Below are 288358 nucleotides of genomic sequence, written 5' to 3' on the forward strand. Positions count from 1 at the left end.
GCCAAATGCTCCTTTAATATTTTATTTTTGCTAACTTGTAAGTGCTCCAACCCTGACCCACTTGGTACCTCGACTGACTCAGAGCAGAGCCAGTCACAGCAGCAATTACTGTAAATATGTAGCTTGCAGCCAAGGACAGTTAGAAAGAGAAAAGACATTTGCAGTTAACTAATAAGGCTTCCTAGTTTCACTGCCTGTAACATTTTAATTGCTTTAGTTATGCTTCCCTACTACTATGGATTATTAATTTCAACAGATTAATTTTCCTCTTCTTTTTGTTGCCAGTCCTAGGAACAGGCTTGGTAAGAATATAAATCTGTAGGAAACCCACTTCCAGAACAAACCTGGGGTACCCACTCTGCTTCAAAGAACCAGAGACAAATAATACACTTTGGCTTTTAGAAACTCTTGGGGATTGCTGGGGAATTTCAGTCTTGGGGACTTCTAGATCTATCCTCAAATAATAGTTTTCTTACCAAAGGACAGAAAAGCAATAGAAAAATGTTCTAATTATAGTTTGAACCTGTCTAACTTCTTGTTATTAGGATACACAAAGGTCCTACCTCACCTACTCTGAGGTGCTCATAAATTATAACTGATATTTACATTTTCATCCCCTTGCACAAGACATAAGGAAGAAAAACGTTCAAAAATTAGAACAGAACAGTATCACCTCTTCTATGTATGCTCTCTGTGCTGGGTACCTGAGGTAATGTTTAGGAGTGGAGTCACTGGCTGTACATTACCTTGAAAACTCTTGCAGAAGGTGACTGATCAGGTAAATCAGAGTTTTTCCTTCCTGAATAGTTAATTAAAAAACCCAAAAAACTAAAAACCCAACCAACTGCCCCCCACCCAAGTGAATTGACAGTCAGACAGGTTTTAACAAGAAATTGAAAATAATTACTATGCATTTTTATACAGTACCACATTTTGCAAAAACCCCAGAGGGCCCTGTGAAACCTGTTTCTGAGGGAGTACAACAAACAGGATGAGTGAGAAATCCAGTGATGTGCCATTCTTCAGGGCAGGAAGCATTTGCACCCACTGGAGCTTTGGGGAGAATTGCTGAGTATAAAGATGCAATAAGTGAAACCAGAACTTGTCCAGCTACCAGAGATTAATATTATTAATCTTAAAAAAAGTCCTTAATGAAGATAGGTTATTTGAAGTAGGTTTAAACACAAAGATTTTGCCTAGAAATGTAGAAAGAGAAGGTACAAGGATTTGAGCAGAAGAGCTGGTTACACTGAAGGTGTTGAATTTGTAGAATATGATTCCTTTGGCAAGAACAGTAAAAAGCAATCACCATGTGCAAAGGACTGTGAAGGGGAGTGATTTATCAGCAACACCACCAACAAAAGGCACATTAAATGAAGCCATTGTGCAGCTTGAACAGGAACCTTCTGCTGTGTGTTTCCTGGCTGAAGACACGCAGGTGGTGCAGCAACCTTTTATCTGTATGAGACTTCCAAACCATTATGCCTGTGTCTGTCCCAGGTTGTTCAGAGACTAAAACCAGCAATCCACATTGGGTGTGACGCAAGCCACCAGAACGTCCAGTTAAACTTGAAACTTGCATGTTCTCTCATGAATTAATGCAAGGTTCCTATGACGTCTTGGCAGTGAAGCTGCTCAACAAAGTGATTAGTTTTGACAGCTTTCACTGCAGCATGCCAGGTCTCCGGGAATCCAGTGTGGAGTGGTTAAAAATCCCCCTTGGATGGTGTGAGATGGCAGCCCTAGAGCTGGACCCCATCAGCCAGGGTAGCACCTGCAAGTCACCCCCCTGCCCAGGCTGTTTGCTCTTCCTTCCCTACATGAATCCCTGATGGCATCTGGGGAGTCCGTGGTGGCATTAGGTTCATTTGCACAGGATTTTGGTGAGAGAATTGAAGACACATTGAAAGAAAGCATTGTTAAACAAAGCAACAAGAGTTCTCTGAGAACTGTGCTTGTAGTGGAAAACTTCAAGTACTTTTAGGCAACTGGATTTGCCCAAGCAATTGAGAGTGATTTGAACACCTGGAAAATGCAAGATTTAATTGAGCTGCTAGGATTGTGCGTCATGGGCTCCTTTATGTTTTAGCAGACCCCCAGGAGAGGCAGGCTCATGTGTGGCCTCATTAGCAGATTCACTGCTTCTGCCCTGGGCTTCACTGCTCATCTCTTCCCATGGGAACCTCTCGCTGTTTGAAGAGCCCCAGAGAGAGGTCGGTGATTTCCAGACAAGTGCATTCTTCACCTTGGAGCCCCTTCTCTTTGTGGTGAGTAGTGAGGGAAAAGGTCTTCTTTGCCACTCCAGTTGCATTCCTCTCTGTGAATTTTAGCATCAAATAATTCCATGCTATTGAAATATTAAGTGTTGGGGACAGACCAGCTGCTGGCTTAGAGGCAGTTCCCTTGGAGTAAGTATAAACATATTTTACTTTCCTACTGGCAATGATACTGACTTGTATCTTCCTAATCACTGCCTGGTGCAGACTTCCTTATATTTTTTCCACACAGAAAAAAAAAAAACAAACAAAAAACCAACCAACCAACCAACAACAACAAAACAACAACAACGAAAACCACAAAAAAACACAAAAAACCACACCAAACAAACAAAAAAACCCCACCAAAACACACACACACACACACACACAAAAAAAAAAAAAAAAACCAACCAAAAAAACAAACCTGGGGGCATTTGAAAACTGACAACCAGATACATCCAGATACATGGCTGATACTCTTGAGGATTTTGAAACCTATTAATTTTTCAATTATAGGAAAAGAGGATTTGAACACATGGTTGGTCTATGTAATTTTTATGCAACCATTTCAAATCAATTAGCTGAAGAGCTCTCCAGGTCTTGATGAAAGTAGATAATAAAACTTTAAAATGGGTAAAATTTTTGACAGCTGTGAGATACTTTTTTTAAATTATAAACAGTGAGCAAAGACAGTAGCTAGATGTCAATTCTAGCCCACATAAAAGACTAGTAAAATTTTACTCTGAAAAATGACAGCATACTTACCAATATAATGGCAAGAAAATTGATTTCACTCACTGATGTCCCACTTTAACAGATTACTTCTATGATTAATATGGGAAACTGTTAAGGTAGCACATTTCATTTTCTCTGGAAGCATTAGTCACTCTGCATTGCTGTGGCTCAATGCTGCCATGTAACACTGACCACATTCAATCTCTATGGTCCATATTAATTGGATTGAGTACTGCACTGATGGTGGATGCTGAAACACTGGTCATCACTGAAGAATAATGGTTATAACGAGCCTTTCCACAGATTGGTAGAGTCACGAAGTATTTAACATGGGATTTATTAGTAATCTGAACCAAAGTGCAGAATTCTGCAGGTAAAAGTCTCAGGAAATCGGATACCAATAAACATGAGCTTGGGACTCTAACACAAACCAAGCAGGACTGGCAGCTACAGTGGAACTTCAGTACATGCAAGCTTTCACTGGCTTTCAATCAGAGTCTAAAGAGGGTGCAAGTCATCTGTAGCCTGACACTTAAAAGGAAAGCTGGGCACCGAAAGCAATTTTGTTCAATAAAGGAAAAAGAAACACAGCCAATAGGATACCACAGAATTATATTTATGTTGTACATTTGTCTTCACATTGCAACATCCACATTGTTCATTTCGTGACAAATATTTCTAATAATTTTGAATACATATTTACTGTATAATACATTTTACCAAGAGGCACTTCCAGTAATTCTGGCAAAAAGGAGCTTCATTATAGTGTCTAACTTACAAAACAGTAAAAATAAATAATGTTTATCTAAAAGATTTTTTTTCCTGTACAGAATCTATTTTGTACAAAACATTTATCAGCCATTAACTAAATCACTTAACAAATACTTGTGAAGAGAATATATTAAGTATTGCTACATGTATCGAGTGCAAGATACTAGTGAAAGGAAAAGAATTATTCTGTTTATGAAAATCACCTAAAAATACAAGGCCTTGTTCCTGAAGTGTTTAGAAAGGAGAAGCTTGGTTACAACAATATTGACAATATATAAATATAAATTAATGTATGTAGTACTTAGTGAAAAGAACACTGTGTTAAAAACTGGTGTGTACAAATCCTAAACAAGATGGCACTTTTCTGCATTGCCACTTTGGCTGGCAGTTATTTTTTTAAATATTGCTTCAAAAGAATTATAAAGGTACACAAAACCCTTTTCAAATAGAGCCGTATAAAATTATACTTCCCCACCTTTTTCTCACCATTTGAAGTGAAAAAAGATCAAGAAGGGATTAAATTTGTAGTACACATGTGATTTGTGGCAACTTGCTACTATAACTTAGTCTGAATAAGCATCACTGAAATAATTTTGCCCCAGGGTTCCAGGCCAGGAGTCAAAACTCAAGGGACAGGATGCAAGATGACCAAATTTCTCAGCGCTTCCTGAAGTAAAAGAACTTTGTCTGGCCTGTTGTCAATTTTAAAATAAAAAATGTGTATAATTTGTCCCTCAAATCTGGATGGGGTCAAGTGCTTCAATTATATTGGCACACTAAGATCGGAATTCAGAAAGGGTTGTAATCTTGCTAGGTTAATTTCTTGATTACTTTACCAAAATGGGATTTTAAATTTTTTTCAATCACATCTTCTAGATGACATACATACTTGCATATTGTTACCCAGACAGGTCAAACTGTATTGGAAAGTAATTATTTTTGGAAGGTACTTCTTCCACAACTGGAGTCAAAGGTGAAAAAATGTGTTTTTGTTGGAAAATGTCCTAGATGTTCTTCTATCAAAAGCACTGAAAAGAAAAAAAAAACTGCCACCCATCAGTGAAAATGTTAGTCTCTTAAACAAACGTAACCCACAGTATGAATCACGGCTTTTTAAGAAGTGAACTTAAATTACTTTCCATCATGCAAACATCTGATATTGATTATTCAAGAGAAGAAGACTTAACTTTAGAAAAGTAATGACCAAAAGTACGCTGACATGATTGAAATATTAAAGATATCATCAACATCACATAGCAGTTATTAACATCATCTTTGATCTTCTGGGACACCATCTGCAGTATCAAGGTTTACAAACACCTACAAATCAACATTTTGCATTCAAATACAGGTTTCTGTTGTGTTTCAGGATCAGGCAGGAATTTTGGAAAGGAAAATCAGCTTTAACAGACTAGCAGGCTTTCTAACTAAAGCAGTATGTACACACATGGCAAACCCTCACTGTTTTCTCTCTGACCAGATCACAGAGATTTAATTATTATTAATTATTTTTTTTAGGAAAGCATGGGGGGAAAATGCTTAGGGTCAGAGGAGAAAAAGGAAAGAAAAAAAGCACCAAAATCTCCCAACTCCTTCCAATAAATACGCAAAAGCAAAGAGCAGTTGTTAATTCACATCAATTGTTTCAAAGTGTTTGCTGCAGTAGAGGAAGACAGTGATGAAAACTGAAGCTATTATTTGATCTGATTTCTATGTTTTTTGCCTCAGGACAAGAGAACTCAGTCATAAAAGGACACATGGCCTGCAGCTGTGGCAAAGTCCTGTACACCTGCTCTTATGCTCCCACACAGAAAACAGAAATATTTGGGCTTCCCCAACAAATTCACTGCTTGGATACACCCTTTGCCACACCTGCAGATTTCAGCAGTGCTCCCCAGAGCACAAAGGCTCCCTGTGGTGTCCAGGGCAGAACAATTCTCCTCTGCTGCCCCGTTCTCACACCTCAGATGTACTACACACACACAGCTTTGGAGGCAAAACAACCACTGGCACAGTCTAGCAACCAGAACAGCTCAGATGTAATATTCTTTTTGTTTACCTCCTCTTGCACCAAGCAAAGTTTTCCTTAATGAAGGAGAATTAAGCAACTTCAGTCAAAAATTCTTCCTGATTTACTACATCCTTCAGCTTGGCAGAGCACATCCAAGGGCAGCTGGCTGTACCTGAACTCAGCAGCACATTCCCACGAGCAGGCACTCGGGGCACGTCTGCACGCACCCCAGGTGACACTGGCAGGGTTTCGGACTGCACAGTGCTCACCATTTCAGTTTTCTCAGACAAGTATTGTTAACTAGCTCGAGCTCTTGCCCCCTTCTGTCCTTGTGAAAATGAACTCTCCAGAAATGGAGCAGCACTGTTCTGCCCCCAGGCTCCTGAGGAGCCTGTATCGTCCTAGGCGCTCAGGCTGGTGCTCACTCAGGTGACATCTGCATCCTACTGAGCACACCTGCCTGCCAGGAAAATCCCACTAATGGCCTCTGAATAAATCACAATTCGGTTGTAAATAGAGAATAATTCTTACACTGCTCCCTCCAACACTGGGACTCAATAACTACCACAGCAGGGGCTAAACCCTGCTTTAATTCACCTGAAGAGGAATGTTGTTTTGCTAAAAGAAAGTGATGAAATTCAAGAAAGATTTATCATGATAAATAGCTCTCAAAAGTACTGGTGCTATTTTGCTCTACAACAGAGTTTGACTCCAATAATCAGTAGTTTTGTAAGCTCTTCCAAAGTTTCTTAAGACACCTAATTTCTATTATTCTTTCATCTGTTCAAAATCACGTAACATGTATTCTTCTCCAAGATCTCCTGGTATTCTTACTTGTTGATTCACTGATAAATAGGGGGGGAAAAAAAAAGATTGCCCCACTCTAATTAATGGGAATAATGATCTTCTCTTTAACACTGCCCTAATTTTGACAAATTCTGCAACATCAAATAGCAATTAAACTCCCAGAAACTCTGTGTTTACTCCATTTCAGCAGGGTTACGTTTACTTTTGAAAGAAAAGGAAAATACATTTTGTTTTATGAAATCTGTTTGATACTGGACTATGAGTTCCTTTTCTCCTTCCCATAAAATGCTGTTTTGACTTCCTTCCTGCACGAGCACAGCCCCATCAGCTCGAGCAGAGCTTCCCAGCTCTGAGCTGCAGGTGCAAGGGCAGGGTCCAGGCTGAGCCTGGGGAGAGCAGGCAGCCCTCAGCGCTGCAGAGAGGGGAATTCTTCCCTCTGGGAACGTGCTCCTGTCCAGGCTGCCTTCTCATCCTCACGTGGAAACGTTCCTTCCTCAAACACGGGAACGTGTTTAACATGTCAACATGCTGAGCACCTCGATGGTGACAGGACAGACACAGACCTTGCTTGAGTACTTCATTCACAACCAGCACCAACCACAAACCTTTGGCTGCCTTAGACTTATGGCTAAGTCTTCAAAAATGCTTAGGGTTCATTTTGAAAACTGACAGAATTCTCCAGGATTCCAAGTGCAGTTTGGCTCAGGTCGCTGACAGCTAGCCCACACCTCCTCAGCTCTCACATCAGCAGCACTGCATGCCCACACAGAGTCCTTACAGGCTCTGCCACTGATTGATGCTCAATTTGGCAAGGTCCTTGCCTTCTTCACACTGCACTTTGCTTTCCAGGGCATTTCTGAAGAAAGATGGGGCCCAAATTCCAGAAAGAAAAAAATATTCTAGCATAAAAGCAGACAGAAATTTGCAATTTTAAAAAGAACAAATGAACTTAATGTCCAGCATGGAATGCATAGAATGGGACTTGGGAGCAAAATTTGCTTAGATGCCAAATGGTACTTTTAAAAGCATCTATTTGAACATCTATAGCCTTAATTTTCTTCCAGATTCAGACCACTAGGATCTTAAGAAATTCTAACAGTGGTACACTAACAACAAAGGTACACTAACAACATCTTTAGGCTGATGATCGTGCAGAGAGGAGTTCACACATGATGTCAGAATAAAAACTGTTGAAACCTATCCTTGCATTATGAACAAAAGCATTCTCAAATTCCATCCACCCTGGGAACCATTTCCTGCTGTAATATGAGCGTGTTGGCTGTGAGAGCCAGCACCCTGCACGATGTCACAGGCAGGGCCTTTGGAGACAGCTTTGCGTAAAACATTTCATTCACACACGAAGGCCATCCAAAATCCTGCCAAGAGCACAGTGAAATCCCTTTTCCCTAGGTTGTTGCCACTCCTGATGCACAGATTGCAACATCTCATCAAACACCATCTTCCTATGGGAGGAAGTAGATGATTTTCACAGACAAGTGTCAAAATGCTCTGCACGTTAGCTAAAAACAAACCAAGATTTTAGAGTTAGAGCATAAATACAGAGCATAGTAAACTACAGCTCTTTGAACATGGTGGAAACTATTGTTTTTAGACACAATTTTTTTTTGGTATCTTAGAAGCTAGTATCTTACACTCCTTCTATAAGAAAAGGCAATTAAATAGCTTGGGGCTTTCACACTCTACTTCCATGTATTTATATTCCATGGTAAACACCACGGTGGATATCAACCAAAGTGGCAATACAGGGACAGAAGTGTTTAATGTGATTGCTGTGTGACACAGAGTCCTTTTGTCACTGCACTGGGAACTGCAGGGATGGCAAAAACCTTGAATTTCAGGTAAACTTCTAGACTAGAAGAGAACAGGTTTGGGCATCAAGTGCCTTTAAAGTGGGGAAAACAAAAGATCCAAATGGAAAAAATCATCTGATCTGTCTCTTCCTGTTTTTAAAGAACAGAAAACTAAAGTACTTTGGGTTTGCCACTGCAAAACACTGATTAAATGGGGGTTGCTTTCTTTAGTATCTAACACACTGCTTTACATATTGTTAGGTATGTACCAGGAATTCATATCAACATATTATAAACATCCCGCCTAAAACATGACCATTTTGTTGGTTGAATGCAACTGATTTTCTTTGTTTTTTCTTCCTAAAATATTTCATGGGTCATGGTTTATTTGGTGATTGCAACACCAAAGGACTACACAAAGTGGAAAACCTTCACGATCTGCCTCCAAAGGGCTGCTCTAACTGCAGGAGAAAAGTTTTGCCTCCTCTGGATTAGAAAATATTATAAAGCCCCCTAAATCACCCACTTTGTTATTTATGAACCCCAAAGCTCCATCTTGCCCCCCCCCCCAAAAAGAAAGGTTTTCACATTCTTGACATAAAATCTCTCTGCTGTTTTCTTTTGTGTTATATCTAAGCCAGTGTGGAGATTGCCTGATCACTGCCTGCCAGACATGCATTTCAAAGACTGAGAATCAGATTCATAAGGAGGGGCCACCTAATGAAATTGGATTACTAATTATTTGGAGTGGGCAGTAAAAAAAGTCACTTCAGCTTCTTCACTGAAATTTCTTTCTGGTTTGGATGAAAGCAACAATCATTCTCATTTTAAGTCTGTCAGCAATTCCTTCACCATAAAGGTCCAGTTCACGGACTGTTCCCATGAGCAGGCTTGGGTAGCAATGGTGTGTCAATTTGTAACAGCTGCCTTGGCAATGCACAAAACCAAATTACAAGCTGACACTAATTTTACTTAATGGCAACTGAAAATTAGAATGGTTTTCTTTCAGCACATTTTTAGACAACTTTTCTTAGTTATTCTTAGGTCTTTTCAACCCTATATATGCCAGTTTAGAGGAATATGTAAAAACCTACTTAGAGGATTTTTGCCTCATTCTTGAATGCTTCTTCATAATTTTGCCAACTGGAAACCCACTAACACTTGCTGCAGTAGAATTTTTTCATCTTCCAGCAAAGGCAATATAAAACCCAGTATTAAAAGCCAGTTGCAGTGATTATGCACTGAAAATCAATTAAGAAGTGCTTGGAGATGGGGCATTTTAAAGCACCTCTGTAAGTTCAATTTTTGAAGGACAGAATGAGGAATAATAAATCCTTCTTATACAATAAGGTATGCATGTCACTTGTACAAGAAAAGCCCAAATAAAATGATAAAAGTGACTGAAGAGATATGAAAACAATGCAAGCTAGAATTGGTCGAGATTTGCTGAGATCTTGGAGGTAATTTTTTCTTTTGAATGAATTCTGCTGTGTCCCTTCCCTTTAAAATAACAGTGCAATTTGCATCTCTGCTTTCCTGATTTCACCGGAAAACACTTCCTAAATATTCCTGCTGATAAGAGCATTCAAAACCCTGCTCCAGTCACTCTGCTGAAAGGCAAACACATTTTCTACTGGTAAGAGCAGGACAGGACAATATCAGACAAATGCAACCAGTAAAAACTCAAAATCCTCTTCTGAGCAAAACCTCATTCTGACAGAAATGCAAAGCAAGAAGGAACTCTGAAGTGATAACACACGTGTGATTTGCTTTGATAGAGAATGTTTTCCAACATTTTGGGAGGTGTGAACAGGATCATGAAATTTGGTGAATGTGTAACAATAGCAGAAAGTAATGGGTGTAATGTGAGAAATTTAATACAGAAAGGACTTCTACAAAGGACTTCCACCTTTCACAAGGAATTTTACCCTCACCAGCAACCCCCTAATGGGATGCAAAATCAAAGTAGAAAAAGCATACATAAGTCAAAGGATTTTTCAGAGATACTGAACTTTATATATATAACTCTTTCTGTGGGAACAAATCTCTAAACTGTGGGGTACTGGTTGGTGATGGCAGTCCCCAAGAGCATTTGTATTTTAAAGCCTTGATCCTGTAGACCACTGGTTTCCCAGAAGGGTCAGTACAAATTACTCAAGACTTTATTTGTGGGGTTTGGAAATGGCTACGCTGTATAAAAAATGTTTTTGTATTTATTTTTTAAAAAAATTATCTTTACAAAACAACTTTTCCCTTTTTTTTCTTTTTTTTCTTAAAGATATCATTATCTACAGGAATCCATAAAAATTTTTCCATATTTACATCTAGATAGCTAATCATTGACAAATATATTGTGAAATAAAATATTGAAAGTGAATATCCAACCTTTTAAATAGACATTTGGCTCACAGCATAAACAACAGAGAAAACAAATGAACAGAACAACAACAACAACAACAACAACAAAAGATCTGCTGTTCTTACAGGCCTGATCTTTTTCTTTCTCTTAAAAAAAAATTAAAAAAAGAAAGAAGAAAAAAAATATATTGGTGGGATCAAACATGCTGCTTCTAAGCAGAATGCCAGCAACAAACTGCTCCCATCCAGCACCTCACACCGAAAGCCAAGCTGTTTGAAGGTGCGTGTGGAGGGAACCCGAGTGCCAGCACTGGCACCTGTCCCCCAGGTGCAGCTCCTCCACGGCTCCCTCCTCCCTCCCAGCAGCTCAGCTCTGCTCTGCAATGGCTCATCTGATGCCAGAGGACAGGGTGCCTGCAGCCCACCCTGCCCTGCCCTTCCCTCCTGCAGGGCAGCACTGCAGGGCCATGCCAGGAGGAGGAGGAGGAGGAGGAGGAGGAAGAGGCACAGATGGGTAGGGCCAGAGCAGCAGCCTGGGCCACTGCTGGATGGCTGCTGCCCACAGCTGGAGTGTCAACTGGGACTGCAGGGCTAGGGAAAAGAAAGCTCCTCAAAATTGTTCCCTTGCAGGCACAAATTCTCTAAAATTCTGCCTTCTGTTTGTTGTGGTATACTGGGACATGTGCTACAGCTAGTGTGAGAAGAACTCAGACCATGCTGTATTTCCTCACATCCACTCACACTTGCAAACATCCCCTCACTCACACATGTGTTGGCAGGATATATCAGCATTCATATAAAGCTTTGGAACTTTTATCCCTCAGCATTAAGAGCAAAAGCTACTTAACTGGTACCTTACTGTTAACTGCAAATGTGCTTCAGAAGCAGCATTTCCTTAGATAACTTTCTCCTGTAAATATCACAGTGACCATAATATATCATTAAATGTATTCTGCTGAAGTGTGCAGCCAATAGCCCTGGCTATATATATATATCTATCTATATAATTCCACCCACCCCCAAATCTCCTCAAAGAAAGTCTGGTAAAGCTGGTGTTGCCGTGTGAAAGCTTCCTTGAGCACAGGAGTTTAAACTATGTACCTCACCATGAAAAGGAAAGAGAAACAAATTTAACAGCTGTAGGCGCATTATCCCATACTTCTACAGTGTTGTGTCTAAATGCTGTGCTGGCTTGAGAAAGAGTCTGTGCACGAGTCAATCTATCTTAAAATACTGCTGTAAATATTGTCATTGGTTTGGTTCTACAGTCGTGTTCTCCTCTTCATCCTTCTTGGCCTTCCCTTTCTCCTCCTCCTCCTCCCTGATGGCCTGGATTTGTTCTGAAGATTGGTGCAGTGGGGATTGCTCCGTGCCTTGCTTCTTGGACCCAGCTAACCTCTCCTCATCTTCAATCACTTTCTGCCACATCTTGTGGTTCTGAAGCAGGTGCTGAGTGATCTGACAGTAGATTTTCCTCCTCTTGAACTTTTTCTTTCCTGTAAAACACCATGTGACATTAATGTACTGGTTTCTACTAGAGAAGGAAAAGAGACTGGCACAGGAAGCAGACAGAGTGTATTACTGACAGATTTTTAAACCCAAAAATGTAAACAGAGTTAAAATTCAGAAAGCTGTGCCTCTCCAGATCTTGGGGAAAGCAAAGATCTTGGTTTCCTGGAGTCTGAGCCCCAGCTCCATCCTGTCCCAAGGCTGCATGCTGTGCCCGACTCCGCTGCTCACAGAGCTCTCTAGTCTTTGAATCACTATACATAAAACACGCTGCTGAGCTGTTTCTGCTCGTTTTATGTCAAGTTCCTAAGGCTCTGATCAACACACATTAAATTCTGTGCCCTCCTCACCCCCAACAGATCCCTGATGATAGTCCTAGGAAAAAAAAATCCCGCTTTTGGTTTCCTATGTTCCATTTTCAAAGTCATTTATCATTCCACCACTGCAGTGGAGGTGACCTTAAAGCTTAAGCATAACATTGCTTTGGCACCAGCCTGAGCACTAAAGAAGAACTCATATAGGCAAGTACTATCAGGGAGCTTGCTTCTCTTTGGTTTTAAGCATCAGTCCCCTGCTCTCAGCCTGTGTTTTTGTCCCTGCTGGGTCTCATGGCTCCTGACACAGCTGACACTACAAGTGCTCTGCTGTCTGAAGGGTGGAATTTTTCCCTGTCAGCGTAGTCTGTCCAACACAGATTGTTAACTCCTTAGTTTTCCTGGTCATTAAGAGTGCCAATGGCAGTCACAAAACTGAAATAATAACCCCTCCAAAGACAACTGCTGGTTTTTCCTAAAGAAGGTGACGTAGAGGAATGTTTTGTACCAAATAAATTTGCGTGGATTAGTATTTGCAGGTTGCCTAAACTATGTCTGTGTCAGGATCCAAAATGTTTAGCCCTTGAGGCTTTTGAACTGGAAACAAAGAGCTTTTCACTGAGCACAGACCAAATCCAATGCAATCCTTCACTAGAAAGCCCTTGGCTCCCTGTAGGAAGCCTTCAGGTTTAGCACTAATAAGAAGCCCCTACCCTGCCAATGCTACAGCAGGACATTCTCTCCTGGGTTTCCCAGGTGACCCCACATCTTGCTGCTCTCTGCAGACACTTGCTGTGGTGTTAAAGTTTGTCTGAATCACTAAAGACTGAGTCTCTTTAGTTCTCATACTTGCATAAGACCTTCAGGGAAAGTACATGCTCCTGTATAATAAAAAAATTACTTAAGGCTATTTTAAGGTTGTAACTCTTAAATTTATCTCAACTGCTTCAGTGAATTATAAGGACCTAGATGAAGTGTTTTCTGCCACAATTATATTTCTATCTTTTCTGCCATAATTATATTTCTATCTGCCTAAAAGGCATTTTCATCAAAAGATCTTTACCAACATCTGTAACAGTCTTAATATCTGTGCATGTGAATATCTCAACCCTTTATTGCTTCACTGAGAAAGTTTAGAAAGTCCAAAATTGTGTTGATCACAGGTACACATTTCTTAGGAATTTTGAGGCCCCTATATGGACACAAAAGATGTCACAGACTCTTCAGTAAGGTCCATACAGTCACAGGGAATTTAGGGGACCTGAAGACAACAATTTGCCACACCTTAGTTTGACTGAGAAGAGGAGCATCTCCCATTTGTTAAGAAGGGAGTAGAAAGAATTTGCTGAATATTTCAAAACTTCTGATACATTTAATTTTAAAATTTTGAAAACCATAGTCTAAAAACACCAGGCTGAATAGTAAGGTACTTTAACAGGGTAGAATGTAAAAAAGAAAACAGAAGATCACTAAAATCAGTCTTTGCAATGTGAAAAGGGTTAATAATGATCAGTGCTTTTAACCTGAAAACAGCACTGTTTGACTCCACCAATAGTAATACAGAAGATAAATGAATAGAGATATTAGATGAAAGAAAACCAAGGATTTCAGAGAAAGGGTAGACACTCCATGGATATATGAGAACATCCTTCACTTATTTCAAATACAGCAGTACAAGTTTCAGGCTTTGGGGTCTGTGTTAATTATCAGTTGCATACATTTCCTCTTAGTAGGCACTTTCATAAAGGCCAATCTGCCAAAGATGTGGCTCTGCCTATTACAGAACTAATAGATCATAAGGTGCTGAATTAACCCATGTATGTTAAATTACCTGATGTTCACTGCTCTCTAAGACATTTTTTTGTGCGTGTGAATGTGCTGAACTTAAAATATGTGCAAGTGTGAGTGTGTGAAAAACAGCAATGATTTCTTAAATACAAACTGTTTACCTCTGGATCTTACTAGAGATAAAAGGTTAATTCTGCACATCAAGAGACACAGATTTTAGTTCCACATCCATATGTGACTTACTGCACTCATCAAATCTTTCTCAGCTTTCCCAACACAAAATAGGGATGATACCAGGCAGGGCATGAAAGTGTGTGGGAAAGAACAGAAAAAGTGAGGCTGTTGACATAAAAAGCTATGTATTGGTATTTCATGAGTGCACCTAAGGCTGCCGTTTCCTAAACCTTCTGGGTACAGGGGAAAGAGAGAAAGATGACTCAGAGGAGCAAAACAAAGGAACAGTAGTGGAAGATTCAGAGGGAGAAAGAACATGAAAGAAAGCAAAAGGCAATGCAGGATTAAACTGAAGAAAGGAAGAGGTCTATAGGTGCAGTATGTTCTCTTAAAAACCACTTCCCACAAGTGCCTGAAATCTCCTTTAAAGGTAAAAGAACGTTCATCCCAGTACAGCAAATATTGGCAATGTTGCCTTTCTAGAGGAGAGGCAGGAGAGTATGAGCTTTAGCTACCGATTAGCCAAGTGATGATGCAGCTCCCAGCACACAACAAGCAATGCTCAGTGCCAATTCTCTTCCCACTCTTCTCCATGCTACCTTGAAGAGATTTGCATTCAAATGATTCCATTGTTAAAAACTCTTTTACTGCATCAGCATTTCAGACCCTCATTCTATTACTCCTGTGCATTATGTTAACTATTGGAAATGATGAGAGTCTTCCCTGAAAAATCTTCTCCTGGGTATCTTTTCTTTAGGATACCATTGCAGTCTATCAGCACCAGTGCTGAAAGAGTCTAGAAAGCCCTCATGCACAGAGAAATGATCCTCCACCAGAAACCCCAGCTAAGGTAGAATTAAGTGGCAGATATGAACCTCATCGGTCTTGAAACCGTGGAGCATCTCCATTAACAAGTGTAATTATTACCGCAATTATTAATGTAATTACTAGCCTAAGTGGCTACAGCTTCACCAAGGACAGCACGGACTCACTGTCCCTCTGGAGAAGGTCCATGCTGAACCTGGCCAGCTCACAGCCTCTGCTGAGGGCTTTGGTCACAACATGGAACTTGTTTAGCTAGAAAATGGAAGTGTCAACAACTTACTGGATTCGGCATTTTCACAAGTTTCCATTTCTACTGTCTCTTCCTCTTCTTGCTCATCAGTGTCTCCTGATTCATCACTATCCTCTATCCATTTTCCTGGCATCAGCCCTGCTGAGTCATAGGAGTTGCACAGTGGTCCCACGATGTGGGTGATGAAGGATTCCTGGAGGTGTGCCAGCTGAGGAGCAGAGCGGTCCATGAAGGGACTGATTGGCAGTCCCAGGCTGGCCTCTTCATCACCCTGGAGATGAAAAACAGCTGTAATTTCTCTGGGCTAAATGAAACAAAACTGTGTCACAAAAAGGAGCAAAGCATATCCAAGCAATCAGAAATGCTGAAAGAACAAGACCTGAATGCCACCCTGGCACTTCCATCATGACATTGCTACAGTGCCATCGTGTCAAATGCTCAGAGTTACAGCTCTCTTCTTGTAGGAGCTGACATCAACCCACCACCAAGAAAATGGCTTTGACAAGGCTGTTAATGGCTCTGCAGAAGGATGCCCCTAGCCCTGAACTTTATGCTGTGTGAAAACTTGAAAATTGTTTTTTCATTTCTTTCTGCACATTATTTCAGAAAAATCCTTTCTGATTGTGTGATTGTTAGCTCCCAACCAGCCTTGTTTACAGGGAATAAGACAACTTCTACAGGACAGGGCTATCTCACCAGACTAGTTTTCTTTTTAATTTCATCCTTATTAAAAGTAACCTGGAGAAGTCCTCTTGGCTTTGGGTCATAAATATTTGTTTCCTGTGACTATTAGAATGTTCCCTATGGAAGCAATGTATGACATTTGTTTGTTCAAAAACAGTAAATCTTTCCCATGAGGCTTTTTGTAAGCTTTGTTTGGGGGAGAGAGGGAGGCATGAGAAGAGTTTTTTCTCTTCCTTCTCATGATGTAAAAGAAAGAAAAAAACTTCATTGCAGAACCAATCTGATATACTCAATTCCCTATCACAGCAAAGCTTCTGGTGACACCAGTGTGCTCTCAGCTGAGCAGACATGACAAGACCAGAGGCCATCTCCCCACAAAAAAATAGCTAAGCACCCTTATCAAGCCTGATATGTAACTGAGGGCTGTAATGCAGTACAGAATTCTATATTTAAGGATATAGATTAGAATTTGGAGATGCACCTTCAGTTTCCATTGTGTTATACTTTGCTTACATTTATCTCCTTGTAAATTTATCAGAAGTAATGGTCTTCATACCTGATCAACACCCTGAGTGTATCTGTATTAGGTGAAGGCCGAAAATGAGAGCTAAATTTTGGACTATGTACAGCAAATGTCTCATTTCCTTGTGTTTTGTTTGTTAATTTTATAATAACCAACCCTGAAATGTTATGTCCAATCATTAAAAACAAAATATTTGTGTGGACAAAACACTGAAACATGCCATCCATTATTGAAATAGCAAGCAAATTAAGAAGAGGCAACAGCTTGCTCTTCTTTACAGAAACATATCTGAGATTTTCTAGTTGTGAACTGGGAAAAATGTTGACTATCGAAATGTTGACAAATTTTTTTTATATTTTTCTGTTAAAACATGATTTATTATGTGAAACATCTTGCAGTGTGGTTTTTTTTTATTCTAATATGTCCATGCTGTCTTCAAATAATTATGCTGAACATGTGATGAGAAGGAAACATCCTGCAACAGTATGACACAGGATTTTGAATATTTTTAAACAACACATTTTTAATAAACAGTACTTATTTATATGGAAGTGCAATTCTCCAAAGGAATTGGTGTTTATTGTAACAAAGATATTTCATGGTTTTCACATCATAGGTTGAATTTACATGTGTGCTTTTTGATAATACTTCCAGGGAAATTCAAACTTCCCATAAAATTCTCCTTTTTTGAAATGAGAATATGTAGAGTTTTCCTGTTGCAGAAAAAACCTAATGCTCAAAAGCATGGTGAACATGGTTAGATGCACCTCTTGTAGCATATTACATTAAAGAAAAACAGATTTTAATAGAGATAGATTCCCAGTTTATTCTATCTTATCCCCCTTAATGCCAAAAGCAAGTCCAAAAAAGAAAATGTTTCCTGTTTTGGATCCCACTTATGAATGATGGAAAATAACACAGGCTCATACTGTGGAACAGATACCACAACACCTTCCCACATCTGTAACCTCACAAGCTTGATTCACTGTCCAATGCTTTGATGATATTAACATATTGGGGCACTTCCCTCTGATATAACTTTCATTGGAAAAAAGGAAAGTCACATTCTGCATCTGATGAACTGCTTCTGTCTGCATGCACTAGTCACCCATGTAAGCTATGAGCATCACCAGAGCTGTGAAGTACAGTTTGTTGGGACAGTTGTAATGAAGAAGAAAAGCATTTCCTGAAAGAAAATTTGGGACATGAATGTTGTTTTGCGACATACTCTCTTTGTTTAAGAAATAATGTAAACAAAAATGGAACCAGCTATATTCATACTATATGTAAGATTAATTGTATTTTATTTTCCTTGGGAGATTTGAAAGAAAAGAAGAAGCTTCAGGTCAATTGCTGAATTATGTCCCTTTCCCTGTCTCTTTACATACTCCAGAAGGCAGCAGCAAATCCTGGTTGGATTTTTTTCTTCCAAACTGTAAGTGCAGTAAATTTAAGGGAAGTTGAAAAAGCTTTAAAAGGGATTAGTCTGTAACTCCAGGTGCACAGCCTCTCTGAGAAGTCTGTGGGATGTCTTGTTCAGTGATTGAGCCTGTTTGCTCCATCTGGAAAAGACAGGATGTAGAGTTTAATCTGACCAGAACATTCAAAATGTTCCCACTCAGGAAACAGGAATAGTGTGGGAACGGCCCTGACCCTGGCATTCAGCAGGGCTAAATAGGTTATAAAGAGAAAAGGTTCAATTAAGGGCTTCCTTACACCTAGAAAGAGAGGAGCAGTGCCTGGCTGTATTCCCAGCTCTTTGTAAATCCATCTGTGGCTGTCCTCCTTCCTTGTGCCACCAGCATGAGTGCACTTGTACTAACAAACTCCTGAGAGCTGGAAGTGCTGCCTTAAAAATGAGCTATGGGTGAGGATCAATGTGCAGGGAGCAGATGTGGTTGGCTGTGATGAACTGAAAGCCAGTTTTCAGTCCTGCTCAGCAATAAAGGCTTTGGTTGTGTGAACAGACATGGCCTGCAGAGAAGCTGAAACATTCCCACTGCTCTGTTTGGACCATCTGAACAAAGAGTTGCCCACTTTTGGAGACTGCATATCAGTGCTAGTGTGAGACTGCAGGGGAGAGCCATGAGAACCAGCTGATGTCTTGAAAGAACACAGAAGGAAGGATGAAAACACAGTTTGCACTAAAGAAGAGGGAAATTACAGCCATGATGACTGACAACAGGAAAAAAGAAAGAGGAAAGGAACACTTGTTCACCACGCCAGTGCTTGTCCACAGTGCCAGACTTGAACAGTTCAGCCTGCAGAAACACCATCACCAGAGGTTTCTGAGGACACATCAGAAACTTCAGTGACAAATGGACTTTCACCGGTCCAGCAAAAAAAATGGATTAATGTAACTCTAGCCAACCTCTTCACCCCTATTCTCCATGGCTCTTCACTCACCACCAGCACTACCATGCTCCAGGATAGCAGGCACACAGCTTTGGAATGCATTTACCTGTTCATAGAACTCATTGACGATGCCTTCTGTCCACTGCAGGTGCAAGTCTTTGCATTTTGCAGGCCCGTTGATGTCAGCCAGTTTGATGCACATCTGACAAACCAGCAAGCGGTCATTCTCGTTGGTCCAGTCAATTCCAACATCGTCGTTCACCTAGGAGACAGGAGAAAGTAAACCACGATGGAAATCCTGGGCAAAAGGATCCATCCGCAGAGGAAGGAAGATCTGACCTGGGATACTGTACAGTATATGTAGCTATTTAACAAAATCACTAGCATAAGCAGGTGAGCTAACCCCAGGCTGAAATTAACACTGTGGAAAAGGAAAAATAAGTGAAAACCAAGGAACATTGAGAAGAATAATGAGAAATCAGTATTTAGCACATTATGCACCTGTTTGGAAGCATTTATTAGGAAAACAAATGAATGCAATCTTTCCATTACATTTTTCAAGGTACCTCTTGGTGTATAAATAGAAATTTCTGTAAAATGTCATGGTGGTTTGACTGCAGTGTGAAGATGTCTGTAATGAGCTTATTTCCCTGACTGATCTAAGTGTGGCTGAAACTATTTCCTCCCTTTTTCCTTTTCTCTATTTTTCCCATGCTACTCACAAGAAAATGTGATCCATACTATAAGCTGCTCTAAAAAAAAAGCAGAAAGGTTAAGGTTGGAAGGGACATGACTAGCAGGGGTGCAGAAGGACTTTTATGGATCTACAGATCCATAAAACAGATCTACCCTGGAGCACATCTAGGGCCTCTCTCTACAGCTTCCTAAAGCCTAACAAAGAGACAGATGTTACAGGGAAATGGAAAACAAAACCAGTTGCACATGTGGAGGCTTCAAAGTGTCAGCATACAGACCCAGCCTAAGTAGTGCCACAGGAAAACATTTTATCTATATCACCAAACTACCCAGGAGGCCCTAGATACCAAACTGTTCTTGGGGGTTCCTCACAAGGAACAAGAAGGCAGCAGCAGCTCCAAAGGCAGGTATCTAGTTAACATGGCAACAACTTTGATGTGTGATGGAGTTTATTAAAGTATCTTAATAGGGGGTGATTCCCCATAAGTTAGGTTGAAACTGTAAACAGTTTTTAAGAATGGTTTCTCAGGGTTGTGATTTTATGGCTCACATGGAACATGCAGGAAAGATCTTTAGTGACCTTTCTCAGGAAAGAGAAAGGAAAGGAAGACCATGTGTTTACTGCATCTGAAATTAGAATGTTAAAACTGTTCTGACTGGTTTGATAATACAGCAGTACAACTAAATCAGTTGGCTACTTAAAGTAGCCATTATGGAAACTTGGTAGTAACACCTTTGATTTTTTTTCCCCTCGTGTGCTCTGCTAATAGGTCTAAAGTGCCAGTGAACAAGAAAGCAATGATTAAAAGCAGAATGTAAAAAATAAGATTTTTAACCTTAAACCACTTTCTGGAAGAAAGTAAATATGTATAAGGAGAGAAACTGTCACTAACTTTTAATGAGTAAAAGCCAACAGAAAGACCAGATTAACATTCAGTATTTTACAGCAGCCAAAAGGACATTCAGAGGAAATGGAAACCCTTTTTTGCTGGATGCTATCAAGGCCCACAGTCTTTTCTGGCCATCCCCCAGGATCCCAAACTAATCTCACCTTGGCGTTGAATTTGGCAACGAAATCGAAGTGTTTCTTCAGGTCAGTAGCCAGAATGGCCTCGATGACGAGGAAGCGGAAGTGCTTGAACTCCAGGTGGTCCAGGTTGACCAGGAAGTTGTACTCGGGTCTGGACATGAAGAGGTTCCAGGCTGCAGCCGCGTGGTGGTTCTCCAGCACGGAGCGGTCGTTGTACAGCACTGCCTGCGGGAGCGAGGCGGGCAGGGAGCTCAGCAGCAGCCAAGCCCCCAGCTGCCGCAGGCATGGCTTCATGGCCAACACAGCCCAGACAGTGCCGCCCTCATCCTCAGAAGGAACCTCTCCTAATGCATTACTGCCCTTGGTAGCTGCACCGCGCACGCATGTCCCTGGAGGACGGATTCCAGGCACACAGACAAGAGAAATTCCAGTCTGCAAACCGAAAACACGTGCTCGGCCTGACAGACATCTCTATGCTAAAATCCAAAACTGGTGGAATCTTTACCAAAATAAGAAGGCAATTCCATTCACAATAACAAGAAAACTATGTTTACCTATTAATTTATTTTCAACTAGAGTCCATACCTAAACTAATCATCTAGCTTCTTTTTCTGATGTTTACAAGCACAGATCTCTAGCAGTTGTTTCTTACAACTAGATTTAAAGATAGGACATGTCTTCTCCCAATCTAATTTACCTGGCCAGAGTACCAAAGCTCTTGATCATGGAAATGCATTGCAAGGATGAGAAGCATTACTATCAATTGAAAGACACAAACTGATAGCAGAGCAAGTTCAGGTGACTTGCTCTTGGTGACAGAGGAAGTTTGCTTGCAAACTGGGGAGTAGATCTAGACTTTCTGCATCCCTACCTCACCTGCCACCATTCAGGTATCTTTTTTTATTTCCTCATCCACAGAAGTATTTTTCAGCACAATGGGCTGAAGCCAGGCAGGTCAGCTATGTAAAGTAAGGAAAGATGATGTCATAATTAAGCTAATAAAGAGTGACTCACAGTCGCTGAATTCAACTCTCAGGACTGGCAGACACTTCTGTGTAACCTTAGGCAAGCCTGAATTCTACATTTGCAACACTGAGATTATTTTCCACTCCCTGCCTCCAAATACTTTCATAAAAAGACCGCAGCTGCTCATATTCTACAGAAACAACAGAAAATGTGTTACGATCATGCACAATTAACTTGCAAAGCACAGTCAACTACATAACTGGGATTTTTTTATTTTATTTATCTTTCTGTGCACTACTTGGTGGAATAATTCTTCCTCAGTTAGAGATTCTCTATCAGTCAGCAGAGCTTCATCTACTTCATTGACACAGTTTTATCAGTACCTTTCTTAACAGCTCTGCTAACTGAGGGTGTGTAAGAAGACTCTTACCAGCAATCCCCAAGTGAAGTGATTATTTCTGTCACTTTGACAATCTGTTTCAAAATATTTGGCAGACCTGTGCTTAATGGAAGCCACAGGCACCACTAGCAAGGAAAGGCTGTCATCAAGACCTTCCAAACTGTACAGCAACACGGCCTGAGATTTATTTACCTGAGGAGCACTCGTTGCTACCAAGAAGGCATTGGTCCTTCCTGGGTGATCATAATCATGCATGGCTGCAGCTACATAAAGAGCCATCAGCTCCAGGGCAGGGATGTTGCCAGCCAGGCACCCATAGCTGTCATCTGTAGGTGTGTACGTCTTCGAAAACACGTAGCCCATGTGGCTGTGAGTGATTCCACTGTCAGAATCTGAGCAGAAATAAAGAAAGGAAAACTATAAAAAATCCAGTGCCACTTTTTCAGTGACCTACTGTAACAAAAGAAATAAAACAGGGAGAGAAGGAGCAAATTTACGGTAAGAATAAATGCAGCCTGACCTCAGTGCTTTCTGTGCCTATGATCCAGTACAAGAAGGCAAACAATTGGAAAGGAAGAAATTCTGATCCCACCTGGGTATCTTCCAGCCAGCCAGCAAAACCTATTCTCAAACAATGTAAGTTACAATCAGTAAGACATGGATTCACAGCCATGCTGGAGCTTTGTGGGGAAACTTGATCTTCCCACTCCTTTCTCTAATTTCCTTCATCATGTAGACAAGTCCATGAGACACTGACAGTCCTTAAAGCAATGGACTAGAATTTGTTAATTAAATTACAGTGCATGTTTTCCAGTACAAATGTCTACACTTTGGATCTTTGCTGATAATCTTCCAGCAACTCTCTGAGAACCCAAACAAAACAGAGACCAGTCCTCTAGTTGCCACAGCTGAGCATGGAGAAGTTAATATGAAAATGCAAGAACAACTTCCTGTAGTGAGCAATCATTAAACAGAAGAAGAGTGGTCTTTTAAAGCAACTGCCAGATGATAACAAGTCTTTTTATTTGGAGATAGTGAGGAAAAGCAAAGAACACTTCATGCCAGCCAAGCAGTGGCAAGTGCACCTGCACACCCCAGAAATTGAAGAATAGCAAAAAGACAAAGGGTTTAAGGATTTAAGTCTACACTGCTGCTGATACAGCACTGAAAAGCACTAATAACACAGCGGTTTTTTGCCTTGGAAAAAACCTTTTGCAAAAATCAAATGGTAACAAATATCTGTCATTAAAGGTGACCACAAAGGCTTGCATTCACACATCACTAAATGTTAAGTATTAGGTTTTGGAGGAACAATTCTATTCCCTTCAAAATTACAAAAACACTCCTGAACACCTTCAACACCCATCGTGCTGCTGAACCACTACACTGTGTCACACACAGAACAAGTTCTGCATGCAGTCCTCAGCTGCTGGCTTCCTTCCAGCAAACTCCAGGAGAGGAACTTCTGGACTACAAGGTGTAAGTGTACCTGAATCACTTGCTGACCCGTGGTCATTGATGACAGTTGGCAGTCCCGGGACGGGCTGGGTTGTGAGGTACCACACGGCGTGCAGAACATCGGTGGCGTGGATTCGGTTGTGATCTGTGACAGAAACAAAACCACTCAGCTGTAAAACACCGGGGTGCCCCGACAGAGGGATAGCAGCACCATCTAGTGGGTACCGTGTGGCACTCAGTCCGGCAGAGACAAAACCAACATTATCACGAGCATCAGAGCTGTCTTTACCTTCTCCACAGAAATGAAAAAAAGGAAGATAAATCGATTTTGTATTAGAAGGAGATTCCTCTCTGGCAGAACAAACAAACAAACAAACAAGCAAACAAACAAGCAAACAACCAACAAAACCAAACCAAACCGAGCAAAAAAAAAAACTTAAGAAAACCCCAAGGAAGAGTGCTAGGTTCACAAAAATCCCAGAGACTATGAACAGTTAAATGTTTTAAACAGAAAGGAGTGGCTTCAGTAGAACAGACTGTGGGACTTAGATTTCTAACCTCCTCAGGCTGTAATCTGCTGCTTTAGATCCCTTATCCAGTTCAAACACAAGGAAAGGATCAAAACTGATGTCTCGTTTGCCCAGAACAGACTCCAAACCATCTGGCTGAAGTCATTTTGAAGTAGCTAGCCTTAAATCCTTTCCACTGTAGCTGCTCCTATTGGTATTCAGTATTTTGATAGAGAGACTGCACAGTTTCTTATAATGATGTGTTCCACATTATTCTATGAGTGCAGGGAAAACAGGGTGTTCTGTGTTCCTCACTGCTGGCTTTATCTGCCAGCTGAAAGGGATAATAACTCCTTCTTCGTGGGAAAACAAGTCTTTTGCAGCTGAAGCACTTTGATAAATCTGATTTGAATCAGTAAATACTCTGGAGATGACTGGAAGCAGGTTTTTCAGTGAATAAATGCTTTCCACTGAAACATATCAGCTGAGCTGTAGTTACAGAACAGGGTTCATTCATGCATTTGGCAGATTTTTTCTGCTTATAAAGCTCATCTCCTTTGGTAGCATAGCACTGCTGCTGTATAAAATTCCAAGTCTCTCCCCTTTAGGGGGTTAAATGTTTCAAGAACTTCCACCTGGGGCACTGGGGCACACTTGCATTACCAGGAAGCAACCTTTGCTTGTAACAGCTTTATAGGATTTCTGGCTTGTGCAGATTTTGCCATGAATTATGAAACAATGCAAAAGATGAAATACAAAGAAAAAAGATGGCAGGCTGTGGTTCAGCACTAGCCTCTGCCTAGCCATCCATTTGGTCAGGATGCACTAGAAGAAAAAAGTAGCTTCATGATGCTGGAAGAAAGGTTTCAATACAAAAGTGTATGGAAAATCCCCAAAATTCAAAGGAAGCATTATTATCTGCCAGGAATTTTTACTTACAAGGTATCTCTCGGTATCCACACTCCAATGCATGAAAGTAGTTCATAAATTCCTTCACTGGTATTTTAAATGTTTCAAACAGCCCCATATCTTCAAAAAGCCTGTATGATACCTGAAAGAAAAAAAAAAACCACAAAAAACCTCATGCTGCTAAGCATATGAGGAAAACCCTAAAACTTAGATATAAAACTCCTTAGGTTGAATTACTCCATGGATATCTGCTTTCCTTGTAGTATTTTCTCAAATCCTTGAGTCAAATCAATTCCCATAAAAGGAGGAACAAGCACAGGACTGACAGGAGGGATCCATGTGGATCCTATGTATCGTGTCCTTGCTTTCTCTCCAATTTTGGAACTGAAATGATAAAAATGACTTCAACAGGACATCGGAGGCAGCAAATAGCTTAGGAGGTAGAGCTGCTCTCAGCATTCCTGCACCAAAGATGACTGTAAACATCCAGGAGAGGATGTATTGGGAAGGAGAAGGCAATGGATGATGAGGAGGTGTTCAGGAAAGACGAATGCTCAGAAATATAGACAGCAGCTGACACAAAATGGGCACTTCTGAATACAAGTTTGAACTTGACATACAAAACAACGGGACACAGGAAAACCACTGCTTGATCTTTTCGCTTCTTTCTCAAATTGGACCCTAAAGCCTTGCAGGATCTTTATTTATTTACTGCTGTTATCTAAATTCTGTCCTTTGGATGCCATCTGCCTGGTAATGACCTGCCTAGAGCTAAGCAACATTTGGGCTGATGAGTGCTGTATGGCAAGAAATGGTTACAAATTACACTTTGTGTTTTGCATCTGAATATACATCAAACATCTATCCACACTCGTTTCTGTCTGTACATTTTGTATAAATTGGGACCTGTGAGCTGCACCTAAAGTTTAATGAATATCAACCCCAAATGTCCTGCCAACGTGGATTTTTATGGTAAAAATGACAAAAACGGATATGAATTTGCAGCATTAATGACCTTTCTCCTGCCTCTCCTCATGGTCATTCCCTACCAGGGAAAACCATGAATGAGTCTGTGAACTCATTCTGGCAAAGCATCACAAGGGGCAGTGATGGTGCAGAGGCAGGTTGAGCCTGACCCCACCCAGGACTGGTCACCTCCAGTGACCAAATCTGAGCTGGGGGTCTCACTTCTGTTCCTACCATAACTGAACTGAACTACTGTGCTCTGGAAAACAAGAGCTTAGAATAAAAGGTAGGGCCTGTAAAAGGCAAAACATTGCTCTCTGTAAACCCCATGGGATCCTCCTTATTTAGGCAAAGTGAATAAAGTGACCTTGTGCATCATTTGGATTGGAATCTGCACAGAACCTTGTTTATGTCTCTAGAATCATGGCTTAACTGAATCAGCTGGGATCCAATATTTCACCTACAGACAGATGAATCTTACATTCTAGTTTTAGGTTGGTGAAATGTAATGCACTTATTTCCAGCAAAACATCTCTGTATAAAAAGAGGAATCATAATGAAATAATATTTAGCAGGACCAAATCTTACTGCTCTACACTTAAATAAAACATGTCATAGAAGCATGTTTTTCCTCCCCTTGGATTTTGGGGACTGGGAAATTCCATAGTTGAAAAGAAGCGAAGTTAACTATGATGTGTAGGAATTACAGCTTTTCCCTCTTGACTTGGAGTAAAAATTGCATTACTCTCTGTGGCCATTAGAAAGCATAAACAGACAAGCAAGTAATTTGGCCATTTTAATAAGTTTCCTTTCCCTTTCCCTTTCTTCCTCTTTCTCTCTCTCTCAGCAAATAGGGAGGAAGCAGGTGTAAAAGCAGGCCAGAAAGAAGAAAAAAAAGGCCATTGAGGTCTTCCCCAAAGTCCCCAAAAAAGAACAATTGTGCAGCTTTTTTATTCCTTGCTCTTGATTAAACATTTGAATGCGCTTCTGTCTTTCAAAACGCTTTCTTCCCAGCCCACATGCTGCTCCAGGAGCTCCCTGGCAGGTGGAATCCTGTGAGCTGAGCTCTTGAGCTGAGGTGTGGCCCCTGCTGCCAAGGGACACTCCAGTGCCTTGGCAGAGGATGCTCCAGCACCGCCTCTCTCCTCCAGGCTCCCTTTTCTGCCTCTGTCTCTCATCATGGCTAATGCCTGAATGAATCATTTATAACTCAAGACACTTCTGGGGGCTGCCTGACGAAGGAAAAGCATTTCTGCAGGTTCCTAATGGGAGCCTTTTTGCAGCTGGGGCTGTTATTCACACGCAGTTCCTCTCCTGGGTCTGCAGGCACACAGGAATGGGTCTCCTTGGAGGACACAGGCAAAGTTTAGATTAGCAGTTCCCTTCTCAGTGTCTGCCCTTTTTATGTCTCATGCATTTACCCTCTTCAGATATGTGTTCCTTGAAATGGCTGGCACCCAGTCTCTGGCTCTGGCAAACTCCTGACCAGGCTGCTGTGATGATCCCAGGAATATCCCATCTCCCAAGTGTGATGAGAGGGACAAACAATCTTCCTGTACCACGCAGGGACCAACTCAGAGACCCTGCAGGGACCCCACCCTTCCCTGACACTGCTCCTGTGCTGCCAGCATAGGAGCACCTCCACTTCTCTCTGTGGGCCCAGTAATAAAAGCCAAACCACAGGTTTTAGTCTTACAGGAGCTGTAAGAAAAGTGTGAAGTGTGACTGGAGGTACTGTTGCATTTTATGTCCTGTTATGAAGCAGCAGCTCAGTTCTGAGAGCTTGGCTCCTTGTTTCTGAAGTAAGACCAAATTCATGCTCCCCTCCAAACCCTAGCATGCAGATCTGTCTCTGCCACATTTACTGGGCTTGTCACTCTGGTTTGCACAGATGCTTTCATGCTTCCTGACTGGTTTGGGGTCTTTTTATATGTCAAAATCAATTTAACATTCCACAAAGAAGGAACACACATCTCAAGCAGCCTCAAAGATGCAAAGGCAGCATTTGCTTTCTCAACTGAATGCCTCCCTAGAGGCATGTGTCAACTTTGCTTTGTTCTATCTCATAAATTTAACCTAGCATGGGCAAACATATTTAATTCAGCTTTTTAATTTACTTCTTTTTTTTTTTGAATGGGTTAGTCCATTTAATAGAGAATAAATCATTAGGGCTTCTCCCCCCCTTTGTTAATAATATGTCAGGATTTAAAAATAAAACTAGAAAAAAACCAGTGCTTTTGGCTGGAGAAGAAGATTTATTTATTTTACCTGATTTCTGAAAATAATTTCATTAGCAACAAGGTGGGGGTAATAAGGATCTGTATTTTGTGACCAGGGTTGAACTTGCTACATTCTGCTTTTAGGGAGTTATTATAAACAGCTGTTACAGAAATTTTCATTTTCATTTTCATTTTCATTTTGAATTTTCATCATAAATATTAAAGCGTCTCTATTTTATTTCACAAACCTCATTTTGTGGAACTGTGAAGTGGATAACATGTTGAGAACCTGTGCAAAAAGCAGATTTTGGGAAATAAGAGTGAGGAGATTTGGTATAATTTGAGGGAAGCACAGAGGACTTATGTTCAGAGGTACAGAACTCCATGCAGCTTGGTAAAGTGCCTAGAGCCTACAGAGTTACCCATGTAAAACCAAAACAAATTTTGGCTCATCCAAACTGTTCATGATGCCATTAAAAGAAAGTTCTGGTTTTCCTTATGTTTCATTCATCATTCTATTATTGTTCCATGCTACTGGAGAAATGAGCAATATGACCTAGACAGCATTTAAATCACACACTCGCTGTCTAGTGCAAATGTGCCTCGATGAGCATCCCTGAATTTATCCAATAAATATATCCACTATCCACAGTTTGCCTATTTCTCTAAAATGAACCCGGAGACTTGGCAGGCTGGTCAAACACAGATGTTGCTTGCCAAGCTGCTGAGCACTAAAAAGCAGACCACAGAATAAATTTGAGTTCATGCCATGGTTTTCCTTGTTGACCACCATATAATTGAACCTAACTGAATAATAGGTAACCACCAAGGGCCTGTGATTTGATCCAGCATTCTCTGGAGTTTAGACTGAAATCTGCCTGACACACTAACTTCTGTGTTTCTGGGGTGGGGGGTGATAATTCGACCACATTGTACCAATCAATTTTATCTCTTCTTTCCAGCACTCATCACTACATAATGCCTTGTAAAGTGATATTTGTTCACTCAGACTCTCTTGGGCTTTTTTTGCTTTCATCCCTAAATAATAATAAAAATAATTACTTGCTTTTTCTGTTTAATAATCTTCAATAATTTTTTAAGAAAAAATTACTAATTTGTCAGTGTGCCAGGAAAAGGGGCATAACAGAGTAGAAAGTTCAGCCAAGAAAGTGATTATGGAAAGTGACACTAATCCTGCTGGGTAAAGACAGGCTGTGTCAGTAACTGAATTAAACCCACAGGAAGGAATAAAAACCTGAGAGCTGAAAGAAAGACTCGTAAGCTCTCCCATCCTAACTCATAGCAAATTAGCCTTCCCTATGTAATATTGTATGAATTTTCTCTAAAATTTCTGATTCTTTAAAAATGAGGGAATATATCAAGGATTCTTTCTATCTCCACTTCCTCAGACCTTGCTTTCCTTCCTAGCCTGAAATCTGAAATCTTTCATTTCTGGGATCTTATACTGAAATCTTCAGTACAAAAGAGGACCAAAAATCTGTATATCTTGCATCCACTAAATATATTTACTGTTTTGCCCTCCCATGCTAAACCCAAAGTGCTCACTCAGTAAGGGCTGGAAGCATCTCAAGAGAATATTCAGAAAAGCAGAGAGCAAAAGGCAAAACAGGTGTGTGGTTTTTATTTCTTTCGCATTTTTAAATTGAAAAATGAAGACTTTCAAAAGTAAGGAATATAATGAGACAGAGTTCATACTGTCAGCTTTGAATTAGGTGTCAGGGATGCCAGTTCATAGGATCAGCCTGTAAGAACAATGCCTTTTAACATGTCTGTGTCTAAATCTGGCAACATTCTACCCAGATACTGCAGACAAAGTACACCTCTCACCTGGCTGAGAATCCGACCACATTTCTTCCCAATTTTTTCCACCAAATCAAAGATTGGGAAGTTCCAACTATTTAGCTGCTCCATCAGGGGATCCAAGTTGTCCATAACCAGAGGCTCAGGAGCCAGTACAGGCTTGTCCTGTGCCAGAAATCAGAATAAAAAAGGATTGCTCAGTGAAGCATCTCAAGCAAAAATTTATGCTCCTAAAAACTAAAGTCACATTAGCGTCATGTGTAAGTCAGTGGTACTTTACTCGGCTCAGAGTAGCTGTCCTCATTTCTTGCAGCCCTGCAGCTACTCACTCTCCTTTGTAGTGTTTCACTTGAATGGATAGGCAATTCTGTTCATGAAACAGCAGTGTCTGCACATAGCAGTGAGACTCACTCATTCATTCACTCATGGGAATCATTCATTCATTTCCAGGGGAGTCTGCCTTCATTGTGAAATTCACTGTGGTACAGAGAGAAAAGCTCTCTGTTTCTGTTTCTGCATCAGGACCCACTCACTGCACTCTAACATGGCTAACAGAGCTCAGTCCAAGTGAACACTTGTACTCCTTAAACTGAAACCTGGGCTGCAAATAAAAGATGGGTTGTACTTCTCCTTTCACATTTCTCCCTGTATACTCCCTGGAATTTCATTTCACTTAGAAGCTGGATGATTAAGTGCCAGAACTTTTCAAGCAAAATGCCTTCTCTCAGCATGTCCAACTCCAACAGATTACAATAAATTTTTCAAGAGCTCCTGCCAACTTCAGATTATTAATTCAGTTGTACAACATATTGTGGAAAACTTAACTAGACAAAGCTCTCCCTCTGCATCCCAACCAGGCTCACAGCTGAATACTGCGAGACAATCACCACTTGTTCACCACACTGCAACCTTTGTTGTTTAAGACACGCACCTACAACAGTATCTTGCAGCACCTGTAGACCATATTTTTTTCTGTGGGGATCTGGGGTTTTGGCTAGTTTGGTTTTTATTTTGTTTTTTTTACCCTCACTGTCAGCATACACTCAATCTGTTGTGCTGGGGGAGCTTAGAGGAGCTACCTCGGGTGGTGTCAGGGGATGCAGGATGATGGTCTCGGGCGTGTAGGACCTACAGCTGGATCCCTTCCGTGGCTGCTCCTTGGAGCAATCGGTGTCGTCATCGTTCTGCACGATGTCACTGCTGTCACTGTTGTTGGTCTCATAGTCAGAAGTGGCTTGAGCAGGATCATCTACAAACAAAAATCACAAAGCTTGTGGTGTGAACAGCAAGGGTTTCATGGAAGTCATCCTGTGACCTTCTGAATAAAAGCAACGGGATCTCTGACTCATAATACATATGTGCTGCTTGGCTGGCTCCAAAGCTGGACAATCTGTCCAAGGGCATTAAAGATATACCCTGCAGAGTGTAAAAAATGGCATCAGGGAATGAAGAGAGAAAAAATTTTGAGGACCATTATTTCAGTAAATTGAGGGAAACAGCATATCCTTTTTATTTTAACTCCATGAGCACTTTGTACACGTTCTACGAAAAGGGAAGGAGTCCCAAAGACAATTAGTATGGACTCACCTGTGTGTGTTCTTTTGTGACAGACAGGCTCATCTGCCCTTTTAGCGGATGATTACTGAATTTGAGGGAATGAGGTGTTTTTGACAAGGAATTACCTGTTTTGTTCAGGGTGTGTGTAGTACCATCATTTCTATTTAGTGTCCCATCACCAGCTTCTATTTGGTTGTAGGGTCTGCCACAGCTGAAACACATCAAAAAACATGCACAGTATGAAGAACCACGTGCCTTAGACAGTCTGGTGTAAAATTATTTCCTGCTGGCAGTGTGAGATTATGTCATACAGTATAAGCCATGGTCCAGGGCACGTTCTTCAGACAAAATCACAGGAGAGTGCTACAGTTTTATTTGATCTCAGGGCAAAAATGCAGAAACACCTTGGATTAACTGCCTACCACCATTAAATTTGTGTTTTCTACAGTAAACCTGAACTATGTGATTTCTTTAAATGATTTTTTAAAAATTCTCTAAGGATAGCAGCATAAAATAAATCCCCTAGTTCTATACTACAGCTGCCCTATAAAGATGAATTAAAATTATGAAAATGTGCCAGAGTCCCATACAGTCCTATACAGTTCAGAATTCAGTCTGAACACAATCATGATCTGGCTTCACTTGTCTTGCTTAAAACTTGAGTATGTTCCTCTTAAAGAGGAAAATTATATTTTATCATTACTTCAGTGACAGCATACCAAGTACAAAAGAACCAAGAGGGCAGAGTTCGCTTCATCATTTCCAGAAGAGAAACACATTTTGGGAGGGATCACAATATTATGACCTTTTAAAATGACTGTCTCTTCCCTTCCATTACAAAGCTTTATATCTTGTGTGTAATTCCCTTTAAACCCTAATTACAGCCTGACATTTTAACATTTTCTCTGGTTTGAGTCAGCATTTTGTGGCATATCTTATATATAACAGTCTTCACAAAGCAACTATAACAGAATTATTTGGATTGGTCAAACTTTGTACTAAAACCATTTCCACCATTTTAAGTTCAACATATAAAATGTCTTAACTCCTGTGCCAGCTAGCTTTTTGGTTTTTTTTGGGTCATCCAAACATATCCTGGAGCTTTGTATGCCCTGCAAACATCATGAGTTCCTGAAAGACTTTCAAATAAAAATGCTACTCTGTATTCAATGATACCTGTAGTGCACAGCCAAGCAAATAAATCTTGTATCAGTCAGATTGATGAACAAGATGAAAAAGGTATTAATTTATTTACTATCTACAGCAAACTTGCATTGATTCTTTTTGGACATTTGTAATGCAGTTCTTAACCGTTCTTTTTAATAGAAGGCTTCCAGAAATGAATGTCACTTGTGAAAGAACAGTATTTTGTTGAAGTGGTAATAAAGGCACAGCTTAATAAGACTGCAGCACCTTTATGCTCTATTTCTGTTGTATAGAGTAGTTTCAATTTCAAATGAATCTGTCCAAATCCCAACTTTGGTATACTTTTGGAAAATCCCTGAAAGCACTTAAGTTTCTACTTAGTCATCTAAATCCATCTCAAAAACTTGTTTGGATCCTATTCCAAATTCCAGGAAGGATGACTCCCCTGAGCCAACTTGCAGTCTCAGTTTTGACTTTCTCACAGCCACTTCCTCGCTTGCACACAGCACACTGAGACACATCCAAAGTCATGTGATTGAAGTGAGAAACTTAAAAACTATTTCCAAACATAGTCAAACTTGATACCAGCTGGCTGGCCACTCGTGCTGTGACCAAAAGTAACTGGTGAGTAAAGCAGCCTTGAAGCTGCACTGGAACAGGCTTGGGAATACCAGCATTCTCCACTACTCTGAACTGGACACATTTTGCAAACTCCAGTAATTTGATTTAGCAACTGAATCCTTTCTGAGAAGATAAGCAGAACAACTTTCTTTTCAAAATGCTGATTTTGCAAAGCAGGTCTGGTCTGTGTTATCTAATAAAGAGCTACTTTAAAGTAAGAAATCAAACTGTTACTGGAGCTCTTAGCAGTAGAAAAAACTCATCTGGCAGTTGATTTCTGAAAAAGAAATCCCAACAGTACCTATTCTGACTCTGCCTAAGGAACACAGCATCCTCCTCCTGAGAGACAGACACCTCCTGAGAGAAGGCTCAAAATTACACGAGTCTTCAGGCACTGCTGGCCCTAGGAGTCAGGTTTTTCTATGCAACATCGGGTGCCTGCTGTGGAAGACTTGGCCTGTGACCTAAAGGTGACTGCTCATGCCAAGGACAGAGCTCCAGAAACACAAGTTGTAAACATGAAATCCAACTTTGGGATATGCAGGTGGTTGACAAAGAATTTATTTAGCAACCAGCCTGTCCATCTGACAGGAATAAAAGCAATAAACAGCCAACAGTCTTCCACTTCAAAAGTATTTTGTAGCATTGATCTGCACATTTACTTAAGTACTATTAACCTGAAATAACAATATGAACACTGTAGTAGATCACAAAAACTTGTATGTGGGCCAATATAACATGTTCATGAGAACAATATTAAATGATTCCAAGGCACGTTGAATTATCTTACCTGCTGCAGATAATGGAGGGGCTGATAATAGGGTCTGACAGGGTAGGTGCACTCTGAGTAGAAGTTAAGACTTTGTGTGGCTTTAAGCCCTGCTTGGTGTCAGTGTCTGTAGGCTCTGGAAATGACACAGAAGATGTTTTTCCAGTAGGACTTGTGGCAGGCGTCCCCTGAATCGGTGAATGGCATGGGGAGGTGAGAGGTGAAATATTTGGTGGGATACCTGGCCAAGGAGAAGAAGAGTCTTGTCAATTAACAGAAGTGGCAGAGGGTTGTAATAGCTCACCGTGCAGAAATACTTTTTTTGAGATGCATCAGCAGAGTCTCCGAAAACAAAACAGATTATCCTTCTGCACTCTGAGCTGAGCCCAGGGCTGTCATTACTGTCAATCTTCCATTACTATCAGCCACTTCGACCTGCTGAAGGATCTGGCTCAAAATACAAACCATATTTTCCCTGTTGAGCAGGATGCACTAACTAGAGAGGCATGAAATGGAAGACAAGTTTGTGGCACGACTTGGTATCAACACGTTCTGGTGACAGAGACACATAGCCCCCAACAGGCAGCTCCCAGACCCATCTGCAGTTCCTCTGTCACCATCTGTAAAGCAGGATCAAGGAAGGCTTACACATATTCCCAGAAAATTTGGATTTCTACATGTTTGAAGACTAGCAATAAACCTTAAAAGAGCAACTTTTAGTAATCATACATTATACGAAACACTGTGCTTCTGGGGCCGTTCCTCATAGATTTTGGCCTTGATCTTCAGCTTGAATTTATTTTTCAGTATCTGTTGCTCACTAAGGGAGACTTGCAACCATTCCTGCAGCACATGGCACTGCACACCTGAGCTGGAGTATGGAATCTGCCAAAATCCACATGTGCAGCACTAGCAAGATGTAGTTTCTCTGTCCCTTATTCCACCTATGCCCCACTGCCAAGGTGAAATGCATCAGCCAGTGCAGCATGAGAACAAAGTGCGGCTTCTCCTGGAACCCATTCTGCAATTCCTAGTCTCAGACAAGATGAGACTCAAAGTGCAGAGGAGCAAACTTAATCTATTTTAAAAGCAAATTCACAGAAATTCAGTTGCCTCCTATTCTGAAGTCTGTAGGAACTCAGCCCCAGTAAATTACCACATTCATCTTCAAAGCCAAAGGATAGCAAGGCCTTAGGAACTTGTATGGATTTTGTTTGAATTTTGCCCTCTATCTAAATGCCTTCCAGACACAAAAATTACCTTAAAATAAGGCAATATATTGAGCTAAGTTTATGAAATATTAACCTTGCTGGATATACATATACAGTTCCAGTGGGTTTTTTTCTGATAGCAACCTACTGTGATAGGTTATGATTTACTGTTGACAATCCAAGAGTTAAACAAAAAAAATTCTGATAGTTGCTGTGCTGTAATTTGGAGATATCCAGCATCTCTGTTTTGATTAAGGGCATTTCTTCAGCAAATGTGGTAGGTATTTAGTGTCTTAATTCAATGATATCCTTAATTCAAGGAAATAATGGTAGTCTTGAGATCAGAACACTGCAGCCTTCAGAGCAATTAAAATGTTATCAGATGCCATGACACAAAGAAATTGCTTTAAAATACAGAAAAACTGTTTCACATTTATGAATTAATTGAGACAAACACTTTCCATCCAACAAAACTATGGCTTTAAAAACACTTCACAGTCTTTTACTTGCACAGAAGATTGAGTTGGATGATTATCTATCTTTGAGATATCTGTTACCAAGTAATATTCATAACCCTTAGAGGGTGCAATACATATGGTCATCTTTCAACAATTTGAAATAAGTGCTGAGAATTTAAACAGCACTTTTCACACAATGTCTCTAATCACAGCAAGCTTTATACTGCTGGTAGGGATCCAGTCTCTTGAGATATTTTTTGCTGTGTGTGTTTTTCTTTTACTATTTTTTTTTTTAGAAAGCAATTTACCAGGGAAGGTAACCACAAATGAATAAAAGTACCAGAAAAACAAACCTTTTTTCAATAATCCAGCATTCAACCACTTACTGGGAGAAGTGAGAGAAAAACGTGTCTTGCTACAGCAAGGATTTTTTGCAATCAAGGTAAGAATAAAAATGCAAAAAGAATTTTTTTAAGCACATCCATGCACTTAGGTCCTCCAGAACTTCTTCAAATGTGCAGTGTTTAAGATATAAAACAGTGACTTCAATGTGAATATGAAAACACGAGTTTTTGCCATAACAGGTAGAACTAGAAGTATTTTAAAATGTGAATGTTTTCATGCATAATTAGAGACACATTTTATAAATTAATGTATTTACAGATCTAGCTAGATCACCTTCTAGTAATAATAATTGTTTATTGTCAATGGACTTTTAACACATGAAAGTCTAAACTGTATTAACTAGTGCAAATGGAAAGAATTATTTAGCTGGAACATGAAAACAAATCATAGCTAAAAATAAATTATTATCAATAGTCAAAAGTATTGTAGTATCAGTCTTCTACATAGAACACAGATGCAAATTTTTACTCCTCTCCCCCAGCATCCTTAGGAATTGCTTATGATGGAATGGAGATCTCCCTTCATCATGGGGGAGCCCTTGTCTTCAGACAACAGAGATGATTATTAATATTTTCTGAAAACAGAAATTGCTAAATGTTAAACTGAGGGGCTTGATAACTGTTTTTGTCCAAGTACAAGATATTAAGCACCCACTCCTCTCCCTTTCAATTTACTGGGATAATCTCTGAAAATCACAAGTCAAATGTTTATTTTGTTCTAAAGCAAATTCCTGGATTCTTGTTCTAGGTCTCCATTATTTTCCAGGTTAAATTTTATTCATTTGCTTATGTGCCTATTTACCTTCTAAGACAATATTGTGCTACTTAACTGTGTTAAAACAAAACATCTTTGTACAAGAAAAGATCTTTTGTATGGTTCTCTTCAGTTTGAAAAGGTGACATGATGTGACAGCACTAGAAATGCAAAATAATTGTGCAACCGTATCTTCAAACTCATCTCTAAGCTGGGATTCTCTGACTTTTCCAGATGGCCTCAGCCATCTATCAGCTTCTATCTGATAGCTGGGTAGCCAGGATCTCTGAGTAATATCTCAGGAGTATTTATGTTTGGATAAAAAGCAGGCTGCTATGAAAAAAGAAGGTCTTGTGATAATTTTGAGTTGCGAGTTGAAGCATGGGTAAACAGCAGGTTATACTGCATTTGTAGAGAGAGGAAAGCCACATTATTGTGGACTAAAGCTGCTTCATTGCTGTCATGTTATACACTTCATTATCAATTCCAAAGTCACCTTCTTAATTTTTTTCAGGAAGGAAATTCGGGAGTAATGTTTTTTTTTAAAGGCTCTAAAGGCTGAGTGAAAAAAAACATATTTTTAATATCTAAAAATCAGTAATAATGACCTGTATTTTCTCAATAGTGAATGTTACAGAGGTAGACCTTGAGTTACAAAAGTTGTGTCTTGGATATGTTTGCATAAGACAGGTCAGTTGCTGCTTCCAGCTGAAAATGAATTTATGTAGGTTGTGCTTTAGGAGATCTCAGTCAAGCAATATGGACAGACAGCTAATGTCACAAATGTTATGCAGAACGCCCTGCTATAGCTAAGGGAATTACAAAAATATAAATCACAATTTAGTATTTCACTTGCTGCATCGTGTCATGACTAACTTCTGCAAATCAAAAGAGTCAAAATATTTTCAAAAGGCATGACTACCATCTATAGTACTTTAAGCAACTGTGTTGGGGTTTGTTTAAAATAAAAGAAATAACTATATTACATTGATGGAAAAATAATAAAAGCAGCAGGTTGGACAGAGAGCAGGAGCAGATGCACCATGGGGAGCAGTTATCAAGGCTGGAGAGCTCAGGGTGCTCACTCACCTTGCCTGCTCTGTCTTTTGGCATTCAGGTGGTTGGTGGAGGACACGGCGTAGGAGCTGGAGAAGGACCTGCTCTTGGTGATTGTCATCAGGATGGAGCTGTTCCAGGAGTCAGAGCTGCCAAACCAGAGCACAAACAAGCAACGTTCAACACGGCCAAAAGCCTCAGTGGAAGATCTTAGGAAGTCAGGAGCTGCAGCAAGAATTATGTGGTACTGAGATAGCACAAAGTCAGGTGAGGGAAACGTCTATGGGTTCACTGAAACCCAGGTGTTTGTGAGACACTCAGTACCATATCCAGCAAAAACATTGCAATGCAGACAGTCCAAGGCTGGACTTCCCTCAGTGCTAGGGCTATTTGCCATAGTTATGCAAAGACGCCTTCATTATATTGTTCTGACAGTACAGACAGGCTCAAAAGTTAAGTTAAGTTTACATCCTCTTTTAACAACTCCTTAAAAGAACCAGAAGTGACACAGATTCTCAGCTGAAATGGAAATCCAGTGTCCTCTGCTGCTGGTGCCACAGCAGATACAGAACAACCCTTGGGGAACTGCTCAGGAGGCTGGGGAGAACTGGAAGCATCCTGCATGGCTGTGGTCAGTGGTGTGCCCCTTCATGCCCTAACCAGGTGAAATGCCTGCTGCAGCCCCCAAAAATGTTCCTCTCAGAGCCTGGAGACATTGGTGCAGGAGAACCGTGCTGAAGGAATGCAGGTGCGTATGTCTGTGTGTGTGGGGAGCAAATGTCAGTGCCCTACAGCAGCATGGTTTCATACTTTCAGCCTTTGGGCTGTAATTGTACGCCAGAAGAAGCCAAAATCTTCTGCACAGAAAGAAAACTGTGTTTATAATCATTTTCCTGAATGACATCTATCAAATGTCAGCTCCTTGCAGGGATGCAACACTGGCTCTTATCTCTTATCTTATCAGAGAGTCTGTGAACTCTCTGGACAGGTCTGCCAGGCATCTCAGGCTCCACATTCCTCCTCACAGCCTCACATCCAAGGCATGAGCTGACAAGGCTGAAGACAGACTTTTAAAAGTGACAAATATGTGACTATAGAAATCCAGAAGCAATGCCCCACATCATGAGGAACAATTTGCATGTTTTCTAACTAAAGAATCTGCCATAGGGCAATTCCAGTGTCAGCCTCTCTCCTACCCTTCAACTTACGAAGTATTTCTTTCTCTGTGACCAGTGGAGCGCTTGAATTTGGTAGAGGGAAAGTGGCAGATAACCAAGATATATTTTTTTTCCCTTCAGTTCAAAATTCTCCTTGAAAGCAGATCTGTCTTGGTCTGCCAAAATTTTTGAAGCTAGACTTATAGGATTCATTTTCCCCCTTTCTGGAATACACATTGTTTCTCCTACTGTGAAAGAAGTAGTGCAAACAGTAGGCTGAGAGCCTTGACAGAGCTATAATTACACAACTGGAGACATTAAACATAGGAAGAATTGATAGCCTGCTTAGCTGGCTCCTCACGCAGAGTTATGTAACAACCACAGGAAAGGACCAACAATAATATTTAACTGCTCTCCTTCTCCCTCTGATTCCCATCTTGGGATGCTTACACACTATGTGAGAGTAGGATCAACAGCATAAATCAAATGCATCCCAGGAACCACAGGTCTGTGAGTGAAGAACATTTGCATTTGGTTACAGCTTCCTCGTATTTACTTTTACTGAGACAGATGGGACTCCTCACAAAGGGCACTTTGGCAAACCACGTATTTTTCTTGCAGGAGACTTTCAGGGTACTCTGCAGGCAGCCCTGAGCACCTCCAAACCCTGTCTGACAGTCTCATCCATTGAAAAGATTTAGGTATCTGAAGAAAGGCCAGCCTTGGAAGAAAGCAGCTCTTTGGGGCTGCATTCCCCCAACAGCCAACACTGGTGATGTTGGGCCTTCCAAGGTCCTATCTTCTTCTCTACTGCCAGCACCAAATTTTGAATTTCAGAAAAGCACGTGATCCTTCCAATGTCACAGCTCTGAATTCTCTTCTTGAATGTAGTGCTTTCATTCTGATCTTCCTTTCCCTAGGACAAAACATGTCTCCACACTCTTTCTTCATCCACCAGCTCCAAAGTGATAGCCCTTGCTGAGGTGGGGAGGGCTCCTGAACTTTATTCTCACAGGGTGAGAACAGCTCACAGCTCACTGTCCTCCACCTTCCTTTGAAGGTTCTGCTCCTCTCTGACCAGAACAGAAGAGTATTCACAGAGCCAGAAAGGTGGAAATCCTGCTGCAATGACATGTTGTGTAGCTATTACAACTTTTATTACAACCTCTGCAAATTCCTCAAACAAGTTGGCTGCTGGCTGTAAGCAGCTGAGCAGACACAGCTCTCTCTCAATTCCATAGGAGGACCATGTGTTTCATGACTCCAGCTCAGGGCTCAGACCCTGAGAAGATGGAAAAGTGCTTTATGAACTGGTTTTTAGGTGCGTTCTTAGAAATGGCTACAGTTTTTCAGTGGCAATAGCCACATAGGCAAGCCCTGCATATCAAGAAAACTTTAACCAGGTATCTTTCCTTTCTTCCATTTTTACTGGCCAGTTCTGCACCTCATTAACATAAACAGATTTTTAAAAATTTGTTTTTCTAAATTTTTGCATAATCTCATAAAAATGCTGCTTTGGCAAAAGAGAAACACGAAGAAGTAATTAATTCCAACACAGTTCACAGCCAGCATTTTTGAATGCAAGACATCACACAGAACCAAAGAAATCAGCCCAAAGAGAAACATGAAAGAGAGAGGAGGCCACTGGTAACCTGGACGAAGAAGACTCATGAGGTTTGATGCTGGCACTGCGATCCCTCCTCACTGGAGCTGGCTCCAGGGTGGGCAGTCCCGTGGCTGATGTCGTTGTGGTCCAGGTTGAGGACACTCGTCTCAGCAGCCCTGGGGGCAAACTTCTCCGTAAGCGCTGTGGAGAAATCAGATCCTTACAGTTTGTACAGGCTTACAGAACCTCCACACATGCACAAATAAATGCATTCCCATTTGCTTCATTCTGTCTGACAACACCTAGTGAGGTACCTTAAATCTGGGCTCTCCCAGGTATCATTCATTTCAAACACAGCCAGTGCTTTAAAAGCTTGGAGAGTCTGGACCATCCTCCCTACCTCGAGTTTTAAAAAAGGTGTATGTCCAGAGCCCCACAGATATTCAACACCTGATGTGGCCAAAGGTACTTAAACAAGTTAGCAGGGCCACAAAGGTGACTGAAGCATCTGTCATTACAGGGAAGGCTGAGGGAGCTGGAATTGCTCAGTCTGAAGAAGAGATTGCTCAGGGTAGATCTTACCAATGCACACAAATACCTAAAAGGAGGGTGTAAAGAAGAAAGTTTTTTCCAGGGGTGCCCAGTAACAGGACAAGAAGGATTGGAGCAAGAACTGAAGTACCAGAAATTTAATTAAAATGCAGGAAAACATTTTTCACTGTGAGGAGGACTGAACACAGAGAAGTTGCCTGCAGAACCTGTGAAGTCTTCACATTCATGGAGATACTCAAAATCCAACTGGACATCCTCCTTAGCAATCTGATCTAGGCTGAGCCTAGAGAAACTCTCCTCAATGAGCTGAGGGATAGGACTGGACTAAGCAATCTCCAGATGCATTTTCAACCTCAACTACTCTGTGATTTTAAATTGTCATGAATCCTCAGAGTCAGAGATTCCAGGCAAGAAAGGCTGTAAGAAAAATAAGGCAGGGGAGTTCCAACTTTTTCCCTGCCATATCTACCCAACCCAAAGACTACACACTGAAATAAAACTTTCAAGCTCTGGGATATGAAGTCTCAAAAAGCTTAGAAAAAGCATCATTGTTTACAGCAGATTTTTCTTCACCACCCTGAGTTTTTCTTTCACCTGACTCTTCTCCATTTCTCCAACTGACAGGATTTACACGGGTTTTTTTGTTCAAATTTTTGAAGACAAAGATAATAAAGGATCTTTTCTTTTGATTCAGATTTGCTGTTGCAGATCCTTTAATTTTGTAAGTTGTTTCTCTTTTGAAGTTCTTGCGAAGTGTTTATAGTAAAGAATTAAAATAAATATATCTTCAATGCAGAGCTTGGACTTAGCCAGAAGGTTAAAAAATATGAGATGGAAGACATTTAAGTTCTGAAGCCCGAAGTTGCAGATAAATACATTAACACATTATCTCCTTACACTAAACCAAAGACCTGCAAACTATTTGTTTTATGAGCCATAATACGTTTAGGTCAGTGAATTCTTCAATCCAATTAGTTCTCTGTAGCATTAACTCATCTCTTCATCCTTCCTTTCTCTTTCCCTCATAAGGTATTATGCAACAGCAAACTGGTATCTGTTCCCTATGCTTGCTCATGTGGTGGCAGTGTTCTTGCACTTAACTCTTCCCCTCAGAGCCTAGAGTACAGCCATTATAGATATGGTGGCTAAAATAAGCTGGAAAATGTGCTTAAAAACCTGTGAACATCCATTCTGTACATACAGCTGCTCAACAGGCAAATAGGGTGGTAATTATCATCACACTAAACTGTAATAAAGGAATCATGAGCACTGCAATTCAGATGCCTGGAAATGCTGGAATGAATGCTGGCTGTGCCATTTAAACTGTACCAACATAAAAGCACTCGCCTGTACAACGTACACTGCCTATATTTAATTTTACAAGGGAGGCTTCAGTACAAAAGCATTTTAGTTTTGTTTCAGAAATGAAATGTAAGCCTTGCAGGACAGCTGATTAGCAACAAACCTACAACTCAAACTGCTTCAAATCTGATGTGCTCTTTCTAGCTGTTCACTTGCTAAATGTGGGTGATTAACACTGGTTATTTCCTGCCTGATCCCTGAACATTCACAAAGCCATTTTTCAAGGCAGTACTATATATATTTATGGTTCTGTCTTCTTTTTCTTCTCAAGACAGCGTCCATGAGCTCACAGTATTTGTCGAACTAGTGAGAGCGATGATATTTTTGTTTGTTTGTGGGGTATACAACAGTTTAGACTTGATCCAAAGCACCTGAGGGTCATCAATAGAGAATTTTTAATTGACTTCTGCAGGTTTCAGCCTCCTAGTTAAAGGAAGGAAGAAGAGATAGCAATTCATCCAGAAAGCCCAGAGACATGTGATAGCCCAGCGATGTCCCCTCAGGGGCAGGCAGGCTCCGGCGCTCACCTTGGGAATAGCCAGCTTCTCTCCTTTCTCCGGACATTCCTCTGAGTCGGAGCAGGTGTAGTTCTCACTGAAGGACACCAAGGGGTTCACCCTTGGCTTGTGGATGGCCTGGAAGGTTAACTGTGTGTTGAGCAGGTTGCTCACTGTTCTCAGCGACGTGCACACGTTGGGGGGCAGCGAAGGGTCAGCCAGCAGGTCTGTGATGAGCCCGTGGGCTTCTCCCATGACAGCAATATCCACGGTGATACTGGTGCCAGAAGACTGAAGAAGAGAGAAATAAAACCTGAGACAAGAGAAATGAACAGCCTGCTGGACACTACCTCGAGCTGTGGTGAACTCTCTTCACAGCTTCTGTTAAAATGGTTGCAGGAGGAAAAATAATAACATGAAATAATTCTTTAAATACAGAGAACAATGCTGAATAGATCAATCAACAGTCTGCAAAGACTCTGGAATTCCATCACGTCTGATTTCACAGCTTTCACCATCTGCAGCTGACTTAACCCATCTGAATGAATTGTTCAGGCTCCCTGTGGAGACAATAGCCAGGGCCCATTTACACAAACAGTTTTGGAGACATGGTTTAGGATGGGAGGAGACTCTCTTGAGAGATGCCCGAGTACTAACTACAGAACAATTAACCTGGAACAACTGATGTTCAGTGCTTATGCCCAGATGAATGACATTAATCCCAAGCATATACTGAGATCTCTAAAATATCTCCGTTCAACTAAACTACAGTATTCTGCTATGGTAGCAATAACATTCTTCTCCAAGCAATTGGATATTGGGCAGCTTTACCAAAACTGAAATGGAGGAAAAAGTGGATTTTTTAAACCTTAAAGGTGTCAAGTCTGTGACTTGACAGCTATATAGTACAATTGCAAATGTCTGAGGATCTTTAAGCTCTAAAAAAGAACAGTGAGACTTGGATGCACACAGAAGTAGAGCAACTAAAAAGGCAGGAGGCATATGGAATTTCAGGGCAGAAGTGACATCTCAGCCTCACTAGCTGGTGCACTAAAACCCACCATAAATTCTGCATGGAATTGCCAATTCAAGGCACTCCAAGAGTGAGCATTTTCTCTTTGTCATGTCTTTGACACATAAGCTCCGTCCTGCTGCTACTGTTTGGGGCTTAGCAGGTGTACGTGCAGTTTCCCAGAGAGACCAATGCAGCACATTTTGTACTAATTTGCTTTCATGTATTTCTTAGAAAAAGCAAGAATACATAGCTTGCTAAATGGGGAAGTTACGCCTGTGAAAAGCGCATCTGAGTTACTTGGACTGGCAAGCAAAGAGCACGGAGAATCGGTCAGACTTAGAAGGAGAGTGATTAAAGCCCCAGCCAGGAGTGACTCATCAGTGACAGCGTTCACGGACCTCAAAACACAGAGCACAGAGTAACACAACTTGCATTCTCAGAAAAGGATTTACAGGCAATAAAAAGTGTTTCTAAGGAAAGTGATATATTAGTTAAGTATAGCTAAACCTCTTCCCTCTGTCCTCCTGCTTGCATAACATGGACACCAGACCCTTGGCAAAGAGATGTTTCACTCCACTGATCCCTTCCTCATGTCCTACTCTTTGCTAAGGCTGAGGCAAGCTTCAGGACCAGAAGAGGCTTCCTCACTCACTAGCCTCTCCTGCAGCCTCTTCCCACATTTCTTTCCTGTGCTGTGAAATAAAACCAGAAACTGCTTGATCTACTGGAGTACTATTTCATCCTACTGAAAAATATTAATGCCCGACTTCAATTTAATGGGTCCTTCATTCCAGAACATCTCAGGAGTGCATGCAGAAGATTCTGGCAGATGCTAAAGAAAATTCTTAAATTAAAGGACAAGGCTTGAGATGGGAATAATTAATTATCTATCTTAACCTCAGCCATAACAAATGGACCAAAGGGGAACGAGGCAGAATGCATCACTCAAAATGTAATGGAAGCCTCATATTTTCAGCAAAACTGTGGCATCTACAGTTTGAAATTCTATTAAGCCTGAAGCCTGGACTTGTTGACTGCCAATCAGAGACAGAGATTGATACTTCCATGAAGTAAACAAGTCTGACTCAGCGGGCTATAAGCAGAGATTCTGTACAGCAGTAGTAATATTTTGCAAAGCAGCCAGCATTGTTCTCCATGATTAGTACCAAGTGGGGAGAGGGAGAGCCTTTCTCCACGGTGGATTTCTGCCACAGGGCCTCCAGCTCCCTGTGTGCTCGTGGGCTTTGGTGACCCCTGCCTTAACTCTGAGACCTGGCAGATTTGTCCCAGTCAAATGCCAGACTGTGATGAGTTACGTGAGTCAGTAATTACGAATGGTTCACCTGTCTCAGGTTCACTTTAGAGCACGATCAGACTAGCCTGGCCAGGTAAAAGTACAGGTATTTAAATTATTATTTTCTAAAAATTATTACAAATTGAATGCATGAAAGCATTTTAAAATATTTTACTAAAAAATCAGTAGAGAACTGCATACGCTTTGCATTTCATTATTCAGAAAGTAAATGATAATGTGTTTCCCTAAAGGACAAAGAAACCTGGAATTTATTGTAAATCATTATGATGATGTGAAACAAGAGAGTAAACTGGTAAAAATTTGAGACTAATGCAATTGCATACATGCGTAAGTATTTTATATATGCACACACACACATGCACACAAATATATATGCAGGGAGTCTTCTTTTAGTGTAAAAGTGCATACAAAATCACTCAGTCTTTGTAGGCTGTTTTCTACTAATGTGCACAGCCTCTGCATGAACTGGTTTGGATTCTTTCCAAACCACTTTGCTCCTTGAAGTTCCAAGGCTGGATACTTGGGAACATCGGCATGGACAATGTCTGCAATCAACAACAACTAATTTGATACAACAAAACAAAACAACGAGGAGCTAAGATAAGGTGAACTTAATTTCACAATGGTCAGTGTTCATTTACTCATGTATCCCAGTAATTGTGAATGCAGCTCCCACCCAGGAATTTTGGATAAGACTGGCTTGCTGTTCACTTTGTGACTTCATTCCAGCCCCGATTTCAGCAATGTCATCCAGTGACTAAAACTGAAATGCTCTGAGGCATGAGAATGAGAAAGCAAACAGGCTGGGAACAAAAGCAAAACTAATCAGGCTCATTTTTAACTAAGATAAGAAGAAAAATGAACTCCTTACAGTGCTGAAAAACAGATGGTTTAGACCACAGTGCCATCTGGAATTCCTAAGTGGGTCCAGTTGCACTTGCTGCATGTTTTGGGGCTTCCTTTTATGTACAGAAATAATAAAAAATAACAAACCCTAAAACACACTGCTGCATGTGCAGGACCAAACCACAGAAGTAGCATGTCCCAGTCTCACACAGATGATTTTTGTCAGGGCAGGAAACAACTGCAAGGAACACTCTTATATTCAATATGAAAACAGTATACTGGAAAATTTTAATAATAATATAGAATTTTTAGATTGGAATCATTTGTTTTGGAGTCTGCAACATGACTAGAAAAGTTTTCAAAATCTGCATAACCTTCAGTAGGCTTTTCTATTACAGTCCATAAAACCTCTTTTGTTTTCTTCTGTTAAATTATATTATGCATAAAACTCTAAGAATAGCTTTTTACTCGGTAGGAGGAAAAAGCAGATAAAACTGTGCAGGAAAAATGAATTTAAGAAAATAGGAATAACAGATTCCTTTAGCTGTAAGACCTGATAGATAATGTTAGGTATGAACACTTAACAGCTGCCTTAACACAAAGAGAAGTCTTGCCCCTCCCCATTCATGTTTTGCATATGATTCCCATCCAGCTTAACTAAAAACCACCCCTCTCTCCACCCTACAAATAGGGTGATTATCAGGACAACACAAAACCAGTTGAAACTTAAGCAAGGAAAAAAAACCCCAAACCAATTATCAGATACAAACCACAATTCATTGCACACAGCTTCATGTTAGGGGGAAATAAAAATCTTCATTTGCTGTGGCTCGTACAAGGAAAAGCAATGAAGGCAGAGATATTTGCCTTTCACCACGTTACACTCAAGAGCACTCTGTAAGCAAAAGAATGGAATGGGGGAGGCAAGGAGAAAAAAAGAAAAGAAAAGCAGCATCCAGCATATCTTCAATCTTCACACAATTACGAGCAACTATAAATCACAATTTGATATGGCTTCCAAGTCACATCATAGATGTTCAGGCCAAGCTGTCTGGAAACAAAATTAAAAGCAAATATAATTCTCCATTATTTTAATGTCCACAGAGCAATTTGAAGGATAAACATCAATTGGCTTCTATGGAAATAATGAATCATTTTAAAGGCACCACAGACTTAACTACTCCACTTTCCACTGAATGACTAAGGAAAAAAAGCATGCATGCAATTCTTTCACATTTTACTTTTCTCTATTTAAAGCTCTAGAATCAGAGTATTTTTATTTTTATTTCTCTCTTATTTTGTACTAGCACAAGATTTCAGATCTTCCCTTCTCTGGGGAGCAAAGAAGATGTTTATGAGAATCTTTTCTCCAGCTTAATGAAGCACAGCATTCCCACTGCTCTCTGGAGGTCAACCAGCCACAAGCTCTGCAAGGCACACTCTTTGGTAGGGCTGAAAACAGCATCTTGTCTCATCATATTGATCAAAGAAAACCTTTCCAAGGCATCTGTCTGGTCCTTGACTTTGCTACTGAGTCTTTAAAGCACCCAGAGCTACACAGCCATAAACCAGACACTGAGGCAACAAAAGATGAGCCCACAATGAAGGAAACTCTAAATCTTCCTTGAGCCATAATGACTTGAATTTTAATCCTGGTTCCAAGATGCTCGGGATGGCACCACCCCAGCAAAGCAGACCTACCTGATAACAATTACACTGAACTCTGATCTGCAGAGCAGCATTTGTCATGACTGCCACATGAAGTGTGTCTGTAACATGAGCACATGCCAGAAAGATGCCAGAGTCGAACAGTCACAGAGCAGCCAGAGAAGTCTTTCAAAGCAGCTCTAATGAAATGGGTCTCACTAGAGCTACACTTTTTGTCCCCTCCCTGTGCTGCAATGAGCCCTTTCCTCAGCCTGAGGCCACAGAGCCAGCAGAGCCAGCCCTGTCTGGGGCCAGGTGTGCATGTTACTGGGCAGCCTCACAGAGGGCTGGCTCTGCAATCGCACAGGATATTAAACTACCAGACTTCTACTACCAAGCAAGGCCACTGACTTGGACCTTCCTCCCGTATCCCACCATTGGCTAACATAAAATTTCTAGCAAGATAATAATCTCTGAAACTTCCTCCCATCTGCCACATTTACTTAAAACTGTCACAGAGGTGCATGACCATGTAAGACTACTTTCTTTAGAAAACCAGGATGACAACACCACCATTCTTTAAGAAAGAGGCACCGGTTTGAGAAGGAAATACTTTTTTCCCCTCTTCTTATAAAACCTGTGGAATGTATCACTGTCTACAGCACACTTTGTCTGGGGAGGCAGCTGCAATCCCCACATCCTGCATCTCTACCTTAGGTGACACCACTTACAAAGCTCAGTTACAGCTGACTAGCTTTCTTCCATTACAGGATCTTTCAGTTCCTGACAGCTCTGCCAGCCAAAGATCTCAGACTGAAACATATACTGCCAGGTACTTGTCTGGGGTGAATTATTTCAGCGTTTGAGAAAAGTTGCTTAGACATTTACAAGAAAACTGTTGGAGTCTTTTATCCATCCTAAAAACTCTTCGTAAACCAATAGCACTCAATCTGCAGCAGGCACTGACGGTGCAGTAAGGCCTTTTGCTTTTCCTGCTCTGATTTGTCCAGATTTGGTTGGGAAGTCCCTGGACAAAATGGAACTAAAGTTAGCCCTGCATGACCTCTACGGGCTGTCAGAAACCCAGCACTGAACTGCCCCGAGTGTGCTCACCTCCATACTCTGCACGTGTCCTCGTGCACTGTGCACAGCCTTCCAAAAGGCACAGGATCCCATGTCAGAAACACAGAAGCACAGAACACATCTGAGCTGGGATGCAGTTTTGGTGCCACCTGTAACTTTCAAGGGACACTATGGGTTCTTGCTTTCAGGTCACCTAGCAGGCTCTTCCAGATTTGTCACGCACACCGAAAGAAAATATCCTCATGGTCACTAGCAACCAACCAACAATACAAAGATAGATGCAGAAATAATCTCAAGGAGTGGGAGGACTGGATTTGTTAAGATAAAAACCTACAGACTAGGAAAGCCTGAACCCGTGTGGATACAAGCACTGGACACAACCCAGTGTGACACAGTTAAATCCCTGTCATTTGTATCTGACCAAAAGACCTCGAATGAACTAACTCCACCGACTGACATAAAGCAGTACTTAACTTTCCACATTTCCTTCTGGCCCAGGAGAGCACAGCTGGAAACCCTGGAGGGCAGAGGGAAAAGGGGCACAGGGGTGTCCCCAGAGTGTGCTGGGTGGCACAGCACGGCAAGGGGCAAGCTGCAGCCAGCCATGCGCGTGCTCTGCCTGGGGCTCCTTGGGAAATCCCAGTTCCAGTGAGGGCTCTCCAACAGCTGGGTTGACCTCCTGCAGCAGGCACGACGAGGAGCACCCAGGGAAAGCAGCTCCTGGAAGGAGGCGAGAGCACAGCCTGGGCTGCCTGGCGAAGAGCCGCCGGTCACAGCTCCAAAAGCTTGCGGAAACTCTGACGCTGGTGTTCGAGGCTCTCAGCACAGCCCTGGGGACTCAGCCACCCTGCTCCAAGGGACTTTCCGTGCTGCTTGGCTGCCTAAAAACATTAAACTACCACGACTATCCAGCCCAAAGAACTACTTGACGATGTAGAGCGGATCCCAGAGTCAGGGTTGATTACTTAAAAAGTACACACCACTCCAACTAAACTAGGAACTTCAAAAATTATTGCTTTTAATTAAAGCGCAGCAGATGGGAAAAATTAAATTCTAAATGGGGCTCAAATCAGCTTTGAGTAACACAGACCGAGGAAAACAATTCCGTACTTCAGAGGCTGTCCTCAGTTGTCTTACTTTATTGTTCTCCAATTTGTACATCAGATGGTCACAAATTGGTAGCTTGAAGCCGATTGTGTTCATATGAAGAAAACAGTGACAACTGTCTTCAGCCTCAGCTGGGCTGCAGCAACAGCAGGAGTGGGGTGCTAGGTGCACACACTAGTGGAGGATAAGCCATCTATTAATACCTGGTGATTTTACTCATTTGAGTTTGCAGCTCCACATCCCAACTGCCTGCTCAGCATGGAAAGCTATTTTAATTCTACAGTGAGCTAAAACAGAGCAGCCACATACACAGCAGGAGTTAAAAAAAGATCCACTGAAAGCAATAGTCACCATTCAGCCTTCTGTATATTAACTAATCCTCCCACATTTTCAACCTGACAGTCTCAGTAAGACCAGAGCAAAGCCAAAGGAGCCACATACTGCCATATTTTCTCCCTTTCAAAGTACTTCAGGCTCTTTTGGGATGCAACTTGAGAAGCGACATTGCAATTAGCAGCAAACTGCAGAAATACGTATGAAAACAAACCCAGCTAAAGATTCACATCCATGTCAGCCCTTCATTAAGAACTGCTGAACAGTATTAAGAAGAGAATTATCAAATATAATTTAAAATGTAATGCAAATAAATGGAGCCTCTACATGAAGACAAAAGATTAGGGAGGTGAAGAGTTGCTACACAGGGTTTCAAATATATTTTGAATTACTAAAAGGGAATTGCCATAGGAGAATAAACTGAAAAAAAAAGGAAACCTAGTAAGGTTATGAGTGTTGAAAACCAAAATACAAAAAAAATTAGAAACTAGGAAGTAATCATCAGTGAAGCTATAGATAAAGAGCCTTTAATGTCTGTTCTTACTGGAATTATGACAGGGATTTGGAAATGACAGCAGGGGCCAGATGTGTATCTTGGGCCATGTTTTCCATATGCAACAGAGCAGAAGGATCCTGTGAAACTCCCCAGTGACCATGAACACTAATGATATTTAGTGGCCCATTTTTAAGAACAGGCTTCCCCTGAAGCCAAAGGCAGGCAGTGATATTCTGCACCTTTTGAAAAGGATAAATCCTCTGCATGTCAAATTCCAGTGAGAGCCTCACTGCAGACAAATTGGTCCAATTTCAACATTTTTTTCTTCTCACATCAGTGGTTTGCATTATTTCAGTTCTGGTTTTAAGCACTCACACTAATACCAGTTAATAGCCATTGAGTGCTACAGATGCCTCCTCCTCTTTCTCATGACTTCATGTCACTAATGAACTCTTCTGTGTAAAGAATTAATCATTTTTCTTTAACACTTGGCTTTGGATTCTTATATTATGACTCATTCAAAAAAACAACTGTAGCCTTAGGGACTTGCAGCCCCCAAATCCTTCATCATAGCTGCTGCAGAGCTGTTATTTCTCTAAAGTACAAGCTACCAACATCTAAAGCCACGACCTGCAAAAGTCTCATTTAAGCATGGATGAGATGTGAAAATCCCCACCTCTCCAAGATTATTTATAGGCAGACTCTTCAATGAAGATTACAACAGCGAGAAACAGTAATTGATATACAAGAAATGTAAAACACTATCCTCTACATGCCTTCTATGATATCAAAATAATTTTTTTTCACTTATCACAGATATAAACTGACAGACCAGCAAGCCCTGAGGACTGCTTTCAACCTACTTCATCCTTGACCTGCAAGGACCAGCTTAAAGACACACTAGGTTAGTTTATACTGTGGGCTTATTTTGCCTTTGCTGTCATGAATGAAAAAAACAATATTTGCTTGCTGAGATACAAGGTACACAGCTGATAACCACAGGTCAATGCCTGCATTAGATGGCCATTTTCAGCCACTACTGTTCTGGCCTTTAATCTACACATTGGATGCTAAAGGCTCTAGGATTTTCTAAGTAATTTCAGCAATCTCTAATTTCTCCCATGTAGGTGGTGACTGATTTGTCACATGCAGAGTTTTAATCTAAGAAAAATCTTACTTTCAACTTGTGTCTTTTAGGTTATACTTGAGCAGTACTTGACTTGCACTTTAGAAAAAGAAAAAAGTAAAATATTCCTAATTATGACACCCTGGCTGCTTCTCAATTCTAATTAGAGATAGACCCAATCTGTAATTCTGCATTATTAATATCTAACTCTGACTTTCTGGCTCAGGGTCTGCACTGTTTTATGAGGTCCAAATACTTCTGTGTTTTGGGAAAGCTTGGATTCAAATTCACATCTAAATATAACAGCACCAGCTTCTCGTTTACAAAAGGCAACAGAACCATAGAGACCAAAAAACAGACACAGATCATGAAGCACTGGTGCTTATGCTGGCAACTGCACTAGACAATGATTTCTATCTCCACAGTGAGTTATGTTTTCTGCTTGGATGTGGTATTAGGAAAAAAAAAATCAACTGCGGGCTGCACATGGGCTCTTTTAAAAATGCTAAATATCCTTGTGAAACTGAACTTCAGTAGTTCATCTGAATCTACTCCAGTAATAAATCAGTGATGATGCACCAGTAAGTGCAATAGAAGCACTCACTATTATTGAGTGGGTAGGCTGCATAGTCCTGGTGTGGACAGGTTAAAAATCTTAACTGAGTTTGTAGAATGACGTATGGAAAAGAAATATCAACACATAAATCTCTTTTACCATCAAAAATCAAAGTCTCTGGAAGATGCATAAATACAGAGACTTGATATTTTAGCTCAGAACTGATCCTGTTAATTGGTGCACACAGTATCGAGCTAATTGCTGATGAGACTTAAATGCCAGGGTCCTGCCACAGAGCTCTCTTACACAGAGAGCAGTGTGGAGTCCTCACAAACGAGCAACAGCAGCTCAAACGAGGCAGCTCAAGGATTCAGAGTGCATTGACAGCTTTAGACAAACACAAAAAGCATTTTATACTGATAGAAGGAACACTGGTTTTGGAATTTCTGGCAACAGAAAGGGCTTATTTTGGCTTTGCTTCAGCAATTTTAGAGCAGTTCTATTAAAAGACATGAACAAGAAATCATGTCAACTTCTCAAAACTTAAATGTTTAGTTTGAAAATGATGAAATGGAGTTCCTCAGTTGTTTTTTTCAATATGGTTATGGCTTCTCTTTGTGAAGAACAGCCTGGTGCCCACATTTGCACTGTTTTCTGCATCAGACTTCAGTAGAGGCTTAGTGTCTCTCTTGTGGTCAGAGGCTCATAGTTTAATTACATGGAATCCATAATGGATTGGACTCTAGAGATGGCTTGAATATTCAGGTTTGTTAACACTGGTGACCTAAGGCAGGGCAGTGAAGCAAAAGATCTCTCCCCAAAGTCAGTTTAACTTTGAGGGGTTAAGCTCAGAAGAACAAAGGAAAGACCAGTTTAATCACAATAAAACACTTGACTTCATACCCCTGGCCTTGGCAAGCAGTCACACCCATCTCTCATCACAATGCTTTATGTAAACGTGTTTGTTAGCAAACTGAAACAGACCACAAGCTAAACTGTTTGCCATAAGGTTCTCTGATCAGCTGATGAAGCATATGGATTCTGTCTTCCTAATTCTCTGTTATCTTTCTGACTGCTCCCATCTGACTGTTACAAGTGGCCCCAGATATCGTATTTATCCCACTAAAGAAAAACAACACCAACAACAAAACAACAAACAAAAAAAAAAAAAAAAAAAAAAACAAAAAAAACCAACCAAACAAAAAACAAACAAACAAAAAAACCCCAAAGCATAAATTGCTGATCAATTCTCTCTATACACCCTCCTTCTTCTCCTAATGCATTTGAGGGACTTTTGGCAACAACATTAGGAAACAACCTTCTCTAGAAAGAAGAATTACTTCATTTAAATGATTTGTTCTTTTAATTACTGTCATTCCTAGCCAACACAGAGCAGAAAATGCATATCAATAATGCTCACTGTACAACAGGTTGGCATTTTGCCAGGAATCTGAAGACTGCCCTTAATCGAAGTAAAAATTTATCTGTATCCATTTCCTCATTTAATGCAAGCTACAACTACTGTGGAGAGCAAAGCTGAAGCATTCTGTATGATGCTACAGCAAAATGAAATACCCAATCAAATTAATTATGCACAACACTTTTATCCACTTGCTCTTTTATTTTTCACTACTGACAGGTCAAAGAAACATGTTTGATTTCCTGTCAATAAAATTAAGGTGGAACAAGAAGGCAAAGAACAAGAAGGTGATGAGGTGCCACTTTGTTCTGCCTTTTAGGAAAGATGCCTTCAATTAGGATGGCATTTTTCTGGCATGGTATAAACATGCCTTTAAGTAATAACTAACTATATAATTATCTAATTCTATACAGAGCCATGGTAATATACCTCACACTCGTGTTAATATCTCAGTTTAAATAAGGGAAGGGGAATTAGTGGAAAGAAATGAATTAACATTTAGTTGGCCATTTTTGTAAACAGAGAAGAAAATGCAAATCAAAAACCGCCTCCAAAGACTAATGTTTTGTGTATAAAAGACAACTTGCCTGTGCCAGCTACAGACAAACAGACAGGTTACAAATCGGACTTCACATTCAACTCTGAAAGCTGATTTGTGTGGGTTTGGGTATACTTTGAAACCAGTCAAACAAGATAAAACCATGTTCTGATCCTACATGAAAGTTAGGGTCTGCTTTAAGGGCTTGCTTATGTGGCCAGCTAAATGCAAACCAGCCAAAGGACGCCCCACCAAGTGCACAAAATAAATTATTTTAAATAAAACCTGCCCATGGGCAGACTTCTAACCACACACAGTAACTGTTTCTGCTTGTAAAATGATGTTCATTTAGCTGTGCATAAACAATTTATGAATCCACCTTTACCATAACTCACCAAGCTGAGAGCCCTGCATGGCTCCAGAGCAGCACTGAGCTCTGCTTCCCTCGGGCACAGCAGCACTGGTGATGATGATGATGATGATGATGATGATGATGTTCCCTACCAGGCCATCAGAGGGCAGGTCCTGTGCTGGAGCCCAGCCACAGCCAGGCTCAGGCAGACTGGGAGCTGCCAGGAGACAAACCAGGGGAGCCCAAAATGTCCCTGCTGTCTCTGGGGTCACTGCCTGCACACCGGGTCCCACGGGGCGGGCAGCACAGCAGAGGGTGGAGGGGCAGGAGGCAGGGGCAGGCAGCACAGGTACGAGGACATCCAGCTGCACAAGTGAAAATCAGAGCAGGAAAAGGGGATGGAGCGAGAAAATGACAGCAGACCCAGTCTGAACATCTCCTCCAGGCTAGAGCACAGTCCTCCCAAAAATGAGCACGGCAGCCAGGCACACACCTGGTGCCAGGTGAGTCAGGAGAGGGTGCAGGGTGACAGCCACAGTGCCAAGAGAGCAGAACTTTCCTGCCAGCCACTCTGATCCTGCAGCTTTAGGAACAGAAAAGCCTTTCCCTGGAATCACCAGATGGCACTGCTCCTCCTTCAAATCAGGACTGTGGCTCTGCTGTGTCCATGAAATGCCATCATCGATTTGGGAGGAAAAAGATCTTAATCCATGCTTTTTATATATTAGCCCGGTAATCTCTCACTGTTCACATTCTTCCCAACGATCTTGCAAATCTTGTACAAACAACAAAGAAATTACTGCATCTGGGGGAGGTGGAGGGAGCCTCATAACATTTTGAACTGACTCTCATACTCAAATACCCCACAGCAGAAGGAATTACATTGCAGGAGTTTCTCCAGGAACACAAAACTCCCCAGAATTACATGCAGAGCTTGACAACTGTATTAAGAATGCAGAATTCCTTTCAGAGAAGTCCTACACCTAAGGTTAACATACAGATGCCTCTCTCTTCTCCCCATGTTCTACTTTTATCTGCTACCAAAACTGTTGAAGATGTTAAACTCTACCTGAAATTTTGCAGTGTCTTAGTATGAAAGTATTTTCTAAATTTGGTTGAAGTTTATTCCACTTTGTTGCCCAAAAAAGAGCTGTTAAAAGTATCTACATACAAATAAGGAAGACAGAAAATGAAAGCGCATTAAAATGCTAATAAAGAAACATCAACACACATACACACAAAAAGCAATGTTTCCACATGCACGTTAGTGAAAAAATGCTTTCTTTCAGTCATTGATGTGAATTGCAAAAAGATGCAAACTATTTACATTTGTATGCCTTCAGTTGGGTACAAGCTGATGTCAAGCTGTGGAATGCAGCTAATTTGGGATGGAAGGGGTACAATCCTATTGAAATCTCAAAAACCTCTGAAGAGAAAAGGTGTTATTTCTTTTTTGCTTGTTTGCCCTGTGTCTAATTCACTACAGGACTCATCTGCACTCAAGACCTTACAAACTGAAAAACTGAGGGGCAAATTAATCTTGCAGAGTGACTCCTCTAACTTCACCAGGAGTCACAGCAGAACTAAAGTCTGCCTGCTGTGCTCACAAGCTGAATTCCCTCACAAACCAGATTTTTGTTTCCCTCTAAGCAGCTCTCCCCCTTTTAGTTCCCTAGTAGCTGACAGGCTGTTTCCTGCTCCATGATCTGTGCAGCACGACGTGAACGCCGATCGCTACTCCCCGGTGAAATTAAATTAGGTATTGGAGCACAGCATGAACAATTACTTTTCCTGAGATGCCAGCCCTAAAGAAACTCTACATTTTCTTTCCCCAGTTGAAGAATGGGGTTATGAAAGCAGGGTCAAGTTGTTACTACTCTTTGTACTCTGCAACATCACCCAGTCTGCTCTGAGCCAGTTTAAAATTATTTCTCCACTTCCTAGTCAAGAATATAATGGCACCAAATTTGAAGAGTCCAATAATTCACTATATTTATTTGTGTGTTCTTCTGTAACCACTTAACACCATGTGAATTGCAGCAATGCTTAATGTACACAGAATACCATGATAAATCACCAGAACTTAGTGCATGTCATACAGCTGGGAAATGGGTAAGACAAGGGCAATATTAACACATGGCTTATCAAGCAGGAAAGGAGAGTTTGTGATGCTGCATTTCAAAGTGCCTTTCAATAGCACTTTGTTAAGGAATAAAATATTCACACTTGGAAATCATAGGGCTATGTTGCCCCATATTTTCTTCTTCAGACATATGGCCCTTGGGAACTTACACACATCTTTGTCACTGCAGTGTGCTCTGAGCAAGGAGGTACCACAGGGGCACATCTGAAGCTGAGCTGGTAGAAAATAAAAGAGTAATGTATTAAAACCTAGTCTGTGAGCTCAGATTATTGCTCATTCTGGAGCCTGTGGTAATCTCAGACAGCTTTAGGTTTTAAATGAGTTTTGGTTTCAAATTGTGATGTAGAGGTGAAAACCTGACTACTGAGCCTCCTTTCTGCATTACCACAGAGTCCATGTGCTCCAGCAAAGCTAGTGTGGCTTTACTTCAAGGAAAAATAAAAGGTGCTCCCACCTTTCATCCTCAGACAGAAATACATTTCTGCTCCCTTTAATGTGAGAAACTGCTCCAAAGATCAATTCATCTGCAAGAAGCAGAAGTCTTCACGCTACCCAAAATTAAGTGTGACTTTCCCTTCTCCAACATTCACATGTTCCCCTGTGAGCCTTGAAGGTTCCTTCAGGTTCACTTCTCCAAGGTCCACTGAAAATCGCATCATAAGCTCCCTCTCTCCTGGGTGAGCTGCCAGACAAGGGCTAGTATTTGAGTTCCTCGGTCAGTAAGAGATTGCTCTTCAAACACTGTTCAAACACTGCCATGTCCCCTGCCCAGCTGCTGTGGAGATGGTTCAGGCACTACAGAGTAAATTGGTTTAATCTTGTGCATCTGGTACTGAGCTCCCAGTCATCTGTTCAGGGTATAAAGGGACTCTGTTCCATTACAATGCATTGATCACATCACAGCCCAGCTCTAGTGATAGAGCCTGAAACCTTCAAAACCTAAACCCTGACAGCTCCTCTTCTCTGCTGGTATTTATCACAGCATTGGACTTGCATGACTTGAGTCACCTGGGCCTGAGAGACTCTAAGTAACCCTCTTAGAGCTAAACTGTAAGTCTGTTTATTACCCTAAATTCACAAAAGTATTCCTCTGTTGTTTAAAAAGAAACCCACAAAATCTCTGCAAAGCACAACCGTCTAGAGACTTTCAATATTTCCACATTAGCCAAATGAACATGAAGTGAACCCTTCATCTTTGCATCCCCTAAAGGATTCACAAGGCAACAATATCCTACAACAAGTCCTCTGGGTCCCTGGAAGGTGCAGAGCACTCTTTGCTTCAGACCACTTCTGGGAATGCAAATAAACGGGATCCATGTGACACTGGTAAAATAAAAGGCTCCTGTCTCTTTGCAAAGCACTGAAATGCCATCTGGCAATTTTGTTGACGTCAGCAGGCATGGAAAAACAACCACCACCTCCCCCAAAAAAGCAAAAGCCTTGGGCGGGAGGGGGAGGAACGCAGAGTTCCGTGGTGTTATCTGTGTGTGTGTGTGTGTGTGTGTGGGTGTCTCTGTGTGTGTGTGTGCTTCAGGCTGGTGCTACTGCAAACCTGCAGCAGCCCAGAGCGTGGAATTCTGCACCAGCACTGAGGCAAATCTCCCCTTGCCTCTGCTCTGCCCTGCTGAGCACCTGACACCTGGGCAGAGACTGCCAGAGCATCAAACAAGAAGCACTCCATCCATCCATCCATGCATCCATCCATCCATGCATCCATCCATCCATCCATCCATCCATCATCATAATCCATCATCCATCCGTTCATCATTCATCCATCCATCCATCCATCATCATCATCACCCATCATCCATCCGTTCATCATCCATCCATCCATCCATCATCATAATCCATCATCCATCCATCCATCCTTCCATCCATCCTTCCATCCATCCTTCCATCCATCCATCATCATAATCCATCATCCATCCATCCATCCATCCATCCATCCATCCATCCATCCATCCATCCATCCATCCATCCATCCATCCATCTATCAATCATCCGTTCATCATCCATCATCCATCCATCCATCCATCCATCATCCATCCATCATCCATCCATCCATCTCTCTTACTCTGCCTTGCCACTGGCAGGTTGGTGGAAGTTTGTACATGAGGAACAAATCTCTTAGCGTGGACTACAGGGAAATGCATGGAAAACATGCTTTCACAACACTTCTTGCACACTGCACTGGAACACAGTGAAAAAAATTCTGTGCTACTTTAAGTAAAACCTCACACCATTTCATGATGACAAGAGAGAAACGACCAAAGATGATGTACAAAATACGTCTAAACCCTGTGGGGATAATATTATAAGCTGCAGGTGCTAATTTTAAATTATATTTAATAAAAGGTGTAATATTTCTCCTAAGTATTACGTGCCATTCGGCGCAGAAAAATTTGCTGCATTTTCATGAGAAGTGGAAATACTTTAAGTCAATAATGTAAGTTACCTTGTATGTGATGAGCTAAAATAATACTATGAACATGCATGTGAAAGAAGAGGCATCTTTTTGTATTTAAGTACATTTTCCTGTCATCAAATATCTCTTCAGTTATTTCTGACCTCAGTTAACAATTCACATCAAAATGCAGGAAATGGCAGCAGAGCAGTGCTTTAACACAAACTTTAAAAGGATGGATGTGTCCTCCACGAGGCACATTTAAACCCTGAAAAAATGAGCTCATGAGTTGCTTTTGACAAGGGATTAGAAATTTTACAGAAGCTTTGTTACAGAAATGCAATCCCCTCGACAGTATTTCTCAAAAAGATTAGAAGCACACAGGATCGGTGAGGATGAGGAGGGAAGGACGGAGGCAGGAGGCTGACCTGTCATCTAGGGCCACATGCTCTCAGCTGTCTCACCGAAGTGTTGTAACAAAGCACATCCTTAAGGCTCTACTGGACCAAGGATTCCCTGACTGAACATTCAAACCTGCCTGAAGTAATAGTCCTTTTTCTTTGCCCTGCTCATTTCCCCCCCTTCTCTCCCTCCTTTAACACATCTCCTCTTGCTGAATGAAACCGAGGCATTTTTCTTACAAAACTGCCCTTTGAATTCCTAATCTCTGCCTCAGTGCAATTTTTTAACAGCGAGTCAAAGCAGCACTGTGTAAATAACTGCAAGGAGACAGCTCTGCCTGGAAACTGGAAAGTTTTCCTTACTCACATCTTAAGCTTGAAAGCTTATGCTCAATTCAATTAAGAAAATTTATGGGTAATTCCACAGTTTCTTCCCAATTCCTTATGTTCTCAGGCAGCCAACCCAGAAATGAACAAAATCCCTGACAACTGACTACTTTCAGCTAGCACACGGGCAATTATGTGGAAAGTGTGTATTTAATTGAGTTAGTCGTAAATCCTGACTTCAGAATGAATCAGAGGATGGAGAAGAAATACAGCTATTCCCTGCTGCCATTTCAGGTTTAATCACTTCTGCTTAAGGTTTATTTATTGACTTCATAAAATGCATAAGCAACAAAACCATCCTTCCATAATTTTATAGGTATTAAGCCTCCACTTGAAAATGTAGGTGAATAAACTTAAAGCTACACACATGACAGACGAGAGAGATTTTCTGAATTCTCCTCCTATCTCTCAGGTCTGCATCACAACATGTCTGTTTTAAATATTAATAATTTTCAGAGTTCACAACTAAATCCCACCCAGCGATTCTTCTTACAGCACTCTCCAGTAAAGCTTATGTTCAGCAATAAATAACAAATGTTCATGCCTTCTGTCACTGTCCCAGGATATTTCAAGGAACCCATGACAAATACAACCCCTACACCTAAGTGGTCATCCTGAGGACTGTGTTATCTTCAAAACCAGCAAGATGCCTCTCCATCCATTCCAATCACCCACTCAAAAGAAAGTTGTCCTCCCTATGTCTGTATGACAAGGGTGTGTTTTCCTTCCTGAATCTGCTGCAGACCCCAGACCTCCTCAGCTAAGAAAAGACATGGCTGTAGTGACATTCCCAGGAAAGTCTTACCAGCTCCACTCTAATGAATTTTCAGCTTTTTGTTCAGGTTATGTCCAGACAGATAACCAAAAATTCAGGATTATGAAATATATCTAATTTTCAAGGTTTGTGGGGATTATTCAGACACTGACATCCACTATGCATACATTAAATGTGACTTTTTCAGAGGGAGCCCCTCACTTTGGCAACCACACACAGTGTGGGAGGAAGGCAGTGCCACTTGCAGATTCTCCTGTACAAATATTTGTTTGTTCTCACACGGGGAGCATTTCCTAATGCTATTTCCTGTTTTCCAGTTGCTTCGCTCTGCTCTCCAAGCAACTCCTCTCTCTCTCTCTCTCTCTAACGAGTGCTGCCTCTTCCCCTGCCTGGCACATCTGAGAATTTCTTTTCCAATTCATCTACTGTATCAACCTCTTGTGGACTTCCCTCCTGAAGTCAATATTCAGGGCTCAGGGAAGTCTTTGCTCCTTCACTGTCCTCTTCTCTCTTGGAGATCTTTCCATATTTCAGTTTGGAGACTAGAGCTGAGCAAGCTAAACCAGCACAGCAGGCTGGCAGGTGACTGGCTGCACTGGAGGACTTCTCTAAACTGAACTCAACTGAAGTTAAGCTAAACCGAAAGGCTTTTAAAAATATTTCAGGCTCCTGAATTCAATATTGAGTTGTTAAACAAAAAAAATGAATATAAAGCCAAAGACATGTATATGTTCAGGCCACTTGGATGATTCCTCTCTCCCTGTTTGTGTGGCAGCCCCTTGCTGAGGGCTCTGTTTCCCAACTCACAGCTGATAGTGCAGTAAATACCTCTGGCAGTGGAAAGAATGTGGGCAGCCACTGCAGAGCAACCAGGGAAGGCAGAAAATGGAAATCCCAGCCCCATGCTCTGAGGGCTAAAGCTCTCACAAGGTGCCCTTTCATCCACTTGTGGACTGAGAGCAGTGTGCTTATCCAGTGTGGGAAAGGGTCCTGTGGAGCCCTCCTCCAAAGGCTGAGCATCCTCATCTCAGGGCAGTTCTGCAGATTTTACAACAATGGCATAAAACAGAAGCTGAACCAGAAGTTTACAGTGCAGGTGCTATACTCACATTTTCATAGGCCATTAAGAAACAATCTATTTAAATATTTCCACTAGGCTAAAAGTGCAAAGGTGTTAATATCCTGGGAAGAACAGAAATTACACCAGACAAAATCTCTGTGCTAGGATCGGCAGTGGTAAGAAATTACAGGTCATCTGATCACATGACAGATGTAACAGCCTTGCAAAGTTGTGGATCACCAAGACAACATGATATTACCCTCTCAAAAAAGAGAAAAATATTAGAAACATAGGTTCCCATCAAGCAAGTTAAGCAGGCGTTTACTTCATTACTACTACTTCATAATGGTATTACAGAATTTGTTTCTCATACTAGGGTCCTTTACCACCTTTACAGTAGCCTTCAGAACCAAAGCAGAAGTGTGTACAATTATAATTATTACAAGAGAATGTACTTTAGCCATATTTTCACTCTCACCATGACAAGACAGAAAGGATTTCAAGGGAAATGGGGAACCACAAGAAGCCACATGCAGACTACAAACTGCAACTGTGCTTGCAGTCAGGCATCACAGCAAATGGGGCCATTGCAAGTGAGAGCTGTCAGTGCATGCAATGTCAGCTGATGTAGAAACACGCTGCACTTGCAGCTGAGCTTTGCCTTTTACTGCTTTTACTTTCTGATTTCATCAGGAGAAAATTATTTCTGACAAAGGGTAGCTAATTCACATCTGTGAACCTGCCTTTTTGCTAACCCCTGAGCTCTCTTCTGTACCCTCCAATCTAGCACATATATCACTGTGTAAAGTTTTAAATTTAATTTACCATTATGTTGAAGTCTTTAGCGTGGACCAATATGACAGATTTCACCCACACTTATTAAAAATAAAGCAGAATGGAGCAAGCCATAAATAAAATAAAAGTGCTGGCACAGCCTGGAATGCAATGAATACATCTGCACTTACAGCAGTGGCCAAACCGTAGCGCTTTATCATAGGAAAGTAGCTTGAAATAACTTTCCAGTGTATTTGATATATGATACTGCTCTTTTAAAACCAAGACCAGAGCAAGTTTGTGAACTTCAAAGTGAAGTTGTTTCCGGTGGGAGGTTTATTTTGTTATGAGCTTGACATACTGTATCTGTGACACTGAGCAGAGTTGCAAGGTCAGGGCTCAGACAGTTCACCCACAGTCTAGAGACATGCACCCACATGAGCCTGACAGCAAAAAATGTCATGGCTGGGAGGGGGAGGGTCTTCCAAAGTTTCATTTCCCAAGCAGTTTATCTCACAGAGATTGCACACAACACCCCTCTACTCAAATCTCCACACAGAATGTGGCCTGAAGTGTTTGAATTTCTTTCTGTCTGGTGTACAATAAATCCAATTCATGTAAGGCAGTTTTGGCACTAAGCGATGTATTTGCACATTTCTGTTGGCTTAAGTCACACTTTCTGTTAGGAAAGCTGCTCAGAAAGGTTTATTTCCTCCACTCTTATAAACTGCTGGCATAAACAACCATTCAAAAATTTAACCTCAGTTACTTGGCATTCTAATAGTTTACACTGAAACACACAAACTTGGGTTTCTTGTTAAAATCTGTCTTTGAATTTAAGTGCATTAACTTTCAAAATATTTAAATTCAATGTAAGAGAATAAGAAGGGGGTGGAAGACATCTGACAGCAGCACCGCTCACTTCCACTGCTGTCTGACTGCAGAGTGACACAGGAGAACCCACACAGATGAATCCTGAACTAGCAGAAAGAAGAGACAGGGAGAGAGATTTATCTTTTTTTTTTTTTTTTAATTTTGCTCTTCCATTTCTACACAGGCTCCTCTGCAAAACCCTCACAGCATTATCTCCTTCTCAGTCTTGGTTTCTTTCTAATTCAGTGGGGGGGGGGGGTCGGTGTTGGTTGGTTGGGGCTTTTTTAATTTTTTGTTTCTTGGAGGGTGGCAGGGAGGTCAGCAAATAGCTTAAACGTTCTAATAACCAAGCTACACAGTAGCTTCAAAAAGAAGTGCAGTCAGATGGGACGAATGGTTTGGTATGGAACAGCAGAGTGTTAAACAGATTCACCTGAGTCATGCCTGCTGGGCACCACAGCATCCACAGTCTGGAAATGGAGGGAAGAATAAAACATGCATTCACTCACTGACTCATACACATCCCAGCACAAAAACTTTTTGGCACTTCTCCCCCTCTGAAATAATGCAGGGAAAAAATAATCCAAGCAAATATCCCAGAGAAAATTATTTTGTGCTTCACAAATTCTGTTACAGAAGGGGGATTTATATGCAAGTGAAGTGTATGTGCACGCAGCTGGAACAGAGCTTTTTGAGAAAAGTACTGAAGCAATGACTAAGACTTTTGTGTCTCCATTTACCTAAAACTTGATTAGCACATTGACATGCAAAACAAAGAGCTTTCCAAAAAAGGGTTACAACACATCTACCAGGGGAAAAGGAGCAGTGCCAAAACAACATCACACCATTCCTACTTTGCTAAAAACTCAGTAACACTGGTCAGTTAGCAGACCTTGGAATGGTTTTCCTGACATCCTTGCTACACCATCTGTCGTCCAAGACTGCTCAGTCAAAGGCAGCTTTCTTTCTGCTGCCACAGCTCCACCTGTGATGAACACCCTGCAGCTGCCACGGAGGCAGTGCTGGAGCAGGTCATGGGCAGGGGGAAATTGGGCCACCCGTTCAGGAGACCCGCTGTATATATGCAGGAGAAAGCAGAAGGAGAAGGCAGAGTTGGGCCAGGAGCACTTTTGAAGGAAGCATCACTGCTGTGACCTGAGCTGCAGGTTTAGGTGGTGCTGACAGCCCAGGAGAGCATAGAATTAACCTGGGAATTTACCTGCCCCGTGCACTTCTCTGCACAGGGTGTTAGGGGACGTGCAGTTTCCACATCACTGTGTTGGGATGGGGCTTTTGTTTGCTTTTGAGACAAAGTTGGGTCTATCTTCTATGAACTATATCCACTATGCCCCATGTATTCCTCACACGTGTGTGTTGCTAATCCTTTTCCAAGTGAGGGGGGAAAAATGAAAACACGAAAGGCAGGTAAATAGCTGAGCAGATACAGATCATCAAGTCCACTGACACTTGACATAAAACAGATCTGAGTGGCTTAACAGTGATGCTTATGGGGTGATGTAGTGAAGTACAGAGACACCAAAGCTAACCAGGGAAGATCTCTTCGTTGCTGGAAGCAGACGAGCCAGATAAGCTGAGAAATTGGATGTTACTGAGGATATCTGTCTGATTCAGTATAGGCTGAACTGTTCCCAATAGCAAAGGTAATTCTCTTTGTCTGCACAAGTGTCCGTCAAAATCAGTACTGCCCAAAACAGGCTGAGTTTGATGAGGCAGGAAGGAAACAACAAGAATCATTACAAGAACCACACCTGCCACATTACAAGAACCCTTTCATCTTAAAATTAACAGTGTGCCAGCTCAATTCAAAAGCATTTGTTTTGCACCCTCTGCTTACATTCTTTAGTTGCATTCACTGTAAAACTTCTTAAAACTCCATAAAGCCACACCCCAAAATTCAGTCTGTGACTAATAACTGTCATTTTTAGGCTAAGCAAATCAGAAGTGGAAGAGGTTAAAACTGAGGCAAAGGAATAGATCCTTCTATACTGCACCTCTTCCATTCAGGAAACCTTTCCAATGCCCTCTGCTACCTCCTCCCAAAACCAGCACATCCCACAACAACAGTGTATGTCTATGAATTCAGAACCTCTGTCAGTTCACAACTTCTCTTTGAAAGCAGTTTAAAAATATTCAGCACCTATTTCTAATAAAATAATTTAAATAAGAAGACTTAGACTGCATCCAATACTGGGCTCCTATGGAGTCCAGCAGCATTTAAGCACCACAAAAGATGTTATCTGCTTCGAAATCTCCGTTGCCTCTTTGCTGTGGTCACATGTTCCTTTTGTTCTTTTTAATGTAATGTAATTTTACTAATTTTATCGAAAACAGAGGGAGGGTGATCTAATTTCAGTGGGAATGTCAAAGGAAATTTGTACCTACTGTAGCAGCAAGTAATGATGTGTCTGCATCAAAGAAAATAAATTTATTCTTTCATTTATCCTCCTGCTGGGAAGTGCAAAACTTCTTCCCAAAGATCCTATGATCCTGTTCTTTAATTCATGTATTTTACATGAATGCTACCATGTATGTTTTTATTTTAGATTCAATCAAGGAAGTAATTAAGACAGTAATTACAAATATGTGCTAATCCACAATTAATGAGTACCCTTGGAAGGACTGTATGCTCCCACATATGTCAAACTACAACACAGCAGCTAAAAAATTACCCAAATGGGCTCACACATCAACTAAGTACTCCTGGCTGGAAATAAATAAGAGTAACAAATACAAAATATCTGGCATATCACCTTCCCTGTTTATGCCCTGGCAGTATTTTAGCAGAATAAATTTAACCATGTGGTACCCCTCTTCCTGCCACCCCCCAGGTACCTTCTGAAACTGTTGGAACTTCTTGGACACTCTCAGCCAGGGCTGACAGAAAAACAAAAGCCAAAGATGTTTTGACTCTGGAAAAACCCCTTTCCATGACCATCAGTTTTCACGAGGGTGATGCTCGCGATGACCTCAGAAGCAGAGAGGGAACGACCCCAACATGAGGTCAGCGTTACCTCCTCTGCTGTCCAGCTCTCAGTGCATTTCCAGCAGTGACAGGTATTAGGGACTTGGGGTGTATATGGGAGGTGAAACAAATTACTGACTAATTAGGTTTAATTAGATTTTTGCCTGTAGGACAAGCCGTTTAAGTTAAGCTGTAATTGCAAGTCACTGAAACCTAAATGATGGCATTTACACTAGGAGCACTGCCTAGCTGATCTCCTTCAGCAGCACTCTGTGCTCCAAATAGGAACAGTTGTTCTTTCCTAGGATTTCTACATCCTTCCTTTCCTTTTAAAAGATAATAAAATTAGTCAGTCAACAGAAAATTAATAACTTAAAAATTCCAAGAAATCATTACTCCTCTGCAAACTCCTCAAACTTGGAAAGAAGTTCTGCAGATTGCTGCAGAGCCAGGAGAGCTGCAGCTGTAGACCTGTATGCTCTTCTCCACAAGACTGATTATCAGAAATAGAGCAAAAAAATAAGAACCGGTTTCAAAATCTAACAGTTCAGGCATGTTTCACGGTCAGGAAGTAATTTCCAGAGCTGAAAATACTGGCTCTGCTATTTCCAAGGCCAGTCCTGGAACAAAAGAGTCCAGCACATGCACCAAACCTCCAGTTTGTTCTCCAGAGCACATTTTCCTGATACATCAGATCCAAATAGCAACAGATAAAATTTTTCTGACAGACATGACACATTTCCTCATGTTTTAATTTTTTGTTGCATTGCATAAGATAGCTTTTTAAATGCAGCAGACACCCACCTTCCTCCCACCTCCCCATACAGTCTGTCCATATACCTATGAAAAATATATTATTTAAACATTACTCAGAAAAAATGCAACTCTGAACAAACTCCATCTTGAGAGAAGAGCAGGAAAAAAAAAAAAGCTGCATCCAGCTTTTGTCCCACAGTATGTGATAACCTTTGCATCTGAGAAAGGATGTGAGATCCATCCCTTTCCTAGATCCTTAAAGATGTGTTATGGGCTGTCACAGTGTTAAGTCATTCCACATCACAAGCCTCAAATGCTGTCAGTCTCTTGCTGAGCCTCTGCCAGAAATGCCTTGGAGAATGTCTGCCAAAAGGAGGACTTGGTGTCCAACATCACCAGCTCCAAAACAGCAAACTCACTTTGATGGGAAACACGTCCTGATGCAGGTCCAGAGTTTGTTTTGGGTTAAAAGGCATTACAGTTATTGGACTTCAGTCATCATTTCTGCCATTCAGCTCAAAGTGTTCCTTGCCCTCCCTTTAAACATGAGATTTTGAAAAGAAAGCACATCTCAGCAAAGCGTTGGGGTAAGCTCCTGACTACAACCATGACCTGGAAGTTGTAATAAGAAAAAAAAAAGCAATAAAAGCAAATTATTGATTGCATTAAAGCAGTAGATTCCTCTTTAACTGCTCCAACACATCAGGTAATTCAGGAAAGAGAGATGGATGACTGGCAATTTACTCTCCTGAGACTATTTGCCTGGAGGAGGCTTCTGTTTTCTGTCCACATTTGCGCAAGACAGAATATTCCTCCTGTCTTTCTTCAACTACTTTTCTAAATAGCTGAATTTAATACAACTTCAGGAGGGAAAAAGGTCAAGAAAACTCAGTTCTTATTCTCTAAAACTGGAGTTCTTCCTCCTCCCTTTTTCTACTAAATTAAATCATAAAGCACAATACCTTTGTCTTTTGCAGTTTTGCCATCTTTATACTCCATTTTATTTGCTAGTTAGAATCTATATACGAACATACCATCATTATATGTATTCTATATAGAACATATATAGAGAGCATTTTAAGCCTAACTTAAGAATTCTTGCTCTGCAATTTTCCAAGAACGCTATCGTTTTCCACCATACACAATGCAAATTGTTCACTAAATATATTTTGCTCATCTTCTGCCTTGCTCTTTGCTCATCAAACACACCACACAGGGCAGGTTAGCCTGCCAGTTCAGACTGCACATTTCTATTATCAGACCCTCCAGAATGTCACCTCTGTGCAGCTGAATGACATGCACCTCTATCACTACAGCTGTCCAGAGAGCAGAGACAGACTCGGTGTCAGAGGGCCCTGCTCCTCTTCCCCACTGCCATCCCACAGGCTGCTTTTCCACACTGTGGTGTTTGTGTTACCTGCATCAGATTTTAGTCTGACTGCTACTGCCACTGAGGAAATTAGTGACTAAAATTCTGGGGAATCCACCAGGAGGATATGTCAGCGTGCAGGGATCAGTTTTTGGGTTTCTCCAGGACCAGGTCGGTCTTAGGAAAAGGACAAAATTCATAGAGAAGGTAAAGGTTACAGTCCTGGAGATCACAACAAGAACCAGCCTGAATTCAGATTCTCCATCTCAGATGGTCGGGATTGTTGTTGGAGAAGTCATCCCAGGTTGGAGTGACTAATCACCGAATTGGAGTGACTAATCACTGAACACTGAAGTGTTCACTAATCAGTGAATGACCAAATAGCAGGCATTGATGCAGGAGCAGCAGGAGTGAAGGTTCATGCAGTTTGGAGGTGTCACCAAGGCTAAGCTGGCCATGCCTTTTGTCAAAATTGCTTCCGTAAAGAAGAAAGGATGTGTTACTGTCACAGGAGAAGGGAACAGAAGGCCCCACATGCAGAGCAGACCCACTTCTTAGAGAAGTCTGCTGCCTCCCTGGAGTCCAGGTTAGAGGTGAGAAGCAGAAGCTTCCTGCCCTGGTACAGCCTTCTGAGCCTTCTCTGCAGGATTCCAGGCAGGCAGGGATGAAGCCGGAGCAAGAAGGCTGAGAGCAATCCACAGGGAGCTCAGGAGCCTGGCACAACTCCTTGGTTAAGGGCTGAGGAGCACAAGCAGTGTTCTGTATCATTCCAGCTGCAGGGAATGAAGAGGGAAGGAACAGCAAGAGCCAGCAGATCAACACTGACAGATAATAACAGATAATCAATAAATGGCCCTGAGCCTGTGGCACTGGCAGGATTTGGGGGTTTTGATCATGGGTTCATTTACGCAGCAGCAGATCTGCTGGTGAGAGACAGGGAATGTCTCCGAGGGGAAAAAGGATCTTTGCAAAGAGTTAGCAGAGGTCACTGAAGGAGCTGTGAACTAGATTTGAAGGGGGAAGGAGATAGAACCAAGCTCCCTAGAGCTAGGACTGAGGACAGCACACCAAAGTCGGAGGGATGGTGTGCTGGTGAGCTCCTTCCATCTGCAAGCACAGAGGGAGGGTGGAGATCCATGCAGCAGCAGAGACCCACCAAGCTCTGAGTGTGCTTTAGGGTTATTAGTTATTAGGGCTGTTGAGCGTGAAATCACAGGAGTGCCTGGGAACAGGCACACAGGGACTGAGGCTGCTGCCCTGCCAGAGATGGAGAACAACAGCCCAAGCGCTCCTGCATCCCTGCCCAGGGCAGGGGATGGCAGAGAGCAAGCAGCAGGAGCTGCAGCAGGAAAATTCCCTGGGAGGGCCAGGCAAAGAGGGAGAGGCGGCAGGGCAGCCCTGGATGTGGCAATTTTACAGGGGGAGTTTTGGAATGTGCAGTACCAGGTTAACAGCTGGGTTTGATAAATGTAGAGGTCATTTCCAACTTAATACATTTGTGTGTTCTACAAATCTAGATGACTTCTATTTTACAAGATGATTAAAAATAAGCTTTAAACTTGAATTATTGTCTTTCCTTAACAGATTCCTAGGCAGACTCTAATTTATATTCAATTTGTGCAGAAAGTTGAATTCTACAAAAGTTCAATGCAGGAACAGATGAAGGAAGAAAATAAGCTATGGGCAGGCTAGAAAAAACAACCCCTATCTAATGTGGTAGACTGAGGGAGGGGATATGATTACTCTTTGAAATACCCTAGAACAGGCTTGTTTATTCTACAGGATAATGTTGGACTGATAGCAAGGGGATGGAAATAAATATAAGCAGGAAATTACAAGACTGTTCCTTACCACTAGAGGAGGGCTGAAGGGAAGGGAGAGGAGGGGAAGTGAAGTAACAGCTAGATAAAGCTTGGATTAAATTTATGAAGGGATTACATAGTGCTCTCTTGCTAGCAGAAGGCAGCCTCGGAAGTATCCTTGCTCATAAACTCAAATACTGCATTTTTCTGTAACCTGAGTAAAAAACAGTAATAAAGAAGTTATGAGGTCAACTTTGGTTTTGTAAATTATCAATATTTTTAAGTAAGACAACAGGCTTTGTAGTATAATAAAGGCTGTAGGGTTTGACTTACAAAATGTAATGGCAACATAACTGAAAAAAATTCTCCAAACAGAAAAAAATCCCACCACAAATACCGAAGCTCATCAACAACAAAATTAATTATAAATAAGTTTCATCTTAAGAAAAAAGAGAGTCATCTTTTGTTTTATTTTCCTGGTTTAGAGAGAATTGCTAAGTTATGGTACTGTCCAGTGGCACACTGAAAGGGCTTAATTTAGATACAGAATAAAAAATTGAAAGGTGTACACAGGCTCTGATGAGAGCATATCAAATTGTCAAAAGTACTAACAGATGGACATGAATAATGAAAAACTAAAGTTTTTTTTCCTGAACTGAAAAAGGCATTTTCTTAAAAAAATTAAAGCAGTGGATGTTGCAGGAATTAAGGTTTAATACTGAGAACCTGGACCACATTTTGTGGATGGGAAAAGTTTCATATCAGAAATGCTGTGAAAGAAAAAAAATGTTGGCAAGGCTAAGGCAACTTTGCTTGGATTTGAGGGCCTACATACAGCCAGATGATACAAAGGAGGCCTGAAAGGAATCTAGAAGGGAATTCAGAGGAAGCACAGGTCCAAGGACTCTGTACTAGGCTTCTGACTATTGTAAATAAAGGCATGCTTCAACTTTTCCTAAGGCAGAAAGAGGGGACCCAGGCCCTAATACAGAAGGAATGTCATCAAATGTGGAGATGAAGATCAGTTACTAAATGCTGATGATACGCACTCTGGCCAGCTGAAAACATGTCTGGAATGCCAGTCTGGATAGAGAACCTTGCAATGTCCATAAAGGACTAAGCAGCATTACAATTGAAATGAAGTAAGCAGTCAAGCTGGGGACCCCAAAGTATTATCTGGAAAAATAACAGTCATAGGACTGAGCTGAAAAAAATTGCATCTAAACCAGACCCACGATCAACAGACATAGAAAATTTTACAGCAGTAGGAGAAACAGGCTGGGCTAAGGTAAATTTATATTTCATGGCAATGGCCAAAAAAGCCCTTGTTACTCCAACATGGCAGGGAATATGAATGGGACAGGTCCTAAGTAGTTGGCTTCATAGTAGGAGGGGTGATCAGACAAGTGAGAGAAACACAGGGAACATTCCTCCAGAGAAGATGAAATGAGATGGTGGGAAAGAATCCCATCAATTAAAATAGTACTGCCTAATTATTTCCCTGGTAAAGGCAGTTGATACCAAGAGACACCAATGTCTAATTAAAAAGAAATAGGAGGTGCACTTTGAAATACCACCAGAAGAAAAGGCTGACCCAGAAATGGCTGTGTGCCTTTGTGTGACTGCCACCTCAAGTGGTTCCTTCTGGAGCACACAGAAGACATGCTGACCAAGAAAGGCTCATCTACCTGCCCTTCCGCAAGGACTCTGAAAAGCCTGACGTGAAGAAACAAGCAGAGTGCAGAGTCCACATCAATAAGCACCTCCCAAGCACTGAAAAACTGAGGCAGAATTTTCAGTGAAAGACACTCCACCATCACAAACTGGACTGGGATCCCCAGCTCATTTCTCTTGGGTCAGTTGCTGCTGACATTGTCTTGACACTTAAGTAGAGCACTTCCCTTTGGCAACAACAGAACTATGTGCGCCATATTAAAATATCTTGGAGTTGTTTCTTTCTGCTCCTATGGTGAACACTTGCTAAAAATTCCTGGACTTCAGAACTCCAGCAATACTTCCAAAACAAAATATTTGTATATTTTTTCAAATGCCTGTAGCAGCAAAAATAGCACCTTGAGCATCTCAGGAATCCAGTGCCCAGTTGCTTAACTTTTCCACTTTCTTCTTCCCAACTTTAAGACTCAGTGGTGGAGGAGTGAGGTGGAATGGAGAAGGAGCATCAGAATCTTGAAAGAAAGGTGCTGTCTATGCAGCCCCAAAGGCATACCAAGAGATGAAGGGATTTACTCTGTGACTGGTACAGGATAAATCAGTGTGCCTTACACCTCCACACCACCCAGAGCACTTCCATTTCAGTTTCTGCTTTTCCTCCTCTTCCACGCTCTACTTGATTTTTAGGGAAAAAATGTGCACTACACAGCAGGAGCCTGAAGGTGCTGGGGAGCTCATCCCAAGTGAGCTGTTGATGCCTGCCCGTCTGTCCAGCTGCACAGTGTCCTTTGGTGAGGGACACAGCGTGCCTTGTGCTGCTCCCCCACCAGCACCAAGCACCTCCCATCATCCCTGACCACTCTGAGCAGCAGCTCAAAACCAAATCTGGTGTCTGTCCGTCTGTCTGTAGGACAGGAGGTGGCAGCTGCACACAGGGACCACGTGTACAATTGTGATTTTAACAGCTTCTATCTGGATGGAAACATCTACAGGGTGATTTTGTCCAGGCGCTGTTTCTGTGATGAAAATGCAACCACATCATAATCCCAGCAAAATCACCATTCTGAGACAGAACTGTCTCAAAGGCAATGTTGGTCCTTGAAGATTCTAATCACTGACTTCAGCTGATCATCACTTGCACATCCCACAGAGTTGTAAGGAATAGAAAGCAGTACTGCAGTTTCTCTTGTCAGCTAAGCTCCCCTCCTATTCTGCATTTTAATGAAGAACTTAATCTAAAATAATTATTTGCAGATTGTTCACTCAACTCCAACTGTTAATTTAAAAGAAGCAAGCACATAAAACCCTCCAGGAGTCCTAAAACACAATCTCAATATGCACAAGAGTTACTATTTTTAGACACCTATAAAAATTGGTTGATGGTAATATGACACAAAAGCTTATTGCCATTCCACATTTCTGTTCATATCCATCACATAACTTTGAAGATTCAGGTCCCCCTATCCTGGATGTGAAAACTGAAAATGATTTATGTGTAGAGTTTGCTCTGAAGGGCATGTATGTAAGAATAGCATATGAGCTTTCAAAACTGTATATGACAGAAGACCCCTAATTTTTTCTCAGATGCCAGAATAGACAGTATTAACAATAGTGTTTTCCTCATTTTTAGAGAAGTGAGCTCTTGTGCTTCAGAACATTTCTGTTTCCAGTAACTTTGCTTATCTGGATTTCTACCAAAGTACTATCCATGTAGTCTGAAAAGGGATTACATGTTTTAAATCACTACCTTGGTAGCTGGATTTTAATATAGCTCCAGCTCTGGAAAGACTTTTTTTCCTGGCTCCACTTTTCCATCTAGAGTTTTTTTTGCCTCCTCATGAATCTTGTGTGTTTGTGGGGGGAGGTGCAGGGGGAAAACAAAGAGTATCTCCAGGGATGAAGGCTCCATAACCTCTCCATGTAACCTGTTCCAGCACCTGGTCACCCTCAGAGTAAACAAGTTCCTTCCTATTTTTAAACAGGAATTCCTGTGCTTTAGCTTGCACCCATTGGCTCTTGTCCAGGGGCACCCCTGAAGAGAGCTGGCTCCCTCTCCTTCGCTCTCAGACCAGGGGTTTATTTGTACACCCCCACGAGATCCCCCAGCCCCCTTTCCAAGGCTGAGCAGTCCCAGCTCTTGGCCTCTCCTCCCAGGACAGATGCTCCAGCCCCTCCATCACTCTGTGCTCCTGTTTTGGACACGCTTTGGTATTTCTGTGGCTCTCTTGCTCTGCAGAGCTCAGACCTGCACCCAGCACTCCAGACGTGCTCCCTGGTGCTGAGCTGGACTGAAGGATCACCTCCCTGAGCCTGCAGGCAATTCCCAGCGGGGTGAGCATGACGCTGCTGGCACTGTTTCCCGCAAGGACGGCTTCAGCTCGGTGCCCAGCAGGACCCAAGTCCCTCTGAGCCAAGCTGCTCCCCAGGCAGTCGGTCCCTTGTCTGTGCTGCTGCCTGCCCTTTGTCTCCTGAGCAGTGGGAGCACTTTCCCCCCTTGTGCTGGACTTGGCCAGGTTCCTCTTGGCCCTTTCTCCAGCCTGTCCCTCTGAAGGGCAGAGGTTCTCCCCATGGTTCTGCACCTCCTGCACATCTCCTAAGGGTGCAGTCTGTCCATCACCCAGGTTATTAACAGACACCTTTCTCATGCTAAATGTTGGTTTATTTTTTTTACTTTTTTGCAGTTCAGTAATTGATGCCTCTATCTCTCCTCTAAGGGCTTGCCTATTTACCATAACCAGTAGCTTTTCTAGTCCTGCATAAAGAGCAGCAACTTAATAATTATGAAGTCCAGATTCAACACCTATTCATCTCCAGCCTTTCTTAATGGACTGTAAGAATTCATACTGCTCTTGCAACATTCAAAGTTGCTCAGGAATTGAAAATGGAACAATGCAGAGCCATTACACAATGAACCTTTGATCTCTAAAATCCAACCCAACATGAAATTTTCTTTTTATGACTTGTCTTTAAGATTTACTCCAGCTCCAGCTTATTCAAAAATCTCAGGAGGCTGCTCCAATAACTCATTTTGAAATTTTGAACACTGATCCCTCAGACATAGAACAAAATTTTAGCTTACTACTGAAGTCAAGAAAAAGAACATCTGCTGTTGAGAGCAGAGCTGATCAGCTGTGAGCTTTTCCTCTGGGAAACTCATAAAATGAGCTACTAGAGAATTCAGCATGTATTCTTGTAAGGAAGGAACAATAGGAAATACTTTCACTTATTTATTCTTTAAAACTATCCCAGAGAGCAGCAGTTAAAGCATACACATCTTCCCCAGCATGGACACAAAACTCAGGGGGGGGAAAAAGCCAAAACAAACAAGTACTAATAAAAATGCTTTTAAAATGAAGTTTTCATTATAGAGTGAAATCAGCCAGTTCATTTTGTCCTCATTAATGAGGACATCTTCCAACAACAATGGCATTGTGGGAGCTCAGTAGGGAAGGGCAGAGCAGACACATCCCCCAGCAATGCTACCATTAATATGCTGGTGGAAGCACACTGGCTGAAGATAAGAATAAACCCTGCTTAGTAAAAAATGAAGTACATTAATCACATTCATTCCATAGTTGGGCTCATCTCTTAACAGAGGAAGCTAAAATTTTGCAATGACTGTGTTAAAAATGTGCTTGGGAAGGTGACAAATACCTGCAATGTATGTATTCAGTAAGTGAAATTTAAGGTATTATTAGAAATTGAAAGAACACTCAGCTTTTCATAGCTGTCAGGAACGAAAATGTAGTCTTCTATCACCACAAAAGCCCCAGTGCCACCTAATTTTAATGTGGGGTGAGTTTTTTTACATTACAAAGCATCTGACTGTGTCAGCCATTATTATGTTGGCCATCACTCCCTTCCTAAGACCCTGTTTTCAGTTGCTTAAAACTTTTTCAAAACTGTGAACTTTTGCACTAATATTTCCCCTTGCAACAGTTAGCCTGTATTTGGAAAATTTTATCCAGCATAACCATGTCCAGGAGACTAAGAGACACTGTTTGACTGATTTTTAACTACTCATCTCTTTTTGAGGTGCACCACTCTGGTCTCAGAACATTCTGAGTAGCTTTTGTTTCAGAGACTGGCATAGGGATGCCTGTATTTTGGCAATTCAGAGAATTTGCAATCTGAAAACCTGCAGAGAATTCTAGATTGTGCTAAAGGAGAGGACTTGAATTTCAGGGGATTAAATTCTCTGAATGTCTGTAAGTTTATGGGTCTTAAAGGTAACTAACAACTTTAACCATCAGATGCCAATAAATTTCAAATTGCCTTAAACCCAACAAACAAATTTTTCCTAAGTTTGCAACTAGAACGCAAAAATAAAAAAGCCAAAGCAAACAAAAAAAAAAAGCAACAAACCCCACAAACCCAAACCAACCCCCAAAAAAACCTCAAACCCCCCCCAAAAGCACATGAATAAAATCTCTTAACCTGAAGACCTTAAGACTCTAAATTTATAAAAGGCAACTGAGAAATACAAGCTTTAGTCAGAAAAGCACACCATATAAAAACCAGAGTTCTGAAAACAAACAAATGAGTTAACAGAATTATGAAAACTGCTGAAAATTAAATCATGAAAACTGCCAGAAAGAGAGAAAAATCCAGGGAGATTAAAGGGCGTTCAGGAGTCTGATCACCCCAGAGGAATAGAAATCTTCCTCCTCTGCTCCAAGTGATGAAAGTTCACAATCCCATCTTCTCAATGCAATTCCCACAGGCAATCTATATCTGCACCACATCAGTGAACATGCACTCCCCAGCCTAAGGAAAAGCTTGGCAAAAAAAACCAACCAAACAAACAAAAAAAACCCTACAACAACAATAACAAAAACAACAAAAAACCCCAAACAAAATAAGACAATTCACGTTCTGCCACTATCTCTGCTTTTCAAAATACCAAGGCAAATGGCACAGTGCCTAACACCTCATACTCCTACCATGCTGCTTCTCAAGCAGTCATTTCACCAGGATGTGATTTCCCACTCCTGTTTGCATTTCAGCACTCATTCCTTTTCCAGACTGCTCTGATCTGCAGCACAGCCTTGATCCTGCAAGCTGTAACCTTCCTGAGCTAGAACTCACTCACTGAGCAAAGTCAAAAACAATCTGAATATTGTCAGCAAGCTTCTCTGTCACACGCCTGGACTGCCTGACTGGCACAAGGACTTGCACTACAGACCTGGGAGGAATAATGGTGGAGGAGGGTTTTGAAGAATGGCAACATTTCTGGAAATCTGTGTTGAGCTCCTGCTTGGTTATAAATAACCAAATGAAAGTCATTACTGAGTTTCCAATCCACTCCTGCTCCCCTGCCAGTCATTTTGAGATGGAGAATCTGAGAGCAAAGAGCCACAGGGTGGCTGACACTATTCAGAAGGTTTTCCTCCATCCTAGGAGTGATGCATGTGGAAGGTTGCAGGAGGTTTGCCCTCATCATCTGGGTCACCCTGCCACTGTGACAGATCCTGTCTCACCTCAGAGCAGCAGGGCAGAAAGCCTGCAGGACAAAAAGAAATGCTCCCATACAGTGCCTGTGGCTCAACTCCTCACTCTAAGAGAAGCAAGGACAAAACTGAGGCCGATTATTTATTTGAGATAGCTTTCTGCTCTCCATCATTCATCTGCTACATTGGGAAGCAAGGAAGCATTCCCTAGATCATTTCTTCATCCCAGACTCAGCTTTCTGCATCTTTCCTGCTGTGCAAAAGCAACTCTTCTTCCCCCAGTCCCAACTCCATATTCCAACCAGCCCACAACCCTCCCCTGAGGCCTCTTCCTGTAACATCCCAAACCCTGCCAATCTCTGCTCTGCCACTAAAGCTTTGAAAGCTTGTCTGCTGAATGAAAGGATAATGTAAGGTTTCATTAACAGTGAGTAACTGTGAAAACCCACCAAAACATTCTTAACAGGAACCCTTCCCCCCCCCCCCCTTTTTTTTATTCTTTTTTTTTTTTTGCAACCTGTTTTCAGGTAAAGTGGAAGGGATTTGCTTAGGTACAAGGATCACTGTAGTGACATGTCCCAGCAGGACTCTGCTGTATGCATGAACTCACAGTGAATGTGTGAATATGATATTCAATATATTGAATATGGTGGCTGCATGATGCAATGTTACATGAAACTCAGAAAATCCCTTGGTTTATCATTTCAGTTGTGACTCAGTCAGGATCAGTTCATTTGCTGCTTAATACCCTGCAAGGTTGCAGACTGTGGAAGTTTTTCCCACCTACCCCATCAGAGGGAGGACCAGGACAGTGCAGTGCACATGCACACTGCCTTAGGCACAGCACCACTGCACCACTGGCAGCTGAGGGGAGCATCACCCCGTGGGTTCTGCACTAATCCACCACAATCTGAACTGTGACTCGGTGCTGTGGAAAGCATTGCCCCTGCTTACACTGCTGTAAGCACCAATTCCTGCCTAAAAATGCATTACTGCTTTTATTGAACTGCACAGTGCATTCCTTCCAACTATCCCCAGCTATGTGGATATAAATCTCTACAGCAGCTACTGGTCATGTTCTTCTTACATCGTTGTGGAAATCTAGTTTGTGTTTTTAAGTTCACAGCCATCAATGAAATAATTAGAAGTTTCCATCATGGGATAATGTGGGAAGATTTTTTCCTGTCTTAGGACCAGGAAACCAAGTTATGCTCCAAGGCTACAACTCATGAAATTTACGGGGAATTTCAGGTAGATGGAAATACTTAACAGCATTGCATATTTAACAAATATTTAACACCTCTGGCTCATCTGGTGACCACATTTTAAATCTATATCCATTCAGTGAAAGCATTCTCAGCTTCAGTTCTCAGGAATAAAAAATTAGGATGAGTCTAAGAAACAAGATCCTCAGGCACATATACCAAATAAAACCAACAGAGAATTACCCCCCAAAACTGTACTGAAACTTCAGGGAGGGTGTTCAAGCAATCTGAACAGCTGGATGGACAAGAAAGAAAAGCATTCACAAATTCTTTCCTTAGTTATATAAAGGTAATTCCTTCTAAAATTACTGACAAAGTCATTCAAGATTCGAGAACTAAGAAATATTACAATTTGTTAAATAGAGGCCAATATATGGTATTTAATTTATCACTATTTAGCTTAAACTTACCTATGCAAAACACCCACAGGATAAAGATATATCTTCCACATATAAAAATGAACAGTAGATTGGACATTTTTCATCAACCAAACCCAAAAAGATCTAATTCAGGGTTCACAGTTAAATCTGCTTTCCTCACTCTTTCACACACATAAAATAGGAAACAATGAGCAGAAAATTCCTTTGTCATACCAGAGCCTGGAAACCATGGAGACCTCTGTGATGTAGTGTCTGAGAACATAAACAATGCTCAAAAGATTAAAAAAATATATATAACAACCTAGCTCCACAAAACCCCCAAACTAACAACCTCCAACTATATTGTCTATGGACATCATAACTACTCTTGTTTTTTCTCTACTCTTACCTCTCAGGCTGCACACCATTGCCAGAACAGTTCTGGGTGCCATTTCATTTCATGCAGAGTATGGAAGATGAAGAATAGAAATCACTTTATGACTTAAAAAAACCCAGAAACTACGTTCGAATAGAGCATCAAACTGCACCGTGGACTTACAGCTCCCACTTTAAGAAAGTGAGACCTGCCACATTATTTTACACTGGAAAGAAGAGCAAGCCAAATATCCCACTGTCCTGGTTTAGGGCAAATTTGGGAGGAAACTTCCAAAGGGGTCCCTCTAGAAAGCAGATTCAAGTGGCCCCTCCTCCTACTGGAGAAAGAAAATATTTCCTCGGAGAAAAGTGGAAAAAATCCTGTTTATTTAACAAGCAAAGTATTCACAAGCATAAAAAATGAATAATATTAAACAATAAAACCTCTTGCTGTTCTGAAGAGATGGCAGAGCCCCAGTAGAAATCATTCTTTTACAGTTTCATTTTATTTCCTTCCTTTAGCTTTTTGTCTGGCTTTTGTTTTCATTTGAGGTGGCAATGAGCCCATTTGGAGAGGTTTTGTTACTTGTTAACAAAAATCTTACTTGTTAACAAATACCTTTTATCTACTCTGAGAAGTAGCCTACAATGTTACTACTTACCTATATCTATATATCTACCTATCTATCTATATATATAATATAAAGTCATTTTGTCAAGGTCAGCCTGGAACACAGTAAATGACTGTATCCCCTTTAGTCCTTAGACTAAAGCATGAGTTTGCACCAAAAGGCAGAGGGATTATTCCTATACAATAACTTGTGAACAGGATAAGCCTAAAACACTCAGGAAGCTTCCTCTTTGGGGCTGTCATCTTGCACAGAAACTGCATTTTACTTCAGCCAGTCCTTTCAGACTCGCTCTGTGCTCAAGTGAGCTGCATTCACATGCACCAGTTTCTGAGTCTCACCCTCCCAGAGATGGGTCAGGGAAATCTCCTCTCCTCTTTTAAAGCCCTCCAGTTGGCTCGAGGCACTGCTGCTGGAACTGATACCCAGCTCAGCTGGCCAAGCACACCTCACACCCAGGGTGAGGAATGCTTATTTTTCCCACATACTGTGTTACAATATGATGTGTGATGCAATGCAACATTAGGGTTAGAGCAATCTAAAGAAATGCTGGAAAAGTAAAGCTGAAAACCAGCTTTCCCTTGAAATAACACTGGTGTCTCTACACCTTCTTAAAAGAAATAAGATGACCAATGAGTCACTTCCTGACAGAGCATTCATTTCTCCTTTTTCTCCTAGGAAATTTAAGAATGCTTCACTGATCTTGATCAATTAAATTCATTTCAGTACAATAAAATTGTATTAATCAACAATACCTTATTATTTTATTGTGAATAATAATGTGACAGCGTGGAGGGGTTTTTTGGCAACTAATATGTCTGAGATGTGTAGAAGTTCCAAGTGGTATGATTTATCTTTAAAATCTACAACTCCATTAGATACGGTATGTAATCTGCCCTGCCCTTCTCCCTTTAATAAAAATACAGAGGAAGAGGCTTCTCAAAAACTGGGATGCATTTCTTTTGTCCATTCTTCTCCCTGTCAAACAACTGTCTCTTTTCTATGGGTAACAGTCATAGTCAACTGTTTTATAAATGGAAAACTGAGATAGAATTACGATTGAGAAGAGAGTGGAGCTGTTAGCTCACCAATATTCTTTTTATAATTATTTCTTTTGTTATCTGTACATCCAAAGCAAGGTATTGGAAAAAGCCGAAAGAAAAAACCTCAGAGAATCTTGCCTGGAGCAAGAAGTAGGAAAAATACTGATCACAATGCCATTCATCACATCCTAGTCCTGCTTCTGGTGACAATATTTGCTTTTTCCAGCAGATGTTTACACATGTTCTGTTTACATCTGCTTTACTCTCCTCTTGGTTAACACACTTGGAAGGACACACCAACCAAGAAGACTCTAAAAACACTGAGGTTCTGCCAGTGCCTCAGTGCCTTCATACACTCATACACACATGTAAGATATGAAACACAAAGAACTCATGCACCGAGGAACCCATCAACAGTAGACCACAATTTTCCCTAGGCACTCAGGTTAAAATACTCCTAAAGCCTTTAGAAAAGTCTCCTTTTTGAGACAGGGAGACTTTCTTGGTTAAATACAGCTGCATTAGTGGGCTGCCATGGCATCTCCACGATCGCAAGCACATGCTCTTGCAAAATCAGCTTTACCGAGGTTTTGCAGCATTCATCTCTGGAAAGGACAAGTAAGGATCAGCTGGCTGTCTCTGCATTCAGAGAACTCCTCCACCCCATTAAATCCCTGCAGGTCTCTGCACAGTGGCCCTGAGGGCAGGCTGAGACCCAAGGGAGTCCCAGAGCACAGTACCTGGTCAGTGGCGGGGATCGACTCCCACCTGCGCTTCAGCAGGCACAGAGATTTCCGGCTCATCATTCTCAAGCTGCTTTGGAGGCTTTTCCAGACTTGAGAAAAAGGCTTCTGTCCCAAACCAGTGGCAAGAACCTTATTTCTGAATTCTGCTCTTCATTGTAGATGGCAGAGCTCCCCAATGCACACAAGTTTTTGTGAGCTGCGAGGTCGAGACCGGTTGGAGCCCAGGTTAGAGCCCAGGTTAGAGCCCAGGTTAGAGCCCAGGTTAGCCTCTGCTGTTCCTCTAAAGCATCTGAGTCCTTGCAGTGCCACAACAAAAGGCTGAGGCAGGAACAGCCTGGCTCCCAGAGCCAGCTCCCAGAGAGGAGCCCGAAGTAAGTAGACAGCACCAGACGCACTCAATCTGAAAATAGCTGTTGCTTAGGAACTGGAGGGGTAAAACGCAGCACCTCAGATATATAATTGAGAGCTTTTGTAGTTAAAGAGAATTAAAAAGGCTGGACTTGTGTTCTCTCTCCATCATTCTTTTACAATGCTGGAGGAACGACTGCTCCATTCCACTAGCTCTGGGGCTACGCCTACATCTCCAGCAAGCCAAACAAGTCTTGATGACAGAGCAACAAATTACTCCCACACACCCAGGAGCCCTTGTAAAAACGTGTGCACAAAGTGTGCCATGGGTCCCACCTGCAAGAGCCCAGGAATATCAAGTACTATGTTCTAGTAGAATGATTAAAATACAATTTGCGTTTTTTTTCTGCAGAGCAATAATATTCCAGGGATGAATTCTGCTAGTCACACTTTGTGGCACGTGCCAACATTACAAATGGGTATGAATATTTACCCCTCACATGATGTAGTTCTACAGACTGCATGTATATGTTTGGGAGAGAGAGATTTCTTCAGCTGGATTAAATATTCCTAAACACATAGGAGTTTCTTTAATTTGAAACTCAGTTTTGAAATTTCATGCCTAAATCCTTAATTCTAACATGTATTAATCTTTAAAATTAAGCATGAAATGTAATGAAATTCACTTTGCACTTCCTGCTTCATTTCAAATCCGTAGAGAAAATTCCCAGCATAAAGCACTTTACAGCAGGCAGTGCTGTCTTCGGGGATGAAAAAAAGGAAAAAAAAAAAAAAGAACAAGGATGCAGCACTCTTTGTAAGGCAAACTATAATTCAATCTAATTAGAGCAGCCTTAATAGTATAGTAATTCTAAAAGAAAAGGAATCCTACAACATACATACACATATACATGGGCAGCCTCTTAAAAGGGGAGTGCAGTGACGGTCATGGTAGAAATCATGAGCAAGTTAAATATGGTAAAGACAACTTTTTACTTGTGCCATTTACATTCTGTGGAATTGCAGATGCTTATCACAAGACAAACTGCTGCAAACAGAAATTCCCACAGGCCCCAGTGGATTTCATCTGACATCCATCCCTACCTGTAACTACAGCACTTTGCATTAACTCCTACGTTCAGAAAAGGAACATATTTTCCAAGTGGGCCATTAGGAAGGATGACATGCACTGAAGTAGCTTTCCCTCATGTTTCAGCACATGCCATGGAAAACCTACTAGCTCCTAAAAAAAAAAAAAACCCTTCACTGAATCAGAGCTTTTTAATGGGTCTTGATAGAATACCTTTATGAGTTCATATGTGGATTTTAGTTTTACATTATGGTAAACCAGTGATTCCAGTTCCCTTTTTTATCTTTCCAGGTTTTAAAGTACGTAAGTATAGCAAACACTCCCCTTAATATTTCAGCAAGCTCTTGTTTTTTACAACAGGCACAATTTTTAAAGGATGCAAACTGGCATCAATGTAACTGCATCACAAAAGGATGAGAAAAGTCCTTTATATTACATGCAAAAAATCAGAACCTCCTTAATTTCTCCTAACCTTTCAAAGAATTTAATTAATTTAGGTTTAATACAATTTTCAGAGTAATGTAAAAGAGAGAATCTAAAGCTACAGTGGATTAACTGAGGCATATTTTCTTCTGTCCAATGAAACTTTTCTTCCTTGTTTTTTGTGTCTGGGCACTAGGAGAGCACATGGCAATCAGAAAGCTTAGGCCATTTTGGGACTCTTCATCAGGAGCTGCAGGGACAGGACGAGGGGGAACGCCTTCGAATGGCCAGAGAGTAGGTTCAGAGCAAATGTGAGGAAGAAATTCTTCCCTGGGAGGGTGCTGAGGCCCTGGCACAGCCTGCCCAGAGCAGCTGTGCCTGCTCCTGGATCCCTGGAAGAGTCCCAGGCCAGGCTGGATGGGGCTCTGAGCAGCCTGGGACAGTGGAAGGTTGGAATGAGATGATCTTTAAGGTCCCTTGCAACCCAAACTGTTCTACGATTCCACCCTATTATGGATCCTCTAATGCTTTTATGACACATCTGGACTGTCATTTGTATAAAGCATCCATATAAAAATCCTTCACCTGAAGTAAAATCAAGTACAAAATGCTGGAGCTCTAATAATGTATTTATGTTCTTTCAACAGTAGATGGCAAAGACTATTTCACCCAAGATATGCATTGTGATACCACTAACATTACTGGCATAATTTCTTTCCAGTGATGGGTCAAGAGCAAACCAGTGGCTCCACGTGGCTTCTCTGCACCTCTCCACACAGTTCCAACACCTTGGTCAACAACAAAAGGATTCATGGTGACAGGGCCATCCAAGTTGTACAAGTTTGTCAGGTTAAAATACAAATGAAGAAAAAAACCCCAAACAAAACATACACATGTTATTTGAAATTGCATTCCTTTGATGTCCTGATGGAGACAGTTGAATAAGAAATGCTTTCTCCATACATCTAATCCATCTTTCTGCTACTGAAAAAACCTCTGTTGGATGACTCAGCTCTGTCTGGATCAACTGTTTGAATTACAGCTCAAAAATTATGTTAATGAAAGCTGTCATGGTTTTATGCTTTTGTTCCATTCCTCCAAACCCCGCAAATATTAACAAAATTAACAACTTTGCCAAACTCAGATGGAAAACTTGCTTGAATGCCTCAAATGAAGCAAAAGCTAAAATCAAACATAAAATACTGAGCAACTGACCTGTGAGCCTCTGGGTCCTCGTTTGTGATCCCATTCAGAATGCCCCATGAGCTGAAAACAAAGAAAAGCAGAGGTAAGTGATAAATTGCACTCATTAGTTTCAATTGAAACACTCATTTTTATTTCTATTACACATTTTTCTTGGAAATAAACAGGTTTGCTTTTAAGATTTATTTCACACAGCTTTCAGCTTCATAAAAAAGCCATGTAACATTGTACCTTTACATTCAGAACCCAAACACATCTGGCATAACAACTCTGCTCATGCCAATAAAATGCCCAGTGCCATAGACTCAGCTTTAGCCAAATGTTTAATATTGATCTGACAAAAGAACAGCTGATACCTCACCAAGGAGATCACCAAAACCAGGGGAGATTAGGTTAATTAGCAATGTACCTTTTACATCAACCATGATAATTAGCAACAGCTTTAAATTTGTTTCACCCTTGAATTATGGTTTGTTTTGTATATCTGCTCAGGGATTTCTTCTGGGCATTGTTTGCTCCTCCACACAGAAGTATTGCTTAATGCAAATATAAAAATATGTGAATGAAAGGAGGGTTAATGTCACATGTAATGACTTAGAGTCAAGAACATTTTCTTGCTCATTCTTCCCAACATTCTTTCCCAAAGGAAATGCCTTCTCCCAGTTCTGAGGTAGGCAAGAAGATGTACAACCCACACTTATTGCAGAACATGCTTTCAAAACAGTCATCCCAGGACAAGAGATTAAAACTACTTTGCAAAATAAGGATAGCCACATGCATCTCCTATGATGATATGGTTTTTTTAACTGGAGACAAACCTCATATGCAGATAGGCATTAAAGATCAGGAATGTCAGATCGTTTTTTTACCTCACACAGCTTTGTGGCTGGATCCCTCCTTTTACTGGATTTTTTTCCTGTTTTCCATATACCATGGGTGGAAGCACTGGCTATGCTGGGTTTCCCTGTTTGTTTCCCATCACTCCACGAAGCACAGCTTTGATGTCTATGAGTAAATAACTGATGTGCAGAAATCACCAGGAGATGAACCTACAAAAGGCTATGTGCTTCAAAGAGCCTCTGCCAGAACCCTTGTACCTGCCTTTCCCCTGCGGCTCCTGCCTCTCCGGACCAAAAAACCCTCTCCATTTTTCCTTTTTAGCTCCTGTGCCTTGGGAGGAAGTAGCTCCTGCTTTCTTAATTCACTTGTCTGAAAGAAAATTAATTTAGCTTGAGTCTGACCACCTGTGATTCCCAGCATGCTAAAGGGCTATCTTGACCTCCAGGTTGCTATCAGTGGCAGCAGCACAAAAAGAAAACCTCACAGTGAAGGAAGAAGGGTTGATGTCACAGCCTGGCTGTGGCCACTGTGGTTCTGCAGGCTCTCCAGACCCTTGGCAGCACACACCACACCTTCAAACCCAGCGTAGCACAGCATCCCACTGCCAGATTCTCCATGCTCCTGCCTTCACTGAATCCACAGCTCACTGAAAAGGGAAAGCTTGCTTGATTACTGCCACCAAAAATGAGAGGTGCAGTCACAAGTCAGGCCTGGCATCGCTGTTCCCACTGTAACAGGGGTGCTCCCGGTGCAGCCAGTCCCAGGAAACCAGACTGATGTGTGCCAGGGTGCTAATCGCCATTAATCACCGCTAATCACCAGGCTAATGGTGGTAACTAATCACCACTAATCCTCACACCTAAATCTAGTCCTCTGAAACATTCATTCAGCTCTAGGCATGGTTTGCTCATCCTGATCCCTGTTCTTGCCTGGTGTTTCACATCTCCACCGTGAGTTTTCAGCCCCACAGCCAACTCCTGCCCAGCTTGCAGGCAGCTTTTGTTTCCCCATCTCCAGTCTTGCCCTCCACAATCCTGGGTATTGCAGCAGCAGCCAATGCTGCAGGGAAAAGTGACTCCAAAAGCTGTGACAACTCATCCTTGTTCCATATCCCAGTGCCCAGCTATCAACATCCCCTACAGAAGAGAAGTCAAAGTCACCAGTGAAGCAGTCACAAGTTCACTGTGACCAACAGTGACCCCTTCCTTATTTTGTCACTGTTACATGAGCAGATCCCTTATGGCCAATTACATAGCCCTTGGCCAATTTAATTTCTCTACAGAGGTGCCTTGGTGGAATCAGCCATGTTTGTACTTTTGCTAATTGATCCATTGTGTCCAGTGTAGAACAAAGTCCATACCACTGCTCTCACTGTGCCAGGATGTGCTGAGTGACATGGGCTGTGGCTGTCACCAGCAAAAACAGTGAGGTTGTTTTCAACCATTATAGTCAAATACATGACCTATGAAGCCAACCTCTTCCTCCTGTTTTTATAAAATCTTACTTGGCTTTAAAATGTATTTCTCCCTTATCTGAAAAACTGCGTTCATGTCATGCTAGAATGTTCTTGGCATATGGTGGTCTCTATTAACACGGGAGTGAAGGAATGAAAAATGAAATTAAATGCAAAGGGTACCACACTAAAAGGTCTCCAGCTTTACGACAGAAAGAGGAAAATCCCAGAGGTTACAACAAAATCTCTGTCAGGCCAGCAAGCTACAGAGGGATGAGTGCCTCAGAGTGTCACCCTTTAGCTTAACAGGCCACACTCTGCTCAGGTACTTCTGAAAATTATTTTCTTTTCATGGACAAACAGTAAGTGCTGCAGCATGAAACCCAAAAAAGGAGGAAAGAAAGTATGCATGAACTATTGGGCTAGGTAGAAATCACGATTTCCAGAAGCTGAATAGAAATCAAAAGATGAAGAAAACAGAATTAAAAGCAAAAACAAAGCCCCAAAACAAACAAACAAAAAAACCTTCACAAAGAAAAAAAAAAAACAAAAACAAGCCAAACAACAAACCAATTACACTCAGAAAAAAACAGAGCATGTGCATAAATCCACTTGAGTGAGTCAACCTTTTGAAATCGTGGAAAAAGAAAATAATATACTGTTTAATTGGCACACGCATGCAAACAGATACTGACATAGAAATGCATTTGAAAGTAGGGGGCTTTATATTTATCATTAACAGATGGGCTTGCTCCAGACTCCACCACCTCCTCTCCAGAAAGTTCTTCAGAATCAATTTGGTCCAGACTGATAATAAAGAGCCTCAGAGCATCAAATTTATCATTCTTACTGACCAGGCAACTAAGGCTGAGTGTATCAGCAGCAGAAAGGGAGGGATAAAGCTGAAATCAAACTCCTACACAGCTTATATGCATGCAGTCTCTCTTAGAAGAAAAGGAGCTACTTTACATTTCATCTGAAACTGTCCTGGAAACCCATCCCTGACAGTTTTAGTAAGATGAAAGCAGCTTTTAGCAGCAAGAAGGACTCTCCCATGTTCAGGAATGCACAGAAACATGGGCTTCACTAAAACCAGCTGGTAGGTTCTGCCCTAATACCTGACTTACAGGTCTCCAGGGAAAACTCCCCCATTCCAGCTGGGGTGAGGACTGTCAGTGGAAGAGGAGGCAGGAATGGAAAGGACCCCAAAATACCAGTCACAGACAGAAAACGAGAAGGTATCACCTCCTTCTGAAGATGTTGTGTGGTGGATCCATGCTCTAAATCTCAGGTTTTTTGTTATGAACACCATGAAGTTTCTTGGCTTGTGGTTTTAAAGATTTTGTTCACTAATGCAACAATACCTTCAAGGAGTAAGGAATGGTATAAAGGACTACCTACATTAGGTATCTGAGGTACCCATATTGGAGCAGAACAAATCCCTATAAAAACTAGCATCTCCAGCCCTCACCTCTCTAAATATGGTTATTTAATTAAAGCCCCAGCAAATGATTACATAAGTATTTCAACTTTCATTAAAATTCATAAACTGTGATTCTTATCCTCCTTAGTATTAGAGAATTGCAGGAAAATGTAACCCACACATATTGTAGAAGATCTAAATAAATAAAAAGACAGAAAGTAATGTATGACAATTTAAACCTTTTCAGCTGTTTATAAGACCTGTTTTTCATTTATATAATCTTTCCTGAACCATGGTTTTCATTCTGGCACCCTTGAAACAGCAATAGTGCTAACTACGCAATGGCTGGGAAAAAAAACCCAATGAGATAAAAAACCTCCAACAAAGACAACCAAAAAAACCCCAACCCCAAAAATCAGTAAGTGAAATAGAAACGGCATAATCTTATTATAAACACCTCCCCAACTGGGCACAAGTCAGGAACAACCCCCAATATTTAAAACACAAGCAGTCCCATGTATATTCTTTGAAAGGGGAGAGAGCCCTCAGCAGCAGAATGCAACAGCATTTTGAAACCATATGGACTTATTAAAGCAAATATGACACTCAGCAGAGTTTCATTAGAGGGAATGAGCAGATCCTTCCTTTGTAGGTATTAAAGAGGACCAATGAAATAATTAAATATAGAATTTAAAAAACCCTTTAAATGAATTCAAAGTCTATTCTAATTCTATTCAGATCACAGTCTTTTACCCTGGAATTTAATTTCGACAAATATTTACACATACACAACACTTTTACTGTTACAAAAACAATTAGGTGGTGAGCTAAATCAGCCCCTAGTCACCAAAGACAATAAATGGGATCCAAGAAGACTGCAACAGGATCACACAGTCCAAGTGCACATAAGAACCTCGCCCCACCCCAGCTCACTGGCTCCTTCCCTTGGATTTTGAAGATTTAGGCTGTGGCTGGATACCTCATTTCCATTCTAGTGAACATATAAGACCCCTGCTCTCTCTAGTGGGAGGTGAACACAAGGCAAAGCACAGCAACGTGAGAGGAATTGCTCCTCTGCTCCATCTGTGATTGGGAGCCACTTGGATCCTACACTTCCCACTGAACTGGCTGTGATACATGAATAGGGCAGCCTGAAAAATGCCTTTTTGCCACTCCTGCAAGGATTTAGCGCATTTAGTAGTGGTAAAAATCAATTACCAAAGAGATTATGAGAAGTTTTGGCTGGGTGGTAGCCAGCAGCTTTAAGAGTTGTTTGTATTTGGGAATCAGCATCCAGATACGAGTATCCAATCAGGCTGGCACGTGGTTTCAACCTTCACCAAAATAGCAGAGCTTCTATTTAAACATGAGCATAACATCTTCCCTCTTTGGAAGAGACTCAGTTGAATGGGCATGTTGAGGACGTGAAACAGTGTCTCACTGTTGGGTTCTCTGACACTGCCTCCTTACAGCTTGTGCTGAATGGGGCCCAGTATGATCCATATTCTCTGACTGAACGGGTATTAGCTGTGCTCCAGTCAGGATCACATTTCCACTGGTTATAAGAAACTGTTTGTAGGCACAAAATGTTCCCGATAAGTTCCTTTTTTGGTTAAAAAAAAAAAGCACAAATTATTTCCTTGATTACATATTAGAGGAAACATTTATTTTTACAAACATGCAGGAGTCAGGTCACACAGAAACTAACAGGGTGTTTTTGCACATGCTATTTTGAGTAGGATTCCTTCTATCCGATAGACTGCTCCCTGCATTTTCATGGTAATCAAGATAAATGAGATGATTTACTGACTCCATTGATTTAGGGAGGGAATTTTGGTGTGGACAGCATTGGCAGGAGTAGCTAAGCAGGCTGGAGCTGCTGAGATTCACCACTGCCAGATCCTGGTAATATGACAGGGGAGCAACTGGCTGCTCTGAGCACCTTGTCTCCCCAGTGTCAGAACTGCCCCTTGCCCTGAGGCACCCACACTGTCAGAGACACACACACAGCAAAGGGCTCCAGTATTTGGAAAAACAATCCCTCTTCCACATCGCCTGGCCAAGCCCCAGGGTCAGCGCAAAGCACAGGATGTCAGAGCTGTGCTGCTCAGCCAGATGTGTGAGCTGTGTGCTCCTGTCATCACAGTCAGTGTGGAGAGGAAACTCTCCACCCAAACGCTCCCAACATCTTGTAGCCCTGCAGATCACCAAGGCCAGCCTCAGTTCCAAGACTGGTTACAAAAAATCCAAACCAAAACCCCAAACAAAATAATTCACCACAACAAACCAACCAAAGTAATAAACGGGGGGTGAGCATTTAAGAGCCATTAGGCTGCTACCCTAATCAAAGATGTTGTTTCAAAGCTTTCTGGGCTGCTGGACAACAGCTCGAAGCAGAGATAAGCTATTAAAACCACAGCAGAGGAAGAAATGCTTTGGAACTTTGCACTGCTTTGAAGTGCAGGCACGGGCATCGAGGGGCAATGATGGGTTTGAAGAGTGAATGGATTGTCTGCAGGCTGAGCCCCATGTGGGGACAGAGGTAAGTCCAGTGAAGGGGGAAGCTACCCTGGAGAAGCTGGAAGTTCTGGATGGAGCTGCCTCCTAAATCCTCTCAAAACCTGGCTGGGAGGTCACAGGACATAGAGAACTACCAGAGACTGAACAGAACAATCCTGTATCAGACAGGTACTGCTCTCACACAGAACACTCCTGTATCAGACAGGTACTGCTGTGGGACAGAACACTCCTGTATCAGACAGGTACTGCTGTGGGACAGAGCACTCCTGTATCAGACAGGTACTGCTCTCACACAGAACACTCCTGTATCAGACAGGTACTGCTGTGGGACAGAACACTCCTGTATCAGACAGGTACTGCTGTGGGACAGAGCACTCCTGTATCAGACAGGTACTGCTGTGGGACAGAACACTCCTGTATCAGACAGGTACTGCTCTCACACAGAACACTCCTGTATCAGACAGGTACTGCTGTGGGACAGAGCACTCCTGTATCAGACAGGTACTGCTGTGGGACAGAGCACTCCTGTATCAGACAGGTACTGCTCTCACACAGAACACTCCTGTATCAGACAGGTACTGCTGTGGGACAGAGCACTCCTGTATCAGACAGGTACTGCTCTCACACAGAACACTCCTGTATCAGACAGGTACTGCTCTCACACAGAGCACTCCTGTATCAGACAGGTACTGCTCTCACACAGAGCACTCCTGTATCAGACAGGTACTGCTGTGGGACAGAGCACTCCTGTATCAGACAGGTACTGCTCTCACACAGAACACTCCTGTATCAGACAGGTACTGCTGTGGGACAGAGCACTCCTGTATCAGACAGGTACTTCTCTCAGCAGGATAATGAGCCACTGTGACAGCAGAGGATGGAGAAAATGAGGCTTTGGTGGAGGAAGGCTGAGGGGAGCTGAAGGGTCCCAGCAGCACAGGGGACTGCCCTGAAGGCACCAGCAGGGCCTGTCCCAAAGGCACAGTGAAGAAACCACGCCGAGCATTAACCAATGTCACAGCTGCGAAGGATTGAGAGCACATCTGGCACCGGGTGACACAGCAGGAGTGCATTTCAGAGGACTTCCTCGTGGCAGAACATGACCTTTTTATTTCCACGTTGCATAATCAACTGCATCTAACTTCTTCAGGCTCATGCTGGCTTCCTTACAGGGTGGGCAAGGGACACAGAGGTGTGTGGCACAGCAAGCTGGCACTCAGGGAAGCTACTGTGCCCCTTGCTCCACTGCACCCCTGAAAATGAGCAGCTTTAACTTCAGAGAATGTGAAGCTGCTGGGAAATTAAAAAAAGTAGGTGGGAAAAAGAAAAGGCACAGGAATATCCACCTCCACACCCTGTATCTGGTTTTACACAAATTTTTGTCACAACTACTTAAACAGATGACAGTAGTAAAACAAATCCATGCATGTTTCTATTATTTTCACTCCTACCACTGAATTTCTCAGGTCCCTATTAATCCTTCACACATCCAAGAGGATTTTTGAAGAACAGGTTTGGGAGGCAGAGATGCAGTAAAACAGAGAAAAGACCTGATTTTGAGGGGAGTGAGGGATGGAAGGGAGGTAGTGGTGGTGGTTTTTGCTCTTACTTTATTTTGGATTTTTGGAAGCAATTCTTATTCTTCAGTGATCCTCAATACCACACAGAGTTCTTTTCAGATGTATTTCAGATTTTTTAACAAAGGCTTCCTAAATTAATTATCTTAATCTGGATATTTAATTTCAGAATAAATGACAATTTAAAGACAATTAAACTAATCATGAATAGATTTCTTATCCCCTTGAACTGATCTGGTAGATTAGGCATATTGATCTCTAAAAGTAAAGTGTTCGCCAAACAAGTGTTCATCAAATTTCTCATATACCCATTTTCCCATTCTGAGCCTAGTAATGAAAACAAAAGCCTTAGAGAAAAATATCTGTAGTGGAGAGATAAAAACTGTGGGCACAGCTACTCTGATACCCTCCCACCTTAGCCACAGACATAATTTACAACCAGTCTCTTATAGAAGAGGATTCCCGAGTATGGGAATGCCAGGGCAACACAGCAAGGTCAGGAGTCCTAAACATAACAGCAAGTTAACAAAAGAACAAATGGATACTGATGAAAAGGAGAACATTTACTATTTAAATGTTACTTGCTATTCACAGTACACACATGAAGTTCCTGGATTTCACAGCTACACAGTCAAGTCCATTCTGTTGCAATTCTGGGACAATTAAGTTCCTAGAAAGGTCAGAAACCTTATTTACTTTTTTCCATTGGGAACCATTCACTATGCATTAAGAATGCCATTCACAATACCAAGCCTGGCACAAGCTTGATAATCCAGACAGCTACTGCAGCAAATCTGAAATTATCTTGAGGTATCTAAAATATTTTTTGCTTTTGTTAAGGAGTCTAAAGACTTCCACAAACCAATCTGTTCTGAAATGTATGTTCCCAATACTCTTCTCTCTTTAGTACACGGCTTTTCTCTCACTTTGCATCTTTTCAGAGATCCCAGTATCATGTGGGCTTCATCTACACTTTGTGCTGCCAACACAAACCTCATAGGTGACATGTGCCCTTTTAGGCCAGTTACCCGTGCACAGAAGGGTCTCTGCTTCCAAAGAAATGTCTTGAACACAGTGGGAATGTCTTTTTGCAGAGCAATAGAAAACCCACTGGAAAAGCACGTAAATGTTTCTGGGATTTTTCAGTCAAACTCTGATTTCAGGTGGACCACCCTCAATATGAACACAGATCACGACAGCTCATATGAAAGGCAAATTAATCCAATGGAAGTGCATTGATCAGATAGCTGACCATCCTCCAGCAGTTTGCATAAAAAATGGGGATTTTCCAATTTGATTCCTAGTGGATATGTGTCTACCTCACAGGAAAAGAAAAACAACAAACCAGAAAAACTCCAAACCATCATCAAATTGACATCCTTACTGGCAGTCTGAGCAGAAAAAAGCCCTTAGCGCTGAGTAAACATGGAGGTTTCAGCAAACATTCCAGCTTTGGAAGTGGCTCCATTGGAAGGGAACTGCAGCAGGGAAAGGGACACGTGTAACTTGTTTGTGTCCCCTCCGTCCTTCCCTCGTGCAAACAGGATGGCATTTTGTCACAGCTCCCAGCTCTAACCTCGCAGCAGAGCAGATTCACTCACAAAGAGGAAGGGAGTAAAGACTGAGAGAGCAAACATCCTAACTCCAAGTGCTTGTCCAGAGACATCAAAGGTGGCACCAGAAGTGGGAATTCTGTAAGAGGCAGAATCCAGCAGTCTGACCAAATCAGATCTCGTGATACCATAAGCACTTCCTGAAAAGAAGAAAAACAAACTTTGCATATGGTAATATTCCAACTTACTGTCCATCTGGTGTGAAACACAAAACACGGTGACTGCAGGAATTGGTCCCAGGTGAGGCCAAAATACAGCGAGGCAGAAAGCCAGAAATGTAATACAGTGTCAGCAGCTTGTTTTACTGAAACATGTGAACTTTAATGCCAGCTCTGAGGGAGAGCTGCCATCAAATAATGACAGTTTTAAGATAAGGAGAATTTGCCTCCCATAGAGCAGGCTGACCCATGCAGCCTTCTCCCACTCTGAAAGCAGCACTGACCCTGGCCAGGTGAGGCCTCAGCTTATGGTGTTGGCCTGGAAAAGAAAAAAGCGTTGCTGTGCCAAGGCTTGTTTCAGCCTGACACCCACACAAACAAGCCACTTCTTTCAGTAACACCCCATTTTCCTGGTTCTGAGGCTTCACAAAGCAGAATAGCACTGATATTTCAACAGCTAGACCCCAGCTAGCAAAGGTGCTAAAATTGCACTGTAGAGTCTGTAGCTTACTAAAAAACCTCAATGTCAAAACTCAAAGTACATTCAGTTTAAACACACCCTTGGGGGGATTTTATACTAACTACTTTCTATTTCAGACTATTCACTTTAAGCTCAACCAGCAATGCTTCATCACTCATCCAGGAAAACTCCCCTCTCTGCCACCCAATCTCAATCAACCTGCCAAATTAATTATCACCCTGCATTTGTCTATTGCTGAGAGGGGGGAAAAAAGCAAACAGATGAACATAGCAGTGACCCGAGCAAAAATGAATCCTCTGAAACAGAACTAATTAAATCAGCTCAGTGATCTTCTTCCAGCACGACACATTTCACCCACTCCATCCCCAAGCAGCCCAGCTCTCCCATCTCCTCCAACTGTCCTCGGCAGGGAGCTCACACGGGGCTCAGATGTCTCTCTCTTTTCTACTCATCCCTGCAACTGCATGATTCAAAATGAAGGAAAAAAGCCAACTGTCACACAGAAAACTCACAAGGATAATTTCCCACTGACATTTACATGGAGATTCCTGGCCACAGAATATGAGTCTCAGTCAGACAGCAGTAGGATTTGATTACCTACCTCACATTTCTGGGACCACAGGCACCAAAACTTTGGTGCTCTGCTGGCTCTATGCAATGAGCAGAGTTCAGGGCACTGGCAGAGCAGGGCTTTGCTTCTGATACCCCAGTCAAGCCTTACTGAGCTGTCAGGACTAACACACAGGGAAACTGCAAAATCTGTGGGCTCTAAATCAATGCCAGGAGTCAGACACCAAACCTTGTGCTAAGTGCATTTCAACACGCACCCCAAGTGCATGCATGGCTGCAGCATTCGTGACCCTGCTGACTCTCCAGGAAATAAGCTACACACACGTTTTAGGTTCTCCCACCCTACCATTTTAAGTGACAGTCCAGTTGAAACACGTGCAAAAACACATTTGGGCCATAAATTTCCCTGCTGCTGGAATTGGCCCTGATTTCCTGGGGGTGATGCTGTGAGACTGTGAGGTACCCTGTGCCAGCTGATTGCATCACACCTGGGCACTGGGAATATCCAAAGCTGCAGGACCACAGCAGAAACACCAGCCTCTCCTCTCCCAGTGCACTTCACTTTCCAGCACCCTTCTCTTTCTGCATAACATGCAGAGCAAGATCAGAATAGGGCAAGGCAACTCAAACAGGGCACAAAATGCCAGGTGCTAGCCCCACTGAGGGATTACAAAGACACTGAAACGAGATCTCCCTTTACTACAGAGCTGGAATACCAAGCCAATCCCACCTTGGTTTTCTCCCTAGATGATTTTTAACACTGTCTGTGCTTTCTGGGACAGGAGGCACATCACAAACAGACATCAGCACTGAAATCTGGGTGCCTGCGTGGGATCCCTGTGGGGTCAGGCAGAGCCTCGGGTGCAGGAGCCCTAACCCTGTTTGGGTGGGTCATGGTGCAAATGGAGGTACCAGGAGGCACTTCAGGGTGAGAAGGAGAAAGGCAGAGCAGCACAGAGGGGAAAGGAGCCCCTTCTGGAAGGGCTGACCTCAAAGGAGAGACATGCACACGACTCTCTGTTTCAAAACCCTAGTTTTGCTTTTGATTTAAACTGAATCATGTGAAAACTGCTGAAATATTCTTTGCTGGAAGAATATTCCATACTGAAAATATATTTGGACTAATTTACCCTTCAGAAACAGGCTTCAACAAAACTAAGTACCATTTCTGTGATGAAGAAAAGGAATGTGTTTCAAAAACATCCATCTATTCCAAATAGAAAATCTTGAAATTTGTTTTCTTTTATATGTGCAACTACTTTCTCCTCTGCCATTGGTCCTTTTCCCCCCCCAGAATTTCATTCCTTGAATGATCTAGCTCTGCATGCTATTGAAATATACTTTTAATGCAAACTGCATCAGTAAAAGCAGCGTTTCCTCTTCTTAGTGACACGTTCAGCACTGCCTGAGAAACAAGAACTTTCATTCTATTCATTTCATTACAGTGTCTTCAGACCTTCCATTTTGTTGCTGAAAAAGTAATTTAAGTTCCTTTTTCCTGTGTCCCGAATACTTTTTCTTTCATCTTCTTATGTTCAATTTGTGCAAGAATGCCATTTGGTTCAGCAGAAGTGTTATTTTAATAGAAATATATCACTTTACCTTAACCAGGAGGGTCCACATGGAAAGGTATTTCTATTTCTATCAAAACAAACAAGAAAAAAAATGGAGGGGAGAGGGGGAACTCTGCTCAGAGCTAAGTGGTTGTGCAGATGTGGTTTTCTGGCTGGGGAAAAGGAGCTCTCCAGATCTGTACTGATTACAGATGCAATCCTGAACCCCTAATGCTAACATCATTTCCATCAATGCAGCATGGCCTGGAGGCTGTCCTTTGTTTTCCCTCCTGTGCCTGGGAACCAGCCTGGTTCCAGGAGCTGCGGTTAAACACATTTAGTCTGAGTCTTTGTAAGATGGCTTTCAGTCCCTCCCTGCTATTATCTGTCAGCTGCAAATCAGAGAAATCTTAGTAGCAACCACTTCTAAAGCATTTCCACGCCACCATACAAACTTGTTAACTCAAACAGAACCTTCCTGAGGGGGGGGAAAAATTATCTCTGTTTCACTGATGGAGAATTGAGGCTTTTACTCAGCACAGTACTGCAAAACTGGGAACAGAAACTAAATATCTTCAGTTCATGGGATCAGACCATAGGCTTTGTTTTGATCAACTATTTATGTTCAAGTTCTTTTTTTGGGGGGAGGCAAGGGTATTCACCAGGGAACAGAATTATTCTTATTTTTGGCTGCCAGAAGATCTTATCACTCTTTCTGAAAACGAGCTGTTCAGCCCTCAAAATTTCAGGAGGAGGACAGGCTTCACATACCAACAACCTTCCTTTTGAAGAAAGTGCATTTTTAGAAAGTGAAACAGGAGAGATACAAAAACTCAAAGGATTAAAAAAACCCAACATTTATCCCTTGTATCTGGGGTGAACTTAGGCATCTTGCAATCCTCTTTCCTCAGTTAGAAAGATTTCAGCTAGAGAAGGTAACTTGAGCAAAGTGAAAAACTTTACAGTTGTGCCCCAGACCTGGGCTGAACCTTCCGCAAGCTTTCAAAGACATTGAGTCCACTCCAGCTCTGCCCATGGATGCAGAGGTGAACAGTGACAGGAAGAGATAAAAGCCAAAATACCAGAAGCGAAAGCATTCTCACAAAACCCTCTGATCTACAGAGGTGTGTGCAGCACCTCTGGTATCAAAGTGTTCACGACAAGCTCCATTTCCTTCTCTTCCACTTTCAATTTTTCCATGCAATTCTTTTTTCAGAAACAGAAATCACAGATAATTGCAGTTTACCACTTTATAAAGAGCAATATTCCACTAGCATGCTGCCAGGAGATAAGCAGTTGCATTCTGAATACTGAGTCCCTGCGTGCCTCAGTGGGTCTCAACGGGTCCCTTTACTGGGACAGAGACTCCTTGAAGAAGAACCAGGGCCACCAACAACTTTGGTTCAGGCAAGGGTGACAGAGACTTTAAGGGAAACAGATGCTTTATGAGCTTGGGAGAACTACAGGAGATCATAAAAGTAACTTCCCTTCTCATACCTAAATATAGAACAAAAACTAAAATGTATATAACGTAAATAGTTCACATAACCTTGAACTTTCCCTCCCACACATCCGCCCTGTTTCCCCCAGCACACACAGTGTGGTTCTGGAGACAGCATTTTCATTTGCTTCCAGGGAAAGACAGCTCTTGGAGAAACACCTGCAGCGCTTCAAGAGAAAATCTGGAAGTTCAGGGTAGATCAAGGAGCTGCTTATGTGCTTGGTTCTCTCCAAGGAGCCACCCAAAGGTGAATATGCCCAGTGGAGACTTCTCAGGGGCAGTCTGGAGTGTGACGAGGCAGATATGACCAAACAGGGGAAAAAAGGGCTCCCAATTCCTTGTAATGCCACATTCTGTTGGCCCTAAGACTAAAAAGTGGTGTCCAGCCTCCATATGCATAATGCTTCCAACATTTTCCACAATATTAAATATTGAGGATGGAGAAAAAAGTGTGTGGAAATACAGGTAGTGCCCACACTGGTGACTATGGTAAGCTCAAAACATTTCGAAAGTCTAAAGACAACAGCACTAAATACTCATACTGTAACTTACAGGAGACACAGCTGGTTATTTTCTGCTGCTGTAAAAATCACAGCATTTTGAGTTTGCTTAGAATTTTCACTTCCTGTAATCTGAATCACAGGAAAGAAAAACAAACCTTCAAAATTATTTTAAAAAAACAGAAAGGGAGAGGGAAGGATTCCAGGAAGGATTCCAGGAAGGAAGGATTCCAGGAAGGAAGGATTCCACGAAGGATTCCAGGAAGGAAGGATTCCAGGAAGGATTCCAGGAAGGATTCCAGGAAGGAAGGAAGGAAGGAAGGAAGGAAGGAAGGAAGGAAGGAAAATAGAAAAATAGGAAAATAGGAAAGAAGTAAACAAGTATTTCCTCTAAGAGAGAAAGAAGGCTTTTAACTACTAGAATTGCAAAGAGGAGAAAAAAATAAATACAAGGACTGAAAGTGAGTATTCATGGCTGATCTGTGACATGCTGCCCCAGCACTGGTGGAAATCTGCTGAAGGGTCAAGCTCAGCTCTGCCTAGTACCAAAAGCCAAAGAGCAGATATGGTAAAACATAATAAACAAGCTGCATCCTTCCACTCAGGAGGATGGGCAGGACAGAACAAAAGGCCAGAACTAAAGCAAGCTAATGCTAAAAATAACTTTCTCTCTCCTTTATCTCAAGGGCCAAATTATCACAGTTGTACTTGAGAAGACAAGGCAATGCCAGCATCAGGAAGGTCAGAAAGCATGTGAAAATTTACCCAGTAGCTTATCCACTGCCTAAATATCTGCTATTGCAACAGTACAGAATAGCACAACAATTCCTACTGTCTTACAGTAGAAATACATGCCAAGTCTTTATTTGAAGAGCATGAGTTAAAAATGCACTTTGGATACTACAGATTGAATGTCCTCACATCCTAATACACAAGACTTTTTTTTTTTTTTTTCATTTAATAGCCTTCTGGTTATTTATTGAAAAACTGATTTGTGATTAATATGAATTATCTTGTAGAGGTTAATTCTTTGTTCCCAGAATGCAAAGAGCACCTGCATTCAAGCAAATAACACAACCAGTTGACTTGAAGAATTAAACCTGGGCTTCTTCAAAACTCAAATGCTTCACAAATTGAATCAGCTAAAGATTTTGGTTTAGATGCAAATACTTGAAGGGAGAAACAGGATATTTATAACACATCAGAACATCTTCTTTCAATATTTCAGTGTCTAGGACAACAGCATTTCAGTTTTGTTTTACTACAGTGTGTTGAAATTGAAATCTGAAATGAAAAAAGCCCCAAAACCCAGGGAAACCCCACACGATCGTTCCAAGCTGTAAAGGGTTTACTGACTGAAACGAGCTTTTCTGCTGTTGTCAAGCTTCATTCACAGAGATCTTCACGATATTCAGGCTGTTTCCTGAAATGGTTCCAGAGTCCTTCCTGCAGACGTGGTCACCGGGCTGCGAATGTGTTGTTGGCTATGAGTGGTTCAGAGCTGCTGGGCTGGTCAGTGCTCCAGGGTCAGGATGCAGAAGCTGCACACAGGGAGAAGGGCAGGGACAGGCTTCAGGAGAGGCTGGTGAGCAGGAGCTGGCAGCAGCTCACAGGCAGCCTGGAACCCGGCTGGAAACTGTCCTGCAGGTGCTGCGCTCCAGGGAGCCCAGGGCACCGCGGCCGGGGTCCTTGCTGTCCTGTTCTGCTCTCAGGTGTGCTCACCCCAGGCATCCTGCTCACCTGGAGCACAGCAGCAAGCCCAGCTCTGCGGCTGGGGCCCAGCACAGCCTGTCCCCCGTGCGGGCACAGAACATTGCCCGGGTGCCAGTGAGGACCAGAGGGGATCCACCAGGGTGTGGACATGGGAGAGCAGAGGCAGAACGGGGCAGAGGGTGATCCACAGCCCGGGGAGTGCAGCAAGGCCAACAGCGTGTGTAATCCTGTTATTGAGGGGAGGCACGGGGAGAAAAAGCTATTTCCTCCAAGTTCATACAACCACCAGGTAACCAAACTAGGAAGCCAAACCAGAAATGGGCCGAGAATGTGGCTGGTTTTGTTTTGCTGTGTGTGGAAGAGTCATTTGTCCAGGATTCCATACCAAGGAGGAATTTCACTTTTGCAGGACAGGACACAGAACTCACCCGTTTATCCAGCTGATACACCTCAGTCTCAGTGAGTGTCCACTGTTTCTTTTATTTGGTTGTTTTGGAGTTTTCTTTAAAGGCCACACATCTACAAAGGGATGCTAAATCCACCCTTAAACCTAGCAAACAAGCAGTGTTGAAGACAGTGATGAATTGGCCGATTTAGCTGCTCCAATCTTCTTTACCAATCTCTTCTAATTGTTCCCAAGTCCTGTGGGAACAACAGGAAGCAGTAACTTCACTTAGAGAAAAGGCCCATGGGATTAGCTGTACCAGGGCAGAGTTAATTCATGATTTTTGTCAGGCTCTGGCCAAAACCAGAAGAAAAAACCCAAAATATGGAAGAGGTGTGAGACAAAGTTAATTTGTATCTTGAGTAGTCAAGAAAAAAAGTGAAAAAGAAGAGCCCACACTTCTTTTTACTCTTGTTGTTTTTTAAATTTCATTAGCATCTCTCCTGTGCTATAACCATTTCTTTTCAGTTTTTACCTCACAAAGTGCATTGCCCAAATAACTCCTGACTGCTAGAAAGTGGGTAACTATCTACTGCTGGAGAATTTTTTTTACCCTGAGAGGACACAGTAAATACAACTCCAACACCTCAACTTTCAGCAGCCAAAGAGTTGCTTTGTCACTAAATGCAGATACAAAAAAGCCAGAAAAAGAACTCACTGCATTTTAAAACATTAATTTCCCAATGTGAGGGAAATTCTTATGCTTGGCATAACACATGGGGGCCAGGTGCTATTGAATCTGTTCAAGGTAGAACTTTTCTCCAGACAAAACTCAGTTTGACTGAAAATTCTCTGGGGCAGAAGAAAGTGTAGTTCTGTCCTGGTTCTCTGCTGCTTCTAGAACAATGGGGCCAGATACCCAAGGGAAAATCCTAAGGGCTACTGTCCTATAAATAACAAAACCTCAAAGCAGCAGTTACACTTGAACAAAAACCTCTCTGGCTACCACTGTAAATATGTTTTTTAACCAATCAATCAGCCTGGAAGACTATAAAAAGGTCAAGGATGATTATTTAAAGTACCAGTTATCACGTAACTGATAGGGGAACAGCATGGCTGTGCAGCTCTTAAACCAGAGACCAGATGCCTAGACCTAAGAAAAGCTTACTATTGAGACTGCAAGGCTGAGAGGGAAAGAGGCTTTAAAAACACACTCAAATAGCAAGCCTCCTTGAAAACAACCATGCTTATACTATCCTGTAATACTAAACTAACACGGTGAAAAAGCAAGCAAGCAAACAAGACTGAATATCTACATAAGGGGAAAAAAAAAAACAACAAAACCAACCAACCAAAAAAGTGGGCAATATTGAATCCATTTTGAGAATATTTTTAAAAATATTTTTCTTCTTTTCATAACAAGAACAATTGGTCCTGACAAACTTACTTCACTTTATACATGAAATGGATTTGATGTCAGGCAGTTACAACAGTCTAACTCCTGTCAAAGAAGTCTACGGAAAAACTTATTTCAATTTTCTGCTTTTCAGACTCCTCAACCTAAGGGCTGATTTGGTTTAGAAAACAATTTAAACAACAATATGATGAAAAAGAGGCCGTGGCCCTGGCATGTGGTGTTATAAACACAGGAAAGCACAGGACAAACCTTTACTGGGAGACTGGCTCTTTTGTCAAGCCATGCCTTTCTTCCAAACATCCTTGCTGCCACATGTGTGCATCTGGACAGCTGCAGGCTGAGTAAGAGAATTCTTGTTCTTTCTGTGTGATGTTTGACAGGTTTGCCACGGGGGTCCCAGCCCAGCAGCCTCGGAGCAATGTGAGCTGGAGGAAATGGGGAACCAGCACCTGGAGCTCTGCGATTCCATCTCCTCACTGAGAGCTTGGCTCTCCAGCCTGCTCTTCTGCTCCCAGGGGCCCTGGGACCTTCCTGCTGCTTTTGCACTCACGAGAACAGGGGCAATTAAATACACATCCTTAGATGAAGACTTAGATGAAAGACTTTATTCTTTCTACTCTTTTTGCATGCCTCATTATTTGCAGTAACTTTGCAGTTCTAACAGGCAAGCCATCAGTTTTCGTAACCTGTTTGGAGTATTCTGTGCCTTTACAAAATGCAAATTTTGAAAGGCATGCCACACAGGGAATGCAGCCTTCTTCCAAACCGAAATGGAGCTGGCTGCCTGATGAAGTCACTTTTTAAAAGAAAAACTGCTACCCCACCCTCACAGTTTATCACCCTAACCTGTCTCTCTGCAGTGGTTTTGGTTTGATATTTAATCAGTATCCACTAGTTGTAGGAAAACAGCTTTTCAAGTCTGTGTGCTATTATAAAGAAGAGATACACTCCCACTACGGTCACATCTGAAAAAGCAAAGGACCAAATCTGGAGCAGTGACTGCAGTGACCAGAGCATCTCTTCCAACTGTCTGAAATCCTGGACACAGGGAAATATCTGCCTTTCCTCCTCATTCCCTTTCACATCAACAGAGAATGACAGAGATGGGTGGAAACATGAAGGCACGGTAAAAATTTGCCCTTTTTTCTACTGGAATAATTTGCTCATTTAATGGCCAGGGAACTGAGTGTTGAACAGTTCAGTCTTGCACACCAAATTCAGAGCCAAGCCAACAAATTCATGCAAAGCTGCCATGTAATTGCCCAGTAAGTGATGAACAACAAAAGCCAGAGTTTTTAATTGTTTGTTTCCAGACAAGTCAATATTTCCTGGGTTTTTTTAAAGGTATTCTGCAGGTATTTTGTAAGTGTCAAACAGAACAGGGAGGGGACACTCTTGAAACATTTTCAATTCTTGCTCCACTTTGGGGAACTTGGGGCTTTTGTTTTCCTTTCTGTCTGTCTCAGGGGATAGGAAGCTTTTTACTTCTGTATTACCCCTCCTTTTAAAGGTTTCAAATAAGACAAGCCTTGCCCAATCAGGTGCTCACCTTTTTCTTTTTTAAACGCTAGCAGGTCATTCGTGAGGCAGGACATTTTATTTAGTTAGGAAACAGCTGTGATGGAAAGTGACTTGGAAAATATGAGGCAGGTATTTCCATGGAAAGTTTAATAGCTACAAGAGTTATTTTGCTAAGATTTTCAAAGTTTAAATGTTTTAGTCTTAATTTTTTTTTTGTTTTGGTTTTCTTTTAAGAGAAAGGATATCAAATGTCTATGTTCCTTTCTTTTATCTGATTCCTCTCAAGTTGTGATTTGAAATTACAGTCTCTGCTTAAAGAGTTCCTTGTCTTGGAGTCACACAGCCAAAGGAAAAACTGCACTTTGCACTTCTGAAATACCAACCTTCCTGACTGAGCCCATCCTACCAAACACCACCTAAAAATCATCAAGGACAGAAGCAAGTCAAAGTAATAACCAAAGAAGAGAACATCCTGACACTTTAAAATATTTTAATTTGTTCAAAGTGATGCACATCTGGAAGATGCAGCACTACCACTTGCAGGCTCTGAACGCATCCTCTGCACGAGTGCAGCAGCTCTCGGTGCATCCCACCCTCCAGAGCTCCTGGAGGAAGGGAGAGATGAAGGACCAAAGCACTCTGGGCAAACCCAGAGATCCATGAATTCAAGAAAGCCTCTCAGTGGAGAAATACAGATCTTTCAGGTCAGCAATCCCTAATCAAGGCTGAAAATAGCACTTCAGAGGTACTTTATAGCATGTTAAAATTGGTATTATGTGTGCTGAAGCTCTGCTGTAACTGCAGTAGCTCTGCTGGGAGTGCTGTTAATGAGTGTACAGCACGTGTAGCACTCAAGTCCTGTGGCACACACACTCCCGTCAGCTAACCCATAAACATTCTGTGCACTAAACCCAAAGTCACGGCCCTGCTCTATTTTTTGCCATTCTTCCCATACGAGAAACTAAAAATAGGTCCATGAGAACCACGCAGGGGACTCTGCTCTTCAGATGTTTAACTCTTGCAACAAGAGCTGCCCAGCTCTGTTTGTGAAGAGAGTCTTCAAGGGTGCTCCAGTGTGCAGATGAACAATATATTTCATATGTAGATGCACATATGAGGACGTAATGATAGCCCTAAGAAACTGTGGATATACACTCTTTCCTATTTATGCATTATCTCTCAAGTTCATTTATATATTATTTATTAAGACAAAAATAAAGACAGGAAGGAAATGCGAGTATGACCTCATACAGGTCTGAAGTTAAAAAAAAAAAAAACAACCCCAAAAAGTAAAGCAAAACCCCCCATTCTTTTGAAGAATGACTGCTATGTCATCAAGCAAGGTTATACTGGATGGGGGTAAAAGAATCCCTCCAACACACTGGAAAAAGAAGAGCTGTTAAATTTAAAATAAAAGATATGCCAGTAAGAAGAAACAAGAATCACCTTGCCAATGCAAGGCTCCTGTCTCTGCTCCAGGACCTTTTCCACACGGCTGCAAGGCACCCAGGCTGTAGGAAGGTCCCACTTTAATGCCGCCAGTGCCAAACAGCGATGCAAGCACGCTAAAGCAGCAAACCTCCACCTTCCCCCGGCTCCTCTGGAGAAATGCTGCCCTGCTTTAGGCCAGTCCACCCTCCTGCCGCTGGAGAAAGGGCATGAGCCGTGTGTGCCGCAGGCAGCTCAGGGCAGCAGATGCATCGGGGGCAGAGGGCAGCGCGCACGGCTGCGCTCCACCGAGGAACACGAATGGCGAGCCACCAGCCTGAGGCTGGGCTCACTGCCTCGGAGCCTCTGCTGGTTGTTTGCAGGGACTGAAACCTGAAAGACAAGAAAAGAACTGCTGGGTTTCTGCAGTGATGCCCAGCATTATTAAAATGGCTGGAAAAGCTCCCTGCACCTTGGTAGAAAACTGCCTGAGCGTTTGTCTCGATGTACCATCCCCAACTCCACTTCTATCTCATTTCATTCAGCAACAGTGCTGCTTTGTGCTTGCACACTGCTCAGCTGCTTCTTACATGGACTTTTAAATACTTTTGAGAAGGAGACTAAACAAACAGCCTTATCTCCTGGGTAAAATAAGGAATCAGAGGGGTGAAAAGTCCCCTTGTCCTCTGCTGTGAAAGCTGAGAGTCACTGCTCAGGGGTGGCTCAGCTCCAGAGTCAGGCTGCAGCCACTGCAAGGGACTGCAAAGGGATGGGGTCATGAGGAGCTGGAGGGCAGCGGGACAGTCCTGGAGGAAAACTGCAGTAACAATGAAAGGGGCACTGGGCAGGCAGGCACTCACAGTGGGACTTGGCAAAACCAAAATCATAGGACCAGAGAACAGCCTGGGTTGGAAGGAACCTTAAAGATCATCTTGTTTCAACCCCTGCCACGGGCAGGGACACCTTCCACTGTCCCAGGCTGCTCAGAGCCCCAGTGTCCAACCTGACCTTGGGCATTCCCAGGGATGGGCACCCACAGCTTGCCTAGGAGCCTGTGTCACCACTCTCACAGGACAGAATCCCTTCCCAGCATCCAATCTAAACCTACTGTCACTGTGAGCCATTCCCCCTCATCCAGGAGCCGGGATCAGCCACCTCACAGTGGAAATCCATGGAGCAAAGGAGACAGGGAGTCACTGTGGCACAACAGGGAGGAGCAGGGAGATAGGGACTGGGATCTTCAGCAGAACTTGTCACCAGAGAACTCCTGAACAGTGGCACCAGGCTGGGCACCGTGACCACGGATGAAAGACACAAGCCAGGGAAAACACTTGTAAAACAGGCAAAAAGCAGTGAGAGCTGGGAGAAATGTGCCAAAGCATTCACCCAACAGAACACTGGCACATTCCAAAGCCTGGGCTAGGACACGTGGCCCTCCTATGGCCACAGGCAGCCACAAACCTCATCTCTGAACTACTGTTCACCCCAGTCATGAACAACGAAGAAAAAAGGCTGCAAATAAGCAAAGACCCCCACTTTTTAACATATAAGTCCAGTTTTACATCACTCTTTCCTCTACTGCACAGCATGGAGCTTTATGAAGTAGCCATAAGGTACTTCACTGCAGGGAAATACTCTGATTTGGCAAAGAGAATAGGTGCTGACTACAAATGCTTTTGAAGGAGCAGCTGCATTTTCTCCAGTATATATGGCACTAACATTTAACTCCAAGCTATGAAAATTCTCCTGTCTGTTCCTTTATTTTCTGGGAGCTTTTAACATTCATCATCACCATATCTGAAAGCTTCAGGAATATTTATTTGAATAAAACTTCCTTAAGGAAGAGAGATCTAAGACAAAGAGTGTCAGGTCAAATCAGTCTACTAATTTGAAAGGTACAGTATGAGAAGTCCAAGGCCTATTTCTGAGAATTTTTCTTATTATATAATTCTTTCCATATTCAGAAGAGTACCCATTGATCTTTGGAAGAATTCAGTAAATAAGATAAGGAGTCAAGCCATCATAAAATCTGGAACTCATTTGTAAGAATCTGGATTTTAAACAAATTGCCTAGTACTGCACAAAAAGTCTAGAGCATCACTCTAGAGCATCATTCACCTATCCTCACCCTGAAATTTTTCCTTCTGCAATCTCCTGACTCATTCTCTAAACATATTCTGGCATCCTCAAAAATGTGCTTTGAGGAAAAGCTGCTGCCCTCAGTGAAGAGCACAGATTTACTTCCAGCACAAGTTTGTTCTGTGCAATGAGTGGATCAAGGAAACTACAGGAAAAAGAAATACGCACAGATGTGTAGGAGATGTATAATGCCTTAAAGGTTTAGGACATGAGGTGAACATGAAGGGGATAATGGGGTGCAGGCCAGTTAAGCTGATGCAGGCTGCCATCATTTTAGCCTTCTCCTTATTTCTGAAAGCTCAATAAATCCTTTTGTAATGTTTTTCAGTGTAGTTTTATGAGGTATACAGTCAGAAAAGTAAGACCTGCCTTCATTTCTGTTTCAAATTTCATGAATATTTAAATGATGCAGCAAGTGAAATCATCCAGTGTGAACAAGCTCAGAAACTGTGTCTCGTTAAAGTGTAATCAAAAATCATTTTAGGATCAGATTTTTTTGTTTAGTTACGTAAGACAAGTTCCATTTACCTGATTCAATCGAAACATTAGTCCCTAACAGAAAGAACAAGATCAATCATAATTTTGAGTAACCACATACTGCATTAATGAAGAAAAATAATAAGGTTAAACACCTCTCATCGTTTCTCAATGTATTCTTCATTGAAGACCAGTACTGCTTTGCTAACAATCTGTTTTCCTGGGAACTCATTCTTTAACCCAACGATTTGTAAACCTGAGCTTCCATTAGTGTTCTTCCAGATGGGTTTTTTTGACATGCACTGCTATTTAGTTATTGGTGCTACCATGTCATTTACATCATTGTGATGGAAAAAAAAAATAGTGAGAAGCAGCATTCCATGATGAGCAATTCCAATGATTCTGCTTTATCAGATGTCTACTTCAGTGTAGGATGTGGACGTCTGTGCTCAGGTCAGGGGAAAGACAGAAGGAATGACCCTTTGAAGTCCAACTGGTACAGCATCAATCAGCTGGGTTTGTAGGGACTGTGAAAACAAGACAGGTCTCAAAACCAATTTGTTTCTTAGGCCCTCAGATAAGTTATTTTGCCCCTTCATTCACAGAGTTAATTTTTTTCTTTTCCTCTTTCCTTAGCAAACAAGTTTCCAAGGCTGAATATTTACACATTCTGAGTTCCAAGAAGGAAAGCTGCAAAATATCAAAATAACTAATTACAAAGAGAATCTTTATATTGAAATATAAAACCTTCCTGCAGCAGCCCTACTGCTTACAGAAGTTCTAGTGACCTGGTCAACATGAAAAAATACATTTTATTGAAACATTAGCATTTTTATATCTCATGTAAGATTTTTTTATTTTTATTCTTTAGCCATAAAAAGCTCCTGAGGTTGAGTTCAAACCAGCTGTTACGTTGTACTGGGTTTCAAAGACTAATTGTATGTACCATTGCACATTTAGCCAAAGACAAATGATTACTATGAGCATTTTTCAAAAATAAAAAAAAGCTAGGCTTCTTCAAACACATACAGATCTTTGGCTTCATTTGCTCTTCTGGCCAGAATTACCTATGCCTAAGAATTTAAATTCTAGAAAAAAATGAAGTTGATTTTGTTGTTTTCTCTTTTTCCTACTCAACTCTCCTCACTCCAAAAGAAGACAGCTAAAATAAACCCCCTACAGTTTTGCTGACTTATTCAAGGCTGTAAATTCCCTCCTGAGTTGCTTGAGCCCTCAGCTCCCCTGTGACATCTCGGGGTGGCAGAACCATTGTGTTCAGGTCTATTGATGCTGGCAAGTATCAAAAGCTCAGGGGAGGACAAGGCTTTCAAGTTTTGAAAAAAAGAGGTTGCCTGAAGGATGAGGAAACGCAGTGGAGAGACCTGGCAGAAACCTGTCCTCTCTGTCCCTGCCTTGCTCCCACCTGGGACAAATTCTAGCAAGAAGCAGAGGATGGGAATGGTGAATGAATGGCTCATCTTCTAAAACATTGCTATTTAAAGCTCCAGATTTCTTTCCACTGTGAACAGACTGAAACAGTAAAAATTCATTTAGCAGTAACTTTTGACTACTGCCATGGGTGGGGTGATGGCAGATAAGCCACCTCTGGGCCACCACAGTAATCTTGCACATTTTAGTGTAAATTGCAGGAAATTCTACAATGTGAAAAACCTGCTCACTGCTTATCAGAGATCACACAGAATTATTTCCTTACATGGGGCACTGACAAGACTGTGTGAAAAATGAAAAGGTCTTGACTCATAATAATTACAAATTCACTGGAGAAACATGGAAATTCTGAAAGGCAGGATAATGTCTCCATGGTGAAAACACATAACGTTTTATTTTCCTGTGTCAACCCAAAGGATAGGCTGCAGTAGGTGGGTGAGTACTGCAGAGCTGCCACTGCAGTCATGTTCTATAGGCTGTTTTAAGCTTTTCTCAATGAACTGCCTTGTACTGGCAGGGGGATAAACCAGACCCACAAAAACCCCAGAAAAAAAAAATCTGAAGCGGCCAGCTGCACATCAGTACTTCTCCTGTGCACAGAGCTCATGATTTCCAAAGTCAACATTTTTCTTCCCTCTCTGGTTTGTGGGCAGGGGGGAAGGGGGTGTGGAATTTATCCAGCTTTACAAACGAAACCAAGATAAGGTTGAATGTTCTTTCCTTTCATCTACACAGTGACAAATACGGACTACAAGAAATCCTTCTTTTCTCCTGTCCAGGCCTGAAGTTGGTCGAGAGCAAGATTTGAAAGACACCACTTCCACTTTTTTTCATTACATCACTTCATATGACTGTACAGGCAAAGGAGCCTACATGATGCAAGCTAAACCTCTTTGGAGAGGAAGATTGTTTCTCTTGGACTTACTTCCAAGTTTCAGAGGCCAACGGCACAGTTGAAATTCAAGTATCTGAAAACCCAAACATGGTGTTTTCTTCATCAAACGCTCTGTCGAGCAACAGTCCCCCCCGAGGAGCAGGCAGAGAGCAGATTCTTCCTGTTTCTCCCTCATTTTCCGTTTTTCATTCCTTTCTCTTTTCCCCCCATGTCCAGCAATGAACAGGAGAAATCTCCTCCCCCATCCCACCTTTTTGCAGGCAGTGATTGGGAAATCAGGAGCTGAAGCAGCTTCCCAGCCCATTCCAAACATGTGGGCAGGCTGCACACTCCAGCTCTCTCACTGGCTCCTTTCCATCATGAGCTCAGAGAACACAGAGCCATCCCCAAATATTACAAGCACCAGACTGTTCTGCTTCTGCAGACTCCATCAGTGAAAATGATGAAGCAAGACAGGAAAATATCCCTCCTTCCTCTACCTTCCATTTAAAATTGACCTCTTTGATCCTCTCTCTGGAAGGCTCTGAACTTTTCCTTGAGGTAGGCCAGCCTAATGACAGGAAAAACAAAAACTCAATATTCTCTTCAAGAAGTGTCAGGGATAAAATAATGAAGTCCCTGAGAGAAAAGTGAAGGGGAAACTTGGGAGGGGCAAAACTACCCAAAAAACTTACCCTGAAAGAGGACAAACCAATGACGGTGCTGTCTTTCCTGCAAGCAAGCAAATAAGTCTGCAAATTTCTAGGTTATTTAAGCAGTGCTTTTAAAAATTACTTGCTAGGGAACCAAGTATTTAAAAAAAAAAGGAAAAAAGAAAAAAACTGTCAAAGCAGTATGATATTTTTAAATTATTAAATGTAGTTTTTAATTTCTATTTTTTTAAAAGGATCAGCATCAAGGATCCACAAGAAAAAAGTCTGGGAGTACATACTGGCACCTGAGGCACAAATAACTAGAAAAAGATATAGTTATTCTTAGTTTCACAGAGCCTAAGAAACTCCATACATTGTCTGATCCTTTTTATCTCTGTTATTGCAACAATAAACTTCCTGGAGAGACACTGTACTGTTCCCTTGCCATGCTGACCTTTCAGAGAGTACTTTTTCACCACTGCAAAAAAGAAGGAAGCGCAGGCACAAAGGTCCCCTAGGCTTCCTAGGTACAAATTTGGGGCTACCATGCACAGTGGTGAAGGCCAAAGGGAAGCTGGCACATCAGTGCCACAGAGCAGCACTGGGGACATGCACTCACTCCCAGAGGAACAAACATCACTGGCTTTGGTCACAGAATGAGCCCAAACCCCAAACCTGCACCATTCACACTTCTACAATCTCACTTCCTGAAAATTTGGATTCTCCATGAATGGAAAAAAACCCTCTTGAACTGCAGTGTCAGTAAATAAGTCATCAAGCTCAGAGTGCCCAAAGTTCTTTAAGAAACCAGTACAATTCAAATATTATGGGTAACCCTCAGTTTGGACTAAAACCTGAGATTTGGATTGAAGTCAGGTTAGAAAACTGACTGAGAGCACAGTTAAACATACAAATTTTTGAATCATGAATAATTCAGGCTGAAAAATACCTCTCAAGGTCACCTAATCCAAGTGTCTGTTCAAAGCAGGTTAACTCAGGGTGTTGGTGAGTTTTCCAGCCCCAGGACAGATGTGCCACATCCTTACACTGTACACTGTTCTGGTGTCTAGCAACCCTTGCTGTGAAAAGCTCTACTCACTCTTTCTCTCACCCTGCATGTTGCAATATGCACCTTTGAGAAAAACCTGGCTCCACCTTCTCCCTGATCCCTTGTTAGGCAGACTGGAGAGAGCAGAGATCAGAACTTGCTCCTCAGCCTCAGTGGAAGGAAATCCCTCACAGCAAGTCACAGAAAGTTCTGGGATGCCTGGAGGGAAGATGGAAGATGCCTTCCAGCAGCTGGCCAGCTCCACTCCGGGGGAGCCCCCATGGCCAGCAGGCACAGGCATGGCTCAGGGGCTGGCCTGGCACCTTTGGAGTTAATCACTCCAGACTGCTAATGGATTGCTGAAAAGGGCAACTTCCTGCCTTTGCCCTTGGATATTTCATGATTCACAGAATCCTGCTAACAGTGCTAAGAGCGCTTTGGCTGGGTGCTCTGGAACCGACTAATGCCATACTTGAGACAGCTGTCAAAGAATGAATTTTCTAGAAGAAACGTAAACAAGGTGTCAGTATCTACCTAAACAATGTCACCTACACAACAAAAAAGGCTTTGCATGGAAGAACATGTAGCTTTAAGGCTGACAGGTGTTTAAGGGATACTGGCCTAAAGCCACAGTCCCATGAAAATCTGTCCTCTGAAATCAAAGACTTTCTTAGTGCTACAAAGCAAGAGATAACCAGCACTCCAAAATAAATCCCATTTCCCCTGATTCCCAATATGCAACAAAAGGAGAAAACCAGACAACTACTGGTCAAAACAAGCACCTGGTTTCCAGCATGCAGCCCTCAACTCTGCACTCAATCACAGTTCTGGGCCTGTCATGCCATGAATCAGGAGGAAATATTTTAATCGCAAAGCAAATGTAATTACCCTGAAGAAAGAAGGCAAGTGTTCGACCTGCTGGCACCACAGCTCCATCTTCCAGGGCAGGCACAGCTGGCAGAGCACACTGGGATCCATTTGTGCTCCAGGTGCTCCCTCTGAGAACTGAGCCACGCACAGAACGTGTCCAAGGCTTCTGCATCTCTCCCCAAAACCCTCTCTTACAGCACGTACATAAAGCATTACCTTAACTGCTTAAGACTTTCCCCTTAGCATGCCAAATATCTTTTGGGCCTCTGCCAAAATATTTAACTAAGTCTTCCCTTAGAAAGGTGGCAAAGGGGGAAAAATAATCCAAAGGGTTAGTTAAAGAGACAATTTTGCTTTCCCCCTCCTGACAATTACACAGAATATATCTCAGCCTGACAAGGGAAGAATGATCACCTTGCAACAAGAGAACTGTTGGTTTGTTTTTGTTGTTGTGGTGGAGGGTTTTATGGCAAAGGCTTCAGGGCACAGTCTATTACTGTTGTCTTTTTCCATACAGTGTTACACACAGAGATTTGATGAAGATATGGTAGAGGTGAAGTTTCCTTTGCATTAGTGACATTATTTTTCTAGGCATTTTCTACTGATAAAAGCTATTCTGATAAAAAAATCTAAATCTAAAATCTATACTGATAAAATTCTATTCAGCTCCATTTCATCTTATTTCTTACTGTCATGGTACCTGATATCAGCTAGAGCAATCCATGTTTCAAATCCCACCTACCAACAGAAAGAAAAAACTTCTCTGTCTGGAACTCTCCCTTACAGACTCCAAGTCAAGTGACTATGCATGGCTTGCTTGGTATGGACTATTTTTCCAAGCCTCAGTGAGATACAGACCATTTAACAGTCAATAAAGTCATTGGCCAGTCATCAACTAGAAGACTATAAAAAGTTAAAATGATCTTTTGCAGGCAGATACAAGCCACTTTTCTCATGCCTCAAGGCAAAGGAAAGACAAATGCAGTTTATTTTAGTTTAATGTCAAATTTGTGCTAAGAAAGTGGCTTAAATTAATCTGGTTTTCTTAATAGCAAAATGAAATGGGAGCTCTCTGACACTTCTGAGGGTCAGTGGAGGGGAAAATGAGGAACAGTGGAAAGGTGTAACTTTGTAAACTGGTATTGCTGAAATCATTCATTGAAACCTATACAAGGCTATATGAAGAACCTAAACAAATTATTAAAGCCTTTTTTGCAACACCACTGCAGTTTATGAAGACAATGCACTGCACCACAATGGTACACACACTGTTTTGACACAGGGATTGTTTTATTTCTAAAGTATCAGATGGATCCCAACAGCCTGGAAACAACAGAAGCAATTCAGGAAACTTCCTACTTCCAGCAAAGCAGAGACCACCAGTGGTATGGCCACCCAGAACTTTGTTCTGTGAGTCTGGGTATCAACAGATCCACATTACATCTCTTGCAGAAAGATTCAGCAGGCAGTGTCCCATAACTAAATAACCCGCTGTAGGTATTTGATATGCAGTGACAGACGGATCTGACAGGCAGCAAAAAGAACTCACTGACTTCCAATACTGACATGTCCACAAGAACAGCAACTCTCCTAAATGAAATAAAAATTTTCTAGAAGTCTAGCCTACAAAGGAAAAAGAAAAGTTACAAAATTAGTAACTTCTTTTTTTTTTTTTTTTTTTTTACCTGAGTCGGTGACATTGGCCTGTGGTGTAAACAAACTGGAGTATCAAAGATGTGTTGGATGACTAAATTGTGTTACATCAAAAGAGAATAAAGAATTGTCTCAATAGAACACCCTACCAGGATTTTACTGATCCTACTGCACACTGTTCCTGGATTGGAGTGCTCTGTCTATGACACACATCCATGGACAAGCACACACAGACCAGCAGATGTTTAGGAACAGAAAAGCATTCCCACTTATATATGGCTCTGTTATATGGCACTACAAATAAGTGCAAATACAGTAAAATACATGAAAGGACTCGCACGGTGAGCAAAATAAAAGCACAGACAGACTGGAAAATTTCCCACTAAAACAGAATTCATTCCTGAGGTATTAATTTCAATGGAAATATGCTTTTGCTCTTACTGAATTTAATAAGGAGATCTGCCAGTTATTACAAATGCAGAAGAAACAGTTACCCTGAAAGACTGAGACAGTCAAGAACATTAAATCCTACAAGTCTCAAAAGGTTTGCCACTTTTCATAAAAGGCTCAGACACCATATTGGTAATCAAATCAATCTATAATAACTCTTACACCATACACGAAAGAATGCAAAAAGCTCTGTAATCGAGATACGGAATTGTCAGCTCACATGTAGCAGGTGGAATCTAAGCCAGGCCAACAGCAGCCAAAACCATTCTCTGTCTGCTAACTCCTGGGCAGCTTCTGCCAAACAAGTCAGGCAAGCCTGCAGCCTCGCTCGGCAGCACGCAGGGCTCCGGGGCTCCCAGTCCAGGGCACTCAGCCCTGGGAAGCTGCCCTGCACCTTGGTGTCCAGGCCACGGGGACTGCCCGGGCTCAGCCCCGCTGCTTCCAAGAGCACGCTGCATTCCTGCACGGCGTTCCCAGTCCAGGCGCGGAAAGCATCACCACGCTCCTGCCGGCAGCAGCCTCGGCTGCGGCGCTGCGACACGTAGCACTTCCCAAAAACGCTCTCTTCCCCAAGGGCCCAGCACAAAGTGGAGAAAACACAGCTGTACAAACTTGTTCCAGCTTCCCCGGTCTCACTGCAAGCAGCTCTAGGGATGGGCAGACCTCCTAATGAGCACTTACAAGAGGTCTTCTAACTTCCATGCTGAAAATTGTAAGGAATGTTATTTTTTGTTCCACTTTCCACTGTAAAGGATACAAAATAGTTGGTGATACTCTTGGTTCACAGGAGTGCCTCAGGCACTTCCAGTTAACCTGGAAGATGCTAACTGGATGCTGGTTTATATACTGGTGGTACATAACGGTAGCAGAGCCCTGGTCATCCTGCGCTCTGACCGATTTATTATGTCCTGGATTTCAAGGCAAAGAGCAATTTTTTTCTAGTCTCTCTTGGAACAGCAAATGTGATAGTGAATGCAGCACCAACCATTTCAACTCGTGAGCCCTAAAAACTGCCAAAAAGTGCAGGACATCTGCTTGCTCTACTGAGCTGTGGAGGAAAGCAACAGACTACAGCCTTATGCTTCAGTGTCCTGGGGCACTTTTCCTAATAACAAGGATCAAGACGACACTCAAATAAAAAGCACGTATTTATGTCATTAAAAAACTTAAATCTGATGCTAAAACCAGTGATACCTCCAACACCACCCCAAATGAAGAGTATAGCAAGTCAAACTGTGATGATGTCTCCTGGGCATTTCTAAATTAAAGCCTAGAAGTCAACACATATTGTAGCCATCTAGCAAAGATTGCTTTCTACAGGGAATTTAGAATCATAGCACACCTTGACATGTGTCTAAGGTATTGAGCTGTTACTTTAAACACATACTTACAGCTTCTAGTCCAAATGAAATGACTCACCCTTGCATTTGCAGTTTCAGAATTCCAGCTAAATGGAAATGCATATACAGTCAGTGGTGAATGTGACAGAAACAAAGCAGTAATGAGGTGCAGGGGGAAAAAAAGAGACAGAAAGAGTGAAAACGAAATAAGGATCCAGTAGAAGCTTGGGAGGGACTAGTGTTTATGGATTTTAAATCAGAAATACGAGTTACATCCTCATCTCCCAGCATTCCTTCAGCATTTTTCTCCCTTTGTTTCTTGCAGTCAAACAGCTGCTCCTAAAAGTTAACCTGATTGTTTTGGGGTTTCCTTGAAAGGACTGAATCCCTCTTTCCAAGTTCTGCAGAGAGTGGATCCTGCTTCTTCCATCAAGTTCTAATTAAAATGAAAAGGTTCATTTCTGTACTTCTGAACACAACTGTTACAGCAACTTCACCCTAAAGCAAACTTCAGAAGGGTAAGACCTGAAATCATTTATATTGGAGTGATCAAAATGAAAGACAAAATAAAAGTAGATTTAGGAATTTGATTAATTGCATGGGTCTTTATGAGTGTATTCTTATCAAATTAGCTTTGATTTGGAGAATGAAATCCCAGTATGAAGCATTTTAGACTTTGGTCATCAAAACATCATCTATGTGCATAACTATTAAAGGAGACCAAAATAAGCTCCAAATTGCCCATGAATCTAGAGGTGGAAAGCAGCAGGTTCATTTCAAGCACAAGACTGTCATCCTTCTTCTCTCAACCACTCTTCCCTGCCCCGTATGTTTTTTTTTAGGAAAACTTAAGATCCACTTATAAACAGAAAATACAAAAAAAGCAAGCTGCAAACTTTCATCTGGAATCAGATTCAGTGCTGGCAATTGCCAAAAGTTGTTCTGTTATACTGGGGATCAGAGCGTGGTCCCTGCTGACCCAAATCCGACTGGGAGCGATCTGTAAATGATCTCAGGTCAGAGCCCAGCCTGAGCCAGGAGCCCTGGGGGTGCTTCTGACCCTCCTGACAGACTCAGCCCTGCAGCTCTGCTCCCTCACACTGCACATCACTGCTTCCTCCTGGGACTGCCTTTCCAAGAGTCCTGTTACTCCTCCAGCTGCCTCTCTTTCTTCAGAGGTCGTGTTCTCTTTATCTCCAGTCATTTTAAGAACTCTCATCTGGACTTGGGTTTGTATCTTTCCTGGACCGTGGGGAACAAAATTGGAAAGAGCCCATTCTGAAGCCAAAGAGCTTTGCAATTTCAGAGCAAAGTAGAAAGGTTATGTGATTTGTCTTGATGATACAATAGTATAGTTTAGGTATTCATTATGACACTAACTTTTTTTCACATCCATATAATGGTATTTTTCCTAGTGTGGGCTGTGATTCACAAAAAAAAACCAAACCAGACCAGACCAGACCAGACCAGACCAGACAAAAACCAACAGCAACAACAAAAAAAAACCAAAAAGCCCAGATCTTTTCTAAATAGCTGCTCCAAGCAGGTTGTTTCCCATCCTCCTTAAGATTGCCTAGCTACACTAATCTGCATTTATCCAAATGAGCTGCAGTTCATTTCTCACACTGAAACTGCAACTTGCTCAGATAAATTTTGGAATTTAAACCTGTTCTGCAAGATAATGACAGTCTCTCAGCTCCTCAGCATTTCTGTATTTAATGAACATTCCCTGAGGTCCATCATATTCAGTTTGATAGTGAAATTACTAAGCCACAAAATCAGTGGTTCGTTTTTTTTTCTTTCCTTTTGTTTTTTTTTTTTTTTTTTTTTTTTCCCCCCAGGTACTTAAATATACTCTGGCTGCTTTGTTTCAGTGTTTTTTTGAGACCTAAACATTTGAAATTTCCTCTCTCATCTACCTCCCCCTCTTCAAAAATCAATTTGGACACTAATCTATGCGTCTGTCTCATGTGTGCTCTCATATATGGCAGCTCCAAGATGTTAGTCACCAGCTCTTTACATGTCCTAGCATGGAATTTACTGAGTCCAGATTACACTAAAATGTGTGAATGTCCTCTAACCTCTCCCATATAATGCTGCCACCTGTGGGCACAATAACTGTACCAAGCATCTTCCACGCAACTGACCTTTTCCATAAAGACAGCTGCTCAACAGCCATGAGGAAATATCAGAAATATTGGTCTCCCACTCCATGAAGGAGTGGATTGACTCTTTAATCTTCCACCGAGTACTTACATATGACAACTCCCTTTGATTTTGTGTGTATCTTGCCAGTCACCTCTTAGTTTTTGGCTTAGCCTTTCCTGGTTTGTCCACTTCTAGTACATTTCCTCATTTTTCCTTAGCTCCTAGACTCAGTTCCCATGCTGGGAACCGTGTTGGGTTGGGTATGTGCCTATATACACACATACATACATATATATATACACATATATATATATACACACATACACACACACACACACACACACACACACACACACACATATATATACACGTACAAAAGCTAGCATTTTAACTTTGCAGTCATTTTTTGTCACTCATGTGGCTTTGCTGTTTTCCCAACTGGATATACTCAAGCTGTTGTTTCCTGCTGGCTGGAGATAAATCTGAAAAGTTTCTCTTCTATTTGTGTTCTTCATCTCCTGAAACAAAAGCCACTTTAACTGCTTTTGTGCCCTCTCACACACCACGGTAAAACAGACCACTAACAGAACATTAATTCTACATGAAGAATAAAGTCACGTAAAGTCACACAAAGACATTGGGTAAAAACCCTCCTCATATACAAAGGATTCCAGAGCAAATACATAATGGTTATACAAGGAGGTAGCTCAAATCCCTGCTTGCTCTTCTTAAGCCAATTGACCACTTAAATATTAACTCTTTGTTAAAATTACTTACTGGGTCAAGTCTGTCCCAGGAAATATTGCTTATACTCATCCAGGGCTTCTTTTCTGGTATCTCTCTCACTACATGTACAAAGCACCTTTTCCAGTTTTTCTCCCCTCCCATTCCCTGTCCCCTGATTTTAAATTGCTGCATAGAAATCAATGCAGTATCTATGACCTCAAAAACAATTAGCCAGTAATTCCAAACCAGGAAGTCATCATTGTTCACTGTTAAGTCCTCAACATGGATGCAATACACAGCTTTGCTCCAAAGAGCTTATATTTCAAATAACTCCCTTCCTGCATTGTAAATCAGCCAGCAGTCCCACACCATCAGAATAATTAGCCACAGCTTTCTGTTCTTCAGTGAAGATGTACAGGCTAACAGCTTGATTTTAATTCCCTGCTGGAACAAGTAACTAATTACAACCTGCATTAAAAGTTAGCTCCAGTAATTTAACAGGGTAATTCTGGAGATCTGACAGACCTCTAAATTATGTGTAAATAGATTGTTATGAATGCTTAAGAAAATTAGATTATACATTTAAAAGTCTCCTACAGAGTAAGCTCAGGACCAGCTAAGCACATGAGTCCCTTATCACAACAATTTCATTTTTGTGTTTAAAAATGCTAACAGTCTCATATAGCTTCTGTGCCAAATAAATCAATGCCTATCTGGACAAAAATCTAACTTTACTGAACAGAAAAGGGTCAGTCACAAAAAAACTAAAACCAAAAAAACAAGCAAACAAAAAAACCCCAAAACAAACAAACAAAAAACACCCCAAAAAACAACAACAACAACAACAACAAAAACAAAGAAGAGAAGGTATGAAATTAAAGTAGGCTCCTGAAGTTTCAGACAAGGAAATGGAAATTCTGCATGAGGACCTTTTAAAATTAGAAGGCCTTTATTACCATGGGAGGGACAACATAAAGAATCTTCAGGTTTTATTCCCCAAAACTTGACAGCCAGCTAACATAATAAGTACCCAACAGATTGCATCTGAAGTTCATTAGTACCACTGCTTTTGAGAAATAAAGGTTTTCTTTGGTGAGCAGTGCATGGCTGCTCCCTGGTCCTGCAGTGTCAAAGCCTGTCCAGCAATGAGAGGCTGGGGGACAGGCAGGGACAGGCAGACTGTCTGACTTCATACCAGTTGAAGAAGTAGAAATGGGAGGGCATCACCCAGAGGATTACTGAGAGGAAACAATATCAGCTGCAAATTTCCTGCTTCAGCAGAAAATCTGTCTTATTTCAACTCACGATTACAAGATCACACATATTACAAATTTGAACATAAAGATTAAAATAATTTCAAAATTCAGCCTGAAGATGTAAGAAGCCTTTATACTCATGCAGTCAATGTCCAGAAGATGCACAATGAGTCTGAAATTGATTATGTCCTAAAAGCCTTAAACACTGCTCCTTTCACTTTTGTGGTTGTGTGATGAAAGTGTGGCCAAGGCAATATTGCTGCATTTCATCTCTAAGTTCAGTGGAAGGCTTACTCTCTTCTCAGCAGCAAGGCACAGCATGCCGCATTTCCTGAGCTTTAGCACAGGAATGTTTGCATTTCTTTTCCAGCTCCTTTTTCACACTTGTCTCTTGCACCTGTTCAGACCTACTTTCTTCTTCCTCTGTATTACAAAGGCAATTCCATGTGCCAAAGGAAATGCACTTGGGAAATCCTGGGTCCAAAAAGGCACAACCATTAGAGCCCATCCTTTCCAAGAGCGGAGCAGGGAGCATCCCCTGAGCTCTGGGGGCTCCCCAGCTGCCCTGCTCCAGCACTGCCAACTCCAATGCCAATGAAAAACAACCAGGATTTATTTCCCAGTTGTCTGTCATGAGGCACTGAGGCATCAGGGTACCTCTAGAAAGTGTTTAAAAACCTCCAGGTACGTGCAAAATGGCTTTGGATAGCAAATGCCAGGGAAACAGCAACTTAAACTTAAGAGCAACCTGAGCAAGTACAAGGCTAAAAAATCCAGAGGCAAGAGGAAATTCTTTGATCTCCTACACACATGAACTGCCACTTCTGCTGGGGAAAGTACTTGCATAAGCTTATGTAAGGAGAATAAGCTTCAAGTAGGATATCTAAATAAAATCATCTGCTTTCAGACTTTTCCCCCCAGATGTTAAAATTAAATAAAGACACTTTGCTACTGGACGCCAGTCTAGCTGCTGTATTTATCACTGGTCAGAGACTGCCTAAAAAGCTGCACTTATGACACACCAAGCCCCACTGGATCTTTTCCACATGAATTCAGATGGTGCTGCTGCAGTTCCGATTTTCAGTTGTGATCCTGCTGTGCAGAAGGGAGAACACAGCACCTTCACCCAGAGGGTGGCTGTGCACTTGAACAGGCTCCCCAGGGCAGTGGTCACAGCACCAAGAGTTCAGGAAGAGTCTGGGCTATACTCTCAGACACATGCTCTGATTTTTGGGGCCATCCTGTGCAGGGCCAGGAGTTGGAGCCAATGACCCTTGTGATCCCCTTTCAGCTCTGGATATTCTATGATTCTGTACCATGGAAGCCTCAGAAATGCAGTTTATTCTGTAACAGTTAAAAACTTGTATTCTTGAGCCTAAGAATAAGCCATTATTCCCATTCATCAAAATTATAGGCTCTAGAAACTGTTGAACCTATTACGTGTAGCCCAAGGCCAACTGCTATGCGTACAATTGAAAATAAGATTTAGACGTCTTTCAGCCTCTTGAAAGGATTTATTAAGAAGTCCATATGCTATTTTGATAAAATTCAGCCCAGAGCACCACTCAGAAATCAGTTTTATCAAAACCCTGAATAACAAGATTGGCTCAGATTCCTTTCTGGAAAAAATATCCATACCTAATTAAGTGTATAAATCAGACTGATGAAGGAAATGTGTCCCCTGAAGATACAGCCTATGCTATCAACTTTTACCCAGGAGTTAGCCATACTCTTTCATTTCACTTCACTCTGCTTTCTCAGTCTGTGGTTGTTGCTCAGTTACCAAAATATATTCACTCTTACAACCTTCTGGAGCTCTCAAAGTTAATTCCTTCAGTTCTTCCAGGACAAATGCAGATTCTCATATATAAAAAATCCATCCAGACTGTTCCTGCCTTCACTTCTTACACATCAGAGCATCTTCCTGTGCTGTGTTCTTGTGTGTTCTGGTTTCAGGCTCAGTCTCACACTGCAGGAAATCCCCTTCTCTGCACGGTTTCACCTCCTACACACAACAGCTAGAGGTGGCACAGGTTGTTCCATTTAGGGTTTACAACTCCAGCTGGAGTTTGTAACTCAAACAGTCCCAGCAGAACTGAGGACAAGCAGATGGATTGATCACCACAGCACTCACAGCAGGGCTAGGAAATCAGTGCTGGCCATGTCAGTCCTTTCCTTCAACAACAGAGACTGAAGGAAATCATACCAGTCATGAATCTGCCACTAGACTGGCAGTTCCATGGTGGAAAGCCATCCTTGCTCTCTTTTGCTGGGATGCAGCCATTCAACGACGCCTTGACTCACCTGCATGTAGGTCAATTCATCCACTTTCACCCCAGACTCACACACACAAACCCCAAATTCCATTAAATCAGCTACTCGAGGTGAAGTGAGCTTTTTGTGTTCTGCAATTACTGGCTTTCACTTGAGGAAAAAATCCTCTTAGAATGTTTTTAATGCTGGCCTACAGAGACAGCTTTCCCTTTGCTGCCTCTTCCTTTCTGCACGGATCAAACCTCAGCAGTCACTCTCTCCCAAGTGCTGACCTTGGCATGCTCAGGTGAAGGCAGAGAAAGGAGAAATCTTTCCCTTCAGATACGTGAGAAGCTGCTGCACAAAGCATGAAAAGGCACCTGCCCTGCAAGCAGCAGCACTTGGAGATAAGGGCAGGGTCAGACAGGATCCCCAGCAGTGCAAATGATAACCCAGCTGTCTGCTACAGGCACCAGAGAATGCATGAACAAGCCTCTCAGCTTTCAGAAAAGCACACAGACTCTACTCACTGGATTTAACGCACTCCAGAAACCATTCATTCTTCTGCTCCCTTGCAGATTCCTGAATGCTCACCAAGCTTTGGACAAGGATTTGCTACCATTAGGTTATCAGCAAGCACTCCACCCCTGGCCTGCTCCCAAGATGACTTCAGCATCTCTGCAGCCCAGTAATCTTGAACAAGTTATATGAGGAATGAAGATCCTCCTCTAGCGCCAAAACCACCAAATGAATATTCCCACAACAGTATCCCTTGACTGAGATCATCACTGCCACACCTCAAACAGCGTGCCTGGGTCCCTCACTGCAAGGACATTGAGGTGTTGGGAGTGTGTCCAGGGAAGGGCAGCAGAGCTGGGGAAGGGTCAGGAGGAACAGCTATGGGACATAGGTTTGTTAGCCTGGAGACAAGGAGACTTAGAGGGGACCTTGTCACTCTTTACAACTACCTGAAACAAAGTTGTAGTGAGGTGGAGGTTGGCCTCTTCTCCCAGGTAACAAAGGATGAGAGAAGAAACGGCTTCAAGTTGCACCAGAGAAGGTTTCAACTCTATGTTAGAAAAATATCCTCTCACCCCCCAAGAAGCAACTCACCCAGTCAACTGCAAAAATCATGGAAAAAAAAAAAAAAACCCTCAACCCACAGAAGAATGACCATTACACCCATCTGGCCAGGGCTAAACTATGACTTAAAGCACCAGCCTATCAACGAGTCAAGGCAGAAAGCTCAGTGCAGAGAGATGCTGCACAAGAGTCTCAACAAGACTAACAGACATCTCCAGCTCTAATGCATTCCTCCTTCTTTCCCAGGATTACAGGAAATTTGCACTGAAGAAACAGCACCCACACTCATGAGTTTCAGTAATGGATGTGATGCTCACTCCCACACTCTGCTCACTTGCTTGAAGACAAACTAAAGGGGATGATTATCAGCTCAGCAATTTGTTAAGCATGAGCCCTAGGACTTAAAACATTTCCTACAGAACATCAGGGGAAAGTCTCCATATTCTCAAGCAAGTCTGCGGCCAATTCACAGCCAAGTCTGTATGATGAAGGCCACACATTCATGGCCAAGCATGAAGCAAAAAGCAAACCACTGAAATGGGCTGAGACTTGCAAGGATCTCACCAGCAAAGGTGATGGCATTTTCCTGCCTTTCCTGAACTTGTTGCAGCTCTCTTAGAATATTACCTCCCTCAAAATTATACCCAAGCTTCATTGTCTCCTGATGCTGCCCCTTCACCCGCTGCTGCAGCCCAAGAGCACTGCTAATACCAGGGCTTGCCTCAGAAATGATGGGGAAAAAGAAATGGAAAAAGGACTGTCTATCTCACAAAGCTCCCACTGCTGCTATCAACATGCTGAGCCACGGTAAAGACAAGCAGCAGGAGCACTGGTCAAAGGCTGCTGTGTGCAGAAAGCTGAAGAACAGAAATAGCATCATCAAGCTCAGGTTCTTTCAGAGGACGCTGACAGAGATTCACAGAGCCAGCTTACAAGCATCTGCACATTTCAAGCCAAGGCCATTAAGCACTTACTGGTGCAAGTCTCATCATTAACATAAACAAAACCATACCATTGTACACACACATATGGAATGGTTTGCGTGTTTAAGATAATTTTGGTTTCTCTTTCAGGGGACTCAATCACAGCTGACACTATGGTAGAGGGTGACCTTACACAGCATCTGTGATGCAATGTGTGAATGTGTTGCTAGGGTGAGCTAAGGATAGCAGCTAAGGCTTGGCTCTATGATTTCTGGCTTTTTTCAGCTCACGTCAGCCCTTATTGTTATTTCCACATAGGGAGAGGAAGGTGTGATTAAGAGGAAGAATACTGTTGCTTTGCTCGAGTGTTTCTTGGCAGTTGGTGGATTTTGCTAAAAACTTTAACAGAATAAACCTCCTTCTTGTAGTGGAGGCATTTTCAGCTGCAGAAGATATGCTGGAACTGAATTGTTCCCCAGCCCAACATTACACACAAGCCCCCCTCAGCAGGGGCTTGATCCCTCTAACCTGCATGAAAGGAACACTGAAGTGGAATCTCTCTGAAATAACCTTTTAAGTCAAATTTCAAGTACTTTCTGGGAAATAAAACAAACTAGCACACTCAGGAAGACAGATGATTCACTCCCAGCTCTTAGCACTACCTCATTTTACCTTTCCTGGAAATACAACCCACCCAATAATTTTTCTTATTTCCCTGCTCTTCCTAACATCTATTAAATTGCAGATGCCTGTGTCCCCCAGTAAGAACTGTGAGATATATTATGAACAATTTTAAAGTCTACAGACTGTGCTTGTTATTTCTGGTAGACAACAGAAAAGGTTAGCAATTAATCACTGTCTGCTATCTGCACTTAAAATGTGGCAATTATTGATAAATGTGTTCCCACTTCAAGCACGTTACTGAGAACTGGTGAGAAGTCTGGACTACTACAAAACCTGAAAACATTAACTGGCCAAATAGCTTTTGGGGCCAGAACACAAATACCAGCCTCGCTAATTGAAAAGATGACGTCACTGGGCTGATTTATGAAAGGCACTGCTGATGTTTAGATTGGGAAAATTTACTTGAGATGGCCAAAGTAAACTCCATGGCCTTTGTTTTGGATAGTTCAGTTTATGAAGCTGTCATTTAAAAGAGCCATTAGAAATAAACAGATCCGTGGTGACAGAACCTATGGGACAGGCTGGGGTGGGGGGTGGCGGTGCTGGCACTGTTTTCTTTTTAAACCCACATACAGCTGGCACAGCAGTGTTTCCTCCAGGCTCCCACTCTTGTCCCCTCTCAGAAGTGAAAAGTTTCCAATGCAGCCTTCTGCCTAAAATACCGTTAATGATAGCAGCATATGTTGTTTACGATACAGGTCTGCACAGCGTTCCAACAACCAGAAAGTAGGGAATATTCTATATTCCCAAGAGAAACAGGCAGAAAATACTCTCCCTGAGTCACAGATATTCCCTAGGCCACAGTTCAGGTAGTTTCCAAAAATTCAAGCTGTGGATGAAAGGATTTATAGTCAGAGCAGCAAATTAAAACATTTGGGATGTTTAGAATTATTACGGGTTTATGGACTTTAATTACAAGTAGTTTTCTTTTCTTAGCAATTTCATTTTTTTACTACCTAATATATTTGACATTTACTGCTTTTTCCTGGCTGAAGACTAGAACACAAGGATGTTTTAAGGCACCGAACCCCAAAATCTTGGAGCTTTCCTCGTGCAACAACAAAGAGAAAGCCCTGCCCTCCTGTACAGACTGCACTGAAATACAAACAACCAAGGGGGATCCATTCCCAAAAGAAACAGCAGAAACTCCTCCAAGATCTGACTGCCAGGCCCTGATGCACAGGGAACTCAATGTTTTCCTCTTCACTGACCCAGGCCTTACCTGTTTAACCAAATGTGCAAAAGCTGCTGTCCAGCTGGATGGGGACTGCTATAATCCACCAGAAATGGCACTGGATCCCAAATATTTATTTGCTCTGCTGTTCAACACATGGCAAAAGGTGGGGGGGGAGATCAAAAAATGCCTGATTGCTCACACAAATTCAGACAGTCACTGCTAAAGAGCATCTATAGGCATTTGGAACAATTATAGAAAGTTTTGGGTGAGACTGCAACAGAAGGATAAATATCCAGAAGAATACAGGACTAAACTAAGCAGTAAGTGTCCTAAGTGCCTTGTAACAAGGGAAAGAATAAAAAGGTGTAAGGGAACAGGTAAAACAGTGGAAGGAGGACATCTGCTTCAACCATTCCACAGGGCAGCAGGCAGAAATTCTCTGTTTTGGTTTTGGAGCCAGCAGCTCTCGATATGGTGGGACCCAAGACCCTACGAGTCATAGCCAGAGTAAAAATTAGCTAGAAAGATTAACTAGATGCCTGTTAAGTACCACATAATTAGACTTAACCTAGAATAATTAATTGGGCATATCAAATTAATTTGAACCCTCTGTCTTCCAGGTGCTGTACGCCTTGAAGTATGAGGTACACAAAAACAATGTCACTTGCTGGTCACAAAAATATCAAATGTTTTCTGAAATCTTTAAAAAACCATTGCCATTTTGAATTTCCGAAGACCTTCACTGTCTTTGGTGGGTGTTCTCTTTAGGGAGAAGGGAGAAGGGAAAGTTCTCACTTTATTATAAATGCAATCAAAAAAGCAAGCAGACCTCAACATTCCCAGTTTTTATACCATGAGTAGATTTAAAATCAGTTCACAATTTCTGGGCATTTTAGATAAGTTAAGCATTAACTGCTGAGGGAAAAAGAGACTTATCAAAAAGGATTGCTGTGTTTTCTACCCATTGAACCACAGTAGGGCAGACTCTGCCCTGTAATCCATTAAAGTAACTCAAACTGGCTTCAGTGGTTTACACTGAATATTTAATCAATGTATTTATATTAACCTTTCAGAAAGCAGCTTTCCAAGGCCTAGTACAGTACAAGAAATTTCATACATGCTACATCAAATAGAAATCAAAGTGAAAAAGTTTAAAAACCAGACAAAGCCAGGCAAAAATCCTCTACACCTTCCCAAAAGCACAGTGCAAAAAAGAAAAAAGGCAGTTTCAAATAAACAATCTTAACCAAAAAGCCACAAAAACAAACATCATCACTGCCTCCCCCCAAAAACAAACAAACAAACAAACAAACAAAAACAAACAAACAAACAAAAAACAACCAACAAAAAAACCAAAGAAACACGTGACAAAAAAGGCAGGAGAAGAAAGCAAAAGATGCCCGGGACATCCCTGGAGGCTCCCTGAGAGGCACAGCGAGCTCTGCTCTCGGGTTCACCGTGCCCTCCCAGAGCTCTGTCCCCTTCTCCAAACCCCAAACACTGCGTGCCTTGCCCTCCTCTCCCTGCACACGTGGAGTTAAGAAACTGATAGTAACTTAAGATCTTTACCTTTCTCTCCAGAGCTGTTCTACAGGTTAAAACCCAGCCCTCTGTTTGCTTTCTGGAGGAGGAAAGGGAATTTAATTAGGCATCTTCATTCAAGGAAAACAGTGCAATGGCACGGTTTTATTTGCAATGCCATTATCTCTATTATTTACTCAAAAAAATTATTATTTCAAGACGGTACACAAAATAATTGGCATCCATAATTATAGGGGTTGCTTATCTTGATGAAATTTTAGTTATTTACTTTAAAAATGTAACCTCCCTCAAAAAACTGCACCTCCTGATATTTCATCTCAGTTTTGATACAAGCTGAGGAGCAGCAATGTCTTCCTGATTTTTACTTTTGCAAAAAGTCCTTAAGTTGATGGTTTAAAACTCCAGCATTACCTGTAAAAGATTGAAATACCTTACAATAAAATCTTTTTGTAGTCATTTAATAGTTTATGTCTACAACAGAAAGACAGATTCCCTCTCCAGGACTAATGAGCAAATCAGCAGAGCCAAGATTAAAACTGTTACTCTCCTAATGCTTTGATTTTAGGAAACTCATTTTCAGACTGGGACAGTTAAAAAAAAGAAAAAAAAAAAGTCTCCTTCAGACATGCACACTCACTCCCATCAAAAAAGTGCCAAACAGCATTCCATCAAACTTTGCAAAAAAAACCTTTTGGAGTGAGACTACAGAAAAATTTCTGCTCTGAATTGCCTGCTAGTTCACAGCTCCTGTTTTCACATACTTGTAACAATAAAACTTCATTCCATGACTGCAGTGTTGCTCCTGCCATAGGACAGCTCAGATGAGCTCCACGTTGCATGTGGCAGTCGTGCCCTGGCTGCAGCAAACAGAGGCAGAGATGTGCAAATGATCATTAATTGACTCCCAAAATGTCCCTCAAAAGCTTTCACAGCAACCTCACAGAAATACTGCAGTTGTGCCTGCTCCAGTCTGACAAACTCCAGCTATTTCACAAGATTTTCCTCAGTAACAAAGAAAAAAAAAAATCTCTACTTGGTTGACTACAACCAATACCCTAAATCACAAAGCAGTTGGTGTCAATGGATGCTGTGGTACAGCTGCACCCATTTAAAAGAACAGCTGCTCAAAAAATAAAAGCAAATTCTTTTCATCTAGCCACAAAACTTTCAGAAACATGAGTGACAAATCTGCCTAAGTGGATATTTATTAGCAACACTAAGGGCTCCTCCTTAGATCCCCAGTGCCTTGTTCCAGGCCCAAATCTTCTCTCAGCATAAAATTACTCATTTTTTGGGACTGTCCTGGCTTCTATGAGCAGATGCTTTTGCCAAACATTAATAATAATTGTATGTCTTCAGAGTCAGTGATATACTCAGTGTCACCCATGCATGTGAGGGTGCTCTTACAAGGCCCCCCAGTACCAGCTGCTCTCTATAGCTATATATATATATATATAAAAATTCATATATAAATTTATATATATATAAAAATATATCTGTTCCTGTGCCCATGTGGACCTCCCACCAAAGCCCAGCTTTACTGCAGGCATCTGGGTTTGTGGCAGAGGAGGTTTTACTTTTTCCCATGGCCTCTGTGTCATATCCTGTTTCTCAGAGTCCTCCCATTCCCCTAAACATGACTTATCTCTCCAGCACTTCTCTTTCTCAGACTCCAGGCTGACTCTCCTGCTGACAGTGGAGCAGCATGGATGCCAGCTTTTCATGTAATTATGTAAAGATTTCAAACCATGCTCCGCTGTTTCCTGGCCTTTGGTGAATCTAAGAAATAAAAACTTGAAATTTTGAGGTTCGTTAAATGTTTTGGAATGTAAGATGGGAGTATTATGCAGAAGTACTGGTTATATTTATTTGGTATAATAGGACTGAGTTCAAATAAACCTTGTAAGTGATAGAAGTAAGAAAGCATTTGTTTGCAAGACTACACTCTAAAATAACTAAAAAGTGTTACCAGATTAAAAAGTTATAGATTCACAAGCAGAAGCCAAGACTAAATTCTGCTGTCCTTAATCAAGCAGGATGACCCTAAAGCTCCTGGAGGTCTAAGACAGTTTACAAGAGGCAGAAACTGGATCTTTGACACGTACAATAATCAGCCCCTCTGGAGCTACTTCCATCTGGGCTGAGAGCAGATGCTACAGCAGTACCAGGGCTGGGGTGAGGTTTGCTGGGTTTGCTTTGCTTCCTTCGGGGGCTTCTTCCCTTCCCTGGAAACAATCCAGGGACAGCATATGGAAAATAGGAAACAACGAAAAGGAAGGAGTGTTCCTGGGAAAAACACTCTCAGCAGATCTGTGCACGGGTCAGGAAGTGGACAACTGACCCCTGCTCGGGACAGATTTTATCAATGAAGAGCTTTTTGGTTTTGCAATCAACATCACTGCAGAAGGGTGGAGGAAGGCAACACAGCTTATCCTATCTGCTGCATTCTTTCTCAACTCTACACAAGAGATTTTAAAAACTGTAGTGGAAATGCCTGCCTTTAATGTACAAACACCTTTTAAGGAGGATCAGAGCAGGGGTATCTAGTAAGAAGTTCCATCTGCTGAAGCCAGTGGTTCAAGCAGCTTCCTCTGTGCAACCTGAAGCCTTTTCCAAACACACACTTCTTCACTCTGCTAGCCAAGAAAGAAATACAAAATGTGTTCACATTTGGCCCCAAATGACAGCCTAAAAATTATGATGGGTTCTAGTGAATGTCAGTAAAAACAGTATTTTTCTTTCTTAACAATCCTCCTCCAAACACCTCTAAGAAACAAAGGCTAGGACAAAAATTGCCTTGGTGCTTACCCAGAAACACAGAGAAATAAATTCTCTATAAGCCTGCAAAAATGAGGTGATCAAGAAGTCCCAGAACAGGAAAAACCAAAAGCACTACTTAGTGGAGCCCTGGAAGGAGAAAAAAAGCAGGGGAGGGGAGCACAAGTGGCCAAAATCAGGGCTCAGGGCCAGCTGTGAGGTCAATTCTATTCTCAAGGATGTAGGCACACAGCATTCCTTTATAAAATGGACTTCGGCATTTGCACAGCAGAGCAGCAGTAGCAGCTTTAAGAGATTCACTCATAAAACTCAGAATACACACACAAATTCCATGTTATACAGAGCCCTTTCTGGACTCAGGGGTGAAGGGATCAACTTGTTTTCCGCCACATCTGAACTGCACAGCAAGCAGAGAGAATAATGTTCCATATTTTCCTATTCTGAACTGATGGAAGAAGGTGTTGGCTACAAATGCAAGGCTCACGTTATTGAGCTCTGTTCAAATACTCCCCTCATTTAGACCACAGACCTCAGAAATGGGTCTCATTTTTATTTCCCTCCTTTTTGAAAACCGAAGGCAAATGCAAATATAAGAACTAGTTAAATTTTAAAGTATCTTCATACCAGAAGGTACTAGAAGAGGTTTATAAACTGCTTTTCCAACAAACATAACTATTCCCTTTTAGAAACAAACCACTTCCACAGTGCTCCAGATACAGAGGAAGGAGCTGAACCCACATTTTTTAGTTAGGATAATCTGATGCAGTGCAAGTGTTGAATAAAAACGCCAAGCAACCACACAAACTGGGCTGTCTCTAGCCCACACAGGTCCTTTAGCATCCTTAGATTGCCATGGCTACTTCTCCAACCTCTTTGGGGTCTCTTTCAAACACACACAGATCCACTCCAAATTAATTCCATATCTTTGCTATTTAAATGAACTCCATTTACTTTACTCCATAAAGTAAACCCCACAATTTATAACTGAATTGCTGAGAACAGAGACAGGAGAGACGAGCAGCATGTATATTCAGCAACAACTCGATCTCTAACTTCATTCTTTAAAAGAAGAGCCTGCATCCAGGGAAAACAAAGCAGTTAGGAAGTAAACAGTAAAACGTATAATGGATTCAATTACATCTTACTCTTCGGATCAGTGAACAGACATACAGTTATTGTCACTGACCCATGTATGAAATTTTTGTCTTCTCTTTCTAACAGCCCTAGGATAAAATCACCTAAGGAAATCCCATATTTAGAAGAATACTTCTCTACACCACAGCTCCACACAGGTAGAACTGGGATCAGTCATCCCTTATCATCATCCCACTTTTTCTAACACACACTTTACAAGGAGTGGTAGCAACACCCTGATGGATTAAACTTCCCAGTTCCGGTAACACTGAATCAATAGCACATCTGGACCAGTCCATGAGCCACTTGAAAACTCTCAGGGAGGATTTTCAAGCCGTCTCTGTCACATTCCCACCGGCTGTGGCTGTTGTTTAACTCCATCCCTCAAGGCTCTGGCACTCTGGGGACTCGGTGGAGTCTGGCACGGGGTCACCCCTGCCACAAGTGGCTGCCAGGGAGAGAGAGCACTCTGCCTGTCAGGAGAGAGGCACCAGCCCATTCATGCATCCCAAGGACACCCCAGACAGCTGGCAATTTTTTGTGCCACTTTACAACAGGGCTGACTTTGTAATGAGTTCACCAAAATAAAAGCAAGAAGCTGTTAGTCACGTTTGAGACCACCAGTGTCCCCACTTGAGACCGTGTTCTCCATTATTCCTGCTATTTGACATGATTTCCCTTTGCCCTGAGACATTCTTTCCATTGAATTTACAACAGAATGAACATAAAACAGACCTTTAAAAAAAGCCATTACTCTGAAATAATAAGAAACAGACAAAGCCATAGCAATTTCTGTTGGTGTAAGACAAATTAGTGGAATTTAACACATAGCCTGATGAGTACCTCCCACCAAAGGATCAACCATAGACAGATGAAAAGATTAGGAGTAGCCACTGCCAAATAAAAACTCTTATTGAAGCTAAAAGTAATCCAGTTTCAAGGACAGTTCCAATTGAAGACTAAAAGCATTGCAATGCTAGCAGAGTTCCATGCTTTTTCAGTAAGTCAGGAATTAGAAACTTGTTTGGTTTATGAACAGGAATGCATAACACGTTTGACCATGACAGGGAAGAACTGGAACAGATCACACCGTATGTCCTTTCCAGACCTAAGATTTTTAAGATGGCTGGATGCTGAAAGCAAGATGATCCAGATAGTTTTCTGTTATCCTGCCCTTGTGCTTCCCTCTTCCCTTCCCAATCAAGTGAACTTTCTCTCAGATTCCAAAGCACTTTCAATCTCAAATGAAAAAATGGTCTCAGGAAACAGTACATTATTTCAGAGAGCTAAGTTTGATGCAAATTGTAGTTGAAACAGGATAATATTTTAAGTGATCAATTAAAATCAAGTGGTCAGCATTCTGAAGTGCCCAACGATATGGTTAACATAAGCATGCTGACAGCTTGAAAGCTGAGCTAAATGAGCAATGAAATTCTCTGTCTTCGTGGCTCAGTAAAAATGAAGAAAGGAAGTGGGGGGAGCAGAAATCATCTTAGGCCAAGAAACAGCAACATTTCAAAGTAACCCCAAGAGCAGGCTCTTCTCAAAATAAAGCTTTATGTCATTTCTGACTAACATATATTTCTATTAATCTTCAAAAAGTGAAACATAATTTAACATTTAAGCACAAGTGGCAAATTCTGATTTGAAATAAGAACTGAAAAATTCTCTACCTAGCTCATTTGATATTTCTATAGTTCATCCTATTGCCATCTTTAATTTCTTGCCTGAAAATACTCAAATCATGTTAGTCCTCTTCAATTCCTTAAGTATTTGTGACGTGGTGACAGAAGGGACATGCTACTCCAGTAACCATACTTTCCTTTGCACAAGTCAGCAAATGCTACTAAAATGCCACTGAAGCCTTAAAGACTTCACTCCCAGACGATGTCCACACAGCTGCTGATGCCAAATACAAAATGCAAAATACAAAACCCAGGGGAACATGAAAAGACAGCTTATCTTGGGTTCCAAAACCACTTCTCTCCAAAGTGCTACACAGTCAAACTACTGAGAGCAAAGCTCAAAAAAACCCCACATGAATCTTTAATTAAAATATTTTATAAGCATAGAGTAACTGAGGTTGGAAGGAGTTTGGAGTTCATCTGGTCCAACTCCACCCACAGCACAGCCAACTCAGTAACTTCTTGTTTCTCATACTTTTTCAAAGAGACAACAAGAATAAGCACAACCACAATGATTTTTAAAAGGGTAACAAAAGTCCTTGTAACTTCAGTAAAAACAGAGTGTGCAAGTCAACCAAATTAAGCAAAAAAACTGAAGTTAAATGCAAGCCCCCTTCAGTGCTTTCTAGGTTAGCTGTTGTTGACTTAACACTCCTTTTACAAAACACACTTAGGTCCAAGAGGCAGCATGATTTGAAACCCAGCAGGAATGAGATGGTGGCAGATGAATGAAAGCACCTCAAAATCACTCTTTTCTCTGAATGTGTTTTTTTCTTTCCACTGGTGTCCAAAATGCAGACACTTTACACCATTCTTCGGCAATTGATAAATTAAACCAGAAACAGGAATGTCTTTAAATTCTATTTCCTCATGTTTGCACTTTCTGCAGTCACACTTCTGGCGTGAGCAAGTCCCTGTACAGATCCTTGCTGTTCCAGCTCAGTGTCCCTCACCCAGCAGGTGTGAGATGTCTAAGAGGATGCTCCAAGAGCTCCCTGACAAGCAGATGTGCTACTCCTTAGTCTCTGGGAAGGTCTCTTCCTAAGCTCTAAGATTTGGATGTAGTTTGGATTCTTTATCTTACTCCTTTCTGACACTTTTGCTTCAGCTCTCTTTAAAAAACAAAATAAATTAAAAAAAAAAATCCAACAAATCCTAAACATTATTTTTTTCTTGTAAAACCCAGTCCACCATGGTTGAGAGAGGCCAAGAAGCTCACACATAACGTGATAAATTTATCTGTAAATTTTAATGTCAACAAAGGTACAGGCTGAGATCTGAGATGCACAAACCCAGGCTTTGGTCAGGGCACCCATGAGAAAATTACAGTCCTCCTGTGTGACCCTTAACAGGAATCTCAAGTGCAATCCTTTCATAAGGTTAAGGATAAGGTTAAGTCAGACAGTCCAGACTCTTCTGTAATCAGGAGAGAGTGGCAGGAAACTCCTGCAGGTAATTCACATTGGTGTAGAACAAGGAGAGAACTGAGAGCAAAAGGAAGTGGAGGAGAGTAATGAAAGTTTTTTGAACAGGATTTAGTAAAATAGCACAACACCTAATTTGTCTTGCAGCCTTCTAAGCCCTTTAAAAATTATATCATTAAAACACATATACTGAAGGAACCCTGAGAACAAAGATAACACAGCTCTTAGGAAATGATAAGGTTAGAGCTCAAGAAAAATCTTTCTGAAAAATTTTCTCTGCCAGGTATGAGATGCCATCCAAAACAAACAAACAATACTGTGTAGTTTCATATTCTGTATGAGACTGTATTGTCAAATACTTAATTCCAGTGTAGTTAATTTTAGATACTGGAGGAAAAATCCACTGTCTTTACATGAATACCAGCAAGGTGCACTTAACACAATTTTTCCTTCAAACATATCTTTACACTTGACTTAAAAATGTAGAATGGGAGCATAATACCCCATTCATTGCTAAGAGCAGTATGAATGAAAGGCTCTCTGAACATCTGTTCAATGATATTTAATGCATGGTCTAATAAGCACTGGCATTTCCCGCTCACGGATTTGTAGGAATTACATATGGGCTGCAGTTCTGCTGACAGATCTTTGCTCTTCTGGAAAGGCTCTGCCCAGCCCTCAAGGCTTTGGTTTAATTCCTTGTGGACATCACCATATGCTTGCAACTCTGGCAGTTCCACTGAGCCAGGTCTGATCCTGGCATTGCATACACATTGTCTAAATACCATGGAGCATCAAAAGCCACTTCCCAAACTAGCTGTTGCTAGGAGAGAAGGGAATGACAGAGAAACACAGAGTAACAGAGAGAAACACAGGAAGCAGAAACATTGGGGGTTTTTTCACAGAGCTGGCATTTATGAGGCATTATCATAAAGTTTACATAGTCATGTCCACAGTCTCTTCCCAGCCCTTTAACTCACAGAAGAGTTAAAGCAGCAATCACAGAAAAAAACAAGGAAGTTCAGAAACCACTTTCCTTATTATACAGTAGGGCATTAAAAAAAAAAAACCACCTTGATTTTTTACAGTTCTGGACTTGGAAATGCAAAGCACGTTGAGTTAATTTTGATTTGCACATGAAAGCACACTCACTCCCTATTTAATGCTTTAAAATCCAGTAGGGAAAGTTATTTTACTTCAGGGCAGTAGAAGCACAAGCAACAGAGAAAACTTCTCAAGGCTTACTTCTTGCATTTGAATATTCATGGAGACAAAAAGATCTGAAATTTGTGCAGTCTTAGCCACACTGAAGAGGTCCAACATAACGACAATGCAAGAGCTAACACAACATCTGCATGGAAAGAAACCTGACCCAGCATAAGCAGTATCTTCCTCGGTTAGTAAAGCTCCCTGTGGACTCCATCCAAGAGCTGTGTGGATCTGCTCTCTCTCTATTCCCCTGCTGCAAACTTGCACTGATCTCGGGCTGGCTGCGTCTCAGCCCTCTGCATAACCTCTGTGCTCCTGCAGCCTGAGCCAGCTCCTCTGCAGCTCCTCTGCAGCTGCTCTGCAGCTCCGGCTGGCTGCACTCATCTATCTCCCCGTGCACCTACACCTGCACAGCTCCTCTCCTCCCTCCATTCAGGAGTGGCACCACACAGCCTAGCAGTGCTGACACACAACTCGAAGAAATTGAAGAATTCAAACAATGCAAGAAAAAGAGAAAACCTCTGGTGAAAATAAAGCCATTGGAAATAATGTGGTATTATCTAGCATACACCATGATGGAACAGGAAAAACAGCAGGATGGAAGCAGGAGTGCATGCAACTTTCAGGGTGCGGAAAAGCTAAGGAATGAGCCAGCTCAAAGTCCTTCCCAGGCACAGAGGCTGCTGCATTAACCCACATTGCTCACTGCTTTTTATCCTGCTTTTAATCCTTATCTTCCAGAAAGACCCTCTGAAACTTTCACTGGATAAACACACCATTTAAAGGTCAGAAAACTCTTCTGTGTAGTCAATACAAGTTACTTTTGGGTGGTTGAACAGCCCATGCATGGAGCCATCCTGCTCCTTGCCCGATTCCCAAACTCTGTGACACACACCTGACACCTCTGCCACCTGTATGTGCTGCTCCTGACTAAATGCAAATAAATGACAGAGCACCACAGGGCAATGGAGAGCAGCCTGCCTTCCTAAGTGAGACAACAGCCCTGGAGAACATGAAATAAGGCACTGAAGGATGGTGATCAGACAGTGGGGGAAAAACAAGCTGCAAAGGTGAGGTGCAAAAGTACAGACAGCCCAGCAAAGACCAGCTGAGATATCAGATCCTGTACATGTACTGATCTTGGACACAACAAACAGAAAAGTAATGGAAAAGGCTGATTAATGTCCCCCCACCCCTTGCTACTTGGAGCAGATGTATTTCCCTGCACTCAATATGCTTTTCACTAGACAGCACTACAGATTAATAGAAATGTGCCTTCCAGAAAATGTCTAGGTTATGAAATACTTCAGACAGCCAACCTTGGTAAGAACAGTCCATTTTTATAAATTAGGATCGAATCCACAAAACTCACACCAATGAATTAAACTGCAGCCTTTGGTTTACTCCAAGCCACCAGGTATGGAAACTATGGCAGAAACCTTAAATATTTGGTCCCTGGGCTCTTCACATTTTGTAAGCAGCAAACATTTCCATAAACCTGTTAACCTCTTGAGACAAAGGGTCCCTTATGACATGAAGGAAGCCTTTCCAATCTGTATTTTTTCTTTCAAATGAAATTTCAAAAGAACTCACAAAATGAAAGTGATATAGCAGTCTCTTCCCATTACCATTGGTGGTGATCAGGACACATTAAAAGATGTTTTGCTTCACAGAGGTTGAGCAATGGGATGTCTTAAAAGAACAAGGAAAATATCAAGTCATTCGTATCTAAAAGGCCAAAATAAATTCCATAGTTGCAGCAGTAAAATCTAAAGAAACTGAAAAATACATACACTTGGTGAATATTTCAAACAAAGGAAATGGGGAAAAAACATCAAATTAAAATCCATTCTGGAAAGCAAATGGTAACAGCAATCCAAATACTAGATGGAACATTTAATATTATTCAGCCTATTCCAACTGCTACCACTACATTTAAACATATTTTTTAGACAATCTACAACTTCACGTTGATTTTCCTCTACAAAAAAAAAAAGTCTTGTACGTGTCAAGACCTGAAGTTTCAGACAAAAGAAAGTGGGGTTTTTTTGAAAAAAATAAGATAAACACAAAAGAAACACCCCCACACCACTTTTAACATGAACAGCAAGAGATTCAGTATTCACTTAAAGGCTTTAGCTTCGACCACCTGTGACTTAACTGTTATTATCCTTTAGTCATTTATCACTTATTGCTACATGCTGTGAGGGGTAGGGGAGAAGGGCTGGGGGAAAAGCATTTAATGACAGTAAGCAGAGTACTTGCTAATTTAAATAACTCCCAGAAATATTCTATCCACTGAACAAACTTTTTTTTTTTTTAATTAAGCCAAGCAGACAGAGATCAAACGACCATGTATATAGTGATTTATGGGCAACTCTCAGCAGTGCAAGATGCACTTTTGTTCCTGAGGCCAAGCTGGCCTCAGGAGTAATTTTTCCCCCTAAGACTACATGGGGAAAAACATTATGGAGTAATCTGCATGGAAGTTCCTTCACCTACTTTGTTATTTCCTCTATAATTAAATGTTTTTAGCATTCAGCTGAGTAGATAAATCACTAGTAAACTGTGGTTGTTTTGTTGTTGTTTTTATTAATTTTAAATCTGCTGCTAGGGAAGTAGAACATTGAGTAGCAGACATTTCAAAGATTTATCCAGAATTACCAACAACTGCTCAAAAGAAAGGGTTAAGAGCACAGGAATCAATGTCTCTGTGCACTGCTTTGGCAGAAGCTGGAGGCCAGACTGAGCTGCAGGGATGTCTCTGACACAGAAGTGCACAAGCACAAATTTCACAATGCTGTGAACACACGCACATCCCCAGGCTTTGGCAGAAGAGGAGACACACTGATTTGTTTGCTCAGCATCTCTCACTGCTCCACATCCAGGGCTAGAATTACACGTGAGTGCAAAAGGCAAGGCTCAGATGGGCCATCAGACAGCTCGATCAGAGCTGCTATTACTCCCATTGATTTGTTTTAAGAGAAAAGGTTTATCTCCAGAAAGCACAACAGGAGTAACACATCCTTGGTCACAACCTCTCACAACACCTGGAGTCTTGAGTCAAACTGAGTCAACCAGCAATGCATTACCAAAGATAAATGTAGGTGGGTGCATCTTAAACCAAATACTTCTCTATGTTATGGAAAAACAAATTAACAGCCCTTCTGAAACATGAGCAGAGAGCTGAAGGTGCAAAGAGGTTGCATCAAGATTGCAGTCATGCAAAAGTGGAGCAATGACTGAATAAGGAAATGTCAGAACAAGTCTAGTCATCTTTTTTTTTTTTTTCACATAACCTTCCAAGTGATCTGCTCTTCATAATATAGAGGAATGGAAGAATTTTCCACTTCAGAAGAATATATGAACATACTTCAGAAATTGACTTCAGCAAGAAACCAGGATAGGATAAACAAGTTCTTCTTTCCATTATTTGATAGCATAGTTCCTTTCCCATCAAAGCAGCAACACAGTTTTCCAAAACTGTTCTATTACATAAAAAAAAACCCTGTTCTAGAATGCTTTGCCTCTTAGATATATGTCTGCTCTCCCACATCAGCATAACAATTTCAGTGGAAACCAGTGCAGACACTCTTTAGCAAATTTATGACTTACAGCTGTCTTTACCTTATCACCAATCATATAAATAACTGAGGTATTTATTTCGAAACAGATTGTAAATACTTCAAGGAGTCAATCAAAAATGTATAGGAAAATGTTCACTATATATAGACCCATTTAAAACCCACAGCTCTACACAAATTTCACTGTGAATACTTTAAAAGCATCAAAATGCAGTAGAACCAGTTGTCTGTATACATCCAAAGAAGAGGATAAAAAAGAGCCCAAAAAATTATAGAATTATCTGGAAAACCAAGACTGGTGACTCATTAAGAAAATTCTTCTTTAGGTTTAAAATGTGAGAATCAAGAATAAGGGCCCAAACTCCTTGCACTAAAGTCTAGGATTGCATAAAATTCAGGATGGGGAGCAGACCCCAAGCAAAACACACATGGACGCTGCACAGATTTTTTTGAGGCTGTAAACTGAGGTTAATATCCAAAAGAGCTGTTAACTATTCACTCTTCAGTGCTGACTCTCATTTTGTACTGGCCCTTAATTTAAATTCATCTGTCCTTTTTTTAACCTCCTAGACTCATGTGTTCATATATTCCCCATTGTCAAGAACTCAAGAGAAAAATCAAGCATGAATGTAATTATGAGAATCCCCCAGAGCTGCACATGAAACTTCTTTTCATGCAAGAGACACAAATGATTATCTTCTAAAGTCTGAAATCAAAAAGTTTGTTTCACTCCTATTCCTTATAAGTATTTAGAAGTCTAGAATTAGCATTATTTTTAAAAACAATGTTTAACTGAAAGATTTTAGGCAGAAGAAAAATGAGCATTTTAAACCTTCTCATGTAGATACTTTACATATATCATTCCTGTAATGCCTTTTGCCATTTGAATAAAACACTTGACTTCTTTCTCAGCCATTTTAGCCCTTCATCCCTCAGCCATCATCATTAGAAGACAGGTTGCTATGGGGAAAAGGGGGTAATGGATTAAGCAGCGTAAAGGACAAATCAGCAACCAGGCAAGATAAGCTTGGAAGTAAGCTTGGAGATAACTAGGCAGGAAAAATTTCAGACAGTCAGCAAGAGGCATGAGGAAAAGGGCAGAAACACCTCTTGGTAGAAAAAGAGAAAGGAAGCAGAGCTTTTTTGGATAAGAAAAAGACAAGATATGACAATCTGAGGGAGTTCAGCAGGTTCTAGACTCACATGCAAAGCAGGCATTGGTGATGGGGAAGTTTACCTGTGGGCACTGAAGAGAAAGTCACAAGAATGATGAATATTGTTCTCACAAACACAAAACTGAATTGAAAACAAAACTGAACACAAACACTGTCCTCAGTATTTTAACGCTGAAGATACAGACAGCACTAAACACGAAGAGTTGGAAAGCTCCTGGGAGCACACCTGGAGCACAGGAAGAACAAAACTTCTCCAGGGTGACAGGTCCTCAAGGCAAGAATCTGTCACAGACCCCCGAGGCATGCCCAGAACAAGCCCTTTGGAGAACCTAGGAACATCTGTAGAGCTACCTAGAAACACTCTAAAATTCCTGGGAACCTCATCCTGAACATCTTGCCAGACCACTGCCAAACCAAAGCCTTGCTGGGGCTGGAACAAACTGATTTTGTCCAGCTGTGTTCTGCAGAAACCAAGCGTGAAGACCCACACACATTCCCAGGAATTTTGAGGGAAAGGAACCAGTCATCAGTTTCTCGTGTAGCATTCATCCCTCTCTCCCTCATTCTCCCTCTCCATTTCGTACCCAAGAAGCTTTTAAAATAGATTTTCTCCATGAAAATGAAAGAACTCTACTGTTGTGAGCCAGATGTGAAGAAAAAGGAGGTGAAGACTTTGCTGGCTTAGTAAAAGCAATGCATTCTCTGGGAAGAGGTGCACACCTTCCCTGCCACTGCCCTCCCTCAGCCTGCAGAAGCAGGCAGCACCAGGCACAACCACCCAGTCCAGCCAAACCAAACTTCCAAGGGCCAGAACCTCCCGGTTTATGTCCTGAATTGTATCTAAGGACTTTACAGCGTGAACTCCCAGGCTCAGAGCAGAAGCTGAAACACTTTATTTTAGAGTCCCAAAGACAAGAGAAAGTTTTTCCTCTTTTCTAAACTGGACTCTTCTGGAACTTGGTTCATCAAATACGGGAAGTACATGAAGGAGAGGAAAGAGCATCATTTTTGTGAGGAAGGGCTCACTCATCTCAGTTCTCTAGAGAAGGAAGTGTACAGGACCTAAATAAATTGCCTACTCACTACAAATGGCTTTGAAACGATCTGCAAATGCAATAGAATTTCTGCAACAACCTTTTAGATCACCATCTTAGCTTTGGACCCGACTTGGAACCTCGTCCTAAAATTCCAACCAACTAAATGAATTCCTGATTGCCGCAAGGACAGCTGAAGTTTATTTTCTTTTATGGAGTATGATCCTTTTTGTCTTTGTTAAATATGTACATCGGTGACTTGTAACTCTACTTTCCAAATTTCACTCCTCTGCCTTACGATGTCAGACGGATCACTCTGTGCATGCAGCACTTCCCTCTGATGAACAAGGCAGTTGGCATCACATCATTCCCCCACAGAAGAGGTGATCTGCAGAGCAATTTGTTTATGAACAAGGACATTAAGAACAAGCCCACCCTGGCCCTCTGACACCCAGGTTGGTGTGTGCTAAGAACAGAGTGCAGTTCTCAAAGGCTGCACTGCATAACAGCACAGGGCTCAGCGTGGGAGAGAAGGGTGGGACTGGGAGCTCACAGGCAGGATTTGGACATAATTTGAGAAAACACATTTTCAAACAGGCCTTTTAAAGAGGCCTCCAAACTTTATCAGCCCCTGGAGCAGCCGTTGTTTTGTCCAGCCTAAACCAGAATGACTTACTGACTGCATTTTATTTTTTTTCCTGGGAAGCATATCAGTCTGGCACACTGATCCACGGTGTTCCTACCCTGGCTTTCCTCAGCTGGAACATTCCTTCTGCATCCCAGGAAGGCCTGTTAAAAGCAGGAAACCATGAGAACCATCTGTGCTCTGCAGAGAGGAGGGAATGGGGAGCTGCAGTGGCTTTCCTTCTTGCCGCAGTGTTGTGAGAGCAGCCTCTGCTACACTGAGAGACACGTCCCACATACAACACTTTGTTTAGTTCAACTTTCAGATGCAAAGAACAACCAGGCCTGGGGCCACATGGGGCAAAAGACAGCATAACAGTATGCTGGGAGAAAGGAGGAGCACCTTTCCCTTCCCAACAAAACCTTCATCAGTTGGGGGGTTTTAATTTCACATTATCTTCTTCCCCTTGAGCTGACATCCTTCCTTCAGGCTAAAAGCTACTACATGCTAATGAATATACATATATGTTAAGAAAGAGCTAGTCACTAGTCTTTTAAGAGAAAAGCTGTATTTTCCATGAAAAATCACTCCTTACAAGAGTGCTTGCTTTCAGTTTTTTGTTAAAATAACAAAACTGTACTGAATTGTCATTCACACCAGCAGCATACATGTCTGTCCTCTGAGCAAAGTGATTTACTCCTCCACTAGCATCAATGCAGAGGAAGAGTAGGATGCAATTAAGCAATTAAACATACAATGAGGTGATGTGATATACACTCTTACATGAAAGTGAGTGAAAATGGAAAAGAATAGGCACTTATTGAAGTGTCTTTTAAGAGCAGTATGTTTTTGCTTTGAGATAGGCATCTAATCCTCTGTGCCTCATCAGGAGGAAACACTACTTGTCATCAAAGGAAGTTATTATTTCCAGTTAATTAATGATTGTAACATGCCTTGGGACCTTGGAATGTAACATATCACTGCTGTTACATGATGCTGAGGCCTCTTCAATCTGTTAAATATTTCTATTAATGTGGATAACCCGAGCGTGTTGTGATGTTTACTTTGAGCATATCCTCTCTAAGCCATTTCACAATCTTCCTCCAACCCTGCAAAATATGGTTTGAAAAATCTGCAAGAACAGCTATAAAAATATCAACCCTCACTGATCCTCAAATAAAAGATCCACTTTCTACATTTTTTTTACAATGTCTCCTTACTGCAAACAGTTTCTGACTTAAAGGAACAATGTGCTGCACGTGAGTGCAGTAGTATTCGCAAATTTGGGACTTGAGGGGGTCCCAGCCATAAAGACCAACTGGATTAATTCATTTCTGTATTAAAAGACACATAGTAAAATCCACATTTTTAACTTAAGACCCAACAACATCACAGAAGATGCCATTTTTTTCTGGTAGGAATGGGGAAATCACAGAAGGGTACATGTTACATGCTGCAATCCTTTCCTTACAGACATACTGACTGTCTCATCAACCTCTAACATTTCCTGTTTTCTTTGATAATCATCCTTCCCTACCTCAAGGTTCATAAATGGGTTTTATAACCTCTCCTTTAAGAACAAAGGGAGCTTAAACCTAAATGAAACAATGTTTGTCATCCCTAAGTGATGCAAGACACACAGAAATATAATTTAAGGCAACCAGAAAAGGTGAACTCAATCCACATGTACATACAGAGTGTATATGGGAAACACTCAAGTTTGGAGATACAGAAAAATCATGCCAAGGGTTTAAGAAATAAAGGAAAACAACTTATTTCTGTTCACATATACAGAAAATTTCTCTTGTGCCTTACACATTTGCCAACAGAACAAATTGAAATTTGATTGCTAGAACCACACAGCAATAAAGAGAGCCCTAGTCAGAACCAGAATAAAACCACAAATAAAAACCAGTCGTTTGCCAAAGGCTGCCTGAAACCAGGAGGAGGAGAAACCTTTTTATTTAGAAAGATGACAAAGGCAAAGTTGTGCTGGGGTTGTCAGAGTGGAGCACATTCCACAGCCAGGCACGAGCTGTGAACAGGGCACACCAGAGCCCCGGTGTCAAAGAAACAGCACAAGCAAAATCCCTGTCAGGAGAACAGAAAACAGCAGCACTGAGGAGAAGCTGCTCTCCCTTCTGCACCCTGTGGTTGCAGAATACAAAATAGTTACCAAGTTGGATGGGTAGAGTCTAGAAATTAATTTAACTCTTCAAAGTAGCAAGGTAATAGATCAACCACCTCTGACAAAAGTACATGTAGGCAACCTAATTAAAAAGTCAGTAACAGGGTAATGAGGGTGTCAAAAAGCAGTTTTGGAACACAGTGCTGTTACCAAGCCCTTACTGTAACTATATAAAAAAGCACATTATAAATAGGCAATCTAAACGTTTCACCTTCTTTCAGTTCAATATTTATCTTTGTCTCTATCTAAACCATTCAACGGCTTGTATTTTTAAGGAGACCTGGCACACAGCATGGGAACAGTTATGCAGGCCTGTATTTTATAGAAATGGTGTCAGTATTCTGTCTGTACTGTAGTACATATATACATACCAACAGAGTAATGAAGAATTGGTATTGAAAGAGCCATTCTGTTCTTTAATGAAGAACACTGTGGTAAAGCTTACATAAACTTGAATCATTTTCTGTTTTCTGGCAAGAAAATCAATTTCTTTTAAATATCTGCCCTAAGACAAAAGTTACTGCCAAAATACAAGAAAGCAGAGTGACTTTAAAATGTACTTCAAAAAAACTAGTTGAATTTATCTCTCCAAAGTACCTTCTAGCGCTACAGCAGAAATTTCTTATATACATTTCTTATTTCTTAGGTTTTCCCAAGGGTGAACTGCTACAAGCCTGCTTAGTTAGCAGGCACAGATGTAGAACTCCCATTGTTTACAGTAAAGGCATAAAATGAAGAACAGTACTTCTAACTCTCAGGAAACTGTATTTTAACCAGACTAGTAAGTCAAAAGTCAAACAACGAGCTGTTGATGTCTACTACCATAAAAAGTGCTTTTTCAGAATTTGTTTTAATATAGAATTGTTAAAAATATCCTCACATGCCCAAAAGAACGTAAGAGTGTAATGTGATACTGTTTTCTCATATAACACAGGCTGTGACCTAAGAACATGAGCATGTCACTTAATGGCTACAGATTTGGATCCTCACAAAAAACAGAGCCACTCACTTACCCAAACGGTCTCCTGTTCTATTTCCACACAATAATGTTTAAGAGCATAAACTACTTTTCGATGTTTTTTTTGTGCATTGGGATTATTTGCCATTCCTCGGGACAGGAAAAAAATAGAAAAAAAAAACTACAAAAAAGGCATAAAGTATTGAAGTCCAGTATTCAGAACCTACAAGAAAAACAGAACAGGTTCTAGCAGAAACCTGCATTTCTTGGCCTTTTTTTGTTATAACAATCACAAAGAACAATATTTCAGTTGATTTAGGATACAAAAAATAGCAGAATTTAGGGTACTTCTTTGATTTACATCTTCCAGAGCAGAATAGAAAGTCAATCTGCCCATGACTAAGAAAACTTAGTAATGAATCAGTGTGTAAACCTTGTTTCAAAGAATAAAAATACTGAAATTAAGAATCAGGAAGTTCCTCTATATTTGGCCTTAGTTGCCGAAGGCAAGGTATTGAGTATCATGGTTTCGAGCAAAATATTCAGTGATTCACATCAATTAATTCTATTAGTATCTTGTTATAGATTTTTATCATTTTTCCTTAATACTGTGTTCAGTGATCACATTTCTGTTATAAGAACAAACAAAGATTATACATTTGAAGCTAGTATCTTGAGAAGGCATGAAAGAGTAAAATGCTATAAACAACTAATTAATGGAACTCTTCCCTACTTTGAGGTAATTCATGGTTTTTTTAAATTATGTTAAAGAATCTGGCTGATAAGGATCAAAGTAAAATAAAGTCTTTTTCTTCCATCATCTACAAAAAAAGTACCTCTTGTTTAATTGCCTTTAAGTTAGGGAAAGCAACAGGAGTCGAAGTGAGGCGGCCCGTGGATGTTAGGGCTTTTGCTGAAGGCAGAAAACAGAGCTGCTCTACTCAGGAGCTGGCACAGGGAGAATAAACTCTACATCTTGTTTTGTATCCGCCCTTTTCTTCAGCATCCAGCCACATCTGGGTTACATTTCAGTATTCCAGAGGTTTGGAAGGTAAAGTTTTTAGGGTAAAGTTTGTGGGTCCTACCTGGGATGACAGGCAAAATTTTCAGCCCTGGTGAAAAGGAAGAGCATGCAGCACAGCCTGAGGGACATCCATTCTAGCCCTAATGTTTGTTTGGGTGGCAAGCCTCTCTCTGAATTGTCGTGGAGAAGTGAAACCCACTTTCCTCCAGTGGGACAGAAGGTCCAGGAGCAGAGATGTCTGGACACACAGGCACAAGAAGTTAATTTTGCTCAGCCATTCTTCCTGCAGACACCTGGAGCCCCGCAGGAGCCGGGGCTGGCAGAAGGGGCTGACAGGACAGGGCTCCCCAGCTCCTCTCACCCACTGCTCAGGCTCGGCAGAGCTGTCCCTGCCCAGACTGCTCCCTGGGAGTGCAGGGACCGACTCCAAGCACTGCACTACGAGTGAGCTGGACCGACCGAAATTCATCTTCCACTGGCCACCCTCTTCGAAATCCAGCAGGGACATGAAGACAACTCGCTGGGCCCTGCTAAAATAGAAACAAACAGAGGAGTTTCTGGCAGCCACCGAGCCAAGTTCCAGGGCAGCAACTGAATCATGACATGGCAAATTAGCCTTGAATTCATCAGCACTCAACAGCTCTATTTAGGACACTCAATAGGGAGGAAAAAACCCATCTCATCTCATCTCATCTCATCTCATCTCATCTCATCTCATCTCATCTCATCTCATCTCATCTCATCTCATCTATCTCACATTGTTTAACTCACACTGCCTTTGTTAGGGCCTCTAAGCTTTCCAGATTTCTTTGGAAGCCCAACATCGAGTTTTTGCAGATCTCTGTCAAATACCATGATTACAAGGGGTATACACAAGAGGGAAAAAAAAAGAAATACCAGGCTTGATTCATCACCAAGGTAGACTAGTGGTTCTAACCATGCCTTTCTATGCTGTTCATGGTCCTGCTCTCATGCTGCTACTTTGATTTCAAACACTCCATGGAGCAGCATTTTTACCTTTAATAGCCTGAAATTCCTGGTTCATGAAAAATTAAAATAATCCCTCTGAGTATGATGGAGGAAAAGCAGTAGGAATGAAACTCTGAACTTAAGCCTTTATGTACAGTTACTTCAACAGGAAAACAGTACCTATGGGATTAAGGGTTTTGTATTTGTTGATAAACAAGGGACTTAAGCCAACGGAAGAAAAATTTAAAATAATAGGATGAAATAAAAATGGGACCCCGTGAGGTCCAAACATGAAATCTGCAGGTGCTAAAGCCCCTATTTATAGAGGTTTTCTGAATGCTCACAGTCTTGGTTAGAGAAACGGCGTGCACCTCAAACTATCCAAAGCTGGACCTGCAGCATATTAAATTTAAGAATCATTAGAGTTAAGCAAGCCAGTTTTCATGAATGCTGAGCACTCCCAGTAATCATTCGCTTCTCTGTGAGCCAGAGTGAGGCAGAGTGGGGAGACTGAAGAACAAAGATGAATACAGCTGCTAATTCCTCAGTGAAGTGCATTTTCTGCCATGGAAAAAACTCCACTCGCTCCACTAGGGAACTCCTTGCCCTCAGATCAGTTCTCACTGCAGTCTGTCAGCTCTCCTTCCCACCCTGCAACATCTAACTCTTTGTACAGCCACGAAGAACCTGTTAAGATGACCCCAATGAAAACCACCTCCTTGAACGGATTTCAGGTTATTCTCAACTTGCAGGCATTACATAAAGATCAAGGGAGAAACAAGCCTTAAATACAAGGGCCACAGGGGAAGTCAGTGGTCAGTCACTGAACCCTTTGATGCTGCCAGTGTATCCACAGGCAGAGCCTGCTGACATCCTGCAGTGACAAATGTGACCCATTGAACACGTGTGCTGTTGTGTGACTGCAGCAATCCAATTCCATTTCAGGCTTGTGACAAAACCCAAAACAATCAAGGGATAACAAAAAAAACCCAGCTAAAAACAGCAGCAACAACAACAGCAACAAACCCAACCAACCAAAAACCTCACAAAACCTTATTTTAAGTAGGGTCAATTCCTGACAGTTTACTATGCAACCAATTTAATAGCACTACTGGTATAAAATGGATAAAAATGCTTAGAAAGCACTAATATTCTGTCAACAGCTACCTGAACTTAACATAAAATAACTAAGAAACCACAGCCAGTTAAGCACCTTGAAAACTGTATTTTCAGAAACTCAGTTTTTGGGTATTTTGTTTGACCACCACAAACAACTGGGGGAATAAGGAAGCAAGTTATCTCCATTCAGGAAAGAAATATACCCGTCTCTGTCTTGTCACAAAAAATGCTTCACATTTCTGTATCACAATTCTGTACAAATGCAGTATCTGCTTCCAAGTCAATTCCGCTTCCCTTGACTGCAGTACTTTAATCCATGCAGCCTTCAAATTTATTTTCACCTTCCAAAAGAAAGGGACGCCATACAGCTTCTCCATAGGCTGGAAAAAGAATCTGAACTTGACTGAGTCATGAATAAATTCCTGTTTACAAGAAAAATTGGCTTGCTTGTACTATGACAAGGACACAATAATTTATAGATGAGTTAAGGTGAACCTCTGTTTAAGATGCTCTCCAAACTGCATTATTTTGTTAATACACTCAAAGCATTAGGAAAGAGTAGACTGGAACATCTGGAAAATGGATTCTGTGATTGTGAAATCGGTTTGTGAGCAGAAAAATCCCTCTTCTGGGAGAGAAAATGGACAGCCAAAGCACTTCCAAAGGAGGAAGATGATGGCATTTTGCTTGCCTTCAAAATCAGCATAGGTGAATGAAAACAGTTAATCCGTTCTTCCAGTGTATATGACAGGAAAGACACTGCCACTGAGCCACTTGTGCATTCCTGACAACAAGGGTCTTTCCAGACACAGAGGGGTACATGCAAAGTCTGAGAACTAAAGTCAGTCCCCCACCTGAACATGGCAACCCTTGGTGCTGGCACTCAAGAGGAAACAGAAAACATCAGCAATCATTCCTACAAGACAGGAACTGATTTTTTCAGTTTCACAGGAGCAGCTGAATCTGCCAAGTGTTCCAACTCCAGCTGGCACGGTGCAGCTCGTGCAGCTCCATCAACAAAATGCATGGCTCATCTTTTACCACTGCTAGAAGTGCCTGCACATTCAAACTCTCCAAAATGCATTCAGGTCATCCCTTAATGTGAAAATTGCCCAGTCCTTCAAAGCCATCTGGAAGGCATCTCATATTAGGCAGTAAGGTCCAGACATCTACACTGGTCATGTACTTGGATGTCTGTGTTAAACAAGGCAGTATCACCCCACTGTAATGCAAAGCCTAAGAAGCTTGGTGTTAAATAGCTTATGTATTGCTGAAAGAACTAATATCAAAAAACACAGAGAAAAAAAGCAAGTTGCACCTTCAGAACCTCTGGAAATGCCACCAGTCTTCAAGTTAAGGCAAGTACAGTAAAAAAAGGAATTAATTTGACCTGCATGGTTCCTGAGGAAGATGGAAAGCCAAGGATCAGATAACTTTCCAATACTCCAGAACGCATCTGCAGAAGCTGGCTTCTCACATAAGCCAATGTCAATGCTTGGTTTGCAGACAGGAGGCTGCCCAAGTGAAGCAGCACCACAGGAAAAGGACAAAAAAAGGCATCAGCTGTTGGTATGAGAAAAATCACAGGAACTACCCAAGACAGACTGGCTTGTGGTTTCCTTTGGGTTAGCAGAAATCATAGGAGTGCATTACTGATTGCCTTAGAGCAATTGCCAGCAAATTACCACAATGGTTTCCTCTTAAGAATAAAGTGAGTGCTCAGATTAGGATTCTACATCACTAAAACAGGGAAGTTCTGTTACTGATTTTCATGGTTGTTAGAAAAAAATACAAACCAAATCCTTTGTAGCTGATCTCTTCTGGAGGGAAAACCTTACCAGAAGCTAAAAGGCAGAGGGCTTTGCAGCACCAAGCTAAAGCAAGTGCACTGTGATAAATCTTGGCAAATGCTGTCATTACAAACAGTGACCATGGTAACAAAACAGGAGGGGTTTTTTCCCTCTAGACCGTGGGGAGAGAAGGAAAAAAACCCCCGTGGACATTTCTGTGTGTGTACATATATCAGTCTTTGCACGTCACCACCACGTTTGTGTGTCAGGACCTTGCTTTAGAACAGCTGCTCACTTCCTCAGGGTAATGTACATTCCCATTGATTTCCTGCTGAAAAAGGAAACGACACACACAACTCCTCTCCCTTTGCTTGTTGCCCAAAATGGAGCATCTCGAAAAGGAAACCTCAGGAAGTTCTCAGCTGACAAACAAGGGGCAAGAAAAGAAAGAGATGCTACATAATAAATACATAACAAAACGGTAATTGTCTTTTGATGAGTTATTTCTGGCCAGTTTTTCTTCCAAGTACATCTGCTTAGAAACCACAATTAAGTTACTTTACTCCACAGCTAGCATGGAGATGGTGGTAAAAAAAAACTACTAAAAATGCTGATGGCTAAAAATGTCTTCTTTGGGAAAGTCAGAGTCAACTTATTACAAGGCTACAAGTACTTAAAAGTTATAAATCACTTTTCAAGTATAGTGTGGCACAGGAAAGTCTTCTGTGATGAAAACAGTGCCTAGATCATGTACTACAGTGGCACCACATTACTCACAGCAACACTTGTCTTGCAAAACTGAGGCCTCTGAAATCCCAGCACCACTTCAATCTCTGTTCAGCAGAACTGCCTGGACTAACTCACTGGTTAAAACCAGGTCCTGTTTGCCTTCCTTAAAGATGTTGATGACAAGGCTGAGTTAAATTTCCAGCTTTTACTCTTGGACCATAGACTTTTGCATCACAGTGTTTTATATTTCAGGTTTAAGGTAGACACAGTGCTCCAACCCTATCCAGGCATCTCCAGTTTGCCTCTACAAAAGGCACAGATTAATTTTGATTGGCAGGGACCTCCAGAGGTCATCCAGTCCAACCCCCTGCTCTAAGAAGAATCAGATGTCAGTGGGAAATACAAGAAAAAAGCATTCTTACTGAAACAACTTCATTATGAAGTCCTCACAAAAAGAGGCCTTGGAGTGATTTAATCTCTTGCTTGGAGAAATGCCAACAACCTACTGGAAACCTGCCTGTTTCTGCTGGATGATGGAGCAGCCAGAGCACAGGAAGGGCTGGAAACCACAGATCTCTCTGTCAGCTCAGTGAGGAGACCCACCAGGACACAACCATTGGGTACCATCAGCCACCCGCTTCTCAGCTTCCAAAAAATCCCATCAACTACACTGGGGTCATATGAGCATATTTGTGACCTGAGTGTATAAACTAAAAGCTAATATCATGATTTCCCCATGAAAATTCACTTTGAAGACAACTCTACCATATACTCATTGGTCTTGTGTAATATCTACCACACCCTTCAATAAAACCTCCCAATAACCACCACAGGACAAATAAAACTAAACAGCCCCTTCAAACTCATCATGGTCTATCTATGAGTCACTCCTAAGAGCAAGCATATTTTTACTGAAATAAGGATATCTTACAATTCTGAATCAATGATATTTTTTCATTATTTTGTACCCCACTGCCATCCTGCAATGAGGCACTGCTTTCAGATGCAAAAATCCTTTGTTCTTGAGCATTGTCACAATGTTTAATAAAAAAGTGTATGTGGGAAAGCTTTGTGACCTAGAAAGGAGATGTACTGTATGAATGATGCACCAAGCCCAGAGAGTAAGACGTCATTATTCTATTTATATCTATAGGCAGAGGAAAATTGAGTCCAGTAAAAAGATGAAATGCTTCATGTACTGCAGGAATTTTTATTTACATGAATAGATATTAAAAAAATCTTCAAAAGGAAAAATAAAAATAAAAAAAACAGCACCCAAACATGAAGAATAACATCGTTGTGGTACAAAGAGATATTAATCAAATTTATAATGATCAAATCTCAGTCTTGGGCAATCTGCTCTCTTGTGTATTTAGTCTGCCACATCTCCATTTGTCTGACAGGAAGCAAAAAATATTTCAGATCTGTGGTTTATAAGTAGGCTATCAAACCCATTTAAAAATGGTGTTCAACTGTTTCCAGCAATCTCACAAGATACTCAGAAATACAGTGGGGTTTTTTTTCAGCTTTTCTTTCAGAAACACCTATTTTCTTTGCTCTCCTGTGGCTGCACACTGCCACAGGCATGTGAGCCAGAGACAGCAGCACAACAGAGGTGTGAGACCAAACCTGCACCCTAGGCATTTCATGGAAGAGTTTGCAGAGGACAATGCAGATCCCACATCTGTGATTTTATTTCAGTTCAGATTAGATCAAGTGCAAGAAGGAAGGAAGGAAGGGATAACCCATCATTCCTAGGAAATCACAGTGTAGGACAGTTTTAGTGACCATACATCCTGCTGTAATCTCTCAGGTGTTTTTCCTGTTATATTCCCTTGTACTGTCTGACCATCAAGAGAATCAACACAGAGAGGAAGAGCTCCCTGAATTTGTTACAAGACTGGAGTCCATTATCACTGGAGTCCATCTGCAAGAAGGAGCTATCATCATTAACAAGCATCTCTCTCTCTTATCCCTGCTCTTCATTTAAACCTTAATTCACACAAGGAAAAATCCTAGTGAACTGTCTCTGCCATTTTCGTAACATTCTGAAAAATCACTGGCAAGCACAGGAGAGCTCAGGGACCCACTCAAACACTTTTAACCTCCATACCAAGAGCTATGGGAGCTATTTCAGACCTGCCTTCCCCCCCCCCCCCCCCCAAAAAAAAAAAAAGAAACCAAACCAAACAAAAAAACCACAAACAAACAAACAAACAAACCCCACCACTAAACAAAAAGGGAAAGAAAAAAAAAAACACATATGCAAAATCAATTACTAGTTCTGCCTTTTTGAGCCTCTGGATCTAACAGCTGTAGCTCACAGACTCCCTCCCATCACATGTTTATATGACAGCCCTTGCATGTATTTTAGTCATGGAAAAACAAAACCTTTGATGGCCATTTCAGTTGTCATCAAAACAACCAGAACCTTGTCTGCTTCCATTCTGTATTTCCTTCTCTGCACTCCCCAGGGACTCCCAGCACACTCTGGAAGGATCACACCCTCAGAATCCCTTTCCTAGAGGACTTCTGGTTTGCAATAAAATGAGAAGCTGCTGCAGTTTTCAGAAGGAAGTTTTCTGACACACACCTGCAACACATCCCCCCGTTCTAAGCAAGAGAAGCAGGTTCTCCTGCAGAGGCACTGCCAGAGAAGGGACACAGCTTTCCAGTGCTTCACCATAATGAAAATGCCAATAAACAGCATTATTTACCCTTTTTAGTGCCATCAACAGGCTGCCTTAACGTTTGCAAAGGTTCTGTAGCTTCAAATACAGCTCACAGAATCACAGGAAGGGAACCCAGGAGCACATCTTGTCCAACTCCCCAGTATTTAGTTCTAATAAACACCAGACCGATTTTACAACCAATTTACCTAATTTATCTAACACCATATCCATTTATGTAACCAACATCAACTCCTCACAATCAAACAAAGGAACAGGGACTGGACCAAAGGAGTCAAACACCCAACTTCATAAACTTCCAACAGCAACAACATCCGTTTTTCACGGATTTTTCTCACCTTTGGTTTGACTCCATTTCTGAGTGGGAGCTGCTGTGTGGTTGTGTGCAGGCAGATCCCAGCTGCAGGTGCCAGCTCTGCACCCAGCCATGCGCTGTGCTCGGCATGCTGCCAATGTTTGGGACAGTCACACCTGAGACCGCCAGCCCATGGCTGTGGAAAAAGACCAAAAGGCTCCTGAGGAGGAAAGCAAAATCACCTGGAGAAATCGCCAACTGCTCACCGAGGGCTTTAGTCTCGTCTCCCCTTTCTCACCCAGCGTCTCCGTCTCACAAAACTGCAGCTTTGGAGTCTGGACACTTTGTACCTTCCCCCCTATCACTAATTGCTGCCACCCAGCCACAGAGAACTACCCCACACTAAGTAATCTTTCCTTCTTTTGCACCGTTATGTTCTTTGGTTGGCTAGAGTCCTTTATTGACAAAGAAGTAACAAAACTTAGTTGTTTCTTATATCTGGTTTATACACAGATAAAACCAAACCAGACATCATGCTGTTCATGACAGGTTTATTTTACTCAAGTGACAAACTTAGCAAGTCCGACTTTACTCTTTTTTTTTTTTTTTTTTTTTTTAATCCATCAGGTTTCAGAACCAAACAACTTCTTTTAGTGAGAAGCAGCTTAGGACTACATGTAAACAGCAGCGTGAAAATAGGTCAGATTTTGACAAGTCTCTGAGTTACCTCACAGAAAGTCTATGAGGAAATTGGAGATTTTCTGGGAAACTTACCCACATCATGTTTCCATTACTGAACAAATAATAAAATTATGAAAACAGGAAGGAGGTTTTTCACTGTAGCCTACTGTATTTGTTTCTTTGTCTCCCATTAAATTTCCAATGCTTTGCTTATTTCTCAGTCCAAATATTTCTAGAATAAGAAATACTCTATTTGATTTTTCTTAGCTTCTATGCACAATATTACAAATCATATGCTGCCATAACAAGCCCACAGACAAGTCACCATAAAAATCTAAGTTGTCTGGTCTGGGTTTTTTTCAACAAGCCAACCAATACCCATTATGGCAAAATAATTTATTTTTCAAGGAAGCCTAAGTGGCAAAGCCTAATTGTTCAACCTCCTGTGTTTTTAAACTGAGGTAGCTGATACAGGGACATATGAGGTCACAAATTACAGGAATGCTTTTAAGAGAGCATCTGGGTAATGAGTAACTTTGGTACAAACTGAGCACATGGGAAGATCCCCTGACCTACCAGAAGGACGTGCTAGAGAACATCTGGCTCCACTTCACCATCTGTGGAATTCCACAGGAGCACAACCAGAAATGTGTCCCCTGTCTGCAACAACCAAACTGTTTTACCACTTCCAGGACTGATTCATCCAAGTGAAAACATGACAACAAAGCAAGAAGTCCTTTTAGGATATGCAAAACAGGTCAGTTTGTCAGGAAGACAAACAGAGCCAAGAGCTAGGTCTGCAGTTTCCCCTCCATGGGCTCTACCCAAGAATGGCCACATTCCACAAATCAGTGCTAGCAGGTGCTTAAATGGCAGCCAGCAAACAAACCTCCCTGAAATCACTGCAGGCTTCACTTTTTACTGCTGGGCTCAACACTTCAACACAGCTGAGAGCTCTTAAGAGCTCATCTGGTTTAAAGCCAAAGTATCCAGTGTTTTACTCAATCGATAAAAAGGATTACCAACCACCTACTTAACACACTCTTCTGCAGTGTTTCCATCCCTCTGACTGCTCACCTATTTGTGTCAAAGATAATCTGTTTTACAATATATTCGAGTTAATGATTCTCACTAGTGTACAAGGTGTACACCATGTGCTTGGCAGAGATAAAGACCTGGTGTGGCCCGTAAAGCTTGCCATCAAAGCAGTCACATTAAAAAAATTGAAAAAAACAACATGAAATAAGGGAAATATGGAAAGTCAAATTAGCAATTTTTTGAGCCCCTCCTTCACACAAAATTTAGATACCGCTGCAGAAATATAAGGATAATCTGCTACAATTTTTTTTTTGTACTGGCAGTTTTAACAAAATCCCAAATAAAAGCAAGCAAGGCCTGAACCACAGTATTCCAAGCAAACTTCATTAGAGCAGAATGGGAATGAGCTGTGCCAGCTGAGCACTGCATGATCTCCAGAAGCACAGCACTTTTGTATGACCTTCAGACACTGCCATAGGCTCTACACCTTGGAAACTTCAAACAGTGCCTAAGGACCAAAATGTCACCATTCACACTTCTTTTGTGGTGGTTTGTAATGGGAGATCTTTAATTTAATTCGGATTTTTTTAGGCTTCCCTCACATCTTAAGAACCTTGCAGTTTGAATAAAGCAGGATGCAACTTGATTTAAAACCCTCCATTTCTTGACCTGCTGCCATTTGAAATGAGGCATCTTCTATTTTGTATGGAATGAATGCAAATCAGTCTCATCAAGATCCTTTCCGTTCTTTGAACATCCACCAGTGCAACTCAGGTCTGCATCTTTTTGGTCCTGAAATGCCATCTGCAATCAAACTGAACACTTCTTAATCAATTCAACTTTCAGTGCTTGCAAGTCTAAATAAGTTTTACAATAGCTGAGGTTCTCTCTTGAAAATAACTATCAGTGGCCATCTCAGAACTACATCAAGACCTTCCTTTACACTTGGAGGAGAAAATAAAGCAAATCAGACCAAATCCACTAGTTATATCTGCGAGTGACATGTGGGAAGAGAGCTTGAAACTCACAAAAAAAAGAATGTGTTTTTTTTTTTTAATAGGTACATTCATTTATATGAAATCACAACCATAGAATATTCTAAGTTGGAAGGGACCACTAAGGATCACTGAAGTCCAGCTCCTGTCTCTGCACAGGACACCCCAAGAATCCCACCATGTGCCTGACAGAGTTGTCCAAATTCTTCCAGAGCTCTGCCAGGCTCGGGGCTGTGACCAGTGCCCTGGGAGCCTGTTCAGTGCTGTCCACCCTCTGGGTGAAAAAGCTTTCCCTAATAACTTCAGAACATTTACTAGAATAATTTTCAAATCCCTCTCCTGGCTCTAAGATGTGGCATTGGCCTAGAGTTTCTTGGCTTTTAACACTGCAGGTCTGTACATTTGAGTTCTGATACATGAAGGTTGTATATGATTACTCATGCATAAAAGTGAAATTAATCCACGCTGCTCCAATTAGAAGCTGTAATTTCAGCAGAGGGAGAAGTCATTAAGTCCCAGATTCAAGGGCATCCCTTTGAGGAACTTCCATAAACTTTAACTGCAGGGGCAATACACAGAGTGACAGCTCACATTAACTGAAATAATAAAACAGTGAGGTCATTTCTCTATAATGCTTATCAAAATTTTATCTCAAGTAAATGATTTCTAGTAGCAGATAGTACCCATCAGGGCTACTCCTCTGCCTCACAGTCATTCTCTGAAGGGGAGATACCTTCCAAAAAGAAGAGGATACAGTGTTCCCAGTTTGTCAATGGGCAGTCTCCAAAAGACACCGTAAGATAATGTTGCAAACAGGCACACACTGCTTATTTTGAGCGACTCAGCACACGTCTGCATGCAAAGAACATTTTTATTTACCTTTTCCACTGCTCTGGCCATAGAGACAGAAGCCACAGCCTGCTCTCCTGTCCTGCACACTCCCAGCACTACCACAGGCACTTCGAGCATTGCTTCGTCCAACCCAGAAATGCCGGGTTTCCAGGCAGCGAAGGGAAATCAAGCACAGGAGTGTGTAAGGGACACCCTTAGGTACTTGTCTTCACACTGCAACCAGCTGGGCCACTGACTTCAACCACAGCACTGAGCTGGATTTCCTCAGTTGGTGCAATGCTCAGAACTCCAGATTATTTTGACCCAAGGCTGCTCCTCCTCAGCAGCAGCAATGTGAATTTACCAGGGGTTAACCTTTCCTTGTCTGGGATGAAGCCTGCCATTCCACACTGCCACCAAAGCTACTTCTCCAAAGTGAACTCTGTAACTTGCACAAGCTAACACCTTAGCCTGTTTATTTACATTTTCCTTTAATGACTGCTGCATCTAAAATTCTACTGGCAAAAAAATTTTAAAAACCAAACAAAACCAACAAACCGCCAAACCCTGTGGTGCACTTCCTCATCATCTTCTCTCCTGCCCATTGCACTTTACCATGAGGAAAAAGGAGAGCTCTATTCCAAACCAGGGGAGAGAGGACCAGAGAGGTTAGGAGCTACAGCCACATCCTGCAGACAGTCATTGCAGAAACAGCATGAGAACCTGCACGTGAATATTAAAGCATTCGCTACTTATCATTCAAATGCCCAGGATTTTTTTCCTTCTGATGCTCTTCGTTCTTGACACTATATGTGAAGCTGCATTTAGCAGCCCTTGCGGGTGGGCATAGGTCATCCTCTGCTTCTGCATGTTCTGTTTTCCCCAAGAGAGGCTTATGCAATATCCTGATGTTCAAACAATAACGGAGTCATGGAAAATGTGCTCTCGCATGAAAACGTCAGGAGGGGGATGGGATGAGATGGAGAGCCGTCCCATTATGCTCAGAAGTTTCAATTTAAACCAGCTGTACAATAAATAACTTCCCGCACTTTGCCACAAAGACGCCGCAAGGATGCTCTCTGGAAACAACTATTTTTGGGTCAAGTGTGCGTACGCGCCCCAACGCTAAGCCCGTGAGCGCTTCCCGCAGGCCCAGCGGCAGCCAGGGGCATTCTGCAGAGCTGCTGCCCTTGCAGCGCTGCTGTGCTGCAGCTGCAGGGGCTGCCCTGGGTCTCGCACCGCATCGCAGCCCCCGGGCAGCTCTCCCCGTCCACAGAGCTCTGCGGAAACCTGGCTGCAATCTCCGGCGCTTGTGCTGGCGGGAAAGCCCAAGCCTGACCCTGTGGCCACAGCACACGTTCATGCCCAGCAAAGAGGTGATTCCATCTGAAATTCAGGATGAAGTCATCTCAGGCTTTCTCCTTCAGCTCCCGAACGGATGGAACTGAACTGAACTGAGTCCCTTTCTCTTTCCTTTACCCATCCATCTTTTCACATAACTTGTAGGAAATCAGTTCCTTTCACCTTTCTGTATCCTGTCAAAAACTTGTCCCAAGCAGAGTCAAAGTCTTAGAGGTCAGGGAAAAACACGTATTTGTACAAGGAACAAAAAAATGAAATTTTGTGTCCAGGAGAAACTCGGCTACAAACGAATACCCCATGATTGTCACCACAAATTGAATGTTTTCTGCCACATAAAGACACCCACGACCAAAACTCACTAACAAAACACCATGATGCACACGAATTATACAGAATTTGTATCTATTTTCAGATAATTTAAATAGCTAAAGATAACTACTACACATTTCTATTTTATTAGATAATTCAGAGCACGGTCTTTATTTCTTCATGGAACCACTTAAAGCATGATGAGCTGTGACCTAAAACAAATCTTCTGGTATGTCATATTTTTCCCTAGAAGTTTTGATGCCTACTAAAAGGTAATGAAGGGGAAATATCTGTTTTTGTTTTAAGGTAAAGTTTTCAGTGGCAACAGCCTAGGAAAAGCTTGAGAAATGTACCAGGAAAAAAACCCCACAACAAAACAAAACAAACCACAAACAAAACAAAAACTCACAAGACAAGTAAAAACAATGTTTGATATTAGCAGGTACATACAGTTTCATATGAACAGGTATATACACTCTAACATAAAGATTTCTTTCTTTCCTTTTATAATTTGGAGATGACATGGCATTCAGGCAGCTGTCACAATAACTCATATTTGGCTGAAAGAGTGCAGCTGTATTTCTTTGTTATAAAAAGTTTTGTGTTTGTTTTGAAATTTCCCATACAATTTTTTCCAGCTAAGGCGGGGGCAAACACACCTGATCACACAACCATGTAAAATATACATTTTATATCTAACTTGAATCTATCTGTCAAGTCTTTCAGGCTTCAACAGCGTTAGTTATGACAAACTGACTTATTCTCAAAATGCTTTGTTTACCTTTCAAGTGTTCTATAAGACACTTGCATAGAGCATCAGTGCCAAAGACGAGCCATGCTGGCACAGAATAAACTCTTTCTAGCTCCTGTGGTGGCTGGAGGATGCTCCCTGGGAGATGTCAGCCATGCATCACCTCTAGTGAGCCACAGAAGCTGTGCAAGGGCTGCACCCCAGAGGCCACGTTCCCTCTGGAATTCTTACCTGGAGCCACAAAAGCATGATCCAGGCAGCTCAGCTGCTCAAGACATCACAGTGAAGAAATGTACCATTAAACTACTTTTCCGTGCACAGTTTATAGGTGCTGGTAGTCCATGCTGGGCTGGAAAAAAATGGGGGGATTGTTCCTTATGAGCTTTGTGCACACAGCTTGTGTGAGTGTTAGACAAACACCAAGAGAGAGAGCAAGGATGTTAAATAAAAGCATCACTTCTTTCCTGCTGTCACAGCTCTGTGGCCACAGAACTTTGCCATATAGTCAGCCTCTATCGAAACTGAGAGGGTTTTATACCCACTGTTTGCTATTTTTATTTTATGGAATATTATGGGGGGATGGGGGGGGAAGACTCTTCCCCTTCATACTGAATGTCTGTACCGATTATCACCTTACCTTCCTTTGAAATCCAGCACTTGGACTATTTTCTTAAAGGTCACTAGACATCCTTGCTACACAAGTCAGATGCCCTTTTATGTTTAGGGTATTTTTACAAAGAGCCTCTGTAAGTAGAAAGCAAAACCAACAGCAGCTACAAAACTTGCCAGCACAAAGACTAAAAAGATCTCCACAGTACATGGCTTTAAGTAACCTCACAAATATCAGCCTCTGCCCTCCTGCTCAGCTTCTGTCCTCCAAAGCCACCACCAGTATTCTCTGCAACCTGTCACTCCACTGATTTTCCAGCATTCAGACTCTCTCAGCATTATCATAATGATAATAGCTATTGGAGACTTTCCTGCTATTCATTAATAATAATCCATCCATTAAGATTATTTGAAACAACAAATTTAGAAGTCCTTCATTTGCTTTTAGCAATTATCTCAGCATGCCAGCCAGCTGCTGAAGTCCTGGGCTCTGACTGCTTCAGCGCAGTGAGACCCAGGAATATTCCAATTCCTTGCTGAAGAGATGAAGTGCCACTTACAGTCCCTGCCAGGGGCTAGTGTGGTTATTTAGAATAAACCAGAGCTATCCCTGGGCAGTCTCCAAGGGTTTGTCCCTGCCTTGGCCTCTCTGGCCACGGGTCCCTGCACACACACCTCTCCAGTGATTTTCCCCTTTAGTCAGTTTTTCTCATTTGAGGGGAATTTTCTACCAGTGAAGCCATTAAAACACTAAAATTGACTTATCCCGATGAAATCCTGGTGGCAAAATGGAGCAGGTTTGCTTGCCAAGCATGAAGATAAACAGACACAAAACAATCAGCATAAAAATGGTGCTTTTCATTCCTCTTTGATAAAAGTTTTCAAATCAACACATCAAATGCTCAGCATAGCAAACATCTGCAGACAGCCAGGAGCAGGAACACACCTGGCTTTTTGTGGAATTTACCTTAGAGCATTGCAACAGCACCCATACAGGACAGAAATCACAAGAGGATACAACCAATCATACATCAAACGTGAGAAATAAAACCCCAAAAAGAAGTTAATTTGACAAGGTTAGCATTCTCTCCACCTTTTTTCCTTTTTGCCCCCCATGGAATCTCCACATGTTTTTCCATATTTATGCTTATGCACCTTTCTATCTCCTCCCTTGCTGAAGCTGCAGCCTGTGGTGCAGTGGAAAGAAGTGATTATTAATTCAGTGCCCCACGCTCAGAAGGATCCACCATCACCTCTGGAAAAGCAGAGATGTCAGAGGCAGGGAGGGGCACTGTGTGTCTGTGTCTATGAGCACACACACTCATATATGGTAACAACTGCTTTTGCACTTTTCCAACTATTTCCTTTGAGACTGGAACATTCTGATCCTGGCAAAATGACGCAACTTATTAGTGGCAAGAAGTGACTCAGTGCCTTGCGCTATTTTAGAAAGCTAGAAAAGAGGATTGCTAACTCTGCTACTTCCAATTCACACACACTTCCAAATTCAAACTTTATCATGGAAAAAAAGGAAAAAAATAGAAGTACAATGGAAAAAAGCTTCAAAATAACTCATAAGAAAGTACAAAGAACACTACGAAGGTTTCAACTTGGCCTTCTTAAAATGACCAGGAATGAGAAAACACCTGATCAACTGTATATTCTAATTAGCTCTGCTTTTAAAAACAGATCATGAGACAATACAAAGAAAAGTTTACAAAATGTCTCCAGGTTTTCTCCATCCATGGCTCTTTCAATAAGCCAGAAAAAGACTGATTTACCCAAATGCACATCCACGTTTCATACCAAAGTCTTTTGGTATATCCTATATCCTCAGATATTTTACTAGAGCACCAGTAGGAGTGAAGAGGTATCCTCAAAGGTGTCCCCTCCAGGAGTTGTTTCTGAAAACTGTGCTGCATATCAGGGCAAAAAGAACATCCCAAAGGCTACTCTAGATTTGCAGAAGTAAAGGCGGGAAGTCTTCAGTTCACTTAACTGTTAATCCTATTTCTCCATACCCACAGTTTTGTCTAGTTAAACAAATCTCCAGAGGAAGCATTTTACTTATTTTATGCATATATGAAAAATACAGCTAAACTTGTACACAAAAGATTTTTGACACAGTGGTCACAGCATTGTAGAGAGCTACAAGAGCCAGCTTCCATTTTGAGTAACAACATTTACATACACTGAAGTGTAACTTCCTTCCCCTCTGTTTGCTTGTCCCCGAAGTGGAACTCATCATGCCTACCCACTTTGAAAGTAAGGCTTTAAAAAATGTTAAGAAAACACTTTTTTGGGATCTGACTCTCCAGCTGTACCAGCCAAACCCCCTAATACAACTCCCAGGCACCAAAAGGTGGTTTTGATAACACCGTTTATGACTGATTCGTGAAGTGAAAGAGGCTATGTTAAACACAGACATGCTTTAGCTTAACAACTACACACAGAGGATTGTAAAAGTTACTAAAGAGGACAATAAATCTCCATCCCTAATTTCTGAAAAGTTGTGGCACAAGTTTAGCCTAAAAGTTATTAAAGCAGTTTGAGTATTGCTTATTAAAGATTAAAAAAAAAAGAAAAAAAAAAGAGGGAGGGCTAAACATTTGACATTAATATTAAAGAACACAATAGTGTCCTACTGTGTCATAGTGAGTCTCTGTGACCCTATGCACACAGTGAACACACAGATGCAGCCAGAACACCCTCTCCTACATCTGCAGCAAGAACCTTTGCTGCAAGTATTGAAAACACCAGCTAAGTATTTCTCTGACAGCTATTTCCAAAATTGCCATTTTTATGTGGATTTTAGAATACAGAAGAGATGCTTTTTGTTTTGAAGCCAGAGTAGCCTACATAATCCTGTAATTTCATGTAGTGTAGTGTCTGAGTTCACAACAGTGTCAGTGTCATATGCAAGTTCTACTACAATAAAACTCCCTGTAGTCATGTTTGGTAACTGTTTATGAAGAAAGGGAAGTCAAAGTATGCCTAGAGAGAAGGAAAAATCAGGAGTAAGATGATAAAAACAGAGATGGAAAAAACCCTCAAACCTAAGGCTTGGAAAAAAAAATAGAGAGAATTATTGTCTTACTTAAGTGATTCCCTGTATTGAAAAGAGATTGCAATCACAAATCTGCCACTTATCCAACAAATTAGCCTGACTTTCAAAGGCATCCTTTAGCAGATGTGTGCCTTGGAGTAGCCAGCGCACCCATTACATGGAAAGCCATTTATCACACGAGGCAGGATTAGACTGAACCAAGGAAACAAAACCAACTCTCCCTCAAAAAAACCCTAATTAAAATCAGGCAATGTATCTTTCAGATGAAAGTATTTTCAACCTGAAGCATTGTCTGGTAGGAAATGTTGAGAATAACTAGAGGAGTAGAATTCAGAGATCTCTACATCATTTTTTCCAGTTTAAGCCTGAAGGTTTGTGAGTAAGCTACCACACTCCTTAGGAGAGACAAGGAGTGTGCTTTATGTCTCCTTCAGTATCAGCCCCTGACTTTATAAACACACAAACTCATTACACAATGTGTAATGGTTTCCTGGTTTCCCACCAGCCAGGGAGGATGAGGAGCTTCTTCTCCAGATCTGCATCTTTGGCACATCACTGCCTCTCGTGCCTGTTCTCCTCAGGGAAAGCCATGGGCTCAGAGCTCCCTGAGCCCTCCAGCTCCCTCCAGCTGATCCAGGGACTAGGAATGTAAAAGCACTCATTGACAGGGGCAGAGAGCAAAAACAAAAATAAAACAAAACAAAACAAAACTGCCAGGCACACACTCCTGACTTCAGGGTCTCATTCCCCAACTCACCATCACTGGCCTAATGGCTAAAAGAAATTTATGGGAAATGTCCCTCTCTCCCATTCCAAACTGCAGCACTGACCCACTGCAGAGCCCTGCCCAGGTCATTTAACCTCTCCCCCTTTGTTTTAGCCAGCTCTAATGGGAGGATGAAGATCCATATCACCCAAAGTCTAAAGAAGGTTCTTTGAACAAAGATGCTTTGAAGGATAAGTAAGCAACAGAAACAACACAAAGCACAAATACATAGTAATGAATCACCTACAATAAAACAAAATACTTCAAGAAAAAAAAAAAGATAAAATTTGAAGGTCAGATTTCTAAAAAGCAGCAAAAGAAGTGAACTCATATTTTACCATATCCAATTATATTTGGGATTCTCTGAAAATTAAGTTCACTAAACAGCAAGTCTACATACAAAGAAAAACATTGTTCCAAAACGGCAAAATTTTACAAAAAAGTACATTTATAACAGTGTTCAAATCTTTCTGATTCCTTAAGGTCTTAAGTCTAGTTTCTCTAATATATGGAAATATATAACTACATATTAGTTTCTCTAATTTTTGGCTATTCCTACTACTTCTTTGTGATCATTTGCTCAAGCATCCATCAAAGGCAGGTACTGAACATGGGAACCCCTTTCCTGCATGTCACATATGCCCTAAAAATCCCAAGTGGGTTAGCACAGACAAACAAACACGTAAGAGAATGCACTATGAGCTTCTGGACATTTGACACAGTTAGGAAATGATGGCTGGTGTCTGTTCTCTCCATTGACCCAGTGAATTCTGTCCTGCCTTCCCAGCTCTTGGCTTCCGTGGTTAAGAATGAATCCCAGGCATTCTCAGCTCCAGAAACCTCCACACCCCCTTTTATTGAGCAATACATTTGAATGGAAGGATGAGCATCACTGGATGAACATCTTGTCTATGTCACAAGGGTCATTTTGGTGCTTCTGAAAACATGAAAGAACACAGTCATGACCTTAGCAGCTGCTGCAGGGTAGGTTTTTCCTGACTCACACAAGAAGATGAAATGCATCCATAATCAATGTTTCATTCTGTGCATGGCTGCCATTTTCTTGTGATTTACAGCGCTGGTCATTCAACCATTGGCCACAGATATTCCCAGAACATCCAGCATCTGAAGTAACACATGGAACAGCTCTGTTTACCTCAAATCCATTCAATCTGTTGTGCTAAACAAGACTGGGTGCAAAGAAAAGATTGTAAAAATGCAGGCAGAAGCACTTAAATTTATTGTCGATTCAGAGATCAACGAATTCCAAAATTCACCTAATCTGGAGGGTACCCTTGTAATAAACTCTACCCTGCACATAGAACAACATGTTATCACCCCAAAGATTTGCTCCAGAGCTCTTTGCTTACTCATTAACATATTGCACCCCTTATCTTAAAGTATACATATTGCAACCTGACCTCTTCCCAGGAGAAAATTTTATACATTATTATGATTTATACTCTTTTAAGAATTCAGTTTCTCAGTCCCAGTTAAGAGGGATACTTCATAGTCTTATGTGTATTCTTGCAAACAAGTGTCTAAACTATCATCTGGTACACTTACAACTATGACATGCTAACCTGTTCCCAACTTCTCTCCTGACAGTGAAGCACCAATAGGTCTGGACAAGAGCCCACTTAATTTTTTACCTCCAAACCCCATGTCAGGAAAAAAAAAAACAAAAAAAGCCTGTTTATTTTTTTTTGTTGTGGTTTTTTTTTTTTTTGTTTTTTTTTTTTTTTGTTCTGTTCAGTCCTTTAATGGCTCTCATTAATTGCCAGGGTTCACCTTCCCATTGAGCAGCTCTGGAGTTTAACAACATACACAATTAGCTGGCCCTGGTACTGTTTATCTCGAAGGCAGGCACGGAAATTTCCAAGTGTGTGGTGTCTGCCGTGCCCATTAGAAGGAAGATGAGGACATTATTCTTTTTGACACGTGGTGCTCAGCTGCACCCCTGACACAGAACATAAATGGCCCGGGGGCACTGATGGGCAACACGGAACGTGGTCCAACTGTCCCCCAGTTTACCATCGTCCCACAAAGCCATGTGCATTCACTCACTGCTGCTAACCTTCATTTCAAAGGGCTGCCGTGTCACCACAAAAGGGACAGTTGATAGAACTGCCAGTGCACTCCAAAGCTCCACAGTTAGAATAGTTAGGTGGGAATCAGCAGAAGAAATTCTGTTTGCCTGCCTCTCTCTGTCCCCACGCTCAAATGCACGTCTGGGAGCAGACATTAAAAACAACTGCCTTGGAAGCAATGAAAAATGAGAGCCAAATGAAATTCTTACCTCTCATTTTGCCTCCATGCGTTGCAAATCCTCTTAAACTCCTAGTAATAATGTAAATGAAAATAGATGGCAATGTAAGCAGAAGAAGCAGTAAATAATTGATGTCTGATTACCGTTGTCTGCTCCTATGCAGAGCTCATTTGGGAATTATGAGGAACTGCAAACAAGCTATATAGCTCTATGAATGCATTTTAAATCAACACATTTGTAGGGGATGGAGGGAGAAACACATTGCATCCCATTTTCTGCACCATTGTTCTTGTAACTCTTAGTTTGAGCTTAATAAATCTACTACATCACTTATTTTGCGTTCATTAGAGGCATCCAAGTCAGAGATGAGTATTTTTGCTGCTGCATAGAAGAAACATGAAAATCTTGCTGCTAGGTTCTGGCACAGCTTGTATTTCTTGTTTACCTTAATCTAGAATTTAACAAGCCAAATTTCCTTTCAGCTATGTCAAATACTAGTGTGACTGACATGGGAAAATGACACGCGTCCAGCTGCAAAACTGGTTAAAAGATACATTAAGCATTGTCCCTAAACCAGAACAATCTCTCTTACCAAGACAAGGTGTGCCTGCATTTCCAGACCCACTGGCCCTTTGCACCACACCTGCTCAAAGCAACTGAAGAAGGGTCCCCAAGATCTTTCTGAATACAGCTGGGTATTTTTATACTAGTTTGTAAGGACAAAACAGAACTAGGTTAATACTGATATAGAATAGAATAACAGGATTTTTTAAATCCCCTTAGGCCAATAAAGACCTGTCACTAGGAAAAAAAAAAAGAAAAAAAAAAAGAAAAAAGAAGCATTCCAGTTGAAATAACTTTCCTCCCATGCTCAGTGCTTATGCAAGATGTAATACATTAATAATTTAAAAAGAATTTAGTATTTAGGATTCCTGCCTGTTTCTTTCCAGCTACCCCAAGCCCCAGTCTCCCATAGGCAGGTAAAAATTCATAAATTATTCTATAACCAGTCCACCAAGCCATTTTGTTAGAGAGGCTGAAGGGCCAAGAATGCTGTTTTAAGTGTCAAACAGCAAATATGGGAATTAAAGATAATGCTAGTTACTTCTGTTGCAATATTTTAACATTAGGTAAAAAATAATGGAGTGGAACCTTAAGTTCTTGCCCACAAGCTTATCCAAGAAGGAAAAGCAAACAAAAAAAAAAATCTGGAAGTTAAATACCAAATACTGAAAGCAATTAAAAAACAAGTTTAGCTGAGGTTCACATAAAAGCAGAGAAAATGAAAAGTTATTTTGGAAATATACATAAATAGATTTAGAAAACAGGGCATCTTAGCATTCAGATTCTCCCTGCTTCTCTTCAACTGAGCCTGAAGAGCTGCTGACTATTGAAATGCCTGATATAGGAAAAAATACTGCATAAAATACAAGTACCCAAGTATTCATTTGTGCTGGCTGGTGCAAGTGCTTGAATACCCAAACTGAGGATACCACAGCCAGAACCAGAACAATTGCTTTTGCTGCAATCTGTAAAGACGGTCCCAGTTCCCACTGCAGTTTGCACTGGCAAGCACAGTCACACCCTCGGTGATGGAAACACATCCCAGGTAAGTGGGGGCTGCAGTCACAGCTTCCACAACATTTCTGCTTCCACAGCATTTCTGCTTCCACAACATGTCTGCTTCCAGCTGCCGCCCTCTCCAGCACAGGATGGCATCTTTGGAGCAGCAGTTCTCAAGTGCTGTCTGACTGATATCATAAAGCAGAACCAGAGCACATCCCTGCATCCAGCAGATTTCAGCGGTGTCCAAAGTCAGAAGAGGACTCTTCCTTTTCCTTGGAAGTTACAGGAACATTTTTACTGTACTTCCTATTTATGTGTATCATTCTGCCACAGGAGGAGGAAGTGAGAGGGAGGAGAGGGAAGGTAAGGAACGTTTCCATTTGGTAGGCCACTGGAATTTATTTAAAACCCCATAAAATTAGCACAGATTTTGTAATACATTTAAATTGTCTTTGGTTAAAGCAAGTCTGAACTGCAAGCATGGGAATATATCTTCTACAACTCTGACTACACCTTGTCCAGTAAGTGACCCAGGGGACCAGATTACAGTATTACAGCCTGGAGGCAATTCAAGCATCTTCACAGCTAGTGGACAAATCCTGGTTTGTTCAAGGCCTTATTTATGCATCAGAAAACTCTCCAGAGCAGCATTCCAAATTACTTAGAAGACAAGGTCTTGTCTTTGAAAAATAGGTAAGTTACCAACTCAAAAAGGGATTTTTTTACTACAAGAGATGTCATACAAGACAAGTGGCAGATTCTACCAGCAGCCCATCATTTGTACAGCCCCAGAGTATCAGAGAGATGAAGTTTAAACCTGCAGGTGGTCATCACAACGTGGGGCTGCAGCTGACACAGGGAGAACCTTTCTCCATGAAGAAATGGAAAGCACACGTGTCCTTCCAGGGCTTTGCATTCAGTCACACTTTACAATGCCAAGTACAAAAAAAGACAATCACAAACTGTTTGCTGACAAATTGGAAAGCCTTGGAAAATTCTACAAATAGTGGCAATGAATTTAGTGCTAAATAATATGTCTGTGGCAGAGATGAATCCAGTTCAAGGGTGATTAGGAGCAGGAAGTAATAAAGAGAGTCAGCATCAGACTCTGTCGAAAGTCTTTAACACCCAATTATCCTAACTATAAACAGCAGGGAAAAAAATTAAAATTTATCGAAATCAGGCTAACACTGCATACATCCCATCTAGGATTTTTATTTCTATGAAACCCCCTAGCATATCTATCAGCTTTAAGGAATGACTAATACATTTTAATATTCCTCTTGAAGTTCGTATTAGAGCATTTTACAGCAGGAGTTATTAGTTTATTACTATTAGATCAATATTAATATTGATTTGACATAATAAAGTTAGTGAGCATTCATTACCTTACTAATTTGAAGACACCAGAATGATGGGAAGCAAATACTATAAACATCATTAACAAATATTCAGTATACACCAGATTCTGAAGCTCTACCTTCTCCTCATGAAGGGAGTCCTAAAAAAAGGCAGAACTCCAATCTTAATTTCACTTTCCATTATGGTTGCAACTGGATCAAACGGAAAGGAACGTTCCCTTATCACCCTAAATGACACAATAGTATAAAAATTACATTAGAAGACAAGACCTGTGAATATATGCTTCTATTATATTATACATTAAGCTGAGCCAACACCTAACAAAATGAGGAACTGCAGCCTTCAGAGTAGCAACCTGAGGAAATTGCATTTACAGAGAAGGGATCCCACAGGCAAAAACTCAATGCTTTAGGACTGAAGAATGACTACAAGTGTGGCTAGGTCACTTCTGGGCTACCCAATAACCTCCAGGTGACTGAAAAGCTGCTGAGTACTTTTGTGGATGTTGCTCAAAAGGTACCACTGTAAAGAACTTGCACATCCTTAGCTTTCAGCCATGAAAACCAAGGCTTAAATCTAATTTCCAGCAAAGAAGTCAACAAGCCTCTTATTACCAATAAAAACTGCTAGTAGCAAACATATAAACTTATTTCTAAACTATTTCCTTATTTTAAGTCAAGTGTTGTAAACTTGATGGTAATTATTCAGTCCTGAAATCTGTTTCTGCCTTGGCTCAAAAAATAAAGTTGGAGTTAAAAAAAAAAAGAAAAAAAAAAAAAACCAAAGTAAAAACAAAGGAAGAAGTCTTAAATCCCAGCCTTGCAATGGATGTGGATTTATCCTCCATGATAGCACATGGGGTTTACTGGTGCAAGTACCACCAGAAGAAAATATTCAAGTCTGTACTTGACTCACAGCAACTGTAGTACAGGCAGGACTAGTAGCATCAGTTTAAAGTGGTCCAACACTTTCCATAATACAGCTCATTTTAAGTTGCACATGCAGTGTTTGATTCTTCATTTTGTGCCTGTGATTGTGGGCATGGGTTGAATACTTGCTGAGCAGATGACAGAGAAACACATTATCCCATCCCAGTGGAAAAGAAAATCTGCTTTCTTGTGAGTCTTATTTCAAATTACGAGTGTCACAGTTTGGAGGGGATGCAGCACTGCAGATGCCATTCTCTGTCCCTCTCACAAGCTCTCTCAAAATGGCCAAGTTGTCAGACAAAGGGAGTAGAGCCTTGGATGCCCCTGCTGCCAGGGCTGGGGCACACAGACAGCACAAAGGACTTCTCTAGCTCACCTGGTAGAAGCCTGCATTCATCTTTGGTGCCTAAATGCCACAGTCTCATTTTAGTTCCACGCCAAACCCACAAAATGTATCTTTAATAAACACTCATGAAATTCAGATTAGACAACAACAAGGGAACAAATACACAAAGTTGGGATGGCCACATAAATAATTTAAAAGTCAGTGCAGAAAGCAAATAGCGATTCAAGACATCAGGACATCCAAACTCTCTCCTCTGCTTGCTGCATGACCTCAAACAGAATATACTGCTCATTATCTTAATACTTCTGTTCCCTTACAATTTCTTCTGATGAAAGGAGGATAGTGAATCGGATCTCACCATTTAGGGAGACATCAAAACACATATGGAAAGTGGACTCCTATGAGAAAATGAGAGAAGCAAGGTTCTTATGGTTGAAGTCACCAGGTGACAATTAATCCCATTTCAAATGGGGCTGACTGTACCATATTTAATAGCATACAGACCCCACATTGCTTGCATGTCAGAATCCCTTCGAGCGACAGAAACTTTACAGCCTGACATCTCTTCCCTTGGCTAGCTGATTATTTCTTCTGACATTCACACAGTTCTGTCTCCCTTTTGTGCTGAGGAAGAGGCACCTCTGTTTCTCCAGTCATTTATAATATTAAGATCCTGCTTTTGAACTTTCCTTTGCCCCAGTTTCTTGTCATCACTACTTAGTTATCAGCATGGGGAAGCGAGCAAGCAGCTTTCTCTCCTCTCCTCTCCTCCCTCAGGCAATACCATTGCTGTGCTTTGATTTGCGTCACAGAGGCAAAAAAAGCAGAGCAGCTGCAGCCCTTAATTGCAGAAACCACGTATGTAAGGGCAGGCTGCAGTTTCACTGTTGCTCTTTCAGCTAGAATAATTATTAAAGGCCCAGTCCTGCCTCCCCAAAAACACATTTCCCAGCCTGTGCACTAGACCAGTACACAACTCTCAGACAGTGAAATATGGTAAAAACATTAAAAGCATCAATACTTTTAAGAAGAATAAAGGCAACTTTCAGAAATAGACTCCTGTACCAGGTACATCACCTGAGTGCTTCCCAGAAGTCTGTTAAGGGAGCAAATCCATCACTGCTTGTCCCTGCTCTCCAGACCTGTCCTTGGAGAGGCTGGATGGGCACAGGCACTTTATTCTGCTTGCTAAGGTTACTGTAGTGGGAAGGGTCAGGAGTCTGGGCTCTTGTTTGGGTGCAGGTTATGTTAAAAAATGCAAGATCTGAGAGTCACACCTGGCATTTGCAGTGGGGGGAAGACCAGCAGGTTTGGCAGCACATCCCAGGCTCCTGGGGATGTCACTGCCCAGATCTGAGCCCCAACTCTTGCACACATACACTCTCCTTCTTACACATCCATAGGTGCACTCCCACAACAAAAAAAAGAGTGGCTTTCACCAACTGAGCATGGAACTGAAGAGCCTGACTTGCTGGGAATTCCCAAAGACTGAAAGCTGGTCACTCTGATCCAGCCTGGCCAGGAAAACAATTACTATGGCCAGACCAATACTGCTCTGGACTAGAACACACAGGTCTATTACTTTCAGCTTCAGCACGTAATACCTTTTCCCTACTAAAAAACTTTCTAAACTTTCTTGCAGGTATACAATCCCTCTGGTCCTGAATAGCTGTTTTTGAGGTTTTCATGAAGATGATAATGTCCTTCCATACTGTCCAAGTTACCAAATGGTCCCAGAAAGTATTTTAAGATATAATTTGTTTACTCCATAGAGCATTAATACAACTTCATACTGAGAAGGACCATCATGTGATGATGATGATGATCTTTTGCTTCTAAAGAAAAGAGCAGTTCTGTAATGTATAATGTGCTAATACATTAATATTTCAGAGAAAGGAGTAAGGATATCAGGATGGGTGGTGCAATTATGAAGTGTAGAAGGAACAGAACACATTAAGAAAGGGAGAACCATCAATTAGAATCCTAAAAAATGTAATGATTAATTACACTAGAAAGAAAGCTTCCAGTACCTCAAAGCCTTTGCAAATCACTACACAAATTCAGAAGCAGAATGCTTTCAGACTGTGCACTTACACCTGCAGTAGCCATGTGCTGGTGATACAACAGCTGGATAAATCTGCTCCCCCATCCAAGCTCCACCAGATGACTCAAGAACAGCAAGGAGCATGAGAAATTTTTCTTTATACTGTAATCACATGCAGGTTACTGATGCTTACACAGCCCTGCTTTCATGAGGAAAAAAAGCCAAAAATAAAACGTCCCGACTCAAAAAGAGTGCCCTGTTCCAGTGGTATTTACACTGCTGCAGAAGTGTAAGGTTTGGATTCCTAACATGGACTATTCACCACCAAATTCCCAGGAAAACACAAGTTGTGAAAAGTTGTGCTTGCTTTAACTTCTTGACCAAAAGGCAGAACTCTTCTAGACGACTTTGCAGTTTTGTTTTAAAAACCCTTTTTGATCCTGATGAAATTTGTCATTTAACAAAAAATGCACCTACTACCTTGAAAAAAACCTATCACCTTGAAGCACTGTTTCATTGTCTTGAATCACAAAAAAAAAAAAGTAAAAAAACAAACAAAAGGAACCCCCTAAGTCACTAAGATTTGGATTTGGTGGAAATGTATTTTCTTTACATTACTTGCTTGTACTGGGTGAATATGGTGAAGGTTCTGATCTTTACTGTTGTGTCCTCAGCACACCTAATCCCTCTTTTCAGGAGAGCTCAATTCTGCCATGAGTACAGGCTGTTTAGTCAGGAATACAGTTTTTTCCCTATTCAAGGGCATTGCTTGATGATACCACATAGCTCTGGCTTAAAGCATAGACCTGGTCATGTTTATGAGCACTCATTTTGGTGCCTCACAATCGAGCTGTTTGCTCTGGGCAGTTACTGTGGCTTCTGCTCAGAACGTGCTTTGTTCCTCAATCTCCCTCCAGAAAACAGGAAGCAACAGCCTGACAGCAGAAGGCAAAAGAAACCTCTGTATCACAGCTATCCCCACACATTTGCTTCCAGGTCTAGACGTACTTTTGGGCTCACAGTTGCTTATTCCAATCAAGTTTTGTCATGGGAAATTTTGACAGACATGGAGATTAACAATGTTTTTCACCTACAGTGAAATGTTCTGAAAGGCAAGATGCCTGGTGGTTCGTCTTCTCCTTTTGGTAAATATGCATATAAGCCTGTCCTGTTTTTGACTCTAATGATATTTGAAGTATTTTTAGAGGCAACCACTGGCTAGACCAAATATTCTTCCTTTTCTGAAATAGTAGCTCTATTTTGTAGCATCTGAAGCATCCTGGCTTTCCCTGTCTCAACTGCAACTCAGCTCTGCTGATGTACTCAATCAGAGCTCTTCCCCACACCTTCAGGGATGCTCCCAATTCTACACAAGCCCAGCTCAGCCTCTGACTACCAGAGCTGTATTTCAGTGAGCAGTATGAAAAACACTATGATGGTGTCTCTGTTTCATGACAAAGAGATGGTCCCAGAAGAACGGACTTGTTCTCCAGCACAACCAGCAGGAAGAGATGTGTGCAAGTCAGGTTTTTTTCTCCATGGGCAGTGAAAACCTTACACCAAAGATGGATGTGACTCTGAAGGGTGTTGCTGAATTCTGTGTCTGTCTTTCAGACGGGTACCTAATGTACCTTGATTTCACTCAAGTTTAACGAAAGCATCACAGAGGAACAAGGTGTGCAGGATGGAAAGGCACCAAATGGTGACACATTTGTGCTGCTGCTTGGCTGGAACAATGCAGCATTTATCAAAAGTTAAACATTTACTCAAAACAGGGCTTCTGAACACTTTCTGTCACAGTGTAAATTGCTGTAATCCAGCATGAAGTTCCATACAAAGAAGCACTCACAATGGAAGAGGTAAAACACTTCTGCTGACTTGACCCAACCCTTTTTGCTCTGCTTTCTTTTTTCCTGAGCAGGGGAAGAGTGGGATGAGACTACTCCACGCTTGTCTTAAAGAAGATAATAAATTACAACAGCATCTTTTCCTGTTTGATTTCACCCTCATTTAACTTAGTTTAAGGAGAAAATAATAATAAAAGCGGTGGTAAAACAGAGAAAATAATTTACTTAAGATTTGTTAGCCCTGTGGCCTTGATCCAGTTTCAACTTTTTTATCTAGATGTCTAAAAAGAAGGAACAGTTAGGGGAAAAAAATTACACAGTCCAAACAATTGTTTGTACAGCACTTATCAGTAAAGCATCAACCAAATCATCCTGCTTCTGGATGGCAAAGAATCTGCCCCAGGGGAGCAGACTGTGACTCAGGCACCAGAAGATTAAGGTCCTGGGATACAGAAACCCTCCTACTGCCATTTCTCAGTTTGGAAGGGCAGCAACCTGTCCCAAGAGGGGTCACAAAACAGCCCTGCCACACAAAATATGACTGGCTTTTTTTTTTTCCTAGCATGCAAACTTTGAGACTGGTATTGCGCTAACACTATCAGTTGAATGATGCTGACTTTCAGGAGTGCTCCAGCAAGCACTCAAGGAATTTGGTCTTTGCTCCAGCCAGGTCTTGAGACACATATGCTCCCAGCCTCCAGATTTGAGGGGTTGGCCTGAAATGTCTGAAAAAAGGAGCTGTAACCTGCATGTTCCTTCTTACCACCACTGCTGCAATGTTTATGTATTTATATACAAAACCAATATATAATGAAAAGTCATCTAAGACTTGACCAGGGAGAAAAATGTCATGGAAACCTCTCCCAGCTCCCAAAGGGTACAAACTGGCAGATGGACAAGTGTAACTGAGATGAGCATGAAGCTGAAGAGCTTTTCCAAATCCTGGCTGTCCTGCCCTGCTGCCATGGTGCGTTTCTTCCCTTGTATTGACATCTGAAGCAGACATGAGAAGAAATGAGTCCATCCACAGAGCTCAAGCAGCACAGAAACGCATTTAACAGGTGCCATGGAGGCACTGAAATAATTACCTAACGTGCAAGGTCACAGTGTGCTCTACTAAATCTTCCATGTATTGTAAGCAAGCAATTTCTGCAGGACAAAAGCACAGGCAACATTGTTTTGCTCACCTATTATAGTGGCCCCACCAGCAGAATCATTACAAAAACAGGATACACCATCAGAAAGGGAGATAATCTAAATTTCATCCTCAGGCCACGGGCTCTCCATGCCTGCAACTTCTCCCAGCAAGCAGGGTGGTTTCACTGACTCAGGGCTGGTGTTTCTGCCATCTGCCCACCATGCTGCTGGGAGCCCTGGAAAGGACTGAACAAAGCAGGGCTTGTCTCTCTCCACCAGGCAGTGCAGCCTGAGCTGGCACCCAGCAGGCAGTCTCTGCATCAACAGCTAGGCAGGAGTCTGTGAAGGCTAAAAACAGCAAGAAATCTCCTTGCTACGAAATAATTTAAACAGAGATGAGGCTATATGGAGAGCTGGAAAAGGGCCTGTTGAAAGAGTGGGGGGCAGGGGAAACAACAACATGTGTGATAAAATCAAGGCAGCACAAAAATCCAGCTGACATCCTGCAGGAACCAAAGGTTTATTCACAGCCCTTTCTGTAGAGCTCCTTGACTTACAGCTACTTTAAGAAGCCTCTCCTAATTCCAGGTAATGAGTGACTAATGGCATTGCCAGGGAGGCTTTGTCACAGTTACGTATTTTCCAGTTACAGCAGGTGGGGAGAAAGGATAGCTACTGGGAAGAAACCATAATTAAAACCCAAACATTTGTATGAAATCAGTTAACACAGACAACAACTTCGTAAGAGGAGGATGAAGAACTCCAATATGATCAAAATCTTATCCAGAAATGGAAATTCTCTACTGGGAACTCAGGAGAGGAACTCAGACAATTTTTATCTCCCCTCCATCCAGTGTGCGGCTGGGCAAGCAGCTGGGGCAAAAAACACCAATTTCAGTCAGTTACTCAACACTGGAAGTTGATACAGCAGTGATAACGGGTGTCTGTGGCATTAGTGTAAAATAAAACTAAAATTAAAAGTAAACTAAAACAAAACTCTGAACAAAATTTCCAAAACCAGACTGTATGTCAAAGAAAAACAAAAACACCACAGGATGCTCCATCACTCCCTCAGCTTGGAGTCTACCTTATTTTCCAGTGAGTAGGTGATAAAACAGTAGAAGTCCTAGAAATGGATCCTACAGAACACAGCACTTGCGAATAGCTGCTAACAATCTGGAGATAAGCCTTGGTTGGATGCTTAAGAAAAAGCTGCTGGTATAAAAATCATCTGCAACACAAACCACTCAGAATGCACACATCGATCCTGCCATCTCAAGGGGATTCACAGTCTGCTGAAACACACAGCTTCTTCATCAGTTATCAAAGATAGGAAAAGGAGGTGTGACTGCACACAGGAAAGACCTAATTGTTTAAGGAAAAAATAAAAAAAAAGCAAGTAAGAACTATTAAAAGAAGCAATAAAATGGAGAGAACTGAAGCCAATCTTGTAATTTTCAGATCAAAATAAATTAACGTGGCCTGAAAATTAAAAACATCCCAGATTAAAACTCAGTCAGCCACACCATTAGTGCATTCCTCCCAGACCGAGTGGTCTGAGGAATTTATAAATTTGGCATCGTATAAAATGTGCTATTCCTGGCAGGTCTTTGAAATAGGGGAAGTGAAAAGGCCAGGAAGACAGGCAGAGCAACAGGGCCAGCTTCAAGACCACAGCTATGAGCTGTTTGCTGGCATTTCCAAATATTTTAAGTATTTTTAATATTTCAAGATTTCCAAATGCAGAGCAGCAAAGAAGGCCAACAAGTTTTCTAATCAGCCTCCCCTTGCATTAATCTGGAGCTCTGATACATGCTGGGATTTGTGGGAAATCCACAGCAAGTTTAGTCATGCAATATTTATGGGTAGAAACATAATAGACTTTTTAAATTCATTTAATTTAAAAAAAGTACAGAAGTCATGAGCTGAGATAACCCTTTTAAAAGGTTTAATATGGACCAATTCTGAACTACAAAACACTACAACTTACCATCTTCCATGCTAAGGAAACACTTATGAAAAAAAAACAAAAAAACCAAAAGGACCCACAATCAAAAGAACAAACCAAATAGAAAATTCTTTTCCCACAAGGAAAAGCAGCTTTATGCACAAGATTATCTTTCACCAACTATGCAGATAGTTCCCCTCAAGGGAAGGGAAAGACTTGGGAGGCATCTCTCACTCACAGCAGCAAAAAGGTAGATGGCAAAACAAAAATGGAAGACACAAAACCATCCAAAGTCCCAAACGACCAGGAGGGTTTGGATAGAAGGACCCCTGCAATGACATCTACACTGGAAACACAAAGCTTTTCTTGGCTAGCCCTGATTTTTTAATATTTGGTGTATTCATTGCAAACATGCTGCTTCTTCAAATTTTAGGAAGAATACCTCCATATTAGCAAAAAGAAGGAACTCTTTTCAAGTGCACAAAATTAGTCCTCTGCTGGATTTCCAAGAGAAGGCAAACAAAAGACTGCAAAGTTCCTGCTATCTGTTCAAACACCCACGTCAGAGCACATTAAATGCACAATTCCAAACCAGCGCACCGCCACAGATCCGACCTCCACCAAGCCAGGAGCTTGTGTCAGCCTTCATGGGTTACTCAGACACTGACCTGTGCCTCTGGGACAGAAAGGAGCTCTGCCTGCCACTCAGTAAGGACCGAAGAAGCGAGAGCTTGAGGCACAGCAGTCCCTCACTCCAGCAAAGGAGGAACACATGCTTGGGAACACATGCCCTGTGCTTGGGAACAGCTTCCTCCTGCTTTTCTACGATTAACCAAATTGCTGCATGAGGTATGGTGGGCTGAACACTGACTCCTTACTGAAAAGCACGTTGTCTCTATGACAGCTGTTCCTATCCCAAAACACGATCAGGAGAAATGAGCCACCTTATGGAAGTGCTCGTGACAATCCCTGGCTGCAGGAGGGATGCTGAGGAGCTGGGAGGTATACGCTGAAGGGAAATCTGTCTTAAAAGTGTGATCATCAAAAAGTATTTTGGAATGAGCTTCCCAGCTGCTCCTGATACAGACCAAAACCCCAGATAAAACGTACAAAACATCTGCCTCAGAAGGCAAACAAAGGAACCTGAACCACTGCAGCAAGAAAATATTCTCCAGTTTCCTTCTGCACCACAGGCACGCTAGCTCTGCAGACCCTTTGGCACGCCTGGCATCAAGTCCCACCCCACTCCCTCCATTCCTTGAAGATCAGAAGAGCATCTTTGATTTGCAGAAGGTAGGACATACACAGAAAGAAAAGATCCTTCAGGATTAGCAGCTAAGGAACTCCTGAAATCCTCTATTTCTAAAAACAAGGAAAAGGAAAAGGCAACAGGATGAATCAGAGGTGCAACACAGATGGAAAAGCAGAGCCACTAAGAAGAAAGGAAGGAAACAATAACCAAATAATGAATTTCTTCAAAATCCACACATCCTAATGCTGCCCACTTCCTTTGCAGTCCCTCAGTTGAATTTTTGTCCATGTAAATAAACATGTGCAATGGGAATTCAGCTCCAGACCTTGGTCCCATTACTGTAGCTTGCATTTAATTGAAATGTGCAATCCCATGGAAATCCAAACTTTAACCCATTTGGGGGGAGTGACTATTACTACAAGCTTCATATTTTTCCTAAAGCTCCAGCTGCTGGAACTGCAAGACTCCGTGAGAATTCCAACGATCTCAGTTGCAGGATTTTTGTTTTGTTTATTTTAAAAGATAACTCGAGTTCTCATGCTTGTGGAGAAATAAAAATAAATAAAAATAAAAAGCTTAAAACCATGACTTGCAAGTTTATTAAAGGTTCAGAAACCAGAAGAGGAGAGAAAAAAATACTTTCCATCTTTGAAAAAAAGGCTTATGGTTCTCTTAGTTTCCTAACTGCTAACTCTTTCAGGTTTTAATTCTGCATCACTTTCTCTCCAATGACTTTTTTTTGCAAAATATAATAATTCCTCAATAAAGGATAGATTTGAGGGCCCATTCCCCCTATAGCTTTACTAAAGGTGATCATATTCGATGAGTCTAAAGTAATTTCTCTTCCATGCATGTAAGATGTAAAATTATTTCAAGGGTTAGTTTAGACCACAGTGCAGGAGATGAGAGGAGATGAGAGACAGATCTGCTGCAAGACTTCTTAGGTAATATATAAAAAGGTAACAAAATGTCTGTAGTATGTACTTAGGGACTTACACACTATGTACATAAGTAGCAGTCTGAGAAAAGGAGCCAAGCCACAGTCTGTCATCAGGTTTGTACCTATCCCCTCATCAATGCCAACAACAAATGAAAGCCTGGACAAGCAGAGAATGTACTTGACTCTCCATGGGCATTTTTCTGGGAATTCGCTAGAATGCTTTATCTGCCATACCAACACCATTTATGCCAAGGGGAAAAGAAAGCACCCAACACATTGCCTTAAAAATTGCTCCAATATTTTTTAATGGTGATTTCAAACTATTTTCACACTACAATTGAAGTCTCATCGCCTGCTTCGCTGGTTTATATGGTTTTGAAAACACCCTGCAGAAGCAGGGGAGCAGCTTTGTGATGCAGATGTGTTTTACATGGTAGCATCAGTGACCACACCAGCACCACACCGTGCCCCAGACCACCTGAATCCTCTCCACCACAACAGCAAAGTAGTTGTCAGAACTCATTTTCTACAGAGATGTTATGAAAGAAGTTGAGATACACTGTGTCCAGCTCTAATGTTGTTATATTATCATGGAGAAAAAGAAAATATTTTTTTTTTCTAAGCAGTTTCCAGCTACAGGACTCTCAAGTTACAAAACTGGAACCCAATAAGCAACACAGGAGCATTGGTGATAAAGATGAGAGGCAGAATGAAGTGCAAGCAAGAGGGCACACGTGTGTGTATGGATTTTTACATTAAGCTATGCACAAGCAAGCTTGGCCAAATTAAGTTTTCAGTTAAACTCCCATTACTGAAACACAGTTTATGTGCAGTTAATTAAAAAATACCTTCTAATAATTCTTGCTGAATAAAGCAAACTCCAGCTATTTACCAGTGATGGAGACATTTACCAGAATCCACTCAGAGCACTGTGCTGGCTAAAGAGGTTAAACACTGGAGAAGAGGCCAGAGAGGTGCACTCACACTTCACTGTTATGCTGCAATCCCAGAAAGCCTGGCTGGCTCAAGAGGGGCTACTCAGTTCACAGAGCTCCCTCAAAAAAAATTCCATCCATTTTCAAATCTGCTGTGAGGTTTCCTCTCTCTCCTCTGCAGTATCAAATGCTACTGACCACAGCTGGAAAAATGAAATGAAATGGAGCCCTGTCTCCTACCAGTACAAACCCACTAATGAGCAGTTATTAAAAATATCCTATTCATTTCACCCACAAGAACATTTCCCCAAAAAATTTATTGCCAACGTAGACCTTAACCTGAATGGTAAAGCCAGTGATCAAGCTCTATTTTCTAATATTCTAATTTTCTACATAGATTCCAACACCACAGCACTACATGAGCAGCACCTACTCTTGACGCATCCTCAATTTTTTAACATGTCTAAGGAATTAGCAATCAATTCCTTTCATCTTCAGGCCAAAGGAAGAAAGCAAGGAATTGTTTCATTTGGCATTCTGTTGTATCAGTACATTTACCAAACAGCTCTTACGTAGAACTTGTCATGGTGATTCATTTTATTGCATCCAAGCCTGTTGTATTGCCCCAGTAGGTATTCCAGCTACAAATGAGTGAGAAAACCCCTGAATGTGGTGCTTTGTAGAAAAGGCTGAATTCTCCATCAAAGCAGTTTCAAGAAAAAAAATAAAAGATCAAAAAGAAAGCACCATTGCTTGGGTGTAAGGGGGCTGGAAAGAGAAGAAGAATACATGAATAAATAATGCAGAAGTAACCAAAGTCCTTGCCATGTTGAGCAGAGCTGTTCTACAGCATTTGTAAAGTCTCTGGTTACAGAGACAGGGCAATTTCCCCAAGGAAGAAAAGCCCTGTATTGGGAATTTGGGAACATGAACACACAAGGAATATGCATTGACTTGTTAGTGCTGAGGAGAAAAAGATTATGAAAAAATCACTGATCAACAACAATTCTAGACAAAGGAACAAGCTGCTGCAGGCAGAGGAATTGCACAGAGGTGACTGCACTGGAGTCAGGGTAGGATGTTACACATCGACCTAACACAACCAATTCTGCCCCTGAACACCTCTGTGCATAAGAGAACAGCCTATGATAAGGGCAGGCACTGAATAAAGCACTGCCCTGCTCAGTTCTGAAAAAACCAACTGCTTCTGCTTTGCTCTGGCCCCCTGATCCATGCTCAGCTCGTGCCCTGAGTGTGTGTGTGTGATCTCTGTGTTTTCTGTGATCTGTGTGTGATGTGTGTGTGATGTGTGTGTGTGATGTGTGTGTGATCTCTGTGTTCTCTGGGTGCTCTCTGGGTGCTCTCTGTGTGATCTCTGTGTGATCTCTGGGTGGGATCTGTGTGTGGTGTGTGTGTTCTCTGTGTTCTCTGTGTGATCTCTGTGTGTTCTCTGTGTGCTCTCTGTGTGATCTCTGTGTGATCTCTGTGTTCTCTGGGTGCTCTCTGGTGCTCTCTGTGTGCTCTCTGTGTGATCTCTGGGTGTGATCTGTGTGTGGTGTGTGTTTTCTGTGACCTGTGCCCATTGCTCACGGCGATGCTGGGGCAGCAGTGAGGTGGCAGTGCTGCTGGCACTCGAGGACTGTCCAGCCACGGCAGCGGTGGGAAGGGACGAGGCGTCCGCACGGATGGAGCACGCAGCCTGCGCTGATGATGCCACGGCCCGTGCACGGGGCTGGTTCCACTGCCCCGGGGTCTCAGGGCAGTCCTTGGGCAGCACAGCTCTCTGCTTTCCCAGGGCTACAATAAATAACACAACGGCAGCAAACTAAGCGGGAAATCATGTCTTCCATGAGCATGGCAGCACGAGATCTTTGTGCTCGCTCCCCCTCTCTGAAGGTGAGCGTATATGAAGAGGCAGCTAAATGCACCATCCTAAAAGATTCAAGGATAGCTCTTCTGAACTTGCTGCACTGCAGCACAGAGCTAGGTCAAATATCCGAAACAATACTGCTGAAGAGTCAGCCAGGGTTTGTTTTGCTCAGCTGCAGAGAAGCCAGCTCAGTAAACCCACATCTCAGGGCATACTGACATTCTTTGGCACTATATAAATCCCATAAACAACTATCTTGCTCCAGTATTAGATCCCTGAGATTTAGTCACACAAGTCATCCCTTCTGCTGAATGGTGAATTTCTGCCCAACATTTCCAGCTGATCCTGGTGTGACAGCCTCATTCTGAAAATCAGAAATGCCTGCTTCCCAGTTCAAGAAAGCAATCCATTAGTCAGAGCAATCTCCCAGCAGTAAGAAAGTACTGACTGAATTTTCACTCCACCCAATTCAAAGGTCAGAGAGTAGTTTTCTATCCTACATTGCTCTGTCCCATGCAGACCAGGAAGCTGAACCAAGTCTTCCACATCTGAAGGCAGTCCCCTAATAGCCTACCCTAATGCATCTGCACGCTCATGTGCACTCTCTCTCTCTCTCTCTGAGTTTCTTCAGAACTTTTTCATTTTCCCCTGAAAAAAAAGCAAAATTGATGAGTCTTGCCAAATATTTTGGCTCCAAATAAAAAAAAAAAAAATTCCAACAAAATTCCAAGTCTAATTTTTCTGAGCAATGCTAGTATTGACATCAATTGTAAAGAAAACAAAACCAAAGTGAGCTAATAACTAATAATTCAAGACCATGAGCTAATTAGGATGGAAAACAGCCTTGTGTGGCATTAGGTTTGTACTGCTCAGTGTTTGTGAGGTTTCAGGTGTTAGACAGATCTGGAATTCTCACTCTTACACTGCCATGTGTCTAGAGCAAATACTATACACTCATAAAAGTTGCTCTAGAACTTTCAGGAATGCAAAGATGAGCTAATAAAAATTAGGTTTTGATTTTAACATAGCCTATTTTTTAAATCATCAGAAAAAGCTGTATTGTGTTTAGAGACATTTTGTTTTCACTGACTGCAGGGATGGAAAAAGGAAAGAAAAAGGAGAGAAAAAAAGACTCAGAAACCACATTCCTACTCCTCTGCCTTCTTGAATGACTCCATTATGAGGCTGAAAAGGAGATTTAATTAAATTAGTTCCACTTACCAACCAAACCTTACCTGTTTCCTTGCCAGAGACACCGTTCCTTCTTGTTCCCCAAGGGGGGTTGATAGGAGGGAGAGAAGAGCAGCAAAACTGGATTTAAGAGCAGGAAAGCAGAGGGGGCTTTAACTTTTAAATGAAAATGAAAATTTAAAAAACAGTGTGAAAAAAACCAAATAGAGATATCAAACATTCATTAGTGCCAAGGCACCATTGCTATGACTCTTTGGAAGATTGAGGATACCACATGCTGAACTCTCAGATGCTAAAATAAATAAATATTCTAAAAGGGCTTCTGCTGAACTGTACTTTCACAGCAGAAGCTGGACAAGGTCCAAGAGCAATGGAACTGAGGCTTTCTGTATATTGCAGCCATCAAAATATGCAGCAGTTAAAAGACTTCAAGGAAACCCTGTACTGTGGGAGCCCCTGCTAAACCTCAGAACTTTTTTTCTTTTTTTTTTCTCTTTTCTTTTCTTTTCTTTTCTTTTCTTTTCTTTTCTTTTCTTTTCTTTTCTTTTCTTTTCTTTTCTTTTCTTTTCTTTTCTTTTCTTTTCTTTTCTTTTCTTTTCTTTTCTTTTTTCTTTTCCTTCTCTTTTCTTTTTTCTTCTTTTTTTTCTTTTCTCAGGAGAAAAATTATTACCCTCTGAAAATTAAGAATCAACTTCTTTAAACAGCTGACTCAGCAGATGTAAACTTGAGCAAAGCTAATTCCCCAAGCTGCTGACATCACCACACACATAGAGAGACCACCTAGGAATGACTGCAGGCATGCTAGTGCTCTGGAAAACACGGAATAAAAAGCAGAACAACCTGTGCGTCAGTAGGTGCTGTTTTACCCTGATTACCCAGGGTAACAGAACTGCAGACTACCTCACATAGTGTGAGTGTGACACACCTGGACGTAGCATCACCTCACAGCCAGCTGTTTTGACAACAGAGCTGGCATGGCCCTGGCTCCCCGCGAGACAAAACCAGCCCCAGCTGTGCCAGGGGCTCTGGAGCTGCTGCTGAGAGCCCAGGGGACCCATTTCTGCACAAGTCACCTGCCAGCTTCACCCTCAGCTTGGGGGCTCAGGAACCACGGGCCATCGGCAGCTGGGGACACTGAGCTGCCAAATTCTGTCGCTCACAACCTGGATTCTGCCCCAAACTGAAGCAGCACTGCAGTCAGTGCTGGACTGGGAAGAGAAATGCAGTGCTGTCACTATGCTCACTGCAAATAACATTTAAAAGTTGCAGCTCTATTACTCCCCATGCTGTAGAAGAAAAATGCCATTATTAAAATCACTTGTTGATAGAACACCTATGATATAAGCTGGGCTTGACCAGAGCCACCCATACGGGCCTGTGGCCAGATCCAGACAGAGCCACAAGGCCACACATGTTTTGGAGCATGCCAGACCTCCCCAGCCATGGCACAACCCTCCCAACCTGGCTCTGCCCCAACTTTCACTTCTGCAGCAGGAGAGGGAAGCCCAAGGTCACGCATCCCTGAACCTCTGCGGGCTCCCTGAGCTTCACAGAGCTCACCAGTTGCCCAGTTTGATAATAAATCACACTGTTTCTCTGCCCTGACATTACAATGTAGGTTCACATTCACTGCTGGACACGCACCGTGCCACTGCAGGATGCCAATTCTCGTGAACAAAAGGTCCAGCTAGTCAAACAGAAAAATAAAACTCAGCTGCGAATAAGAGGGAAGGGAATTTTCAGTCCAAATAGCTGCAGGATTTCTTAAGAATATTTTTTTTTCTAGTAGGAGTAATTCAGACCTAGAAGAAGCTGTTATGCCAAGCACAGTAAGTTAAATCCACAGCCACATCTGAAATAGGCATCAGGCTCTCTAATAAGAGACCCTGCATTTTGCACTTTACCTAAACATCAGTGTAAAGGAAAATCTCACCATGGCAACGCCTGCAGACTTCACAAGTTCCTTTTACTTCAGAAATTAATACTACCTTATAGACACGGAAAACAACACTCATCTTCTGGACAATCAGAATAGATCTCAGCAAATTCTATTTTATTTTGTCTACTCCTTTAAACAAAGGGGAGAAAAAGTAGACTAAACTGCTCACTATCTGTTTTGCAGATTAAGGCGACACTGACAAATGAACAGTCAATTTGCCAAAAATTCAAAGAATTAACTTTGTAAAAGGAAACAGAGATACTGAACTATTACAGCTGCCTTTGACTTTGCAATGCAAAGCACTGTGCTGAACCATGGAAATCAGAAAGCCAAACTGACTTGGAAACAAATCAGTCTGCATTTCACTGTAAGCAGTAAACAGGAGAAAAAGCTTTGAGTTTTTGGGACTTTTTTTTTTTCAAAGCATAATATGGCAAACAAAAGGCAACTTCTCCCACCTGCCACCAAGCTGACTATCTGCCTTTTGATATTTGTCTTTTATAGCAAATACACTATTAACGACTTTCCTAGTAAGCATTCAGCACCTCCCCAGTAACTGTGTACCCAGTTTACGTTTGAAGTGCCTTTGCAGCACATGCATTGCCTGCCTAAGAAAGCAGCCAGTTTTTCTACCTGATCCCTACACAAACAGAGCACAAATTAGTTTGACCACTGACTATGCAAAGAAATCACCAGAAGATTAAGCATAGCTGATTATACATTTTTAAAGCTTCAAAACTATTTCAAGCCCCAAGGTGTTTTAGGTTAGGACACTGTTCTTCAGGGCTTGGGATTCTCTTCATGGGAATCTGCAAACAAAACACAAACAAACAAGACAGTCCACGGCTACTCTGGCAGGACTGTTCAAAGCCCTGTGCTGTATTTACCCCAAGTCACATTAACATACGCTGCTGGTCCTTTCAACTTCTCTAAGAAATATGTATGACATTTCACAAGATCCCCTGCAAACAGATGTAGCCCAAACTAAGAACACTAGTTTCAATTTTTGCTAATATATAACCCCCTGTTCCCCACTTCCTGACACACTTCTGCACACAGTCCTGCCAGAGAGGGGAAAAAGGTGAGGGAACACAAAGTTACCTAGTGACTTGGAACAGAGGGGCTCTGTTGGGATGTAAAAGCCACAGAGTGTTTTTAGCGTTTCAGGGTAGCAGGACAGCTGGTGGGGGAACAGTGAGATTCCCACTCTGAATGTCGGTGTCACTGCTGAGCTGTCACACACGGGAATAAACACTGCACGTGTGAAAGAACTGTCAGTTCTTCAGGCTGTCAAACATTTCAATGGAACACTGTCATGTCAGCAGCAAAGTGAAATAACCGTGTTTAACTAAGTGCACATTCATCCCAAACACACCTCACAAAATCACAGGGGGTGGAGAGAGGGCAAATAGAAAGCACCCTTCATCTGCCCTTAGAACACACTGAAAGTTCATGACAAAACCCTTGATGCCACACTTTGTGTCATTTGTGCAGCATATCTGCTTAACACTGCGAAAGTAACATCAACCCTTAAACCACGGGAGCACAGTGCGGCTGTCTCTTAAAAGCCCTGTTATTTCAGCTGGCAGAGACAACATGGAACTACAAAGGAAGTGCACTGGTGCCTACGGAGCCTCAGGTCCACAGGCAGCAGAGGCTGGGCTCGTGTTTTGGCTGGAGGATGGATAAGATTCAAAGCCTGCCATGGAAACACCTGGTGCCAGCATGGCACTACTTGGTTGTTAGGGAAAATTCCTTGCCTGGGAATCCAGCAGCCACTCTGGCATCACCCTCACACCACCTGAGTGGGGTGACAGCCCCTTTGCAGCTGCACACCCCACACTCACACGGGCACAACAGGTTTCCTCACCAGCTCTATCCCAGGTTTCCTGGAGCAGAGTCTTAGACGTCTAGATCCTTAAAACAACTTATTCACAGCACGGTAGCAGAGGAACAGCTCAAGGCGGTGTCTTTGAGAAAGAACCTGAGCAAAGGAACTCCTGGGCTTCTGTCCACTCACAGCCAAAGCACAGGGAAGTCTGGGATCCTCCAGCAGGGTCTGTGGCTCCTGTCTGTGAGTGCCCAGTCACAGGGATGTGTCTGTGAGTGCCAGGGTCTGTGAGTGCCCAGTCACCTGGATGTGTCACAGGTCCTGTGCCCTTTGCTATCACAGCCTCTTGTCTCAGCTCTGGAGCACAGCCTGCCCTGGATGTGTTCCTCAGCCCAACATCAGGAACATCAGGGGCACTTCAGTGGGTCTGGAGCCACCCTGGGGATCCAACCAGCTCCATCCCCATCACCACAGCTCCCATGTTCCTGTGCACTCACAGCTCAGGAAGGGACCCTCACTGTCCCTGCTCAACCGGCCCCTTCAAGAAGCCTCCCTCACCACAGAACTCCTCTTGCATGCCAAGGCTTTCTTCATTCTGCTCAGGGCTGTAGGGATGCTGTTATCCCTGGAGATCACTCCCTTCCTGCTGCTGCAAGGGAGGCAAAATGCTCTGGCTCCTTACACCATGGTAAGTCCATGCCTGAATTCCCTGATTTAATTGCAGGCAAGGCACCTACCTGGTCTGTGCCAGAAAATAGCCACCTGGAGGTGAACAACAACGTTATTTCCTCACTGCATCATCTGCTGCCAGGCACTGCACAGTCTTCAAGGCAGGAATTACTGATAACTACAGGTGGGGCAAACACTGACAGATGTTGTCAACCCTGACAGATGTTGTAAACCCTGACAGGTGTTGTCTTGACCCAAGATGGTGCCTCCAGAGTTATTCTGGTTGTTTCAGTACCTTGTGAGCAGCTGGACTGGAGAGTCCAGATAAAAAGAGCTGGTAAAGGTGGTGTGCCACAGAACCCAAGGGGGAAAACTGAAGTTGAGAGCAACGAAATTGGTAAAGCAAACACTTTTGGAAGGGCTCTCCAGCTCTGTAAAAGCCAAGAGATTTCCAACATGACCACAAATGGCCAAGAGCTGTCTTCTCCAAATACTTAACATCTAAACCACGAGCGCGATTAAAAAGCAAACATTTTTGTGAGCTAGGAAATGGAAAACAAAACTGTTTGGTTTTTGTTTAGCTGGTTTTTTTTGCAATTTCTGGAAGTCTGATTTTTATTAATGTAATATTTCTGTTAGCAGCCTCATCTACGTAAGGCATCTGTAGAAAGTTTTTATTGTTAACTTAATAGTGAAAATCTAATAGAGATTCTATTTGAATTTTCCTATGAAATTGACGTCAATCGCAGTCTGAGAATCAGATTGTTACAACCCAGACTATGAAACAAACATTCAAGTCAGATGCTATAAGTGTAGCCACTGCACACTGCTAAGTGTGTTTTAATACTTTTAATCAGGACTGGGTAGAGCCAAGATATACTTTGGCATAGAGATGAGGGGGGAAATTATAAAAATGTAGATGTTTTTACTTGGAAAGTCAATTATAATTTATTCCCAGAAAAACTGAAAAAAAAAAAAGGAATACACACAGAATTTCACTTTAACAAGCAGATGTATAAATATAAAAGTAACTAGAGCTTGTTGCCTTAATCAGTACTTGCCACACAACAGACTAAAGGTGAGACATCATCTTCCCTGTAAGGTTACTTCCACACGAACATCATGTGCAGCACAGGGATCCCAGAAAGGAAGGGGGAATAGGAGAATCCTGCAGCAGCATTGGGGAAGCTGAATGGATGAAAAATGGTACAATAGAAAGAAAAGAAAATGTGTGTACGGAGAGGAGACTTTTGTTTGGAGATCAGAAGAGCTTCCTCTAAACAGGATTACAAAAAAATGTGAAAATTCCAGCTAAGATTCCCATCAAATGGACAGCAGGGTCCTATACCTCATCCAAAACTTATGCACTTTGGAAGCAACTCATCCTCCTCAAAGTTGTAGATTTTTACAAAGAGACCAGCAGAAAAGCAGATGAAATAAATCCATCACCAAGGGGTAACAAGAGCTGTGCTGGAGGAGGGATGGCTGGGATGGCATTCCCTGTCCCCTGTTGCTCTCCAGAAATCTGTGGGTATGGCCTGGGGTCCCAGGGCACACAGTACTGATGTTTCTCTTGCCAAAAGCCACAATGAGATCAAAGAGAGCTGACAAGAGTGAAAAAAAAAAGTCCACACAAATACACATGGCTCCATTATTTGCAATTGTTTACTGCTACAAAGAGGGCCTGAACACTTACCAGATTTTAAAACCTTTCAGGGATGTGTGAAAGAAGGATAAATCAGAGCAGAAACGCCTGAAGAGTTTTGTCATTTTTCCGACAGAGATGGACTAGACAAATTGTATTTTCAACTCCAACAGAAGAGCATTGGAGCTTTGTGCTAATTATTAAATTACTTATAATATCATCCAAATCACAGATTCTTTTACTAACTAGAAAATCAGTTCAATAAAGGTTTGCTCTTGTAACCCACAAGATATTTGTAAGGCCTGCAATAATGAGGTTTGAAATCAAACAGGTTTTTAAATTAAAAACAAACTAACAAAAATGAAACTGCTTAAAAAAATAAATTACAGTTTACAGAACTTCATATTGCTTCTTATTTAATACTAACAAGGCTGTAAGTTACATACAAGTGTCAGAAAAGTGAATTCTCTTTCCAAAACATTTTTCAGGACTCTTGGCAATAATAACCAGCTTGGATGTTAGATTAAGGAGAGGGGGAAAAGAGCCCTGTGACCTATACTGCATGTTAGTGCAAGAGTAAGGAATGGAAATCCCAGTACAGGCACCAGCTACCTGCCACAGACCTGACCTCAGTCTGGAAATTATGGACACTGCACTGAAAGATGGAGGGATGCCAAGACTGCAAGAGAAAATGAAGGTGCTGCAGCCTTCAATGCATCCCTCTCCCCTACAAATCCACGCCTGCAAAATGCAAATTCCCAATCTCCAGTAAGAAGTTATTTACTTGATACAAACATAAAAACATTCAACTGCCTTCCAAGCAGACTGCTGAAATTCTGTGGGCACTGAAACGCCTGCCCAGGGCAGCCCTGGGGAACACGGCCGTGCTGCGATTGCACCGGTGCACGTTAGCTCTGCCCGGAGCACCAGGTTTCCTGTGCAAGGCTGGAAATGCCCCCCAGGATTTATGGGGTATTGTTACAGCACAGTCTAGACATGACTCGCTTGCTCAGGGGCTGATAAGAGCGAGCCCAGGACACTGAGCCCAGGACCTTGAGCCCAGCGGAGGTGCCAGGTCCTGGCAGCGCTGCAGCAGGCACGGCCCTCGGGACAAACCTCCTCTGCCCTCCTACTCCCAGCCTCTTCGGGAGAGGGAAAGGCACGCTGAGCTTCTAGAAGCTGTGATGCACCTACCACAATCCTTTCTAGATCAGCTCAGGGGGTTCTGTGCCCTCCCGTGTCACCTTTCCCAGCTGTCAGTGGCTGGTCAAGTCATGGCTCCAGCCACAAACCCAGCCCAGGCTGGAGCACATTGTGCAGTCATCTTATCCACACTGGGACAGAGCTGGGTGCCCTCTCTGGGGCCCTGGGCACGATCTGGTGCCTCACTTCTGCCATACCAGTAAATGCCATTGCCTAGCCAAGACACAGCTCACTTTGGCAGAAAGCTCTGCAGGAGGATCAGCCACAGCACCAAGAGGACTTTGATGCTTGGAATAAGCATAGCTGCACCTGGGCTTCTCTTGACAGAATTATGCTGGTAAAAGTAGCAGGGGGAAATGGCGGGGGGGGGGGGGGGGGGATGGTTTCCTGACCAACTAAATGTGCCGGCAAAATTGGCAAGTGTAGGGTCAGGCTTCGGAACAAACCACACTGCAATCCCTGGCACATATTGTTATAGTGGAAATTTCAATCACAATAACCTGCAGCAATTAAGTGGACCACGGAAGGACTTTTGCCCTCAGGGAAGGGATAAAAAGAATAGTATTTCCTTCAACAAGCTGGAATATATCCAGCACCAATACAACAGTGCAGGACTGGGCGTAGCAGTATCAACCTCTCACGCGACAGCCACTGGCAAGGAAACCAGATAGAGGAGTGTGGGCAATGTGAATGCTTTCTCTTTTCAGTCCCATAGCATTCCTTGATACCTGAAGCTGCTACTTCAAGGAGGAAAAAAAAAATCAAAAACAAAAGCACAGCTGACTTGGAAGTTGGCCACTGTGCTTGGAGAGGTAGGTGTGAAGACAAACTGCAAGTCTGGAGCATTCCTGGAGGAGCAGTCATTGATTCCTTCCTGCAAGCAAGCTCATTTAAAACTCCAGTTCTTCAAGGGCAGGTCCTGGGATAAGTTTGGTCAATCAGAACAGCACACAGAGGTGTGTTGGGTTTGCATGGCCTGAATTTTGGTAGCAGGGGGGCCACAGAGGTGGCTTCTGTGAGAAGCTGCTGGAAGCTTCCACCATGTCAGGCAGAGCCAAACCGTGATGGCTCCGAAGTTGGATGTGCTGCTGGCCAAGACTGGGGCAACTGGGGATATAACACCTCTGTTATAACATGTTTAAGAAGAAAATTGAAACAAAGTAGTGCGCAGTGTTAATTCCAGCCAGAGAAGAGGAGGCAGTGAGAATGTGTGAGGGAAACAACGTGGGGACACCAAGGGCAGTGCAGGAGGAAGGGCAGGAGGTGCTCCAGGCAGAGAGTCCCCAGCAGAACCTGGTGAGAACCATGGTGAAGCATCTGAGCCCCTGCAGCCCATGGGGATCCATGGGGAATGCAGAGATCCACCCACAGCCCATGGATCCATGGGGGATGCAGAGATCCACCCACAGCCCATGGGGATCCATGGGGGATGCAGAGATCCACCCACAGCCCATGGATCCATGGGGGATGCAGAGATCCACCCACAGCCCATGGATCCACGGGGGATGCAGAGATCCACCCACAGCCCATGGATCCATGGGGATGCAGAGATCCACCCACAGCCCATGGGGATCCATGGGGATGCAGAGATCCACCCACAGCCCATGGATCCATGGGGATGCAGAGATCCACCCACAGCCCATGGGGATCCATGGGGGATGCAGAGATCCACCCACAGCCCATGGATCCATGGGGATGCAGAGATCCACCCACAGCCCATGGATCCATGGGGGATGCAGAGATCCACCCACAGCCCATGGGGATCCATGGGGATGCAGAGATCCATGCACAGCCCTTGGATCCATGGGGGATGCAGAGATCCATGCACAGCCCATGGATCCATGGGGGATGCAGAGATCCATGGGGGATGCAGAGATCCATGCACAGCCCGTGGATCCATGGGGGATGCAGAGATCCATGGGGATACAGAGATCCATAGGGATGCAGAGATCCACCCACAGCCCATGGATCCATGGGGATGCAGAGATCCATGGGGATGCAGAGATGCTTGCACAGCCCGTGGATCCATGGGGGATGCAGAGATCCACCCACAGCCCATGGATCCATGGGGATGCAGAGATCCATGGGGGATGCAGAGATCCATGCACAGCCCGTGGATCCATGGGGGATGCAGAGATCCACCCACAGCCCATGGATCCATGGGGGATGCAGAGATCCATGCACAGCCCTTGGATCCATGAGGGATGCAGAGATCCATAGGGATGCAGAGATCCATGCACAGCCCATGGCAGAGGTGCCCACATTGGAGCAGGTGGATCCCTGGTGGAGGCGGTGATCCAGCAGGAGACCCTGCGGCGAGAGGGGCCCTGATTCCAGACTGGAGCAGCCTGTCCTTGGAGGACTGCAGCCCATAGGAAGAGACCCCCACACTGCAGCAATTTTGGGAGGACTGTTTGCCCATGGGAGGGACCCCATGGTGTCACAGAGGAATACTCTCCCTGAACCAAGTGGAAGAAAACCATAATAAACTCACTTTGTATCTCTAAGATGAGCCTATTTTGCCCTTGGGGTGTTTTGTCCAGGTCATATCTCAACTCATGAAGCCCTCATTAATTTTTCTCTCCTCTGCCCAGCTGTGGCAGGGGAGAGTGAGCAAGCAGCTTTCATGGGTGCCTGGTGTTTGGTCAGTGTGAAACTACGACAAGAGGGAAAAAATATGGACAGGCCTAAAGGAGATGAAGGTAGGTAGAGTCCCCACAGGGTTGCAGTCAGCTGAACTGGTGTGTGAGGAGCTAACACGTGTCTGTGTGGCATGGGGAGTGTGGGAATGCTGGGATCAGCACTCAGGTGTCTGCCTCCCTCCCACACTGTCACCTTCTCGAGCGCAGGTAGAGAACAGAGCGATTTCAGGAACAATGTACAGACATGGAGCAGCTCAGTATTCGAAAATCTGTCTCCATTTGTGGAAGCTGAAGGAGGCTTCATCATTCAGCCTAGCACCACATTTGTTTTTCAGACAGGTCCAGTTATTTTTCCACACGCAAGCTCTTAAAGATGACAGGATGCATCCTCTTCCTATCCCACCAGTACACCAGCTTTCATGGAAACTATGCATCTAAAAAGACAAACAGTTACCAATTCTCCTTACAATAACATCCATCCTATTTTTGTCATCACTTGAAGTCTTGTTTAAAGACACGTAAGATTATAAATTGGTTTTACTTCTTTCTGGTTGACTTAGCAAATCTTCCCCAAATCAAATGTTAGTCACAAATACATTCTCTAAAACTTAAATGCTTAGCAACACCCAAAATAATAAACTTTACAGGCTTTTTATGAGTCAGGATGCCTACACTCCTGTCCCAATAAATATCAAAGCCCTTCCTTTGATCAGTTGGCACTAATGTCACTATGGCTGACTCTGGCCACACTCATGTATTAAACAGATCTAGTCCTATGGAATTTCTTTTTTCATGCATTTGCAGGTTTCTACAGGAGTAACCAACAAATCCCTGCATCTGTAAACTTTTTTTCAATCAAACATGTAAAATCTTTAAACTCTTTTTTTATCACAACCATGGCCTGTTACAGAGCTGGCGACTCCAGCACTGCAACCATGGGTTCAGAGAGATACTTGATAATTCCCTTCCCAGAAATTCCTTAGTACAGATTACCAGGCATTAGGGAATCCTGGATAGATTAATGAACAGCTGAACATGTAGTCAGCAAAAGAGGAATGTCCTTTCTGAGCCCAGAAAGTAACAAAATATAGATGCTCATATTTCACAGAAGACACAAACCAGAGCAGAATCTGCATGGGGGAACACGTTGTAGGAAAGGGTCAGTGTTTGTTCAGCATTATTCTTGTGTGCAAGCTCACAAGCACAGAGAGCATCAGCTGCCCTGAGTAACATCCACACCCTCACTATCTGTTAATAACAGGTGAGATCAGAATGCTTTTAAACTAGAAGAATTATGACAGTTAATGAAATCTTCCACAATGTTGTACTACACATAAAATTAGTGTCTTGTAGTCAAATACATAATACAGTGAAAAATAAAGCAGTCTGTATTAGCAGGAACATAGCTGGAAAATTGCATGTTTTCTTTGCTATTATATTTTATCTACCACTACAATTGCACTTACCTCAGTGGCATCTTGCTTCTTGAGTGCATGACAAGTCAGAATTTACAGGTCAGATAGCAAAAGAAGAAGGGTGAAAACAGAAAGACATTTACCTACAACTTCGCATTTTACAAACCTATTTATGCTTAACACAGCTATTCGCATTTGGTCAGCTACTGTACGTGTGTGGGAAACTGTTCTGAAAACAGTAATTTGGAAAAGGCAGTAAAAACACCCAGCCAGGACATCTGCTGAGGAGAAATATGGGTAAATTCCATGAAGGGGGTTAACACAGACTCAGGACGGGTGGTATTCTAAACAGTGCAAGCAAGCAATTTAGACAACCAAATAGCACTTTCTTTCCCTTACAGAGGAGAGAAGAAAATAATGGCAGAGGTATAAAGAGCTTCTTTTCTGTTCCCCGCTTCATTCCATCTGGCCAAAGCACCAAAGTGCACTCAGCAGCCAGAGCGAGCAGGACCTGTCACAGGTCCTGTCACAGAACAGAGCTCAGTGGTACAGGTGAAGCGTGGATGGAGTGTGCTGAGTAACAGGGAGTACAGAATGAATCAGAATCCTGCAACGCTGTTGGCATCAAAGGAGCAGCACTACAGCAGGCCTGACTGAGCAGGAGCTGCTCTTCATGTGGGAAAACCTGCAACAGCAGATCTTGGAGGGGAGACAGAAGGGTGGGAGAGAAACACCCACCAGGCAAGACAGCAAAGCAGGCTGGATCCATCAGCTTTTGCCACCCCTTCCTTGGGAAAAGCTGCTCAGGGGCTGTGCTGGCTTTGGCTGGGATGGTCTGGGTGCTTCCAAGGACTGCTCTGGTTTAAGCCCAGTCAGCCCCACAGAGCCACTGGCACACTGTCCCCACCAAATGGGTAAGAGAATCAGAAGAGTAAAAGTGAGAAAACTCATGGGTTGAGACAATGGTGTTTGAAGAGGTTAAGCAAACCTTACACGTGGAAGCAAAATGAACCAAGGAGTTAATTCACCACATGCTGTGACAGGCAGGAGCTCTCCAGGAGAGCAGGGCCCCGTCACACAGAGCAGGACTTGGGAAAACAAACGCCATCACTGCAAACATCTCCCTCCTAACTGATATGCTGAGCATGGTCCATGTGGTCTGGGACATCCCTTTGCTCAGCTGGGGTCAGCTGTCCTGGCTGTGTCCCCTCCCAATTTCTTGTGCACCCTCAGCATCCCTGCTGGTAGTGGGGAGGTGAGGAGAACCAAAGGCTTTGTGTAAATCCTGCTTAGCAAGAACAAAAGCATCCCTCTGCTACCAACACTGCTTCCAGCACAAATCCCAAACGCAAATCATACCAGAAAATTAACTCTGCATGCCAGCCAAAACCTGCACAGGGGCTTGGTCTGAGAGCTCACAAATATCAGAGCCACCAGTGTTTGGATATACAATCTGGGTTCTCTCAAAACTTTTCTCTAGCACTAGAGTGTATTCTCTTCCTCCTCTCACTCACAGACTGCTGGGACAGCTCCTGTAACTACCCAACTACACTTCCAGATTTGCTTGGAAATCTGTTCTTCCAACGGTGTGCTTCCAATCTCTGCCTCAGAAGCACAACAGCAATATGTACAGGTTCATGCCCAGCTGAAATACGAATTGCAACACCCAAGTCAAAGTTCTAGGAGTGACCTTAGTTCCTACAGCCTCAGGAACAAGCTTGGTGGCACACAGCCTCCCCTGCCCATCTCCTCCAGGAGAAAAGGAGCAAACAAGAGTTTCCATCTGCAGACACCATCAGAGTGTCAGTAACAACACCAACCCTCAGAAACCCACACCTTCATCACCAAAGCCTGCATTAAAACTTCCTGAAAAGGCATCAGTGAGCACCAGTCCTACTGAACTGTAAACCTAAACATAACTAGCTGCAAGCTAACCTGACAGGGAGGTGAACACTGTCCACCTTTACAATGCCCGTTCTCCCATGTGCTACACTGCCTGGTTCAGCAGCTGCAACCAAGTTATCTTCCAGCACCAAGAAACAAAACTTCTATTTTCAACAGCATTTCTCTCTGTCCCAAGAGAGATCTTGCAGGTGTAAGAACTGTAGAGAATGAAAACCTCACATTACAACGTTGGGACTAGGAAGAAACATTTACAGATTCTACTGAAACCCCATTATCACATGAATCAAAATAACAGCTGGAAGATCAGAAAAAAAGAACATGCAGTAATTATGTTTGTGAACCCATGTATGCATCTCAATTTTGAAGTATTAAAAAGATCCTATTTTTCCTTTAGCTGAAAACAGAGTTCAAATATCAAAATGTTCACAAACCCCAAAAATCAAGTCTGCATTTATACATAGGTGACTAGTAAGATCTTAAAAAATAATCTTTCCATCCAAGCACATGTACATGCAAGTATCCTATGGTTACAGAATGAAAATCTGCCAACTTGAAAAACAGACAAACCACCAACCTGCTTCACAATCCATGCTGCTGAACACTTTAAGGTAAGGATCTAAAAGCTTTCCTTGAGGTAACAAAAATGGATAAATTTGATTCCCAGTCAGTGCTTTCAAACACCCATGGGTTCTTCACAAAGAAAATTTCTCCAGGTATAACATGGGATGGGGGTGCCCAAGTGGATGCTCTGAGGTCACCATTGCATGTTTCTCACCAGACAAATTCACCCTCTCATGATAAAGCAGCTCATGCAAAGGCTACAACCTCAGTCTCCTCTGCATATTAATGTCCTTGTCCCCATACAAATAATTAGTCATAGACTCACAGAACCATTTAGGCTGGACAAAACCTCCAAGATCACCAAGTCCAACCTATGACTGAACACTCTGTGAGCCAGATCATGGCCCTGAGTGTCACAACCAGTCATTTCCTGGGCACCTCCAGGGGTGGGGACTCCATCACCTCCTTGGCAGCCCATTTCAATGCTTGACAACCCTTTCCAGCAAGAAATTCTTGCGGATGTCCAACTTGCACCTCCCCTGGAGGCTGTATTCAGGATGTGACATGCAACGAAACTCAAGCAAGAGGAAAAGAGAGCACACAAGTATCAAAGCACACAAGTGTGAAAGGGTCAGGTGCCTGGATGCACACCAACACAATTAAATATTATTACTTGCGAAGTATAAAATACATGTCCACACATCATGTTTACAGATATATATAAAATCACAAGTGTTTCCAGCTTGATGTGTTTCTACATGTTATCTGAATTTTGCAAGACCTGGAGAGATGCTGAGATGTCACATACGGGAGTTGCACACAACAAACTTTATGAGGAGAAACAAATCTAAAGGTTACAGGGGTATTTCATTGCCACCATACACATTGCTTCCAAAAAGCTGTAGACAGGAGAGGCAAAACCAATCCTGTACTTGTGATCCCTTCAAGCAATTTGCTGTTGCAATCAAATTTAAAACACGCAATTAATCAATAAAACTTACTAAAGGATTCAAAAGTGTTCACATATGCAGTTACTTCTAAACTTTTTTCTGTGACATTCATTAAAGGGATATTCATCCTGTTTGTGTTAACACTGGTAGTATTTCATTACACCAAAATGCTATGGAAACACCATAAACCAGGAGATCTTCATTTTGATTAGCAGACCATCACAATCTAAGCTCTCCTTATTACTGAAGAGTTTTCTTAAGATAAAAAAGATCATAAGTTCCTTAAAGCCAGTTAATTCCTGTTTTAATGGAAAAAGTAAGTTTTTCCAGCTGTGAAGCAGCCTAAACTCCTGGAGGCCCAAACTCCCACAGCCAGATTTGACTGGAGAGCTTTTTCAGGATTAAGAAGTTGGTTTGAGCTCAGGGTGTACTGTCAGACCACAATAAAAGGAAAATGAATACAATATGCTGGAAATACAACACTAGTCACATTAAAAACAAAAAACCCCCACTTTCTGACAGCATTAATTATGACACTGTGCCTCCCACTCTTATCACGCACAGCCCTTTCCCAGCAGCTCTACAGATCTCCACCCTCAGCCATCCCAGGCATGGAACAACACAACAACAAGCCTTCTGGAACACAGAAAGAGTCACTGCTTAGTTCAAGTTCACAGAAAACACTTGCTGAAAGGTGTTTTTTTTTTTTGGTCTGTTTTTCAGTTTCATCTGTTTCAAAGAAACTTCTGCATCTGTCTTTGGGAGAAAGGGTGATGAAGACAAGTGCTAAGGAAGGGACAAATACTGGCAAACCAAGGAAAGTTACAGCTTTCATAGAAAAAACCCCAAACCAAAACCCCAGGCTGTATATATTTGTATTAAAAACTTTTCCAAAGGGGAGGAGGGAAAAGGAAAAAAAAGTGAAAACTCTTGGGATATTGTATCTGCCACCCAAGGCTCCAACATAATCCCTCCATTAGGCTTGTGGCCTCAAGAGTCATCTTTTTTCTTGTCCTGCAAACCCTCAAATAAGAAACTGGTGCCACAGGTCACAGTGATGACATGACAATCTTCTGCAAACACACAGCTGCAAGCAGCCAGTGCCAGCCTGGTTCAGGTACCCAGAGCATGCACCAGATCATGGGCTCCAAGTGCCAGAAGAGCCGAGCTGCCCACGCACCCCCACTGGGGAGCGCCCACCACCCAGATGGGTACACAGCTGGAAAAGCCACAGTGACAAACATAAAAGCTGCCCTGTACAGTACTGGATCAAACTGGTGCAGACTGGGAACGAGGTCCAAGCGCCCTTTACCTGAGTTCTCTGCCAATATAATGCCACAGGACGCCTCTCTCAGCGAGGCTCTGCTGGACCTACTCATCTTTGGAGAGATCACCCTCTGCTTTTGGAGGTGCTGGCATGGGCTGGTCTGCACAAGAGAAACTCAGAACAAACACCGTGCAGTGCACAGCTGCTGGCAAAAACCAGCGAAGGCCTCCCCAGCAATGAGTTAGGAGTGAGCAGCTATTTTCTCCCCCAGTTCAGGCAGTGTTAAAACCAGCATTTACTGCCATGGCAGCAAGACCAAGCAAGAAACCAAGAGCCACGTGCTCCAAGGCAATGCACAGATTTACTGCTCTCACACAGGGGGAAGAGCCTGGCTGCTCCTGTTCACAGAGCACTTCCAGAGCAGCACGTGTCCTACACAGGTATACACAGGTATTCCGAGCCAGGAGAAACAAAGCACAGCAAAATACAAAGCTGCAGGATCAATGACCAGCAAAAGCCGGGCAGTGAATGCCTGTAGCTGTTCTGGCATTTGGAGTGGCCACACAAACACGGATTTATGGGCTCTGCCTTCTGGGATTGTCAAACAGCAATGACACAAGAACAGTCTTTAACATGGATTATTTAAATCACACATACAACCATTACAAGAATAAGTTTCGAGACACAGAGGTGGATTTTCTTTATTTCTGCAAAATTTTGGCAGAATTGTCTGCTTGACCAAGCTCAATTATTTTTCCTTAACAGCAAAAACCATCCAAATCACTGTTCTACACAGCAACACCCCCTGTTAACAGAATCCACACACGTGGTAGTGCTTTAAGAAAGTCCTCATTTTTAAGAAACAGCTCCCAAGCACACATACATATCACAAAACATCCAAGTTATAAAATCAAGAAGTTAAGAGTTAGCCTTGTTCAAAGAAACAGTACAAGTACCAGCATATTCATTTCAACTGCACAAGGAGATTAAACAAACATATAACCAGGAGTCTGAGACCACCACAGCTTTGTTCCAAAAGCATCCAGTGCATCCCAGGAACCTGCCACCCCGAAAAGAACACAGATGATGTTCCTGATTCATTTTTCTGGCAGCCACAATGCCTACTCCTGTTCAAATGTCCATTTTCCACACTCCGCCGGACTGTCTTCCAACACTTCTGCATTAAGTGTCGTTCCATTTTTGTATTTTAAAAATATAGTTGCTCTCCCCTTGTCAGTAGATGTGTCAGCAATTGGATTCATTCCACTGACCTTTTCCTATTTTGTTGGAGCAATTGGTCCAGTTTGTGATTATAGAGTTTGACACACTTAGCATGTCACTGAATTGCCAAGACAGCCTTTCAGAAGGTGCAGACACTGAAATTACCCAAGTCCATTTTTCAATTAGTAAATTAATCTCTTATTTTTAGTTTTTAGATACAAGGCAGAAAGACCAGCGGTAATGAATCTCTGATGGGAGTTAATGAATCTCTTGGTATCACCCAGCAGGTAAAGATAAGAAGCTGCTTGATTTTTGCATTTCAAAGAAACGGAATGAAAAAAATAATGTCAAATTCCTATACACATGAGCTACAAATCACTTGTTCGTTGAGCAACACAGATGAATTCAGGACACAGACTAGCTTTCTTTATTGATTTTGACCCTTCCATTGACCTCCTTACACTGCTACTTATTCCTCCTCCTTTTCCTACATTTCAATCTCTAAAAATCTAGTAATATGCTTATAAAATATTCTTGAAATAAATAATTTGTATCAAGCAGAATAAAGTTTTACTAGTGCTTTCCCCAGTGCAAACACTCCAAATATATTTCAGTTTTGGTCAAAAATTTATTCAGAACTACTCTGATTAAATGTCACTTTTATAAATCTAGAGGCAATTAAAAACATCTGGAACATAAAATACTCCTTTGTATGCAATGTTTTGAGTAAGATCCAGTAATTTCACAAAATTTATTTACCATGTGCTCCGAAGTTAACTGAGGTGACTGAACTAGGTGTTACCTCTGGCTAGTCACAGTTACCTGCTTGTGCAGAGGTTCCTGCTCCCACCCACACCAGAGGAGCAGAGCACCCACACACCAGGCTGCTAATCCCTGGGGAAGGATGGGGATACCACCAGCTCAGCCACAGCAGTCAGAAATGGCAATTTATGTTGTACTGCACTAACTGCAGCACCTCTGCCCGGAGCAGCCCCACAGGCATTTCCTTCATGCAGCAAAATGCAGCAGTGTCAGCAGAATAACCCCTGCCACAACAGAGAGAAGCTGTGTGCCTGACCCATAACCTGCGAAAAGCAATGGGGCGTTCTAGGGTTTTGTATCTAAAACAGAAACAAAGATTTCTTCAGTGTTTCTGTGGAAAATACTCCCTGAAATCCCTGTCAGTCTGACAGGAGTTCCTTGAAGAAGTGTACTCACCACACAACTTCCTAGGATGGATGGTAGGGTACAAAGTGATGGAATAGTACTTTGTATGTAACTGCATAAATAGCTGGGTATCAAAAAACAGTTCCAGGACAAACTAGTTCCTTAACAACTAATACATTCTTCTGTGCCTTAACTGCAGTTTTCCCAGTTACAGCCCAGAAAGAAGAAACAAACTGACCCCATGCTGGAACCTGGCATAGCTAAGGCTTCCCTGTGCCCTTCAGAGCCTCACAGCTTGTGCTCACTGCTTCAGTCTGGCATCCAGCTGATGCCCAAAGAGGCTCCCTGGAACAGAGGCTGGGCAGTGTTAAAGGAATAAAGCAGGAATTTATTAAAAGGTCTTCAAAGGATTGACTTTGGGCAGTGCAAGAGCCCGGCTGAGGTTACACCCAAGATGGACCCAGGTCACGAGTTTCACACTTTTATAAGTTTTGGTCCATTTCCATCTTGGGGTTCACTGTCCAATTCCAGCTCCAGGTTCTGCAGTCCCATCCTCCCAGATTCTCTCCTCAATTCTCTGCTCTTTGCACTTTTTGGGACTGGAGCTGCAGCGGTGTCCTTGGTTGTGGGGCTGAAGAAGGATTGTTTTGTGTCTGAGCTGTGAGGAGAGCTTGGAACACTTTGTATGGAGTTCACAGTCACACACCAATGCAGGACATAATCTGGAAAACATGAGAGCTAAAACTTAAGGCATCCCAGCACATAATCAAGAATGACTGTAAGGGTGTCAGGTGAGGCTGGCACAGGGTGGGGGTCCCAGGCCTCCCCAAGGCTGTGCACCACCTTAGAGATCCTGTGCTCTGTCCCAGCTGGGCTGCCCCACTGCCTGGCACACTGCTCCATTAAGGAATTCTATGAAACACTCCCTGGAAAACTGCTGGTCTGCACCATTCCCAGCCTAAAGTGCATTCCTCTCTTCTTTCTTGGCTCACTGAAGGTCTGTAAAGCAATGGCACTCTCCAGAAGTGTTTTCTTGAGTAATTACCAGTAATTACAGCCCCCCTGTGAGATTAGAGGCCCCCAAGTTGACCATTATCACATGCCCATTCCCTGTAATATCCTTATGCAAGGAATCTTTTACACCAGGGCTGATTTAAGATCTAAACTGATAAAAGCAAAAGATAGGGAAAATAACACATTAATTCCATTTATAATGCGAGTCACAGATACTTCAACATAACCCTCCAAAACCAACTGAGCACCGGGCAAGACCTATCAGATCTAAGTGCAGAGCTGCAGTTTAGTCCCAAGACCACAGCGATGCGGAATTAAAGCACCTTACTGATGCAGCTCTCCAAGGCTATTCCCTCTCTCCCTGCCATCTCCTGACCTGCTCCCACATCAACAGCAATGTCCTTTACCTTCAGGCTGACTCCACTCCCACACAGGCACCTGGCTGAGCCCTTTTCCCTCCTGCCCTCCTTGTGGAGCTGTGTGCTGCCATGGGCAGGGGCTGCTGTTCCCTGGGAATAGCACCATGCCTTTGAAATGTGTTTCCAATTATTTGGGAAGGGCTCAAAGAAACGCCCCGGGCCCCCCACGAGAACAGATCACCTGTGACACAGCAGAAAATGCCCCTTGAGCACAAACTCCTGCAGAAACCTCAGACTCCTTCAATGCTGAAGCAAAAGCTGCACTTCAACACTACAAAAACAGTCTCTCACTTTTCCCCCCTCTCTCCACAATTTAGCCTTCTACAATATATTTAGAAGATAAAGCTATGTTTGAAAACATAAATCTCATCATTAAGCATTAACTTCACATAACAAAAACATGAAAAGCCCCAGCCAGAAGTCTTTTATTTAGTCCTCATCTATCATTCGTTTCCAATCTATGCGCTCAGTACAGGCTAGAAGGCAGCTCGAGGTTATGCTTCCTGCAAATCCTTTTCTGTCCTGTATTATCAGCCACTGATATTACCTAAACTTTCATTCAGAAACAGCATTTGGAATAGTTTTTCAAGAGGGAAATTACTTTTAATCAAGTCAGGTCAAGGATGATGTTAACCAGATTTGTTTTTATTTCTAGTCATTCTTCAAATTATTAATATAATTCCCTGCAGACAAATGGTGTGTTTGTGGTTTGCGATACACATCGAGAGGGAAGACTTATGAGCACAAGGCATTCAAAGTCTTTTTGCCAATGAGAAATGGGAAACTTCTCTGGGTAGCAGAAAGTAGAGCATCCAATTAAGTAGTATTTTCCTTTCTTATGCCTTCTTTTTTTTTTTAAATTTCCACCTCAAAAAGGCTTTTGGCTGCATTTTTGACAGACAAACTGAAACAGGAATGGTGTTGAACAGTGTTCAAAAAAAATCCTTTCTAAAACCAGACAAAAATAATTGAATGCTAGAGAGGTTTTGCAGGGTGCTAAGTGCAGTGCTGCCCTCAGGCAGATGAAGTTTGACAAGATGAACCTGCAACATTTCAAGAGCCAAATTCAACCCCCGGGGTTCACCATGCATTTTCCAGGTGATTTCACCTGAACCACTTATCTCCGTGTCTCTGGTTACTCATGGTGCTTGACTGTTTTTCTCCCAAGACGCTGTTGGGATTCCAGATGTTCAAGAGCTGGAATCATGATGATGCAGACAGGACAAAACCATTCCCTATGCCTCCTTTGAGCAGCTGCACGAAAGCTGTGACTCCTCCCAAACTGCTGCACTGGAGTCAAGCTGTCAGCTCACCTGGGGGTGAGGCACTGGAGAAGGGGCCCTGAAGAGGCTGCAGATTCCCCATCCCTGGAAATGTTCCAGGCCAGGCTGGATGGGGCTCTGAGCAATCTGGGATAGTGGAAGGTGTCCCTGACCATGGCAGGGCTTGGAACTGGATGATCTCTAGGGTCCCTTCCAATCCAAACCATTCTGTGATTCAGTGACCACGCCAGACTGATGGACACCTCCTCCTCCTCCACTGAATGGAGCACACCAGGCAGGAACACCAAGTTTTCCCAGCCTTACAGCTTGGTGGAGGGACTATCAATGCCATTCAGCTTCAGTACATCTTACAGACCAATGCTAAGCTAAATCCTTTCCCCACCTCACAGCTGCACTTTTTAGACACAGTTTTACATGCCAGGTCAAAAATCACTTAAAGAAGAATTTAACAAGAGAAAAAAAGAACACCTGAAGCAGACAAAAAGCTCAATGTCAAGTGAAATGAAGGAGGGGGAAACAATAATTTTAAAGTGACCTTTAGTGGGGGGCAGGGGAAGAAGTCTGATTTTCTTTGGATATAGTTGGGCAGGAAATCGTTAAGGTGGGTTAAAATACCTTTCTTGTACATGCTTCACAAAGAATTTCCTCTGATTACTAGAATAATATTTGTTTTCATGTCAATCTTGATAAATCACAGCTGTGGTGCTTTATTTCTTCTCTTCCCTCTCCTTGTTTCCATCTATTAATAGGCCTGCATGTACCCACACATCAATTGAAAACATTCATATAGACTTATTCTACATATAAACACTTCTGTTCTGCAATCAAATTCCCTATGTACCATTGTTCTGCTCCTGAAACGTGTCATTAACACTTGCACTGCTGAGCTCCCAGCGTGATCCTGCTCTCCCCCTGGTGAGCCCAGGGTCCCAGGCATGTCCTACACCTTGGAGCCTCGTGCTTGCAGGAACACAGAGCTGTTGAGGAGGTGACCCAAGCAATGTCCCTGCACCCACTGCAGCCTCACAAGTGGAAGTGCCAGAACAAGAAAAGCAAAAGCCTGAGCAATGCTGGCTGCTGATTCTGGGTTTTCCTCCTTTCTGCTTCCCCAGTTCAAGAGAAGGAAGGTAAGATATCTGAAGAAGCTTTATTATAATTCAGAGCTATTCAATCCTGCCGTTTCAAAGCTATAAAAGGCTCTGGAAGTAGTTTTAACCAAGTATTTTAGGCCACCAATATGGTCAGCATCAGTTTCAACTAACATTCTTCAATATTTCCACTGCTTAATGTTGGAATCCAGCATAGGAAGGAAGAGATTTATTCTTCAAGTTTGATACACCTAACCTCACATATTTTTAAGCATTTGACTTACAGGAAAACTATGAAAGTCTTAGCTCTTGTTACAGCTTAATACCCCCAGGTGTCACCGACCCTCTTAAAATATAACACTGAAGTAGTTCTCAGGCCCAAATTCAACATATTTCTCAGACTCCAAAGAGAAAATGGAAATAAGAATGCACAGCCATAGCCCACTGAATTTCATCAACTGATCAAATGGAAATTCTTTCCAATTTCAAGTCTTTCTTAAAGCCTCTGACAGTCACAACAGCTGTTTTATTTCCATGCTGAGCAGAGCAGCATTAATGACAGTTTTTTGCTTTCTTCAAGAGTATTTAGCACAACCATAAAAGAGGTGATAAACCACAGAAGACCTTTTATGACAGGTCCCACTAACCATAGTTCTTAACAAAAGAGGTAGATACAGTTTTGAAAACAAGACTCCCTCCCAGAAAGTTACCTGGAGGCATCTGACCTATTCCTGCTGACAGTCAGGGCACTCAAAGGTCTTCCCTAGGAAAGATTATCTCCTGGAGGTGATTAGGCCATTTTACAGCTGCCGGGCTGAGATTTTTAACAGCCTTTAAGAACCACCCAGCTAGCTCAGAGGGAAATGACAATTAAGAAAAAACAACAACAAACTAACAGGGAGTGACACCAAGCACTAAAACCCAAGCAGCTGAGAGCTGCTCAGCTGGGCAGGAGGGCACAAGGCACAGAACATGCTGTACCCCACACGCCCATTATCCCATCCCATTATCCCATCCCCAGTGCTGCTCCCTCATGTGAGCCAGGGTGTCAGGATGCTGCTGTCCCTTCTCTGTCTGCCAGGAAACCTCCCCACACAGCAAACCTAACAAATGCCAGCCACGGAGCACTCTCCTGGCAGCCACAAAAGCATTCCCTTAACAAGTGGACTTGATAGATCAGCTTGTAGCCAGGCCATAAAGAAGAGCAATTAGGAGCCTACCTGCAACTTGAACACTGTCTTTTATGGGGAAGGAAAGAGGGGGAGAAGAGTCTGCCAACAATCACAACTTGATAATCCAAACCAAACAGCTCAGCACCTCCTGAATCAGAGAAGGGCAGGAGCAGAAGAGACAGAGAAATCGGATCTGTTCTGCACTAATCCTGTCTCAGGGCAGGCACCTAGGCTGCAAGCTCCAGGCTCTGGAGCAGGATTAACACTCGGTCCCCTCTGGGCACAGCCTGGAACATAAACCAGGCTTAGGGGGCTGGGTGCGCACCCAGCAGAAGCAGTGGCACTGCAGAGGGCTCTGGCAGCAGCTGGGCACAGCCCACAGCAGGGCAGGAAACACTGACAGCAGCAAGGACGGCTTTCTCTCAGGAAAAGCAGGTATCCAGACCCCCTTGGGAAAACAGCTAAAACGCTGTTCTAAAAGAACCCTTCGTGCACACAGATGAAACTTCTCTACGCAGCTTGCTGCAGAACTTTACTACCACTATTCAAAGGAAAGTTTTCCCCAATATCCAACCAAACCTTTTACTTCTACAAAATAAATAGGATGAAATCAGCTACCAGCAGACATGGAGCACACTATTCTTTTCTCCTATCTTCTGACATATCAGAAAAGATATGGGTTTTGTTCACAGCCATTTCCGCCCTCCAGGCCTCTCAAGGAATGCCGTTTGCATAAAAAAAGCAGGGAGGAGCTGTAAAGTAGGAGAAGAATTCTAAGGGAACTCTGGACTTCCAGGCTCCACGGCTTCATCCAGCCAAGAAAGAGTGGATGTGATGCCCTTGGCCTCCATGGAAAACAGGAACACTGAGAACCAGGCTCCCCTTCAAACCGAATTTCACCCAGGTACACCTGTCCATGGATTTTGCACCAGCCCAAGCCAACTGGTCTCAGGAAAATCACACAGCTGTAGCAAGGAAGAAGATGGGAGAGAAGAACATGGAACTAATTCCCCTCTCCTGATTTCACATTTCACTTACCTCAAGTAAGGGCAAGAAGATCTACTACACCCAACCCAAAAAGCTCTCATGCTTTCCCTCCCTCTCAGCTTCCAAGAATCCCACAGAGATACAGGACAAGTCTACCCAAGAAGACAGCAGTACATGCCTTCCAACGGTGTCTCTGAGCCAAGCAAGAAATACCAGCGATTTCTGTGGCTTTTCCACAATGCTATTTAATAGAAAAGTCAACACAGGATTGATCTCTCAGCATAATCATTCCTGGGAGATGCTAAATGCCCTTACTGCCCATCCAGGTCAGCACAGGTTGAATACATGACACACCTCTGAAGGCCAAGCCAGTAGACTGCAGGCTGCTCTAAAAGTAAGAAGACCAATAGAAATGCTAAACAAGATTAGCACTGATTTGCCACTTAACATTCAAAAACCAAATAAATAGAAGACTTCAATGCTGGCAGCTCTGTGTGGAAGCATCTGACAAAGCCACTTAATGATAAAACCTACTGGCCCGAGGAAATGTTTTCTTGCAGCATTACTGCTCCCGAAAATGACAAAAGAAGAAGGAACAGAAGTAGAGGACTGGTGAGGATGGAAGCTCTGAAATCTTACCAAGACTTAACAAAGAGAACTATGCCATCTCAGGAACCACTACTATCATCACAGGGGCACAGCCCTGGGACTCCAGATTCAAGATAACAATTTCACTTCCTGGCCAGCAAGCAGGATATAAATTCCTTCTATGTCAGCCCAATGCAGAATGCTTTCCACTGCCTTCAGATGAGGGACAACAGCCTAAGAACAGTGGATGTGAGCTGTCTCTCCAAGCTGTAAGCACCAGTTCATGGTGAAGATTTTTACCTCGGCAAACACAAGAAGATATAAATCATCTTCTCACCCAGATAGGAATTTTTTCCTATTTTCTTCTTAATTTCGCTGCTGCTTTGATCTTCTGAAATGGTAACAATTTCGGTAGCAGAGCTAACAGCAGGCCTAAAAACTGCACACATCCAAGAAGCAGAGGTAAACAAATAAAAAATAAGACCTTGCTCATAAGCCAGCCCTAAAAGCTAATATATTGTTTCCTATTTCAAAGCAGTATGTGGTCACATCAGGAGTGAGCTTGGAATATCATGCCTGCTGGGAAAAATAACACACATGGAAAAAGTACAAGACACTCGCTGGCACATGGATCAGTTAAAGATCTAAAACACAATATCCCAATGAACCAAATGCCTAGGTCATCACAGAAATAGCTAAAAGCAAACCAGAACTTTTTTCAATTACACGTTCAAAAGGAACAATATGTTGGAAATTATTTACAAGACAAAAAGCTCTACCCACATGTAATGAGCACATGCAGGTAATTTTATTTATAAAACATTTATGTACATACTATGGATTATGCCATAAATGAAGATGAGTTTTCTTGGCAGAAAATCTTACTGCAGCTGCCCAGACAAGAGCATGAGCTTTAGCATGTACCAAGCATCAGAAACTCCGCTCCCAAGGCTGGTATCAAACAAGTTATGAAAGAAACTGAATAATGATTTCACATCTCTGATACAGCTTCTTTCCAGCCCTCACACACTCTAAGTGAAAATTATTTCCCCTTCTCAGTAAACCGCTTTGATAATGAGCACCATGTAACATCTATGGACATTTGGAGGCAGTGAAAGATCTCACAGCAAGGCTACCATTAAATCTTTGCTGAGAAACAAGGGGAGACATCTGTGCTTCATTGTCTTTGACAAAATTAACTGATTTGTGCATTACCAAAGTGAAAATTAATTTTATTCTACTATGACAAAGTTTGGGAAAAGTGGAAGTCTTTAGTAAAAAAAAAGCCTAGATTAGGCCAGACAAAGAACCAGTTCCCACAAAAGGCATGATGGAGCTACGCCAAATGTTTCTAAGAACAGAGCATTTTTTGGTTGCTTTTTTAGAGCCAAATTTCTTATGCCTTCATTCTCTCTTTTATGGGTATTAATAAGATTTCCACATAAATCTGTCTCTACTTAGTCATCTTCACCACGGTCAGACTTTGGAGCCCTCCAGGAGGAAGGATTGCCAACACAAATGTTTGTGATGTCACAGGAGCAACACCATCACTCCAGGCACCACTGAGAACAAACAGCCCAGAAGGGGAAAGGGACTAACCCTATGGAGGGGCAAAGGATTGAACAGGAATTATATCCAGCATTAGGATTAAGAGGAGCAGAGGTGAAAGAACAGCAGTAATCTTCTAAATGCATTTCTTGATTTGGTGCTAACAAATGAAAGAACAGTGAGCATCTTTGTCCAGTTAACACACATTCTTAGGACAGACTTCACCCACTACTGGGAAATTTTACTTGTGCTCATCTGGAACTGCCTTCCCACGTTCATTTTCACATCCTGTGACCAGAGCAAACCTGTCTTTGATGTATAGAAATTTCCTTCCCAGCATCAGTGAATTTTTGCAATTGAACATTTGCATTTAGAGCCAGGTAACTTTATCATCCCTTAAAATCTGAGGTAGCATCTTTACAGATTGACACCCATGGGTGGATCTCTCTGGTCCAACAAACAAAAATATACACAAACCCCCTTGAAACAAACAAAACCAAAAGCAAAGAAACAAACAAAATAATGTATCACCAGATGCTGGTTGAAGGGAAAGAAGTGAGATGAACTAAGGAAAAAAAATCTCACCAGACAAAAATGCAGTCGCTCTTGGGTGGTCACTCACAGACAAGCAGCAAACAAATCTAATTCACCTTTCCTGACATGCAGAAGCAGGACCAAGTGTCCAAAGCCCACCCTTTAACTGTTTGGCCTGTCTTTCATGAGAGAGGAAAGGGGGTTCATTCAAGATAGGGACTGAGGCAGGAATAATCAGCTCATCGATGTAGGCATTCCTAGATCAAAAAAGAACATTTGACCATTCAGAAGAGTGGCACTGAAGAAGCTGTTAACTCAAAGCATGTGGCCATTAATATCATGACATTTCTTTTAAGTTTGCTTTTCATTAAATAAACACATGGTAAAAGAAAGCAAACCTAAGCTAAGAAGTCAGATATCTGAAATTTCATTAAAAACATCTGCAACTGCAGATTCAAGCATTCAGAAGATGGTGTATGACATAATTATGCTCACAAGCACTGACTCACTGTTTTAGATAGCAATGCATTAAGATCACGGGAAAGATACTCTTTGGGCTATCAAGTTTCTCCCTAAAGTTCTCATCTCCTTAACCTGCTACTGTAAATGATTAAGACAATCTGACCGTTGCTTTCATCTCAGTTCTAAAATACCTTAACCTAATAGAAGACCCAGAGCCCCCCAGGCCAAGTTCTCATGAGTGCACTGAGTGACAGCAAAGGAAGCTCCTCACTGCTCCCACTGTCTAAGGATTTTTTGAGATAGGTCTTTTTAAGTGCATTATCAGTAAATTTTGCAATACAGTGACTTTAGCTTAAAAATCAGTGTTTTTCTCAGCATCACATTGCAACTTTCATTTGAGAAGAGACAATATATAAAGCAGATCAGAATGTGCAGTAAGCACATATTATTGCAGCTGGAAGAATTTCACTATTTTTTAAAAACAGATGAGTTGCAGTTTCAAAAGAAAAATAAAATCTAAAGATCTAAACATGACAGCATTTCCAGGCATGCTGATATAATAAATATCTAGAATTTAAAATTTTGGGTTTTCAAAAAGTCTGTTCAAGTGGCAAATCACACCCAAGTCAAGAAGTCTTAAGGTTAATCTTAAGGATCTTCTTGTTCGTCTATGCATAATACAAAAGGAAAAGAAAATTCCAGTTCCAGGGATGATGGCAGCTAAAATGTTGGATGCAAACCGTTGAAAATATGCCTCAGTCACTTTTATCAAAAGTTCATACTACCCATCAACCTTGAATAAGAACACCACACACTTTAGGACTAGATTTATACACCACACACAGCAGAAGAGAAAGCTGAAATAAAGACTGGATTGTTTTGAGAGGAAGGGGATAGAATCTGTCTTTACTGCTTCACTTAGAAATGCCCAGGAGCTCTCTGAGAAACATTTGTGTTTGCCATCTCTCCCTGTCTCAACACAGCAGGTGTATCCAGAAAACCAGAAAACCAGACAACCAGAAAACCAGGTTTAGATGTCCTCCATTCCAGTTAAGCCCCAGTTCCTCCTATTTCCTATGAGCTGGCTCTGGCTCCAAAGGTGCCTGGCCAAGAGGAGACGACAGCCCTGGATCCTCAAGCGGGATTTAAGCTGGAATATGTGATCTAGTGCTGGCACCCCAGTCCATCTGCTCACCCCATGCTCCTCTCTGACCCTGCTTGACACAAACACAGCAGGCTTAGCAGGAGTCAGCATTCTGGCTTCTGTGGCCGAGTCAGTTTTCAGCCCCAAAAAGGCACAGACAATACTTCTCTTTGCTGCTCAACAGATTTCTTACTATGGTCTCTGTAATGAGGCAGGAACAGAGCCCATGCTGCCTAAAATGATGAAATTGTACACACCTATGGATTACCTGCCTGCTTCTAAAGGTTTTTTTGCTTCTCCACAAGCCACAGGAAAGATGAATGCTCTGCAACTCTGAGCAGAAGCCTGCTGGAAAGGTTCAGGTTCCCTTTTCACCCTTATCCCCCTTTTAATTTCCAAACAGTCCTTGCAGTTCCATCCCTCACAGGCACACATGAAGTACAGCATTAAAGCCTTTAATAGAAAATGTTTATTCATGTGCAGTTTTGTGTAATCAGTAGACAATTAGGACTGCATTTAAGAATGGCACTTGCAGACACATTAAGCTGGTCTTGAAAAAAACCAAAACCCTAGGTAATGGCATATGAATTATCTTGAAACATTTCAGCTCGTACAGAATTCAAAATCAACAGAAATGCAGAGAATTTCAGTGAACTGTTTTAATAAATAACAAATATAAACTAGTCCACAGCTTCCCAGAGAACAAGTACATAGCAGCAGCAACAACATACATGCAACCACTACACCTAACAGAGCTTTACCAGGTAAAGCTCATTGTGCTTATCTGTAAAAATGCGAGTCACCAATTTATTTCACCTGGTCTTATACGCCTCACCAGCCAGAGCTCCACACTGAACAACCCCTTATTTATGCCCACAGGAATGGCTCCAGTTCAGGCTGCACTGAGACCTTATCAGCTCCTCCTGCCCAGCCAGTCCTGTGCTCCACATCACAGCTAAAGCCAGCAGCAAGTCAGTGCAGGCACCAGGGACACCATGGGAAGCACCTTTATGGCTTTGCACCTCTGAACAGGCTTGTGTCACCCATCTCCAAATTTAACACTGCAATGTGTCATTTGTTGATCCAAATCACTACTCAAGGGTTTACAGATAACTAACAAATAATTGCACAACTTGGAACACATTTGCAGATCAAGAAAGAAGAAATATTTGAATTATAAAGAGTCAAAAGTCAAGCAACAGTTACTAAAGCTGGCATATTAATAAACAAGCCTGCGCGTGGAAACATCAGGAAATGTGATTTAATATCCAGAAAGAACCCTGTCATCTGGAACTCAGGTTTGTTGACTGTGTTGTCACAGTCAAGCAAAGAATTCCGTCCCTCTCAACTGCACAATACTAATTTGTGTATGTACATACATACCTATATGAACATATACAAAAATGTCTGTATGTGTGTGCACACATCTATAGAAACATGCTGCAAGGTGTCAGGTCACACTTTCAGCAGCACAACAAATGCTAGCGTTGAGTTACTTTCTTTAAAATAAGAAAAGGAATCATTAGCTATTAAAAAAAATGAAAAAGCTCTCTTTTAGGATTTTAGGATGTGAACACAGCTCCTTCTGCACTAAGGACTGAACTGGAAGGATCACCCTGTTACCCGGGGAGGGCTGAGCATTCCCAATTACCATTGAAAATAGCAGAGGCAGGAGGAGATTACAAATAACATTAACAAAAAGAATTTAAGAAGAAGAGCATTCTTAACAAACCTTCCCTTGTACAATATGAATTTTAAAATACCACTGAGTGAGAAGGTGAAGGTATCCATTGTCTCACAAGAGTAAGAGGCAGACTGTGTTTCAGCACAAGTATTTCTGTAACTATCCCAGTGACAGATTCCAGCTAAAACTTCAGACACATGAAAAATATCTTCTCAGTTATCTTGCAATTATAGATGCACCCAAACCCATTAAAGTTCCTTACCAACACAAAATACAATGATCAGACTTTGGCAAGAGTAACCTATAGTGAGCACCACCAGTAGAGAAATGCACCAGAGAGTTCAGTGCAGCATCCAACAGCTTTTTGACATTCAAAAGTGAGTTTTGGCAGAAGGACTTCAGCATTATCAATACAGAAATAGTGGTAGCTGCTTTGGGGGGTGGGTTTGTAGAGAAAATGAAGCAGCAGAGCCTACTCTGTAAGGAAACCCAGTTGGATCTGCCAGCTGGTGAGCTTGAACAGGCATCAGTAAGAAAGAAGAAAAAAATGGAGAAATGGGGAAGAGAAGCCAGGAAGGGAAAGAGAAGAAAGAAAACAAAAGGGGGGGAAAACCAAACCAACTCTCAAAAGCACTTGAAAGTACATTCACAGAGGCAAGGGTAGACAGTACATAAAGCTGTGCAGTCCTTTCCAATCTACACTTGCACACAGGCCTGCACCTTTCCACAGCTGTCATTTCTACTGAGATTCAATGTAAGAGCACAGGCAAGGCTTCACAAGCTTTACTCTGCAAGCAACAAAAACCCTGGGAGAGCATATCTGGATTAGTGCTCAGAGCAGTAGTTCTGGAGGACAAACTGCTGGGTGCAGCTCCTCATCCCTGCAGCAGCCCTTCCCCAGGGGCACACAGAGAAGGGTTCCTAAGGTGTTTCTGCAGAGTGCCACTGAGAGGCTGCACTGATAGCACACAGCCCCCCCCCCCCCCCCCCGCCTCTGCAGCCACATTTCAAGGTACATCTGGCTGTATGCATTTGCCAAGAATCATTCTTTTTACGCTCCATAGGTAACAAAATAGATTAACGTTCTGCCTTCCCTTCTTGACGTTACAAACACAAACACATGCGGGTTTATTTAAAACCGTACAGCAAAAAGTTAAGTGCAAGAGACTCAAAGTGTCTGGACTCCAGGGTAAGGAGCAATTTCGGTTATTGTTAGTGCCCTGGCAGCAAGTCCAGCACACAGAGGTGCCAGCAAGGTATCATCAACCTGCTGGGAGAGCCACAGTTCAAAAAATAATTAACCTTCACAGCTCAAATACTCAATTCTTTCGTTGTCTGGAATTCATTTCACAACTGTGCTTATGGACAAATTTACTCAAAAATCAGTCAGAAGGATGCTGCTCAGAGCAAGTAATGTTCAGTTGTGAAGTTCAGTAATAAATGCTCCCCTACAGTATTATGATTTACTCAAAGACAGCCAGAAACAAGAACCTTTTTTAAAACAAAAAACAAACGCAACAACCCTCAGTGACTTGATCCTCAAAACACAGCAATAGTTTTCCAGCAGGAATCATCATGTTTGTATTTCACACAGTTCGTAATGGAGCTGAGAGATTTCTAAGAGGACCAGCCAGTCTGAGAGGAAGGGTAACTTTTTTAAACCGTCAGCAGGGTGTGCCTCAGGACTTCAGCAACCATCAGAAAAAGCACCATGAGGATATTTGAAAAGCACCACTCCTACAGAGCTAGGCAGACAAAAATCCCATTTAATAAACCCCAACAAAATGACACAGAATTTTATTTTAATTTAAAATTCAAACTAAAGCATAAATCTCACTACAAAACAAAGCCAACGTCAGCAACCTACAAAATACAAAAGTCAAACAAACCACTTTAACCCCACATATTTCACTGGTGGATTGGGGGTGTTAGCCAAGGAGACCTCAGTTATGCTCTGAGCTATTTCTGATACGTGGAGGTTATGCAATTTTCCAGCCTTGTGCAGGGGCAGAAGGAGAGCCTTCAGCTGTACTGATGCTTGTAAGTATCTTCCTCCTGTTTTTTTTTTCAGTAGCTAATTGCAGTAAAAATGCAGAGTCGTGCAGTGATAGGTCCCAGGCAGCAGGCACTTCAGATAAAGCAGTACAGTCACTAAAGCACGCAGAGTGAGCAACTGGGAACTTTCTTCCTAACTAGTATCAGATTTTTAAAAAAAGACAGTTTTTCTAATCCTCGACCTGTTTGGCATCAGAAACCTGTACACTTCAATAAAAAATAAATACAAGTGTCTATGCTGGAAGAGCTTCGTTCATGCTTGCAACATGCACGTATTTTCCACAATCACTGTATATATTTCTACCACAATCAGACTTCTTTGTAGCAGTTTAAAAATAAAAGGTTTGGGGAAAGTTTGCTTTGAGGTTGTGTTTTTCTTCTTTTTTCCCCCCACAAATTCCTTCCTATTCTTCCATCTTTAGGCAAATACCTTGTCAATAGCCCTCAGTCAGATCTGTTTTTACATAGAATTTCAGTCTCTTCTTACATGAGCCTCAGAAGTTTGGGCTGTGAACCCCAATTGTTCTGCATGTCTGACCAAAACTTGATACAGCACTCAATACCATGCCTTCACTGACCCAATTTCGTTTTAAAACCTCACATACACAAAATCTTTCCAGTGACCAGCACTGCCAGCTGACACAAAATCCTTTCCTTGACAGGTTCAAAAATGAACAATGCCATTTTACCGACCAAACTCTTACAACCACCAGTATCTTCCCTGAGCTGCACATTTTGCCTTTTGTTTAACAACCCCTGATGTGGAACTGTGAAAACATCCATCCATCCATCCATCCATCCATCCATCCATCCATCCATCCATCCATCCATCCACCTCCTGTGTTCAGCAGCAGTGAAGGACCTTCTGTCTCATCATCTCTTTTCACAGAATCACAGGAAGGTTGGGGGTGGAGGGCACCTCTGGAGATGATCTGGTCCAAGGCTGCTTCCAGGGCAGGCTCACCTGGAGCAGCAGACACAGGCTGGTGGCCAGGCAGGTGTGGATGTCCCCAGAGGAGGCTCCACAGGCTCTGGGCAGCCCCAGTGTCCCAGTGCTCAGTCACTCTCCCAGGACATTTCCCTCTCATTCAGGGGGCACTGGCCCCTGAATTCAGTCTGAGAGCCTGGCCCTGTGCTCTTGGCACTCACCCTTCAGTTAAGTGGATCATTCACAAGATCCCCTCTCAACCATCTTTCTCCAGGCTGAACAGCCCCAGCTTCCCCAGATTTCCTCACAGGAGAGATGGTCCAGTGCCCTCACCATGCCCAGAGCCCTGTATGAACCTGCCCCAGCAGTTCCTTCTCTTTATGGAACTGAGGAGCCCAGAGTGGGACACCAAGCTCCAGCTGTGGCCTCACAGGGCAGAGGACAGGGGGAGGTTCTGCCATTACACTTTTCACATGGCATTTCCCCTTTTATTTACAGAAGGTTATACAGAGCCTTGAGGTGCACAGCATGTTTTGCATCAGGTAGAGCCCACTGGGATCACCCAGAGCTCCTGGCTCTGACTCCACGGAGCCATGGTGAGCAGGAAGGGAGGGATGGGGCTGGAACAGCAGCTCCAGAGCAGATCCCACCACTGGCAGAGTTAAGGACCATGGACAGACATTGTGGCTGATGTCTGTGCCCGGTCTGGCACGCAGGGCGAGCGGCGCAGGGGCTCTTGTGTTCTCTGGGGGATCACACCCGGCAGCGCCGGCACCACCGGCTGCTGAGTGACCTTCACCATCATCATCTTCACCATCACCACCATCAGCTCCATCATCGCCACCTTCAGCATCACTACCATCATCATCACCATCTTCACCATCACCACCATCAGCTCCATCACCACCACCATCATCATCACCATCTTCACCATCACCACCATCAGCTCCATCATCGCCATCTTCAGCATCACCACCATCATCATCACCACCTTCACCATCACCACCATCAGCTCCATCATCACCACCTTCAACATCACCACCATCAGCTCCATCATCACCACCTTCAACATCACCACCATCAGCTCCATCATCGCCATCTTCAGCATCATCACCATCATCATCACCATCTTCACCATCACCACCATCAGCTCCATCATCACCACCTTCAACATCACCATCTTCACCATCACCACCATCAGCTCCATCATCACCACCTTCAACATCACCATCTTCACCATCACCACCATCAGCTCCATCATCACCACCTTCAACATCACCATCTTCACCATCACCACCATCAGCTCCATCATCACCACCTTCAACATCACCACCATCATCATCACCATCTTCACCATCACCACCTTCACCATCAGCAGCAGCAGCACTATCACCATCGCCACCTTCACCATTATCACCTTCACCAGAGCTTCTTGACAATGACACGGGCCCACAAAGAGGGAGAAGAAAAGTGGCTCAAATCCTTCATTTAAAAAAATAAAAATAAAATTTAAAAAATAAAAGAAGCCAAAGCTTGCCACAGGGGTAGGGCACATCCTCTTCCCACAACCCTTTGAATCTCCAAAAGCAGTTCAGAAAGAAAAGTGCTGATATTCTACCCACAACTTAAAACTCAGGCACACATTGCATTTCATTATTGGTTTTATTTCTCCTCGTACAAAGAACTGATGCTACCTTTTGCAGCAGGGCTGAAAGTAAAACTTGCAGCAGGACTTAAAGATAGACAATTTGAACCCAAAAAACTCCACGAACAAACAAACCAAAAAAGGCAACCTCCCCCCCCCCCCCACCACACACAGACAAAACAAAAAACAAACAAGAAAAAAAAGAAAAAAACAACCCCACCACCTTCCTCCCAAAACATGAAAATCTACATAGTCCAAATGAAAGGTGTTTCTTTGTGTGACACCATGACTAACACAGAAGAGACTTTGAGGAAATGTTTGGTAATTCATAAAAAGCTTCTTCAAAACCAAGCAGAGGGAGAAAACTAAAAATCCATGCACAAAATAAAACACGACTTCCACTTTGTACATTTCTTCCCTCATCCGTCCAGGGATGTGCTGCCAGCTGTACATCTCCCATCAGATTACCTAAAGAAATCACAGCAACTGGCTCAAATCCTTAATTGCAGCAGTGTTCTTTTCATTCCCAAATCATTTAGGATGCAGTCAGCTCACCCCCATTCCAAGCCCTACGGTTTGAAGGCACCAGAACCCAGCAACCTTTTCACTTCCAGGCTGAGCTTATTTTTTTATACTACCTTTTAAAGAAAAAAAGTGCAAGCAAAATTCCTTCTATTTGCAACACACAGCAATGCCCCAGTCTCCCACAAAAAAAGTTGGAATGTGAGAACATTAACAGCAGATTAGGACAAATTCATACAAATGTCACAGTTAATGTCCAATACATCATGTGTCACTGTTTTTCCCCTCCAGCCCCCAACAAGCTTCTCAAAACATATTTCATACACAGGGTCACTGTTCTGGCTGTTTATTTAATTAACATGACAACCCAGAGTACACAGGATTTCTTTCAGTTCCTCAGCTTTGCATTTTCACACTTCAGGCAGAAAGAGCAGAAAGTCACTACTGTACTTTACTTTTTTTGCCAATATACCATAATATACATTTCTTGACTTAACCAGTTGACAAAAATAGATTCTAAGCCCTTTGTGAGACTTGGGGCAGCAGTTTTAACATTTTTGTGAGGCTGAAAGAAAAATTTTAAAATCCAAGTAGAGCAGGTTTGCGTAAATGAAGCCACACAAAAGAAAATAAAGCATCACGTCCTGAATCCCTGGGTGATTTTTCCTGGAGACTTACTTAAATATTTTACACGGCTGTGTTTCAGCAAGTCACCAGATGACATAACTCCTCAGTATTCCTTAGTTTCTAGTGACCTAACTGGCAGTGCCAGTAAATCTTATTGGAGTAATTACAGCTCAATAAACCTTATTAGCAGGAGGTATATGGTATCTAAAACCTCACATGTCTAATAGGAGACCTATATCTTTGACATAGACACTGTTCAGTATCTAAATTCAATCTGGTATCTCCCCTCTAAAATATTAAATTTCTCTACATTGCACCCTGATCTCTCCCATTTTCAGGCCAGAGGACTGAATCCATATTGTTAAAAACTGATTATAAGGGTACATTTTTCTACTTTTTAAGGCAAAATGAGGAAGAACCAGCAAAGGGGAAGAAGAAACATATTCCTGACTCTAAAAAAGCTCTCACTGTCAAACAATGAGAAGAGATAAAACCTTAATTTTCCCTTGGAAAAAAAAGAAAAACTGACAAATATATTTCTTTTCCCCCACTGTTTCTTAGCTCTTATCGCTGCAGAGATATCTTTGAGCATGTGAACTGTTCCAGTATTGTCTTCTCAACTGCACAGACAGGCGCTGATAACGACGGTCCCGGCTCGACTTTCCCAGGCTACAGGCTGGCAACAGGCAGAGTTACCGCCCAGAACCCCATGAAAAACAGTCCATCGAGAAAAAAAACACTGCTGCTGCTGAAGGAAGGTACAGGAGTTTGGCACTAAAGTTACCGGTCTGAAAAAATAACTTTTAACGAGGAGAAAAGGGATGGGAAAGATGTGGCAGTACAGAACAGCTCCAAGTCCCAAACCAACAGTAAATAAGGGACAGAGCCTCAGCTCTGGTGTAAGCAAAGAAAGGCAAAGAGAATGAGCTTTCTACTTCTGCAACTGCCCAGAACCTCCTGGGTCACACAGGGACCCCTGGGTCACCCCTTACTGGGGACACCAGAACCTCCTGTGTCACACAGGGACCCACTGTGTCACCCCTTACTGGGGACACCAGAACCTCCTGTGTCACACAGGGACCCACTGTGTCACCCCTTACTGGGGACACCAGAACCTCCTGTGTCACACAGGGACCCACTGTGTCAGCCTGGGGGACACCAGAACCTTCTCTGTCACCCATAGGGCTATGTCACCCTGTCATCTCCCAGCTGGGGGGACCAGAAAGTCCTTCAGACACTGATGAGTTCTCTGCCCCTACAGCCTTCTGACCAAGGTAAAAAAAATCCTACAAAAGCCAATCGAAGTGTTTGCAGCAGCTGCAAATAACACATACTTGCAATAAATCCAAGGTAGCTGAAAGCTTCCCATTCCCCTAAACAAAACAAACAAGCAAAATTCAAAAGCAAAATCAGGAGTCTTCAGCACGGTTTAAATTTGCCCAGCTACAATCTCCTGGGCAGCATTCTACCCACCAAGGCAAAACATCCCCTTGGATCACTGATGTCAAGATTAACACGTCCATCAGAGGCATAAGCCCCGGAGCACACGAGCATTATAATATTTTAATGGGAAAAAACAATACATAGAACACATTTCTGCTCCCCTCCCTACCCCCACCAACCTTCTCTCCACAGGAGAGGATTTTATTTCAGGAAGGAATAAAACGCTGGCAAAAACCTGGAGAAAGAAAAAAAACACCCAAAGCCATCTCCCTGATGGCACTTTTGCCATCTCCCTGATGGCACTGAAAGAAAAAAAAAAAAAAAGGTATTCCTTCATTCATTCCCTCCCAGTCTTATCCATCCATTCACAATTTCACTCTGCATCCTCTTTCAAATGTGGCTGAGCAAGCCCTCAAGGAGCTGAGCATCCTCAGCCAGCCTTGATGAAATCACAGGGAGACAACACTCAGCTGGGAGTAAGATCAGGCTCACATTTCTCAATGAGATCCACACACAGTCTCAAAGATTCAGTCCAAAAACGCTGCCAAAGTTGGGCAAGAGAGAGAACATATACAAAAAGCAACCATAAAAAGCACAAATCTAAACTAAAAACGGGGAAATAGCACTTTCAGCAACAACAGAAGGTTGCATCATGGTACCATTTGAATTCTGGATGGTGGCGCTTTTTTTAATAAAAAGTTTTCTTTTCAAATTCTTTTTGGAACTGATAAGCAGCCAACACAAGATGTGCTAATACAATATCTATATCATTAGTTTGCAAATCCTGGTACTGTCCTTTATATCACAATGTCACATAGATTCACCTTCAAATTCTAGTTGGGATGAATTCAGATTGTAACTGAGATGTGTGTGACTAGGAAAGTTCAAAAATTCCAACTTTCATAGAATCTCATATTAACAGAAACAGATATGAAGGGAATCAAATTCTGAACAAAAAAAAACCTCAAATGCTCAGCAATAGGAAATGTTACACAGGAGGTGATGGGAAAGATCTCTCAAACTTTGGCTGATGTTACTAAACTGGAGTACGTGTTTCAAAGCAATAAAGAGGATCTATTTCCTGGTGAAAACTATTGGCATCTCACAGATGTACAAACAAGACCAGAAGCATTCAGGGGATTTTTTTTTTTAAAACAGGGGGCAAGAGAAACCTGGTTTTACTTCAAAGCCCTCATCTCTATTTTTAACATGTTATATTTTAAAACTGTCCAAAAGAAAAACATTTACCTGTGCTTTAAGTCTGCAGGGTGCTGATTTTTGCTATAAACATAAACTTTGTTTGCTGTAACAGTCCCACTTCTCCCATCATTTCTCTGAGAGCTTTGTTTCAGCTTTTGCATTTTTCTATCATGCTAGCATTTATTTAAGAGAACAGCTTTTAGAGAGAGAACTTCACATACACAGAGCCACATTGTACTAAAAAAAAATAAAATACAGAAAGTGTCCCCAAACTCCAAAGTAATCATCCATTTCTAATCACACAGTGACACAAGTAATACCAGATCTCACTACTGATGAACAGTGAGCGTGAACAAAAGAAAGAGAAATTTGCCAAAATCCTGCAGCGGGTGAACTGAACAGCTGCCAGCTAACTCCAGCCCAGCTCCACAGCCTGGAAGTGGGAGTTGCTCAGGGCAAAGCTGACCACTGTCCCCGGGTAATGTACCATCAGGGAGGGAAAAGGAGTCCAACTCCTTATCCATCACCACTTCCACGTTCTGGCATATGCAGGAGATTTAAATCCCTCCATAAGAAAGACAAGGACCATGGTCACTGACTCCTGTCTCCGAATGATTACATTTAGAGATGTTAAATAAAAGGCTGCATTTATTGGAAGTGTGAAAGCAAGTGGAAAATATGTTTAAAACCTTACAAATGATTACTGTAAGGAACCACCAGAAATGCCTAGCATCACCAAGTAAGCATAAACAGTTTTAATTTTGTGCCTTACTGCACTTACAAACTACTCTTACACCATTCCCTCTCAGTTCCTGTTAAAGCCAGAACTGGGTCAGTTTTAAACTTTTTCACACTGTATTTGTCTGTGGTAAATATTTACTTCACCTAAACAAAACTGTTAAATAAATAAGTACGTTCGTTGTAGAACAAGTCTCAAGTATATAAGGTTTGCAGGCCCTCTTCTACGAAACGTCGAAACCAACCACGAAGGGATGTAATCAAACCATTTCCAGAAACAAACTAACCCCCCCACACACACCATACAGTTAGATGCCATTTCTTGGAAAATACTTTGCTGCCTATCCAGCAAGCCACCTGAAAGAAAATCTTTGGTGTATGACAACATGCTTCACTTGATCACAGCGCAGAGAATTATTTTCAATATTAATTGAAAAAAAGAAAAGCTTGACACCTTTTGATACTTATTTCCCCCCCAGGTTTCCCTTTCCACCGCTCAGCAGGGCTTGCGCTGACTTTTGGGACGCCCAGTCACATGCGACCCATACTGTGGGACAATATTAAATCTCCAGACAGCTGAGAAACGCTTCAAGCGCAGAACTAAGGCCACTTGGTGTCCGTGTCAGGACTCTGCACAGCTGTACGGTAAAGGTACCAGCGCTCGATCGCTTCTTTCTCCAGCTTTTTGAGGTGCGCACTGAACCGAACGCATCGCTGGCAATAAAGCTCTCGCTCAACCATTCCAATCACAGCCTCTCAAAGGAAGCAAAGTTGAGAAAATCGCGTGTGCCCCGGCGGAGCGGGAGCTATTGATTACCCGCACGGGAACAGCCTTGGGGAGGCAAAGTGCAAAGACGAGCCTCAGGGGACAGGCTGCCGCCCTGATAAGGGACTTCTCCCACCGAGGACAGGCTGCTGGGCTCACGCGCACACCCCTTTCGAGCTTAAAGCGAGTTTTAGAAGACTATGGTACCTTTCTAGGAAACGACAGGTTTGAAAGAGCGAGGCTCCCAAGTGATGCTGGGGAGCCCGAAGGCTGCGCCGAGGGCAGGTTCGCAGCGGCTCCGAGAGCCCAGCGGGCACCGTCCGCCCCAGATCTCTCGGCCGGCCTTAGGAGCAGCCAGCGCCGGCCACAGCTGTAAGGGAAAGCACACCCCGAGCGCTCTGCCCTCAGCAGGGACCGGTCCGCAGAGCCCGGCTGCCCCCGGCCCGGCCCGAGCCGTCCCGGGGCTCTCCGCGCCGCGGGGCTCCGGGGAAAGCCCGCACGGTGCGCGGCCCCTCTGGAGCAGCGCCGGGACCCCGGCAGAGCTTGGGAGCCGCGTCCCCCCCCGGCCCCTGCCCTACCTGCTCCCGGGGGATGCAGGGCAGTGAGGTCCTCCGGTGCGTCTTGTTACCGCCGCCGCCGCCCGACATCTCGGGGGAGATCATGGAGCTGGACCGCCGCCTCCGCCTGGGCACCGGGGCTTCGTCCGCGGCCGGGGGGGCGGCGGGACGCTCGGCCAGCGGGGCGGCCCGCCGCGGGGGCCACAGCCGCTCGGCGTAGCCGGCCAGAAGGATGCCCAGCAGCCCCAGCAGGTAGGCCAGGTAGGGCCGCCAGGACGCCGGGACCCTCTCCAAGGCGACGAGGGACGTGGTCTTGGCCGCGCTAGTCACGGCGAGCATGAGGACGCCCTGCCTCAGCTCCAGTACCAGCCATGTCACGGCGGCCAGGCAGCTCAGCACCACCCCCGTGGCGGCGAGGGAGAGCAAGTGATCCTCCTCCTCCTCCTCCTCCCCCGCCGCCAGTGCCGTCTGCGCCACCGCTTCCCCGCCCGCAGCAGGCGGTCAGCAGCACCAGCAGCGCCGCCCGCACTCCGCCCCGCACCGGGCAGGGCACAGGGGCACCGCACCGGGGGACACCCAGCCGCAGCCCCGGCCCCGGGGCCGGCAGCACCCAGAGGGAGCCAGCGCTCAGCGCCGGGGAAAGTTTCCGACAGCGCTGGGGCTCCGGCAGCGGCGCGCTCCCCTCGCTCCGCCGCCCTTGGCCTCGCCGGGCTCCCCTGCGCACCCAGGGGCGATGGGCGCTGGCCCCGGGGCTTGTTCGAGCCGGGAGGGTCCGGGCAGAGTCAGTGCCCGCCGGCCGGGGCCGCTCCCCGCCGCATCAGCGCCGGCATCTCCTGCTCGCCCCCTCCCCGAAAGCCCCGCGCCTCTCCGCGACCACCTCGGCCTTGGGGCGGCAAATTACAATTTGTTTTTGAAAGCACAGGACCGTGAGAGACACGGGGAAATGCTAAGCGGTGTAAGAGAATGGGGACGGGGCGGGCAGAGGCAGACGGACCACCTCAGGAGGGCTCCACAGTTTCTAGGCCGTCCTTTGCTTTCCAGGCGAGGCAGGAGGGGGAGGCGGGGGTGGAATACCGCTGCCAGCCCAAGGGGGCCGGGAGGGGAAGGAGCCTCCCGGTCACTGCGGATTGTGGGGAATGAGAAATGACAGGGGAAAAAAATTAATAAAGCCCGCGGCTAAAAAAAAAAAAGGCAAATAAAAGGCCAGCCGAACCGCGGCAGAAGTTACAAAGTCCTGCCGGGAGGGCGAGAGAGAGACTTGCGGGAGAAACTTGAACGGGAGCCTGCTTGGGAAGAGAGAGGACGGGCGAAAACGAGAGGATTTCCCTTCTGAACGCTGCAGGGATAGTGCTTGGTTTTTACACGGGAAAAGCGCTCCCCTGGCCGGGAGAGGAGGCTGCCCAAAGGGCAGAACCGAACAGCCAGAGCCGAGCGGGCTTTGGGGGCGATAGCCGAGGAGGCTGAGGGGGAGGCTGAGGGGAAACCTGAGGGGAGCCGGGGCTTTGCGGCTTCCAGAGCTGAAGGGAAGGGAAGGGAAGGGAAGGGAAGGGAAGGGAAGGGAAGGGAAGGGAAGGGAAGGGAAGGGAAGGGAAGGGAAGGGAAGGGAAGGGAAGGGAAGGGAAGGGAAGGGAAGGGAAGGGAAGCCAGGCCCGGCGGTGCCACTGGGGCAGAGGAGCTCCCTGGCACCGGCCGCTCGCAGCCAGGGCATAAATCCGCCTGACAGGGTGGGGGCAATTAGGAGGCCGTAAAAGAGTCAGGAAGATGGATGTTTATTGTGACTATTGCGGGCTGTGTTGTTGTCTTAGGGGGAAACCCGGCGGGGAATCCCGAAGCCAGCGGGGTACGGTTCCTCGGAAGCGCTGTGGATCTCCAGGCTGTAGCTCCATCCCGAAGCCGCTGTTCCCTTCCTCTGAACCTGCATCTCTCCCACGCCGCAGGGCTCCTCACCATGACCCTGACCCAAAACTGCTCTTCACACGAGTGGAATCAGTCTGTGCAAAACCCTGGGTCCCCCGAAGAGCATGGAATAATGTATTTAGCACTTAATACAAACCACAGAAAAATACAATCACCAGCTGTGAAGTGCCAAAGCGTTAAGACTCAGGAAACGGACAGAATAGAAAACAGAATTTCCCAGCCCTCTTCCCCCTCGCACATCTACAAATCACTAATTTGAGACAGATTTATAGCCTTTACATACTTACTGGTGTCTCTATCTGGATAGCATGCCTATCATCTGGGATCCGAGTATCTGAAATGGTAGCATTAGTGAGGCATACTTGGGTTTTTTATTAGAAAGGGGTCATAAAAACTGAGTCTGTTTTAAAATAATAGTTTTCCAGCCTAACTATTATGGAATATGGATTTATTAGTCATTTTTATGTTTGAAGCTTGGTTTGAAAACAACCTAGATACTGTTAGCAAAGTTTGGCTCTGAGGAATGGAAAGCCTCTGGTTTTTTTAAAGGTTAAGAGGCCAGATTAAGAACAGCTGGAAAGGTTTAGAGTTTATTCTGGTGAGACAGCAATCAGCAGGTTGCCATACACACCTAGAAAAACATAGCTGGGTTCCATCTACCCTAAACATCAACCTCCCAGAGGCAGAAATAGTGCCCAGATAGTAATAATTACATGACTCTTTTTCATGTTTTTTTAAATAAAAATACACATATTTCAGGTGTTTCTAAGTCTCGATGGATCAAACAATGCAAAGAAATGGATATTGCAATACTGGATACACATGTGCAGCAGCTGTAAATCAGATAGATCAGACCTTTGACTTAATACTCCCTACGGAGTAGCATTTGCTCATATCTTAATTTATCTCCACTTTGTTACTTTACACTTACACCACCTGATACCAGAAATGTTGACACTTCAAATAATGAAAACAAAAAGAAGAACTAGAGGAAAAAACACTCCCTACCTTATGTTTTTTTTGCTGCCACCCCCTTTAGAATCACAGTACATAGATCAAAACAGACAAATTACTATAGTCTTTTAATTCCCTACAATAAAACATTAATTATTCTGTTTAGATTAAAAGCAGCAGCACTTTTTTTTTTTTTTTTTTTTGGCTGGACACATTTTAGGTTCATTCCAGTCTCACACGAAACAAACCAGAGGTCTCCAAGGCATCTGCCACTTTCTGTGCCGAAGTTGACACAAGAAAGTCAAATTAAGAGTCCTTTTTTCTGGTATATCAATTCTCACATCATGCATTAGGTGGCCTGGTGAAAGTCAAGGCTCACAAAGTCAAGGCAAAAATTCTTATGTATTGATTAGTACATGAAGATGAACTTTGCTATGCTCTCTACAACATGGGATTTGATAAAAATACTTCTGCATGTTCTGAATGAAGCAACGTGATTGTCTCTTATTCCTCTACTACCTAAGGATGTTTTAGGCACTTAAGTTGTGAGGATCTGTCCCAAAAAGGCAGCAGTAATTTGATTTTAGCATCTCCATCATAGTCAATACCAGGTGGGGAAGCATGGTAGATGTTGAGCCAAACAGCACGAGTTGCACAGAAATTGAGAAATAATGACCGTTTATGAGATTTCCTTTGCAGGGACACCCAGAAAGAAGGGGAAAGGCAGGAGGGTGTCTGTGTTATTTCATTCTTCAGGATATGATTCCACTGGATTAGGCTGTCTACAGCTGACAGGTACCTCTTCAACAGCATGGTGAACACATAGTTACAGTCACCTAAAAACTCTGTCTTCCTCCTCTAGAGAAGAGAAATTCTGGGAAGGCAGAGCTCACCCCCTGCAAATACTCAACAGCTCAAGACTTCACTGAAGTTCTGGTGATGCACCTTTTTGGCACTTGCAGACTCAGCCTCCTTTTGACAAATAGGTGTCTATAATAACCTAAAGAAAATAGGAACCATGACATATGATGAACTCATTGTATCAGTCATTCACCAAGGAAACTGCAGCAGTTCACACTGCAGTGGAAACCAACAATTACACCTTATATTTTCCATTTGGAGCACAATCTTCCCTAGTGACAGTAGAGACTTCTTGGGGACTTCAAAGGAGACAAACCCAGCAAGTTCCATGGGTTACTAACACAGAAAGGTCTGTAAAAATAAAGGTGAACATCCAGTCAGTTAAAAGAGCCGAACTGGCTTTAACTGGAAAGAAAAAAAGAAAAAAGAAAAAACAGCAGTTTGCTCCAGACACCAAAGAGCAGGAAATGGACCAGGAAGAAAAGGAGATGTAAATAATTTTTGGACAGCTGGCTGTTCCCAAAGACATAATCATATTTCTCAGAATCACTTTGTGTTCAGTCACTGGTGAAGAAGATGAAGTGAATTTTACATGTCATGAGTACTTTTACCTAATCCTCTCTGGGGACTTTACATGAGACATCCAGAGAAAACACAGTTCTCCATCTAAAGGGAGAAACAATGCTTTCCCTGGCCGCTGAGCAGAGGGGGAGAGATTTCCCAGGGGCACTGCTTAGCCCAGCTCCCCAGGTCAGACAAGCAGCATTTGCTTGGTCTGTCCACACTTCCCTGCATTTTCATTAAACTTTCCTTAACTTCTTATGACTTTGCATGTGGATAATTCTATATAAATTTTTATAATGCTACTGAATATTAATGGACCAAATAAAGTTACATTTGCCTAATTTGTGAAATGTACTATGATTAAAACCTATACATGGCAATAATGTTCTGGACTTTAACACTAGTTTTCTGTGTTAGGATCTCAAATTATTTTACAAACTGTCTAAGTCATTGAAATCCTCAGTAGTTTAGGTAATGACCAGCATGTTGCATAACAGATTTGTACGCCTGTTTATTGGAGCACTTAAAAATATTCTTACTTAAAAATATGAGCATTTTCCTGACTTCAGTGGTGTTTCACAGACTAGCACATGGAATTCAATTGAAAATTCTGAAAATTACAAATTTGTCATGTAACACATTAAGTATCTAGAGTAGTATGTAGTAAAAAAAAAATTTAATGCGTGAGTTATCTCGCTGATTCAATGATTTTAATGGTGAATGTGGCATTGAAACATATTTACCATGTGAATTAGATTGCTTTTATACCATTTTTCAGCAAAGAAGTAGTAAACAATGCTATTTTGGGGTTGAGTGCATGCATACTCACAACACCCACACTGCATCTGTTTCACTTAATTCACAATTTCAAGGTTTTCTTCATAAGGGGATGACTGAGGTATGTAATGAACAAAAATTAAGTCCTGTATTGTGGAGAATATCCACTTGATGACAAATCAAATTTATTAATTTATGAAAAATTTCCATTGCCTTACATTGTGGTGTGCATAGAAAGAATTACAATTACTCCATTAGGAAAACAATTAGAGTCCTCATGCACTGTAAAGAATAGGCTGATTCAGATTTTTTCCCAAGCACAGAAGTGAGCTTTTCAGTCTCTGTAGGTCTGTCATGCTTCCACTAGAGGCATTTAAGAAAGTACAAACTTTATACTTGAGAACAAGAGTTACTCAGAACTGAATGGATTACTTTTAGCTTACATGAATGATCATGCTATAATGAAAGAGCAAAATTCCCATTCTGGAGAGGAAAGAGTAGGACTGGAGCCTTTTATAGGCTATCCTTTGTAACTTTTATATATTATTTTTTATCCGTGTATCTTTCGTCAGTAAAATCATGGAATGTTTTGGGCTGGAAGGGATTCTAAAGGCCCTCCCATTCCGGTCCCCTGCCACAGCCTTCCACTATCCCAGCTTGCTCAGAGCCCCCTCCAGCCTGGCCTGGACCATTTCCAGGGATGGGGCACCCACAGTTTTTCTGGGCAGCCTGTGCCAGGGCCTCACCACCCTCACAGGGAAGAATTTTTTCCTAGTATCCAATCTAAACCTACTACCTGTCAGTTTGAATCTGTTCCTCTTTGTTCTGTCACTCCAGGCTCTTGTAAAATACATGTGGAAGGAAAATGTTTTGATGATGCCCATAGAGGGAATCTCATTTTCAAAAAGTGATCCCATTTTATCACCACTGAGAGCTCACATTATGCAGAGGTTTTTACTGCAGCAGCGAACGTGATCCAGGTTATCAGTGGAAAACTGATCACCTGTGCTGCTGCTTGTGTCCATAAATACAGCTTAACCACTCTCCTGGAACAAGGAGAGCTTAATTTTCATAGCCCAGAAAGCCACAGGACAAGCAGAGCTGTAAGAAAATGAGGTACAATACCAAGGCAGGCAAAATTCCTTCAAAGATCTCATCTTCCTTCTGGGGCTGCCTGGATAACAGGTCACCTGTTATTTTGGAAGGAAATGTCCCATAGCACTCTGTTTAGTTGTTTTGGTGGTTTTTTTAAAGATCCAACCTTCATAGTACTTGAATAACTGTCCCAGAAATTTGGTTTGCTATTTTTTTCTAACATTAGATAATTATGCCATAAATTTCTCTCTATCATAAATTTAGGTTCAGGAAAAAATAGCTTTTAAAAATTCTCTATGTTATAATTTTGAAGCCACCTGAAGCACTAGTTTTGAAAGCAAATATTCAACCTGTTTTAAAAGTAATAATTACAAGTACACTGGGTGGTTCAAATCTGCATAGGACCCTCTGTTTATTTTGTGCTTCAAATGGTGTTTAGTTTTCTGATCACTGAGTTAATTTTAACTCTTCCACTACTTCCTTTTTTTTTTTTTCTGAATATGCACTTAACAAACTGCTCACTCAACAAATTTGAGTGGATAGATAAATGCTTGTTGGATGGGGCCCTATTTATCATAAGTTTGGACTATCCAGCTCCTTGGTCCCTAAACACAAATATTCTCTCAATCTGTTTTTTTTTTGTGTGTGTTTTTTTTTTCTTTTTTAACCTGGTGGTTTTGTTGGGGTTTTTTTTTCCCCTAATTCTTAGTAATATTCTGTAGAAATACAAAAAAGTCGTAGGTTCCTCTAACAGGAATTTCAATGCTCCTTCATATAACTTGTTTTGTTACAGTTCTGGGAGACAACACTGAAAAATAAAGATATTTCCTAACCTGAATACTGTCTTTGGTGTCAGTTCCATTTCACCTTGTGTTCCAGGGCTAACAGTACCAAATAATGTCAGCAAATGACTCTTATTTTTAAGTAGTTCTGCAAGTACACTAAGTTTTATGCTTCCTTGTTTTGTGATTTATAAGTATGTGTATAAGTGTGCAATTTCTTTCCTAGGAAATGGGACAGATATTTTCAAGGCCTTGTTTCCTAGTAAGACTAACTAAACTAGCTCTGCTTAAATAGCTGGGAAACAGAACTGTAGGCTGAAAGTAAGTTTTAACTGGTGTATTCCAAGGAAAATGACCAAATGTCTCAGAGTAAAGGGAAGCTAATAATGAATACTTGTTCTACTGATTAGCCAAAAATATAATTAATTTCATTGAAACAATTCTCACTTGACATGAAATGCACACAATCAAAGGTACAGGCTCATTAATAACTTGTTAATGACAGTCCCCCTCTGAGACATGTTAGGAAGTTTCTTTTAGAGTGAAAAAATTGTAATACAAAGTCTTAATATTGAAGAAACACAGGTTCTTAAATTGACTTGGAGTCAAATTATTGTAGTTAGATAAGTATCTAAAGATGCAAATTAGTATTTAGTGGGATTTTCAAAGATTGCTTACCTTAATATGCCTGCATCAAAAATTCTTCAGCTACCTCTAGAGTCCTCGCAGTGTTAAACCAGGTGCTAAAGTTTCACTTCAAGGCTTGTCCAGGAGTCTTGCAGTGTCAGCAGAGCTGAATTCTCCATGTCTAATTCATGCCTGGAAGGATTCTCAAGCACAGCTCCTCCACCTGCACAGCCTGAGAAACTCTATCCCAGAGGCATGTGCTGAGCACATGGAGCAGCTTCCCAAAATCACCAGTCACAAAGTATGGGGTGCTGGGGAGCACATTCCTCTCATTCTTCAACTGTGCTTAAAATTCCTGCCCATGGAATATTTTGTTAATCTTGCAAACCTCCATGATGAATCTGTTTCATTTGGTATAAATAAGTGAAAAATATCTGTGGTGAAAAGGGAGAAGCAATGAGTGTGACACCACAGCCTTGTGGAAGGAACATTCCCTACAGATGGGCAGAAACACCTGGATCCCAGCCCTTGCTCCAGAGGCTGGTTTATAGAAGATTTACAATGTAAATGTTGAAAATAAGATGAAATAAAAATATTTTAAAACCATAAAGTAAAACCACTGGAGTAGGGACAGGTGTCTCCATCATGAATATCCCTACTTTTCATGGTTGCCAGATTCCATACCTCCATGAGCTGGACACCCAAAGCTTGACATGGCTAGAAGCCACAATATACATTCCTGCCCCATGTGCTGGTAAGCAGAAGCTCTTGGCAGGAGCCGACTGTGGCTCTTCAGGAATTCCACCAGCCCATCTGCATGCTGGACTGCATTAGCCACGCAGCCGAGTCCTGAATCAGTGTCCTAAACCCAACAGCCTGGACTGCTGTGCTCCACCCCACAACACAGAATTTCCCTCATGTTGTAGCTCCCTCTTGGGGATTTGATCCCAAGTGACTTAACTGAGAAACAAATCTATCAAAAATATCTGTGAAATAATTCTGGCCTTTGGCACTGAGTCTCAGTGGGAGCTAAATCTTAGAATGGCAGTTTAGACTCGTGAGCCTTTACAGGCTCCCTTTGAGATGTTTTCCTAGATCCTGAAATCTTGGCTTTTTTGATCAGTTCCTTTTAAGCACAAAGGGGATAAACTAAATCAATCATCCAAACCCATCCATTTTAATATCAGATTGCTTTAATACTGTCTCCCCTACCACCAGAAAAGGAACAAGTGGCATTATCCATGTCCAAGACTAATCCTGTGCAGTACCAGAACATTTACAGATACTGTGCAAGGTACATGTACGGATATTAACCCTGCCCAGTCTCACACCTGTCATGAGAAGATTTTCTTGGGGAAAAGAGGGACTCACTTGTATGCTAAAGTGGCTCTCAGACGCACCACAGAGCAAGCTTTAGGCACAGTCAGGTGGGTTTGGCCCCAGTGAAATCAAGAGAACTGCAGATTCCCATCTCAGTCTGACCTGACTCATGCAGCCATTCCCACCAGTACAAGAACACCAGAAATTTTCACTTTGTTGAGCTCAATGAAATGAATTTCCTAGCGACACCAACTCCTCCAGCTAGCGTTCGGCTCTCGCGCAGGAGCCATATGGAGAAAGGCACAGAAGGACAAGTGGGCGGTGTGTGCATTACTCACCATCTGTCCAGGACAGCCTGCTGAGCCAAGGCAGTGCAGGTCGTGGCACACACAGCACTCCCAGCTCACAGCCTGTCTGAAGGCAGCGGGCACCACAACAGCAGCTGCCTGCAGGGCACACGGGTGGGCTGCCCTGGAGCTGCCACAGGGACCAGGACACCAAGGGGTGTCACCTCCTTTGGGGAGGGAGGGTGAAGACAAACGCCTGAGAAGCGAAAGCCTGTGTTGAGAGAAGGGGTAAAAATTGGTGTAGGAATAGATTGTAAAGACATGAATGGTACAGCAGCTTCAGATGCTGTCATGAAGGTTTTCATTGCAATAGAAAGCCCAACGTTTACTAAGAGCCGGAGATTTTGCCCAAGGCTTCAAAACCTTATAATGTAACATTATTCCAACTGGTATGGCTTTCTCAGGAAAAAAAAAAAAATGCACGTTGAATCCTATGGCATGTGTTTCACTAAGATTTATAGATGAACGTAGTCACTGTAGAGCTGTGTTCTCAGAGAACCTGCCCCGCACTCCCCTGCACCTGCAGAGGGCTGGGACTGGGAGGATAATTACGAGCATTGAGAGCCTACACCAGATGTTCCAGGAACGGAGAAATTCCATCTTTGGCTGGCTGGCCTCGGGAGGCAGGAAAGCAGCCAGAGGAAGTGCCCGTGTTTGAGCTGGCATGGGTCACGCAAGCCCTTGGCTGGCCAGTGGCAGCCCTCTGCTGCTGGCGCCTTGCTGCCCTGCCTCTGCCTGGGGATACTGCACAGGCTGGGCACGGCCCACGGGACGAGCTGGGCAGGCTGAGGTGCTAAAGGAAGGAGGGATGTGAAACAGGAGTGCATGCACACGAAGCAGCTCAGCGCTCACAGCGCTCCTATTCCCAGCCCAACACCTTCCACAGGGCATTGCTTCAGGAAGATCAGGTGTCCCTTCTGTGCTTGGGTCACGAAGACTTTGCATTTTAGATTTTCATCAAAGGGTATGTAATAAAATATTCAGCAGGAGTGCTAATGTTTTGTGTCTTTGTATCTTGTCACCAAGATGATTGGCATTTTTCTTTTTAAACAAAAGGGACTAAATAATAGTTAGCCCTTATCTATTAAGTGACCAGCTTTGGACTAATGTTTTTTCCCAGTATTGGAAACATCCATTTTCACATCCTCTCAGCATGTTAAGCAATGCCAGGAAAGCAATCCAGCATACAACTTAGAGCAAGAATTTTCACCTCAAACCAGAAACCTTGATTCTTACAATTGTATACTGTAGGTTGAGGTACAGAACAAATTCTAAACCACGTATTTCAAGAGTTTTTTTTCAGTTCCTTCTCTTCTAAATTTTCTTTTCAGAAGAGCAACATGGATACATGGTCAGTTCAATAATAATAAACAAATCTTGGTCAACCCCTTCCAAATTCTTTTTCATTAATTTATGCAAAACTGTCAACATATCACTGACTGCAGTGCTTGACTTCAAAGAGGTCTGAAGGAGGGAGGAAAGCATTATTGCAAATGTATTACTGAAAGCAGGAATATCTCTGCTGAATTTCAGACACATTTTCAGATTTAAATAATGAATCTTTAGAGTGAAAGGAAGTGCTTGGGTGAGGCAGCAGTGACAGGCACAGGGACAGTTCACGTCTGGCTGGTTTGTGTCTGTCAGAGCTCACTCCTGTGCACTCTGATGTGGAAAACGAGGGTTCTTTGTTTTCTGTTCCCAGCTAATTGCCAAGCAATGCCAGTGGAAGTCCTGTGCCATGGAACCATGCAGCCTCTGGCTGGAGAGAGGCCCTTCTATCCCACTGGGGTTAGAATTCTTGAATTTAGATGCTGAAGCTCTGTCAGGGCACTTGACAGAACCACAGCCCTGGCCACGTGTGCCTTCCCTTCCCAGACATTTGCCCCACTCAGGACTGGAGGGAAGGTTTTGTGGATGTCTCTTGTGCCTTTAGCCAGATCCTTTCACTCCTGCAGGAGAAAGCTGATGTGCCACCGCTTTGGAGGTGAACCATTTACTGAGGGCAGCTGCTCTTGCCAACAGCTGAATGGCAGATCCCTCAAAAGTGTGTCTTTTTAGAAACTGAAAATTATATACATAATAGAAAAACAAGGGTTTGTCTGTAAATTAATAAGAAAAAAACCATCCAACAGCCAAGGCTGTGTTTTGTTTGAGTAAAAGAATAAATTAGACACTTTATAAAAAAAAACCCAAAATCTGCTTTCCACAGGTGTACATTGGATCAAATTCAGGTTGCTCTTTGGGAATGTGAAACGACTGTGAAGTTGCTCCAGGAAGACTGATGACATAAAGAGTATCTGGGCAGACACTGGAACAAATCCCAGGCATTTTAGCTCCCCTTTTTCCATGTGCCTGCATTTGGTTGCTTTAAAATGTGATCTCTTTATGATTGTAGCATGATTCCTTATTCTTCCCAGAGAGCTCCTGGTAATGTCATTCATATTTGAATATTTTAGCAATACGGCACCACCACGACAATTACAGAAGGACTTATTAGTTAAAACAGGGCTCTGTATAGGAGAAAAGCAATATTTTCAGTTAGAGTGCAAATAATAATTGCTCTCCAGTATTCTACAGCTGCAAAAGAGATGAGCAAATCCTGGGGTGGAGAGTTCAGCCCTTCCTTTCTGTGAACTGTATCTAAACCTTAAGCCAAACAAAACTGTGAATTGTGAGGTGGTTTTGATTTTACTCTGTAGTCAGCAGCTGGCTCTGAAATATAATCATAAATTGCCCAAGTCTATCAGAGATCTTTTAAGACAACCTCTTAAATGAATCTGGGCCATTTCAAATTCACAGTGAAATCTTAATGCAAACAAGTTTCATAGGCAGCAGCAGATACTGATCTAAACACAATTGATTAAAAAAATTAACAATAAATTAAAAAAATAGGGATTTCAGTCTCAAAAATTAAGTTACCTGCAAAGTTTGAAACATGCAGCAGTGATAAATCAGGAAGCTGTTCACTTCAGGTATGGTTTAAAAAGCTGAATTTGGCATCTGCTATCATATATAATTTCAGTGTACAAAGGAAGACTTTTAAGAGATAACTGTGCATTGAGGGCCAGCTTAAGTGCAGTTGTTCCTTGAACAAACAAAATGTAAGTTTACACCCATACTCTGGATACCTGTGTTACGTTATCTTACAGAAAAACTCAGGGGACTTTTGCTAAACCAGACACTGTTTCCCACTTGTGAATGTTTTCCTGAGTGTCAATAAAGCGTCCCTCCAGTAACAGCCATTTAATTACATCCCTAAGCATGCTTGCAGGTATGTTTAATGGGACAAACCCGTGAGACAGATACTGCAGAGGGTGCTAATTCAAAGTGTAAATCACGAACATCTATATTACAAACATCTTGTAAGGAATCCCGTCTGTACAGCCGGGGAACTAGTGTGCCGCCTGGGACTTGCTTCCGACAGGTCCAGCTCGTGGCATTCAGATACCACTGGCACAGCTGAGTCTCCTGGGAGCCTGAAAGTCTCCGAGAATGTTCGGATAACGCCGGGGTAACGGGGGAATTGCAGCCCGGTCTTTCCTGTGCCCATTTGCCGTGCCGTATTTTTGGCTCCAGGCACGCGCCGAGATCAGCATCCCAGACTTTCTCCGCGCCCGAGCCAGCGTTGCTGTAGTCGGCGCTGCAGATTCGGAGCGCGGAGCGGACGCGGCCCCGGCGCGTTCCCGTGCGGGGCTCTGCCCCGCGGCCGCGGCCCCGCCGCTCCGGGAGCGGCCCCTGGCCGGCACGGGCCGCTCCTCGGCGGCCGCACGGAGCGCAGCCCGCCCCGCGCCGGGCACCGACCTCCGGCCGCCGGCGAAGGGGAGACGCCCGCCCTCCCCCGGGCAGCGGTTCCGCGGCCGTGGGCGCCGAAAGACCGCAGGGCTGCGCGGGGTCAGCGACAGCCGGGCTGTGACCGGCGTGCGGGATCGCTGCTCCCCTGTCCCTCCCCGGCGGAGCCCGGGGCTGTTTTAGCTGGGGGACGGAGCCGGGTGCAGCCCCGATGGAGCAGAGCACGCGGGGGCTGCTCTCCAGCCCGGGCTCTGGAGCCGAAGCTCAGAGCTGTGCTCGTCTGCAGAGGGGCTCCGAGGGCACGAGCAGCCCGTCGCTACTCACTCTGCGCCGGGGCACTGAGCCGAGGTCGTGCACCGACGTCGGGATGCCGTCCAAAGGTCACTGCCCTCGTGAGACCGGTGCTGCTGCCGGCCTTTACAGAGAGCGCTGGTTTGCGTCTGAACCCTCCAAAAACTGTAACTGCTCTCAAACATGGCTTTTTGCTCAGGCTTCCTTTGTTTGCCTACAATTTATGCTTCGCTTTGTTTTTCAGGACAGAAACTTTGGAAATATAAAGGTAAGAGGATAGAAGATTATTGTTGTAGGAAAAATATGGGGGTCAAAGATTTTTAATTTTAAAAGAGAACGACTTTTGTCTTCGAGAATGCTTTATGGTGCTCCGACAGGATCTCTGTTGCTGAAGTAAGGATCGGGAGAGGAAGTGCGGATCGGGAGAGGAAGTGCAAAACTTCTGAAGCATCTTTTTAATTTTTTTCCTTCATTTCTTTGTGGCAGGCTTGGTTCATGTTGTTAAAATTATTTGTCTGGGTTAGTGCTTTAAAACACAACGTGGGATTTACAGTGCTTCATCAACTTCAGCTGAAGACCCAGGAAATGAAAAAAGGGCGGAAAACAAACAAACAGTTTTCCCCAAAAGAAAAACAATAATATTCGCCATCACAGACTGATGAGAACACAGGTTTCCAGCCACTGCTTAGATATCACATCTCAGACTGAAACAGGGATATTCCTGGAGACCTGGAACAACTTTGATGGTATCTGGGATCTTAATTTTCTTAAAAATGCAAAAGAAAAAAAGGAAACTGAAAATACAAATCAACAGATAGAGATCCAGGCTATAAAGCAGCACTAGTTTCAGAAAATATGAAAGTATCATTACCAAAGAAAAAGAAAAAAAACCCAAACAACCAAACAACAAAGCCGAAACAACCAAACCCCCATTCTCCCCCAAAAAAACCAAGAACCTCCCAATAAACAGAAACTCAATTAACCAAAACAACAATCACCAACCAGACTGAAAAAACCCGACAAACTCTGTCTTAAATGGTGGAAGAACTCACCCTCATTTAACCATGAGAATGGAATTTACTGTCAGAGTGAAACTTGCCTTTCAAGATTAAAGAAAAAAAAAAAAAGAAACATCCCATGAAAGACCCAACTGAGTTCAATGCCAACATCACCAAGATCATGTTCAGCCCACTTTAAAACAAGAAAGACTATCTAAAAATGTTTAGAGAGCAAGTTCCCTTGTAAGTTTAAATACTGAACAGGATGGAGAAAGTTGTTAAAATATTCATGTGCAGCCTCTTTTGTTTTTTGGGGCTTTTTTTTGAGCTGTCAGTAGCACTTCCTCATTAAATATTCAGTAGGATTCCTATCTCAGTCTGGCAACATTCAGAATTTTTGTGTACACAGGAGATAGAGAAGGAGCACTTTTCTTCCCAAGCCATTAAAATCCATCCGGGATATAAAAATAGTTCTTATAATCACAGCATATCATGAAATATTTCTGATTCTCCTTGTTATGCCAGACTGCAGTAGCACAAAGGGAAAATGAGATTCTGCTGCATCCTACATTTGTGGTCACAGGTACAGCTACTGCTTATACACGTTTCTGCTCTTGGGCTGCGACCGCAAAAGAATATTCTAAATTAAGATAAATCATCTGAAGACACAAAGTCAAACACTCTCTTTCAGACAAACCTTCAGATAATTGTGGCTGATGAAACCCACCTGCTTGTCCTGGACTTTTCATGAAGAAAAGGTTTCTAAGCACAGTATTTGGAGCATACATGCCCAACAGATCTTTTAATCCAACTACTTATAAATATTAATTTATGAATAAAAGTGAAGGAATTTTCATCCAGTGTCTCTTTTTCCCCCTCAAATTAAGAGTTATGATTCCGAAAATGTTTGACACAGAAGCAAATGATGTGTGATCTGTTTACTTTTAGAATCAGCTGTTATCATTCACTGATCATGAACAATTTAAATAAATTCCTACTTAAGTAGAATATCATAATTAATTTTTTTACATTTGATAACTGACAAAAATGTATACATACAAATTCATGTTAATAATGAAAATGATCTTGCATACAACAGTTATATAAAATATCTTAACTGTACAACACTTTCAACACTGACACTACCTATTTTTAGGATCAGTTTTGAGGATGAAAGGATGGATAGAGGTGAGTGAAAAGATGTTGCCTGAGGGTGTTTGAAATAAAACAAGCTGTTCAGTTACATGGCCACTTTTGTCTCTTCATATTTTATATGAAACAGATATTTTTTCACCTCCAGTCTAGCATAAGGCAAAACTTATATAGGCCGTTCAATTCTGAACATATTCTGTGAATATTTTGTTCTCTGTCTTGCAGATAAAGAATTCCAGCGCAGGGGCAGGCTGACTGAAATGCATGCTTGAGTGATTAAAATAAAAATATTTACATACCTGTAGATGGATGGATAGATGTATGTAGAAACAGAACATACAGAAATGTGTGTACATGTATTTGTGTTGGGAGATTATGGATGGAACCCCATTGCAGCCAGAATTCCAGTGGGAGTGAACCATTGCCCTCACTGGAAATGGAGCAGCAAGGACTGTAAGACTTCCACAAACCAATCCAAACAAACCAAACTAAACTGAACCGAACCAAACCAAATGAAACCAAACCTAACCTAACCAAACCAAACCAAACCAAACCAACTGAACCCAACAAAACCAAACCAAACCAACTGAACCCAACCCAACCCAACCCAACCAAACCTAACCAAACCAAACCAAACCAAACCAACTGAACCCAACAAAACTAAACCAAACCAAACCAAACCAAACCAAACCTAACCAAACCAAACCAAACCAAACCAAACCAAACCAAACCAAACCAACTGAACCCAACCCAACCCAACCCAACCAAACCTAACCAAACCAAACCAAACCAAACCAACTGAACCCAACAAAACCAAACCAAACCAAACCAACTGAACTCAACCCAACCCAACCCAACCAAACCAAACCAAACCAAACCAAACCTAACCAAACCAAACCAAACTAAACCAAACCAAACCAACTGAACCAAACCAAACCGAACCAAACCAAACCAAACCTAACCTAACCAAACCAAACCAACTGAACCAAACAAAACCAAACTGAACCAAACAAAACCAAACTGAACCAAACTAAACCAAATTAAACCAAACCAAACAAACCATACCAAATTAAACCAAACCAAACCAAACCAATCCAAACAAACCAAACTAAACTGAACCAAACCAAACCAAACCAAACCAAACCAAACCAAACCAATCCAAACCAAACCAAACCAAACCAAACCAAACCAAGCAACACTGAGAGGTTGCATCATCCCCATTTTTGATTTTAAATCCAGGGTTTTTAGGATGAACGAGCTAATAAATGTGTGACTTGTGTTCAGGTTTGGTTATGCCGTATCTTTCACATTATTTAGGCTTCTGTTCACAACTGCTGCTATTTGATTTCAGGATTAGTGTAGCATTCGTGAAAGTTTCTGAGTATATGAAGTTATTAATAGATTTAGAATTTTATTGCTGCTTCAAGAAGACAAAGATATTGGATTGTTGTTTTCTTCAAAATTAGAACAGAATTCTAGTGCTAATCTATCAAATTCAATTTCGGTTTATGTACATTTGAAATGCACTAATTCCTTCAGTGTTTCCTATAAGGGGAAATCCAAGTTCAGTACTCACTATTAAAATATAATTCCTGGGAAGTCCTAAAAGACTCTTAACTAAACTCTTTTCCTATGCCCACCATTCATAACAGCTCCATATGCCACTAGGGAATCTTCCTACAAACAACCAGAAGTTGATTTTGACAGTTTCCCATTAATATTTAAATTTATGATATAGAAGGGAGGCGACTCTTAATTATAGAAATCTTGTACAATTCTGATGTTTGTGATTATTCCCAGAGAATGAACAAATATTGAAATTAAAGGCAAGTAAGCACAGAATAATTACCAATTCTAGAAAAATACTAGAGTTATTTCTGGTGTGTTTTAGAAAAATAAAATATTTTTTTACAATTTACAGCCATACAGTTGTACAATTACAATTATAATGTAGCTAGAAACCCATGCTAAAATCAAGACTCCATCAGTGTTCTCAGACCTACTGAATTAACTTAAATTTTCTCTCTTTTAGACAGGCATGTACAGAATAAGAAAATAATTAATATGAGCTGTAAAGTTGATTTTTCTGGACAGAGTCAACATCATTAGTATCATTAAACTGACACATATGCTGAAGTCTTGCATATAATTAGGAGCTTACAAAAATATTTGGAAGCAGAGGGGGGAAAAAAAACACTCAACAAAAGAATTGAACAAAGTGAAAGAGGAACTGTGCACCAAATTTGCATAGTCAGTGAAATAATAATGATACTTCCTGTTTTTAGAACATTATTTCTTCTACACTCAAACGGGTACAGATTTGTCAGTTAGGAGTCAAAGACTATTTGAAGCTGACACTTGCAATGTAACTTATTGAAAACCACTTAGAAGCAGTTAAAGGTGATAAAGTAGAACATAAATACTCAGTGGAATAAAAGCAGCATAAGAAGAAACAATGGTTTTGACCAGCATAAAATATAATCTTAAACCACTGGAGATGGAGCCAGTGATTGTCTGTAAAAACTCCCAGCATTCTGGAAATACATCTGAATTTCAGCAAGACTTATTTTAGAGAATCAGAATCTTTTGGTTTGGAAAAGTCCCTTAAGATCATCAAGCCCAACCATAAACCTTAACCCACCACGTCCACCACTCAGCCACGTCCCTAAGCACTGTGCTTGCACATAGAGAATTACATATCATTTATATATAAATATGCAACAAGGATCATCTCCTAAAAATAGCTTATCTTTTCTGTTTCTTCTGTTATACCTCAAATTCTGGTTCACACTTACAAAATATCATTTGTTGAGAAGTTTCAGAAGCTTTCCAAACTTCCAGAATTCAGGCATCTCCAAGGAGGGTGATGATTTGGAAAAGTTTTTCTGAATTTCATTGTGGTTTCTCAATTAAGCATTTGATACTCTTAACAAAGCCAGTAAAAGTCTCATTCATGTGCCCCATGGCCCCTTTACTTCATCTCACTCCTGGTAAGCAGCACAGAATTATTAAAACACATTTTCCACGGTGAGCAAAGCCATCCCATAATTGCTATTACACCAGGACAATACAAAACATGGCAGCCAAAGGCCAAATTCACTGCAGCAAGTGACTCTTAGACTGCTATTTAAACTTTCAGCCATTGTCTAAAAAAGCTTTAATTTTATTTTTCCTTGGATGGTCATGATATGGATACAAGGGCTGGAACCCATTAATTTTGAGAAATAATTTGTAACCTCTTTACAAATTGTCCATCATCTCACAAATGAAAAACTCATTATTCACTATTATTTTTGTTGTTTTCAAGGAGAGTAGCTTTTAACAGATGTATAAACAGTTACTCTAATCTTATGTACTGGTAACAGAGATAAATAGCAATAATAATAAAAACAAATTTTGAGTTTGAATGTTGTATTTCTTGTGCTTAGCCTCTTAGCACAAACATTAAAGCATTATTACAAGCACAGAGTACATTATTAGAGAACTGGGCATAAGCTATCTAAAATGAGATTATATGTATTAGCCATTAATATATTTGTATTATTTATTACACTTTTCCTCAAGTTACTAGGTAAAAGAGTTTTGAAATTCTGATTATTTTGGAGCAACTCAGGAAATTACATCATCTCCATGGAAATATTAATTCCAGATTTCCATCATGCCTCTGCTTATATGGGGGAAGGGGAGAAGAAGTTGTCAATGAGACAATAAACACAATTAAAACGAGGCTTAGCTGAAACCTAATCTTCACCAGAAAGACCATTCTTCTTGCTGATTAAACAATCAACTCTGCTGCTAAGAAAATAGCATAAATTTTATACAGCTAACAAAAGAGAATGAAGACTAAGATAATTATTATAATTCAGCCATAAATTGCCAAGAAGTTTCCAGTCACTTTGGAATAGCCCTTACTCACACGTTGGGGTTAGCATGTCCCAGCTGTAATTTAGCACTGCAATGATACACAGATGTCAGTGATCCCAGGATTAGGCACAGTCCCTGCAGGAGAACAAGAGGGAATACAATTTTTATTTCATTTGATAGCTATAGTTGGAAATGTTTAAGGAAAACACGTACATATACACTAGCAGTTTTAGCTTCTTTAAATTAGGAGCAATCCCTGTGGTTGGACTATCCCAGGAAACCTGGTAATTGCTTGCCCTACACGACTATTATCATTTTGTGGCTGAGTAGTGCAACAAAATTATAACAGCAATCAAGGAAACTCAGCGGCTGGGGTGGTGAACACGGTGCACAGCTCTTCTGCAATCTCCACTGCTGGTCACAATTGTTTGGATATATCTGATAAAACAAGTTCCTTGTGAGAAAGTATGAGCACGATGGCATCCTCCAAGATAGAAGGGAATCAAAGATAGGGGAGGATGGGAAATGGGACTATGATATGATTTTGATTTCAAAATCTGCATGGAACGGACAATAAGATACATGTCCTTCCCCTGCAGGACAAGGAAAATTACATAAGTAATGAACCTATTTGATTAGGAAATGGACTAGAATACCAGAACTCTTTTGGGAATTTGCTCCAATCAGCCAGATGATAGATAACCTAAGAAATGACAGCGGAAGGCAGCAACATTGTTATGTTATTAAACTCCTTTCAGCAAACGAATCTAAGCACAGAAGAGCCATTAGGGCTCTTGCTCTTGTGCAGCCAAGGAATTAGGGTCAATTCTTCACTCAGCCTCATGTAGGAATACAAAGTCACTGTAGGGAAATTATACCTCACATATAGATGAGTGTGTATACATATGAATACCTTACTGCATGAGAACCCTTATCAGATAGCTGAGTGTACAGAGGGTGAGTTATGTGATGGGAAAAATGAATGAGAAAGCAGGGAACATCAGGGGTTTTGTTTTCAAACATTTTTTTTTTTTAATGAATTAAATTCCCTGCTTGCTGAGAAGCCACAGCCATGGTTTTTCTTGGCTTCTCTCTAAAATAACCTTACAGCTATACATTCCCTTCACCTTTCATGTAGCTATAAAATACTTTTTGCGCACAGTGAGACACATTCCAGCTCTCAGGTGTCCCAACACAGATCCCACCAGTGCTGGCTGTGAAGGCCATAATTATACCTGGGTCACCTGTGAGCTTCCCAGAACAGGATCAAAGACCAGAAGTAGTTCTCACAATGCCTGGAAGGAAAATATGTGTGAAGAGTGACTTTAGATAGTTCTAGCAAAAGTAATTAAATATGCTAGCAGCACAGGTTGGATACATTGCTGCTATATAATGGGTTTTTTTAAAAACAGAAATAAATGTTTGAGCTGCCAATGATGCAAGGAGAAAGCTGTGGGGAAAAACAGGAGGACAACTCTCCTAAAAGGGAACAGTGTCAAAGGCAAGAGGAGGAAGGAGATAGAGGCAGAGGTGCACAGGGAGGAGAATGTGCAGAGGAGCAGCAGGCAGCAGCAGGCTCTGGGGGATGAAACCACAGGAAAGTTGAGACCTGCTGCTAGAAACTTCCCCTGGGAGCTTTAAGAATAGGCAATTGTCACTGGGAGATGTTATTTCTCTTGTAATTTCTGTCTAGAAACAGTATCCAAATCCACATGTGCAGACAAAGACATGCTTTTTCTTGGCTTGCTGTCCAGACATATTACATTTGGGGTATTTGCACCAGAGCTTGCCAAGTTTTCAAATTCGGAGTTTTAGTTCAAGCATAACTTCGTTATATTTAAAATCTGCTTTAACCAATTTGAAACTGAGAGCCCCATAAGCTACGCTTTTCAGAGCAAGCTCTGTTCCTGGGGTTGCAGGAGGGGCAGACCAAAGGCTGATTTCCTCAGGAGAAAGGCTCCGTATGGCACCGGTGCCAGCTGCAGAACAGAGTGCACCTGCCTCTGGTACCCACCGAGCTCTGGCCACCCTCAAAGGAATCTGATGGAGCAGCTCCCATGCCTGCTAAACCCCACCAGGTCTGAGTTCATCTCAGCACAGCCCTCCTCCTCCACCCCAGCCCAGGTTCCTGCTTTCTGTGCCCAGCCCAGCACCAGCTCTCACATACTAATGACTGCAATGGTGGTGCTGCAGCTCCCCCAGCCCTTGTCCAGCACCAGGAGAGATCCACGCTGGGTTTTCTGCACTTTGTAGCACTGCCTGGCCCTGGGGAAGGCAGCTGTGCCCCAGACCCTGCCTGTCCATCCCCTCCCTGGTGCTGGCACACGCCGTGCCAGGGTCACGGTGCAAACTGGAGTGGCCTCATTAGCATCTCTTGACTGAAAAAGGATAAAACTTAAAATGAATCCATCTGTTTTCTGTACTGCTTTGTTTATACTTTCTAATGCTGGGATTTGGCAGGCCCGGGCACAATTTATTCATCACTGTTGTCACTTATCCCTTCATCTAGCCACAGAATTTTGAATAGGAGTGTTCGCTTACTCAGGCAAATTTTTCTCTGTGTATTTGTTTGTCTTTTTGGGTACAAGTGCCAAATATTTATTTGAAAGTGAAATCCTGAACAGCAGTCATGTGAAAGCAAAGAGACTGGGAGGAAAAGGGAATAAAGGTATGTTTGATAGCACTCAAACTGTAGTTCTTGTCAACAGATCCCACTTCTCTTCTGTATAATGAGCTTTCCTCACTGTACTAGGAACTTCTGCCTTACGCTGAGAAAAAGCAAAGCATCCTTGCACCTGTCTGAAATGTTCGTGTTCGGCAGTGGTTTTTATTCTTAGGCATATTGCAATCACAGAAGGGTCAGGGTTGAAAGGGCCCTTGAGGTTCACTGAGTTCCAGTCCCCTGCCGTGGCCAGCGACAGCTTCCACCGGAGCAGGATGCTCAGAGCCCCCTCCAGCCTGGACACCTGCAGGGATGGGAATGGGCAAACCCCCTCTGTGAATGAGGAAGGGAACCCCGGTGAGACCAGAAACAGGGAAGGAGAGAACTGCCAGGTTAGGAGGAGTGGGGAGCAGCAGCTGAGAAAAAGATTTGCAGAGGTTACAGAGAAATGGTTGTGGCCCTTCAGTGCCTCAGGAGCTTCTCAGGCAGGGGAGGAGGCTCCAGCCACGGCCATCAGAGCAGTGAAACTTAACTCCAGTAAAAGGGTCTGGCCAGGGACTGGGGCTGCTGAAATGATGGCTGGAAGTTCTGTACTCAGCAAATGCGTGACAAACCCCCTTCCTTACCCTGAAAATCCTCGTCATACCAAGGTCAAAACAGACAAAGTCATTATGGGATGCTGTCTGATTTGAAGTCTAAGGTTTTTAGTCTAAAATATCTATTTATTTACACATACCTGACGCTTCAGCTTGCAGAAACCTACCTACTTCTCTGACTGTTTTAACAACTGTTGCCCAAATCTTCACCAGAGCTGTGGTCTGTGGTTCTTTAATTTCCTCACACCATTACATTTCTTAAAACTGAATCTCTGCTCACTGCAGTAAATCTGGTTAGGCAAGAATCACTCAGAGGGGACTATGATTAGTAATAATTTGTGTCACGCTCAGCAGAAGAAATATTGTATGTATGATAGTTTATATCATTGTGGATTGGGAGATCTGGGCTGGCCAGAAAGAACACTCCTCATTTTTAAATAAACTTTAATTTATGTAGCCTTGACTAAAATTAGAGTTGATTTCAATGCATTTGTAAAACTACTTAGCACTGATGAAGTTGCACAGGTACAGAAATGGAGTCATTTATTCTGCCTTACTAAATAGTTGTGGCTGGACCCTCTAGTATCTAATCAAGACATAATGAATGCATTCATGTTTGCAAAATCACCAGAAGTGGAAGTTCCTTACTGCACAAGTGAGGTACTGTGAATAGAAATCAACTTTAAAGTAACAGGATAAGGGTTAGAACAACTTATTTTTTAAAAAAATAGTATAGTGATAATTTTTCACTTGCAGAAGAAGGCAGATAGTCATTATATAATACAACCATTTTTTCCAATTTTAGTTATATTCTAATGAGAAACTGCAGAATCAAAACTTTTTTTAAAAGAAGAATTGTAAGTAAAAAAAAAATACATCTGCATAAGAAACCCCAGCATGACTGGGGTCTATCATGACTTGGTTCTGGGGTGATATTTTCAGTGTCATCACAGCTCTTTGAGGACCACAAACATGTTCCTGAAATCCTCATCCTCATGAAGCTGCTCCAGCATCTCAGAATTCACAGTATTTGGACTCTTTAGCTAACATAGGCTTTTTTGTGACTTTAAATACTTGGACCAAGAAGCCTTCTTCCTTGTATGGAATAACATCCTTGCAGCCTTCCCATCAGATAAATAGACAAGGCTGGAAGGAAAAAGAATAAAGAATTAATCTTGATCACATTTTCTCAAACATTTGAAGAAGATTAGTCCTGACAGATGACAAGTATTTCCCTGTTTTCTGGAGAGACTCCAATTCTCCCATGTACCCTTTGAAGCCTGTGCTAATTTCTAATTTTGCCTTTTTAGAAGACTGTTTATATAACAAAATAACAAAACAAAACCAAACCAAAGACAAACAAGCAGAAATCACTTCCCTTACCTCCCTCAACTGTTTTCTCAAGGTAAAATTTTTGATTTGTTCATCCAGGAGTTCTAGAGGGCCATTCATTTACATATTACAAAGCATTGTGCCTGTTTTCAAAGTAGCCTCTCTCTAAGCTTTAGCATTGCAGCTGTACAGAATAATGCAATATTAAGGATTGAAAAATGAAGAATTCAGACATAACCAAAAGAAAATGGAACAAAGTACATATAATGCTTCTTCCCAATTTCATGTAAGCCAGTGGAGAGGTGTCCTGTTCCCCTGAAAACCCTAGGAACTACAGACATGCAGAGAGGAGTCTCTCTGGCCTGAGACTCTAGTCAAAATTCACAGCTTTCAGTGATTCTTGATGTGCAAGGGAGAATGTGAAGGTTACCATATTGTTGTCAAAGTGCACCCAACTTTTTCTCCTGGTTTTCTACTCTGAACCCAGAGAATCAGCAGACAGCAACGGGCTCTTTGTTTATAGCTTTGTTTATAGCCCACAGTGCTCTGGACTGATGCTTTTGGCCATCAATCTATGCCCTCAGCACCTCTTTGTCCTGTTAAGGGCACTTGATCGTCCCTCCAGCTGAGATATTAGATGAACTTTGCCCATGAGTTGTCCTTAATGCAATCTTCAGGTCTCTTTTGTCTCATTTTTTGTCTCATTAGTTGGGTGCAGCTTGAACAGAGTAACCGGAAGCCATGAGTCTGATTTAGCTTCTCTGAAGTTTCAGTACTTTGTATGTGGTCTCCCCATTTTCCTACATCTTGGGCAAAGATGTTTTCACTCAGTGCAGGGGAGATGGCCAAGAGGTGTCATTTCCTATTTCAGGGTCACGGGGGATGTCTGCAGGTGGGGATTTTCAGTCCTTGAGCCACCTTATTCATGTCTCTGTCAGTGGAGAGCTGGCATCAGTCTTCATGCCTTGAAGAGATATTAAAGTTTACAAGTTTTGTTATTCAGCTCCACATTGGCACTCCCCACAGCAGATCCTTCCGTAGCTTAGAAACATGGGAGTTCTGATGTTTGAAGTTCTGTTTATTTTATTTAAATCCCAACTAGACACTTTGTGGGTCAGACACAGATATGTTTGAGAGAGAACACCCACACTTCTTTTCAATCTCTTAGAAACTCCAAGGGAAACCTAATTTCTGTCTGCACCACTTCTCAAACATAAATTAGATTTCAGATCTGACTTCCACCTCCATACTCTGGGACATCTCTTCACAGCCACTGCCTTTATTAACTCATTTTATGAAGTCTTTAACATTTAAAACCAGGTAAAAATGATTTCTGTGCCTTGGGTGCTGACATTTGTTTCTGACACAGGTGGGGGAAAATTTCTCCTGTAAAATTCTATTTGTAGATAACCTTGTAATGGAGCACTGGCCCTTCCCTCTTGCCAACAGAAGCATCACTTTGACTGTACACAAACAGAACTGGAAGGTCACTGGTTCATACTGACAGGCCCTGCTTGCAAATATATCTATTCATTTTGAGGGAAAGGAGCAGTGCACTGAATTATACTGAATTTCTGCATCCTCATATGCTCTCACCTTCACTCTCCCACACACCTTTTGCACTGTCAGGTCATATTTCAGCACAGCTCCTAAAAAATAAAATCACAGATATACCTGTGTAAGCTAATTTTCAAATGGAGCAGGATAAAACTTTGGAGAAGGATGTCCTGCTGACTCTCCACGTGCAGTGCAAGAAGCTCAGCAGCCAAACTCAAAGCTCTGGCTGTGCTCTGGAGCAGGGCTCCTTTCTAGCAACACTCCTGGCCAGGAATGTTTTACCTGGACTCTGCACTTGGAGCCTTTGGGAGGACGCAGCCCCAGGGCTGCCACACCCCATCCCATGGAATGGGAATTATCAGTGCACACACCATGTACTCCCAGAGCCATGGCTCCTGGACAAGGGTTCCTGGAAATACTGCCCTGCAAAAAGTGCCACCCAACCCCCCCCCAGATTCATTTATCCATTAACCCTTTATGACAAAGGATCCGTTTTAAACATTCTCCACTGTGTTGCCTTTTGCACCCTTTGCCAACATTGAGATGGTCTCACCCTTAAAGGCACAAAACCTTCACAGTCTGTGCAGTGGCTCTAAGCACAAATTCAGCTGAATTCCAGTCTCTGTAACCTGCTCCAGCCTCACTGATCTCCATTTTCCCATCTGATTTGATCTCTAGCCTAAGTGCCAGTGACATTTTCCTTATCCACGTGAGCTCAGGCAGGTAGAGCTGCTCTCCAGATTATTTTCTTGACAGGTGTGCTCTGACCCCGTTTGATGTGGTGCTGCAGCTTTATCTGGTGAGATAAATCTTCCTCCTGAACTCATGTGGGGAGTCCTGCTTTGAACCAATTGTGTGTGCAAAGAGAGACAATGCACATAATCCAAAGGTACTTAACGTGCAGTAAGATGCCCTACTTTTGGTAGAACTGTCCTACTTTCCAGTAAGGAATTTTGCTTTTCGCCTCTGTAAAAAATTGGCTATATACCCTACTTTTTGCCATTACACTTTACTTTTCTTTCCTTGGGGAAAAATGAGGAAGATAAAGCATACAGGGAATGTGCAAAACATTTTTCCAGGTTTTCCTGTGCCCTTTTTAAATTTTTTTGTTTGTTTTTGTGGTTCTTTTTTTTTTTTTTTTTTTTTGTTCTATCAACATTCATCTCAGCACTGGAAAATAGAGCAGCAAGACCAGGCCTTGCTTCAGTCATGCCTCATATTTACATAAACTGATCAAAGCACTTTATAGGAATTCATTAAGCCAAATGAAGTTCAGTAGAAGTATTAAAACTGTCTTGTCATTGCAGCAGGAAAGGCTAAAGGATTTTAAGGATTTTCTTGCAGTCCTGCTGGTCAGTCATAGAAACTAGAATCACAGGTCAAAATTATTCTGCTGTTCCCTTTCTTTACTGCATCTATTTCATTGGGGGTTTTGGTGTTGTAAGAGTTGATAACTCAGTGCAAAGCTTACTAGGATCTCTACTGGGGTTTTGTACTTAAATTTCAAGGGGAGATTAGTAACTAATACAGAAAAAAAAAAGAATCAGGCCACACATAGGAAAAAATTATTGGCTAATAGCAGTTAACCAAAAAGTTGAACCACCAGAAATGCTTTTCTCTTCCAAAGTATGCACATATCAAGAACTAATTGTATAAATGACTCAGATTACTTGTAGTTGTGGTGAAAACAAGGTGTTGACAAAGTCAACCTGACCACAGGAAAAAGGGCTGAGCATTCTCTAACTTCTCCCTGCACTCTATTCCTTGAATTCTGGATTCCTAAAGTTTAGCTTTGGTTCCAAAAACAACCTTCATTTTAAACACACTCTCAAAGCAGATTTTAAAGTCTCTCAACCACGCTCCGTTCTTTCAAAATGCCCAGAAGGAATGCCCCCAGATGAGCCTCCAGCAGGGCAGGGCAGGACAGGCTTCCCTCCTTCCTTCCAGCTGAACACATCCCCTCTGCTCCTTCCCACTGCCTCACCCAGACCTGCTCTTCTCCCTCGGGTTCTCTCCCCTCCTGCCCAGGACATGTTCTGCTTCCACTCCTGCTCTTCAGCTCTAGGTCCTGTGTGTCCCAGAGCCTTGCTGTGGGATCTGATGGAATGTGTGTGCAAAATTAACATCTTTATCCGGCAAGTGCTTTTTCCTGAAATTGTTTTAAACGTGACGTGTTGGATTTAAAGGATTTGAATGAAAGTAAGAGCCAATCTTCTCTTTCTTGGTTATGGTGTGAAAGAAAATTCTCTGTCTCTTCTCATCTATATCTGGACCATCAATTTTCATCATTCCTCTTTCAGTCTGAATTATTAGAGTGTTCTCTTGGCTGGCTGTTATGGAGAAAAGGAGAAATCTGTCAGGACACACACACTGATGCAGGAAACTCTAAAGGCACGTGTGACCCTTAATGATCCCTTAACGAAGCAATGACCTCTCCCCCCAGAATTCAAACTAGTGCCTCTTCACATTACAAATGTTGCTGCAAAAGGGGAACAAAGCACTCTGGTGTCTTATAACATGATGCAGACAAACAAAATGAACAATGTTTCCCAATTCTGAACCTAAGCCCTGCCAAAACCACGCCACCACGCTCATAATTGTCTTGAATGCATATAATGGATTTATGAAAACAAAGGAATATATTGAAATGTTCAATAAAGCAACAAAAACTGATGAGAGTTTGGAAAAATCCAGCTGGGAGGATGTCCCCTGTATAGTTTCTTTGCATACAAATTTACCATGTGCCAAACTTAATTTTTTTCCCCCAGATTTTACTAAGTTGATTGCAATGCCTGAGAAAGGTGCCAGGTTAATGTGTGCTGTTAACGATTATTCATCTGTGAGAAATGAGCAATACCCAGGGACAGAGTTTTCCTGTCCTAGATCAGCACTGTGCTACAATTGTGGCCAAGAAGGATCTGTTCAAGAGATGAGTGTCTGAATTCTTCTCAATGCTGATCTTGCAGAGGCTTCAGTAAGAAGTTTAATTAGCCTATTTTCTCATTGCCTTCTTTTTAGGAAATGCTGCTTATTACAGAATTGTTGGAACCTGGGCATATTTACAACAAAAGAAGGTCAGCAAACCTCTTTCACAAAGATCCAGAGTCCTCATGAGAAAATTAAAAGTCCAGCTCCAAAAGAGCTGGGCTGGATGTGAACCACTGATCTGTGCCATAGAATCAGAGAATCACAGGAATCCTTTGGGCTGGAAAAGACCTCCAAGAACAGGGAGCTCACCATAATACCCATTCCCAGGTGCCACATCTATATATCTTTTGAACAATTCTGAGTTCTAGCGCTTCCACAATCTGCATTACTTAGTACCATACTCCCAGTTCCCTTAGCTAACTTTCTGACAGGATTTCTAAGCACTGGGACTGAAGTATTTACTGCTTTGGCACCTCTGTTAGGATAATTCATTTTATCAACAGCCTACACACTCTGATCAATGAGCTCCATCTATTCATTCTTGATAACTACTGAATTTTGCACACTCACTGGAAGAACAGAGCAGCCTTTTGCCCTTTGCTTTGCTTTCCAGCAAACTGACATATTAGTGCCCTCCATCCACAGAAAGAACTGCTGCAGTCAGGAGCAGGGGAGCTTGAGGCCAGGTTCTCCATCCATGTCTACAGGCAGGACTTTGTCCATCAACCTGAATCCCTGTAATCCAACCCAGGACACTCCAGCATCAGTTCAGCCTCATGTTTCACTGACCCACCTCAGCCAGAAGCAATTGTGCCTACAAAATGACAGCTGAGGCTTGCCAAGAGCTTTCAGTCCTACCACACATTTTCTTTATTCCTCCTCTCCCATTTTATCAGCAACCTGAGAATTTACATGAGTCACTCAGGCAGCCTTACGAAAATCGAGCAACACCTTACAGTTTTGGCACCAGGTTTGAGAGAATTTATCTAGCCATGGATAACTGAAAGGAGCCAGAATAAATGCTGAAGCAGCTTCTCGTGCAGCCTCCCTTCCCCAGTGTCACAGAAGATGTGCACATCCAGTTGCCAAAATGAGATGCAGCTGCAGGGTCTGCTCCCTTCCCACAGATGCAGGGGCCCAGAAGGTTTCTCATCTAGAGCCCCACAGCGAGCAGTAGGGATGAAAACCCCAAAAGCAGCAATGTTGTGGGAGATGCTATTTTTCCTTGCACCTCCCAGACCTGGCTTCTTGCTCAGCTATTAGCTGCCACTCCTCCCCCAGGAGCATTTGAGAGCCGAGCAGGGATGCTGATCCCTGACATCCCTCTCATGCCACAGCTCCCTGATCCTTTCTGGGCTTGTCCAAGCCCCAGTTCAAGCTCTCACACAATGCTTAACACATCTATGGCATTTATGGCAAATTTAGGACTATTCCTAATTGGTTTTTTCCTGTAGTTTCATCACTGCTGATATCTTCCTGTTCTGGAAGTTTTAGTTGTTCTTTGCTTCCTAGCACTGGCTCCTGCACAGGATGTGTGCAGATAATCTACAGAGCTTACTCTTTGATATATCACAAATTCAAAGCACCTCCTGAAGCTGCCAAAGATTAATTTCTATTTCAGAATTTACCAGAAAGTACTGTTATAGATGTACGCACCTCTTGCTATTCAAGTATTTTTAAAACTTTTTAAACCTTTTAATTTTTTTTTAAAAATAAATATTTCAGGAATTCATTATCAAAAAGCAAAGGAGTGCACTGTGCAGAGCTCTCCAAACATCCAAGGCTCTTGGAAGAGTTGTGCTTCCAGAGAGTGGGCACCTGTTTTAACTGAACTTTGGGGGAAAGTGGGCAAAGGGGGGGAATCTATCTGCATGTTATCTTTGTCTAACCACCCATCAGTAGCCTGCTGAGCACAGCATATACTCAGACATTGCAGTTTTTTATTTCTTTATCAGGAAACCAGCACCTTAAACCTGTCAGTATGTTCCAGAGGAGACTTCCGAAGCTCTCGGAAAACTTGTGATGAGAAAACAAAGCACCTGATAAAGGCCCTGGGGAATCGAGCAGCCTTCTGGCATTGTTCCCTCAGCAGGGCTGTGTCTCCTGTGCTCAGGGGGTGATGGAAGGTCCATTCTCCAGAGGCCCAGAGTGCTCAGGCTGGGCAGGGGAGATGCTCTGCTGCTCCTCTCCTGGGCAGAACCCAGCCCTCAGTGCTCCAAGGGGGTCTGGCAGCACTTCCAAAATACTGCCCTGCTGAAACCTGGGAAATGCTCCCGAGGCAGCTCTGCTCGGCATCTCCTGGCTGCTGTAACAGGGACTGGTTTGCATCCTTTGTTCAAGCTCGCTGCCCAAACCGGTGCAGCTGAGAAAGTTCTCTATTTAACTTGCCATTCCCCTATCAAATGGCAAAATTAAGTGCTGGGCTGCACATCTAACATTCCTCAGCTAGATCTTCAGGGAGCAAAGCTGCCATTTTTAGCACATTTCTGTGCAGGAGGGAATTAAAGCTCTGGAACTGCATTTAAGCATCCAAGTGCCCTTGGAGGGCTGATCCCTGGGAATGCTCCCATGGAAAAGGGTCAGGGTGCCAGCAAGGGCCCCCTCCTGCCACAGTCACTCCTGTTTTACTCCTACTAACAAGTTACAATTTGGTGTGGGCCAGGCCTGTAGATCACCCACAGTCACTCCAAGTGACATGGGCTGCATTTATTGCCATTTATCTCTACAGATCCAACTAACCAGTGCTGCAAACAATCTAAAGACTGCAATGAAAGGATGGAGACCCACAAATGTTATCAATCGTGCAGTGTTTGATAGTGGCAGTGACTGCTAACACAGTCTTTCCTCTACACTGGAATGATTGTAGTGTCCACAGATATCCTACTTCCAGAAAGAATCATGTTTTGGGGGCTCTTTGTTATTTTTACCTTTCTGCATAAAATTCATTAAAAGCTGTCCTCTTTTCTTGAAAGTATTTTCAAGTATTCTGCTAATAAAAATAAAGCAAAATATAATAAAAATAAATCAAGAATACGTCAATACAACACTCTGGGACTGTGTAAACTGTACTTCTTTTGAAAGTGTGACTAAAGCATAGAGGAAAAAAGAGATCATGATTGAGCTTGGCACATAAAGAGTACAGGTTTATAACTTTGGAAACAGTTGCATAAGTTGAGTGAGACTCAAGATAATAACACAGTAAAAATGCACCCAAAATAGCCACTAATCCACCATTTAAAACATGCATTTAAGTAGACAAGGTAGATAATGTGGTATTTCTTATTGGAACAAGAATATTTTATAAAGTTCAAGCTTAAAAGCCCAGAAGTTCTGCTTCTGGATGTATTACTACATAAAGATTAGATTAATATTCTTGTTTCAATAAAAGATATCATGTTATCTGTACTGTCTTAGATTGAAATTTCTTGTTCTTGGACCAATAAGGATACATATACTCAAGTTTTCCATTATTTTCACTAAACCTCAGAGTACTTAAAACACATATTTAAAAAGCCAGTGGTGAATTATGCCTAAAAGGCAATTTTATACAGAGACTCGTGGCTATTTATGTGTCAGTGTGTTCCCTAACTAGCAAAGCCCCCGACTAAAATCCAAGAGAAATTAAGGTCTGATTTTTCTTTGTCAGAACTGCAGAGTAGAACTCAACCTATTTTCCAATACTTTAACTCTCTTCTTGTGTTTAGAAGTACACTCCATCTTCTAATAAATCTATCAAAAAGGCAGGCTGGGTGCGTGGAAGAAGTGAAACAAAAGTTTTGGCTTGTTAGGAGCAAGTTTTTTGCCAAGCTGTGATTTTGGGTTTGACACACAAAGCTGTGGAATTTGGGGACTGCTGAGCTGCTAAGTAAACTACCTGGTGGACTTTTATCTCCTACTGCTGCCTTCTCAATGAGCAGCCTTAACTGTGGATTTCACTTTCCTTCCCAGGAAAAACCAGGAGTTTGGGCTCCAAGATGGGTTTGAAATCCCATAAACACCAATGCCTTGACTGTCTGACTAATGGGGTTAGCTCACAACCTTGATTCCACAGGACAGAAAATGTCCATAATAGTTCAGTCCAGCTAATTAAAAACCTGCTAATGTTACCTGTGGGTGAAACAGGCCATAGGAGCTTGGTAAGCACATTGAATTCAGTAATTATCAGACTGGAAAATCCATGAACTATATCATCAGTAAAAATTACAGGATTGAATTTTATGGCTTTTGCTTGAAGGTAGTCTTAAAACAAGAAGCTTTAGACCTGCAAGTTATAGACATACTTTGGCTCAGCTTTGCATATTTTGACTTAAATTACATAGTTCTATCTTCTTTTATAAACAGCTACCATCTGTATAGGGTTGCATTAAATATTTGATAAACTATGCTTTGGAGCTGCAATCAGTTCTTCAAGAACACAAAAAAACTTCATCTCCTGCTCTGTTAAGGTGCCTGCTCTTGGAACAACTTATCTAAAATCTATCCACGTGGCAACAAGGGATTTTTCTTTCCAAATGTGCTCTTATGAGAAATGTAGAGGATGGTGTTGAAAAGTTGGATGGTGCAAACACATCAGGACTCTTTCCTCACCACTCAAACCACAGAGCAATTGAGCTAAGTAAAAAGGCCAGGCACATTATGATAATGGAGACCTAAAATGATTGTGGCCAAACCACACTTGATTTTGATTCAGTTAAGTGAATCAAGACATTTCTTGGTATCCTTTATGCTGAGGCATAACAGACAGCAAACCTGAATAGATGAGCAAGAAAGAAAAGCTCTCCCATAAAGATCTAGTCCAGAGGTGCTCAGATAAACAGCAGGGTGACGTGAGAAGAAAACAATTTCCTCTGTCATTTCTTTCAATTGACCTCATAAATCTGGTTTGTAGTCAAAATAACAGACACAGGGCACCCAAGGGGAACATTTGTGTGCTCACATTTTCGTGCAGTGTTTCCCTTTGTGGGTAGCTGAGGCACTGTCTGTGCCTGGCTGGATCCTGCTGAAGGACTGACTGTGAGATCAGGTTCAGTGATTGCTGTAACCATGCCAAAGAGGAGGAGGAGGATGGTGCTTCCCCAAGCTGTGAATAGCAGTGGTGTCATGACAAATAAGATGATTTTACAGAAGATTTGTGAACTCAAAACCAGATCAATGCCAGAAACTGAATCAATAGGGAAGGTTGTGAATGGAAGCTTTCAGCTGTAACCTTTTTTCATTTGGTAATATCCTGACAACTGTGTTCTGTGAGGAGTGGGAAAGCTTTAGCACCACCTTGTTTTTAGCTCCAGGGGATGGATTAGAGCCTTAACCCTGGGGCTGGGAGATGAAGCCTCCTTCCTGGAGCTGGGACTCCATCTCTCAGCAAAGTCAATTTGAGTTCAACTCAAATTCTCATTCCTAATGAGCAAGTGGGAGAGCTGCAGTGCCTGCAGCCACATGGACCAGTGAACATTAGTGCACAAGGACCACTGCAACTGTGTCTAAAGGGGGCAGGGAATTAAATTTATTTGCTTTTCCTCTATTTCCCCCACCCCGCCCCGCACCTTTTTTTTATGTCCTTTTGACACATAACATTGTGGGGTAAGAAAAGAATAAATTCCACCCCAGGCCGTTTGGCTCCTAAATGGATGGAGCTCTGCTGCTGTGTGTCCCAAGCCTGGCTAGACCTGTCACTCTGGGTTTTTTTTCAGTTGTAATCTCTCCTGTAATTTCTGTCTGTGCAGTCACTACTAGTCAAGTTTTCCATTTTTGGCAGCCAGTAAGAAAGCAGCAAGCATCCAGGAACAAGAGGAACAGCAGCAATGCCAGTGCCTTTCATTCAGATAACTGAGAGCATAAATCAGTTTTAGATCATCCACTGAAGCATGACAAGGCCACCATCTCTTGTACTTTTGTAGATGGGAGAACAAACAGACTCACCATTTTTGCTTCCTCTTGGGGTCTAATTAAATGATCAAATATGATTAGTCCTCCAGGAAGAATTCATACCAAAGCTCTTTTAACTTCAGTGAAGTTTCCACTTATGTGGAAAAGTCTTCAATCCTTTGGACCATTGTTTTACTGGAGTTAAAAGCATTTAAAAATGGCCATAAGAACACGGGAAAATTACGGACAGAATGTAACCCCTGGCTTGCTTTCATTTTATTTTCCCAATTTTAAGTCTACTGTACTGCTTTTATTATCCTGCAGCTTCACAAAAAAAAAAAAAAAAAAAGAATAAAAAAAATATATGTATATATATATATAAAACTTACTTCTACTCCATTCTTTGCTTCCAGCAGTTTCACTGACAGTACATTCATGGTTTTCTCTCAAATCCTAGCTTTTTATCTTCTCAGTCTTTATTACTTTCACATTCATCACTTGTATTGAAAAAGGACACCAACACACAAACATAAAAGGGAATTGCCTCTCCATCCCTTTCATTGATCTTTTAGGCTTCAGCAGGGCTTCCTTCCTCAGCTGTGACCCTTCCTGAGGTGAAGTGCACAATTAAAAAGGCACAGGAATGAGAATTACAGAACACTAGGAAAAAATATGAGTAAAAAAAGTCACTTTTAAACTCCCTTCAGATTTTATAACCCTCTCTTAGTAGCTCATTTCAAGCACAGTGCTGGTTTTATTGCACAGCTCTATGCCTCCCTATAACGATCAAGCTGTACTGACTTTTACTGCCAAGAGTGTATTTGCAATCCAATATTTTGGTAGTTTGCACTGACCTTGCACGTCACGATCAGGAGGAACGCGAGTTCATTTCACTTTTGCATACAGTTCAAGTCACAGGCTCTTATCAGGGCTATAATGCCTGTTGACACACAGCCTTTTGGTGCCAGCTGTCCAAGTGAGCCAGCTTTCAAAGGTTGCTTCCCTGCTCCTCGAAGTCCTGCTCCCAGGAAAGCAGAGTAATGCAAATTACAGCTCTGAAGTGCCCTGTCATTTAAAAATAAACCTCTGCAAACCCCATAAAATGCAGATCTGCTCATTCCAAGCCACAGTTTCTTTGAGAGGAATGATCAGGGAATATGTGATGCCTACTATTGTTGCATTATGTAGGTAAAGCCTAATTAATTAATTAATTAATTGCAGCTCTGACATTGCAGAGTTAATTCTCTTCAACAAAGCAGTGCCATGAAATGGGACGTTGGATGCTCAGTGATGCTAAAATGTAAATTAGTGGACTGCAGTCGAAGGAATTACCTCTTGGGAAAAGAGTGCAGGATTGGCATAGCAAATTTGGGTACAGGCCCAGGATGTCTCCCCTGCCCTCCCCAGCCTGCAGTACAGGAAACATCTCAGTAAAACTTCGTGGTGCTGTGGTCCCACTCCCTGCAGAGTCCACTGAATTAAGGAGTTTATGGCATCCCTAGACCCAGTGCCTGAAAGTTCCCTTTGGGATTTCCACCCATCTAGGAGTGCCCAAGATGCTGACCCATCATCCTCCATCCAGCCTCGTGACTCCGTCTCCTTTATTTACATTTCTGATGATAACGTGAAATCTTTAGGTGGACTTTGACCTTTTGACTTCTCTTGAGCAAGAGTACAGGAGCCAATTCTCCCACTAGTTACATCCAAACAATCCCTTTGATATCAGAAAGGCTTACTCTAGAGTTTATGAAAAGAGACTGCCAAACTTGACCTTTAATCTAATCAGCATTGTAGAATAGTTCAAACAAACAACAACAACAAAAAAAGCACAACATAAAGCAGATTCAATATTAAGTTGTTAACAATTACAACCAGAGCAGGAAAAGATGGTTTTATCTCAAAAGGCAGATGGAACCAGCTGACACCAGACACAGAAAGTTCACAAGTCCTCATCACCATGGCAGGGACAAGCTCATCAAGGCACTCACCTGGCATCACCTTCAGAACTGGCAGAACTGGCACTGGTGAGCTCTAGCAGATCTACATCCCAATCAATAACTCGGGCTGGCACGATCACCTTTGCTGAGTGTGTTTGCCAAGTGCAGAAGTTAATATTCAGTGGAAGTTCAATAGCCAGCGTTGATTCAGAATATCAATCCAGAGCAGCAGGTTTCCCTGCAAACACCAGATAGAGAATGTCACCTGTGGGCTCCTGCAGGTCATGGCATGGGCTGTCAGTGTCCAGGAGACTGAACCTGTGCTTCTCCCATGCCATCATTCACCATTACCCAGAGCTGAGGGTGCCCTGAGAGCGTTACATGGAGAACCAAGGGCTCTGCGCCGGCGCTGAGCTGCCTTGAGCCTCAGGGCGCCAGGGCTGTGATCCCACGGGTGCAGGTGCGTGGGAGAGTGCAAGAACAGCTCACAGGCTGGCACAGAGCAACCAACAGCCCAAGTAAGTCTCATTCCAAGAGGTATTGTCTGGTTTTGACTGCAAAATGGATGTGCTGAATTTGTGGTAACAACATACGCTCCTTCAGCTGAATGAGATCAACTCCAGCCAGAACTACAAATGTGTTCATTCATTCTCTGTGAACTTATGAGAACATCAAAAACTGCAAAAATGCAAAATGTGCTGACTGGCATTTTAATGGCACATCAGATGTGCAAATAGCTGTTTCCAGCAGCCAAAAGGCCAATGCAGCTCCCGGGGACTCAGCTATAGGGAGGCTCCTTCCTGGACATGAGCCACCAGGAGTCTTCACTGCACTCTGCTAAACTTACTCCATTAAGGAAGCAAAGGTATTAATCTAAGGAATACTACCTTTCCTTACTACAATAAAATATACTCTGTTCTCCACCCTGGAGAAAACATTTGGCCAGACTTGGAAAAAAGTGAGAATTCTTGCCCTTTCCAACTGAACTCAGATTTTCAGAGCACCTCCACAGAGCTTCCCTCCATCCACAAAAGAACAGCCCAGGTGCAGTGCCAGGATCTCCTCCTGCTCACACCAGTGGCCACATGGGATCTGTTAAAAGTTACAGGTGAGTCACAGGTATAGTCTCTGGTTATAGGCTTACACAAACCTGTAAGGCAGCACAGACATTTGGAATCTGGCCAGAGCTCTAGTTCAACTGAAAGGGCACCAGGTTGTTCAGTAAGATTAATTCTAAATGGCACAAGGCACCAGAGGTTATAATTTTCATCATCTTTTTGCTGTTTCTCAGCAGCTCCAGTTTGTGACTGGCTGTGTATTTTTTCTGCTTAAAGACTCAGCAGGTCTTGAGTCCTTCACCTTACCCAAATTCCCAGAAGTCCTTCCTTTCAGACCCTGACACTTATTCTCAGTGCAGAAATGGATTAAATGATAGGAAAAATATCAAGGGTCTTAAAATATTACTAAAAAAACCCAAAAAAACAAAAAAAAACAAACCAAAACCTTAAAATGCTCTGTCATCAAATAACATGACACTTTAGTGTAGAATCTTTCCTCCAGTTGTTATTTGAAAGGATAATCTCATTTCCCTTCACAGAATTGATTTTTCATTATTTTAACTAAACTCTCAAACTACACTTGCAAGAAAGATCATTTCTATGTACAAATTGATAAATACATTCTAATGTGGATAGTAAGCTTTGAATTATCACATACATAAGTACGACCTACAAAGAAATAAAGTGATGAGTTCAGTTGACTCTTCTGGTGGTTTTCTAAAACTCCCACAGCAGTATGTCCCAGCAGCAATAATAGATACAGAGAATTTGCCTGAGCAATGAAAACTAAATCTATGCAGGACTTGACTGATTTTTATCTGCTTCTAAAAGTCCCCCAAACTTAGACCAGATTTAAACAAAGTAAAATGGGTATGCATAACACATGTGGAAACCCAGGTCTGCTCTATTCTAAGTGAGAGGTCAACTCCAAAATTAAAAACTTTGCAATTCAAACATGCTCTGCTCTGGCAGGGATAAAGCCAAGCCTTTGGAAGTGAAATTGTAGTCACTCTTGGTAAACCAAAGTGTTTTGTATGACAACAGTTTGCTATCCATTCCTGTAAAATCTCATTTTTGTCAGTAATTTACTGACAATATCTCACAATACCACACAGGGGGTGTGATTTAAGGAAGGAACATAAAAAATTTGCTCTCTTCTACAAAGATTCACCCAGAAGTGCCACAAATAAGAAAGGGCTCAGAAGTGGCCTTCCAGTACCTGAAAGGAGCCTAGAAGGAAGACAGAGGGAATTTTTACAAGGGCCTGGAGTGCCTGGACAAGGGGGAATGCCCCCGCAGTGCCAGAGGGTGGGTTTGGGCTGGGCATTAGGAGGAAATTCCTCCCTGTGAGGTAATGGGGCACAGCAGCTGGCTCCTCAGAGCAGCTGGGGCTGCCCTGCATCCCTGGCAGTGCCCAGGGCCGGGCTGCACCCGGGGCTCTGGGATACCTGGGACACTGGGAGGGCTCCCTGCCAGGGCAGGGGTGGGAGGGGATGAGCTTATTAAGTAATAACTCATGGAAATGATTCAAATCATCCGAACTGGAATGAAACAAAATGCATAGACCAGCTCATCATACTTGCTGTTGTAATTTTAATACACAGCTACCGTGCCAAGCCTGGTGCTCCAGACACTGGGTGCAGAGAGGCAATGGGCGTGCACGACTCTGATTTCCTTGGGAGCAGTGGATATTCAGCGCCACTCAGAAATAGGCCAAGAAGCTTAAAATTAAAAGAACAATCAGTTTGTTATTACTATAGGAGGATATGCAAGACTGGAAATGGAATTATACACCCTGTATTAACTTTTAATTCCTGAAACTTGTCATCACCTAGGGGGAAGTGATTTACAAAATGTTACTGTATATTGGTTGAGAATGTCATCAACCTCTGATATAAATGCTGGGGCTTTGTGCTTCATTTCTTAACGTTGATTCATAAACAGGCTGTGACTATAAAAAAACAGAGACATGCCCCAATTGTCTTGCAACACATGGGAGGTGTCAGCAAAACTCAGAGAAAAATACAGTCTATAAAAAAAAAGAAAAAACCCAGAGCAAGTATGTAGTGAAAACACATTCCCAGTACTACAAGCACTACCTTTCAGACGTTTCAGAATTGTTTATAAAACATTGCAACACATTCTTCTTTGCTACGCCACACTTCATCCCGAGTATGATACTTCTCATCTAGATTTCCAGGTACTTGAACACAGCTGGTATCCACATTTTACAGGTGAGAGAGCTGTGACAGCTGCCTCAGCGTCTCACAGCAGAGCAGTGGCAGAACCTGGAAATTATTTTAGATCTCCTGGTATTCAGAGATGCCTTGCTGAATTTAACACTGGGAAAATAAGATTCTTGAAAATGAATTTAGAAAGTTTAGCATGCTAATTATTAATTTCTTGAAAAACAGCCGTACCAAAGTTTCTTAAGGTTTCCTTGAACACTTTTCCTACAGCAGGTAAACTCAAGAAAAGACCCAGAATATCCCTACTAGACAGAAGATGAAGGAAAAAAGAAAAACGGTGATAGCTTGTGGGAATAGTAGAAATCAAGAAAGCAAAGTAGAGCAGCTGAGCATGCAGTGTTCAGGGCTAAAACCACATTTTTCTGACAGCCTCTGAGTCAAGGCTCTTCAGCAATTCTCCAAAAGAATTTCTTTCCTTGGCTGCAGCCACACGGTGCAGGAATGTGCCTCTTGTCTGTCTTTGCTGAAGGAACTCCTTTCTTTGGGGTGCCTCACCCAGGCTGAACCTCCACTTACAGCAGTGAGATCTGGCATTAAGCTGAGCTCTCAGGACAATTCCAAGCCTGGGGAAGAATCTGAGCTGGAATTCATTGCTTAAATAGCTAAAAATCCAACAAACTTCTTTCACTGCTCTTTTAATCCAGGTTAGCTGTACTTAATTTAGCTGTAGGACAAATAGAGTACTGATAGGAAGAACAATAATTAGTCCTTTGGTACCTGAGTGTAGGCCCAGGAGAACAGCTCAGGACCATTCTGAGTTACATTTTGAGCACCAAGATAAAGCCAGGTCCTGTCACAGCTGGGGCAGCCATTCATTATTTCACTTTTCCAGTTGTCTGTTCCAGGCATGGCTGTGCCTGAGGCCTGTTTTGGCTAATTCAGAAGTTTGTTCCAGAAGAAAAACTTCATCTCAGTGGCTGATTTATTGGGGTATTCCATCTGCATCCTCAGAATAAAAAATAATACTAGAGCCTGGTGCCTGCAGATAGGAAATTCTGCAGATGATATCCCTGAGCTATTGACTGTAGCTGCCAGGGCCATTTTCACACCTTTTCTACAACCAGAGCAATGTGGTCTCACCTGGGTGAGAAAACATTCTCTGTTAATTGGTTCCATCTTGGCTAATCCTTGGAAGTGTTCAAGGCCAGTTTGGAGGGGGCTCTGAGCAGCCTGGTCTGGTGAAAGCTGTCCCTGGAATGAGATGATCTTAAAATCCTTTCCCACCCCAGGAAATTCCATGAATCTAAGATTTTATGTCGAGTTTAAAGAAACCATCACTTAAAAGAAAGTGATCTCATATAGGGATGGAATAAGAAGCCAAGTACAGCTAAAATTTCTTTCACAATATATGATCCATTAAGTTTTGGAGAAAATTGAAAAAAATCAAGTTTAAAGAGCAAAAACATTACTTTTTTTAAAAAAATATATTTATGCTGGAAGGCCATCAGCAAGTCACAGAACACTAATTTTTAATAAACACAGTACACCTAGGAATTTCAGTTATGCTGACTGGTTTGTTGTGAGCAAATTGGTAACATAACCTATTATTAAGATTGCATAATACTTCCTATTTATAAGGTCTTGTTTGAAGTCCAGGAAACTCATTACAAACTGAAGCCACAACTACTCAAGTTCTCCATGCTCAGGGTGTGCCTCAGGCTGAATGTGTTTGGACATTTTTCAGCCAAAATGGTTTGATCATCCTTAAGCACAAAGTCAGTGAAATACTTGCCGTTATTGACTCCCTCCACTCCCCACCTGATTAAATCAAGAAGGTAACACTCTCAGGTCATTTCAGAGCTCTGCAGCATTCATAACGTTTTGAAACACAGACTGGCAGTAGGACAGGAGAGGTCTTAGGCACAGGGTGCCATGTCCTGAAGTGCAGCCTAATTCCAGCCACTTGGAAAACCAGTTTGTGTGTGCTCAGCAAAATCCCCTCCAGCTGTGCACTGAAAACTCCCTCTGAGGGCTGACCCTGAGAGCGTGGCCAGCATGTCCAGCTGTGGAGGGTGGGGCTCTGGGCTGGATGCCAGGTGCCCACCAGGGCTGCTCCATCACTGCTGGGCAGCAGAGAGAAAATGTAAGGAAAGCTACAGGGGTAGAGAGGAGGACAGGGAGAGACCACTCAAAGTTCTCCATTCCTCCACCTTCCAGCCCTGTGAGCAAGTAACAATTTCAAATGGATGCAATGTAGTGAAAAACAAAAGAAAACAACAAGAAAAAAACCCAAAGAAGTCAAACAAAAACAACAACAACAAACCAACCAACCAAACAAACAAAAACTCCAGAAGGACCCGCAGATATTTCTGGGCAGGAAAAGAGAGGTGTGGGACAGAAGGATGGGACAAAGGGGAGAAAAGGCAGCAGGGCTGGTCAAGGAGATCATACTTTCCATAGGAATGGGGACCACTGAGGAGAAAGAATTCCTGATGTTTCAGTAATCCCTCAGTCTGAGAGCCAGGGAAGGACCAGTGCTTCTGAAACACTGAACAGTTTGTGCTGTGGAAAGAACATCTGCTTCCTGAAATGAAATATTGCTGAGTTTTGCATGGGTGACCAACGCAGGTGTTGGGTGCGAAGGAAGAAGGTGGAGAGAAGATGTGTCAGCTTGGATGTGACTGAAAAAATTAAAGAAGCTCAAGAAAATATTCACGTTTGGAGCTAAAGTTTCTTGGCTGGGTCCAAATTAAAACAGAGTTGTACAGGAAGAAAACTCTGCAAGTGAAAGTGGACCAAAACCTGGATTTTAAGGCTGTCCATCAATGACTGAGTGTTCATGAAAAATATACATTTTTGCAGTAGTCATGAATACTGTGCTTTATGGATGTAAAATGTATGATTCTGCAGAAATCCTAGCTGCAACTCACATGAGGACCTAGGCACTGAAATGACAAAATCCTGATACAACAGCCCGGAGCCTGGAAAGATGCAGGCTTCACATATTAAAAGCAAGTGTGAAATTTCAACTCAAGGAAGCTTAAGTTGTTTTTTGGATGTAAAATTGTGTCTGCATCATCCCCTCACCCCATGGGTTTGGTGTGAAGACAGAAGAAAGCCTTTGCAGTGCTTCAAAACTCAGTGACAGGCACTGCCAAAAAAAGCCAGGGGAAAAATAATTTCTTCTTTCTTCAGAGTTTTCATAATGGGGTGCAAGAGGCTTCATGCCAAACAATGAAGATTATAAAATTTTTAAATGAAGGTTATTAAATGAATGCCATCTATCTTGTTCATCAAAGGAACCAGGGATCCTGTCAGGAAAACGCTATAGGATCATAATTAAAACAGGCAAAAAAACTGAATTAAAACCATGTAGGCTGGTATGTGCAGGCAGGAATTGCTCCATGGGTTCTTGATTTTGCAGGCTTAAAAAGGTTGATTTTTTTTTTTTAATTTCTCACTGTTATTTTAAAATCTAGAATGAAGGCATGGATAGCTTAATGCACTGGATTCAGACTTTCTCACTTGGCTGTTCTTTTAATCGACTGCAGAGTCAAAGCTGGGACATGCTGCAGTAACAAGCACAGACTTGCATAGGGTGCACAGTCTGGTTTTCAGAGTTTAAAAACATGACTGACTGAAAGATGTGTACATCTATCCCTAAAGGATGCCAAATTGTGTTAAAACTGATTATGGACTACTGTAAGGTTTAAAAAAAAATCAAACACCAAAAACCAAAACCCTTCTAGAGCACAGAGCATTGACAAGAATTGCTTTACCTGTGTTGCAAATCTATCCACCTCTGGCGTCTTAAGAAAGCATCTGTTTAACATTTCTTACAAACTTCATGGTGAGAGAGAGGGCTGGAAGAAAAGGAAATTACTGTGCCTGACTGCAGACAATTGGAAAGACAGAGCACCATTAACCAAGATGGAATTCTCCCTGTGCCCCAAGAGTGACACACCTAAACTAAACTAAAACAAAACAAAACAAAATAATGCAACGAGATGCTCACATTTCCAGAAGCAGACAGGACTTTAGGGTTTTCCTGTCACCCTAAACAGCAGCAAGAAAGTTTTTTGTGCCAGTTCAGTATGAGCTTTAGAACAGCCTCGATTACAAATGCAAAAGGAAATAACTTGTATATTTGTTTTGATGGATTTGTTAGATCAAATCCAAAAAAGAGTTACAGAACATATTCCTTACAGTTAGATAAGACCAGAATTTTAGCCAGCTCCTTAACCAGACAGCAATGAATCCATTTTTCATTGTTCATCTCTCTAAACCAGACAGAAGGATGGCTCCTGACTTCTGCTTCAAAAGCAAACTTCCTCCTTTAGAAAATCTTCTACAAACAGGAAAATAAACAGAAACCTGAACAAATTAATCTGATACTCACTGTCTTTGTACAATGAAAACAGCAGCTTTTTTTTTTTTTACATTGTCTCATTTTGTTAAGATTATTCTTAAATTTAAATAAAATTAAATAAATTTAAATAAAAGTCTGAAGATTTGGAAGTTGTTTGTAACCCAAGTGTTCAGTACCAAAGGAGCACAAAGGCAGCACAGAGCCACAGCAAGAATCAGATTTGCAGGCACCAGGCTCACCACAGGTGCTGGGAACCTGCTCATTTATACAGGAGTGGTTTTGCATTGTCTAGCTGGTAATTTGATAGGGTTGTTTTTTTCTTTTTTTTTTTTCTCCACAAAACACAGCTATTTCTTTTGTCTGCAGAATGGAAGGTGACACATCTGTTCAATTTATTCATTCAGGCCAATTTCCTTCCAGCTTTATTTATAAAGAAAATAGCTTTCAATGTTTTCTTCTTAATGCAAGAGGAAGAAAGGCAAAATGCTGTCCCTCAGTCTTGTGTAAAATCAGAGCAGCAGGAACTTGTCTATAAGTTTTTCAAATCCTATTCAGATTTCAGACATTTTGTTCAGATACTGATAGAAGTCTCTCATTCGTGTCCAAATTTAAAAAAGAAAAAGACCAAAAAAGATGGGATACTCCACACCTGATGGGAATTCAACCTGGGATTTTTTTCTGTTTGCTCATCTGTGCAAAACAAATCAAGTTAAAATAATAAACAACTTTAAAAGTTATGCCTTGTGTATCATCAGAGCTGAATGCAAAAGGTAAATATTGCTACATCAAATAAATGAAGGACTGACCTGTTTCAAAACATCACTTTGTGCCTGTTTTGAACGGGACAGTGTTAACTTCCTTCACAGTAGCTGCTATGGGATTGTGTTTTGGATTTGTGCTCAAACAATCAATCAATAGTGATAAATCAAAAAAATCAAAACAACACTGATATACAGAACTATTTTTGCTATTGCTGAGCAGGTCTTACACAAAAGCCATGGCCTTTTCTGCTACATGAATTATGGTAAAGAAAAAAATTAACCTATAGAATTACTATTCTGTAAATTACAATATTTCTTCATCCTAGATTTCATAATTGGTTTCTTTTAGAATAATTTGCCTTCAATAGCACATTATGGAGTCATTGCTCACACGTCTGTCCTGCAGAAATAACCTTCCATTTACAGATTTTCATATTCCTTCAGCTTTCATCAAGCTGATGGCAATAATTAAAGAAAGGTTCAGTGGGATCTCCAGGTGAGCAGCTCCTGACAGCAAACATTACCTGCACGCCCTCTCCAGTCCTGGCATTCCAGTGCTGTGTCCCAGAATATCTCTGGAGCAGCCTGTGAGCAGGGCCCAGCACTGGCACCCACTGCCACTGCCCAGGGTGAAAATTGCAACAAGAGCTGGGGACAAGAGCCCATGGGACACGGAAGCACTTACTACTGATTTACAGCTATCAGCTGCTGCCCTCTGTACACTTCACCCCTGACACCTGAGCTGAGAAAACGGTGGGAAAACATCAAGGAAAGGCCTCTAGCATAAGAATTTAAGACAAATCTGGCCAGAAATATTGGCAGACAGAGTATCTTGGTTTTTTAAGAGTTCAGGAAGTTACTCAGGAATATTGAAGTTTTATATAACTCTCTTACAGTATGGTAACCTGTTTCATAAGCAATGAATGAAAATTTTCATCAGGTCTACTGCAAGTAAATTCACCACCTTTTTTCATATAAACTTGTCAAATTATTTCTTTCAACATGCACTGCACACCTGGGAGTTCATTAAACAGTGTCAAAGATGAGATTTCATGTTTTCATCTTAAAAATTTTTTTCTAATGGTACCCTAACACATAAATGTAACTGTGCAGATTCCACACACAGTAAGAAAGGAAATTATATAAATTCATGATCCTGCTCTGATTTATTTTAATAATTTCAGTCTCTACTTATAATTTTTGTGGGAAAAAAATCAGTTGAAAAGTATCCATAATATAGAATGGGTGGTAGAGAAAGCCCTTTCTGAAATATTTGAAATTATCTAGTCACCTAAATGGAATTTTAAACTTTTATATCTTCTAATCTTTCTTGCTTTTGTCCTAGTCTATGATGTTTTCCATATGGAGCAAATCTGGGGAGAAAAAAGAGTTTTGGTTTCAAGAGGAATACATTTTATAAACATGAGGAAGATTGTAGACCATGCAGGGAGTTCAAGAACACAGCTCCAGATACCTTCGGGGGTTTGTCTGGACAGTAAAACTTTATTATCACTTTGCTATCCACCTCACTTCAGGACCTTGCTCCTCTCTCAGCTGCAGTTCAGAGGGCAGTGGGCACACCTGAGAGATGAACAGTGCAGGACTGAGCCCCCAGCCCCAAACCTGATTACACAACTCTGAACGACTCTGCACATGGGAATAATGCTCCTGATCTCATTTCAGCACTGTTAACAGACTGCAGAGGAAAAGGTCCAATGGAGTCATCCTAGAAGTTAGTTAAATACAAAAGTCTATTCAGATCCATGCATGATTTGCAGTCTGGGAAATGCCATGATCTGACCTTCCACGAAATCTCCTGAGGAGCTTCAATATCCATTTGTTTATTCAATTAATTTATGAAAGTATAGAATCTTTATTTTTTTATGCAAGAATAATTCCCCCTCCCTAGTCCCAGATGTTTTCCTGGATGTAATTTCAATGTCGTGTGTCTTATTTAATGCTTTTGATTAAATTCGTAATGCATTTAAAATATCAGTATGTCCAATCAAGTGCAAAGAGATGTGCAAATGAAGTGATTCATGCAATGTGAATTAAATCTCACACTGCCTTGTCACCTATTCTTTTAGGAATAAATTTCATTTACAGCTTAAGCTTCCATCACACATCACCAGCCATGCCAACAGACTAGAAAACACACTGTCTATCTACTCATTGAACGTGGATATGGATTGCAGAAAATCTATTATATATTTTTAAACAAATGTCTTTGGTTTTGTGGCTGAGCCACAGCTACTCTTTCCTCTTTAAAAGGAAGAAAATGCATGAAACAAAACATCAAGGATTTTGTAGAAATGCTGTTGTTAAAATTTGCCAAACTCCCTTAAAAAGAGAGGTAATTTGGCAGCAGAATCAAGGTCTGACAGAAGCCCTTCTTCCCAAAGCATTTTCACACCAACATTCAAGTAAATTTTAGAAGAGGAAAAGCCTCTGTTAAATTGTGGGCTGGGATAGAAGAGTGAGCCAAAGGCTAAGCTTTCCTAAGTTGGGGCAATGGAACGAGGCTGGTGTCAGAGAAACAGAGTTAAAATGAACTGGCTGAAGGTGTACAAGGGAAAATGAGGGAAAATGAGGGAAAACAAGGGAAAACGAGGGAAAACAAGGGAAAACAAGCTTCAGTGGAATGGACACAAAAACAAGAACAGTTCCCTATAGCTCTCTGTGCTTTACTTCCATTTGCCTTCCTTTCCAGCAGTGTCTCCTACTGAATTAAAATAACTTCCAGCTTCCAGTGTGGTGTGCTTGCCCTGTGCATACAAAACAGTGTCACAAAAACAGCGACAAGGGTTGGGGCAAGAGGAAACCCCTGGACACCAAAACCTCTCTGGTATGGTGACATGCCCAAAAAAACACCACTGCAGCCAAAATTCAGCCTAAGGACGCCAGGGGTGCACACACACGTGTGTGTGTTTGGGTGGTAGCAGAGTGTCACAGTGTCCCCATGTCCCAGTGTCCCCATGTGTCCCCCAGTGTCCCCATGTCCCCCCATGTCCCCCTGGCTCGGTGTCCCCATGTCCCAGTGTTCCCCTCTGTCCCCCAGCGTCCCCCTGTGTCCTGGTGTCCCCATGTCCCTGTGTCCCCCTCTGTCCCCCTGTCCCAGCGCTGGGCTGACAGGGAGCAGCCACATCCCGGAGGTGCCAGCACAGCCATGGCTGTGCAATGACCCAGGGCAGCTCCTGGGGGAGTGTGCAACTCTGTGCCTCCCTTTGGAGGGGCCAGGGGGGCTCTGTGCTCTCTGCTCTGTGCTCTGTGCTCTCTGTTCTCTGCTCTGTGTTCTGTGATCTCTGTTCTCTGTTCTGTGTTCTGTGCTCTGTGCTCTCTGTTCTGTGTTCTGTGCTCTCTGCACTGTGCTCTGTTCTGCGCTCTCTGTTCTCTGCTCTGTGCTCTGTGTTCTCTGTTCTCTGTTCTGTGTTCTGTGCTCTCTGTTCTGTGTTCTCTGTTCTGTGTTCTCTGCTCTGTGTTATATGCTCTCTGTTCTGTGCTCTGTGCTCTGTGCTCTGTGTTCTCTGTTCTGTGCTCTGTGCTCTCTTCTCTCTGCTCTGTGTTCTGTGCTCACTGCTCTGTGTTCTCTGCTCTGTGTTATATGCTCTCTGTTCTGTGCTCTGTGCTCTGTGCTCTGTGTTCTCTGTTCTGTGCTCTGTGCTCTCTTCTCTCTGCTCTGTGTTCTGTGCTCACTGCTCTGTGTTCTCTGCTCTGTGTTATATGCTCTCTGTTCTGTGCTCTGTGCTCTGTGCTCTGTGTTCTCTGTTCTGTGCTCTGTGCTCTCTTCTCTCTGCTCTGTGTTCTGTGCTCACTGCTCTGTGTTCTCTGCTCTGTGTTATATGCTCTCTGTTCTGTGCTCTGTGCTCTGCTCTGTGTTCTCTGTTCTGTGCTCTGTGCTCTCTTCTCTCTGCTCTGTGTTCTGTGCTCACTGCTCTGTGTTCTCTGTGCTGTGCTCTCTGTTCTGTGCTCTCTTCTCTCTGCTCTGTGCTCTCTGTTCTGTGCTCTCTGCTCTGTCCATAATGACATCACCCACCCTCTCTGTCCGTGCAGTCTGGGGAGGGAAGGGCAGAACGAGGAGCTGGGATTAAGGACCAAGGCTGGCTCACCCCAATGAGCGCATCCAAGCTGCCCCTGCTCCCTCTTCTCATTGATTTACACATTCCACCTTCATCACAGCTAGCACAAAGGAGAAAACACAATGCTGATAACAACATAAGGCCGGGAAACAAACAGTCAAACACGCACCACAAAGTTGGAGGCACTAAATGACTTTTGCAGTGATCTTTGGTGCTGCTTGCAGGGTTCATTAGTAACAGGAACAACCTCGAGTTACTAAAACCTCATCACAATTTCAATGTCACTTTTAGGTTGATAGAAACTAAGTTAAATAATCCTGATATTTGTGATCCTTCACAAAACAGCTGTTTTGATAATAGCTGCAAGTGCTTGCACTTAGTTCAATTGCTGCATTGATAAATTATTTTTTGTAGCCCTGTTCCTTTGAATAATACAATAAATAAAAATTTCACACAAACTTGACTTAGTTGCAACACTTTTATGTTATAGTTAAGTTGAGCTATGTATCCTGTCCTGAAATAAAGGTTGTCATAAAGAGGCACCATTGGGCAGGACAAAGACTCCCAAAATAATCAAACAGACAGAGATTTTCTGTTTTCTTTTGTTATTATCATAGCTGCAGTTGCCTGATCACAAGCTTTTCCTCTTCCCAAACCAAAATTCTCTTCATGTTAATAAGGTCACAAGATTGTATTTACAACCTCAGATTCTATCGTCTCTGAAATGTTTGTGTGGATGCTTCTCCTTTTTAAACATAGAAGTGTTTCTGCAACAAACCCATCATGAACAAGTACAGGGGTAGCAGAGCCCCAGTGACTGAAGTCACTGAAAATCCATGGCAAGTGGAAGAGCCATTGCTGTGGAAAACAAACGCAGAACAGAGACGTGGCTACAAGATCCAGGAGGAACTTTAGGATCTATTATGCCCCCTCTTTAAAAATCAGCATAATTTAATAATTTTAATGTCCACCAGTATCTGGTATATATTCATACACTGATTGGTGTTTTCCCCCCAGGATTACCTCTGGAGACCTAAAGGCAGGGCAAGGCAGGTAATACCCAGCTCCCTCTGAATTTCCACCCAGTGCCCGTGGCTGTCACAGGACAAGCTCCAAAGGAAAAGTCACCAAAAGCTCTATGAGCCCCCGGGGGATTTTTCCATCTATGCACTGCTGCAGTTTCTGATCACTTTTCCCCTCCCATTGTTCTTCTAGCTTTCAGGATTTATTGTGATATTTGTGACATTTGTGTGATCTTTAGGCCTGAACAGCTGGAACTGAGAGACCCAGCATCTCACAGCTTCGATTTTTTAAGGAAAGTCCATCTCACCACAGAGCATCAGAATGGCTCAGAAAGGAAAGAAAACAAAACCTGCTTTTCAGGGCAATGTCACAGTTTGAACAGGAAGGAGACAGAGAAGCTGGTCTTCATCTTGAGATTTTTCTTAACCCACAGGCAAGAAACACATTTTTGTTATTGTTTGAAAGAAATACAGTTGCTCTTGGTATGAATAGGCCCCTGCAGAGAAAGATGTTGTTTTCCAGTGGATGAAAATTCTTCCTGCAGAACTCCTGGAAACCGGAGACGTGAAGATTACAATATGTGATGCTTATCTGCATCACAAAAGGAAGTTTAGATCTGATTGTCAGAATGCTTTATGAGACTTTAAGATAAATCCTGTTTATGAAAGTCAGATTTACTTGGGCAATTTTGAATATTTCATTGGATTAATCATAAATTCAGATATGTGCAAGTGAAAATTAAGGAAGCATTAGAAACCACAGTTTCTGTCAAAAAGAATCTGCAGCTGTTCTTTGACTGCAATATGTTTTCATCATTCATCCAGATTTAATTTCTTCAGTGGCTTCTGGGCTGGAGAAGAAGCAGATTATTTCTGGGAGTTATGGCTCATGTCCTCAGAAAACACATCAGATATATTTCTGCTATTTCACACGCCAAGAGAATGTGTTCAGAGCTAGATGGTGATGGCAGGAACACGCAGGAAAACATCTTCACCTGGACAATTCAGAGGCCAGAAGGAAGCAATCTCTTGGGCCAATTTCTTTGTTGATGTATGAAAGGGAAAGCATGTCCACCAATTGCAGCAGCACATTCACCAGGGGAAAAAATAGTCTAACCAAAACAAGGCACTACTGAATAAATACAGTTAGCACACTGGCCTCAGAACAGCTGCTGAAACAGAGAGCACTGTGCCCTTTCTCATGTCCTACCAGACAAAAATACAGAACTCGGCTTTACACCACAGCTCTCCCTATCTAAATATGAAAGCAGAGGGGAAAAATGTGAATAAATAGATTTAAAAGTATGTGTCCAGAGAGGCCTGGGGCTTTCATGTGTAGAGATTTATTTACAATCTTTTTTTATCTATTTTTTTTTCTCTAGATCTCATAATGCCCTCACAGTCCATCCTCAAAAGAGTCAAAGACTTGAACTTTTGCATGAAGGCAGCAAAGGAGAACAAAATTGGTTATAAACTGTTTAGTGTAATTAAAGATGAATTTGCTCTTTCCAAAAGACTTGAACGAGAAATCCCTAATCAGGGGGAGAGAAGAGGGACCTTCTCTGTCGCCTCACTCCGGGCAGCGCAAAGGAAGCCAAAGGAAACTTGTCCTCATCCTCTTCTCACTTCCAGACTGAGTGCCAGTTCCAGCTGGGCACAGGGACTGAGGCTGGGGGCTCTGGCTGCAGATTTCAGCCCAGGTCTCTGCAGCCCCTCCAGTTTCCTCCCCACCCTGCACATCAGCCAGCCTCCTCCCCAGCAGCCTCTCGTGGCACCCACCTTTCAGTCCTGTAGCTTTTGTCCCTTAGACACCCCAGACCTTGTATGTTAAAATTATTAATGTGCCCCATATTCATGTGTCCCTCCAGGCAAATCTTTTTCTGGCTTGTTCAGAAAAAGCACTCTGGAAAATCAGTGACACAACCAGCAGAGCCTGTGCCCTTTCCTAAACCCTACATACACTCCAAAGAAGTTCTGCTGATTTAAACAGCAGAGCCTTGGGTCATGACCCCTCTCCTTGTCCTAAAATAAGTTTTCAGAAGCTGCCCTTTATCTTTTTGATAAAACTAAAAAGAGGTTCAAAATCTCCTGCAAATGTCTACGTTCACTCAAAACAAAACTCCCACCTGGAGTGTTCTTCAGCGTCACTAATGGCAGAAGAACTGGAGAGCAGGGGAGCCACGAAGGAGCTGACTCTGCAGGGGAAGCTCAGACTCCTCACAAAGGGACAGGTCCCTGCACCTATTCCTGTAGCACTGAGAATGCTGTGAACCTCTGCCACAGCTAAACAAAGCCTGCAATAAACTCTGCAAGGCAGCCCAGAGAGGAAGAGTAGTTCTTCTTTTGGTTTGTCTTGAGAGATACTAGTCTAATATTCAGCAGATAGGAACACCACATCCTGAGAAGTTTTGCATCACAAAAGTGGAAAGCTAAGCAACTATTTCTAATGATACTTTTTTGTTTTTAAGGAACAGCTAGTTTAACTGCTGGTATTACTAACCTCTGGCCCACATCAGCTCTTTCCCTGTGCCGAGGGATGGATGAACATTGCTTCTTGTCTGGCTTGAAAGACTGCAGGCTACCTGAAGTTTAAAGAGCTGTCCTGGGTGTGTTGAGCACAGACCCAGGGCCATGGACACCCTACACTCCCCTGGTGCACAGAACCAGTTACTCATTCCTGAAACACAGGCCATGAACACGGAGAGAAGCAGGCTCAAGAAAGGGGTCACAAGTTAATTTTAACAGATGTTTTTATCAGCCTGTACAAAGCTGAACAGCTGAAAGGTGATTTTCAAAAATGTGGAGCTAAAGCATATAAATTCACATTTTTACTCTTTCAGAAAATAATTCATTTAACAAAGCTCAACAAATTTAAAGAAAAGTAATTATCCTCCTGTTCCAGATAGCACTGGATATTTTGAACTAGGAAAGTTTAACAGAGTTGAATGTAAAATGTGCCCAGCAGGTGGTTTTTATTAAGATTTCTGATGTCATGCATTACTTGGAAGCCACACAAAGCATGCAGGGAACATTGTGAAATGAAGTTAACAGGGGGGTCACACACTCTGTAGCTTCTGTAGGCTGAGCTTGCAGCATGCCAGAGAGGTTTCCTGCCTTCCTCCACACTCCCATCTGCCCAAAGCAGTGGTTTCTGTAAGGGCTCCTTGCCCCCTCCAGAGGTGCTGTGCCTGCCCCATCCCTGTTACTGTCCCAGTTGACATTCTCCCAGTTTCTCCCATTCACTTGCCCTGTCCCATCCCACAGCCCAGTCCCCCCAGGCAGCACCTCCTGGTCCCTGGCCCTGCAGCATCCTGCAGCTCTTTGCCCCAGTGTTCCTGCTTTCCTGGCAGCTCAATTCCACTTCTTTTCTGGTCCAATGGGGCCAGAGAAATTTTCTTTTTTGCAACTCATGCGTCCCCAGTAACAGAGGCCTCTTTCCTTGGCTGCGCAGTCTCCTGTTTGCTGTTTCTGTCCCTGCTGATGTTTGAGCTGTTGTCTTTCTTTCCCAGAACATTCTCACTACACAAACTACTCCTCCACACTTCCCACATCTCCCATTTGCCCCTCCATTTCCTAAAACCACTTTTGTAGAAGGCAGTCCATCAGAACACCAGCCCCTTGAACAACTGTGAGAGGAAGGTGGCGTTTCCACTCTGCTGTACAGGAACCAGAACCTGGATTCTGACCCAAAAGCTCTCCAGCTGTTCCTGTGTTCGAGAGAAAAAGCAGCTCCACATGTCTCCCATTTTCTTTTATTACTTTTCTGTGAAATCAAGTTCTTGACTATCAAAACCTGTAACTTTCCCTGAAGTTTCTCCAGTACTCACATGTGATTTTCAGAAGTTGCTGTTCTGCAGACATACAGAGAAAGGTTGTTGGGTTGAGCCTGTGTCCTCTTGAGCTAAACCAAAAAAGCAGGACAGAGATCCTCCTGAAATAATTCCACTGCAGCTGCAGAGTAAAATAGACCCTGCTCACCTCCAGAACACAGGCAGTGAGGTGTCTGAAGGTGCTCCTACGTAAGACATGAAGAAAAAGAATATAGCCTCTAGCCCATGATCAAAGCTGACAATTAAGTCCCACTGAATTTTGCATACAACATTTTCCTGCATCTAATTGCAGGCCTTCATATTTACCAGGCTTTCTATTTACAGCTCTGTGTAGGTCAGAGCCTGATCCCATCATCTGCAAAGCCTAGGGGTGATGGGTGCTTTTAGGGCTCTTTGCCATCCCATTTCATAGGTGGAGACCAATTACAAGCTTGTAAACAGACACACATGTCAACTCAGAACTTGTGGGGATTCTGTCTCAGAGCCTATCTGCCTGCTTCCTTTAATTAATAGCAAAAAAGTTCATAACCATTAGTTTTGGTGGGGTTTTTTTATATATAACAAAGAAGGAAATTAAGGCATGATTTAGAATTTTGTTTTTGAGCTTGCAAACAAAAAAAAAAATAAACTGGAGCTGTGCACTTCAAAGACACTTTGTTCCACACATATTTTTCCAATCTGTTCTTCATAAAGCAAAAACTGTCTGTCAAAAGTGTCATAGAGCTGTTCTTTGGGAAGAATAGACTACTCATGAGATCTCTCATCCTGTGTTACTTAATTCACTGCTTCTAGACTTGGTGTTGTATATATTGATTCTACTCCATAACGAGGAAGAGATTGCTGCAGAGCTGAATGTTAAGCATGGTTATATTGAGAAGCATAATTTGTTCTGCACATTTTCATTTGCAATTATTTCTGTCTCTTATTTATGTTCAATAGAAGACTTGCAATCATTTATCCTGAGCTCTGGGTGCATTTGATATTCCTATAGACAGACAGCAGGAAATATCCCCCTCCAAGATGTTGATGATATCTCAAGTGAAAACAAGTCCATGAGACCAGAAGCAATTTTCCAAAGTCCATAGGTGCTCATAGGCCCTCTCAAATTTAAGAAATTTCAACTTTGTTGTTTCTAAATAAAACTGATATGAAGATTAGTCAATATCAAATTATCTAAGAGCCTTAAGAGCAAGACCAACATCTCAGACTTTGCAAATCTAATGACAATGATGAGAAAAGACTTCAGCTAATAACAACCCATCCACTTCCAAGTATATTTAATATTGCCAAGCAGAAAGGGCTAAATCAGTCAGATTCTCAGACAAAAGACACAGTATTCAACATAGATGAAAAATACCTCAACCACTCTGGAATTAAAAACATTCTTACTGGCCTTGGAGCTGTCCCAATGTGTGCATGCAAAAGAAAATAAAATGTGTCCTCTACAAAGAAGCTGAGTAGAGGAGTAGAGTACACACAAGGAGTAAGAGTTCAGGAGCCAAAGCCCTCTTGGAAATTGTTCTCTAGAATCTCTTACAGACACAAGAATGAGAGCACTTCACGTTCCCTTTGCATTGCTCCTAGCCCTAAAGAAGAGATAAAATAACATCCTCTCGAGGTCAGAGGTAAGACAACAGCTCCCCAGATACCACCAGGGTTATCAAAGCTGATATTAAAAGATCAAACTCACCATCTGTATGGCACCTGGGCTGCCACACAGCCTGCCTGGTCCAAGAAGTGCAAGTAACTCAACTGGAGCTTGCTCCAGTGGAACAACGGGGAAAGACTGGCATGAAATGGCCCTGACTTCCCTGGCCACATCCTGCAGCCACCGCAGGAGCAGCAGCTGGCCCCGTGCTCCCTGAGTTTCCTGAAAGGAGGCAGCAATGGCAGCTGAGCAGAACACCAGCTTTCCATTCTGTGCTGCTGCAGAGGTGCTCACCTGTGGAGCCAGAGCCTGCACCAGGGCCAGAGCTTCACTGAGCAGCTGAGAACACCTTTCTCTATCCTGTACTTGGCTTGTTGGCCAACAGTTATTTTAAAAAAATCACTATGTCCTCTGTCATCTTCCTGGACAGAATAAGGCTGTTGAGAGTTGGAAGGGAAAGGGGGAAAGAGAAAGCAGAACTATTCCAGAAAACGCATCAAATGACCACCCATCACCTACCTCAGCTTTCCCTCTGGCAATTACTGTCACTCCCTTCCAGGTCACCTGTGTTTTGTCAATTAACTGCTGAGGCTGCATCAGCTCCAGTACCTGATCCTTACACCCATAGAAGTCAATACAGTGGGATGAGAGGTGGCAATTCTAAAACTATAAATCGAATTGTCATTTACCGTGTTCTGAAATCACTGGCCTTACAAATGATCTCTTTGCCAATGTTCAGCTTTCAGGCAGCCCGGTTCACATCATTGTCTGTGGGCTTTATCTTTTGCATGCATGCTTTATCTTTTACCTGTTTGTGTCCTGGAAAGCACTGCAAACGTATTTCAGATTCCCCTGGTGATGCATCTTGCAGCTGAAACCCATGGGAGGCACAGGGGGATGAGTTACTCTCTGCAGCACAGGGGTGCTTGGGCTGCACAACTGAGTTGTTTTTGATGGCACAGCTGTGTTGATTTTTGCTTGCCTCGGGGTGAAAGTTCAATTTAATATTAGCCCTTGATTGTATCCTCCTAGTTAGAACTAGAGAGTGGTATTGGTTTGGGGTTTTTCTCCTGAAAGACAGAGGTGGCTGGTCTCACTGAAATTAAGCGTAGTCAGGCAAAGCTTGTGGCTTATATTAAAAAAAAAGCCAACAATTTATCATACAAAATTAAGAAAGGTAGCATAGCACCTGGCCACCTTCCCATTCTCAGGAAATGTGCCAGCAGTTTTTCAGTCTGATCTTGGGCTTCTCATGCATAAAGTCCATGTCAGCTAAAATTGATAAAAGCATCTTTCTTCTGCTGCAGGGATGGTGACAAATACCTGTGGTGCCTAGGACATGTTGCTGGACCTCTCAGGTACCAGAGACAGAATTACATTTTTGAGATGAATAGCATTTTAAGAGCCAGAGAGAAATGCTTTCCTGAGAACCCCCTGTAATGAAAAAGTGTTGTATCCCCAAAACTGAATTCTGCAGTGAAAGTCATTGTTAAAAAAAATAAATGTTCAGGAAAACTACAAGGAAACGTATTTTTAAAAATAAATTAATAACATTGTTTCTTTCAGTTTAACTGAAATGTTTTCTTCACTTTATTTTCTTTTCTGATGCAGCACAGCACTTTCAAAGTTGGCATTTGAATGTGGCTGCCTTCTGCCATGGTACTGAGAGCTGACAGCCACCAGAATTCCTTTCTTTGGGACCAAGCCCCAAGGCACAGTCACCCGACTCATGGCACAGATGAAGTCCAGAAAGCAACTATGATAAATCCAGATTGTTATTTTATTTACCTTTTATTATTATTATTATTATTATTATTATTATTATTATTTATTGTTACTTTATTATTTTTATTGTTATTTTATTTATCCTCCCACTGTTCATATCTCACTGATGGAGTTAGTTTCCTTCACACCTTGCTGCTGTCTTATTATAGTAAATACAAAAAATGCATCTTCATTAAAACTTTTGCTGTGATATCTTTGTTATTAGAAGGTATGGGGAGACTTACACATCTGTAAGAAGATGCCCAAGGATTTTTGGAGTTACTCAAGAAATATTTCTTTACCCCAAATGGTATTTGAATATCATAAAAATGCTGGCTGTGTAATTAATTTAGTTACATGGCATGTTGCATAAGTGTATGAAGTCCTTGAAAAATAGATTTGACTGAGAAAAACACATTTTTATGAGGAAAGTGGTAATTTGCTGTTCTGAATTTCCATAAACAAGCATCCAAAAAATTCATAGTTTTAAATAAAAGCTGTATAAAAAGCATCTGTCCTTAAACAGAAACAATTCCATCTGTCAGGAGTGTAATTTGTATTTCTCAAAATTTCGCCATGACTGTGCAAACAGTAAAGTGTGGCAGCAGACAACAGCACAAGACTCCAGTTTATTTAGTGTTTAGCAGGGTCTCTGTTTCTCTTAGAAACTGAGCCCTGTATTTCCACTAACAACAGTCTTGGGGTGTGTCTTCAAAAAAAACCCAACCACAAACCAAAATTCAAAAAATCCCATAAAACAGCAAAAAGAGCACAGCAAGATTCTTTCTCAAACTGAACCGAAGCATTAAAAAGTCAATTTTAATATTCCTCATTTTCTTCTGGAAGCACTAGCTGCTCTCCTTTGCCTTAAGAGCTCTGCTTTTATGTTTTCCAGGGCTGGGTGGAAAAACATCATCTTTTCTAGGTCACATTTATGTGGTTTCTTATCCAGCAGAGTCCTACTCAGCCCTTAGCCAGGTCTCCTTTTGCCATCAGGATGCTGGTGATGGATCTGCAGGCAGCTCAGATGGAACCAGCAGCCATTCCTTGTGCTGAATGGTTTTGGAATGGAATTATCTGTCTTTGGGCTGCTTCATTTGCACAAGGCTCACTGAAGGGGTAGAGGGTACCAGAATTGCACAGACTATTCCATGGCACTGTTGCCACCTGGCTTTCAAGCTGTTTAGCACCAACAATAATTTTCTGTCCTGTGGAAATTGTCAGTGTATCCCCAGCTGAGCTGGCTGGCTGCTGTTCCAGACTCACTTAGAGCTTCACTTCTGTCTTCTGCAGCAATTGTAGTTCTGCACTGGCATCCTGGGGTGCATCTTACACTGTTTCTTTTGGGTCTGAATTTCAGACCGTGTCTTTTCCCATATTCTGCTCTTGTGCCTCAGTTTTCACATCTGTGCTTACTTCCCCTAATGTCTAATAACTGCAGAAAATGGACTCTAATCGAGTAACCAAGATTTACTGCAGGAGACAAACAAAAAGCAGAAAGAAGCATGTCCCAGTGAGCAACCCTGCTGTCCAGTTTCCCTGGTGCTGGGCAAGAGCACCTCTCAGTTCTCTCAGTTCTATTTAGAAGAAACCTCCAGCTACAGAGAACCCATCTGAGTACAGCCCTTACCCAAAGAATCTCCCTTCTGGGGTTAGACCATTCGTCTTTTCCTACTCCTTTAGGGCCAGAGTGTGATTCAGAGTTCTGGTAAGAATTCCTATATTTGTCCCCAGCAATGTGTGCTCTTCCATTCCCAAGAGGGCTGGAATATTTGGACACATCTTTAAAGAAGTTGTTCTCCCTGTTGCAGGCACCATCAAACAAGCTACTCCCAGTGGCACCTCTTTAGGTACCAGGCTCTGGATAAAATCAAAAATAGCCAAATGCTACGATTTTGATAGGAGGGTTATCTTATTGGAGTAGTTTGCAGAACAAAAATTATTAAGAGGAACCAGCCAAAAAAAAGCCACAAAATAACCCTGCTGCAAAAGCAGTCAGGCTACCAGGGTGTTCTTTCAATCTCCTGTAGATTTGGCACACACATGCGTACATTTGCAGTTATTCTGGACCAAGTTTTGGTTCAAATGCAACTAAAACAGACATTCCAGATACCTAGCCATGGTATCTGCTCCATGTTGGCATCAGTGCCATGCAGGAGCTCCACCATTTGATGCAGTCCCAAGTCTTGATACTTTGGGAGAAAATATCAGTATAGTCCCATTAAAATAAGTTTCCATGTTATTCCTTCTAAATTGGAAAAAAAAAAAGGCTTTAAAATTTGCTTTGATTTGGAGCACTCTGGAAGGCAGAACTTCCATCCCAGTATCTCCAAGCTTTAGAAACAGAACACTGAATTATATTCTCAAGTCCCAGAATAAATAGAATTTTCAGCACAAGAAAAAATGTGCATTTTAAAATGGTCCACGTTGCATAGCATCTCTAAGCATTCAGTTCACCACACATCAGCTCACTGGAGTCAACACTGTCCAATACTTTGCACCCAATAGCATTGCTGCTAATAATAATAATTTGCTTAAGTTTTGAAAATGAATTATTCTAAGATTCTGATTATCAGAATTCAATACCTATTGCCATAATCTTCACTGGAATTCACTTTGAGTATTTCTTGTGTAGAACTGCACATCTTTGAACACCCACCCAGGGCCCTTTGTAAAGAATCCTGATCTAGCAGCTCGGTTCTGAACGTGAATTCCTTTACTGGGACTTTGGACCCCACGGATATTTTGTATCACAAGCTGTTAATAGACCTGTAGAGTTTTGGTTTGGATTGTTTTAATGATAAATGCCGTGGAAAGCAGCCTTACTGAAGCTCTCAGTTCCCAAGAGCATCCTGCAAACCAGCCAGGTCTAAGCAAAGCTCTTCAGGTCTCCAGCCTGGCTGAGCCCGAGGCAGTAATTAATCACATTAACAGCTTCTAGGGCTGAACTCTACCTGGTGTTTCAGATGGATTCTATCAGCTTGCTGCAAATTCATTTTAAGAGATGCCATGTGGCTTTACAGCATTAGCAGTCCCAAGCATGTCACAGAAGAACTAAGTGGCTAAAGATTAAACTTTAGCAGGTGGGAACTGAACTGCAGTGCCCCTGTATTTAATACCTTTTGTAACAAGGCTTGTGGGAAACAAATGCACACAGAGATTTGTTGTTACGCCATAAAATTGAAAATAAAACCAGAGAGAACTTAAAATGAAAATACTGTTCATAAGACCAGCAAATTTACAAGAAATTTTACTTTTTCTCTTCCAAACAGGATGAATTTTCTGTGAAACATTATCTGCGAATAATATCAATTTAATAAGCTAATAATTCAACACAGCACAGTTAAATATCTCTCGGTGAAAATCTTACTAGAAATAGTCCATCACATTGTTTCTCAGCAGCTCTGGTACCTTCAGATATTTTTTTTTCTGACGTCCTATCCTCTCTAGCAGCTCACTTTATTTTTTTGAGCATGAGCTGGTTATTCCTTCTCATTATTTTCCCAGGAAGCTGGTAGATATCCATACCCTGCCCTTTATTATGCTGCAGTGGCACAGAGCTGAGCTGGAAGAATTCCATCTGCAGGGAAATCTCTCACCTGCCAAAGGAGTGAGAGCTCCCATCTGTTCCACACCCTGATCCTCTGTCATTTACCAGCCTCTTGAGATGGCTACAAAATGCTTTGATCTCGTATTTACTTATTCAAATTACCATGAAAAATACATGGTCAGCTGGATCACCCTAAGTGAAACAACAACAACAAAATCTGAAATTAAGTATCTCGAGTGACAGCATAGCTGGAATTTGTCTGGGAGTTCCAAGTCCTGGCACAAAGCTAACAGCAGCACTGTAATTGCTGTCAGCATTAGGTAGAACCTAATTAGGTAAACCTTGTTAAAGATGGAAGAGTTTACTGGCAGTAGTTGTCATCTAGGCATTTTTAGCTGTAATGTACAGAGGAGACATTTGTTTTTAAGAATCCTCTGTAATCTAAGGTTAAAAATACCATGGTTATAAAAATCCTGCAAGTAAAATATATTCTTTAAAGATCAAAATCCCACAAGATACCACAGAAGAATAGAAAGGCATTCTTAATTTTTAAACTAAAGGCACGCTGTGCACTGTTGGTGTCAGTGAGAAAAATGCACAAGCCCTGGAATACAGAGGTCTAGATCACCATATGCTATGAACAAAGGCTGTTTAACATGGCTCAAACAAGAATAAATATATGCAAAATGTAGCAAATGCTACAGGGAAACTGCTCCTCACTGGAAAGCACTCATTTTAAAGGTATTAAAAACTAGAAGGCTAAGCAAAATACAACCACACTCCGCAAGCTGATGTTGACCATGTCTCACACCAAATGTATATAACCACAGGGTATCTTTAACTCCCAAGAAAATTTCTCAGTAGTAGCTTTTCCACAGTGGTTTGAAAAGTTACTGTAATTCCACATAAAAGAAAAGGAAAGGAAAGGAAAGGAAAGGAAAGGAAAGGAAAGGAAAGGAAAGGAAAGGAAAGGAAAGGAAAGGAAAGGAAAGGAAAGGAAAGGAAAGGAAAGGAAAGGAAAGGAAAGGAAAGGAAAGGAAAGGAAAGGAAAGGAAAGGAAAGGAAAGGAAAGGAAAGGAAAGGAAAGGAAAGGAAAGGAAAGGAAAGAAAAGAAAAGAAGAGAAAAGAAAAGAAAAGAAAAGAAAAGAAAAGAAAAGAAAAGAAAAGAAAAGAAAAGAAAAGAAAAGAAAAGAAAAGAAAAGAAAAGAAAAGAAAAGAACAACAACAAAAACCCACCAAAACAAAACAAAACAAAACAAAAAAACCAAAAAGATTCTTGGTTGCAAGTTTTACCCTCAGAATTTGGCAACCATATCTAAGTGGAGTGGACTCAGGGTCCAGAGGAATAACTTGTTTGCCAAGCAGTCCTTTGGATTTGGAATATCTGCAACCTACTGAATGCTAAATAGTGACATTCAAAAGGCAGTGATGTACTGGGGACCTTCAGCACACGAAGGCTGGCACGGTCACCCTGCTTCACTCCTCCTGGTCACTGAGCTTAAGGCAAACACTGAGGAGCTCTGACACTTAGCTGAGGAAGTTATGAACTGGTGAAACAAGAAGAAACCTTTACTAAAAGCTTGGGGGTGTGGTAAGGGTACAGATAAAATTACTGCTGGCTCTACCGCTGTGACCAAGACTCGGTCGTGCTGTGGTACTGACTCTTTTCCAGGAAAGAGTGTTGAGCACTGCAGACCTATGGAATAAGGTGCTGTTGTTTCCAATTTATGTATTGCAATTGTAT

At 42.2% G+C, this 288358-nt stretch overlaps 1 protein-coding gene across 2 annotated transcripts; it reads right to left on the minus strand.

Annotated features, from left to right (window-relative positions):
• Positions 1–11999: 11999 nt before the first annotated feature.
• Positions 12000–226667, minus strand: PDE3A (phosphodiesterase 3A). 2 transcript variants are annotated; one of them, XM_062492597.1, is made up of 16 exons: positions 226154–226667; positions 85473–85523; positions 43328–43588; positions 40933–41087; positions 38157–38272; positions 34262–34481; positions 31830–31915; positions 31247–31396; positions 30175–30314; positions 25172–25283; positions 23755–23868; positions 22458–22657; positions 20921–21124; positions 19280–19435; positions 15642–15882; positions 12000–12247 (listed from the first exon to the last, which is right to left on the minus strand). In XM_062492597.1, the coding sequence occupies exons 1-16, from the start codon at positions 226469–226471 to the stop codon at positions 12000–12002; spliced, it is 2772 nt and encodes a 923-aa protein (XP_062348581.1). In that variant the 5' UTR covers positions 226472–226667. The 2 variants fall into 2 exon arrangements, with proteins under 2 accessions (XP_062348581.1, XP_062348582.1); XM_062492598.1 differs by lacking the exons at positions 31830–31915; positions 34262–34481.
• Between the last annotated feature and the right edge of the window lie 61691 nt (positions 226668–288358).

Source organism: Cinclus cinclus, chromosome 4 (genome assembly GCF_963662255.1).
Source record: "Cinclus cinclus chromosome 4, bCinCin1.1, whole genome shotgun sequence".
Taxonomy (NCBI): Eukaryota; Metazoa; Chordata; class Aves; order Passeriformes; family Cinclidae; genus Cinclus; species Cinclus cinclus.

Coding starts and splice junctions, on each gene's coding strand:
- PDE3A (XM_062492597.1), bottom strand. CDS start 226,471: ATGCTCGCCGTGACTAGCGCGGCCAAGACCACGTCCCTCGTCGCCTTG. Junction 31,397..31,829: donor ACACACCCTGAACAAAACAG/GTAATTCCTTGT, acceptor TTTTGTTTGTAG/ATGATCCTGCTCAAGCCACT. Junction 19,436..20,920: donor TTGCCAAATTCAACGCCAAG/GTGAGATTAGTT, acceptor CCTGTCTCCTAG/GTGAACGACGATGTTGGAAT.